Genomic DNA, 229,315 nt, shown 5'->3' with positions numbered 1-229,315 from the left:
GGTGCCCCATGTATGTTTAGTGTTAGTAAATGCTGCCATTTTTCCAGCATTTACTGGAAATTTATGTGGCTTTAATTTGCATTTCCTTGATGATTAATGATGTTGAATTCCTTTTCATCTGCTTTTGGTCATTAGGAGATTCTCTTTTGTGAAGGTCAGCACAAGTCTTCTGTCCCCCCCTTCCCTAAAATTAATCCAGAAATTTTCTTATTAATTTATAGGAGTCCTTTGTCAATATGTGTTTTGCAAACATCTCCTGCTGGTCTGTCACTTACTTTTTCACTTTTTAAAAAAAACTATTTTATTTATTTATTTATTTGAGAGAGATAGAGAATCTTGAAGCAGACCCCATGTTGAGCACAGGGTCTGATGGGGGGCTGGATCCTACAATCACAGGATTATGACCACAGCCAAAACCAAGAGTTGGACCCTTAACCAACTGAGCCACACAGGTTCCCCTTTTTCACTTTCTTAATGGTGTCTTTTGATGAGTCGAAGTTTCATTAACTTAATTAATATAACTTAAGCTTATTTATGAATTAAATTGAATTAATATATTAATCTTTTATGATTATTGCTATTTGTGTCCCAATAAGGAAATCTTTGCCTGTCCTTACCCCTTAACATGGTCTCTTATGTTTTCTTTAGTTCTATTATTGTCTTACTTTTCACATGCTTCTCAAATTAATTTTTGTGTATGAAGTGAGGTAGGGGTCAAGGTTCATGTTTTCTTATACAAATATTCAACTGACCCAGCCATATTTATTGAAAAAGCTATTTATTCCCCATTACATGGTACTAGAGTTTCTGGCTAGTGCAATAAGGTAAGAAAAATAAGTAAAAGTCATCCAAATTAGAAAGGAAGAAGAAAATGGTCTTTATTCATTGATGGTATGATTGTATAGAAAATCTTTTGGCATTTATAAAAAAGCTACTCAAACTAATAAGTGAGTAAGTTTTTGTAAGTTTTCAAGATATAAGATCAGCATTCAAAAATCATTTGTGGGCAGCCCAGGTGGCTCAGTGGTTTAGCACCACCTTCAGCCCAGGGCCTGATCCTGGAGACCCGGGATCGAGTCCCACATCAGGCTCCCTGCATGGAGCCTGCTTCTTCCTCTGCCTGTGTCTCTGCCTCTCTCTCTCTCTCTCTCTCTCTCTCTCTCTCTGTCTCTCTGTGTTTCATTTGTATTTCTATATATTAGCAGTAGACAATTAAAAATTTAAAAATGATACCTTTTACAATTCTATTAAAAGTATAAAAACTTAGAGATAAATCTTTTTTTTCTTTAAAGATTAATTTATTTATTTATGAGGGACACAGAGAGAGAGAGGCAGAGACCACAGGCAGAGGGGAAGCAGGCTCTTTGCAGGAGCCGGATGTGGGACTTGATCCGGGATCCTGGGATCTGGACCTGTGCTGAAGGCAGCTGCCCAACTGCTGAGTCACCCAGACGTCCCAAGATAAACCTGACAAAAGATGTGCAAGGCCTGTGTACTAAAAACTACAAACATTTCTGAGAGAAATTACCGAATACCTGTGTAAATGGAGATATATACCATATTCATAGACTGGAAGACTCAATATTTTTAAGATTTGATGTAGATCTATAGATCCTTTCCAGTTCCAATAAAAATCTCAGTAGCTTTTGTTGTTGTTGAAATTGACTGATTCTAGAATTCACTTGGAAATGCAGAGGAGATAGCTAAGACCACTTTAAGAAAAGAGAAGATTTACATTATCTTATTTCAAGACTTATTATAAAGCTATGGTAATCAAGACCATGTGGTATCAATGTCATGATAGATAAATCAATGAACAGAATAGATTCCATAAATAAACCCACATTTATATGATCAATTGATTTTCAGCTAAGTGGCAAAGGCAATTCCATGGAGAAAGGATAATTTTTTCAATAAATAATTCGATAAAATTGGGTATCTATATGCAAAAAATTAACTTCAACCCATCTTTTGCACTATATATAAAATTAATGTTAGCACGAATCATAATCATAAGTTTAAAATTTAGAACTATGAAACTTGTAGAGAAAAGATAGACAAAATCTTTGGGACCTTGGGTTAGGCAAAGATTTCTTAGATATGATACCAAAAACATAAATTAAAATGTATTAAACTGGGCAGCCCAGGTGGCTCAGCGGTTTAGTGCCCCCTTCAGCCCAGGGCTTGATCCTGGAGACCCAGCATCGAGTCCCACATCAGGCTCCCTGCATGGAGCCTGCTTCTCCCTCTCTCTCTCTCTCTCTCTCTCTCTCTCTCTCTCTGCGTGTCTCTCATGAATAAATAAATAAAATCTTTTAGAAAATGTGTTAAACTATCAAAATTAAGAATTTCTGCTTTGAAACATGTTTTCAAGAGAATGAAAGTACCAGCCACAGATTGGAAGAAAATATTCATAAACCACATATCTTAAAAGACACACCCAAATTATGTAAAAAAACGTGGAACACTGATTAGTAAGAGAATGAGGAACCCGATTGAATTGCCACTTGGATAGCAAATACGCTTATGAAAGGATGTTCAATTTTATTAGTCATTAGATACATGCCAATTAAACCTACGAGGAGATATCACTACACATGTCTAATAAGTTTTGGTGAGAATATGGAGAATCTAGAACTCTCACTGTTGTTGGGAATGTAAAATGCAACAACACTTTGAAAAAACAACTTGGCAGTGTTCTTAAAAAAGTTAAACAGACACCCATCATAATGACGGCCCTTTCACTCATAGGTATAAATCCAAATAAAAGCATATGTCCATACAAACGCTTGTACGTCGAGGTTGACAGTTTTGTTTGCTATAGCCAGAAACTGGAAACAACCCAAAAGTCCAACGTGTGAATAAAGAAGTGGTGCTGCAATCCATCTAAAGGAGTGAATGCAACAGGGGTGAACCTAAAAATAATTAAGCCTGATTTCCAACTCCCTCCAAAGCACACGGTACGTGACTCCATTTATATACAATTCCATAAAATGCAAACGAATCTATAGTGAGCCAAGCAATCCATGGTCCTGTAAGGGGTAGTTATGGTAGACTGTGCCTGGGAGGAGGGATTACAAATGGGCAGAAGGAAACTTTTTGGGGGTGATGGTTATGTTCACTCTCCCCATTGGCGGTTGGGGCCTGGGAAGGCCTGGAGGCTCAGGGGCCGGCGCCCGAATCCAGCGAGGTTGGTGCTGACCCTCCAGCAGCAACAACAGGTGGCTCCCCGCTAGGGCACCGACCCCCCTCCCCCTCCCCCGCTACCTCCCAGCCTGCCCCGCGTTTTCGGGCGCGGCGCAGGCGCAGTGAGGGGAGGCGGGGGGAAGGGCCCGGCTCCAAGGTTCGGTGGGTGTGACTCGGGCCCTGGCCCCGCCCCCGCCGCGGCCCCGCCCCCGCCCCGCCGCGGCCCCGCCCCTCGCCCCGCCTTCCAGCCCGGGACGCGGAGGGGAGGTGCTGCAGCCCAGCTCCGAGCTGCGATCCGCCCGCAGGTGAGTGAGGGGCGGCGCTTCCGCGCTCCCGGCCTTCCGTGCACCCGCTGCTCTCGGGAAAGGCAGGCGCGGAGTTGCAGGTGCAGAGTGGGCTGGTCTTCCCGCCGTCCCTCTGCTCTCTTAGGACAGAGTCCCTGGGTCCTGTCGGGAGTGGGGCAGCTACCCAGGAGATGCTCCTGCATCCTCGCGTGGGCTTCAGGAGCACGAGTGCAAAGCAGATGCTTCTTCCGGGGTGGGGAGTTTGCTTTTTAAACACCGTTCTTCCTTCCCGAGCGTATGGAAAGATAACCTATTTAAAAATAAAAGACAAAGTCCGTAACCCCATCTAGAAATGAAAGGGTTCTTAGGGGCAGCTCCATTAGATAGCCACAAGAAACGTATGTGTTGGAGGTTTTTCTTGATGCAAAACAAAATAAAAATATATGTGTATTTTTAAAAAGATTTTATTTAGTTATTCATGAGAGACACACAGAGAGAGGCAGAGCCATAGCAGAGGGAGAAGGAGGCTGCCTGCGGGGAGCCTGGTGTAGGACTCGATCTCAGGACTCTGGGATCACGATCTGAGCCGAAGGCAGATGCTCAATCCCTGAGCCACCCAGGGGCCCCCAAATAAAATATATTCTTATCAAAATATTCTTCTGCTACTCAGTTTCACTTATGAAGAGCCCCTTAAAATGTAATATGTGCATGCCAATATAGTATGTGAGTGTGTGAGGGAAGTGAGGCACAGAGAAGCAAAGTTGTCTCACGAAGATTTCACACCTATTACCTGGCAGAGTCAAGATCAGAATCCCATTATTCTGGCTTCAGAGCCTGAGGGCTATTTGACATTGTCTCCTGACCACTTTCTTGTCAAACTGTGGATAGGTATTTACTTCAATTGCTTGTTTTCTTTTCTTTTAACATTTTATTTATTTTTTACTTTAAAAAAGCTTTTATTTATTTATTTGACAGAGAGAGAGAGCACAAGCAGGGGGGAGCAGGTGAGGGAGAAGCAGGCTCTTCACGGAGCAGGGAGTCCGATATGGGGCTGGATCCCAGGACTCTGGGATCATGATCCGAGCTGAAGGCAGAGGCTTAACTGACTGAGCCACCCAGGCACCCCTCTCCTTGTTTCATTTCTGTCTTAAAGTAGTTGAATCTGTATGTGAGAATATCTAAAGTTTTATGCTAATTCTGTCCATTCATTAGAGTTTTAGTGGCTCCCCTTAGAGAGGAAAGCCATCCTCACTTGGGGTGGGCCCCACAGTCCTCTCCCAGGCTGCACAGTGGCTGCTAGTCAGCTGAATAGACTCATAAACAGCTATGACTCATAAGTGCTTGGCAGGCTGCTAATTTTTGTTTTCCCACTCTAGCAATTGTTAAACACTTAGGAACAAGAATAAAAACTTTCAGTAGATGACAAACGAAAGCGCAGATTTTCCTTACAAAGTAGTAGTACAGCTTTCTTCTATGTAGACAAAACATTTTAAGTGGACTTTAGAGGTTCTGGTTATGTTTAATTTCAGTGGTATCTGTTTCACATAAATAGATGTAGAGTTTTGCAGATGAGTTTTCTCTTTCCTTCCTGTCTGGTCGTTTTTATGGTTTTAATAGTTGCCATCACATGTTTGCTGTCTGCCCCCAGCCCAGAACCAGATCTTCTTATGATACTTGGGTGCCCCTGTTCTGTGATCACATTTGGGAATCTTGGATCCAATTTGGCATGAATCCTCTGTTCTTCACCAACCCAGACTTATAGCCTTCTGTGGAGACAGGGCAACTAGCCCCATTTGGCAACTGTCTTTTTCAGCTTCTTTGATTTTAATTAATTAATTAATTAATTAATTATATTTAAATACAAGTCAGTTAACATATAGTATATTATATACATATATATACTATATATATAGTTTTGGGGGCTTTTCAGCTTCTTTTTAAGAGAAAGAGCCTGGCTTGGGACTATAGTTTTGCAGAAAGCAAGACTCCTTTATCACATAGGAATTGAATTCCTGGTTGCCAGTGCTGGGATCTGTCCCTAGACCCCAGTAAGCCTAGGGCTGCCCTCTTACCACCACTGTGTATATCTCTGTACCTTGTCCACTGAGATGATTTTCCTATATTTGAGCTTAACTGTGGCCTACTGGTTTTCTTTTTTTATATTTTATCACTCATTGTAAGCTCTCAGAGGACAGGAACTGTCAGTTTTGTTCATCACTATCTTTAGCATTCAGAATGAAACCTGACACATGGGTAGGTATCCAATAAATATTCATTGGATAAATAAATGAACAGAATGCTTTGTTTTGAAAAAGAGTCTGTCAAAGTGTAAACTTAGGAATCATCCAGAAGTGGAATTTGATATGTTCTTCTGGATATGCATTCTGAAGAGCAAAATATGTCGGTGTTCCAATATTAACCCATAATTGTCTCTTTTTAAAAACCACATACAGGGGATCTCTGGATGGCTCAGCGATTTAGTGCCTGCCTTCGGCCCAGGGCATGGTCCTGGAGTCCCGGGATCGAGTCCCACATCAGGCTCCCTGTGTGGAGCCTGCTTCTCTCTCTGCCTGCGTCTCTGCCTCTCTCTCTCTCTCCCTCTCTGTGTCTCTCGTGAATAAATAAATAAAATCTTAAAAAAAGAAAAAAAGTTAACTCCTGGTATGTGTTTAAAAAAAAAACACATACAAACTTTCCACTTTTATCTGTGTTTCATACTTAATAGATTTACTTTATAATTTCATAAAGATATCTGAAAAGAATAATCAGATTGTTTTCATTGGCAGTGTATTTCTGTAGAACTGAGAATTCTGTTGAAAGCTTCTAATTGTATCAGGTTTGCATTGTACTAGTTACCAATTTCTAGGTAACAAATTACCCCACAACTAAGTGAGTTAAAACAACATTCATTTTGTTATTTTTCTTGTAGTTTTGTGGGACAGGAATTCAGACAGAACACTGTGAGGAGGAATCATTTATGTTCCACGATGTCTGAGACCTCACCGGGGGGCTGGCTGAGCATGTCTATCTATTCATGCAGCCTCAGGACCTCCCTATGTGTCAGTAGGGTGGCCTTAGGGTTGTTGGAATTCTTACATGGTGGCTGAGGGCTCTGTTTCAAGACACAAGAAATGAAGCTGCTTTTTTCTTGAGGTCTGGGCCTGAAACTGGCATGGCATCATTCTTGCAGTATTCTGCTGGTCAAAGCAGTTGTAGAACCTGCCCAAATTTAAGGGACAGCGACACCTCTAATGGAAGCTGTGTCAGTTTATGGCCATTTTTAATCTAGCACGTTGGCTATTAGAAAAATACCTTTTGTTTTAAGGCATCTCATAACCTGCCACACTCTGGCCATTTCTTTTTTTTTTAAATTTATTTATTTATTCATGATAGAGAGAGAGAGATAGATAGAGAGGCAGAGACACAGGCAGAGGGAGAAGCAGGCTCCATGCAGGGAGCCCGACGTGGGACTCGATCCAGGGACCCCGGGGTCACGCCCTGGGCTGAAGGCGGCGCTAAACCGCTGAGCCACCCGGGCTGCCCTGGCCATTTCTTTTATAGATAGTGACCCCAACAAAAGCAGTTCAATTTTTGCTCAAATATAGTCAAAGAGGTGAAGGAAAGCCTTTGTTTTGATGTTAGGCAAGCCTCTGATCTTAACTTTGAGATAAAGTGAATCATGAAAATGGACACTTGATTCGATTTTATTTTATTTTATAGCTAATCTTTTTGAAGTTTGTAATACAAAAATCCAGTTAAAGCAACAGTCATGGTGGATCCCCAGGGAAAATGGAAATCTCTGGGATGCTGCAAATCTAAACCATGTATGATGTCAGTGCGTTGGATATAAATCCTCCAAGTTGCATTTGAAATAGCACAAACTAGCTAAGTAAGAGACAACAGCTGTAATATTAAAGAGGGGAGATATGGTGCTGACATTAGGAAAAGGCAGCTATGGGGCTTCTGGGTGGCTCAGGCAGTTGAGCGTCCAACTCTGGAATTCGGCCCAGGTCATGCTCTCAGGGTCCTGAAATCGAGTCCTCCGTCAGGCTGCATGCTAGGCATGGAGCTGGCTTTATTTTATTTTATTTTTAAAAATATTTTATTTATTTATTTGGCAGAGAGAGAGAGAGAGAGAGAGAGAGAGAGCACAGAAGAGGGGGCAGCAGAGGGAGAGAGAGAAGTAGGCTCCCCACTGAGCAGGGAGCAGGATGCGAGGGTCAATTCCAGGATTTAGTGCCTAATGGAAGCTGAAGGCAGATGGAGCTGAAGGCAGATGCTTAACCAACTGAGCCACCCAGGGGCCCCTGGAACTGGCTTTAGATCCTCTCTCTCCTTCTGTCCCTCCCATGCCCTCCCCAAAGGCAGTGTAATGGGTGCTGTTGAGGCTGACCAGGTAGCACTTTTGCACCTGATGGGAGCGGACGGAAGGGACCCGCTGGTTCCTCCACACTTTGAGTCTTGGTGGCTGGAAATGGAGACTCCTGTCCCTGAGGCAGAGAGTGGGGAGGATGAGCATTTGTTCCTGGATCCAGATGATTATGAAATCCAAGATATCCCACCTGAACTGGAAATATGGATGCATAGGTCACCAGATAGAAAATGAGACTTGTTAGGCCTCTACTTGAGAACTAGCTGACTTTGGACATGACGTGCCTTGGGCATGTTCATAGATTAGACCAGGTAGCACTTAGTTCATTGTTCTGCTAGTTTAGATATTCTTTTACAGGTAGTGTAAATCTACTGCAGAATGTTTAATGAAAGAGCGACATGATAAATTATGAATTTTAGGAGGATCACTCTGTTGGCACTGTAGAGAATTAACGAGGAAAGGCTAAGTCTAGTTATTAGTCTTTCTCATTAACCCAGCAGTATGAACTAACCCTAAGTCATTAGTAACGAAATAAGGGGACATCTGAGAGTCAGAGTTAAACTCTAAAGGGTTTGGTAATAGAGTAGATGAAGGTGGCAGGAAGAGGAAGAGAGAAGTCTAGAATGAGTTGAGCTTGAAAACTATGAAATATATGGTGGGCCGCCCCGGTGGTGCAGCGGTTTGGCGCTGCCTGCAGCCTGGGGTGTGATCTGGAGACCAGGATCAAGTCCTACATCAGGCTCCCTGCATGGAGCCTGCTTCTCCCTCTGCCTGTGTCTCTGCCTCTCTCTCTCTTTTATTTAAAGATAAATAAAATCTTTTTTTTTAAAAAAAGGAATATATGGTGATGTGCTAAGATTAAAAAAATTGGAGGAAAAGGTTTGGAAAGAAGAATGAAGTTTGATTATTTATGCTACTCAGGGTATAATTTATATATAGTGAAATGCATAGATCTCAAGTGTCCAGTTCTCTTACATGACTACACAACAGTTTATCTCTGTAACTATAGACACCTGGACCATTTTCAGTTTTGTCACTAATATAAATAAAACCATGAACATTCTTGTACCAAGCTTTTTGTGGCTTTTTATTTCCTTTGGATAAATATCTAGGATTGCTGAGTTTAAATTAACAACCTTCCTAAGAGTTCTTCAAAGTATTTATGCCATTTTCTACTCTGCCAGCAAAATATTAGAGTTCTCACCTTTACCAACACCAAAATCAAGAGTCGGATACCTAACTGATTGAGTCACCCAGGTGCCCTTCCAATTAATACTTTTTTTTTTTTTTTTAAGATTTTATTTATTTATTCATGAGAAAGAGAGAAAGAGAGAGAGAGAGAGAGAGGCAGAAACCCAGGCAGAGAGAGAGAAGCAGGCTCCATGCAGGGAGCCTGATGTGGGAGTCAATCCCCAGACTCCAGGATCATGCCCTGGACAGAAGGCAGGTGCTCAACTGCTGAGCCACCTAGGCGTCCCACCAATTAAGAATTTTTTTTTAAGATTTTATTTATTTATTCATGAGAGACAGAGAGCTAGAGAGAGGCAGAGATACGGGCAGAGGGAGAAGCAGGCTCCATGCAGGGAGCCCGATGTGGGACTTGATCCCAGGACTCCAGGATCATGCCCTGGGCCAAAGGCAGTTGCTCAACCGCTAAGCCACTCAGGGATCCCCCAATTAATAATCTTAATGGAGTATTAAATCCTGCATCTTGGGAAGGTGCTTGCAAGTGGATAATCTCTCCCTTATGTTCCAGTCATCTTGATCAAACACTTCAGAATCCAGTCTTACTGGTGCTTTCCTGGCTTTGCTGGCACATGCTAGCTTCTTTGGGCTATAGTGCTTTCCTTTCTTATCAGGCCCAAGGGGTTATATTGTGACTCAATCCTAATTTTAAGATTAAATCACCATTTGGAGACTCAAATCCTAGTCTCCAGAAGGCCAGGTCCTGAGGAAGCACAACCCTGCAGAGGTGGGGGTGAGTGCGTGAACATTGTCTTGTCAGGGAGCAGCCTCTGCATCATCTGCAAGCAGAGGGGAATGAGAGGTTTGCCCTTAATGGGAAGGAGCGGACCACTCCTGTAGGCTCAGAGCGCTCTGGGGAATCTGGGTGTTCAAGATTTTCAGGGACATCAATCCAGTTAATTCATTCCATTTTTTTTCCCACTGGGCCCTGACCTTGGTACAGCAGACCTGCCTTCGTTGGGAATTTATCCTTCTGTAGAGTTTGGCTGTTGTGACCACTAAGTCTTGGGCCTGGTCCCCAGCTTCTCTGCCTTCCCCCAGGGGAGATGAGAGCCTCCCAAGGAGATGTGGCAGTTTTGAGATATGTTCACAAATTCTTTGATACTCCTCTGTTGAGGAGGTGGAGCCAAACTGAATTACCAGTTTGCCAGTTTTCCTTTTAAATAAAAATGACATTCTATCAAAAGAGCAGTGAGGTTTGCTTACAGCTCAAATTATCATACGAGTGCTTTTGCTCCAGACAACAACCATTGTACTAAGTATGTCATAGATGGGCTTCCTGCACACTTCACATGTCATCTCCTATTACATATCATATTACAATGTTAAGAAGATGTATATTCAAGGGCAAGACTTAGTAAAGTTAATAATATTTACTGCCTCATCAAGAACATTCTTTTTTCTAAGGTGCCTGGTTAAGCGTCTGTCTTTGGTTTGGGTCATAATCCCGAGGTCCGGGGATTGAGCCCCAAGTGGGGCTCCCTGCTCAATGAGGAGTCTGCTTCTCCCTCTCCCTCTGCCCCTCTCTGCCCTCCTGCTTGTTCTCTTTCTCTCTCTCTCTATAATAAAAAATAAAATCTTTTAAAAAATTCTTTTTTGGGGGGATCCCTGGATGGCTTAGCGGTTTAGCGCCCAGGGCGTGATCCTGGAGTCCTGGGATCGAGTCCCGCATCGGGCTCCATGCATAGAGCCTGCTTCTCCCTCTGCCTCTCTCTCTCTCTCTCTCTCTCTCTGTCTCTTATGAATAAATAAATAAAATCTTAAATTTTTTTTCTTTTTTTTTCCTCATTGAGAACATTCTTAATAAGTAAAACTGGCTCTCCACCCCCTCCATTGTGGAGGCAAGGCTTGAAGACTATAAGGACTCTACAGTTTGGTGCAGGGCCTGGATTTGTGCTAAGACATCAGCTCCCCTCTGTCACATCTGTTCCCCTGCACCTAGGGAGCTGATAACTGCTATTCTAACTTCTCATATGCCAGATAAAGTTTTATGTGCTTTTGAACTTCCTTCAGAACCACAGAGTATATACTTTTTTTGTGCCCAGCTTCACTCGCTTAACATTATGTTTGTGAGATTCCTACGCATGTGTTGTTGCAGCTTGCCCATTCTTATTGCTGTTTATATTTCCCTTGTGTAAATATTTATCCCTTCCGTGGCAGATGGTGGTTACATTTGTGGTGAGCATAGCATTGTGTTTAGAGAAGGTGAATCACTATGCTGTACACCTGAAACGAATACAACATGGTGTGTCAACTATACTCAAATGAAAAAATTTAAAAATACCTGCACGTTTGTTGGTATTTACCCGGGAACAGAATGGCTGGGTTGTAAAATATGTGTATATATTCAGCTTTCCCAACTATCGCCGGTTGGTTTTCTAGGATTTTTTTTTTTTTGAAATAATTAAAATTAGATAGGAGAAACAACTTTGATGTATATATGACAAAATAAGAGCTGTGAAAATGTGTGTCCTAGGTTGGGAAGGCAGTTTGGGGTTACACTGTTCAGAGCTTGAAGGTAAGGTGGGCCAGCTGGTATAATGAGGATGGGGCGAGGTTGAATCTGGGGTGCACGGCTTACAATCTATGTTACCTTGGCCGAGTGACTTAACTTTCTTCAACCTTAGTTTCCTCATCTGTAAAATGGGGGTAATACTCCCCTAAAAGGATTGTTTTGAAGATGAAATGAATAATGTATGATAACTGCTTAGAGGAGGGCCTGGTACCCAAGATGCTCCTACAATGTTAGTTTCTTTCCTTTCAAAGGATTTTATTAGGAGGTATTAGGAGATTGATAATATCTGACTGGGAAGCTGTATCATTAACTGTATGCCCTTTAAAGTGTTTAATATAATAAAGGTAAGTCTGAGATTGAACCATTAGAGGCACAATCTCCTAGTTTTATGCTGGTGGGTATATTTTATGCCAAGAACAGAAAGGGATTGGGTGCGTTTTAGGCTTCTTTCTCAAGATGCCATTTTGCAGGATACACAGACTCACCCCTTATTTACGGTGCTTTGAAGAGTGGAAACAACTCCCTGCCCTTATAGGGCAACAGAATCTGTCACAAAGGATGAAGCCCTACAGGTAAAGACTAGGGCCCAAGAGGCAAAAAATCGGTCTTTGACTCAGTGGTAAAGACGTGACCATTGTCATCGCAAAGAAAGGCAAAGCAAAAGGATCTGAAGCCCCAAAGTCTTAGGACCCAACAGCATGAGCACTGAAGTCAGGTATAAGAGAGGGTAAGGAACAGCATCAAGATCTTTATGTTATACTCACAGATCTCATAAAAATATTAACAAGTGGACTTGACCAGCACAAAATGAGGTGACCTGGTGACGCAGGTGTTTTGTCCGGAGAGAAGGGAGGAGTGAGCAGCATGGAGGGCGTCTCCTGCTTACACATTGGGTGTGGGCTGAGTGAGGACTTGTCTTCTTTAAACTCGCAGAGCTTGAATATGTCAGCCTGCTGTTTAGTTATCTGCGATCTCTTTCAATTAAACAAGGTATGTGCAGCAGTGAACATCCTGGAGATACTCATCTAGAAACTGTTGTTGGGGAGGTAACTCTGTTCTCAAAGCTCATATAAACACTGGAAAGCTCCCTTACAGGGAGGCTGAGTGGATCCGTGGCAGCTTCCTCACATCCTTTGGTCTCCTACCATGCCAGAATAATCTTATTAAGATACCACATTGATCATGGGAAAGCCCTCCACTGAAACTTCAAGTGGCTCTTGTTGCCTGTGAGATAGAGTTCGGACTTCTCATCCTGGCATTAATGATCCTCAGTGATTGACCTCATTCTGTTATGAGCCTTCCTTCTGGTTACTCACTAAACTATACTCTCTTCTTTAGCAAAATGAATTTATTTGAGGTTTCATGACTTTTTCATTTTTTGTACTTTGGTAAATCCTACTCATTCTTCAGCGGCTAATTTAAATCCATTTTCTGTCTTCCCCAAAGTTTTTTCTTTCCAGTCCAGCTTCAAGTGTTTTCCTTTCTGTGAATTTCTAAAGCAAATAATTTGTTCATATTTAACAAAAAATGTTGTGGCACCATGCGATGATAGTCTATGTTGGGCTGTTATTTATATCTTTTTCTTTCTGTTGACCTCCTCATTGTTTTTTTTCCCTTTTCCTCAAACTAATTTGTAAACTCCTGAAGCCAAGAGTCCCTACTATGAAATTACTTTTAAAAAATCAAGTTACTTTTTATGTAAGCAAAATTATTTTATATCAAGCAAATGACTTGCAAGTAATAGGCCCTTAATAAGGGCATGTTTGTGTTTTAATCTAACAGTATAAATGAAGATAAATAAAATTATACACCATAAAACATCAAGGATATCTTACAAAACCAGATTTTCCTAAGAAAAAATAGAACTGGATTTTCCTGGAGCCAGACACAATGTGGTGATGCACAGAAGTGAGGATGCTATGTCTTCTGGAGGACCAGTCTTTTTTTTTTTTTTTAAAGATTTTACTCATTCATTCATTCTTTTTTTTTTTTTTTCATTCATTCTTTTGGCAGAGAGAGAGTGCACAAGCAGGGGGAGGAGCAGAGGGAGAGGGAGAAGCAGGCTGCCCACATAGCTGGGAGCCCGATATGGGACCCCATGCCAGGCGCCCCTGGATGACCAGTCTTGTTGGAAAACATTAGCATTGGGTTGACTTAATATTGGTCCAACCAGGAGTCTCAAAAGCATATTACTTCTTTTTTTTTTTTTTAGCATATTACTTCTTAATGGCCCCTATGATAGTAACCCTAGACATGCTCTAAGTTTTAAAACTTTTGAACAGTCTTGCGTCCGAGAAATCACTCATTTCATTTCATTTTTATTGATGCCTGCTGTGTTCCAGACACTGTTGTAGATGTTGATGATAACAGTGGACAAGACAAAGTCCCTACCCTGGTAGAGAGTATGTTCTAGAAGATATGTTCAAAATGAACATACATCCATCTTGTTAGGTATTGAGGGAGGAAGAAGGAAACAGACAGGATATTTTTTGGAGGGAAATAATAGGGTGATGGGATAATAACTGGGTGGGGTGGAGTAGGAATACCGGCCATGAATCTACCCTTGGGATAGGGTGGTCAACTACTTTTGTAAAGTGAAGAGCCCCTGAATTTAGAGCCAAGAAGACCAGGACTCTATCCAGCTCTGCACTGTGACCTCATGTAAGATGCTCAGTATCTCTGAATCTTAGTACCTCACTTGTAAAAGGAGGATGTTTTGCCTAATAATTGCCTAATAATGTGAAAATTTAAGTGAGATGATGTGTGTGAAAAGAAAGATTTGGTAACTAGAAAGACTGATGTTTGATATTGCTCTATTTCTTAAATGGCTTCTTGGATTTTATGCGGTAATGATTGTGAACCAACCCTTTGGTGGGACCTCGAAGCAGAGACCTGGGTCATAGAGGAGCTTCCCAACTGCCGTGGCTCTTCTCTCATATCTAAACAAGTATTACTGTTAAGAGCTCTTGAACTCGAACTTAGTTTAGGCCAACTGAATAGTAAAAAGAAAAGGATGAGCTAATATTAACACTGTTTGAAATTTATAAACAAAATTGTTTGTATGAACTCATAGAAATTTTACTTTTGATCTCTGATTATTTTTGATGTTTGGAAGACGACAGCAGTGTGACTTCCATTTGTGGCAGGTAAGTGCTGCCACCTAGTTTTAAATGACTATTGTCTTTGCTGACATTTGGAGTGACGTTTCTGGAGAAATTTTCTGAAACACTAAACAGGGTTTAACGCATAGGGCAAAGCTAATTTTTCATTTGTAGCTTATTGGAGTTGACTTATCATTATTTTATTTATTTTTTAAAAATATTGATTTATTCATGAGAGACACACAGAGAGGAGAGAGAGAGAGAGAGAGAGAGAGAGAGAGAGAGAGAGACAGGCAGAGGGAGAAGCAGGCTCCACGCAGGACTCCAGGATCACGCCCCGGGCCAAAGGCAGGCATTAAACTGCTGAGCCACCCAGGGATCCCTGAACATTGTCAATTTTTAAGTATTAAAGAAATATTTTTAGTTGTGGCTGAGGACAGAAAGTGAAGTTTTTGGAGAGGATTAAATTTTGATCAGGGGCAAGCTTATGACATTCCGGGTTTCCAGAGTGGCCAGCAAGCTCTGGTGGTGGTTTTCTACTCCTCTGCCTCACATTGTAGGACTTTCTGGTCCACACTGTCCTCCTTTAGTTCCTGCGGGATGCCAATCTCCTTCTTCCCCTAGGTTCTGCATTCATGCCATTTCTTTTGCTAGGAACATTCTTTCCTCTACTCTTACTTATTTGCTTGTTAATTTTTGGAAATTGAAAAATGCACAGCAAAGTCAAAGAAGAAAATGACCATCATCCACATTCCTACCACTTAGGACTTGGCACGGCTAACATCTTTTTGTATCTACTTTATTTTTTTTTAATTTTTAATTTTTTTATTTTTTTTATTATTTATGATAGTCACAGAGAGAGAGAGAGAGAGAGGCAGAGACATAGGCAGAGGGAGAAGCAGGCTCCATGCAGGGAGCCCGACGTGGGATTCGATCCCGGGTCTCCAGGATCGCGCCCTGGGCCAAAGGCAGGCGCCAAACCACTGTGCCACCCAGGGATCCCTTGTATCTACTTTAAATACTACTTTTAAAGAAAAATAACCATCAGTTTATGTGATATTACGATTTATAAGAAATATATCTTTTGAAAAAAAGAGAAACGTATATTTTGCCATTCAGATAATCAAATAAAATATTATTTACATATTTGGTTTTTGTTTGTGGTTCCTGGCTCACAGTTCCCTAAACCCTTGGAATTTCCTAAGTGGTAGGAGCTTAAGGGCTTTTCTTATGTTAATCAAATGACTTTTGGGAAACACCTAAGGATGAGGGCTGGTTGCCAGGAGAACCGAGCATGTAATTAAAGGGTTGGAACTATCTGTCCTGCACCCAGGCCTTTGGGGAAGGTAGAGGGGCTGAAGGTTGAATCAGTTGCCAGTGAGGATTTAATCAATCATGCCTCTGTAATGAAGCCTCCATAAAAACCGTGTTTCTCTGAAGGAGGGGTTCAGAGAGCTTCAGTGTTGATGAACACATGGAGATCTGGGGAGAGTGACATGCCTAGGAGAGGGCATGGAAGCTCTGTGCCCTTTCCCCATACCTTCCTCTATGCACCTCTTCTGTCTGGCTGTTCCTAAGTTATATCCTTTTATAATAAACTAGTAATTCAGTAAGTAGAACATTTTGTGAGTTGCCCTAACATTAATCCACCCAAGGCAGGGGTCATTGGAGCTTCTAATCCATAACCTCTTGGTCAGAAGCCCAGGAGACAAACTGGGCTTCTGATGTCTGAAATTGGGGGTGTGGTGCTTGGGCCAGTCTTGTAGGTCTGAGACCTTAACCTGTGGAATCTGGTGCCAGCTCCAGGTAGAAAATGTCAGAATTGAGTTGAATTGTGGGACACCCTGCTTATGTCCTGAAAATCGGTGCTGTGAAGGAACCCCACTCCTGCTACATGGAAATTGGGTCCCAGAACCTTTTTAGTTTGGAAAAGTGGTGAGGTGTTTTGTTTTGTTTTGTTTTGTTTTGTTTTTGTTGTTTTAAGAGAGAAGGAGAGAGAGAGAGAGAGATCACATGAGCACATGCAGGTGTGAGAGAGAGAGGGGCAGAGGGAGAGGGAGAGAAGCTTAAGCAGGCTCCACACACAGCATGGAGTCTCACAGGGGCTCCATCTCACAACCCTGAGATCATGACCTGAGCTGAAACCAAGAGTCGATTGCTTAACTGACTGAGCCACCCAGGTGCCCCAGAACCTTTTTATTTTATTTTTTTTTTAAGATTTTATTTATCTATTCATGAGAAAGAGAGAGAGAGAGAGAGGCAGAGACACAGGCAGAGGGAGAAGCAGGCTCCATGCAGGGAGCCTGACGTGGGACTCGATCCTGGGTCTCCAGGATCACGCCCTGGACTGAAGGCAGCACTAAACCGCTGAGCCACCCGGGCTGCCCCCTTTTTCGTTTGTTAACAATATTTATTCATTCTAAAGAGTTCAAGTAATGCAGAAAACTGCAATGATAAAATTTTAGAAATATTTAACCCTTTCCAAATCCCATCATCCAGAAATAACCACCGTTAACGTTAAATAGGCATCGTATCAGACATATATATACACCTGTGCACACATCCTTTCCTTCAGCGCTTGGAGGGCATTTCTGTGTTGTCTTCTGGCTTTGTGTACTGTTGTGGGAACGTCTGGGGCCACCCTGACTCTTCTTCCTGGTACCCGAAGAAGTCTTTAGGATTGAACTTCCATGGCTTTAGTAGGATATTAAGCTTCTTATGTCAAATTCCTTCTTATGTGGTATCCCCTTTCAATATGCAGACTCTCTCGCGCGAATTCAGGGAAATTCTTTTGTGTGTTACCTTTGAAAACTGCTTTTCCATTTGCTGGGTTTTCACAGCAGGGACACCAATCATCCTATCCCCCCCCCCACCTCTATAGCCCCAAGTTTCACCCTAGTTCCTTTAATTTCTTTTACTTTTGAGCTTTGTTCACTGCCATTCCTGTAAACTCTTTTTTCCCTGTCTGTCATAAATTTGATAATTAGCTGTTCTAGTTTGTTCTCATGTCTATTGTATTGATTTGTTCTGTAATGTTTCAGTCCTCAGTTTTACTAAGACTGCAATTTTCTTTCTTTCTTTCTTTCTTTCTTTCTTTCTTTCTTTCTTTCTTTCTTTCTCTTTCTTTTCTTTCTTTCTTTCTTTTCTTTCTTTCTCACAAGTGGCAGTGGGGGAGGGATGCAGAGAGAGATAGAATCCCAGGCAGGCCCCATGCTCAGTGCAGAGCCCAACTCAGAGCTTGAGATCATGCCCTGAGATCATGACCTGAGCTGAAATCAAGAGTTGGAGACTTAACCAACTGAGCCACCCTGGGCACCCCAACAATCTTTCTTTTCATATCATTCTGTTGTTTTCACCTTGTCCTTGAGCTTTATTGAATTCATGTTCTTTTTGACTTGCTATCACGAGAAGCAGTGTGGGGCACCTGGGTGGCTCAGTGGTTGAGTGTCTGCCTTTGGCTGGGGTCATGATCCCCGGGTCCTGGGGTCGAGTCCTGCATCTCTCCCTCTGTCTCTCTCTGTGTCTTTCATGAATAAATAAACAAAATCTTAAGAAAAAAAAAACAAAAACAAAAATGAGAAGCAGTATAGGGAAGTGTTCCTCTGTTCCTTAAGTTAATTTTCTTCAGGTTAGTTCTGTAGGCTAAGTTCCTGGGAGTATGTTTGCATATTGTTTCTGTTCAACCTACTCATGCTTGGGCAGCTCTGCGCATGTGTAGGCCTACGCCTGCACTCTTGAGGTGACTCAGTGAGGTGGCTACTTGACAGTCTTTCTCCAGTATCAAGGCAACTTGTTTTCCTCAGGAGTCACAGAATCAGAGCTGGATATTTCCTGTGCTATCTATTTTGTCTGTGCTCTGAAAGAACAGTGGATGAAGATGGCGTGGAGTTGGAGTGGGAGGGACTGTTCAGGTGACGGCTTGACCTGTAAACATAGAAATGTCATTTCTCCCCAAAATCATCTATAGAGTCAATTCTATTCCTAATATGCTGGGATTCCTATTAAAATCCCAGCAAAGTATTTTGTAGATGTAGATAAACTTATTCTAAAATTTACATGGAAAGCCACAAGCTCTAGAATAGCTAAAATGATTTAAAAAAGAATAATAAAGGAATCGCTCTAACCCAAATAAAGGCTACAGTAATCAAGACAATGTGGAATTGGAGGAGGGTTGGACACATAGGTCAATGAGCCGGAAGGACAACCCAGAAATAGATCCAAACATATTCAGCTTTTTTTTGAAAAAAGCACAAAAGCAATTCAATAGAGGAAATACAGCTTTTCAACAGAGTGTTGGAGCAATTGGACATCCATTGGCAAGAAATGAATTTGACCCATAACTTAAAATGGGAAATGCAAAACTATGGAGCTTTTAGGAAAAAAGGCATGGGGAAAATCTTTAGGGTCTGGAACTAGGCAGAAAGTTCTTAGACTCAATACCAGAAGCATGATGCATAGAAGGAATAATTGATAAATTGAACTTCACAAAATTAATAACATTTGCTCTGGGCACCCAGGTGGCTCAGCTGGTTAAGTGTCTGCCCTCAGCTCAGGTCATGGTCTCCAGGTCCTGGGATTGAACCCCACATTGAGTTCCCTGCTCAGTGGGAAGCTTGCTTCTCTTTCTCTCTCTCTCTTCCTCTGCCCCTCTCCCCGACTCGGTCTCTTAAATAAATAAATAAATAAATAAATAAATAAATAAATAAATAAAATCTGAAAAAAAAACCCAAAACATTTGCTCTGCTAAAGTCCATGTGAAAAGGATGACAAGACAAGCTACAGACTGGGGGAAAAAAGGCTCTGCAACCCACGCATCCAACAAATCACTGGTATTTAAATATATAAGGAATGCTAAAAACTGAATGTTAAAAAAGCTCTAATATTTTTTACAACTGTGTGTAAATCTATAATTATCTTAAAATAAGAAGTTTAATTAAAGAAAACTTCACATCTTCAGAGCATCATTTTTCTCTGATCCTTCAGACTAACATTCTTTTTTTTTTTTTAAGATTTTATTTATTTATTCATGAGAACATAAAGGCAGATACACAGGCAGAGGGAGAAGCAGGCTCCCTGCAAGGAGCCTGATGTGGGACTCGATCCCAGGACCCCTGGATCATGACCTGAGCCAAAGACAGATGCTCAACCACTGCGCCACCCAGGCATCTTCTTCAGACTAACATTCTTGTTGAACCCTGAACTTTTTCTGTGGAGCATTTGTCATGGTTTTGTAATTATTTGAGTGATTTTTAGTTTAATATCTATCTATCCCACGAGGCTACGAGTCTATACCATTGTATCTCTGGTGCTGAAACAATGACCCATAAATATTCATTACATGAACAAGAGTTAATGCCTTGCAAAATTATCAAAGAGTTGGCAGTTGCTTTGTATTTGGAAAATACTTTATTTTTCATTTCTATTTTTTAAGTGATATCTACACTGAATTTGGGGCTTGAACTCACGACTCTGAGATCGAGAGTTGCATGCTCTATGACTGAGCCGGCTAGGCACCCCTGGAAAATACTTTATTTAATTTTTAATTTTTTAAATTTTTATTTATTTAATTTTTTAAAAAATTATTTAGTCATGAGAGACAGAGAGAAGCAGAGACATAGGCAGAGGGAGAAGCAGGCTCCATGCAGGGAGCCTGATATGGGACTCGATCCGGGGAATCCAGGATCAGGCCCTGAGCAAAAGGCAGACATCCAACCGCTGAGCCACCCAGGTGTCCCTGGAAAAGATTTTAAATCTATGCCTTCCCTACTTTTTTTTGGGGGGGGGGGGAAGAATGAATGCCTGTCATTTTCCCAGGCCACCCCACCCCCTCATAGTTTGAGGCTCCTGGCTGAGCCCCGCGTCATCAGCAGCCTTTCTACAACATCTGCCATTTTTCCAAATTCTCCAAGTTGGACAGCTGCCGAGAATATCCACCCTCTTGGCCTCCTCAGGGCTGAGTTTACCCAGTAATTGGTCTCATTACTCTATGTTGGAATTTTAGGAAGACAGCATGATGCTGTCATTATTCAATGAATAACAACATCTAAATTGATCCAAGGCTCCATGAAAACAACATTTTTACGCTTGTTGATAACAACCTATTCAAACATTTTGACTTATTACTAAAACAGTTCAAGTGCCTTCAACTTCTCAAATGACAGGTTATCTTCAGAAAATACATGGAGGGGCATCTCTGTGACAGGCAAGACCCTGTCACAGTGACTTACTTGACAGGAAAAGTTAGTTTTAGAATTCTCTTTGAATTACAAGCAGTGTTTGCCTGGGAAAGAGGCAGTTTGGGAGGTTGTATGCAGGCAGCATTCTTGTTTGCTGTTTTGGGGCCAGTCTGGTTGTGAAGAAGTCCGCAGGATCTTATGCAGTCTTACTTATCACAGCATTTTTTTTAAAGATTTTATTTATTAATTCATGAGAGACACACAGAGAGAGGCAGAGACACAGGAAGAGGGAGAAGCAGGCTTCCTGCAAGGAGCCCAATGTGGGACTCGATCCCAGGACCCCAGGATCACCACCTGAGCCAAAGGCATACGCTCAACCACTGAGCCACCCAGGCATCCTTGTCACAGCATTTTTGAAGCATATATATATATTTTCTCAAGACAATAGAGAAATCCCCCTTATGACTATAGAAATATAGACTCAATGCAGAAGACTTAGAATAAAAAACAAATTTCCCCAAGTATCAGCTTCAAAAGATCATCATTCTTTTTAATTTTTAATTTTGAACTGCTTTTCGCCTTGGAGAAAAGTTGCAAATGTAGTTGTAGGAAAATGGTCCCTCCCAAAATATCCATGCCCTACTCTCAGGATCCTCTGAATATGTTGTGGTGATGGCCCTGGAGACTTGGTAGATGTATTTAAGGAGAGATTAGCCCTAGTTATCCAGGTGGGTCCAATCTCATCAGAGCCCACCTCCTTTTAAAAGATTTTATTTACTTATGAGAGACACGCAGAAAGAGGCAGAGACACAGGCATAGGGAGAAGCAGGCTCCCTGAGGGGAGCCCGATGTGGGACTTGATCCTAGGGTCCTGGGATCGCACCCTGAGCCAAAGGCAGATGCTCAACTGCTGAACCACCCAGGTGCCCCTAATCAGAGCCCTTAAAAGCAGAAGACTTTCTCCAGCTGAAGTCAGAGAGATTCAAAGCATGGGGACTCAACCCACTTGGGCTAGCCGTGAGATGGAGGCACCTGCCCCCATCCCTGCAAGGACCAGAGGGAGGCTTCTAGGAGATAAAGGGTGGCCCCTGGCTGACAGGTGGCAAGGACATGGAACATCCTCCTGTTCTGCAAGGAATCGAATCCTGCCAACAACCTGAGTGAGCTTGCGAGGAGACCCTGAGTCCCAGGTGAGAACTATGACCTCCATGGATACCTGAATTTTAGCCTAGCAGAGAAGCTAGCCATGCTGCTCCAGACTTCTGACCTGCAGAACTGTGAGATAATAAACTGGTGGTGTTTTAAGCTACACATTTTGTGGCAATTTGTTATGCAGGAACAGAAAACGAATATAGGAGTACAAAGTTCCCATCTATCCTTCACCCAGCTCACCCTGATGTTAGCATTTTACATATCCTAGGGCAATGATCAGAACCAGGACACTGGCACTGACACAGTACTACTAACTAAGTTACAGATTTTATTTGAATTTCACCAGTGTTTCCACGAATGTCCTTTTTCTGTTCCAGGATCCCATCTAGAATGAAATGGTGCTTTTAATCATTGTCTCCTTAATCTCATTCGATCAGTGACGGTTCCCCAGTCTTTCTTGACTTTGACACTTTCAAAGAGTACTATCTAGTTATTTTGTGGAATATAACTTGAGTTTGTTAGGTGTTCCTACATGATTGCAACGATGTCACATACTGTTGGCAGGAGTTCCAGAGCAATGTCCCTTCTCAGCGAATCATATCCAAGGGTTCATGATCTTGAGATATCTTTTTACTGGGTTTATTAACTTTGATTGCTTGGTTATCGTGGTGTCCGCTGGGTCTCTACCATAAAGTCATGATCTTCTCTTTGTATTAATATCTTTGAGACTACACAAATTTTATTTGTCTTTTGACTTTTATCCACTAGTTTTAGCATCCATTAGTAGATTTTGTCATCTGTAACATGGGGTGGGTAGAAAGACTCTTCATAGTTTAACCAATATCTTTCCAACTCCCTCCCATGTCTGGGAAGTGTTTGTATATGTATAATATATATAAGTATATATATAAGTATATAATATATATAATATATATAAGTATAAATTCACATATATAAAGCAAATAGGGTCTATTTGTTATATATAATACTAATGATGTTTTTAAAAAAGATTTTATTTATTTATTTGAGAGAGAGAGAACAGCAGGGTGAGGGGTGGGGGGATAAGCAGACTCTCCACTGAGCTGAGAGCCCAAAGTGGGGCTTCATCCCAGGACCCTGAGATCATGACCTGAGCTGAAGTCAGCCGCTTAACTGACTGAGCCCCTCCAGGTGCCCCACTAATGTTATTTTGTAACCAGCTATTTACTTAATAGTGTATCGTGAACATTTTTCCTTGTCAGTAAATAATTTTTAGAACATAGATTCTAAAAGTAGTTGTTCATAGTAGTTAGATAGCATTTTATTTTATGGTTCCATTATTTTTCTAGCCAGTTTACAATTTTCAGATGAGTGATCTAAATTATTTTTTATTATATGTAGGGTGCCGTGAATATCTTTGCACATACAGCTTTGCACACATCTCTGTATTTCCTAAGGATGCTTTTCTTGGAAGTTGAATTGCTGGCTCAAAAGATTTGTACACGTTTAAAACATTTGATACACATTGTAAACTTTCTTCTCTCTGACCAAAAAATGCAAATGGGTGTCAGATTCTCCCATTCATCTTCTTCCTAACAGTGTTTTATATCAGGATTTTCAGCATTCTTGCTCGTGGTGTAATCATTTAATAAGAATTATATTCCCGCAAAGCCAGCTTGCTGTTTTTACAACCAGTGGCTTCGAGGGGAGACACAGACCACTGCAGACACCACCCAGCCTGTGGCGTGCTGGGGGTGAGCAGGAGGCTTGGCTCAGCCTGAAGCTAGTACCAGGAGTCTTCTCTGTAGGCACAAGCTCATGGTCCATGAGCTGCCCCCTGGGGCAGGCTGCTCTGGTGGTCCTCAGTGTTAGGTGGTGTCAGAATCACCTGCAAGGCTTATTAAAATGTAAATTTCTGGATTCAAATCCAGATCTAAAGATGAGACTCCTTGGTGGAATGTCCCAGGCATTTATTTGTATTTGAAACAATCTCATCAAGGCTGGGAAAAGGAGGTGGTCCTTGGGGCCACACTTTGAGAAACACCGGTTTCGGCTTTGAGCTGTTTTAAGAGCTTATTCTTTGGAATAATCTGTGAGGAATAACCCGGACAGGGGAATTTATGCCTTAATTGTCACTATGTGCAAAGGCAGGCTTTCTCTAACTTGCCTCTCTCAATTATTTACTTTTTGGTTAGTCCCTTTTTTTTTCTTTTCTTTATTTTTTTTGTCTAGGGTCTTTTTTGAGAAAGTATACTTCTCCAAAATAGAAACATTTTCTTTGTATCAATAAGTGATCTTATCACTCCCGCCTTTTCATGTCTCCTGCAGCCTCTCTTATTCCAACTAACATCTGGTAATTTGCCCATAATTGGTGTATGTGATTTCATAGGATCCTCACCACAGCCCTTCAGGGGAAGCGGCTCTGTTATTAGGAGCCATTGCATTTGTAAATGATTAGGAAACAGGCTTAGAGAAGTTAAGTAATAACAACAATAATAATAACAACAACATTCATTGAGTCTGTTGTGTCTCAGCACCCCTGCAGAGTGGAAATTGATATTGTTAGGCCCAAAGTGGTCCTAAGACTGACCCAAGTGAGCTGGTTAGAAACAGAACTGAAGGTCACATCACAGCCTGGGCCAGACCAGATCCCACTATAGCTGAGCAAGCCCTGGCTCCCTGGTGTGTGTGTGTGTGTGTGTGTGTGTGTGTGTGTATGTGAGGGATGGGATCCAAGTTCTGTAGAAATGGGGCTTGTGTGGAGGAAATGCGCATTTACGATTGATGCTGAAAGCTGTATTATCTGCTGTTGAATTTCCAGACTGCCATATAACTGTTTATGCGAACATGATGCATTTTAAGGTGTAGAATTTAAAACACATTTGGCATTAAATCATATCTCTGCTTTTTACATACTTTATAGAAAAATTGGGACATGGTTTCATTTGTATAGATTATTAGGCTCATCTCCTTAGAAGAGTCTAGCTTCTTAAAGTAATGGGTGATGTGAACAAGGATTATTTCAGTATAAGTAGCTCTTAAACTATGCAGTTGAGAGCAGAGACAGTAGGGAGTACAGGGTAATTACTTTATGTAAGGGATGTTCATCACTTCTGTTATCTCATGGTAAAGATTAGGTATGAAGTATTTATACATAAGAACCCTTTTCATCAGATAGGGTACTGAGAGCAGCAGGTCCTTAAAATAGCTTGGTTTCTCTGGATTCAAACTTGAGGGAAGGCGGCCGTGGATTTCACTTAGATGACTATTTAACAACTTCCCCTCTTGCTGAACCCTCATATCCCTTTTCTCTCATTCCAACAGTGGGCGAGAAGCTCCCGTCACCACGTCTACACAGTGACTGCGTCCCTCTCTGTGTGTACTTTGCCTTCCCTCCTGTGACTTTGGCTACCATCTTCCTTTGCCTTCTCAAGCATCTGGCTCCAGCAGTTTCTTCCCTGTTCTGTATCATCAAGTTTTCCCCATTTACTAGGTCATTCCCATCAGCATAAACATTTGCTGTAACATCACCCATTGTAAGATGAAAAAAAGAAAGATTCTTTACCCTGTATCCTTCTCTAGGATGACTTACTTCTCTCCTCCCTTTGTAGCAAATCTCCTTGAAAGAGTTGTCATCTTCTTTCTTAAATGTACACAGGCTTTCAGCCCCTCACTCCACTCCACTGAAGTGGCTCTTGCCAAGGTCACCAATGACTCTGTGTTGTTAAATCCAGTGGTCAATTCTCAGACCTCATCTTACTGGACCAGCCTGCAGCATCTGGTATAGTCACTCCTTCCTTCTTCAAACTCTTTATAAACTCTTGGCTTTAGAGAACGTGGTGTCTTGGCTTACTTTCTTCATCACTGTTCACTCTTCTGCATTCTCCTTTTCTGGCTTTTTCTCATTGCCCCAACCTTTAAATTCTGAGTACTCCAGAACTTAGTCTTTGGGTCTCTGTGTTGTCATTCTTACATTTCTACTTCTGAAACACTCTGACATCAAGGCCTGCCCAGGAAATAACCTCTTGTTTTGTCATCCTGGGATCAATAAGGTTCCTGGCTTGAGAGGACCAGTTTGCCCTGGCTGCCACATCTTGGCTCACCAGTAACATTTTTTAAAAAAAGATTTTATTTATTTATTTATTTAGAGCACATGAGTGGGGGTAGGGGCAGAGAGAGGGGGGAGAGAGAGCATCTCAAACAGATTCCATGCTGAGAGTGGCACCTGCTGTGGGGCTCGATCACATGACCCTGAGATCATGACCTGAGCCAAAATCAAGAGTCAGATACTTAACCAACTGAGTCACCCTGGCACCCCTTGTAACCCCTATGTATGCAGAGAAATGTCAGGTAGAAATCTTTACTAGATGACTTGCTCTCTGTTTCAGACTTTATTTATGTATTTATTTTCAAAAAACTTTATTTATTTATTCATGAGAGACATGGAGATAGGCAGAGACACAGGCAGAGGAAGAAGCAGGCTCCATTCAGGAAGCCTGATGTGGGACTCGATCCCGTGACTCTGGGATCACACCCTGAACCAAAGGTAGATGCTCAACTGCTGAGCCGCCCAGGCATCCCTGTTCTAGACTTTAAATAGCATCTACACTTTGATCTCCAAATCTGCATCTTTAGCCCAGATCCCTCCCGTAAACCTATCCAACTGCCTCCTGGAAGTCTCCATTTGGATGTCACTTTCAGCTAGGCCTCGGTTCTTTTTCATGAGGAATCACTCTATAAATAGGTATAGATTTGGTATATCTGTGGAGGAGGTGAGTTCAAGGTTTTCCTACATTGCCATTAACAAGGGAACCCTTAACAGGGTGGTGGGGAGTGTGGGGTGTGGGGGTAGAGAAGAGCAGAGAATACAGAGAATCAGAGTGAAAATGAGCTCATGAGGTTTAGCATTCAAATGAGAAGAGTTTTAGAAAGTGAAATCAGGAAAAGCTGAGGAAGGATATAATTAGCTAATTCAGGAAACCAAAATCTCTAAAATTAAAATGACCCATCTCAGTACTCATCTCAATGGGTAATTTAAAAAATAAAATACTCACACCAAGTCATGAAATTTTAGACTTCCAGGGATAAAAAAGAAAATCATAACAGGTTATAGAAAGGAAAAAAATAACATACAAAAAGATTAAGCATCAGAATGACTTGTTATCATAATACTGTGAAGAGGCAATGCTTGAAATTTTTTTTAGGGATCCCTGGGTGGCGCAGCGGTTTGGCGCCTGCCTTTGGCCCGGGGCGCGATCCTGGAGACTCGGGATCGAATCCCACGTCAGGCTCCCGGTGCATGGAGCCTGCTTCTCTCTCTGCTTCTCTCTTTGCCTCTCTCTCTCTCTCACTGTGTGCCTATCATAAATAAATAAAATTAAATTAAAATAAATTAAAAAAAAAGAAACAAATTTTTAGTATAAAAATATTGATACAAAAACAAACTCTCATCATATGCAGATACTATGATTGTTTGACCTAAAACAACCCATGACCATTAACTGAAAAATCCAATCACCAGGACTAGTAAGATGGCTGGATATGATATTTACACTAAAAATCAGTAGCAATTCTATGCCTGTCAATTTCTCAAACTCCTCAGGTTTTAACCAAACTCATCTTTTCCCCAAAACAAGGTATTCTGAATATTCACATTTCTGTGAATTTTATCATTACTCTTTCAGTTATTCAGTCTACACACCTTAGGGTTATCTTTTCATTTTTTCTCTCCACATTCAAACAGCCACCTTTTATTATAGATAATTACCAGACAATGCTTTTTAAAATTTTTTGTAAAAGATTTTATTTATTTATTCATGAGAGACACACAGAGAGAGGCAGAGACATAGGTAGAGGGAGGAGCAGGCTCCCTGCGGGGAGCCTGGTGAAGGACTTGATCCCAGGACCTTGGGATCATGACCTGAGCTGAAGGCAGAGGCTCAACCACTGAGGCCAGACAATGCCTTTTGAATACATCTCTTCTGATATCACCAATACAACACTCATATACTTTTATTTACTTCATACGACACTGAGTCCAGCTCCCTTCCCCTTGACCTTGCTCTACAGTAGAGGCTGGAAATATGGAAATACTAGAGTTCTCAGCCTTGAAGCCAGGAGTGACCATTTGACACCGGTCAGGCCGGTGAGCCATGAGGCAGAAGTCCCTGGGGAGACTGCTGGTTTTCAACAGAAACTAAGGAAGACCAAGAGAATGGATAAAATCTTTAAAGTGCTGGAAAAAGACCCAACCTATAATTAAATATCCGTAAAAATATCCTTCAAAGGAGTGAAATAAAGGGATTTCCTCAGGCAAAAGGAAAACAACTTCAGATAGAAGCCACACTGTAGGAAGGAATGAAGAGCACTAGAGAGAGAAAAATATGTGCGAAATAGAAAGGAATGTTTCTTATTTAGAAAACAATAATGATAGTATTTTATAAAATTTGCAATATATACGGAAGTAGAACATATGACAACAATGTGTAGGGGAAAAAAAGGCCAGAGTGGGGGTGGCTCAGTTGGTTAAGCATCTGTCTTAGGCTCAGTCATGATCTCTTCATCTTGGGATCAAGCCCTGCATAGGGCTCCCTGCTCAGTGGGGAGTCTGCTCCTCTCCCTCTGCTCCTCCCCAATTCTGATGGATTGGAGGTAGGGTGTTGGAGAAAAAAACAAGTGAAACCTGACTACGAGATGTCTGGACTGAGCAACTGGAAGAATGAACCTGCCACAGATATGGAGACGATGATGGGATAAGCAGTTCTGTGTGTGACTAAGATCAAGAGATCGATTTGGGACATGTTATTTTTCTCTCTCTCTCTCTCTCTCCATCCCTCACTTTTTCCTCTTCTGGAAACTTTTCTTGACTTACCTTTTTAAAATCTCTTCTATGACATCTTTGAATTGTTGATTTCCAGGAGATTTTCCTATTTTTAAAAAAGATTTATTTGAGAGAGAGAGAGACAGACAGACAGACAGACTGGGTGTGTGGGGGGGGGGAGGGGCAGAGGGAGAGAAAGAGATCTCTAGAAGATTCCCTGCTGAGCATGGGCTCAATACAGGGCTCCATCTCATGACCCTGAGATCATGACCTGAGCCAAAACAAGAGTCAGATGCTTAACTGACTGCACCACCTAGGTGCTCCTCTTATTTATTTATTTTTTTTCAGTGTCCTTTTATCTATAGTTCTGACTCTTGCTTCATGGATGAAACATCTTTTCTCTCTGTAAACGTTAGTTATAATTTTTTTAAAGGTTTTATTTATTTATTCATGAGAGACACACAGAGAGAAGCAGAGACACAGGCAGAGGGAGAAGCAGGCTCCTCGCAGGGAGCCTGACGTGGGACTCGAACCCGGGTCTCCAGGATCAGGCCCTGGGCTTGAGGTGGCGCTAAACCGCTGAGCCACCCAGGCTGCCCAACATTAGTTATAACTTAAAAGGTTTTTTTTTTCTGCCCAATGAAGTATCTTTTTCTTTTTTTTTTTTTCTCTTTTTTTTTCTATGCTCCTTTCTTTCCAGGGTTTAACTTTTTACCATTTTTATTCAAAGTTAATAATTCTGCAAGGTTCACTGTAGAAAACAACATCATCGTTGGCCACCTCTCCCTTTGTGTCATTTTGCTACTTCCCCTCCCCCAGGCAAACACTTTCAGTTCTTTTAGTTGATACTATTAAATACCATACTTGCACTGCTACCTCTTGACTTTTCAGTTTCGGGAACTGTCTTTTTCATTGGTGAATGAGAATTTACCCTCCTTTCCATCTCTGCTGCCATAAGCATGCTCTGTTGTCAGCCCTCCCATGCTTCCAATGTTATTAGGTAATTATTGAATGTGAACACTATTATTTTTTGCCAGTTGCAATTGTTTTTTTCTTTTTTAAAAGAATATTTTATTTTTAAGTAATCTCTATACCTCATATTGTGCTTGAACTCCCAACCCTGAGACCAGGAGTCCCATGCTCTACTGACTGAGCCAGCGAGGCACCCCCTTTTCTTACTGATTTGTAGGAGTTCTTTATATAGCTAGGCTATTATTCCTTTGTTAGTTGTATGTGTTGCAGAAAGCTTTCATTCTGAGTCTGTTTTTTCACTTTGTTGATGGAGCTTCTGTTATATAGAAATTTATATTATAATGTAATCACACATGGCCATCATTTCTTGACGGTTTGTGACTCCCCCCACTTGTTAAAGAAAATTACCTTGAGGTCATGAAACTATTTTCCTATATTTCCTTCTAAAAATTTAAAGTTGTGCTTTTCACACTCAGAACTTCAATTCACCCGCAAAATCAATTTTCTGTGTGATATGAAGTAGGGATAAACGTTTCATGGTTTTCCACGTAGGTGATCAGTGATCCCAACACCACTTATTAAAGAGCTTCTGTGGGATTTGATTGGCTGAGCCATGTTGATGGTAGCTGTGGCTGAGGGGGTGGCCAGAAAGCAGCTGGGAAGTCCCACAGACTTGCACTGCCTTGGCTTTTGGTTTCAGTCTAGTGATCTGAGCTGAAGAAGTTTTTGCATCTTGCTCTGCTCCGCTTCTAAGGCATCACACCCTCTCGGGCCCGCTGCTGCCTCCGGAGCTCACTTGAAGGGCATGACTGGGATGGAGAGTCCGAGCCTGGGACACTGTGGATCTGTTCCCTGGGTCACCTGCATTGGGCACTTAGCCCCAGGCCAGCCCTGTGACCTCCCTAGGGAAGATGTTGCTCTGGGATTGGAAAGAGTGGGAGAAGAGGAGAAACAAACGGGGATAGAAAGCAGCAGTGAGTGGAATCCCCTGCTCTGAGAATCCATTGCTTCCGCTCAGATTGGTGGTGCTACCAGGACAGGGTGCTGTAAGCCTGTCCCATGCATTGTGAAGCAAAGGTGATTAGGGAAAGCAGCAGGAAGATAGGTTGTATATTTTATCAGCCCACAAGGACTGAAGCTCAGCTCTAAAAGTGCACCTGCTAATTATCTTCACAAAAATGGAGACACTTGTCTTAACACCAGAAGATTTTGATTTTATTGTGCCTTCTAAAGGGTGCATCAAGTCCAGATAGAAAGACTGCAGCAGAGCACCTCTGACATCCCAAATGCAAAATCAAAGTAGCAATTCAAACTGGAACCTCAGGACATAAAGCTGGTAGAGAAAAGATGTCTTTGCTCTGCCAAGTGGTAGTTTGGAATGGCAAAATAGCAGGGGATTATCTAGCTTTAAAGATGAAGGCGTTAATGATGTTGACTCCAGAAAGGTTAAGAAGTCCAAAGAAAAGGAGACTATTTTGAAAGGAATTCAAATGAAGAAAGCTAAAACAGGGGTGCTGGAAGGGCCTTCCAGATTTTGCTCAAAGTATTAGGAAAAGAGGATCTGAATATAATAAGGCAGATGCTGAAAGTGAACCTGTTGCATAAGAAAGTCAACTTGATAAAAAAAAAAATTTCTTATCTTCATTTTTGACGCCGGTGCAAGCCACAGGCCCCTGACGACAGACTTGTAAAAGAAAAAGTGTTGAGCTCAGGATCAAATTTTTGTTTTGAACAAATAACTGCTGGCATCATAAACAAATTATGTTCAAGCGAAGGAGCAGAACACAACGAGAAGTGTGAGGAAAGCTTTTTAGAAGCCGAGGGAATGTCAACAAAAGTAGAAGTTGGGGAAAGGAAGGAACATTTGCATAGTGACATTTGGAATGTGGCTCTGAAATGGACAACTGCTCACAAACTGAGAAAGACTGTCAAGAAGATCTCTTTCTGCTGGCACAGATAGAAAAAAGGACAATGAGCCTGTGTTTTTCCAGCAAATGGAACAAAGAAGCTCTTGGCCCCCCATAACACAAAGCCTTTAAGAACTGGACGCTTCCTGGGTCACCTTTTAATTTTGTCCAAGAAATGCTTTTCCGTGATCCACGGAAGCTCCTCATTGCTACCTTAATTCTCAATTGGACCTCAGGCAAAATGGCAATGGCTGTGCTTTGGGAATTTCTGGAGAAGCATCCTTTGGCTGAGGTAGCATGAACCCAACTGGAGAGATGTGTCAGATCTTCTTAAACCTCTTGGTCCCTACGATATCCTCGAGCAAAAACCATCGTCAAGTTCTCAGATGAATAGCTAACATAGCCAAGTAGGTGTCTGATTGAGCTTCATGGGATTGGCAGATATGGCAATGACTCTTACCGAATTTTTCCATCAATGAGTAGAAGAAGGTGCATCCTGAAGACCATAAGTTAAATAAATATCATGACTGATTTTAGGAAAATCTTGAAAAATTAAGTCTGTCTTAAAATTCTTCGAAGTTTTCAAACTCATTTTTTATATGTTACTTGTATATTTGATTTAGAAGAGCCCCGTCAAGCACAACCATTGCCTTTACAGGCATATAGATTTATTTTATTTTATTTTTTATTTTATTTTATTTTATTTTATTTTATTTTATTTTATTTTATTTTATTTATTTTATTTGGCACCAAAGCAAGGTTTATTGAGTGATAGAGGGATGGGCTCCAAAGAGGGATGGGACACAAGAGAGTTGCACAGGCATACAGATTTTAATCGGTCCAACTTGAAACATAGGTTTTCTTTTTTTGTCACTTCAAATTTTTATTTAAATTCTAGGTGGTTAACATACAGTATAATATTGGTTTCAGAAGCAGAATTTAGTAATTTGTAACTTACATATAACACCCAGTACTCCTCACAAGTGCCCTCCTTAATACCCATCACCATTTTAGCCCAGCCCCACCTACATCCAGCAACTCTCTCTAGTTGAGAATCTCTTATGGTTTCCTTCCTCCTCTCTCTCTTTTTTTGTCTTCCTTCCTCTATGATCATCTGTTTTGTTTCTTAAATTCCACACATAAGTGAAATATGGTAATTGTCTTTGTCTAACTTTATTTTGCTTAGCATAATACCCTCTAGCTCCATCCATGTCTTTCCAAATGGCAAGATATCCTTCTTTTTGATGGCTGAGTAACATTCCAATGTATATATATATACCACATCTTCCTTTATCCATTCATTAATTGGTGGACATTTGGGCTCTTTCCATAATTTGCCTATTGTTGATAATGCAGCTATAAACATTGGGGTGCATGTGCCCTTTGAAATCAGTATTTTCGTATGCTTTTTAATTTTGGGGGGAACTTTCGTACTGTTTTCCAGAGTGGCTGCACTAGTTTGCATTCCACCGGCAGTATAAGAGGGCTCCCCTTTCTCCACATCCTCTCCAATATCTGTTGTTTTCTGTGTTGTTAATTTTAGCCATTCTGACCAGTGTGAGGTGGTATCTCATTGTGGTTTTGGTTTGTATTTCCCTGATGATGAGTGATGTAGATAGGTTTTCTTAGTGTGTGTAACATTGGTAGATCTTTGCTACTGAGCATTCTAGAACACGTTCTGAGATTTTTTAAAAAATAAATTGTTATTTGACAGCAATCCTAAAAATATAAATGACTTTTCCAATAATAAAATGTGATTTGAAGTTGAAAAAAAAAAAGAGAGAGCTTCCGTTCTCCCTTATTTTTTTTTTTTGCATAAGAAAGTCATTTTATCATTTGTCAAATTTACACATATGTTTAAGTCTTGTGTTCTTTTTTCTTTTTCTTTTTTCTTTTTTAAAAGATTTTATTTATTTACTTGAGAGAGACAGCCCAGGAGTGGGAGGGAGGGGCGGAGGGAGAAGGAGGGACAGAGGGAAGCAGACTCCTTGATGAGCAGAGAGCCTGACACGGAGCTTAATCCCAAGACCCCGAGACCAGGACCTGAACCAAAGGCAGGTGCTTAACTGAGCCACACAGGTTCTCCTAAGCTGTGTGTTCTTTTTATGCATTTGTGTATGTTCATTTTGTGTATTCCATTGGTTTACTGCTTCATTAACACAAAGTCTTAATTATTACAGTTTGACTATAAGTCTTTGATATCTAGATGTTCTTGTTCATCTTCAATAATTTCTTGGCTATTCTTAGCATTTGCTGTTCCATATGAATTTTAGGATCAGCTTATCAAGTTCCATGAAAATCCCTTTTGGGATTTTGATTTATAGTTGAATTGCATTTATATATTAGATCGGAGAATTAGTCTGATTTTGGTTATGGTATTAAGTATTCCCTTTCATGAAGTGTGGCATATGTTTTTCCAGTTTTCTTTAATGTTTCTCAATGACATCTTATACTTTTCTCCATGGAAGCCTTCCATGTATTTTGATGGTATATTTATTTATATTTTTATTGTTATAAAGTGATATTTTTAAGAGAAAACGTCTGGCTATTATAGGCATGTAGAGATAAAATTGCTTCTTGTGTATTTATTTTTATTTAAAGCACAATTTTGCTGGATTCTTATAATTTGGATTTACTATCTAGACAATTTTGTCACATGATTAATGATAATTTTGATTCTTCTCTTTTATGCTTTATTCCTCTTATTTATCTTACATGTTTTACTCTGCTAATATATCTAGTACATTGTTGAACAGAAATGAGGATGCATGTATCTTTGTTGCTGATGATTAAGGGAAATCTAATATTTTTTTGGGGGAGATTCTAATATTTCAATTCTAATATTACAGTTGCAGTAGGATATTATATTTATTTTCTATTCCCAACTTGCTAAAGAGTTTTCATTGTAGGGGCACCTGGGTGGCTCAGTTGGCTGCGCATTGGCTCTTGATTTCGGCTTAGGTCATGATTTCAGGGGTGTGAGATCGAGCCCTGTGTGGGGCTCCACACTCAGCCAGGAGCTTGAGATTCTATTCTGTGTCTCGTCTCCTTCAGCCCTCCCCCTGCCTGCTTTCTCTCTGTCTTTATCTCTAAATAATAAATAAATCTTAAAAAAAAGTTTTTGTTGTAAAAGGTTCTTGAATTTTACCAAATACTTGTGTGTATATTTGCATACCCGTGCCCGTGAGCCTATAGAATCGTTGAATCAGCTTTCAGCTTGTTACAAGTATTTAAGGTGACAAGTTTTCTCTAAGTATAATTTATCTGCATCCTGCAAGTTTTTAAAAGGGAGGTATATTTTACATTCAGTGAAATGCACAGATCCTAAGTATACAGTTTGGCCAGTTCTAACAAATTCATATATTCTTGTAACCTATACACCCTATCAAGTTATGGAACATTTCCGTCAACCCTGAAAGTTATTTCATGTTTCTTCTTGGTCAAGCCCACCTCCCCAGAACCAGCTACTCTTGAGGATTTTGTCGCCAGTCTCTTGGATTTTGTCACCATTTGTAACTTTTACCAACTCTTGAAATTCATGAGTCTTACTCTGAATTATTCTCATTCAGCATAATACTTGTGAAATTCATCTATATTATATGTATCAGTAGTTCCATTCCTTTCTATTGTTAATAGTATTCCTTTGGGTTAATAAGTCACCATTCATTCATTCTTCTATCCAGGAATGTCTGGATTGTGTCCATATTTTGGCTGTTAGGAACATTGCCGTTATTATCATTCTTATGCTAGTTTTCAATAGAGCCATGGCCTGGCTCTATTTCCCATTTCTCCTGGGAAAATACCTAGGAGTAGAATTATTAAGTCAATTGAGTAGTATAGGTTTAACTTTCCAAGAGACCGCTAAACAGTGTTTCAAAGTGATGTTTGCATTTTACACTCTTTCTAGCAATCAGAGTTCTGGTTGTCCCATTTCCTCTCTGACATTTAAAAATTTTAGCCATTCTAATGGGAGGAGAGGTGTTCAGTTCCATTGCACAGTAACACTGGTAAGTACCTTCTCGTGTGCTCGCTGGCTGGCTGAGTGTCTTCTTTTGTAAAGTGTCTCTGTTTTGGAGGAGGTCACGAAGAGGATGTGACCTCCAGTTGACCATTTAGCTGCACCAGGGCCATGGGAGGCTCCTCATCCCCTCCTCTGGCCCTGGAGTGTCCACTGCCCACTGTTCCCCAGCCAGAGTCGTTGCAAAGACGTAGCCTGAAGAGAGTAGGGTGTTAAGATCAGCTGGAAGGTTTGTTACTGAACCCTGTTAAGGCCTCTATATAAACCTCGAAGATTCTGGGGTGGGGGCGGACGCCAGGATCTACTTGCTTGCAGCGGCTCAACACGAGCCTCCTAAGTAAATGCCCTTGCTTATTGAACCAGCCATCCTCCCAATCTGGGAGGCTTCCTTTTCCTTCTGTCTCTTTCTGCCCTCTACTTATGGAGGCTGGTTTGCAAACCAATGCTATTTTATTTATTTATTTATTTATTTATTTATTTATTTATTTATTTATTTATTTGAGAGAGACAGAATGTTCGAGCACAGTGGAGGGGAAAGCAGGGGAGGGGCAGAGAGAGAGGGAGAAGCAGATTCCCTGCTGAGCAGGGAGGTGGATGTGGGGCTTGATCCCAAGACCCTGAGATCATGACCTGAGCTCAGGGCAGATGCCTAACCAACTGAGCCACCCAGGCGCCCCCCACCCCCACAACTCCCCAAAGCTATTTATATTTTACCCATTTTTTCCACTTTTTAAAAAAAATCAATATGTAGGAGTTCTTGCATGGATCTTCTGGATAGGAGTCCTTTGTTAGATACGTGTGTTATGAATTTTTTCTTCTTGTATGTGGTTTGCTTTTTCTTTGTTTTAATGTGCCTTTTGGAGAATGGAAGTTACTCATTTCGGTGATACCCAGTTTCTCAAGAATTTTATGTGTAGTGTTTTCAGTGTTCTTTTAAGAAATATTTGCCTACCCTGAGTTTGCCAAGATAGTCTCCTATTGCTCCTACAAGCTTTACAGTTATAACTTTTTCATTTTGTTCTGTAATCATCCTATTTTATCTGAAAATGTCTTTATTTCAACTTTATTCTTTAGGACATTCTCTCTGGATCTTGAATTCTGGGTGGACAGCCTTTTTTTCTTCTTTTAGCCCTTAAAAGATGTTGTCTCCCTGTCTTGTTTCTGATGAGAAGAGCATGGTAATTCAAATTACTGATCCACTTTTTCTGTGGCTGCTTTCAAGATTTTTCCTTTTAATATTGGTTACACCAGTTTGACTATGATATGTGTAGAGGGTTTTCGTTTGTTGGTTTTGACTTTTGTATTTATTCTACTTGTATTTTGCCGAACTTCTTGAATATGTGAATTTATCTTTTTTTTAAAAACCAAATTTGGAAAGTTTCAGTCATATTCCTTCAGATGTGTTTTGACTTTTTCTCTTTCTCCTTGCCTCTTGTACTGTAATTATACCTCTGCTAGATATTTTTAAATTTTCCATGGGCCCTAAGGCCCCACATGTATGCTTCAGAGTAGGTGTCTGGTGATTCTTCTGCCCCAGGTCCAATTTTTCTTACACACATTTGGTAAAGTTACCACGGAGTAGAGTTGGTCATAGGTACAGGCTCTGTATATGGGTGCTGTTAGGAATTCTCACCTATCATGCTCACCTTTGTTTAATCTCTAGAATACGTTGAAAGTTCAGTGCTTTTTGGGGTGCCTGGGTGGCTCAGTCAATTAAGCATCTGCCTTTGGCTCGGGTTGTGATCACAGGGTCCTGGGATCGAGCCCCACATCAGGCTCCCTGCTCAGCGGAGAGTCTGCTTTCCCTCTGCCCCTCCCCTTGCTTATGCTCCCTCTCTCTCTCTTATTCTCTTTCTCTCTCATACTCACTCTCTTTCTCTCTCAATTAAATAAATTAAAAAAAAAAAAAAAGAAAGTTCAGGACTTTTCTAATCCATCTGTGGAGGCCTCTTGTGCTTCCCTCTGCTATACCAAGGATAAAGGCAGTCATGCTTGTCTGTTTTTGGATTTTATTTCATTAGGGTTTTTTTTTTTTTTATAATTTCATTAGGTTTAATTGCATCCTTGACTCTGTGATGTACTTGAGAAGACCATGATTTTGTGGTTAACCACCTTCATCTTGTTAGGATGGGAACAATATTGTCTCATAACTTTCTATATCCTATGTGGAAGTAGAAGTATCCTACTGGTTTTGACATGCTATATTTAAATTAAACATTTTTTCCCCCATTCTACAAACTTTCTAATTTCCATGATGATGTTTTTTTTCCTCTGACCCCTGTGTATTTCTGGTACTTTAAGATATCTAAATATGCAGATTTCAGAAAGTTATTAAGTTATTGTTTTAACTATTGATTCCTAACTTGATTACATTTCAATGAGATTGAAGCAGGTATGCTTTGGAGTTTAATATTTGTTTATGATTTAATATTTGTTTAATATTAATATTAATATTTGTTATGATTGCCTTATATCTTTGAATGATCAGGGTTTTTTTTTTAAGTTTTATTTATTTAAGTAATCTCTATACCCAATGTGGAGCTAGAACTCACGATCTGGGGATCAAGAGTCACATGCTCTTCTGACTGAGCCAGCCAGCGAGGCACCCCTAAATGGTCAGTTTTTATGAATGCTGCATGTGAATAAAATAGCACATATTTCTTAGTTTTTGGTTCACTAGAGAAAGCTGCTGTTCAAATGGTTCTTCCTAAATCCTTTAAAATTTTTGTCTCCTTGATTGTAACTTGCTGAGAGAGGCATATGATTGCCAATTCCTCCTTGTAATTCTTTAATTTTTGCTCTATATGTTGTAAGCCACAGGATTAGGTATGTACAAGTTTAAGATTGCACCTTTCATTATTGTGTGGTGACCCACTATAATCTCATTGGTGTTATTTGCCTTCAAGGCTATGCAACTTTAGTTTATGCTCTTCACTCTTGTTTCCTCTGTATTTCTGGGATGTAGGAATTGCTCTTCTTTTTTTCTGTTGAACTCCATTGTAGATTAAACTACCCCTTCCCATTTTTGTCTAGCATGTCAGTGTGTGCATGTGCATGAGTATGTGTGTGTGTGTGCGTGCATGCATGCATGTGTGTGTGCTACAGCTGCTAGGCTTGCTGTATGAAGTTTGCTCACTCTCTGGCCCCTACAGTCATTCAGGGCCATCCTCTTTGGCCTTCATCCTGACTTTTAACCTTCTCTCATCACTAAGTACTTTATTTTCATGTCCTCATTCACATTCCCTAGCAAGAAACCCTGATTGGCCTTGCTTGTCATTTTGCTCCGATCCCACTGTAAGAGGCCTGGCCTATGTACGAATTAGCCCCCCTTGGGACACTTGCTCGTCCCTAAAGCAGCTAGGTCTGCATGCCAGCCAATTTCATGTACAGAGTACTGTAGAATGGCAAACTGGCCACCTTGGTCCTTCTGTGTGTGGGCTGTTAGTGACCTTGTTCTGGTTTGGTTGTCAGCTCAGCTTCTGTCCAGAATCTGCTGCTGCACCACAGGGCAGCGTGGTGCCTGCAGACTGCTCTGGAAGCCAGGGTCTATTGCTAGACCCTGAGGAAGCCTCGAGAATCACATCTTGGGAGCTCTGATCAATCCCTTTGCCTCTTAAGCTGGCTCAGTGTTCATTGTCAGGCTTTCCCCCTGTCTCTCCAGTCACCTACCCCTTCATCACAGATGGAGGCTGTTAGATCATGTTGGGAAATGCTTCTGAAATTGGCTGTTGAGCAACACCTTATAAAGCAGAGCATGGAAAATGGGCTCTTATGACTTACTTTTTTAAATTAGAGCATAAGTGGGGTGAAGAAAGGCAGAGGGAGAGAGAGAATCTTAAGCAACACTGGGTTGGGGCCTGACCTGGGGCTCGATCCCATAACCCTGAGATCATGACCTGAGTGGAAATCAAGAGTCGGATGCTTGACTGACCAAGCCACTCAGGCACCCCTATTATGACTTTTTGTGTACGAGAAGTCTTGCCTGGCTGAGACCAGTGAGGTCTGATTTTATAGCTTTTCTGGTCTTGAGAGCCTGTCCAAGTATGGGAAACTTTCCCCATTTGAAAGAGTAGGATCTGTTATTTATTTCAACTCTAAGAAGCTCTGGGAGCAAGTCTCGGATCCTCCTCTCATTTGCCTGTTCATCAGTATCCTTGGTGAGTGATACGGGAGATTCGCTCACTGTCGATCACAGAGCGATGGCTTATCAGAGCTGGAAGAAAGCTCCAGAATCTCCTCCAGCCTCCCCACTTTGCCATGACGTCACTGAGCTCCGCAGAAAGGAAGGGGCTGCTCAAAGTCACTCATCAGCAGGTGGCAGAGATGGGATGAGGACCTGGTCCCTCTCCCCTCTGGTCTGGAGCCTTCATCCTCAAAGGCAGAGCACGAAATCACACTTGGAGTTTTAGCACTGTTTCATCAGAGTGGATTTCGAGTCTGCAGTGACAGGAATGGCTAGAAATTACAGTGTAGGAAGAGCTCTGGTCCCTTGATGTGTATGTAATTGGGGACAGGAGCAAATGACTTGAGCGAGGGTAGGATTCGCACCCAGGGCCTTTGGGTTGTGCGAGGGGAGGTTGTGAATGCTGCTCTGAGCCTCGTGTTGTCTCATCTGCCCAGATGAAGGACAGTCTCACCCCACGTCTTGTTTCCAATGTCATAGGTTTTTCTTTTTCTTCCTCTTCAGTCCGTTTCCTGCCTTCTTTCCTTCTTCCACCGTGTTCCTATACACCATTAACCCCTCGTTTCTGTAATCTTTGTTTCTTTCCCTCCTAACCTCTGACATAAAGTATTAATTTTTGGCATTTTTTCCCTTTTCTTTGAAGTGCTCCTTCTGGCTACAAAAACTTCCAATTAAGTTTTTTAAATAAAAGATAGAAGTTAAAAGCAACGGCTGCCTCGGGTTAGCAGGATGGAAACTTGTAGTTGCTTGAAGCTGTACTTCAAAAAGAGAAAACTCAATTTTCAAAGTGGAGAAGTTTATTCATAAAATACATTGTGCTCGAAAAATGGATTCTCTGGGCTGCAGAGGAGTCAAGCTGTAGGTCAGTTGTTCTGTTGTATTTATTTACAGAATCTCCTTTTTCTGTGTAATGTTTTCATTCTAAACAAAAGTAAAGAGAAATTTTTGAGCATCTGGATCGTTGTTCTGTTCCCAGTAACGTTAATTAAGTTAATATTGAGATTCTCATCTTTACTAACTAAACTTTGATAAAGTTCTTGTGTATATTTGCTTTTATGTGCTGTGGATACATACAAAAGAGTATATGAATGCATCTCAAATTTTTCTTTTTTTTAGCAACTTCCCTTATTTCTATATTTAAAAAGATTTTATTTATTTTTATTATTAGAGGATGGGGAGAGAGAGAGAGAATCTCAGGCAGACTCCACTTCATAGCAGAGCCCAACATGGGGCTCAGTCTTGTGACCCTGAGATCATGACCTGAGCCTAAGTCAAGAATCTGATGCTTAACCGACTGAGCCACCAAGGTGCCCCTAAAGATTTTATTTTTTTCAGTAATTTCTACAACCAATGTGGGACTTGAACTTACAACCCTGCGATTAGGAGTCAAGTGCTCTACCGAGCAAGCCCACCAGGCACCCCATCAATTTCCCTTACTTCTAAATTCCACTTATAATAGGGCTCTTGAGAGAATGTGGAGGTGTTCCTGGAGGAATCACAGGGGAGAAAAGACAGTGACCAGAGTTTATAAAGGTTTATGCGGTGGGTTTCCAGGGTTCTGTGAGTCTCTTGGTTGCCGGGAGGGAACATCCACTCAACTTGTCTTTCCCTCTGGCTCAGGGCCACCTTATATTCTAGCCAGGAAGGGCTAGCCACTCCATTTACTCAGCATTCAGAAGCCCCAGCAAATCCAAGAAAAACTGGGCTTCCTAGAAAAACTGAGACTGACCAGCAACATGGACAAAAAAAAAGGGGAAGTTTTCAGGGGTGTCTGGGTGGCTCAGTTAGTTGGGTGTCCAAATCTTCATTTTAGCTCAGGTCATGATCTTGGGGTTGTGAGATTGAGCCCCATGTTGGGCTCTGTGCTAAGCACAGAGTCTGCTGGAGATGATCTCCCCCAGTTTCCCCATTTCCCCTGCTTGCAGTGTGTTCTCTCTCTCCAAAATAAATAAATAACTTTTTTTTTAAAGGGGGAAACTTCTAGAAAAATCACTCCCCGCATTCTCACCCTCAATCCAAAGATAATCAAGAGGAAAAATAAACAATCCTCACTAAATGCAATGTTTTTCAAACTGCCAGCTGGTTCCACTGGTGAATCATGACATCAATTCAAAGGCTTATGATCTGCGTTACAATAGAGGAACAAATAGAAAATCCAAATACGTGGCTCAGTGAAGGTAATTGTTTCCGTGACTCTTTTCACATGTGTCTGTATATAGGACACAGGAACCTGATATAAAATGTTGACTTGAGGAGCATTTGGGGGGCTCAGTCCTTTAGGTGCCCAACTTTTGGCTTCACCTTAGGTGGTGATTGCAGGGCTGTGGGATCGAGTCCTGAATCGGGCTCAGTGCACAGCCAGGAGTCGGCTTGAGATTCCCTCCCTCTCCCTCTGTCCCTCCCCCTCTGCTCTCTCTCCCTCTCTCTTTCAAATACACAAATAGATCTTTTTTTTTTTTTTTTTTTAATGTTGACTTGAAAGGAGTCTGGGACTGGCTTAAAGGGTGTGGAGCTTCTCCCATGTGCCAAGCCCTCCCCTCTGGGCAGGACTTCCGTGTTTACCACAGAAGCCCCACTTTTTACCTGAGGCCTGCAGGCCTGACTGGCTTTATGCCTTTTTTTTCTTTTTTAAGATTTTATTTATTCATGAGAGACAGAGAGAGAGAGAGAGAGAGAGAGAGGCAGAGACACAGGCAGGGAGAAGCAGGCTCCCTGTGAGGAGCCTGATGCGGAACTTGATCCCAGGACCCCAGACTCATACCTGAGCCAAAGGCAGATGCTCAACCGTTGAACCCCCCAGGCACCCCTGGCCTGATGCTTTCTGAGGGATACTTATCATCTTTGCCTAATTTCATTATCTGTGTGCTAATATTACTGTTTTTAAAAATAGATCTGTCTCTGGAGCTCCAAGCCCACATCCAGCCACTCTAGTCAAGCTGCTGTCATCTGGGAGGCTGCCTCCTGCAGGGGCCTCGGGAGGGGGGTGGTTTGGGGGACTGAGCGAGAGAAATGATGGGACCACAAGGTGGCAGTGGCACACACTGGCTTTACTGGGTGACACTTCTCTATTTCCCAGCTGTGGAGTCCCTTTCAGCTGGAGTGTGTGTGTGTGTGTGTGTGTGTGTGTGTGTGTGTGTAGGGGGGTTGCTATTCAGAAGGGGAGAGGGCAGGGGGCTCCCCGGGGAGAGGGGGTTATGTGTCTAGCTGGTGGCCCTGGCGGGGAGTCAGGGTCGAGTACTCCAGAGGACAGTAGCACCTGAAGTCTTGTCAGCAGCCTCCAGATGCCAGGTAAGTTTTGTGGATGCAGGGCAGGGAGGCCCTAAATGCCTGAAAATCTGTTTGTTTGGACTGTTTGTAAATGACTGGATGTGTGAGAGTTTGAGCTTGGTCCCAGTGGGCTCCTGAGCCAGCAGGCCCCAGCCTGCAGTGGAGAAACCGCGTGGGGGCCCGACACAAAGGCCGACTTGGGCTCATCATATAACATCCCCCATCCACTCTCCTCACCGAGACTTGAGCTATTAAAAAAAATGCAAATCAGGACTCGTTACTGCCCCGCTTTCTTATGCTTTCCATATGTCTGTAATACCTTTGCCCGTCTCTGTATTTTGGCAAGACAGTGATGCCAGGGGGCAGGATGCTGAGCATCTGCGGCCAGGGGCCCGGGTGCGACGAGTCTGGAAAGGTATACCGAGGCCAGGTGGAGAGCCAGGTGTGTCATGTTGAGGCGCAGGTTCTGCCGAGGGGGTGGAACCAAGAAGGCCCAGCATCCTGTACATATTTTAAAATTTTATAAAACTATAAGATTTTATTTTACCAGTATTTGGTGATGAGATGGTGCTTAAGTAGGTTTCTTGTTTGGGCTCTTCTCTGAAGCTTGACCCTGACTTGAGCAAAAGGAACGTGGGAACATCATGTATAATGCTTGAAAACAACCCAGACGTAGGAGTGCTTAGCTTGTTATTGGCTCTCGTTACTTGTTCTCAAAAGTTGTCTTTCTGTGCTTTAAAATATATTTAATGAAAATCTGTCTTATTTTATTTTTTTTAAATTTTTATTTATTTATGATAGTCACACACACAGAGAGAGAGAGAAGCAGAGACACAGGCAGAGGGAGAAGCAGGCTCCATGCACCGGGAGCCCAATGTGGGATTCGATCCCAGGTCTCCAGGATTGCGCCCTGGGCCAAAGGCAGGCGCCAAACCGCTGCGCCACCCAGGGATCCCTTAATTTATTTTTTAAATTTATGATAGATATATAGAGAGAGGCAGAGACACAGGCAGAGGGAGAAGCAGGCTCCTTGCAGGGAGCCCGATGTGGGACTTGATCCCAGGACTCCAGGATCCTGCCCTGGACCAAAGGCAGGCGCCAAACCGCTGAGCCACCCAGGGATCCTCAAATCTTATTTTAAAATCGAGTTTTTAAAAAAAGATTTTATTTATTGATTCATGAGAGATAAAGAAAGAGAGGCAGAGACACAGGCAGAGGAAGAAGCAGGCTCCCTATGCGGGAGCCTGATGCGGGACTGGATCCTGGGACCTGGGATCACAACCTGAGCCGAAGGCAGATGCTCAACCACTGAGCCACCCAGGTGCCCCTAAAATTGACATTTAAACAACATTTTAAAAATTCTAATTTTGGGGGCACCTGGGTGATTCAGTGGGTTAAGTGTTGATTTTGGCTCAGGTCATGATCTCAGGGTCGTGAGATCAAGCCCCGTGTCAGGCTCTGTGCTGGGTGGGGGAGCGGCTTAAGATTCTCTGTCTTGCTCTACCCCTGTCCGCCCCCCCTCATGCTTTCTCTCTCTCAAAAAAAAAAAAAAATTCCAATTGTTTTCTAATTGGTGATTCAAATAGGAAAAAATTCTCACCAGTTGATCCCTTATTTGCTTTTTGTCTTCACTTTTTTCTGTATTCCAATTTTATATTTTGCCTGTCTTAGGAGTTAATTTTCTTCTGTAATATTTTTGGTTTTTGAAATCTTCTCATGTTTGTGTGATGCTTTTCTATTAAAAAATAATTAGTTCATTTTACTGATCCAGTTGAAGTAGCAGCGGTCCTCTGTGCCTTTGTCTGGTGGGCGAATGTGACAGAGGAAGGGACTGTGTCTCCGTCCACCTAGTAGCTGAATCCGGAGAATATCACTGTGTAGAGGTTTCCAGCTGCAGTGTGGTGAGTCTGGACCCAGCCTTGAGTTTATAGGCTGCAGAGATTCATCTGCCTTCGATTTTGATGAAGTACGAGAGTTGCCTCTAGTTATGTCAGAATCTTTGGATATTATTACATTAACATTTACTTTATGCTTAGTTTTTTTTTTTTTAATTCAGTATTTTTGATGTCACCAGTTTTATGCCCCTGGGGATGGTTTCTAGAAGCTTTGTGACAGCAGCTGGTTCTTTTTTTCGAATGATTAGAAGTTCCAAAAAAGACACTTTCCTTATTTATGAAGAATCATACTTTATCTTACATTATTTGTAATCTAAGAACCTGAGATTCTTAGTCACCCTCCTCACCAGTTTGGATGGACACACTTAAGCCATTTGGAAGGGCAGGGCCGGGAAAGAACAGCTTTGGAGCTTTGGTGTACCAACGAGATCGTTAGCACTAGGAACGTGTTCAAATGCATCATTTGGTGTTATGTTGACTTTTTGTAGCCTTCTAAAAATATACAGTTGTTTCTAGTACTAAATGAAGATAAATCTCAGAACATTCTAGCTTTTCAGTTTGTTCAATGGGAGAGAAATTTTGTCTGTAGAATCTGTTGACGCAGGTGAGGGTGGGATACAGGAAATGTACTCTGTGATTGATTGGGGTGACCACACCTCTGGGGGGTGTCTGGGTGTGAATCCACCTTTATACACCTGGAGTGTGGAAAATTGTCTTTTATGCGGCCCTTCTGTGGTTTTAAGTTTGAATCTTCTAGAAGGGCGGGGGCTTTATTATTTAGCAGATAAGTTTTTCCTTTTTGTGCTTTCCTCTTTAATTTTTAATTGTATTTTTAAAAAAGATTTTTAAAATTTATTCATGAGAGACCAAGACACAGGCAGGGGGAGAAGCAGGCTCCATGCAGGGAGCCCGACGTGGGCCTCCATCCTAGGACCCTGGGATCATGTCCTGAGCCGAAGGCAGATGCTCAACCACTGAGCCACCCAGGTGCCCTGATTTCCTTTTTTTTAAACAAGGTCATTCCTTTTGTATTCTCAGAGAACAAAGATGAGATGGATTTAGGAGAACTCTTTGCTTCAAAGCACCTCTTGGTAAATTCAATGCCCATTTTCTCTTTCCCATTGCTGTTTTACTCTTGGTAGTCACTGATAACACGATTTTCCAGTTTATCCTGGATGTGTGAATCAGGATTACGTGCTAGAAGAACTGAGTCTAACTATGTTTTGAAAATAACCGAAGCTAAATGTGTGTATGGCTATAGTATTAATAAATATTTTTCTCTTTCTGCCTAACTAGCTTGGTTTTTAGGAGTTATTTGGTAGTCTTGGCTCACGGTATTTTATTTTATTTAAATATTTTGTTTTCATTTTTTATTTTTTTTATTTTTTAAAAATATTTTGTTTTTAAATAATCTCTACGCCCAATGTGGTACTTGAATTTACAACGAGATCAAGAGTTGCACACTCCACCCGCTGAGCCAGCTGGGCTTACAAAATTTTAAAATGAGGGCTTGTAGACATTTGTTCTTCAGACGTTTGCTGGGTATGTGTTATATGCTGGGCGGTACATACAGGCTTTGGAGTCAGGGAGATGTGAATTCAAGTTCGGATTCTTCATCTGCCAGCTGTTGTGCCTTGGGCAAATCACTTAGCCATTCTGAGTTGTGGTATATAGAATAGGCTTCATAATATGTAGCTTCTGTGATGTCAGAAGGGTTAAATAGGGCACTATGCATAAAACAGTGCTTGATTTTAGCAAGCAGTTAATAAATGTTAATTTTGCCTTCCCCGGAAGGATTTCAGACTTTAAAAATTACCCTTTTTCACAAATCTAAAAATCAGACTATTTACCAGTCTTTTAAAAATTACGTAAAATGAGTTTTGCTGTCAATAATTTTGCTTTTAGAAAGTTACCTACACACATGACCTGCCCTAAATGAATTCTTCTAGTTGATTCTGAGTTAGAAAACCCCTTTGATATGAAAAAAGCATGGTTACAAATGCTCATTCTTCCGCATATATGTTGTTTGTGATTATTATGTAAGTATACTGTAAAATGCAGATTAATCCAGCCAATATTTGCTTAGCATGTGAAAGAAAAAACTGTGTTCCTTTGACTTCAGAATTAACAGTATAAGACTACCTGCGGGCTTTAGCATTCTAGCAAACTTTTGCAGACCTAACTAGGAATCTCATTGTCATTTGCAATTGGCAGCACAGGGGAAATCTTAAAATGCTGACATTGGCAGGCTTCAGGTGTTTTTTTTTTTTTTTTTTTTTTTTTGCATTCATTGCTGTCTAGGGAAGCAGGGTATTTAGCAGTTTTCCCTACTTTTGGTACCGTTTCATACTTTCTAATTTACCAAACTTGTTCTCTTTTTATAAATCCATGTAAATGTAAAGTCACACATTCCTGATAAACTCTGCAAAATATATTTGCTTACTTAGTCGTTGACCCACCTGAGTCCCTCTTTTCTTTCTGTAGTCTTTATTTATTTATTTATTTTTCTTTCTGTAGTCTTTAAAAAAAAATCCTCTTTTTTTCCCCCCTGTTTATCTCCAACCTTCATTCTGTAGAAGACCTCTCCAGATGCTGAAGTTAGGACCCTCTCTGGGGGGATGATCCCTGCTGGACCTGAAGCCACCAGGAGGTTTTTGAGAGCCTCAAGCACTGTGTTCTGTGTACCTCTTGATAAAATGAAAGTCTAATTCAGGCAGCGTCTGGAGAGGGAGGAGATTGCAAGCAAGAGAACCATTGAGTTGGGGAGTTTTTACTTCAGGCTGATGTTAAATTATAAACTCAAAACTTCAGGTAGAAACATGGAATATGCCTGGTAATTCGTTTTTTTTTTTTTTTTTAAGATTTTATTTATTTATTAGAGAGACCAGAAGCAGGTGGAGCTGCAGGGAGAGGAGAGGAAGAGGGAGAAGCAGGCCTCCTGCTGAGCAGGGAGCCTGATGTAGGGCTGTATCCCAGGATCCCAGGATCATGATCTGAGCAGAAGGCAGACGCTTAACCCACTGAGCCACCCAGGCGCCCCATCCCTGGTAATTCTCGATATGAGTTGCCTTTAAGACTTTTTTCTTTTGCCCAAAGGAATGATTGTAATTTCATAATTTCACTTAAAGTTACATAAAGTAAAACTTGGAGTATTTCTCAGTAGGTCACAGTATCCTCTAAGACAGGAAGCAGGTAAGTAATAGAAAAATGAGGACGCGGTTGGCTTTATTTGGGAGACTACTTCAGAATGAAAGCTTTTGGAGAAAAAGTATACAGAGGATATATTTTGAGGTTATGTTAATAGGTGTTCATGAGATCATATTTTTCTAAATTGTTAAGTAATGACTATCTTTATCTTTCATAATACTTTTTTTCCCTTTTGGATTATTAAAAAAATTTTTAAAATTTTTATTTATTTATGATAGTCACACACATAGAGAGAGAGAGGCAGAGACACAAGCAGAGGGAGAAGCAGGCTCCATGCACCGGGAGCCCGACGTGGGATTCAATCCTGGGTCTCTAGGATCGCGCCCTGGGCCAAAGGCAGGCACCAAACCGCTATGCCACCCAGGGATCCCGGATTATTAAAAAAATTTATTTAAATTCAGTTTGTCAACATATAGTATAACACCCAGTGCTCATCCCATTGTGTGCCTGTCATCCAGTTACCCCAACTCACCATCCTCCTCCCCTTCTGCAACCCTTTGTTTCCCAGTTAGGAGTCTCTCATGGTTTGTCTTCCTCTCTAGTTTTTCCCCATTCAGTTTCCCCTCCTTCCCTCATAGTCCCTTTCACTATTTCTTGTATTCCACATATGAATGAGACCATATGATGATTGTCTTTCTCCAGTTGAGTTCTTCACTCAGCATAATACCCTCCAGTTCCATCCATGTCAAAGCAAATGATAGGTATTCATCCTTTCTGATGGCTGAGTAATATTCCAGTGTGTATATAGACCACATCTTCTTTATCCGTCATCTGTCGAAGGACATCGTGGCTCCTTCCACAGTTTGGCTATTGTGGACATTGCTGCTATGAATATTGGGGTGAATGTGTCCCATTGTTTCACTGCATCTCTATCTTTGGGATAAATAACCTGTGGTGCATTTGCTGGGTCTTAGGGTAGCTCTGTTTTTAACTTCTTTTTTTTTTTTTAAAGATTTATTTATTTATTCATTCAGAGAGAGCGAGAGAGAGGCAGAGACACAGACAGAGGGAGAAGCAGGCCCCAGGCAGGAAGCCTGATGCGGGACTCGATCCCGGGTCTCTAGGATCACACCCCAGGCTGCAGGCGGCACTAAACTGCTGCGCCACTGGGGCTGCCCTGTTTTTAACTTCTTGAGGACCTTTAATAATTTTTTTTTTTTTACCTCCAGTTCCATTTATCTTATGTTACACTAGCTCATGTCAGTGTGTAACACTTCTTGTCTTACTCCTTTTACTTCCATTCTCTCTTTTTATTCTTAGATCTCTCTCTCCTTCAAAGATTTCTTTGTTTTCTCCTTCAAAGATTTGTTTTCAAGAGAGAGAGAGAGAGAGCATAAGTGAGAGGGGCATAGGAAGAGGGAGAGAGAATCCCAAGCAGATTCTTGCTGAGTGTAGAGCCCAATGTGGGGCTCAATCTCATGACCCTGAGATCACAACCTAAGCTGAAACTAAGAGTCAAATGCTTAACTGACTGTACCTCCCAGGCCTCCTCCTATCATTTTAAAAAGGCTTTCTCTTTTTAGGACAGCTTTATATTTTACAGAAAAATCACAAGGATAGTACAGAGAGTTCCCCTATACTCTGTACTGTTTCTCCTATTATTAACATCTTACATTAGTTTAGTATATTTGTTACAATTAATGAACCAATATCGATACATTACTATTAACTAAAGTCCATACTTGATTCACCTGTCCTTAGTTTTTACCTAATGTTCTTTTTCTGTCCCAGATTCTCTTCAGGATACTATATTATACTTAGTTGTTATGTCTTCTTAGACTCCTTTTGGTTGTGATGGCTTCTGAGGCTTTCCTTGTTTTTGATGACATAGACAGTTTTGGAGGAGTCCTGGTCAGGTATTTTGTAGAAGATCCCTCAACAGGGTTTTTTTGATTTTTTTTTTTATGATTAGATAGGGATTATGGGTTTTAGGGAGGAAGATCACAGAGGTAAAGTGCCATTTTCATCACATCATATCAAGAGCATATATATCAACATGATTTATTATTGTTGCTGTGACCTTGGTCACTTGGCTGAGGTAGTATTTGTCAGGATTTCCCACTGTAAAATTACTCCCACCCCATCCTTTCCATGTTATCCTCTTTGGAAGGAAGTCACTATGTGCAGCCCACATCTAAGGGGTGGACACCTATGCTCTACCTCTTTGAAGGCCGAGTACCTACATACATTATTTTGATTTCTTCTACATGGGAGACTTGTCTTTTCTGCCCATTTATTTATTTAATTACTTATTTATGTCAGTATGGATTCCTGGGTATTTATTTCATACTTTGGGTTATGATCCAATCTACTTTATTTTCTTTTTTCCAACTTGGACTATTGGGAGCTTTTTCAATTGTCTCCTGGATCCCTTTGACATGTTTCCAATGAAGCAGCCTTTTTTTTTCTGCCCTAGCCCTAGAATCTGTCATTTTTCCAAGTAATCCAGGTTCCTTTCGTTAAAGAATAGTATTAGAAACCAAGATCTGGGCTAGGTGTGCTCATTGCTTCTGGGATGCCATTGCTTCTAGGCTCTCTCAGCAAGGGATTATTTGTGGGCATAGGCATGTCTCTTTTTAAACAGCATATAAATGGAATTTTCTTCCTTAAAAAAAATCCAACATGTAGACTGTATCTTTTAGAGGCAGTTTTAATTGTTTCACATTTTTAATGAATGCTGATTGTGGTAGAAGCTCTGGGATGCCCAGCCTCATCGTCATTATCCATGGCAACTTTTGCCTCCTTGCCTGAAGTTTTCTCTAACTGCTGGAGACTTTTCAGCCACAAGGAATCTAGGGTGAAAGCATGAGAATTAATACCTGGCAATTTTCAGATCTCTCCAACAGCTGCAGGTGTTCACAATGAGAGTGTGCTGCTCAACACATCCTTTTGTGACTGCCTTCTCTTCTTTGTCTCGCTTTCCTCTTCCCCAGCCTGGAATGCTTCCTGGAATTGCGTCTCAAATAAACTACTTGCACTTGAATCTTTGTTTCAGGTTATGCTCCTGGGGGAACCTAAACTAGTTCACCGATATGTTTAGATATATTTCTATCATGTAATGCTTTCTCTGTGTAATCATGCTTCTCCCTCCCCTACTCCCTTCCTTTCTTCATCTAGTTTTTTTTCTCCCTATCCTACCAATCATTTAGAACTTTTATATTCTACTTCTCTTCTTTTCAAGGTTATTTTTTTATCTTTTTAACATGCTTAGTAAGTGTATCTCTACATTCCTATAGGATAACATAAGGACTTTAGGATCCCTTCCTACCATTCATAATGTCTTTGAGTAATTTTAATTTCTACCTTCTTTTAATTACTTCTTCTTGCCCCAAATTAGATACTACTTTTTAAAAATGTTTTTATAGTCAATACTTATTTATTTTTTAAGGTTTTATTTATTTATACATGAGAGACATACAGAGAGAGGCAGAGACACGGGTAGAGGGAGAAGCAGGCTCCCTGCAAGGAGCCTGATGCAGGACTTGATCCCAGGACCTTGGGATTGCAACCTGAGCCAGACGCAGATACTCAACCACTGAGCCACCCAAGTGCCCCTAGTCAATATTTATTTATATATGTTTATGAATGTCTTTGCAAATTATTCTTCTTGTGTTTGCTTTTGGTGTGTTTTTCTTCCCAAAACATACCCATTAGTAATTCTTCTAGCAGAGGTCAGTGAGTGACACACTTTCCATATTTGTTTGAAAATGTCTTTATTTCATTCTTACTCCTTTTTAAAAAAGATTTTATTTATTCATTCATGAGAGACAGAGAGAGAGAGAGAGAGAGAGAGAGGCAGAGACACAGGCAGAGGGAGAAGCAGGCTCCATGCAGAGAGCCTGATGCAGGACTTGATCCTGGGACTCCAAGATCATGCCCTGGGTTGAAGGCAGGCGCCAAACCACTGAGCCACCCAGGGATCCCATCTTACTCCTTTTTTAAAAAAAAGATTTATTGATTCATCAGAAATATATATAGAGAGACAAGGGGCAGCAGGAGAGAGAGAGAAAATCCTCAAGCAGACTTCCTGCTGAGCACAGAGCCTGATGTTGTGGGGCTCAATCCTAGGAACCTGAAATCATGACCTGAGCCAAAATCAAAAGCTGGATGTTTAACTCACTGAGCCACCTAAGTACCCCTCACTCTTACTCTTGACTGATAATTTAGTAGAGTATCGAATTATAGACAATTGTATAGAATTCTAGAGAATGTTTTTCCCTAAGTAATTTTAAATTATTAATCATCAATTATTAAATTAATTATTAAAATCACCACTGATTTTGGTGTCTATAGTTTGATGAGAAATGTGCTGCCAGCCAGATTACAATTTCTTTGTAGGCAATGAAATTATGGTAAATTTCTAAGGTTATATTCTTATGTTTGATATGTTTTCTAGTTTTACTAGGATTTTTTCAAAAAAGCGATTTATTTATTTGGGGGGGAGGGACAGAGGCAGAGAGAGAGAGAGAGAATCTCAAGCAGACTCTCTGCTGAGTGCAGAGCCCAATGTAGGGCTCAATCCCATGGCCCTGACATCATGACCTGAGCCAAAATCAAGAGTTGGACACCTAACTGACTGAGCCACCCTGGCATCCTGCTAGGATTTTTTTGGTGAATTTGTCTTTACTTATACTACTCAGGAGTAGGGACTTGTAGTTTCATAATTTCAGCCATTATATCTTAAAATACTTCCTTCTCCCATCTCTGTTAATTTTTTAAAAATATTTTATTTATTTATTCATGGAAGACTGAGACAGAGAGAGAGAGAGAGAGAGAGAGAGAGGCAGAGACACAGGCAGAGGGAGAAGAAAGCTTCCTGCAGGGAGCCCGATGTGGGACTCGATTCCGGGACTCCAGGATCACACCCTGGGCTGAAGGCAGATGTTCAACCGCTGAGCCACCCAGGCATCCCAGATTGAATTTCTTTAATAGATTAAGGTCTATTCAGATTTTCTGTTTCTTCTTTTGATACTTTTTGGTACTTTGTGTCTTTCAAAGAAATAGTTTTTTCAAGGTTGTCCAATTTATTGATATAATCTTATTCATTTTATTACTTTATTATCTTTTTAATAATGGTGGATCTGGCAATATCTCTTTTATTCCTGATATTGGTAATTTGTATTTTCTCTCTTTGTTTCTTGATAAACCTAGCTAGAGGCTTATAACTTTTATCAATCTTTTTAGAAAATCAATTTTTTGTTCCATTGATTTTTTTTCCAGTTGCCTGTTTGCTGTTTCATTGGTTTCTGCTCTAATTTTTGTTATTTCCTTCCTTTTACTTACTTTGGGTTTATCTGTTCCTCTATTTCTATTTCTAGCTTAAGGTAAAAGCTTAGGTAATTTATTTTAAGCTTTCTTCTTTTCTGATGTAAGCATTTTAAGTTATAAATTTCCATTAGGTACTATCATAGCTCTATCCCACAGGTATTTTATGTTTTCATTATAATTTAGTTTGGAATATTTTCTAATTTCTCTTGTGATTTCTTGTTTGACTCATAGGTTACTTAAAAATGTGTTTAGCAAAAAAAAAATGTTTAATTTCTAAATACTTTGGAATTTTCCATATGTCTTTTTGTTATTTATTTATTTAAAAGATGTATTTGTTTATTTGTGAGTGAGTGAGCATGAGTTGGGGGAGGGACAGATGGAGAGAATCCCCAAGCAGACTCCCCGCCAAGCTTGGAGCCTGTTGTGGGCCTTGATTCCTCAACCCATGAGATCATGACCTGAGCTGAAATCAGGACTCAGATGCTCAACTGGCTGAGCCATCCAGGTGCCCTGTTTTTTTATTTATAATTTAATTAAGTTGTGGTCAGAGAATATATTCGGTACATTTTCAAACTTTTTACATTTATTGAGACTTATTTTATGACTAGCATATAATCTATCTTGTTAATTTTCCATATGCACTTGAAAAGAATGTATATTCTGTGGTTGTTTGGTGTTGTGTTTTATATATCTCAATTAGTTAAAGATGGTTGAGAGTATTCAGATTGTCCATACCGTTATTAATTTTATCTATTTGTTCTATCAGAGAGGAAGGTTTAAGATTCTAACTGTAATTGGGGATTTTCCTATTTCTTCTTTTTGTCAGTTTTTGTTCCATGTATTTTCAAGTTCTGTTATTAGATGTATACTTTGTTGAAGATTGTTTTGTCTTGTTAGTGATTTTACTATACAATAGTATCCTATACCACTTCACATATAAGTTAAGATTTTTAAACCAATATTTCTCTTTTAAAAAGATTTTATCTTTATTTGAGAGAGAGAAAAAGAGAGTGAGTATGTACAAGCAGGGAGTGGCGATGGGCAGAGGAAGAAGCAGACTCTCTGCTGAGCAAGGAACCTGACACTGGGCTCCCAGGACTCTGAGACCATGACCTGAGCCGAAGGCAGACACTTAACCAACTGAACCACCCAGGTGCCCAAGGTCAAGCAGCTTTTAAAGAAATTGAGAAACAAGAAAAGATTTTTATGTTTACTTAAATCCTTGCCATTTCTGATTATCTCCATTTTGTCTTATAATTTTAAGTTTTCATCTGCAACCATCTTCCTTCAGCTTGAGAACCTTCTTTCCTATTTCCCTGTGGTTTCTGGCAACCAGTTATCTTAGATTTTGTTTGAAAAAATACTTGGTTTGTCTTCTTGTTTTGCTTCTTTAAAGCACTTTAAAGATGTCATTTATTGTCTCCCTGCTTAGCATTGTTTCTGAAGAGAAGTACGTGAGAATTGTTTTCTCTCTTTCCCTGTCCATCCTGACTCTTTTTCTTGGGGCTCTTAAGATTTTCTCTTATTGGCTTTCAGCAATTTGATTATAATAATTTTTTGCATTGTTTTCTTTGTGTTTTTCATTCTAAGGGTTTGTGGAGCTTCTTGTATCTTGGGTTTATCATTTCAGAAAAACTGGAAAATTTTCTACTACTACTACTACTACTACTACTACCACTACTACTACTTTTTAGAGAGAGAGAGAGAGAGCGAGCATGGGGGTCTAGGGGGAAAGGGGGAGCACACTGAGCCCAGAGGACAACATGGGGCTCAATCTCATGACCCTAAGACCATGACCTGAGTGCAATCAAGAATCAGATGCTCAACTGACTGGGCCACCCAGTCACCCCACCACTATTACTTCTATATTTTTTCTGCTACATTTTCCTTTCCATAACATATGTCAAAACATGTTATAATGTCAGAGGCTGTGTTAATTTTTTTTTGGGGGGGGGGTCTTTCTTTATTTCTCTGTGCTTCAGTTTGGAACATTTCTGCTGCTTTGTTTACTGATCCTCTCTCCTGCAGTATCTCCTGCTCCTGAGCCCATCCAGTGAACTTCCCCTTTCAGATATTATATTTTTCATCTATGGATGTTCCGTGTGATTCTTTTTAATTTTTAAGATTTTATTTATTTATTCATGAGAGACACAGAGAGAGAGAGAGAGGCAGAGACATAGGTGGAAGGAGAAGCAGGCTCCCCAGAGGGAGCCTGATGCAGGACTTGATCCCAGACCCTGGGATCATGCCCTGAACCAAAGGCAGATGCTCGACCACTGAGCCACCCAGGTGACCCCGTTCCTTTTAGTTTTTATCTTCATTATGTTGAACGTTTCCTTAAATCTTTGATCATATTTATAATATCTCTTTTAAAGTTATTGTTTGCTTATTTCATCCTCTGTAATTTATGGATCTGTTTGTATTGACTGATTTTTCTTCGGGTTAGACTTAACTGTTTCTGCTTCTTTGCATATCCAGTAATTTTTTATTTCATGCTAGATGATGTGAACATCACTTTGTTTAGGGTTTGGGTTTTGTTCAGTCTTTAAAAATCTTATGTTGAAATTGTGTTTTGAAAGTTGATTGGCTTATCTATGGATTAACTTCATTTTATTGAACCTTGCTTTTAAACTTTGTGAAGATGAGTCTAGAAGAGCCTTTATATAAGGGCCAGTTTAGCCCACTTGCTACTCATCTATGGGCTTTCTGGTATTTCTGTTCCATGCCCAAAGTCTTGAACAAGGTCACTTCCCTCTAGCTGGTTGGTATTCAAACATCAAATATTCAAACACTGTGAGTTCTGGTAGTCTTTAGGCTTGTAGTGTCCTTTCCCAAGAGTTTATGCTTTGCCTTGCCTTGTGGTGTCTGTCTCACTGTATGTCTGCATGGCTTGCAATTCAGCCCAAACCTCAAGGGGACCACTATGCAGATATCTGGGTAGAGCGTGCTCTCTCTCTCTCTCTCTCTCTGTATAACTCTTGCTTCTCCGGTCCTCTGCCACACAAATTCCAGCTACCTCACACTCTGAAAACTCTGTTATCTTTCTTTTCAGCTCAGTAAGCTTTTAGGGATCTCCCTACTTGTGCTTACGGTCTTGGTAAATCTGCATCAAGGCAGAAATCAGGGTAATGGTAAGCGTCACGTTGTTTGTTTCATTTCTCTCTAGGGTCCTAATCTTGTGCCGCCTATTGTTCAGTGTCTTCAAACAGTTGATGTATACATTTTGTATGATTTTTTTTTTTTTTTTAGCTTTTACGTAAGTAGGGCAAATCTAGTTACTCTGTCATGTCTGGGTGTGGAACTCCCATTTTGCTTTTTTTATTGTAAAAAAGGTTAAATCATTTAATCAAAGAAGTTGGTGCTTTAAATACTCTTACAGGGAATTTTTATTGTTAAATGAGTTTTCTTAGAAAGGTTTCCTTTTATGTGTGGATGGAAGAAATATTAAACTTAGTTTGATATGTCAGTATACTCTGGGGCCTAGCCCTTATAGAAATTATCCCTTTTGCATATATTTGTTTATATGTGTGTGTATTCATTGACGTATGCCTTATAGATGCTGTGCAACATATGTGTTGTGTGCGTGCAAATGTATTTAAATTTATATACTCGAAACATACATACATGGAGCCTATTGGTGAGAATTAGAAATTCTCAAGAACCTGAAATGCCATTGAACTGGGTTGAATTGTGTTCCCCAAAATGATATGTTTGTCCTGACCCTTCGTGCCTGTGAATGTGACCTTATTTAAAAATAAGGTCTTTGAAAATGTAATCAAGTTAAGATGAGGTCATCCTGGATTTAGGGTGGGCCCTGATCCAATGGCTGGTGTTCTTATAAGGGGCAGATATGGACACAGGGAGACAGAAACAGAGGAAAAACAGCCATATGAGGATGGAAGCAGGGACTGGAGTGATGCTGCCACCAGCCAAGGACCACCGAAGATTACCAGCCACCACTAGAAGTTAAAAGGGACAAAGAAGGGCTCTTCTCTAGAAATTTTGTTGGGAATATGGCCCTGCTGACACGTTCAATTTGAACTTCTTGTCCCCAGGACTATGAGATAATAAACTTTGGTTGGCTGAAGCTATCCAGTTTGTGGTACTTTGTTATAGCAGCCCTAGGATATTCATACAGCCAACTTCTGTGACTTCTTGGCAGCTATGCCAAAGACATTCAAGTAGGGAAAACCTATACCAAGGGGATTTAGACCCAGGGAACTTATGGGACAGGTTAGGACAAATGATAGACATTGGTAATGTCATGTTTCTTTTATTAGATTGTATTTCTTATTTATTTGTAGGAACACTTTATAAATTCTGGAGAGCTCAGTTTACATTGTGTCTAAGCTTGGGTAACCAGTTTGTACAAAAACACTCTTCTCTAATGATCAGTATAGCAGAGAGTTAATTAAGAGATCAGAATCCCTGGGTGTTAATGCCACTTTCTATTTTCTAGCTGTGTGATCTTGGAAAAATTATTAACCTCTATATGTGTCATTTTCCTTCTCTATAAAATAGGTAATGTACCTACCTTGTGGAATTTGGGATGATTAAATGGGATAATTCTGATAAAGTAATTGATGGTATCTGGTATATATTAAGTTTTCAATAAACATTATCTATAATTAATATTATTGTAATTTCTCTTGCAAATTTATGTAAAAAATTCCTTTGGCTGATATTATTTTTATTAATTTCAAGTAAGCATTTTTTAAAACATCTATTATGAAGTTCTAAATATAAGATGAGTAGGACACAGGAACAATTTGCTTATGAAGTAGTTGCTTCAAAATGGTGAAACTTAGGTAAATATTTTTTCTTTTTAAAGATTTAATTAATTAATTAATTAATTCATTCATTCATGAGAGACAGAGAGAGGTAGAAACATAGGTGGAGGGAGAGTCAGGACCCGATCTCAGGACCCTGGGATCACAACCTGAGCCAAAGGTAGATGCTCAACCACTGTGCCACCCAGGTGCCCTGGTAAATATTTTTTCTAATAAATATTACAATACCTACAAATTCTAAGTCAGATCTGGCAAATTAAAAATCGTAGCCATTTGAGGTATTATATATGTAGCCAGCCTGAGATGGAAACATTCTCAACTCTATTTATGTGAGAAAACGTAAACATTATTTCCCTTAAACATTAAGATAATCTCTTTCGGAGTTTGTTGTTAACCCAACGGTAACATAATGTTACTTGTACTTAATTACTCTTTTCAATTTTTCTGCTAAGATTGCATGTGTAATTCTTATATGTATAATTGTTAAAACTGCCTTCCCAAATTATTTCGTTTAAGTGCAACTAAGCAGGATAAGATGATCAATGTACAGGTAATTATTGCCAGCTTCTTTTGTTAATGTAGCTGTTTGTTTTTTTTTAATGTTTTTTTTTAAATTTTTTTATTTATGATAGTCGTCACACAGAGAGAGAGAGAGAGGCAGAGACATAGGCAGAGGGAGAAGCAGGCTCCATGCAGGGAGCCCGACGTGGGACTTGATCCCGGGTCTCCAGGATCACGCCCTGGGCCAAAGGCAGGCGCTAAACCGCTGCGCCACCCAGGGATCCCCCAGTGTAGCTGTTTGTTATGCATAGAAATTGTCTCATATTTTAGAAGCCTTCTATAATATATGGTATATATAATACTCCAATTTTTATTTTTCTACCAAAATTAATAGAAAATTTCCTGCGGGGAAAAAAAAATCTTTGCTTTATTTCCCAGAAACCCCTTCCCCCCCAGAAAGTCTTAAAATATTTTTTAGTTTTCCCCCTCAAAGAGAGTTGAATATAGTTCCTGGAGAAAAAAATTCTCTGCTATGAATTGGCTAAGATAGCTTGTAATAACATTACTTGGTATTTTGCAGGCGCAGTAGGGAAGGTGTCCACAATATATTGCAGCAAAATCCTGTGGGATTTTGTGTTCAGACTTTTGCAAGCCACAAACAAGTCCCTGAAGGTAGTGATTCTTATGCTTAAGAAAGGTTTTTCTTTTTTGTTTATATTAATAAATATGGAATGACCTCAACACCAGAGGGCAGTATTTTATAGTAGTTGCCAAAATGTCCTCCTACCGTGTGTAAATGTGATGGAATAAAAAAGATGTCTTATGTGTGTTTAGGATTTCCCCCCATGTTGCATATAATGCACCTGGTCCTGGGAATCATAATGAATCTAGAATTTCATAAACCACAGTTTTTTTAAAAATCATTTTGTTTTGTGGAGTTAATCTCCCTGACTTAATTTCACACTAAGTGGTGCTGTTCCTAGTTTTTAGTCTGGCTGGCAGGGATGAGTGGCTTTTGGGGAGCCCCACATGCCCACCCCCCTAACCCAGGCCCAGAGTAGGCCCTGCCCTGTCAAGAAATACAAGTCAGATGCATGTGTAGCCAGCAGGCTTGGTTTGGCTTCAGAGATGGTCAGATCTTGTGAATTTTCTTCCAAAAGAGTATCCTGGTCTTACTGAGAAGAAAATGGGCTTTTTGTCCAGAAGCTTTTATAAAATTTATTTAATGTGCATTTATATGCACATTTATACCTTCTGCAGTTTAAAAACAACAAACAATAGTGAGGACATTTCATATTCTGCATTTGGCTCCCCCTCTCTTTTTGTCTGCTAGCTTCCATCCCATATAGCTACATATTGAACCTTTTCAATTACTTCCTTACTTTTTTGGTATCCTTGTTAAAACAGAGAAGCATATTCATAATGACTAGGTAATTCCCATCTTCTTCCCTTAAAAAAAGGATTTGCCCTGCTTGCTACACATCTAATACATATTCATTATAGAAAATAGATATGGCAAAGGAAGAAAGTAAAAAATACTTGTCATCTCACTTCATAAATCGGACTTTGTTATATATACTCTCTGCTTTAAAAATTTTTTTTATTTCTATTTAGTTATTTGTATATTTTTAAATATTTTATTTAGAGAGAGCGTGTGTGTGAACTGGGGGAGGGACAGAGGGAAACAGAGGGAGAGAGAGAGAGAGAGAGAGAGAGGCAAACTCCCTGCTGAGCTTGGAGCCAGATGTGGGGCTCCATCCCATGACGCTGAGGTCCTGACCTGAGCTGAAATCAAGAATCGGACACATCTGACTGAGCCACCCACGTGCCCCCCCCCAATTTTTTCTTTTTAAAAAAATAGAGTGGAAACATATTATACATGCTATTTTATAATTTGTGTGTTTCACATAACAATGTACTGAGTATCTTGTCACTTTGCAAAACATCACTTTTAAGGATTACTTAGTATTTTATTTTATTTTTTTAAAGATTTTATTTATTTATTCATAGAGACACAGAGAGAGAAAGAGAGGCAGAGATACAGGCAGAGGGAGAAGCAGGCTCCACGCACAGAGCCTGACATGGGACTCGATCCAGGGTCTCCAAGATCACACCCTAGGCTGCAGGCGGCGCTAAACCGCTGCGCCACCGGGGCTGCCCCTTAGTATTTTATAGTACGAATAAATATGGCTCATTTTATCAGGTTGCCCTCCTATCAGCAGTATATGACAGAGCCTGGGTTATTACACTTTTGCCTACTCTGGGTATTATTATTGTTAAAAACAAAACCCAAATTTGCTAATCTGCTGCATTTATTCAGCACATGTATATTGATTGCTGACTGTGTCTCAGGCATTATTCTCAATGGTTGGGATAGATTCATGAAGAACAACAATCCTTGACATCATGAAACTTATATTTTGCTGGGGGAGAGAAACATAAGTAATAAATGTATAAATGTATAAATCGTGTATTATTTTAGAAAAAATATTACTTGTTTAAAATTTTAAAAATTATTTAAAAAATATTTATTAGAGTAAGTCATTTTGGTTTTTATTTTTATTTTTTAAAGATTTTATTTATCATGAGAGACACAGAGAGCAGAATCACAGGCAGAGGGAGAAGCAGGCTGATGTGGGACTTGATCTCAGGACCCCAGGCTCAGGACCTGAGCCCAAGGCAGACGCTCAACCACTGAGCTATCCAGGTGCCCCAATCATTTCAGTTTTTAGGAAAAAACCAGGTCAGGTTAAGGGGGCAGGAGTGAGGAGGGTATAGTTGAGTTACGGTAGTCAAAGTAAGCTTAACTGAGAATGTGACATCCCAAGACTTGATGGAAGTGACAGATATTTCAGTTTGCACTATCATTATTACTAAGGGTAAACACTCTTTTATATGCTTATTAATTCTTACATGCATTGTCTCTTTCTATCCCCCATTTTTTTTTCTGATTTGGATGTTAGGTTGTTTTTTTTTGTTTTTTTTTGTTTTTTTTTTTAAGATTTTATTTATCTGTCTGAGAGAGAGAGAGAGTGAAAGAGCACAAGTTGGGGAGGGGCAGAGGGAGAGTGAGAAGCAGACTGTCCTCTGAGCAGGGAGCTGATGTGGAGCTTGATCCCAGGATCCTGGGATCATGACCAAAGCCAAAGGCAGACACCTAACTGACTGAGCCGCTGAGATGCCCTGGGATGTTAGGTTTTTTTGTTTTGATTTTGAAAAAATTTTCATTTGGAAATAATTTCACACAGAGAAGTTGCAAGTCTAGACCTAGTTTTGAAACACTTGTATGCACTGTACTCAGCTTCACATATTATTATTATTTTTTTAATATTTTATTTATTTATTCATGAGAGACACAGACTGAGAGAGAGAGAGAGGCAGAGACACAGGCAGAGGGAGAAGAAGGCTCCATGCATGGAGCCTGATGTGGGACCCGATCCCGGGACTCCAGGATCACACCCTGGACCAAAGGCAGGCGCCAAACCGCTGCGCCACCCAGGGATCCCCAGCTTCACATATTATTAACATCATACTCATTTTTTATTATTAATTCTGTATAAAAAGAATTCTGTATATATCTAATTTTTCCCCGAACCATTTGAGAGTAAAGTTGCATAATCATGGCCCTTTACCTCTAAATACTTTCGTGTATTTTACCTAAGAATAAGAGTGTTCTTGAATGTTGCCACAGTGCACTCATTCACCTCAGCAAAGTTGCTGAATACTTTGCTCTAACCCACTGTTGGCATTGTGACTTTGTCAATTGACCCCATGATCTCCTTTCTAATATGATTTTTCCTCCAACAAGATCCTGTCTGGATCAGATATTGCATTTAGTTGTCCTGTCTCTTTAGGCTCCTTTAATCTGGAACATTCCCACAGCTTTAGTCTTTTATGACATTGACATTTTAAGAGAATATTGTGTTTGTCTGTTCTGGCTTCTGTAATAAGATACCACAGGCCAGTGGCTTACAAACAACAGATACTTATTTTTCACAGTCCTGGAGGCCGGCAATCCAAGGTCAGGGTGCCAGCGTGGTCGGCTTCTGGTGAAGGCCCTCTTGTGCACTGCAGACTACACATTTTCTCACTGTGCCCTCGTGGTAGAAGGGAGCACTCTCAGCCTTCTTTTATGTGGGTGCTAATCCCATTCACAAGGGCTCTGCCCTCAACCTAATTACCCCCTTAAGGTCCCACCTCCTAACACCATCACCTTGGGGGTTAAGTTCCTAACATAAGAATTTTGGGGCGGGGGAGGGTGGGAACACAAACGTTGAGATCATAGCAAATAGGATCCCTCACTTTTTAAATTAGAACGTTCCTCAGTTAGGGCGTCTGTGATGTTTCTTCCTGACTGGAATAGGAAATGAATCCTTGGCTGGAATACCATTTACATAGTATGTGTCCTGAGCATATCCATCTGGAGGCACCCGATATATATCTGCCCCAAAATAGAGATGTTAATTTTGATCATCTAATCAATCTGTTGTCTTACTTCTCTACTAGATAGTAATGATTTTCCCCTTTAAAACGAATAAGCCGGGGCACCTGGGTGGCTCAGTTGGTTAAGTGTCTGCCTTTGGCTCAAGTCATGATCCTGGGGTCCTGGGATTGAGCCCCGCATTGGGCTCCCTGCTCAGCGAGGAGCCTGCTTATCCCTCTCCCTCTGCCACTCCCCCTGCTTGTGCTCACTTGCTCTCTGTCAAATAAAGAAATAAAATCTTTAAAAAAACCCCAACTAATTAGCCATCGATGAAGAAACATTTAAAGACTATATAAGTATCCTACTCCTCATCAAAACTTCCCCTAGATTTAGCATCTATTGATGATCCTTGCCTAACCAAACTCTACTCTGGTTGCAAAATGATTTTCCAACTGTAGTGTTCCCACCATGTTCTCTAGTTGGTACTCAGCGCCTACATAAGCAAGAATCCTCCCTTCTTCCTTGTCTATCTTTCCATCCCTCATCCAACTATCTATCTATCTATCTATCCATCCATCCATCCATCATCTATTATCACCTACATTTATTTATCAACTGATATATCTATTCATCCCTCATCTATTATCATCTATCAAACTATCCATCTATCAATCTACTTACCATCTATCATCCCCATGTATTCATGGATTTATATTTTTCAATGGTTATATCTATTTGCTTTTTTAATTTTGGTGCTCACACTGTTCTAGATTTGGCTGAAGTAGCTCCTGTGTCTTTGTGAGCCTCTATCATTTTGGGGAAACATTTCCTTATTTTCTAATCTAACAAGATATTCCAGGCTCATCATATACCTTCCCAACTGTAGAACTCATTCATTTCTCCAAGGATCCATGATTCTTTATAAACATGAGATGGTGTTAGTGACCTAAATGTGGACACTGTGTACGTGTATTGCTACTGGGAGTTTTGCTTTTGGGCCATTTTGGTGGACACTGCTAGGAAGTGCATGGATGTGTATACACATATACATGCATCCACATATTGTTACATATATACATTTTATACTTACGTGTGAGAGTTCTTTATATTACGGAATATGTTAGAATTTTTTAAAAGATATTATTTATTTATTCATGAGAGACACAGAGTAGGAGAGAAGCAGAGACACAGGCAGAGAGAGAAGCAGGCTCCATGCAGGGAGCCTGATGTGGGACTCCATCCCGCGTCTCCAGGATCACACCTTGGGCCAAAGGTGCCAAACCACTGAGCCACCCAGGCATCCCTATGTTAGAATTTCTTTCTTTTTTTTTTTTTTAATTTTTTATTTATTTATGATAGTCACACACACACACACACACACACACACACACACACACACAGAGAGAGAGAGAGAGAGAGAGAGAGAGAGAGAGAGGCAGAGACACAGGCAGAGGGAGAAGCAGGCTCCATGCAGGGAGCCCGATGTGGGACTCGATCCCGGGTCTCCAGGATCGTGCCCTGGGCCAAAGGCAGGCGCCAAACCGCTGCGCCACCCAGGGATCCCCTAGAATTTCTTATCTATTAAAAGTATCTTCCTGGTTTATAATTTGCACTACAATTTTTCTTGTTATTTTGTATGATTTTTTGAAGTCGCTATCATTTCTTTTTTATTTAATTTATGTTTTTGCCTTTGGTATTGATCTAAGATTCTAAAAATATTAACATAATTTGGTCATTTCACTAAAAAAACTTAAACCTCTAAAGAGTACCTGGGTGGCTCAGTCAGTTAAGTGTCTGACTCTTGATTTCAGCTCAGGTCATGATCTCAGGATCCTGGGATTGAGACCTGTGGCTGGATCTGTGCAGAGTGGGGAGTTTGCTTGAGAATTCTTTCTTTCCCTCTCCCGATGCTCCTCCCCTTACTTACACTTTCTCTCTTTCTCAATTAAATAAATACGTCTTTAAAAAGAGTTAAACCTCTAATTCGCCTGTGATTCATTTTTGCATGTAGTATAACCTAACAAATACTATCTCTCCCTCAATATTCAGCAAGTTGTGTTACTAGCATTTATTAAATATTTTATGCTACTACTTCTTATTGGCAATGCCACTTTTATCGTATTTATCATATCTGATGTCATATTTGGCAATGTGACATTTATCATATGGTTTATCTTTTAGATTTAAAAAAAATTCTCATTCCAGGGATCTGTTTGTTTCATCTCGTGCCATGGTTGCATTGTACTACATTTTCTAGCTTTACAGTTTTTTAATGTCTGCAAAGCAAAATCCACGTTCACTCATTGTTTTCATTGAGCTATTCATCATGTTTGTCGAGTACTTGCTGTGTGCCAGGCTTTGTCGTTGGCACTGATAATACAATGCTGAGCGATAGGGGTGCTCTCTCAGCTGGCCTAGAGAAGCATGCAGGCAAACGGGGTAATGCCAATCCTGCCCAATCAGTGGTGCAATGAGGAGGGGGCAGCGCTGTGGGACATGCCTACTCCCCTTCTGACTTTCGTGTCTGGGCACTCTGCCTTCCCTCCTATTATTGGGGCTGGACTTTGCTGCTATCTGAGACAGCTGTGCAGTGTGCATCGGATCCTTTCCCCTCTCACCTTCTCAAGGACTCATGCCAGCCATTCTCTCCTTTCTTTCCTTCTCTACTAGATTAGTCCCATTGTGATGAGGGAAATCCTTTCCTTGTTTCATATTCCCCTCCATCACCCGTTTCTCTACCTACCTTTATAACTCAGATCTTTGAATTATCAATATTCACTGTCTCTAGTTCTCTCTGAAGCCACCCCAGTTCATGTCACCAATCCACCAATGCCTCTCCTGCCAAGGTCATCTGTGACCTCCATGTTGCTAAATCCATTGGTTCATTCACATCATCATATTGCTTGACCTACCAACGGTGTCTGACGTGACTGGCTGCTTCCCGAATACCCCTTCACTCGCTTCTGGAACAGCACTCTCTTGGTTTTCCTTCTGTCTTATTGGCCACTATTTCTTAGAGTCCTTTGCTGCTTTCGCTTCATTTCCCCATCTCTAGGTGCTGGAGTGACCCAGGAATTAGACCTACGTGTTTTTCTTTCCCCTGTCTGCCCTCACTCCTTTGGTAATCCTATCCTGTCTCAAGGTTGCAAATATCAGCTCTATCATGGAAACTCTAAATTTCTGTCCCCAGATCAGAGTTCTCCTCTGAGTTCAAGACTTGTATATCTACTTCCCTCTTTGCACCTAACTTACTATCAGCTAACATATCCCATTATTTAATTTTTAAAAAGATTTTATTTGTTTACTTATTCATAAGACACACACACACACAGAGGCAGAGACATAAGCAGAGGGAGAAGCAGGCTCTCTGCAAGGAGCCTGATGTGGGACTTGATCCCACGATCCTGGAATCACACCCTGAACCAAAGGCAGACGTTCAACCACTGAGGCAGCCAGGTGTCCTTAAGTTTTAAATCTACTTGTGTATTTGCTTATTTCGCCTTAGCCTGTGGGTCTGATAGGGCAGAGGGATTTTTGTCTGTTTATTCTAGGTGGTTAATATAGCTCCTGGAACAGTACATAGTGCATAGCAGTTGCTCAATAAATATATGTTGAAAGAATGAATGTCCAAAATATTCAAATTGATATTTTCTGAAGTTTCTTCAATTTCTTACAATGAAAACTTCAAAATCTTTTATTTCAAAAGGGGTAATCCCTTTTATTTTAAGCTGTTGCTTTTCTTATTCTCTAATAATTTTTTGGTTATCTACAAAGAGGGAACAATGTTTGGCCAATGCTTCATTAATAATAGGTTTGATTAGTTATTATATCATGAGTGCCTGTTTCAAATATTTCATGTCAAAGTGAGAGGAGAAGAGAATAGTTTAGTTTGCTGGGGGTTTATTTTTCCAGAATTACAATTGCCTGTGTAGAGTAGAAAGAGAGCTCACCCGGAAGCAGCCAAGGGCAGGGAACTTCCCTGTGGTGCTGAAGTTTTTTTGTTTTGTTTTCTTTTGTTATTGTTATGGAAGTAGCAGCAGCAGGAATAACAAAAATGAGGTCAATAACAATTGCTAGCACTTACTGAGTGCCAAGCACTGTGATAAGGTTTTATATCTTTTTTTAAAGGTTTTATATCTATTCTCACACTTAGACCTTATAATTACCTAATGAGCCAAGTACTATTATGATTCTACCTTTATTTATTTGTTTTTTAGATTTTATTTATATTTATTCATGAGAGACAGAAAGAGAGAGGCAGAGACACAGGCAGAGGGAGAAGCAGCCTCCCCACAGGGAGCCTGATGGGCCTCAATCCCAGGACTCAACCACTGAGCCACCCAGGCACCCCATGATTCCATCTTTAAAGCTGGTAGAAGTGAGATTTGGATAAATTAGGTAATGTAGTAGCCAGCCCAGTGGTTTTCAATGAGCTCCACCTCCTGGTGGTTATGTACTTGTGTAGTTCCCTCTCACCTTATCAGTTCTCATGGCTGACCTTTGGGACCAAAAACATAACAGCAGAAGTGATGACTTCTCCTCCTCTTCCTCCTCCTCTTTCTCCTTCTCCTCCTCCTCGATTTATTTACTTATTTGAGAGAGAGAGGGCATGAGTGAGAGGGACAGAGGGAGAGAATCTCAAGCAGACTCCATGCTGAACACAGAGCCTGATGTGGGGCTCTATCTCCCAACCATGAGATCATGACCTGAGCCTAAACCAAGTGTCAGTTGCCTAACCTACTGTGCTGCCCTGGTACTCCTTGAGCCCATGGCTTCAAAGGGCATCTTTCCATCATTCCCAGTATGGATTCAGCTTTTACCTATTTTAAATTCCCTACATTATTATTATTTTTAAAAACTTTTTAGTTATTTTTATTCAAGTATAATTAACATGTAGTGTTATAATAGCTTCAAGTGTACAATATAATGATTCAGCAGTTAGTTAGTATACATTACTTAGTGCTCATCAAGACAAATATACTTTTAATCCCCTTTATCTATTTCACCCATAACCCCCTCCCCTCTGGCATCCTTCCTTCTTTCTTTGTTTTGTTTTTTGAATTTCACATATGAGTTTTGTCTTTCTTTGACTTATTTCACTTAGCATTATACCATCTAGGTCCATTCATGTTGTTTGCAAAGGCAAGATTTAATTCTTTTTTTTTTTTTTTTTTAAGATTGAGTAGTATTCCATCGTATATGCATACCACTTCTTTATCTATTCATCTATGGAGGGACATTTGGTCTGCCTCCATATCTTGGCTATTGTAAATAATGCTGCAATAAACATAGGAGTGCATATAAGGTCAACAGACACATGAAAAGATGCTCGATATCACTATTCATCAGGGAAATGCAAATCAAAATCATAATGAGATATCACTTCCCACCTGTCAGAATGGCTAAAATCAAAGACACAAGAAATACCAAGTGTTGATGAGGATGTGGACAGAAAAATAACCCTCATGCACTGATGGTGGGAATGTAAACTGGTACAGCCACTGTGGAAAATAGCATGGAGGCTCCTCAAAAAATTAAAAACGGGATTACCATGTGATGCAGTAATGTGATTACTCCATGTGATTACTGGGCATTTACCCAAAGGAAATGAAAACATTGATTTGGAAAGATCTATGCACCCCTGAATTATTTCTATAAGCATTTTTGGAGAGCACATTAAAGGTATGGATTGTGACATCCAGCTTAAACTGGAGGCTGAGACTTATTTTTTAGATGAGGAGTTAGCAAGCTTTTGTAAAGGGCCGTATGGTAAATATTTTAGGCTTTGCAAGTATAATAGAGTTAAAAAATGCTGTCTTGATCTAGTTTGAGACACTGGCCGGGGCTGGTTGGTTCTAATGCTTGAGCATGCCTCAGAACCCCTGAAATGATTCAACTTAGCCAGTCTTAAGCCTGCCTATCCTGCCTCATCCTTTCCTTTCCAGGGCAACCATGATAAAGGTGGTTGCCCATGGTTTCCATCATCCCTCTGCCTTGTGACGGACCCTAGTGCTGCTTCTGCAAGGTGTGCCATGGTTTTCCAGTTTCTCCCTTGATCTGCATCTGGCCCCACCATACTTCACCCAAGGAAATATGGTTGAAACAGCTATTCAGTTCTGTCAATGCAGTACCAAAACAGCCAGGACAACATATGAATGAGTGGGTGTGATTGTGTTCCAATAAAACTTTATTTATAAAAATAAGTAGTGGGCCAAGCTTGGCTATTCGGCTATGATTTGCTGACCTCTTCTTTAGAACATCCTCACAGGTATTGATTTTCTGGTCAATGGCTAACACTAGAGAAGGTTTAATATATATTAGTTAATTAGTAAACCTTTCCGAACTGTCAGCTAGTTGACATTGAAAGGCCTTGCAAAAGCTTGAAAGGAACTTTATATTCTGTGAACTACATCAGCTCTGGTGCTGGCCTGTGTTGTTGTCCATTATTATATTGTTATACTTAATATGATTTTAGAGGGATGATAATAAAAATGGAACGGCCACGGTAGAAGCTGGCTGCTGTGCCACTGATTCATCTCTCAAGGACAACACTATCTCCTCATTTTACAGATGATAAGACTGAGGCTTGGAGAAGCCAAGGGAAATGCATCTACAAAGTGCTAGAGAGATGGTAGTCAGTTCAGGTAGTCTGACTTAAAAGAATCGTGTTTTTAACCCAGTTATGCAATTACATTTCTGAGATTCCCCTATCTCCTTTAAAGCACGTGAAAGCCATTAAAAAAAGGTCTAATGGCTTCAATAATGATTATTTAATACATTATTTCTTTCATTAAATAACTTTTAATTTTAGGTATCCCCAACAGGATAGACATACTTTTTTTTCATAATTGGATGTTGTACAAAGTGACAGGATTGATCCTCGCATTCATTTTAGTTCATAATAGAATATATTAGTTTAGTTGGAATTGTTAATTTTCCCTTGGGGAGAATCAAGTGCCCAAGGCACTGATTGATAAATCAATAAATCTTTAGTGAGTCTGGTAAATCAACTGTCACACATATGTCAACCTTTTCTCCGGAGTATAGATTTTACCCAGGGACAAGTGTGTTTATTCCTTTCCATTGTTTTCTCCCTCAAAATTGTATTATACCAGGGTATTTAAACAAATCCCTAAGATTGCAAGCATTTGGTCTTCTTTTTCTTTTTAGAAAAAAATAGCAATAGGGATCCTGCTTTTTTCAGCTGTTTTAGGGAAAGAACTCGGTTGTTTGCATATTTGCATTGCAACCCCTAACCTCTCCTGAGGACAAATGGCTGTCTGACTATTAAGCCCATAGGCATAGCGCCGGGACTGTGGATTAAGCCTCTGAATGCTGACTAGTTTTCTGTAGCATTCCCAGCATGTGTGAAGAATGTGTTTGTAGCTGGGAGGCAAACAGAACATCCAAAGCCGAGCAAGAATTTTGAAAAATAGTTGTCTTATGTATAAATTTATTTTGCTGTTAGTGTTTTATTTTTGCCTGTTTCATTATCCCTCATTTCTAGTTTCTGTTAAAACAGCTCGGTTTTGTTTGATATTCTCCTGACCAAAGTTTTGGTCACTTGCTGTCCAATGCTGCAGTCTTGATTTTTAAATGTTCTTTGTTTCTTTGTCATTTAAATACCAAGCCACTCACTGATGGGTGGCTCAGATATTCCCCCCCCCCCCCCCCAGTAGAGAGGGCCTGATGCTTTCCACACAGGATGTCTGTGTGGCCTTCCCTCTGTACAAATAAGGGCCCAGTTGGAAGCACCGCAGGTACTGCACAGGCAAGCGCTTAGGTTTGTAGCCCATATAATAAGAACAGCACGGCTCTGGGCTGTGGATTTATTTCTCTGAGTTTAAGTTATTATTGTGCTTAGGTTTAGGTTAAAAAAGAGAGAGAAAGAGAAAGAGAGACAAACCAAATGTGTTCTCTTAGCTAGCTATTTTATTTATTTTTAAGATTTTATTTATTCATGAGATACACAGAGACACAGGCAGGGGGAGAAGCAGGCTCCCATGTGGGGAGCCCAATGTGGGACTCGATCCCAGGACCCCTGGATCACGACCTGAGCCAAAGGTAGACACACAACCACTGAGCCACCCGGGCGCCCCTCTTAGCTGGCTCTTTATTCCATATTTAGCAAAGAAGCATATATTGAAGAGTGTGAGTTATGGTTTGGGTAGAAAAACCAAACTAATTTGATGGATGGACACATTGTCATAAAGGGTCACCCATGGCAATTTATTGAGAGCCTGCTTATTGCCACCCAGTGGAGGTACGGAAGGTGAGACAGAATCCAGAGTGAAGCCAAATCCCGGCCTCAGCTCATCCCGTGGTGAGCTGTGTCACACGATGGTGTAAACCTGTCCCAGTGCAATAAGCCAAAGTCCTTGATGTTAGTGCTTTTGGGTTTTCTAAGTATAGCTCACCTATGGTTAATGACAGTTTGGTTTCCTTTTTTCTAATATTTGTTTTTTTTTTCTTTCCTTTTACCTTTTTATGCCTTTCTCTGCCGGGTAGAGTTCAGCAATGAGCAGAACTGGTAATGGGACACCAGTGATTTATTCTTTGGTTTCTTCCAGTTTTATTGCTCTGCTCAGGATACAAGATGGAATAAAGAGAACGGAAAAGAATGTATCCGACCATGAAAGAATCCCGTCTGAGGGGTTATGGACAAGGTAGCATTGGAGATGAACCTGGAAGGATTGATGGCATTTCAGCAATGTAGTCACAGTTACCTGGTTGTAAAAGCAGAGGGGAGAGAAGAAAGGGGGGGGGGGAGAGATTGAGTGAGCACAGTGGGTGAGGAGAGGGAGGTGGGGTGGGGAGAGAGAGAGAGATGCCGTCTATGTGTGTCTGTCTGTCTCTGTGGGGAATAATTAGCTATTCACTTGAGCTGGCACAAGTGTAGGGGAGCAATGGGAGATGATTTTCTAAAAATAATTTAAATTTAAGTCTCATAATTTATTAGGTCTTCAGGAGAATCGCAATGTATATTTTCCTTTCATATGCAGTAAAATGAGATCCTTGTCTGTAGGGTTGACGGTTAAATTTATTATAAAGTTAATGCCAAATCCATTGTTAGCTATTTTGTAAATCGTAATGTGACTGACACATAATGAGCTCTATGTTGTAATTCTTAAAAATAGTTACGATAATGCTGCCCTCTAGGTCGATGTCATGGTGCAGTGATATTCCATCACACAGCCTGTGCTTTCTAAATCTCTTTATTAATTATTTGCCGGTGAGTTTAAACTGGGAATTGATCCCTAGTCTAGGCCAAGCGTCAGGATTAGCAGCAAGGAGTTTTAACCATCTCGTGGTTTTTGAGAGGCAGCTTTAATATGCTATTTGAATGAGCTAAAAACATTTCACTTATAGAATAAGGAATGGATAAGATGAAATTGCCTTTCTGCTAAAAATATTCTGCTAATTGGGATTTTTTTTTCATTATGTCACTTTATTAGAAAACACAACAAATCGCACTACATACTCCATTTTTTTTTTTTTTTTTGATGCTTTTGGGTGAGAAACTAGTATTACTTTGAACGTATGTGTTGTAAACATTCTACTCTACTCGCATGAGGGGCCAGGGCAAGAAATTGAATAGAGAAAGATTTCAAAAACAAATGGGTTAAAATATGCTGTTTATAAATAAAATCGATTAGGATTTGAAGGCAATGCCTTACAGGTTTGTAATTGACCAAAATGATTTTAGTAGTTTTCCTGAAAAATTATTAGTGACAGAGCCGTGCACACCTCCAGAATCCATCATGGTCACTTAGTATACAAATGAATCACCTGGGAAATTTAAAGAGAAGCTTCCCAGCTCTAAACTGTTGATATTTTGATTCCATAACTATGGGATGGGATCCATAAATATGCCTTTTTAACCAGTGTCCCAGGTGATTGAGAAATGCTTCACTGGAACGTAGGTGCTCTAACAAAAGCCCGTGTGTAGCGTTGAGTACCTGGTCAATGAACACGCGTGGAGTTTAGATTAACAGCCGTGGTGAGCTGTGTCACGCGATGGTGTAAACCTGTCCCAGTGCAATAAGCCAAAGTCCTTGATGTCAGTGCTTTTGGGTTTTCTAAGTATAGCTCACCTATGGTTAATGACAGTTTGGTTTCCTTTTTTCTAATATTTGTTTTTTTTTTCTTTCCTTTTACCTTTTTATGCCTTTCTCTGCCGGGTAGAGTTCAGCAATGAGCAGAACTGGTAATGGGACACCAGTGATTTATTCTTTGTTTTCTTCCAGTTTTATTGAGATGTAACTGTCATAGATCACTATGTAAGTTCCAGGTGTACAGGATAAAGGTTTGACTTAAGTAGATTTTGAAAGGATTATCACAGTAAGTGTAGATATAGTGTATTATCTCACATGGATACAATACAAAGAGAGCAAAAAAAAAAAAAAAAAAAAAGAAAAAAGAAAAGGATCTTTCTTCCTTGTGATGCAAACTCTTAGGATTTACTCTTTTAACTTTTATGCATGTCGCACAGCAGCACTAGCTGTAGTCATCACGCTGTACCTCCCATCCCCAGGACTCAATTATCTTTTAAGTAGAGTTTGCACCTTTTGGCCATCTTCCTCCAATTCTTCACTTTCCTTATCCCATGCTCTCACCTCTGGGAACCATAAATCTGATTTCTTTTTCTATGATTTTTTTTTTTAAGATTCCACATATAAATGAGATCATATAGTCTTTGTCTTTCTCTGTCTGACTTATTTCCCTTAGCCTAGTGCCCTCAAATTCCCATCCATGTTGTCACAAATGGCAAGATCTCATTCTACTTAATAGCTGAGTGTGGATATATTTCCACTGTGTGTATATGTCACATCTTTATCCATTCATCCAATGATGGACACTTTGGTTGTGTTCCATGTCTTGGCTGTTGTACATAATGCCTTTGGGTATATTCCCAGAAGTGGAATTGCTGGATCGTATGGTAGTTCTATTTTTAATTTTGAGGATCCTCCATACTGTTTTCCATAGTGGCTTAGTGGCTGCACCAATTTCCATTCCCACCAGTGGTGTATGAGGATCCCTTTTGTCCATATCCTTGCCAGCATTTGTTATTTATTAACTTCTCTTTTTACTTCTGTTTTTTAATATATTTTATTTATTTATTCATGAGACACACAGAGAGAGAGAGAGGCAGAGACACAGGCAGAGACACAGGCAGAAACACAGGCAGAGGGAGAAGCAGGCTCCATGCAGGGAGCCTGATGCTGGACTTGATCCCAGGACTCCGGGGTCACGACCTTAGCCAAAGGCAGACACTCAACCACTGAGCCACCCAGTGGTAAAATAAGATATTTCTTATCTTTTTGATGATTGCCATTCTGAGGGGTGTGAGGTGATATCTCATTGTGGTTTTGATTCCAATTTCCCTGTTGATGAATGATGAACATCTTTTCCAGTACCATTCGTCATTTCATAAAAGTGACTTATTTTTGATCCTAAAATGAAAATTTGCCATTTTATCACTAAGAATGATGTTACCTATAGCTTCTTCATAATAACCTGTATCAGATGAAGGAATAGCAAATATCACACTTACTAGTGGGCATGAAACCTTTCTCTAAGGTGTTCTCTTTTACTTATAATAACTTTTTTTTTGCTTTAAATTCTATTTTGTCTGGTAATAAAATAATTACTCCAGCCTTTTCTTGGTTATTATTTACATACTGTATAAATTTTTCATTCTTTTGCTTTCAAGATTTTTATATCCTTATACTGTGGATGTATCTGTTATGATCAGTGTATGGTTGGATTTAGTGTATCCTTTTAGTTCGTTTACTCTCTCTGGATGTGTGTGTGTGTATTTTTTCTGTACTGTAATTTTCCCCCTTTTAAATTAATATCTCCTGGAGAGTACATTGAACCTATATGGATATCCTGTTACTCAAACTTTTACTTATTAGTTTTAGCCCGTGGATTATTCTTGCTTGAATCAATTAGTATTAATTATGGCTCTCACATGCTAATTTTCCAATTCCAGTATTCTTTCTACATTTATTAATTGTAGTCCTATCTATCATCTATTTCAGAGAGTTTTTGATTGGTTATAATTCATTTTATAAGTGTTATTTATCTTGATGCCAAACTGTCTCAGGGATGTCCATTGGGAACCCCTGTCCTCCCCAACCCCACCAAAAAACAAAAAAAGAAGAAAAGCAGCTAGCTTCTGTGCCCCTTTGACATATTCCTATTATTCTTCAAGGATTTTCTTAACTTTTATTTTTTTTGGGGTTTCTTAACTTTTTAAAAATTGTGATAAAAGAAACACATGCATATATAAAATATATATTTGCTAGCTTAACCATTAAATGTACAATTAAAGGTTACCTGAGTGGCTCAGTTGGTTGGGGCCTGGCTCTTGATTCAGCTCAGGTTATGGTCTCAGGGTCATGAGGTCAAGCCCTGCAACAGGCTCCGCATGCAGCAGGGAGTCTGCTTGAGAGTCTATCTCTCCCTCTTCTTCTCCCTCTGTCCCTCCCCTCTGAGTGCACTCTCTCTCTAAAATAGATAAGTAGGGACCTCTGGATGGCTCAGCGGTTGAGCATCTGCCTTCAGCTCAGGTCCTGATCCTGGTATCTAGGATCGAGTCCCACATCAGGCTCCTTGTGGGGAGCCTGCTTCTCCCTCTGTCTCTGCCTCTTTCTCTCTCACTCTCTCATGAATAAACAAATAAAATCTTAAAAAAATAAAATAAGTAAATCTTAAAAAAACAAATGTACAATTCATGGGCATCCGTTGCATTCCTAGTGCTGTGCAAACATCACTACTATCTATTTCCAAAACTATTTCCTCACACTAAACAGAATCTCTGTACCCATTCTCTTCTCCCATAGCCCCCGTTACCCTCTCATCTACTTTGTGTCTATTATTTGCTTACTCTAGATATTTCATAACCATGGAATCATATGACGTTTGTTCCTTTGTGTCTACCTTGTTTCACTCATCATAACATATTCAAGGTTCATCCATGTTGTAGCATATAGGAGATTTAATTCCTTGTTATGGTGAATAATATTCCATCGGATGTATGTGCCACATCTTGTTTATGCATTCACCTGCTCATGCGCAACTGGATTGTTTCTACCTTCTGGCCCTTTCTATCTTCTGTTTCAGTCTAAGGGTTCTATAGCTGTTGTCTTTGTCTTAGGTCTTTGATCCATTCTGAGTTCATTTTTGCTTATGGTGTAAGGTGTAAAGTTCAATTTTATTCTTTTACATGTGGCTATCCGGTTTTAACAGCACCATTTGTTGAAAAGACTGTTCTTTTCAAAAGTTGTCTTCACAACCTTTCAAAAATCAGTTGACCATACATGTGAGGGTTTATTTCTGGGCTCTCTATTCCATTCATCCACATGTCTGTCCTTATGCCAGCATCACATTTTTTTGATTATCTTTCCTTTGTAGCTAAGTTTTGAAGTTGAGAAGTGTGAACAATTTCATTTTCAAGATTGTTTTGACTATTTGGGATCCCTTAAAGTCCCATATGAATTTGAGGATTGACATTACCTATTTTGTAAAAAAGACCAGTGGAGTTTTGATAAGGATTGCATTGAATTGTAGATCACTTTGGGTCGTATTGTCATCTCAGCCGTAGTAAGTCTTCCAATTATGAACATGGGTGTCTTTCATTTATTTATGGCTTCTCTAATTTCTTTCAGCATTGTTTGATGGTTTTCAGTGCATAAATCTTTTTCCTCTTTGGCTAAATTCATCCCTAAGTATTTATTCTTTTTGATGTTATTATAAATGGAATTGATTTTTTCATTTCATTTTCAGATTGTTCATTGCTAGTGTGAAGATATACAATTGATCTTTTTTTAAACCCCAAAGTGGAGCTTGAACTCACGACCCTAAGATCGAGATCTGAGCTGAGATCAAGAGTCAAGTGCTTAACCAACTGAGCCACGCAGGCACCCTCAAATGCAAATAATTTTTATGTGTTGAGTTTGTATCTTGCAACTTTGTTGAACTCATTTATTAGATTGAACACTTTTTTTGTGTGTGTGTGGTATGTGTAATATTAGGATTTTTTATATATGAGATCATGTATTCTGTGAACAGAGATAATACTACTTCTTTCTTTCTATTTGAATGCCTTTTATGTTATTTTCTTGTCTAATTGCGTTGGGTAGAACTTACAGTACTTTGTTGAAAAGAAGTAACAAAAAATGGGCATCCTTGACTTGATCCTGATCTTAGAGGAAAAGTTTTTAGTTGCCCACTGTTGAGTATGATGTTAACTGTGGGTTTTTCCTATCAGCCCTTTATTATGTTGAAGAGGTTTTCTTTTATTCCTAGTTTATTATTTCTATCATGAAAAATGTTGAATTTTGTCAGCTGTGTTTCTGCATCAGTGTTCTGCATCAGTTAATCATGGTTTTCCTCCACCCTTCATTCTAGGAATGTGACGTCTTAAATTGATTTTCATATATTGAATCATCCTTGCATACTGGAAATAAATCCCACTTGGTCATAATATATAATCCTTTAAACACGCTGCTGAATTTAGTTTGCTATATTTTGTTGAGGATTTTGCATCAATATTCATAAGGGATAATGGTCTGTAATTTTTTTTTCTTATAGTATCTTTGTCTGGAGTTAGGGAGTATTCCCTCTTTTTCAGCTTTTTTTGAGTTTGAAAAGATTGATTTCATTTCCCTCAGCTTTTAAGAGTCCTTTATAGGATTCTTAAAGGATACTCCTCCTTTATTTGTGATATATTGCAAATGTTTTCCCCCTGTTTGTTCTGTTGATTTCGTTTATGGTAAAACCATGCAGGAGTTAAAAAAAATGTGTATATATAGTCAAATTTATCACTTTTTTCTTTTATAGATTTGGGAATTGGGGCTATGGTTAGAAGGGGCCTTTTGCTAAACTCAAGTTCAAGCGAAATTCACTATGTTTCCTTCTAGTACTTTATGGTTTTATTTTTATATTTAGATGTCTGATACTTTGAGTTTATTCTTGTGTATTCTGTGGCACATGGATCTAATTTAATTTTTTCTAGGTGATTCATCAATTGTCCTAGTACCATTCATTAAAAACCCCATCTTCTTCTCTGTGGTTTGAAATACTACCTTCTTATATACTTAAGTTTTATGTGTCCTTGAGCCTATGTTCAGCTTTCTGTGCTACACCATTGGTCTATCATGTGTACCATTCGACTTCAAGTATAGAATATGCAATATATATATTTTTTTTAATTTTTAAATTTTAAAATATTTTATTTACTCATGAGAGACACACAGAGAGGCAGAGATATAGGCAGAGGGAGAAGCAAGCTCCCAACAGGGAGCCCGATGTGTGATCCAGGATCCTGGGATCACACCCTGAGTCAAAGGCAGACGCTCAACCACTGAACCACCCAGGCGTCCCAAGAACAATACACTTCTTACAATTGACAAACCTATGTTGGCACATTATAATCAACCAAAATTCATAGTTTACATTAGGGTCCACTCTTAGGTGTTGTATATTCTACAGGTTTTGACAAATGTTGAATGACATGTATACATTATTATTAAATCATACAGAGTATTTTAACTGCCCTGAAAATTTTGTGCACTTTACCTGTAGCATTTATTTTTTAGTATATTCCTAATTTTTTTACATTTTTGTTTTTTCATATCAAGTTAAGTGTCATCTTGCCTCGTCCCATTAAAAAAAAGCTTAGGTTTTTGGGTTTAAAAACAATTTTTTGTTTTACTGTACTGCATTAACATAATTTAGGGAGAACTGACATCTTTATGATATTTTCTCATTCTTTCTAAGCACAAAGGATTTTCTTAGAAAGGATGTCTTTCTATCTGTTCAAGGCTACTTTTATGTCTTTCAGGAGTGTTTTATAAATATCCTTATGTAGGCTTTATATGTTTCTTGTTAAGCCTATTCCTAAGTATTTTATCTTTGTAAATGGAGTTTTCTCTACTGTTCATCTTTATCCTTGAAGACTATTTTTTCCCCTGGGTATAAACAGAGACAGTGTGTGAAGATATAATGAATTTTTTTTTAAAAGAAAGATTTTTTATTTATTCATTTGAAAGAGGGAGAATGTGCAAGAAGCATGAGCAGGGGGGAGGATCAGAGAGAGAGAGGGGGAGAAGCAGACTCCTAGGTGAGCAGGGAGGCTGATGTGGGGCTTGATCTCAGGACCCCAAGATCATGACCTGAGTGGAAGGCAGATGCCTAACTGACAGAGCCACCCAAGTGCCTCAATATAATGGCTTTATACCATTATGGTAGGTTGCCAGTTATTTCTTTCAGCACACAGTGCTGATTGATGATCACACAGTGCTGCTTCTTAGCATCCGTATTTTCTCTTGAGATATTAGCAGTCAGGTTAGCTGTTGCTTCTTTGAAGATTATGTCTTCTTTTCTCTGGCCCCTTTTAAGATTTTTTTCTCTTCGACTTTTTGTAGTTTCACTATGATGTCTCCAGATGTGGATTTAAAAAAATATAGATTCTGTTTGGAATTTGTTAAGCCTTGTGAAGTTATGGGTTGGTGAATCTCTTAAGTTCTAGGAAATCTTCAGTCATTATATCTTCATACGATGCCTCTGTTTATTTTTCCTATACTTACATCTGGAATTTTGATTAAATGCATATTAGACTTTCTCACTGTATTCTCTGGGTCTTGTTCCTTTTCTCTATATCTATACATAGATGAAATTTATGTATAATATATGCTTTGTTCTGGACAGTTTCTTGTGGATCTCTTTTGGTTCGTCAGTAGCTCTTTGGCTACGTCTAATTTGCTGTTAAATCTGTCCATCGAACTTTTAATTTTGTTTATTGCCTTTTAGTCATACAACCACCATTTGATTTCTTTTCACTTCTGTGGTGCCACTTTTTAAAGGATGCAACTCCTTAATGATGTTTTCAAGTTTTTCTATTATTTCTTTTATCACAGTAGAAATAGTGATTTTATTGTCTGGGTCTGAAAACCCTAATATCTAAGACTGTTGTGTTGAAGCCTTTCTGTTGCTTCTCTCTCTTTTCTTTCTTATAAGTGCCCCCCCCCCCTTATATATTTAGATCTCTTGACTGTCTTCTGGTCATTATGTTTGAAAACTTATTTGTAGGAAAATCTTGAGACACAGGATAATTGAATCTTCTTCCAGAGAGAATTTTTGTTTGCTCCATCAGTAGTCTGGGTGCCCTGCTATTTTAGGACTACCCTATAGCAAGATCAAGGCCTGAGGTTCCCAGAATCACCCAGATGAAGCAAAGTCCTGAGGTCTTGTCTCAGCTTAAAGTGGAGGATTGCTTATAGGACTTTCTGCTCTGCGTGGAACTTGCGATTTCACTTTTATCTCCTTCATTTCGTAATTATACCTCAGTTTTTACATTCTTATCTTATAAATTGTTAAATGCCTTCTGGATAAAAGGCATACTGAATGCTGGGTTGCTTCTCTAGGTAAGATTTTGTCTCTTAGATTTTGTTTCAGTAATTCTTTATTCTCTTTTTAGCTGGCCTCTGCTTTCAAGATTTTTAAAAATCATGTTTAATTCAGCTCTATTAGTTGTCCTTGAAAGATTGTTTTGAATTACCTAACCAGCTAGTACTTCGTGGGTCAATTCTGGGGACTATCTTTTGTTGTGAGCATCCAATTTTATTGCATTGTGGTTTAGAAATATGCTTTATATGATATACTGTTTTTTCAGATTTTCTTTGTGATATGGTATTTTTTTTTTTTTGTCTACTTCATGTTGGTAGAAAATGATGTGTTTTCTATAATTGTCAGGTACAGAGTTCTTTATCTTTCCATTCTTTCAGACTTGTTATTTATGTTTAAATATTCTGTCATTACAGATTTTTTTTTACCTTTTTGGTCTGTCAGTTTCTGAAAGTGGTGATTTAAATCTCTATAATATTTGCTTTATATATTTTATACATTTAAAAAAAAGATTTTATTCATTTATGAAAAAGAGAGATGGAGTAGGCGGAGGAGCAGAGGGAGAGGAACAAGCAGACTCTGCACTGGGTGTGGAGGCTCAATCTCAGGACCCTGAGATAATGACTTAAGCCAACCCCAAGAGTTGAACACTTGACCGACTGAACCACCCAGGCACCTCTACTTTATATATTTTTATATGTCTTGTTAGATACAAACAAGGATTGTTATCCCTTCTTGGCTAATTTTTAAATTATTATTTGATGCTTCTTTATAATGCTTCTTTTAATATCTGATTTGTCTATTTATGATTCTGTTGTCCTAGGTTTCCTTAGGCTTTTCATTTTTTTCTGTTCTTTATTTTCTATTTTTTCTATTTTTTTGAAACATCATATAGTTGGTTTTTAATTTTTATTGTGATAAAACAGGCATAGCATAAAATTTCTCATTTTAGCTATTTTAAGTGTCTAGGTTAGTGGTATTAAGTACGTTCACATTGGTGTTCAACCATCACCACCATTCATCTTCAGATTTTTTTTTCTTCTTTCCAGTAGAAACTCTGTGCTCACTAAACAATAACTCCCCATTGCCTCCTTACCCCAGCCCCTGGCAACCACCCTTCTACTTTCTGTTTCCATGAATTTAGTGCTGTAGGTGCTGCATATAAGCGGAACCATACAATATTTGTCCGTTTATTTCACTCAGCATATGTCTTTAAGGTTCATCCATGTTGTGGCATATGTCAGCATTTTGGATAAAATTTTTTTCCTGGCATTCCAATGAAACAGAAAATCTTAGTCTTTTAAGAAAACCACTAGCTGGGCTCCATCAAGGGGCAAATGCTATAGCAGAGTGCTCCTTCTGTGGGAGAGAGGAGCAGGATAACTGGTCTCTAATTCTGGAGGTAGTGTCCCAATTAGCCAGCATGACTGGGGCCTCAGTTCATGTCATGTCTCAACCGGGAACCACATGAAAACTCCCACATCTTACCACTTCATCTTCCTGCTGGAGTGCAGGCCATATGCTGTTCTACATTGGTTTGCTTTTTTATTTTTTTAATTCTTATTTAAATTCAATTTAGTCAATATATAATGTATTATTAGTTTCAGGGTACATTGGTTTGCTTTTTATTTTTTTCATTTTTAAAGATTTTATTTATTTATCCATGAGAGACACAGAGAGAGGCGGAGACATAGGCAGAGGGAGAAGCCGGCCTCATGCAGGGAGCCTGATGCAGGACTTGATCCCAGGACTCTGGGATCATGCCCTGAACTGAAGGCACTCATTGAGAGTGATACTTCAGTGACACTCACTGAGCCACCCAGGTGTCTCTGGTTTGCTTTTTAAATTAATTAATCAGTTAATCAATTAACGAGTTAAATTTTACTTATTTGCTTTATATCTACCAAAATGTCTGCAAATTTTCAAAATTTTTAAATGCTACCTTCTCTGTCTTAATGCTTCATTCAACTTGTGTTTTGTGTGTTTTCTTCTGCTATATTCAGAAGAGTATAATATTTCTAGATAGAAGAATATATATTTCTTCTGATATATTTATATGGAATCTAATTCATTATCATGAACCAGAAGTTCTTTGGGGTATTTATATTACTTTTATTTCTCTTAAAATAATTTGAATCCAGGGATGCCTGGGTAGCTCAGTGGTTAAGTGTCTGCCTTTGTCTCAGGGCGTGATCCCGGAGTCCTGGCATCGAGTCCCACACCGGGCTCCTGCTTCTCCCTCTGCCTGTGTCTTTGCCTCTCTCTCTCTGTCTTTCATGAATAAATAAATAAAATCTTTTAAAAAAATAATTTGAATCCAGACATTAATTTCTGTGACAAAATTTTAATGTATTTTTGCCACTTAAATAATGTGTCCTGAATTAGGATGTTTATGAGTATTATGGATGTTATATAAACATTATTGATAGAAAATATCAATATTTCTATTATTGTTCATGAGTTTTTAAAAATTGGAGTAAAATATATGTAATATAAAATTGATGATTTTCACCATGTTTAAGTGTACAGTTCTGTGGCATATTATATATAAATATATAATCCATTATGTGTGTATATATACACATATGTACATATATATTCCATATATACAATGGTATATTATTTATACAATTCATTACACACATACACCTTGGAACATTGGAATATTATTCAGCCTGAGAAAGGAGGAAATCCTGTCATTTGTGTCAACTTGGGGGAACCTTGAGGGCACTGTGCTATGCTAGTGAACTAAGTCAGATAGAGAAAGACAAGTACTGAATGTCCTCTTTTATATGTGGGATCTAAAAAAGCCAAACTCAGAGAAACAGAGAGTAAAATAGTGGTTACCAAGGGCTGGGTGACGGTTGGAGGAAATGGGAAAATATTGGTCTAAGGGTACAAATTTCCAGTTATAAGTTAACAGGCTCAGTTATCTAATGTAGCCCATGGTGCTTATAATGAATTATACTGTATTAACTCCCTGGTAGCTGCTAAGCGAGGAGATCTTAAATTCCTTTTTTTTCCCTAAATATTTTATTTATTTATTCATGAGAGGCATGTATAGAGAGAGGCAGAAACACAGGCAGAGGGAGAAGTAGGCTCTCTGCGGGGAGCCCGATGTGGGACTTGATCCCAGGACCCTGGGATCTCACTGAGACCGTGACCTGAGCTGAGACCAAGAGTCAGACACTTAACTGACTGAGCCACCCAGGTGCCCCAATATATAGCATTTTATCAAGTAAAAAAAAATCCCAACTTCTTTTTCAATTTTTCCAACTGAGGGACAATGATATATTTTACATATTTTTTACTCTCAGAAACACTTCTGCAGTGAACAGAATCTTTGCAAGAGTTTTTCTGGGGGACTGCAAGGATTTAAAATTGTTGGCTCAGAAGGTGTCCTGGTTAAAAAAAAAAAAAAAAAAAAAAAAAGAAGGTGTCCTGGTCTTCAGGTGTGTACTAGATATTGCCAGATTGTTCTCCACGTAACTGTATCAACTTACACTTCCATGTTTAGAAGTAGAGTTTGCACTTTGTTCCAAGGGTGGGGCTGGGCCATGAGACTAGGAGAACACTCTGATCTGAATAATGAAAAGGTAACCTGGGAGTGGCGAGTGGGACAGGTGCAAGGGGGGGGACAGGTGCAAGGCTACTGTGATCATCTGGGGGCGAGATGAGAGTCCCTTGGGGGGGAAAGGGGTGGTACCGGTGAGATGGAGATCAATGGTGCAATTCAGAATACCCTCTGCAGGCAGACTTCACAAAGTCTGATGATGGATTGGCTGTGGGCTGTGGGAGAGAATGACTCCTAGTTTGTAGTCTCGCTGTTCAACTGGAGAAGACTGGACATTAAGGGGATTATGGGGGTGGTATCTAGAGTTGTTATGGCCATATTAAGTTTGAAATACCTGTTAGGTGTGCTAGTAGAAATGTGGACGGGGAAGCTTGCTATGCATGCTGGGAGCTTTGGGGGGAGCAGTAGGGGCTGTAGAGCTACATTTTAGGGTCTTATTTAAAGCCCCAGGCATGGAAGATTCTCCAGGTGCATAGAGAGAGATGAGAAGAGGTTTTCAGACTGAGCTCTGAGGGACTGTAACAGAATCTGGGAAGGGGGAGAGAAAGGAATCCAGCAGGGGGAACAGAGGTGGAGACCAGTGAAAACAGAAATGACACCCAGAGACGAAGGTGAACCCGAAGCTGCACGAAGACAGTACTCTAAGCAGAAGGGAAAATCACTGCGTGGAATGTTTCTGCTAGATTAAGAGGAGCTCGGAGAACAGACCACAATCATCTGAACCCTTTGGTTGTTTTTTAACCTTTGATTTTCTTATATTTTGAGACCTTAACTGTAGTCCTCAGTCTTTGTAATGCTCTTGGGGGAGAGGGGAATCCAAACCACCCCGCAACCCCCATCCCATTCTAAGGATATCATTAGAATGAGAATGGAAAAAATTAAAGAATTAAAAAGTGCTGGAGGCCTTGTATCTGTTGGTAGCCATTTAACCTACCCCATAGTGGCATCCTGGTGTCAAGCAGCTGTGTATATTTTTTAAAAAGCCCATCCGAATGCTCTAGAGGGCCTTTTATATCACGAGTTAGAACTGCCTGGAAGATCTGATTGGCCCAGTTCCACAAAGAGGGTTCCAATAGGTTTTAAAGCCTTCTGTCTCATTTCTTTGTGCGTTTGTTATTAGCTCAATAAATAATAAATAGAGGAATTATCCAGTCACTAATTTGCTTTTTTATCAAGCCGAGTTCATGTTTTAATAAACTGCCATTTTTTGGGGTATTCTTGAACATGTGCTATGATATGCCTGTAGTTCAAACATAAAATTAGTTTTATTATAGTGTTTGTTTCTTCACCCATACCTATTTTCTTCAGCTATAGTTTTTGTCAAGATGTTTGCTCACTTACTGGATCTCTGGTCCCATTCTGGCCATGTCTTCTGGTAAAATGTTTGCTTTCTTCCTGAATTATTACATTAAGAAAATTAATATTTATTTTTCTCTGACCCTAATGGTGATCAGTAGTACTTCTTTTTAAAAAGAGATGCCCAATCTTTCTTTCTTTCTTTCTTTCTCTCTCTCTCTCTCTCTCTCTCTCTTTCTTTCTTCCTTTCTTTCTTTTGGCATAATGTTCTTTGCCTACTGTCATGTTTTGGTTTGGTGCTGCCTTTTTTTTTTTTTTTTAAAGATTTTATTTATTTATTCATGAGACATAGAGAGAGAGGCAGAGACATAAGCAGAGGGAGAAGCAGCCTCCTCACAGGGAGCCTGATGTGGGACTCGATCCCAAACCCTGGGATCACACCCTGAACTGAAGGCAGACACTCAAACACTGAGCCACCCAGGCCTCCCTAGGCAACACTAGGCTGCCTGTATTTTTAGGGAAATGTTGGGTTGAGCTGTGTGACATTGCTGCTATTTGACTATAGGTAGAGCAATTTCAGGTGGCTCAACTTAATACTTTTATTTGACTTGGTACTATTTCTTAACACTCACTTGGCCTTTAAATTTCTGGCTTTTAGTTGTCACGGATGACTTTGCCGAGAGCTTGGGTAGTTTGCTGATCCCATGTGCTCTCTTTTCTCAAGACATTGAATTCTTGGCTTCCACACCCTGAACTTGGACTTCTGAGGACCACATGCCACATACTACATTTTATCCCTCTTGCACTACATTCTGAAATTGCTAAAACCTGCATAGAAGTAGCAATGAGCCTTCATTTTTTAGGAAAGGGTTGGATCTGGATATGAATGTTAAAAGGTGTGCCTGAGTATAGAGCCTTGTGGATATTTGCAAGTTTTTTTTTTCCATTTAATTAAAGCTGCTGCCAGTCTTGGCCTAGGTGAGGGCGCCTTGCCCAGCTGGCCTTCCTGCATCCTTCCCGTGCACCTTCTCCACCCTCTGGAGAGATGTCCTACCCATTCTGCCCTCTGCTTTCCTTCTCCTCCATCTTCTCTCCTGGCCCCTTATTATATAGACCCCTCCTCTTCTTCTTAGGGAAATAATAATAATAATAATAATAATAATAATAGTAATAAGAATATCTTCCATTTTATGGAGGATTTAGTGCCAGACAGTCTTTTTTCTACCTGTATTTGCTCATTTAATTTTCCCAATAACACTCTGGTCACAATAGGTGCTATTATTACCCTCAGAAGTGGACAATACCAGCGACATAATTTGTAGGGCCCAGTGCAAAATGAACATGCGGGGCCCTTTGTTTAAATCTTATTAAGATTTGGGGATCCCTGGGTGGCTCAGCGGTTTGGCGCCTGCCTTTGGCCCAGGGCATGATCCTGGAGTCCCGGGATCGAGTCCCACGTCAGGCTCCTGGCATGGAGCCTGCTTCTCCCTCCTCCTGTGTCTCTGCCTCTCTCTCTCTCTCTCTCTGTCTATCATAAATAAATAAATCTTTAAAAAAAATAAATCTTATTAATATTTAACAAGAGTTAAATAAAGAGTGGGATAGCAAAGCAGTAAGCCAATCACAGAGCCCTCCAAAGTGTGGGGCCTTGTGCTCCAACGCAGGTCGCAGGCCAGGAAAACTAGTCCAGCGGTGAGGAACTGGAGACAGAAGGAGGTCAAGGGAAAGTCTTGCATTTTGATATGAGGAGCTTGCATTTAAACCAGGTCTGTAGCCTCAAAGGGCCGACTTGTCTGTCTAACTGCTCTGCTGTTCTGTGGAAATCTCCTGATCAGTCTCTTTCTCTGGTCTTGCTTTCCTTCATTCAACCAACAGAGTGGCCTCTCTGAAACCACTCTGAGCACAGCGCACTCCTGCCTCCTCTGGGCCACGGCCTTGGAGTGAAGCCGAAACTCCTTGGCATAGAACCCAGGGCCGTGTCAGATCTGGCCTCTGCTAGTCCCCCAGCCAGCCCCCAGTCTCATCCCCTCCCTACATGTACCGCATATGCTTTGGTCATCCTGCCCTACTTGAAGATCTGGAACATGCCATGCTCTTTCTTGCCTTCTTGGTTTTTCATGTGCTCTTCCTTGACATCCCTGTACCCTCAAGTCTCTAGCAAATTCATATTCATTCTTGAATATCCAGTGGGAATCTTCCTTTCTGTCCAGAGCATCTTTGAATCACTCTAGCAGAGCTGGCACCTTCCTCCTCTGTGCTGTCTGTCTCATTAAGTCATGTCTGTCCAGGTGCTTTGTTGTAGTATGTACGGTCATGTGTTTTTTGTGTCTGTCTCAGACTGTGCTGTGCTGTTCATGGGCAGGAACAGTGTCTTTAGATGGTCCTGTGTCTCCTGTGCCTGCCCCAGGGCTTGACATTAGGCACATGTTAGATCAATGCTAATTGTGTTGACTTAAACTGAGGACCTGCCTGAGTAGGGCTATGATGATGGTTTAACTGGAACAGGAGAAGAGTTGACGGCATTGGCTATTGGCGACAGACCCAAAGTGTCATCAGACTAAAAAGATGTAGGTTGGATCTCTAACAGTTGTGTGTCTGTGCTCAGCTGGGACCAAGGGCAGGCACAAACAGGAGTGTCCAGGCCTTTCGCTGCCGTGAGGTCACACCGGATCATGGCACGTGAGCCCATCACTATGAGGACGGTCCCTTAGAGAAACTGTGGGAAGCTCCTGTCCCTTGAGGTCACCATGGGGGAAGAGAACATACTAGTTGCTCAAATGTGGAAGGAAATGATTTTCTCTTCTTCTTCCCTTAGGTAATTAATTCATACTTCAAAGAGAATTTCAACTTTATGCAATGATTTATATTAAAGCCCCGAACAGAAAGTATAAAAGCAGCAGATTTGCTAAATAAACCTAAGTAATTAGCAGTCTAACCAGTATTTTCAAGTTTATTCTTTTTTTTTTTTTTTTTTTTTTTTTTTTGTTTCATAGGTATGTGCTTTTCAACTTCCCATTCTGCTGAGGCTACGGAGTCCAGGAGCCTGGCAACGTGACCATCATCACAAACCTTAGAACGTGTTGCCTGCAATGGGGGAAAAGGTAGGATCATTTCTCTCAAGAAAACTTTTGTGGGTGCTTTTGGTGATCCATTTTGATTCACGTTTTGGGAGCATTTTGAGTCATGTTTTGGGAGCATTTGAACAGATCTTGAGTGGTTGTCACAACCTGCTGAAAAGGGTGTTGCCTGAGGACAGTGGCCCTTCTCTTTGCATATGTAGAGTTTTTCTGTAGTTTCCCTCTGTCTCTTGCTCTCTCTTTCTTGATATTTCCTTGGATATTTAGAAAGACTTGGAGTTTTGTCCTAATGGTTAGCTTTATAGTTATACCTTTGTATAATACCTTCAATACCATCCCCTTTTCTGGTACAGTGTATTAGGTCCCCTACCATAAGTAGTGTTTGGAATAGGTGATAAATCTTTTTCCATTTCTTCTCTTTACTCCTGCCTCTGATTTAAAACAAAATTATTTTACTCATAGTAAACACCAATATGGCAATTGGTGAGTTTCTTCTTCTTTTTTAAAGATTTTATTTATTTATTCATGAGAGCCACACAGAGAGAGAGAGGCAGAGACATAGGCAGACGGAGAAGCAGGCTCCCTGCAGGGAGCCCAGTGTGGGATTTGATCCTGGGACTCCAGGATCACGCCCTGGGCCAAAGGCAGATGCTCAACCGCTGAGCCACCCAGGTGCCCTGAGTTTCTTCTTCTATATATGCTCCCCTCACTCCTCTCATTTTTCATATTTATATTTTTTCATACCTATATTTTATCTGTATTATAAAGTATGTCAATGTCTCATCCTGTCCTGGCACCCTCACCCCCATCATCTGCTCCTGGTTCTATAGTTAAATATGCTCAGGGCCCACCACAGGGTCCTTTCTCAACCCTCTCCAATAATTTCTTAGCTGTCTGAAGTTTGTTCTCTGGTAGATGCCTTCAGGAAGGGCTCATGGGAACGATATTCCCTGAATCTTCTTTGTTTATACATTTATTTATTTTCAAACAATCACAGACTTACAGAAAAGTTAGAGTACTACACCAAGAAGTTTTTCCCCTACAAATCATTTGAGAATAAGTTGCTTACATGATGCCTATCACCCCTGAATACTTTAGTGTGTATTTCCTACAAAGATGCTCACCTACAATAACCTCAATACTGGGAAAATTGCGTTGACATATTACTAACATCTAATACTCAGACACAACTCAAAGTTTCACTGAATTCTTTTTTTTTTTTAAGATTTTATTTATTTATTCATGAGAGACACACAGAGAAGCAGAGACATAGGCAGAGGGAGAAGCAGGCTCCATGCAGGGAGCCTGATGTGGGACTCGATCCTGGCACCCCAGTATCAGGCCCTGAGCCCAAGGCAGATGTTCAACTGCTGAGCCACGCAGGCGTCCCATCCCTGAGTGTTCTGATAACATCTTTTAAAGCAAAAAGATCCAGCCAGGATCATGCATTTCATTAAGTGATCACTTCTCTTTACTTCCTTCTATCTGGAACAGTTCCTCAGACTCTCCTTGACTTTGATGACCTCAATACTTTCCAAGATAACAAACTGGTTAATTTACAGAATGTCACTCAAGTTGGTTTTATCTGATGCACATCTTTGGGAAGAATAACACAGTAGTGATGCTGTGTCCCCAATGCATCCTATCAGGTGTCACACAATTTTGACTTGTCCCACTACTGATGCGTTCACTGTGATCACTCAATTAAGGTGATGTTTGCCAGGCTTCTCTGCTGTTAAGTTACCTTTTCTCTCTTTGTAGTTAATTAGCACTTTGTGGGGATATACTTTGAAACTGTGTAAATACTCTGTTCCTCCTCACACTTTCAATTCATTCATTCATCCACTCATTCATTCATAGCAGACTCAAGGTTTCCTATTTCATTTGGTAGATTATACTCCAGTATTATCATTATTTATCTTGAAGCTCAAACTGTTCCAGATTTGCCCCACATTTGCATCTATGTCTATCATCCATCCACCCATCATTCATTCATCAATCAATCAATCACATACCTATGCATCTAACTGGAATCACACCAATACCTCCAATTCCAAGTCAGTATTACAGGGGGGCGGGGCAAGATGGTGGAGGAGTAGGGTCCCCAAGTCGCCTGTCCCCACCAACTTACCTAGATAACTTTCAAATCATCCTGAAAACCTACAAATTCAACCTGAGATTTCAAGAGAGAACAGCTGGAACGCTACAGAGAGAAGGGTTTTTGCTTCTAACAAGGTAGGAAGGCCGAAAAAAATAAAAAAGAATCCACTGGGGGAGAGGCCTCATGAGGAGCTGAGCTAAGGGGGGCAGCAGGAGCCTGGGGACAGGAGAGCCCAGCCTCCGAGAAGCGGGAACTTTAAAAATCTGCACTGGATCCTTCCCTGATGGAAAGACCCTCAGCGGGGAACTCTGGGGAAACTGCAGGGGGGGGGCAGTGGGGCCTCCAGGTGCCTGGGGTCACTAATAGAGGAGGTGTGCCCAAGGGAGAGCACCCCACACACCACCGACCAAGGTCGGGAAAGGGCTGGGGCGCACCTGGCGGAGCCTCGGGGAGAAGCCGGTGGGTCAGGGGGGCTCTGGGCTGAGGGGGCTGCACCCTGCTGCCTTTGGGAGCACGATTCCAGCAGCACAGGCCCCGGACCCCAGGGCGCCGGGGGACACAGCCCGCGATCCTGCGCTCCCCCGGGACAGGTGGAGATGGGGAGGTCACAGGACAGAAGGGACGCTCCTGCCACCAGGTGCCCCCCCAGCTGTGCAGGTCAGCGCCTCCCGCTCCGGGGCATCCAGGCCAGGGCGGACTGGGAGCTGTGGTGGTTACTGCAGGAGGCGACTCCAGGGCTGGGGAGCTGGTGGTGGCCAATGGGGTTGTTCCTCCTGGTTTCACCCTGTGCCTGGGATGAAGTGAGGCCCCAGGGGACAGAGGCCTCACGGGGTCAACAGCTCCCACTGAGCCCGGCACCTGGCAGGGGGCGGGGCAGCTACTGCAGGTGCACACACCTGAGAATCCGCACAGCAGCGCCTCCCCCAGAGACCAGCTGGAAGGACCGGGGAAGAGCAAGTTCTTGGCCCAGCAGCGCTGGAAAGCTCCAGGGGAAGTCGAGGGATTTACAGTGTATAGAACCAGAGGATACTCCTCCTTGTTTTGTTTTTTTTCTTCCTTTCTCCAGTACAACTTGTTTTATATCAGACTGTAAATTTCCCATTTTTTTCTCTTTTCCCACCTTAACTACATACAATATTTTACCACCTCTTCATTTTTAAGATTCTTCCTTTTTGACTTTCATATTTCTACAATTACAGGTCCTAGATATATTTTCCACTTCTAGATTCCCTTCAACATACTCAACTTAATTTTGGGAGATACACGAGATATGTTTGTGTTTTTTGTTTTCTCTGCCTCATTTTGTTCTATGGCAGAAGTTAATACCTTCTAAAACATGACCAGTAGGCACCCAGAATCAAGTGGTATATCGTGATGGTTCATTCTGTGAGATTCCTCATTCCCATTCTGCCCCCCTCTTTTATCTCCTTTATGTTGTGGAGGTCAATGCTGGGGCCCTCTACAAGTATTTCTGGTTTATATAAATTTGGGCCTGAGCATCTTCTAACATACAGAACTTAATATACTCAGAAACAAGAGGATCACCCTCTAGCACCCCTCAGTAGACTACATTCTCCCTCCACTACAACTTCTTCACCACCACCATCTCCCAGTCCCCCCCACCCCCGCCCTGCATTTTTTTCTTCTCCTTTTTTTCTTTTTTCTTTTTTTCTTCTTTAGGATTCCTGGCCTTTTATTATTTACAATATTGTTTTAAAATTTGTTTTTCACGTTAGTGGTCCTTTTGTTTTATTTTGTTCTGATCTTTGTTTTCAATTTCTGGTCTCTGACCTCGGCAGAATTATCTAGGGTGAAATTTATTTAGGTCATGGTTGATATTCTTGATGCAGCCCACTCATACAGCCACTCTGCACTGAGCAAAATGACTAGAAAAAGAACTCCCCACAAAAGAAAGAATCAGAAACAGTACTCTCTGCCATAGAGTTACAGAATTTGGATGTCAGAAATTCGATGTCAGAAAGCCAACTCAGAAGCACAATTATAAAGCTACCAGTGGCTCTAGAAAAAAACATAAAGGAATCAAGAGACTTCATGACTGCAGAATTTAGATCTAATCAGGCTGAAATTAAAAATCAGTTAAATGAGATGCAATCCAAACTGGAGGTCCTAATGATGAGGGTTAATGGGGTAAAAGAAAGAGTGAGTGACATAGAAGACAAGTTGATGGCAAGGAAGGAAGCTGAGGAAAAAAGAGAAAAACAATTAAAAGACCATGAGGAAAGGTTAAGGGAAATAAATGATAGTCTCAGAAGGAAAAAAATCTATGTATAATTGGGGTTCCAGAGGGCGGCGCGAGGGCCAGAGGGCCAGAAAGCATATTTGAACAAATCATAGCTGAGAACTTCCCTAATTTGGGGAGGGAAATAGGCATTCAGATCCAGGAGATAGAGAGGTGTCCCCCTAAAATCAATAAAAACCACCATTCAACACCTCGACATTTAATAGTGAAACTTGCAAATTCCAAGGATAGAGAGAAAATCCTTAAAGCAGCAAGAGACAAGAGATCCCTAACTTATATAGGGAAAACTATTAGATTAACAGCAGACCTCTCCACAGAGACCTGGCAGGCCAGAAAGCGCTGGCAGGATATATTCAGGGTCCTAAATGAGAAGAAGATGCAGCCGAGAATACTCTATCCAGCAAGGCTCTCATTCAGAATAGAAGGAGAGATAAAGAGCTTCCAAGATAGGCAGAAACTGAAAGAATGTGTGACCACCAAACCAGCTCTGCAAGAAATATTAAGGGGGACCCTGTAAAAGAAAGAGGAAGCCCAAAGAAATAAGCCACAAAAGCAGGGACTGAATAGGTATTATGATGACACTAAATTCATATGTTTCAATAGTAACTCTGAACGTGAATGGGCTTAATGATCCCATCAAAAGACACAGGGTTTCAGACTGGATAAAAAAAAAGCAAGACCCATCTATTTGCTGTCTACAAGAGACTCAAATTGGAGAACAAATTACCATTCAAATGGTCCTCAAAAGAAAGCAGGGGTAGCAATTCTCATATCAGATAATTTAAAGTTTTATCCCAAAGACTGTAGTAAGGGATGAAGAGGGCCACTAAATCATATTAAAGGTTCTATCCAACAAGAGGACCTAACAATCATGAATATTTATGCCCCTAATGTGGGAGCTGCCAAATATATCAATCAATTAATAACCAAAGTTAAGACATACTTAGATAATACACTAATATTGGGAGACTTCAACACGGCACATTCTGCAAATGACAGATCTTCTAAGCACAACATCTCCAAAACAAGAGCTTTAAATGATACCCAGGACCAGATGGATTTCATAGATATTTACAGAACTTTACATCCAAACACAACTGAATACACATTCTTCTCAAGTGCACATGGAACTTTCTCCAGAATAGACCAATTCAGTATTACAAAGTTCATTCTATTTTACTCCTTTTCCATGTTTGTATCCCTTTTCTTCAACAGTGAGAAACTGGCTCCTATTATCCTTAATGTAGTAACTTGTTCGACTCTCCTGCAAGTAACAGATGCCCCAGCTTGGCTGCCACATTCACCCCTTGCATGGGCACTATCCTTATTCTGCTTGGGGTCTCACTCCCCATTTCAGGATGGCCCCATGTGGATGCCTCTCACCCCACTTAGGCATTTACCCTCTGTGCCCCATTCATCCTACTTGGCCTCTGACTCCCTACATTGGGGTGCCTCCCCACCTTCCCTCTACTCACACTGATGCCCCCTTCCCTTGCTTGGGCTTTGGCACTCCAAGCAGATTATTCTTTTCATCCCATTGGGATTCTGAGTTTCTATGTCAGGCTTTATCCCCCTTGTGCCCCAATACCCCATGGCATGCCTCCTTTGTGTCGATGTCTTCCTCTTCCCACTCAGGCTCTGCTAGGTGCCCTCTTCTATGAATGCCTTCCTCAACCCACTTTAGGCCATTGTGGCTGCTCCCTGCCCTCATCCCCGCCCCCTGTGCAAGTGACTACCTTGTTTTCCTCTACCTGCTGGCCGAGTTAGCACTGAATTGTTCAGGAAGGGAAGGAGGAAGATGAAGATGGAAGAGCCGATATCTGATATCTTATATGCTTGTAAGAAATTGGTCTGTGACTTTATACTTGAAAGGTATTCAGGATATAATCTTTGGCGAGCAGGATCTTTCCTGGAGGATCTGAAATATGCTACTCTTATGTTCTGGCTTTGAAGGTTGCTCTTGAAAAGTTTGATGCCAAGTTAATTTACTTTTCTTAAAAGTCATTCCATCTTTTTTTTTAAAATTTTTATTTATTTATGATAGTCACACACACACACACACACAGAGAGAGAGAGAGAGAGAGAGAGAGAGAGAGAGAGGCAGAGACACAGGCAGAGGGAGAAGCAGGCTCCATGCACTGGGAGCCCGACGTGGGATTCGATCCTGGGTCTCCAGGATCATACCCTGGGTGAAAGGCAGGCGCTAAACCGCTGCACCACCCAGGGATCCCAAAGTCATTCCATCTTTTTGCCTAAATGCTGAAAATCTTTCCCCCTCTTCTTTATAATTTCATTGTTTAACTAGAATATGTCTCAGTGTTGATCATTCTGGGTTGATTTTCCCAGGTATATGGTGTGTCTTATAAATATGAAGGTTCAAATCTCCTTTTATTTTAGGGAATATTTTTGAATTATCCTTTTTTTTTTACAAGTATTTTTTCGCTTCCATTGCACTGATTCTCTTCTCATGCATATGTTGGCACTTTTTTTTTTTTTTTTTTGCTTGTCTTCTATGTCTTTTTTCTCTTACGCTTTTTATTCCTTTCTGCATTTGTTTTAGTTTCCCCCCTTTTCCCTTATTTTCATAAGTTTAGACTCTTACCATGCTTTCTGTGGTTTCTAATCATTCCTTCAGGTTTAGTTTTCACTCCTGAGTTTTTTTTTTCTTTTGTTTAGATTTGTTTCTGAGCTCTATCAGCTCCTTTCATACATGCTTCATGTTGAGCCATCTCATTTCTGATCTTTCTTCTCATTTCTGTTGTTCTTTCATAGCTTCTACTATTTTCCTCATTTCATTTAACTTACTGGGAAATATGAGCTCACTGTTTTCATCTGCTGTGTACTTATATTTTTGTGGGGAGTATTTTCTGAATATATGTCATGGGAACCATTTTTCTCTCTCTTTTCGTATTTTTGGGTAGAGGATTGACTATCATCATTTCTGTTGCTGAAGTTGTGTTTTTATCTATCTATTTAAAGATTTATTTATTGGAAGAGAGAAAGAAAGAGAGCGCATATACATGTTGGGTGACGGGTGGAGGGAGAGGGAGAGAAGCAGACTCTGCTGAGTGCAGAGCTGATAGAGGGCTCTGTCTCACCACCCCAAGATTATGACCTGTGCCAAAATCAAGAGTCTGTGGCTTAACTGACTGAGCCACCGAGTTACCCCTGAAGTTGTATTTTTAGAAGGAAGTTCGTGTGTAGGGGGTGGGGGTTGGCCAGAATGTCTTCCTCTCCTTTCTGATTCTATCACAAAGTATTTAGTGGGTTTTGTGCATTCTTCTCTTCAGTGTTTTGTGATATTTGCTTCCTCTTGTCCCCTCCCCCTCTAGTATTTTTTCTCTTTCATGCCCAGGTATCCTGCCCGGATGGATTTAGGCTCTACTTCCAGCTGTTTCTCCTCAATCCTCAGTCTGGGCTCTGCCTTTCTGGAAGGAAGCCCCACTGTGTGCTCCTAAGAGTCTTGATGGTCAGCTGCCTAGCACCTTTTGGCCTTCCTGTAGTGGCCTCCCTCTCACCATGAGGCCCCTCCCAGTTTCACCTGTTGTGCTTAGATCCACACCTGAGTGGGAGCCCCTCCTTTCAGAACTGACCACTAGGTGTCAATCTCTCATTTGCCCAGCACTTAAAATCTGGGTTTTTTCTATTTCTGGCCTGCTTTCATTTTCTTGTGGGTCTTACTTCTTTCTGCCAGTGGTTGTCCCTGCCCACCTGTATTATATTGTTGAGAATTCTTTGTGGCCTTGTTTTGTTGATGATGTCATCCATGAGTTTTGTCTTTTGCTATACTACTTAATCTCCTTTTTAAGCAGGGATATGGGGAAATTACAAAACCATGCTGTCAACACTTATATCTTATTTTTCTCTTCCTTTTGTCTGTTTTCACAGCTTGGACCCCATCCATCTCTGTGTGCTTTTTGATTGGGGCTTAGAAGAACCCTCTAAGGACCCATTCTATATAGAATGACTCATTTCATTCTCTAGTGATAAATTCTTGGCTCTTTTTCATGTTAGAGGTATTGGCTGTGCAAAGTCACATGAGGGAGCAGCAAGCTCTCAGGATTCTTATGAGGGAAAGGGGAAAGCCAATAGGATTTTTAGAATGATAAAAATTCACATTAGTATTTTTGTGTGTTTTGTTTTGTTTGGAAGTGATCATGTTACAGTGTTTTAGGACTAAAAAGCTTGATTCAGTGCCATATACCCATAATTAAAGTAAAGGAAGCATCTTTTGTCTTCATGTTTTTGTCCTTTTCCCCCTATTACATTAAGTCTATTTTATTTTAGTTTTGGTTTATTAATTAATTGTAATAATTTCAGTAGCATCATGACCTAGAATTTTCTGATACGTATGTTTTATTCTGGGTTTGAGGTCAGACCTTGCCTTACTATTAGGGTTAGTATTGGTCATAATTTTGTATTTTGGGTGTAACCATTCTTAGAATCAATTTCAAAACCCTCAGTTTATTGCCACTTTCTGGACCATAGCAGAATGAGCATAGTTTTTAGATATCTTTAAGAGATTGTTAATATCTTGTAAAGTATGATAACATAATCCTTGTATTATTTAACATAAATATGATTTCTTCTTATAAATTATGACTTTGATCTTCAAAATACTTTGTCATGTTAGTACATTACATAACTCACTAAATTTTGATCTCAATTATGTGGGTGGAAAAAGCAAATCAGAAGAATTGAGGTTAAATGGAATAGAAGAACCAGAGGGAAAAAGAAGAACTTACTCAAATGCATCAGATCAAGTAGAATTTATACCAAGAATACAAGGTTGATTTACCATTTGAAAATTAATCAATGTACTTCATCAGATTGACAGAAAGAGGAAAAATCATTTGATAATCTTAAATGCCAAAAGGCATTTGGTCCATTTCTAAATTAATTCAAGATTTTTGTATGGAAACACAAAAGATCCTGAATAGCCAAAGCAATCCTGAAAAAGAAAAACAAAGTTGAAGGCATCATAATTCTGGACTTCAAGCTATATTACAAAGCTATAGTTATCAAGACATTATGGTGCTGGCACAAAAACACATACGTAGATTAATGGAACAGAATAGAAAACATAGAAATGGACCCACAACCATATGGTCAACTAATCTTTGACAAAGCATGAAAGAATATCCAATGGAAAAAAGACAGTCTCTTCAATAGTGTTGGGAAAACTGGACAGCCACGTGCCAAGGAATGAAACTGGACTACTTTCTTACACCACACACAAAAATAAACTCAAAATGGATAAAAGACCTAAGTGTGAGACAGGAATCCATCAAAATTCTAGAGGAGGACACAGGCAGTAACCTCTTTGATGTTGGCCATAGCAACTTCTTATTAGATATATCTCCAGAGGCAAGGGACACAAAAGTAAAAAATCTTTGTTAAGATAAAAACCTTTTGCAAAACAAAGGAAACAACAAAATGAAAAGGCAGCTTATGGAATGGGAGAAGATATTTGCAAGTGACATATCTGATAAAGGGTTCGTATCCAAAATCTATAAAAAACTTATCAAACTTAACACCCAAAACCCAAATAATCCAGTTAAGAAATGAGCAGAAGATATGAAAAGACATTTTTCCAAAGAAGACATCCAGATGGCTAACAGACATGAAAAGATGCTCAACATCACTCATCATCAGGGAAATACAAATCAAAGCCACTATGAGAAATGACTTCACACCTGTCAGAATGGCTAAAATTAACAACACAGGAAAAAATAGATGTTGGCAAGGATGTGGAGAAAGGAGAACTCTCTTCCACTGTTGGTGGGAATGCAGACTAGTGCAGACACTCTGCAAAACAGTCTGGAGATTCCTCAAAAAGTTAAAGATAGAACTACCCTATGATCCAGCAATTGGACTACTAGATACTTATCCAAACGATAAAAAAAAAAAAATGCAGCTTAAAAGGGGCACATGCACTCCAATGTGTATAGCAACATCAACAATAGCAAAACTATGGAAAGCGCTCAAATGTCCATTAATTGATAATGGATAAAGATGTGATATATGTGTATATACACACACACACACACACGCATGCACACATACACACACACTGGAATATTACTCAGCCATTAAAAAGAATGAAATCTTGCCATTTGCAGTGACAGAGTTGGAGCTAGAGTGTATATGTTAAGCAAAACAAGTCAGAGAAAGACAACTATCTTATGATTTCACTCATATGTAGAATTTAGGAAACAACAGATGGACATGTGGGAAGGGCAAAAAGAGAGAAGGAGAGAGGGAGAGGCAAACCATGAGAGACTCTTCACTATAGAGAACAAATTGAGGGTTGATGGAGGGAGGTGGGTGAGGGGTGGGCTAAATAGGTGTTGGGTATTAAGGAGGGCACATGGTGTGATGAGCCCTGGGTGTTATATGTAAGTGATAAATCACTAAATTCTACTCCTGAAACAAACAGGCAAACAAAAAACCTCAACAAATTAAGATTAGAAAGTAACTCTAACAGTCTCATAAAGAGCAACAACATTATACCTAATGGTAAAATATTGAAAAGTTTTCTCCTAAAATTGAGAAAAAGATGAATTGTCTGTTCTCACTGTTATCCATCAGTGAGCTGGAGGCTTTAGGTAGAGTTAAAGGTAAAAAAGACAATAAAAAGAAACAAATGTCATGAAGATCTAAAGAAGAAAAAGTAAAATTATTTTCATGTTCACATGACATAATCATTCATATAGGAAATCCTAAGGAATCCACAAAAACATTACTAGAACCAATACATGAATTTAGAAAGATTATAAGATCAAGGTCAGAATAAAAAATTCAGTTGTATTTTTGACATTTGTACTTTCAGCAGAGCAGTGGAGGCAAAGCCTGACTTCAGGGTGTGTTAAGAGAGAATTGAAGATTCTGATTTAAGTGAAGATGGGATAAACACATTCCACCTTACTTTCCCTATGAATGTAGCTAAAAACCCTGAGAAGAATGCATATAGCAGATATCACAGGACTCTAAAAAGTAAATTGTAGCAGGCATATTGGGGAAGGAAACCAGAACATGAAATACAACTATCCAAGTGGTGGCTTTATTTTTTCTTTCTTTTCCCTCCTTTTCTACTGGCTGGGACCCAAAGATAACTTGATCTTTAAAACTGCATCCTGGCACAGACAGAAATATCTCAAAGAGAAGCCCTTTCTTTCTGGTTTAAGGAACAGAAGTAATGGCTGAAATTTCCCCAAATTTGGTAAAAGATATAAAATTATAGATTCAAACCAAGTGAAACCCAAATGGAAAAACTCAAAGAGATTTATAGCCAGACACATCAAATCAAACTTCTGCAAACAAAAGAGAAAGAGAAAGAAAAATCCTAAGAGTAGCCAGACAAAAAACAATTGTCTATAGAGGAACCATGATTTGAGAGACTTATTAGCTACCATGGAGGACAGGAGGTAGTGGAAACATTTTTAAAGTGCTGAATGGGAAGAATTGTCAAATCAGAATTCCATATCCAGAGAAAATGCCCTTCACGAATGAAGATAAAATAGAAACTTTCTTAGATGAAGGAAAACCAAGAGAAGGTATCACCAGCAGACCTGCTTTAAATTAATGTTAAAAGTTCTTTAGGCAGAGGGAAAGTGATGAAACTTTTGGAGGGAAACTTGGAATTTTGGGAATAAGAAAGAGCAACATAAATGGAAAATATGTGGATAAATATGTCACATTAAGTTATCTAAGATGTGTATGATGGCTGAAAACAAAAAGGATAACATGACCTGGTGGGGTTTTCATTGTATGTAAATGCAATGGTATGACAGTCACAACAGAAGTGAGGGGGCGTAAAGGGTCTTATGTGGGGATAAGGCTTCTGTCTTTCATCTTGAAGTGGTAGAGGGTGATGTCAGCAAAAATGGCAGAGTAGGGACACCCAAAAGCCTCTCCTTCCTTAAAGCAAGGAGAATGTTGGCAAAAATTGTCAGAATCAATTTTCTGAGAACTCTGAAGGCTTGCAGAGCATTTATTTTTGAAAAGTGGCTGAATCTCAGTAAAAACAATGAGTGTTGTGGTGGTTTAAGTTGATTTATTTCCATTCCTCCTTCCTCACTCCATGGTAACTTTGACAACTAACAGCTTGCTTTTGTGGTGAGAACCACCAGTCTGGCAGGCACTGGAGGGGGCAGATGTAGTTGGAGCTTCTTCAAAAGCCCCATTCCCAAGATTTGACTCATCTGGTGGTTCTTTGTAAGACCTCACTCACATGACTGTCTTTATTTGACCTTACTGGAAGCCCACCACAAAGCCTTTTCCCTGGGAATGTTTGTGGAAAACAATCAATGGCAATTGTTTTAACATTTCAGCTGTTTAAGGCAGTGAGTAATACTGGGGCAAATAATAGGCAAGCCAGAGGTATACAAAGAAAAGCAAGGGAATTATATGTTCATAGGGGCTTTGAAAAGCTCCAACATATTCCTGGGAATCTAGAAGGCCATGCACATGCCCAGGGATGTGCACATGCTCAGAAAAAACCTGAGAAGGTCCCGTGCTTTCATCTTTGGCTAACTTTGAGGGTCTTTGCAAGCAGGAAGTTAAGGCTGAGGCAGAGTCATAAATTGCCTCACTGAGGGTGAGGGTGTGCCTCAACATGAATAAAGAGTCCCTCAGCAAAGACTAGGAAACTTACTGGCTTCAAGAATTTAAGGAAATCTGTCCTGTCACCAGCTGACCACAAAGTTAACTTAGCAGAGGCTTCAGTGTTCACATACAGCAAATGAATATATATTTTATAGTTTAGAAAAGTCATTAAACAAAGCAACAGCAACACCAACAAATCTTGGGGATGGAGAGTAGAATCTGATGTTCAGAGTTGTCATACTATATTATTCAAAATGTTCAGTTTCCAACTAAAAACAATTATGAAACTTCAAAGAAATAAGAATGTATGCCCCTTCATAGGAAAAATATAGTAGCCAATAGAAAGTGTCTAGAGGAACCTCAGATTTTGGATTTAGTATACAAAGATTTTAAGTCAATTATTTTAAAGAGTTCAAAGAATGAAAGGAAGACTATGTCCAAGAACTAAAGGAAAGTATCAAAATTATCTCAAAATAGAGATTAGCAACAAAGGGTCAGAAATTATTTAAAAAGTGCAAAATAGCAATTCTAGAATAGAAAAGCACACTACCTAAAATAAAAAATTTGAGGTGCCTGGGTGGGTCAGTTGGTTAAGCGTCTGCCTTTGCCTTTGGCTCAGTTTGTGATCCCAGCATCCTAAGATTGAGGTTCACATTGAGTTCCCTCCTCCATGGAGAGCTGCCTTCTCCCTCTTCCTCTGCTGCTCCCCCTGCTGGTGTGCTCCCTAGAGTGCTGTCTCTCTCTCTCTGTCAAATAAATAAAATTTTAAAAAAGAAAGAAAGAAAGAAAAATTCTCTAGACAGGATCAACAGTGCATATGAGGAAGCAGAAGGCTCAGTGAACTTAAAGAGGTCAATTGAGATTATGTAGTCTGGTGAACAGAAAGAAAAGAGGAAGAATAAATATAAACAGAGCCTCAGAGACCTGTGGAGCACCAGAAAGCATATGCATAATGGAATCCTAGAGGAAGAGAAGACACACACACACACACATATATATACATACATATATACAATATATATACATATGTGTGTGTATATATATATGTATATACATATACATATATATATATATATAGGACAGAAATAATATCTAAAGAAATAATGGCATAAAACTTCCCAAATTTGATGGAAAACATTAATCTACACATTGAGGAGCTCAACAAATCTCATATAAGATAAACTCAAAGAAATTCACACCTAGACACATTATAATCAAAGACACATTGCAATCAAATTGCAATCCAAAGACATCTTTCAAAGAGATCTTCAAAGCAGGAAGAGAAGTGTCGCATCATGTACAAGAGATCCTTAACAAGTTAATTTCTCATCAGAAATCATGGAAGCCAGAAGGTAGTGAGATGTTATATTCAAAGAGCCGAAAGAAAAAGATGGTCATCCAAGAATTCTATATGCAGCAAAGCTATCTACCAAAGATAAAGCAGAAACTGAGACATTGCCAGATAAACAAAAACAGAGAATTTGTCACTAGCAGACATGCCCTGGAAGAAATACTGAAGGAAATCCTTTAGGCTGACATGAAAGGACACTAGACAGTAACTTAAATCCACCTGCTAAAATAAAAGTCTCCAGTTAAGATAAATAGGTGAATATAAAAGGTAGTATAAATGTAATTTTTATTTATGACTCAGTTTTTTCTCCTGATTTAAAAGACAATGGCATAGACCTAAATCCAAACATATCAAGAATTATATTAAATGTGATCCATCAGGCAGCCTGGGTGGCTCAGCGGTTTAGCGCCACCTTCAGCCCAGGGTGTGATCCTGGAGACCCGGGATCGAGTCCCATGTTGGGCTTCCTGCATGGAGCCTGTTTTTCCCTCTGCCTGTGTCTCTGCCCCCCACCTCCCGTGTCTCTCTCTCTGTCTCATGAATAAATAAATAAAATCTTAAAAAAAAATAAATGTAACCCATCTGTACACACTAACTGAAAGTATGAGACTGTCAAATTGGGCTAAATCAGAGGAGCCAACTATCTGCTTTCTACAAGAACTCACTCTAAATATAATAGTGTAGGTAAATTAAAAAATAAAATACTAGAAAAAGATAGACTATGCAAATACTAATCAAAAGACTGGAGTGGCTATATATATTAATATCAAATTGTCTTCAGAGGAAGGTAAATTACTAGGGATAACGAGGAACATTACATGATTCACCACGAAGACACAGCCATTCTAACTGCGTATGCACCTAATAACAGAACTTGGAAATACATGAGGGTGCCTGGGTGGCTCAGTCACTTAAGTGTCTCTTTTCAGCTCAGATCATGATCCCAGGGTCCAGGGATCGAGCCCTGCATCAGGCTCCCTGCTTAGAGGGAAGCCTGCTCTCCCTCTTCCGCTCCCCCTGCTTATACATGTTCTCTCTCTCTCTGTCTCTGTCAAATAAATAAATGAAATCTTAAAAAAAAAAAAAAGGAAAAAACTTGGAAATACATGAAGCAAAAACCTTATTGAACTGAAAGGAGAAATCCACAGTTATAGTTGGAGACTTCAACATTTCTCTCTCAATAATTTATATAACAAATAGAAACTCTACAAGGTTGTAGAAGAATTGATCAATACCATCAACCACCTGAATCTAATTGACGTGTATAGAACACTCCATCTACCAACAACAACAACAAAAATACACATGCTTTCTAAGCACTATGGGATATTGACCAATATGATACCTTGTGTCATAAAATAATCTTAATTAAGTTAAAAGAATTAAAATCAAATGACGTGTGTTCTCTGAGGCAAAGTGGAATTTAATAGAAAATAACAAGGGATAAATCGTAGATTGTGATTAGAAACAAATTGTATTGGTTTGCTAATCCTGCATAACAATATTACCCCAAACTTAGTGGCTTGAAACAACACACATTTATTATCTCCAGTTTCTTTGGGCAAGGAGTACTGACATGGCTTAGCTGAGCCCTCTGCTTCAGGTCTCACAAGGCTGCAATTAAGGTGTTGGCCAGGACTGGGGTTGTCATCTGGAGGTTCCACTGGGGAAAAATCCACTTCCCATTTGTGGTGTTTGGCAACATCTAGCTTCTTGGGGATGTAGAACTGAGAGCTTTAGCTTTTTTCTGATTGTTGACTCAAGGCATCCTCAGCTCACAGAGGCTAGCTGCAGTTTCTTGCCACTTAGAATTTTCTAACATGGCCTTTTGTTTCCTCACATCCAACAAAGGAGAAAGTTCCCATAGTGTGCCTGCTAGCAAGATGGAGTTTTATATAATGTAACATGACAATGGGAGTAACATCCCATCACCCTCGTCCTATTCTGTTGGTTAAAAGCAAGTCAGAGGTCTTGCCCATACTCAAGGAGGGGGGATTAAACAAAGGTGTTACTACCAAGGGGAGGGGATTTGGGAAGGTAGTTTAGCATCTGTCCATCTCAATCTAATCCCTTCCATGTGCAAAAATACATTCACTCCTTCCTAAGCTCTCTAAGAGACTCATCCCAATGTAGTATCTACTGGAAGTCAAAGAATGCCATCATCATCTATATTGGGTCCAGGTAGAGATGATGCTCCTGGCTGTTGGCTTAGTCTGTCAATCTGTGAAACTAATAAGACAATTTTTAGGCCTGTCCATCCCTCTTCCCCCTCCCAACAAACAACAGCAGAATAGGTATAGGATAAGAACCACAGGCATTCCCATTCAAAAAGAAGGGGAAGGAGAGGGACAAAGAGCCACTGGTTCATAGCTATTCTGAAATACAGCCAGGCAAATGTTGGGAGTTCCTTGATTAGGATTCAAGGCCTGGGGATAATTATCTGTGGTTGTGATGTCATAAGAAATATGTGTTTTGTCTCTGCCCCCTGGTTTCTGGCACAGAGCCCCTAACACCTTGTTATTTCCTGAATGATAAGGGTGCTAGGAATATCTTTCGTTCTAATATTTGGTTCGCGACACATGAACTTCTAAGGCCTTTAGAATCTCTGGAATGATGAGTGTCTTTTCTTGAGGATGTAGAACTGAGAGCTTTAGGTTTTTCTGATTGTTGACTCAAGGCATGAGATGCTAATGAGATGACTGGGGGCTGGGGTCCTTTTCTAGATAGCTTCAGAGTAAGGGTTGTTCCTGAGAAGTCTCAAGGCATAATTAGAAGGTTGGAACTTTTTGTCCCATTTCCTGACCTCTGGGAAGGGAGGGAGGGCTGGAGGTTAAGTTTATTGCCAACGGCCAGTGATTTCATCAGTTACATACATACGTACATAGTGGAGCCTCTATAAAAACCCTAAACAGTGGGGTTCAGAAAACTTCTGCGTTGGTGCGGAAATCCACATGTCAGGAAGGTGGCATAGCCCAAAGTCTATGGGGACTGAAGTTCCTATCCTTGGGAACCATACAGATCTCACCTTATGTACCTCTTTGGCTGTTTTCTTTATATTTGTATCCTTTATATTGTCCTTATTATAATAAACCAGTAAATGCAAGTCAAGTGTTTCTCTGAGTTCTGTGAGCTGTTACAGCAAATTATCAAGCCTAAGGAGGGGGTTGTGGGAACCCCTGATCTGCAGCTAAGTCAGTTGGAAGGCCCATGGGATGCCTGTGTGGCTCAGTGGTTGAGCCTCTGCCTTTGGCTCAGGGTGTGATCCCGGATTCCTGGGATCGAGTCCCGTGTTGGGCTCGCTGCATGGAGCCTGCTTCTCTCTCTCTCTTTTTGCCTCTCTCTCTCTCTCTGCGTCTCTCATGAATAAATAAATAAAATATTAAAGAAAGAAAGAAAGAAAGAAAAGAAAAGAAAAGAAAAGAAAAAAGAAAAGAAAAGAAAAAAGAAACACAGGCCAAGGACTTGCAATTGGCATCTGAAGTGGATCAGTTTTGTAGGACTGAGCCCTTAACTTATGGGCTCTGATACTAACTCCAGGAAGGTAGTATCAGAATTGAATTGAATTGTAGAACATCCAGTTAGTGTCCAGAGAGTTGGAGAATTGGTCCTCAGTGTGGAAAAACCTCATACGTTTGGTATCAGAAGTGTGAGTAGAGGAACAATTTTTCCTTCATGTTTTGGAGCTCTGATCTCTGGAATCTGAACCCTTTCACGAAGGGTCGCATGTACTTGCACCTGAGTTTTATCAGCCTGCCTCCTGCCAACAGAATTTTGGTGGTCCTAGAGCTTCCTTTCATTTTGTGCTCTCTGTCCCTTTTGGTCTGTTCTCTTAGTTTCTGCTGAAATAATTTTCTCAACAAACTTTTGGGCCTTGCATGGATTTTACTTAGATTTGCTCCACTCTAACAAAGCCGCACATGCACAGATCTTTTTTGAGATGAGCTCTTCTCTACCTGGGGCTTCTGCCAAGAGGGTTGGGAGACAATTTCCTAAGCTCCTACAGGCTCTGTCTGTGGTTTGATTGAGAGGATCTGAGAGGCCCACCCTTAATCTCTTGAAAGGGCCCTTTGTGTGATTGAATACTCTTGACTCTTTTGCTCTTTCTGAGATTTAAGGAAAAGGTTGCACAGTCACATCCCCAGCTGTTTCTATAGGGCATGCTTTCCCCACAGTGCTTGGAGGCCATTTAAGTAGTATTTGCTATTTGGGAAGGCTAAGAATTTAAAAAATCATCTAGTTCTGGTTCCTTTTTATCTAACAATTTTTCTCTTATCTCTTTCCTCTCACATTTTCCTATAAGCAGCAAGAAACCAAACCAAACCAAACCAAACCAAACAAAACAAAAAAACCCAGGCAGGGCCTTTAGTACTTTGCTTGGAAATTTCCTGGTCTGGATAACCAAGTTCATTATTTACCAGTTCAGTTTTTCATTTAACTGTGGGAGACCATGTAACTAAGCTCTCTGCCACTATATAACAAGGATCCCCTTCCTTCCTTTTCCAATTACATGTTCCTCATTTCCTTCTGAGCTTTGACTGGCGGTACCCTGCAAGTCCAAATTTCTCCCAGCAGTCTGTTGAAAGCAGTTTGAGCTTTCTCTATGATACTTGTCAAAATTCTTTTAGCCTCTGCCCGCTGTACCACTGTGTTTTTGCTATTCGTTACAGTAGCATCCTAGTTCCAGATAACAAAACCTTTATTAGTTATCTATCGCTGCTGTGGAATAAAGGATTAACTCAGCAGATCTAGGTTGTCTAAACCTTGCACGTTCCAAAGAAAAGTCTGGTCCTTGCCTGGCTCCTGGGAAGTAACTTCTACTCCCTTTGAGTAGCCTACCTGTTAAGAGTGTTTACCTAAAGCTTTAGGCCATACCAGATAGTTTATGCTAACACTATGGTTTATGGTGGGGGCTACATGGGATGTGCCTGCTGTCTGGGAAGGCTGGATATTGAATGTCAGTCATGCAGGGAGTCAGCTGGGCCTATGGAACGAACTTCCTATAAAAAGCTTGGGTACCAAGCCTAGGTAATACTCTGTATGAGCTGTCACATACCATGGCTGGAGAATTAAGTGCTGTCCACAGGACTCCACTGGAGAGGACAACTGGAAGCCTACGCCTGGTGTGTCTTGCACTCTGCTTTACGCATCTTTTTCTGCTGCCGATTTTAATCTGTATCCTTTTGCTGTAATAAGCTAAAAGAAGGGGGAAGGAGAGGGACAAAGAGCCACTGGTTCATAGCTGTTCTGAAATACAGCCAGGCAAATATTGGGAGTTCCTTGATTATAATGGCTTTGCTAAATTACATGAGTCCTTCTAGAAAATTATTGGAACTGGAGGTGGTCTTAGGGACCCCTGCACACAACTGTATAACACATTACCACAGATTTATTTTTCATTATTATTATCTTTTTGTTGCATAAATTAACCTATTTATTATAGGCCCGCAATGTCTTAAATGGTGGGGCTTCTACTGGTCTTTCAATTCCTTCAGTCTCCTTCTGATGGCCAACTTGAGTGTGAAGGCAGTAGTGGTGTCACAGGCCCAGGCACCACCTGCTACTGTTTTCATGCAGGAACCACAATGCCATGTTTTCATCTCAATTTTGCCCCAGAAGGAGCAAGTATCCTTGGCGTGCTGGCTTATTTCAATCTTCCTCACCATTTTCCTGAGGGAGGCACCGTAACGGGTCCCCTATTTACCAATGATGCCAACATTCTTGATGCATTTAGCCATGTTGCTGCAAACTGCGTCTGAGCCCAGAGAACCAAACTACCACAAATTTAGTGACTTGAAAGAAAACACGCTTGTTCTCTCATAAGAATCTGGGCACAGATTAGCTGGGTCTCACAGGGTTGCAATCAGGGAATTGGCTGGACTGTGTTCTTACCTGGAAGCTCATCCAAGGAACAATCTGCTTCTGAGTTCACTCAGGTTGTTGGCAGAACTCATTTCCTTGTGGTTGTAGGACTGAGGATTCCAGCTTCCTGCAGGCTGTCGACTGCCCTCAGGCCCTTGAGGCTGCCTTCAGCTTCTTGAAAGGGCAAGAAAGCCCTATGGGTCTCCCATCATGGCTGCTTATTCCTTCACTGTCAGCTAGGGAGAGACAGTCTGTTAGGTGAGTTTGATAGCAAGATGGAGCCTTACTTCATAAAATGGAATCATGGAGTAATATCCCATCACCTTTTATCATATAATGTTGATTAGAAGCAAATCACATGTCTGCTCACCTTCACAGGGAGGGACTGTTCAAGAGTGTGATACCAGATGGTGGGATTATTGGGGAGGTCACCTTCGAGTGTGTCCAACACAAGTCTTAATGAGGCGTTTCACTGTAAAGGGAAAGAAAAATAGGGAATTAACCAGAGGGTAAAGTCAAAAGCTTTTTGAGATCGGGAAAAATGTGTTGATGAGAGTGATTCAATAGATAGGAAATAATTGATGAAATGCTGCTTTATGGGTTAGCCATTCTTTTTTTTTTTTTAATTTTAAATGAGGTAAAAATTCTTATTTTGTCTTTCATAGATCAGAAAATACCTAACTTATGGGCCATTTCCCCCAAGATTAGAGTAAGGAATATATATGCCAGGGAAAGTCCAAGAAATGGTGATCATTTGGGATATGGGAGAAAAATCTTAGAGCCTATATTTTTATTCTTTTTATGCTACCTTTTACCAATTTTTATTTTTATTTTTTATAATATACATGCGATATCAGTACAATATTATGAATAATTTATAAATAAAATATATGCACATTTGGAGAGCATGTTAACACATTTTTTTTTTTTTCCTGAGAAGGTACCAAATAAAACAAATTACAAAGTGCTTTTCCCATTTATAAGTTTGTGTTTGGGGAAAAGATTTCATTCTATTTAATTTCTGCACAGAGTGTTTTGCAGAAGTTATCACTTAAAACTAGTTTTCTGCGCAGGCCCTCACATTTATGAAAAGGTATCAGTAGATCACGACAGGCTATTTGAGGTAGTTTTTAAAGTTTCTGTTTATAAATTTTAAGGTTTAGAAATTACTCTTGGAGAACACTTTTGCTAATACAAAACATATAGTAATGTTTCTATTTCAATACTTACCAGTTTCCCTAAGCCTAATAATTCTATTTTAGTAATAATAAATGTGACATATAACCCAGGTTAATTTGGTTGAATTTATGTTAAATACCGATAGTGGGACCATTTTCTTACATATTAGGGCCCTTTCCTGGCTTATAGCTGAACCTGCTTAGAAAATAATTTAGGCCCAATAACCTATGAACTGTAGCAATCTTAATGAGAAGGAGTTTGGTACACTGCCTTTTATAATATTCCTGCTCAATGAAAGGATTCTGGAAAGACTTGTTGTTTAAGAATTGCCTACAATGCCATTTTATTTGTCATTCTAAGATAGACTCTGGGCCTCAGGACACCCTATGTGGATATTGCTACTGAAATGCTTGTGGAGATGCCCAATCGATTGTGTGGCAATGTATTTGTCTGGGATGGCAACACATATTTATCAGCCTCCTGAAAAACACGGTTTTTAGTCTTCAGCTTTTGAGCAGTTTTGCCTACAGAAAGACCCCAGTGCAGTGCCCCCTGCTGGTGAATGGCAGCTGAGAGTTTGCATCGTGTCAGTGATGGACAGAGTGGGTCCCTTTGCTGACACTGAGCCGGCGGTGATGCTGAACCTGCCAGGTCATTTTAGATCAGGTCATTAAAGGAACAGAAGGTCAAATCGATATCAAATGAGCAGCTCACAGTTTTCTCTACATTTTTTAGACATGTGATGATTTGCTACGGTTTAGTTTGGCTGATAGAATATGAACACTTCACAAAGATGTTTGTATTTCAGCCTCTGTCTTAGTTCATTTAACAAGCCCTTTTGCCCTAATTCTCAGTGTTGTTCAGTTAAGTTGAGTTGAAACCCTATTGCAGCCTTAGCAGGGATTTAATTTAATTTATTTTTATTTTTTGGCAGAGATTTTAAAGATGAAATATTTTGAGTGTTCATTTTGTTAAACAATTAGAAAGATACTTTAAACAGAAAGCCCTTTTCTTTTTAATTTTAATTTATGAAAAAAATTTTAATTTATGAATTAGCACCCATGTGTGGAGGTTTCTAAATGATGATAATCATGTTAAAAAATTAATTAAAACTAAGAACCTGATTAGTGTTTATTATTATTTTATTTTTTGTTTATTTATTATTATTTTAACTTTGGTCTCTGGTGAAGGTGATTGTTTTATAATGCATAACTATAACATTATTAATTTCACTCCCATAGTAGGTGGCTCTAATTTCTTCATTTGCATCTGTGGCAGGTATGTCATGGCAGTGACATTTTGGGTAGCCTTTCATTCAGGAATGTACTACACACGTCAGAGTTTTAGTGACTTAGGTCATGTCTTAGGTACTTCCAGTGAGGTAGGAAGTGTGAATTTCCTTATTTTGATGTTTTTGCTATGGTTTCTATGGGAATGTGCTTATTTGCAGGTGATGTGCCCTAAAGTATTCCAGTGTAATGAAGCATCATATTGGCAGCTCCTTAACAATGGTTTAAGGAAAATAAGTTCTTCCTATTTTAAGTTGAGATTGTGTACAAATAAAATGAAAAGCGTGGGAGAAGAAAACTGGAAGGCAGTGAGAATAGATAACTCTAAGAATTTTATTATGAATAAGAGCAAGGAGATAGAACAGTAGAGAGTAGAGAAAGAAGAAGTGGACAGGGTTTCTAGAATACAGCTTCAAGGCAAGCATGGAAGTTTAGATTAGTCATCTAGGGAAGGTGGCATTTTATACTTCAGTGATTCTCAAGAGAATAATGACACACACCTTCCTAAGAACCTGCACTTTCCAAAATCAACCCTACTTTCAGGTACAAATCAACCATTGTACCTAAGGTGGATTGAGAATGATGTATTATAAACTTATTTTCTCTGTGAATATGGAGAATACTTGTTACCACATTTGTTGAATAGGCTTAAAGTCAACTATTATCACTCTTTAAATTTTCCTTTTTTAGACCCTTAGACTATTTGGGTCATTCATCCAGCAAACATTTGCTGAATTTGACTCTGTGAAGCAAGGAGATAGTTAGTTTGGGTATAAAACAGTTATGTGCCAGGACCTCTTAGATCTGTCTTCGAATCTAGTGGTGGCAGCTCATATTAAACAAATAGTCATGAAAAGAAAACACTGGGATTTAGACAGAATATTAAAGGAAAGCCTATGTGGCTTGGATGGTTGGGCATCTGCTTTAGGCTCAGGTCATGATCTCCAGATCCTGGGATCGAGTCCTATGTGGGGCTCCCTGCTCAGTGAGGAGTCTGCTTCTCCCTCTCCCTTTGCCTGTCCCCCTGATTGTGCTCTATCTCTGTCTCTCTCAAATGAATAATAATAATAAAAAAAGGAAATTTGAATTTAAACTGGGGACTCAGGGAGCACTTCATTAAAGAAGTGCCAGTTGGATTGTAACATAAAGGATGAGAAGCTGTGCACAAGGCTGGGAGAAGAGCTCTCGTAGCAGAATGAGCAGAGTGCCAAGGCCCAGGATGGGAAGGAGCGTGAGCAAGGAGTCAAGGAAGCCAGTGAGGCTGGGACACAGGCAGTAAAGGCGTGGGTGGCTGAGAAGAGTCAGTGAGAGGAATAAACATCAGACATTATGATCTTGGAGTTTTATCCTGCAAGAACATGAAGCCATTGACAGGTTTTACTAAAGGGAATGCCATAATTAGATTTGTGAGTTGTTTTTAAAGATCACTTTGACTGCTTTGTGGAGACTGGATTGTCAGAGGCTGGTATGGAAGCAGAGAGACAAGAGAAGAGACTGTTTGACTAATCCAGGTAACAGATAAATGGTGATGTATGCCACCGTGTTAGCAGAGGTACAGAGGAGAAGCCGGTGGACGTACAATTCTTTGACAATAGAATTGATAGAACTTGTTGATAGATTACATGTTTGGCGGGGAGAAAAAAATCAAAGAGATGAGAGAAGAATCAAAGATGACTTTTGGATGTGGTCAAAGTAGCAGACAGAAAAGCAGGAGATTGTGGGGTCATGGAAGCTAAATAGAGCTGAGCATCTGTTGGCTTTAGCAGACATGGAGCTCACTGATGATCTTAGCTGCACAATTTGGGTGGGTTGCAGGAACGGAATCCACATTGCCATGTGTGAGAAGTGTAATGGATTCAAAATTCAGTGCATATGCCCAGGGACGAGACATGCCATTCCCTATTTTCTTGGGAGACCTTAACATCTATTGGAGTCCTTCATATTCTAGTTATCAGGTCTCCTTCATTTCAGAGGCTGGGTCCACCTTTGCCTAGCAGTAACAGTGCTAGGCAGATAGTAGGTGCTCAGTTAATGTTGCTATCCTTATTAAGGCATTGTGGACATTGATAGATTTTTATTGAAAGATTTCAATATCTCTTGATAGATTTTTATTTACTCATTATCTTAATGAGTAAATGACAGGATAAAAAAATAAAGTGTGATCTAGAAAGCACCAGAACAGCTAACAAAAACACCAGGGACTGGGTGGCTTACGCAGGAAGCATTTATTTCTCAGTTCTGGAGGCAAGGAAGTCCAAGATCAATGCCAACGGTGCCTCGTGAGGGCCTGCGTCCCACTTCATAGATGGCATCCTCTCACTGTGTCCTCATGTGGTGTAAAAGACAGGGATTTCTCTGGGGTCTCTTTGACCTAATTCCTCCCAAAGGCCCCATATCCTAACACCATCACCTCAGGAATTAGGATTTCAATATATGGATTTTGAATCCACAGGGCTAGCTAGCTGCCTTCCACCTCTGAAGTCCCTGAACTCTGTGATTAGCTCTTATTACACTTCTGGTTTCTGAGTGGTGTGGTCCGACATCTGAAACTACTCTTTTCGTTTGTGTCTCATGGCCATCGGAGCTTTAGGGAGGATTCACTAGAGAGTATTTTGTGTAATCACAAAGAAAATATATTTTCTTCTTAAATCCTTTATTTGGCTCCCTTATCCGTGCATCACAGGGAAAGGATGTTTCCAAATGTTTTATTTAATGGGTGAGGATTTTACCTGCCACGATGTTCATAGAACAGTTTGGCAATTTTCATCCCAGTGGGGTGATAACTTTCTTTGAGAGATACAGACCTTGATAGGGGAACTGGCCAGGAGGATGTGCTTGGCTCTGGGCAAATTGCCTGCATGACTGGACACCTCCTGGCCAACTCCATCAGCCTACCCTGGGGCAGAGGCTGGGCCATCCTGTTCACACACTGTGGGGCAGCACATGTTTCTGTGTGTAGAAATAAATATATTATTATTAATTATTATTTATAATTCTAAAAATTCAATCACGGGAAAGGATAGTGGATTCAAGATGTGCATCTACTTGTCCTGAAATCCTACCAAAACAACAGTAAAATGATTTTTCCTTTTTGTTTTTTTAGATTTTATTTATTTATTCATGAGACACCCGGTGAGAGGCAGAGACAAAGGCAGAGGGAGAAGCAGGCTCCCTGCAGGGAGCCCCATATGGGATTTGATCCCAGGACCCGGGGATCATGCCCTGAGCCAAAGGCAGATGCTCAACCACTGAGTCACCCAGGTGTCCCAGTAAAATGATTTTTTTTTTAAGAGAAAAATTCTCTAGAACCAAAACAAATCAACAAACACCAACCAACAACAAACGAAACAATCAAGAGGACGCAACACTGGGGGAGCTGGAAGGCACGTGGGTGAGAGGTAATGTAGCAGACAGAAGAAAGCTGTGTCCTAAACCGACAGGGGAGAAACCCAACAGCATCCCATCTTATATGACAAAAATCCAACTGTCTAAAAACAGGAACATGATGTGAAAAGCTGTCCAAGAGCGGGTCAGAGCCCCAGATGGGCCCCTGCCTCCGTACTCCTGGGGGGCCGTCCCCTTGGACGCAGCAAGGGGCAGTGATGCTATCGTCCAGGGGCATGCGGTCGCAGCCCCTCTCTCCACTGAGCCCTGCAGGCAACCTGGAGTTCCCCGTACCAGCACCTTGACCCCGTGGTCCTCTGGCCTCCCTTTCCCCTCCTCAGCCACGGCACCTGGGCCTCATCACTGTGGGGGCCTGCTGACCTCCTTACTCCTTGCATTCTGGGGGCCTCACCTGTCCTTCCTGTTAAGCTGCCTCAACACAGTTGGTCCTTGACCAGGACCTTGACAAGGCCATGCCTTGTTCTGCTCTTTCTTCGTCTTCCAGTCCCCCCTCCACCCACCCAACTTCCCATCCTCCCACCCAGAAATTGCTTGGAGACAGAAAGAGCTGGCATTTGACTCTCCCCTCTGTGTTCTATCTCCTTCCTCACTTCTGGCCTCATGGCCAAACCAAGGTGGGGGGCTCCACGAGGGAGGGAGCCAAGGAGATGGGGACACGGAAGCAGGTCAGATCTCTGATTCCTCACTTAGGGGAACACTCCGTCCTCCCCTCCTTTGTTCTCTGCACAACAGAGGGGCTGCTGCTCTCTCCATGACACTCCGCCGCCTGGATGCCACCCACCCCGCCATCCTTGTCCTCTACACCAGTGGCTTCCATGCTTTTTGACTCAGACACACACAGTTGACCTTGATTTCCAGCCTGCTCATGCACACACGTGCATACACTTACCTCATGGGTTTCGGGACATTCTCTGATGTTTTCTATTTTGTTCTGTTTTATTCTATCCAGTCCATTTAATTTTCAAAATACTGGACAATAAATTCAAGTATCAGCACACTGGTGGATCTTCACCACTGGAAAAATACTGCCACAAACCATCCTTTTTTTTTTTTTTTAAGATTTCAAAAATTTATTTATGAAAGACACAGAGAGGCAGAGACACAGGCAGAGGGAGAAGCAGGTTTCCTGTGGCGAGTGTGATGTGGGACTCGATCCCAGGACCCCAGGATCACACGCTGAGCAGAAGGCAGATGCTCAACCACTAAGCCCCCAGACATCCAGTCTTGTCTTGTCTTTTCTACCTTTTTCTTTTTTCCCTTTTCTTTTCTTCTTTCTTTCTTTCTTTCTTTCTTTCTTTCTTTCCTTCCTTCCTTCCTTCCTTCCTTTTTTTTTTTTTTTTTTTTTGTATATTTTACTTTTTCCTTTAGCTGAATCCTTCCTTTATTGTTTAACCAGCTCCTGGGCCTGTCTAGATTTTTAAAGAAGCCTACTCTTTCTTTTTCACAATCACATTCTGGAAGGAGTTTGTCCCCCTATACATTGTTCCATGTCCTCTTTGCTTCCTCCCCTCTCTGCCCAGCCAGGCCTGTCTGGCACTGGATCAGCTCTTGCTCTGGCCGCAGACGATCCCTGTCATTAATTCTGGCCTCTCTGTATTGGTTCTCAGCAGCATTTACCTCCTCTGTGCACTCCTTCCCATGGCTGCCCCAGCACGCCCCTGCCCCGCACCTGGACCCCCTCCTGGTGACATCACACTCCCACTTAGATGCAGACCACTTACCCAGCAGCATTCCTATCCAAATCTCTGAGCTCCAGACCCTTCTATCTGGCAATCCCTGGCTCTGACTTCCTAAGCCCTTATACACTTGCTCCCCAGCTTTCTATTTCCAAATGCCCCTGGGTCCATTGCCCTCCTTACACCACACCGCCCGGCCCCTGGCTTCTAGTTTATATTAGTCTTTGGAATCTGTGCATCCTGAGTGTTTTCCTCGGTTAGGAGACAGTTATGGAAGAAACAGTCTAGTCTCTCATCCTCCTTTTATTATCTTTGCTCCTTTGGTAACATCGAGCTTTCCTATAACGTGTTTCCTATTCTTTTATTATGTGCTTGGTGCCATTTCCCAAACCTCATTCTAATTTTCCCTGGAGGGCAGCCTTCATTACTGCTGCTGATGAGCACTGAGGAGGGAATGTAGGCGTGCAGTTTCCTTGCTTCGTGCCATACTCTTGAAAGCGAGCACCGTTAGCGGATGAGCATACAGCTGCTTGAGGCCACAGGCTGTTTCTTAACCATGTTACTCTTCTCCGGGGACCTCTGTGTTTATTCCTTGCTCTCTCTCTACAGTTCTCTTTCTGATCCGGGAGGGTCCTGCCACATTAAGGTTCTTGGAAGTCTAGATAATATTAGGTCAGACGTGAAGTCATTTTATTCTTTCAAGTATAGAGAGTCTGTTTAAATCCTGTTGCCAGAAAATACCAGAAGGCTGTGGAAGGATTTCCTTTGTTTATGTTCATTCAATTAATCCATTTTCCCTTGCTCTGAAATATATTCTAAGATTGTTCATTTTCCTGAGTCTCAAAGTGGGGGGAGCCCTACAGAGAGAGCACCTGGCGGGATTCCTTTAGTGGAGAAGCTGAGTGCCCAGGGTGCTTCTGTGCCCTGCGCTTGGTCACACGGCTCGTCCCTGGCGGAGTTCTGACTAAGGCTGGGTCTTCTTAGGGCAGGGCTTTTTCCACTATGTCTTCATACTCATGCCCACCATGCCTTCCCCCACTCTTATAAATGCCTAAGCGCACACGGACACCCACGTTCTCCTTTAATCATCATTTCAGGAGGTGGGGGACTTGTTTTGTTCAGTGACACTTTGGGTAAGATGAACTTGATTTTAGTGCATTTTGATTTAATTGTTATCTCTATAAAACGTGTTTTTAAACTGGATTTTTAGAATTACTTCACATCTATGGATCATGTATGTTTCCTTTATTTATCAATTATTTTATTTGAAGTGGGCTCCAAACCCAGCATGGGGCTCCAACTCACAACCCTGAGATCAAGAGTCGCATGTTCTTTTTTTTTTTTTTTTTTTTAAAGACTATTTATTTATTCATGAGAGACACAGGCAGAGGGCCCAACGCGGGACTCAATCTCGGGACTCCAGGATCAGGTCCTGAGCTAAAGGCAGGCACTAAACCGCTGAGCCACCTGGGCTGCCTAAGAGTCCCATGTTCTATCAACCAAGCCTGCCAGGTGCCCCTATTTTCTTTTATTCAACAGACGCTTAGTAAATAGCATACAGGTGACCTCTGAATTTTTATATTTATTGTGATGAATGAATGAGAGAATTTGGTTATGCCAGATCCGTTGGGCACCTCAGACCCACAACTATGGGTTTGTTCAGATTAGCGTGTGCTCTAGGATCTTTTGAAACCTGTGGGGAGCTGTCATATTTGAATCTGTAATATCAGGTTTTGCGGATTATCTTCTTAGATAACCTTTTTTTTAAAAAAAAAGATTTTATTTATTTATTTGAGAGAGAAAGAGAGAGAGAGAGAGAGAGAGAAAGCATGAGCAGAGGGAGGCCAGAGGGAGAGGGAGAAGCAGACTCTGTGCTGAGCATGGGGCCCAACATGGGGCTCGATCCCAGGACCTGGAGATCATGACCTGAGTCGAAGGCAGATGCTTAAATGACTGAGCCACCCAGACGCCTCTTTGATAGTCTTTTATGAGAATGCGGTGAACTTGGGTGTCTCGGATTTCTGTAAAATTTTATGTGTTTTTGAGTATAGTACACCTGCAGTGCTGTTCAGTTGGCTTTGCTAGCTTTTCCTGTGGCAGGTGGACGAGGGGTCTGCAAACTTGTGCTTTAAAGAGCAGGACAGTAAATAGTTTAGGTTTTGTGGGCCATCTGGTTTCAGACACACCATTCAGCTCAGCACTTGTGGGGGAAAAGCAACCATGGGCTACTGTAAATGCGCGTGGCTGTCCAACAAAACCACATTCACAAAAACAGCCTGAGTTTGCCAACCCTGATCTAAACTACTGTCAAGTTTTCTCCCAAGTGTTAGTGGTGGTCTCGGCCAGCAGTTCCTCTCCCCTCCCCTGAAGGAGTCACCAAGCTTCAAATCAGAAGGACAACAGTTGTGTTCCCATTTCTGTGGCTTTTGTGAAGTTGGACTTCCTGCCTGAATGCTGTCTCCTCTCTTTTCCGTCTGTTTGAATGTTATCCAGAACATTCCACAGTGCCCTCCCCCATCTCTGAACTCTGCTGGTCTTGTGGTATTTGTGTGTTCATGGGTTTAGGGCTTCTTTCCAAGGTCCTGGAGCACAGAGTGTCTTGCACAGTGTCAGTGCTCGGAAGCAGCTGTTAGCACCCAAGAAAAGCTCAGCTCCTGTACCCGCCTGAGAGGAACCATCCTTGAGGGGACAGGAGGAATGACACATGACCCAGTTAGCAAGAACCATAGTTATTGGGGCACCTGGGTGGCTCAGTGGTTGAGCATCTGCCTTGGGCCCAGGGTGTGACCCCGAGGTCCTGAGATCGAGTCCTACATTGGGCTCCCTCAGGGAGCCTGCTGCTTCTCTCTCTGCCTCTCTCTCTGTGTCTCTCATGAATAAATAAAATCATTAAAAAAAAAAAAAAAAGAACCATAGTTACGATTTTATGGCTCTGATTTCTCAGAAAGAAGACAGGGTCTGTTGTGGAAATGGAAGTTTGAGAAATCCTAGAAAGTTGAAGGAAGAACCAAGATGGTTATCAAAGAGAAGCACAGGGTGCTTTGGCAAGTATGTCTTTCAGCCCTCAGAGCAGAAACGGCCAAGGATACTTTACAGGCTGGGAATGAAACCACCGCTTCCTAACTGTGGGACCATGAGAAAGTTTCACTTCCTCAATTTTCTCACCTGTGTACAAGACGCAGAGTGATGCCTAGCACCCACAAAGCACCCACGAGATGCCAGCACTTGTCAATTGACATGCAGAGCCTGGCATGAGCCTGCCTGACCCCAGGCCCCAAACCCTGCATTGATGTAGTGCAATGGTGAAGCGAGCCGAGGACCCCGTCACCCAGGCCTGGGATTGACACCTCAACTAGGCCGTTGCCCAAAGATAACCATGCTCCAGAAACTTCTAAAACTGGAGGGATTAAACTACGTTGCAGTTTGACTAACATGCATCGAGGGATTCTCTGTGCCACGTCCTGGGGGTGCAGAGACAGCTCGGGCCTGGCTGCGGGTCTTCAGGACTTAGAGTCAGGGGGAGACAACACTTTCATTATATTGGACTAAGTGGCAAGACAGACAGACTGCATTGTAGGACCACTACCCTGGTCGAAGCGGATGTTAAAGGATTGTGTTTTAGAGAACCAGTATTCCCAGTATAGAAGACAGGAGACATGGGTGTAAATAGAAGAAATTATGTTAAAAAAAATAGTAGACTTGAGTTTAAATAAGGAGTTCCAGCATGAACTCATAAGCTATTTTGTTTTCAAAAAATATTATATATATGTGTGTGTGTATGTGTACGGTTCACGCCATGATCTCATGGGTTGTGGGATGGAGCCCTGCATTCAGCTCTGCTCCCAGTGGGAAGTCGACCTGAAGAGTCTCTCCCTCTGCCCCTCCCTCCACTCATGTGCTCTCTTTCTCTCTCTCTCTCTCTCTCATAAATAAATCTTTTTTAAATTAAAAAAAAATGACAGGATTGGAATATCACCATTTTAATGGATTTAGGCATTGTGCATTGACAGCTGTTCACATCACCAAGAGAGAGATTATACCTTATGTGTCTCCTAGTGAAAGACCTCCGTGCCACCTATGGTATTACTGGAGAGATTGAACCTGAGTCTAGATACAGCTGCCAATTTGCAAGAAATACAGAGGGACATACTGCATTACACCAAGAATATCAGCAAAATAGACTGTGAGGACCCTGCAGGTCAAATGCTCCTAGTTTTTCAACAGATACATTGTTGTGAAAAGAAAGAGTTGGAGAAGGACCTATAAAGTTGAGAGAGATCTAAAGGACATATTACTTTTTTTTTTTTTTTTTTTTAACAAGGGCAAGACAAGGTGCATACTTGGTGAGAAAATCGCCAAAAAAGAAAGGACGGCAAAAGGTGATTACTACAGAAAGCCAGGATGTTGGATCCTCTAGGGGACCAGGAGGGTATTGACGCTGGGACAAGGCACAGGGAAGGATTTCTGGGTTCGCTGGTAAATTGATATATTTTGACCTTGGTGGTGGTAACAAGGTGTTTGTTTTTGTCCTTTTACAAAATATAGTTATTTAATAATAAAAAGATTTAAAAAAGAGAAAAAATGATGAGAAAGTGACTACAGTGTCTTCATGCTTTGATTTTTTTTTAACTTTTAATTTTAATTCCAGTTAGTTAACATATAGTATTATCTTAGTTTCAAGTGTACAGTATAGTGACTCGGCACTTCCACACATCACCTGGTGCTCATCGTGACAGGTGTGCTCCTTAATCCCCATCACCTGGTTCACCTCCACCGTAATCCCCATCACCTGGTTCACCCCCACTCTGGTCACCATCAGTTTGTTCTCTATACTTAAGAGTCTGTTTCTTGGTTTGTCTTTCTCTCTCTCTCTCCTCCTTTGCTAATTTGTTTTATTTCTTAAATTCCACAAATGATTTTAAGGTATACCCATATTTTAAAAAGTCTGTATGATGATTTTATTCTGTTAAGCCCCTATCTTGGGGATTTTCTTAGGTCTAGACATTTAGACCCATTATTTACCCACTCTGGGGACCTATTCTCTTCTCCTCCCTTCCCCCACCTGGCGAGAGCCTGGGGACAAGCTGACGTTCCATCTCGATCTGGTTTCCAGGGGGATAGAACTAGAATGTTAACCCAAGGTCAAATTTGTCCATTGAGAAGATGAAAGATTTTTCGTTTCTTTGTTTTTAAACCCATTACTTACACCTACATGAATTAGAGAACTGCCCCCGTTGCATTTATTTTCACAACATGTCTTTCATGAGACCTCATGTATAGACCCAGGCAGGTAAATGAGATCTGTGTCAAGGCCTCCTTTATCTCCAATATTTGGTATTCGAGGTAGAAGTATATTAACTTCCTTGTTCTTCATATGGAGATGATATGAAACAAAGAGATTTAATGGAATTGTCCAGGTCACATGGGGAGCTGGAGGCTGTGCCAAGGCCACCTGATAAAATTTATTGCCAATGTAATTCCTGTTTGTTTGCTTTTTCAGTGCCATCTTAGAGATAGGTTTTATTTATAATTTTTCCTTCTGTTACCCGTCCTTCCTTTGCCTTTTTGGCAGGGGCTCGAGAAGGAGTATATTGTTTCTGAATCTTAGTAATTAAATGGATATTCAGAATGGTGTGTTCTCTGATTTAAATCCCTAAAAAACCCAGAAGAGGTTTTGACAGAACTAGGACATGGGAAGCAAAAAGTCAATTAAAGCTGATTTTTTTCAAGAGCCACATAAATGTTATAAAAGTGCCACATACTTGAGCCATTTTAGCAGTTTTCCATCTGCTTTTGTTGTCAAAGCAAAGAAGGAAGTTTTTCTGGCATTTCTCTGAATTGTCTTAAGTGACGTTTAGATCATCATAGTGAGTGGGGTGGCTCTAATTCTCAGTGTTCCAATTTGACTCCGAAGTTTAGAGCAAGCTGCACTAATTCATTTGGTTAGTTTTGCCCCCTTTTGGCTTGAAAAAGAAAAGAATGTGCGTTCTTTCACTTGGCAGAGCAAGTAGCATTGTGGGTTGTCCTTCAGATACATTTTCCACAGGAACCGATCTCTTCTCGGGCATAAACAGGCTGTTGTTGAACAGACAGACATTCAGGAAATTCTATAAATTGAATCTTCCATCTTCTGCTAATATGGCTTTTGGCAATAAAGCCATTATAATGAAGTGCCATAAAAGGCATCTTTTTTTTTTTTCATCTGTTGCCTACTCAGCATGGGGCTTATTGCTATTTAGAAGTCTGATTGCTAAGTGTTAAACTAGGCAGGTCACCCTGCAGTAGATAGATAGATGGGCCTCTGATATACCACCTGCTGTCCTTCAGGACAACTGGCAGATGTGGGGGTGGCAAGAGCGAAAATGGCAACAGAGGCACTTAGCTCCTTTGATTTCCGATGGCCAGCTGGACATTGGCTAAGTGGCTCTAACGAACATCCGTAGGTGTGTAGTCTATGAATGGATCCAATTTAGGGACTTATTGGTTACCTATTTGGAGTCTGGTGCTGTGAAAAATTTTAGAGCTGGATAAAATAGAAATTTGCCTCTAAAGAAATTGGCCCCAAATTGGGGAAATTATACCGAACAATAAGAAACAATTTGAGAACCACTAAATGCCAAAGTCTGTCCATTTTATAAAGACTTGGTATTATACTGGGGCACTTTGTAAGTGCTCAATTGGTGGTGGGTTGTTGTTGCTGATTATTATTATTATTATTAATTATCTGGATCACAAAATCAGGATTTTAGAATAAAAGAAGGTGTGCTGAAATATTGATGATGACCAGAGGAAGGATGCCTGTGGTGAGTGGATGGGATTTGCTCAGATGGAAGGATTTTGAAAGGGGTGTGGCATAGATGAAGTTGGTTCTCAGTTTCCGGTTTCACAGTCTTGCGTCCGATGAGTCATTCATCTGCCTGCTTTCCAACTCCCCAAAGTTTGCTGTTACCCTCAGTTGTCATCCTCTTCCTCTTCTTGCAGGTTTATTATTATTATTATTATTATTATTATTATTTCTTCTTCTTCTTCTTTTTCTGAGAAAAGAACTTTACTGTAATTTTAGTAAGGTTTTCAGAGTCAAAGTTGATGTATATGTTCAAATTATCATTTAAACTAGAGACAGATTTTTTTTTTTACTTTTTTGCAGGTGTAATTGACATATAACACCAAGTTAGTGTCAAAATGCTTTTTCCTGTGATGAGGACTTTCAAGATCTATTCTTAGCAACTTTCACATATGCAGTATAATATTATTAACTATTGTCACCATTGCTGTATAGTACTTCCCCGTGATTTATTTATTTTATAACTGGAAGTTTGTTTCTTTTGGCCCCCTCACCCATTTCACTCACCCTCCACCCTTACAGCTCTACCAACCACCAATCTGTTTTCCGTTTCATGTGTTTTTGGTTTTCTTTAAGATTCTACATATAAATGAGATCATCCGATATTTGCCTTTCCCTGTCTGACTTATGTTACTTAGCATAATGCTTTCAAGGTCCATCCATGTAGTTACAAATGCCAAGATTTCGTTCCTTCTTATAGCTACATAGTATTCCGTAGTGTGTGTTTGTGTGTGTGTGTGTATACACACAATATCTTCATTATTCAGTTTTTAAAATCTTCTTTATCCATTTATCCATTGATGGGTATTTAAGTTGTCTCTGTATCTTAGCTATTGTAAATAGTGCTGCAACGAACATGGGAGGTACGGATATCTTTTTGAATTAGTGTTTTAGTTTTCTCTGGATAAATACCCAGAAATGAAATTGCTGGATTATCTAGTAATTGTGTTTTTAATTTTTTGAGGAACTTCCATACTGTTTCCCATAGTGGCTGCATGGATTTACATTCCCATCAACAGTGTATAAGAGTTCCCTTTTCTCCACATCTTCACCAATGCTTGTTATTTCTTGGTTTTTTGAGGATCATCATTCTAGTAGGTGTGAAGGGTACCTCATTGTGGTTTTGATTTGCATTTCTCTGATGATTAGTGTGATGTTGAACATCTTTTTGGTTATCTCTTGGCCATCTGTATGTCAAGAGAGTTTTTTAAAAGATTAATAACTTCATTTGTTTTTAAATAAAGATACATACTCATTATTAAGAGAAATCAAACAATACAGAAAAAGTACCTAAGAAGTCAGTTAATACCCTACCACTCAGAAATTACTCTGTAATAATATTCAGTGAAGATTCTTCAATTCCACACTGTATGCATATCTACAAAAACAAGTGTAGAAAGAGAGAGATATGTTCATTAACTTGGATCATATTGTAATTACTATTTAAAAATTAAAGGCCATACATTTAATTTTGCTTGAATGTAATATGAAACATACAACAAAATGAAATGGTAGGAATTGTTGAACTTCAGATAGATGTTTCTTGGTTATAAGAAAAAGGAGTTTCATTAAATAAAGACTGGGGCTCAAATCCCAAATGTCAAGTTGTACTTTCCTGTATAAGAAGATGATTTTGTCTCACTCAGACACATTCAACAGTCCTGCATTTGAAAGCTAGAGAAAGTGAAAAGATTACTTTCATTTCCAGCAATATGACAGATTAGATATCCTGGGATCCTTTTATTATGAACTGGCCATCTAAGGTTGTTTGATAATTTCTAGTTCCCTAGAGACTTGGGGTATACCTGTTACATGCCTGCAAAGACCTTGGCTTCTGGCCAATGAAGTGTTTGAATGGAGACCCCACATAAAACAATAAACCCCACAGGGCTATACTTCTATGTGGTCATGGTAGGAGTGATCTAGACCAATATCTGCATAGTTAAAGAGATGATCTGACAAGGAAATGTATTTTTCTCAGCCTGGGCTCTGGATGGAGCCAGAAAATGAAACCTCTCCTGATAATTTATAATCTCAGATCAGCTCTATAAGGTTTGACTTATAGCTCTTGCATAGTCCAGAGCCCCCAAGCCAAGAAATTAATGTAAAGTGGTCCTGGGTTGGAAGTGTCTTCAGATGCCTGGAAGGAGAAAACAGAGGTCTTCTCTGCAGGAATATCCCCCAACACAGGTTTCATGGAATCTCCATGGAAAAGTCCTGATAAACACAAGCTGTACTGAAAAATCAAGACAAACACAAGCAATCATGTCATCATGAATAAGGATTAAGAGAAACAACAAAGAGTAGAAATTTGGTCCCCAAAGACTTCAGATACTATAAATAATAAGATATACAATGCTTATACAATGCTTATACAATGAAATAAATATGCTTTCATGTTTAAAGAACTAAAAGAAGGTAACAAAATCATAAGCATGGGAAAAGATTAGACAAATTTGAATAAAATTCAGATAGGACTTTTAAAAATAAAAAATATAATCACTAAAATTAAAAAAAAACCTATGAATTGAAGAGATTAGACAAACCTGAATACAGAACTAGTGAACAGAGAAAACACTACAGAGAAATAAGGAAGAAAGGATGAAGGAGGGCAAAGAGACATGAAAGATAGGGTAAGAATGTCTATGATGTGCTTCAATGGAATAATAGGTAAATAAAAAGAGAATAGAGAAATGAAGGAGTAATGGCATCCTATTTTCTAGAATTTGTGAAAAACATGAAAGCTCACATTCAGGAATCATAATAAATACCAAATGGGAAACTTTTTTTTTTTTTGAAGACCCTATTCTTGAGATCCATCATGGTAAAACAGCAGGTGATCAAATACAAAGAGATCTTTAAGATCTTAAATGTAGCCAAGGATAGAAGACAAGTTGCATGAAACAACAGAATTAGGTGGACAGCAGACTACTCAACAGCGATAATGGAAAGCTGATGGTGCTAGTAAGAAATCCGATGCCATTCAGACTCTACTTTCTGCGACCCATTTTTCTTACAATCTTCATTTAGTCCCTGGATTTCTGAAATTTTAGAAGGGCTATGTCTTGGAACAAGTACCATTTCATTTATTGTGCTGGTCTCTCCAGGGGCTGTTTTAATTTGCCAACTCATTGTCTTTTAGTTTTGGAAAATTTTCTGGCATTGTCTGTGATAGTTTCTAAATCTAGATTGATCTGTTTTTGAAAATTCTCCTATTTTTTTTCTCTTTCTTTTATTTCTCATATTATGGAGACCTTTGATTCAAACATCTAGTCTATAGATTGAGTTTTTAATTTTAATCATATTTGAATTATCCAAGGGCTCTCTTTGATTCTCTAATTGTTCCTTAAAAATTCCCCTGAAATATGAGACATATAAAACATACTGATGAAAAGGAATAGGTGGTTTAGGATATCAATCCCTTCTTAAAAGACTTTCACCGTATTTTTAGCCTCTCTCGGCTAGTGCTTTCGACCACATCCTGAGTTTCTCTGAGGTTCTATAGGATTAGCTCACTTTTTAGCTATGTATCCCTCTGCAGGAACTTTGGGTTGTGTTTCTCTTCTGTTTGGTCAGTTTCAGCTCATATATCTACTTAATTTTTTTTTAAATGAACATACAGCAAAACAGACTTTTTTGGGGGATGTAAAGTTCTATGAATTTTAAAATATCTTAGATTCTTATCATGTGTACTCAGAACCTCTCTCCATCCTTTCTCTTTCTGACAATGTCCTATAAATAGAATCATACACATATAACCTTTTGAGACTGGCTTCTTTCATTCTACATGATTCCTTTGAGATTCATCAAGTTGTTGCATATGACAATAGTTTGTGTTTTTTTATTGCTGAATTGTATTCCATTTTATGGACATACCAGTTTATTGAAAGACATTTGGGCTGTCTTCTGTTTTTGACAATTAGGAATGGACCTGCTACAAGCATTTATATGCAGAGTTTTGTCTGAGTACATGTTTTTATTTCTTTAGAGTAAATGCATAGAAGTAGATAGCTGGGTCATATTGTTAAGAGTATGTTTAACTTTATAAGAAACTGAAAAAACTGTTTTTCCTGAGTCACTAAATCATTCAGATCTTTTCCCTATTTTTTAGTTGGGTTGTTATTGTTGTTGAGTTATGAGTTCTTTATATGTCCTAGATAGGAGTCCCTTATAAGATATATAATTTGCAAATATTTTCTTCCATTCCTTGGGTTGTCTTTTCATTTTCTTAATATGGTGTCCTTTGCAGCACATGAGCTTTTAATTTTGATGGTCAGTTAACTTTTTCTTTTGTTGCTAATATTTTTGGTGTTATATCTAAGAAAACATTGCCTAACCTGAGATTGTGAAAATTTACACCTATATTTTTATAGTGTTAGCTCTTGATTTTACATCTTTGATCCATTTTGAATTAATTTTTGTGTATGATGTGAAGTAGGGGTCCAAATTCATCATTTTTTTCAGGTGGCTATCTAGTTGTCTCAGTACAATTTGTTGAAAGGTCTATTCTTTTTTTTTTTTAAAGATATTATTTATTTATTCATGAGAGGCACAGAGAGAGAGAGAGGCAGAGACACAGACAGAGGGAGAAGCAGGCCCCATGCAGGGAGCCCAACGTGGGACTCAATCCCGAGTCTCCAGGATCACACCCTGGCAGAACGAAGGCGGTGCTAAACTGCTGAGCTGCTGGGGCTGCCCAAGGCCTGTTCTTTCCATATGGAATTGTCTCAGCACCCTTGTTGAAAATAAATTGACTGTAAATGGGAGGGCTTATTATTATTTTTTAATAATGGGAGGGCTTATTGATGGATTTTCAATTTTATTCTGTTGATGGTTATGTCTGTTTTTGTGTCAATATCACATTGTCTTGTCATTCTTTTGCAGTTGAGAATGTGTGAATCTTCCAACTTTGTTTTTCTTTTTCAAGATTGTTTTGGCTATTCTAGGTCCCTTGAATTTCCATACAAATTTTAGGATTAACATCAACGTATGCAAAAAAATCAGTTGGACTTTTGATGGGGATTGCACTAAAATGTAGATCAACTTGGGAAGTGTTGCTGTCTTAACATATTTCATATGAATGTATGAACATATTAATAGGTAGGACTTAAATATTATCTTTCAATCCACGAGCATGGGATATCTTTTCATTTATTTAGGTTTTTAAAAATTTCTTTCAACTATGTTTTGTAGTTTTCACAGTATAACTTTTACACTTTGTATATTGAATTCCTTCCTAAGTATTTTATTCTCTTTTTGATGGTATTGCAAATAGAATTACTTTCTTAATTTCATTTGGGGATTGTCCATTGCTAGAATATGAACATATACTGTACAATATACAATTGAATTTGTATATTGATCTTGTATCTTGCAACCTTGCTGAATTTATTTACTAGTTCTAAAGTTTTTTGGTGGATTACTTGGATTTTTCTATATAATCATCTCATTTATAAATAAAGATAGTTTTACTTCGTTTGCAAACTGAATGCCTCTTCATTTTCTATCTAATGGCCCTGGCTAGAACCTCCTGTATAATGTTGACTAGCAGTGGTGGGAGTGGACATCCTTGACTTTTTCCAGTGCTTTGGGAAAATATTCACTCTTAATTGTGAATTAAGTATGACAATTACTTAAATTTTTTTTGGGGGGGCACCTAAGTGGCTCAGTTTGTTAAGTAGCTGACTCTTGGTTTTGTCTCAGGTCATGATCTTAGGGTGGTAAGATTGAGCCCTGCCTAGGGCTCCATGCTCAGCAGAGAGTCTGCTTGGGATTCTTTCTCTCCTCCTCTTCCACCTCTGCCTCTCTCCTTTCCTCATGCTGTCTCTCTAAAATAAACAAATAAATAAATCTTAAAAAAAAAAATCTTTTTTTGGTAGAAGCCTTTTATCAAACTAACGATGTTCTCTTCTGATCCTAATTTGTTGAGAGTTTTAAAAATAAATTAATGTTGAATTTTGTCAAATGCTTTTTCTGTACCAATTGATATGATTACACCAATTGATATGATTGTGTGGTTTTTATATGTTTGGTGGTTGAAATGGTGGATTATATTGATTTTCAAATATTAAACCAGCCATGATGCCCAGGATAAACTCACTTGATTGTGATGTTATTAGTCTTTTAATATATTTTGTATATTTATATATTATATATTTTGTATTTCATTTGCTAATATATTTTTTTAAGATTTTATTTATTTATTTGACACAGAGAGAGAGAGCGCACACTTGAGCACAAGCAGGGGGAACGGCAGGCAGAAGGAGAGGGAGAATCAGGCTCCTTGTGGAGCAGGGAGCCCAATGGGGGCTTGATCCCAGGACCCTGGGATCATGGCCTGAGCCAAAGGCAGATGCTTAACTGACTGAGTCACCCAGGTGACCCTCATTTGCTTATATTTTATTGAGGATTTTTATAAGTACGCTCATAAGGGATATTGGACCGTAGTTTTCTTATACTGCTTTTGTCAAACTTTGGTATTAGGGTAATGCTAGTCTCATAAAAGGAGAAGTAGTCCTTATTCCATATTCTGGAAAAGAGTGGTATTGGTATTGTTTCCTCTTTGAATGTTTGTTAGAATTCACCAATGAAATCATCTGATCCTGGAGATTTTATTTTCCTGGAAAAAATGTAAAACTATGCATTCAATTTTTTACTATTCAGAATATCTATTTCAGGGACACCTGGGTGGCTCAGTGGTTGATCGTCTGCTTTTGGCTCAGGTCACGATCTTGGAGTCCTGGGATCGAGTCCCGCATCAGGCTCCCTACATGGAGCCTGCTTCTTCCTCTGCCTGTGTCTCTGCCTCTCTGTGTGTCTCTCATTAATAAATAAAAATTTTAAAAAAGAAAGTATTTCATCTTGAGTGAGTTTATGGTTTTCAAAAATTGGATCATTTTATCTAAGTTGTTGCATTTCTGTGTGTAGAGTTGTTCCTAGTATTCCCATACTATTATTTTAATGTCTGTGGGGTCTGTAGTGATATCTTCTGTTTCATTCCTGATATTGGTAATTTGTATCTTCTTCTTATTTTGGCATGTCTTGCTAGATGTTTATTAGTTTTATTACTTGCTTCAAAGAACCAGTTTTGATTTCATTGATTTTCTCTACTCTTTTTCCTTTTCAGTTTCATTGATTTCTGCTCTAATTTTATTATTTCCTTCCTGCTGTTTGATTTGTAGTTATTTTGCTCTACTTTTTCTAATTTATTCTTTTTTTTTTTTTTTTTTTTAAGTAGGCTCCATGCCCAGTGTGGCGCCCATCTCGGGGCACAAACTCATACCATGAGATCATGACCTGAGCCAAAACCAAGAGTTGGATGCTTAACTGACTGTGTCACCCAAGCACCCCTACATTGTTTACATTTAATATAATTATTAATATATTTTGATGGGCCTATCATTTTATTGTTTTCTGTATGTTCTTTGTGTTTTTATTTCCTTTGCTTATGCTTTCCTGTCTTCTTTTGGGTTAAACATTTAAAATGTTCTTTTTCTTTTTTTTTTTTTTTAAAGATTTTATTTATTTATTCATGAGAGACACAGAGAGAGAGAAAGAGGCAAAGACACAGGCAGAGAGAGAAGCAGGCTCCATGCAGGGAGCCCGACGTGAGACCCGATCCTGGGTCTCCAGGATCATGCCCTGGGCCGAAGGTGGCACTAAACTGCTGAGCCACCTGGGCTGCCCCATTTAAAAATTTCTAACTGAAAATTTTATCAAACTAACTAGTCTGGCATGCAGTTATAAGAAATAATACAAAGAGATCCTTTGTACAGTTTGTTCAATTTCCCCAGTGGTAACATTTGCAGAACTGGTATAATATAATCAGGCTATTGGCTATTAATACAACCCTCTAGCTTGTTCAGATGTCCCCAGTTTCACTTATGTTCATTTGTGTATATGTGTGTATTAAGTTCTAGACAATTGAATCACCTGCATATATTTGTGTATCCACCACCCCAGTCAACATACTGCACAGTTCCAACAACATAAGAAGTCCAAGGATCCCTTGTGTTTCCCTTTTATAAGCATATTTACTTTCCTCTGGCTACCCCGCCCTAATCCTTCGCAACCACTAATCTTCCTCCCTTTCTAAAATTTTATTTCAAAAATGTTATATAAATGAAATCATAAAATATATAGCCTTTGGAGTTGTCTTTTTTTTCACTCAGCACAATTTTCTGGAGATTCATCCAAGTCGTTACCTGTATTGTTAGTTCCTTGTTATTGCTGAGTAATATTTCATAGTATGTAGGGACCACAGTTAGTTTAACCATTCACCTGTTGAAGAACATCTAGGCTGATTCAAATTTTGACTATTATAAATAAAGTTGCTGTGAATATTCATGTAATATTTAAATATTTTTTAGTATTTCATTTTAGCTGCTCTCTTTTGTTTTTGTTAGCATCTCTTAGGTTTCATTGCTCTAGGGATGACAATAAAAATTGCTTAATTTTTCAGTCTGTTTAGAATCAATATTTAATACTTCAGGAAGATATTGAAAAAAAAGTTACCATCATATGGGTCTTATTATCCTTCCCCATTTTGTGTTATAGTTATCTTATATATTAAACATTTACCTACCTAGTTGAATTTAGGCTGCAAGTTCCAGTCAGATCTATGGGTTATGGCTCTAATGTCAATTCCATTTGCAAAGCCTTTGTAGTGCTCTTGGATCTGTCCCAGGTACATACCACCACCACCAGTCTGGGACTCAGACTGTGGTGTATCCTGCTGTTCCCTTCCCCCAGTCTACCATAGACGGTTTAGGGTTAGATGCACGCACGTACCACTCAGAGATTTCTCCAGGAGTTCATGAATAACTTTCTGGGGTTGCTTTTTCCTGCTTCTGCCTCTTGACAGTCAGATACTTTTATGTTTCCTGGGTATGTCTTTTTCAATCCTCTGGGGTCAGAAAGTGGAAGCTTTCTCCAGCTAGCTCTTCCATGCACCCGGCTGAGGCAGAAGGAAATGGAGAACCAAAAAAAAAAAAAAAAAAAAAAAAAAAAGGCATTATTTCTCACACTTATGCTGAGTGTTAGCAGCCTCCTTTCCTGTTCCTCAAACCAGAACAAGGGGGCATGTCCTGGAGCATTCTCTGCACCAACGACCATTCCAGTTTCCAGCTGGGCTGCAACTAAATTAGGGGCTACTGGAAGAAAAAAATAAGTTGCTTGATGGTACTTCAAACTATGTTCTTTTTTCCTCAGTCTATCATTTCTTTCTCAGAGTCCTCAAATAGCTGATTCATGCATTCTGTCTACATTTCATAGCTGCCTTCAGTGGGAGGGACAGGGTGAAGTATACTTTTCTATCTTACTGGAACCAGACTTCCTTGCTCTGCTTTGTCTTTTATTTATTTATTTTTTTAAGAGTTTATTTATTCATTCATGAAAGACACAGAGAGAGAGAGAGAGGCAGAGACACAGGCAGAGGGAGAAGCAGGCTCCATGCAGGGAGCCCGACGTGGGACTCGATCCCAGGACTCCAGGATCACATCCTGGGCTGAAGGCAGTGTTAAACCGCTGAGCCACCCAGGGATTCCCTCTGCTTTGTCTTTTAAACATTTGTTGACAGTTGACACATTCATCTACAGGTGCTTTTTTTCAGTTCTCTTTGTCTTCATGAACTTATGCTTTTGTTTTAAATTGTTTTACAATTTTATTGTGATCTTAAGAAAGAGAGGAGATGGTCAGTTCTCTTTCTTTCATGAATTCTAATAAAATTGTGCTTTGTTCAAACTTCGACTGTTTTTCTTGCTTTATTTGGTTAGTATGATTGTTGGTTTCTTAGTTCCATTTTAAACTTTTAGGATTGGTTGGTTGGTAATGGGGTACTATTAAATAGAAGAATGAATTCTAAGAGAATTGATTAGAAATCCGGTGTTTTGTTTTTTCAACTTGTTTGAAATAGAGCTTTTCTCTAGTTTTAGAAGATATATATATTTGATAACTGATAAAGAAGACATTCAGATTTTCCCCTCTCTTTATGTTAGCCAAACAAAAATATTTTGATTTGTTCACTATGGTAAAAACATTTTACAGTAGATATTGCTTTCATACCTTAACATTAGTTCTTTAGTTAGATTTGATAATTGCAGGCTTTCCTTCTTATGCATCAATGTCTACTGTGTTTGGGGGCTCTTTGTTTTGTTTTGTTTTTTGAGAATAATTCTTTTTCTTTCATTTTCTTTGGGATTTTTGCTACCTTTCTTTACTAATTATTTAACCATTTTGCAGAGTATCTGTAAAACTTTGAAATTTTTGCTGAATAGAAATATCTGTTCTAGTTTCTAGACTAGGAATTAGCCAAAATAGTTAGTTTAAAAATATGTTTATCTTTCCTTTTTCTTTTAACATACTGACTTCATGAGATAAAGGAGAAACTGGAGCTTGGAACTAGATTTTTATCCACAGGTACTCTGCTTTTAACTTTCACTTTTTATTAACAAAGCTAATGTGAAAGCGAAGTGTTTTCTGTTGCCAATTTAACTTATTTAATTAAAAATGAAAGTTATAAGGTAATAGTGCCAAGGGTGAAGTTCTAATGTCATCAGAATGGGGGAAATGGGTTTAAAATTGAAACTGTTGGCATGATGGCAACTCTATAGCACAGTATCAGGAGTTTTGACACTTTAATGAAAAATGGATACCAATGCCTTAAACTCTTCTCGTATTACCTTTAAAAAAATTATAAAACTATAAAGAGGCATGACTATGAGAAAAGCACTGATGAAAGCCGAGGGTGCCCTGGGAAGGTGGGAGTTTGAAAGATTAAAGCGTGAACACTGAGGGTTTCAAACTCTAAAGAAATGTGTATTCTCATTCTTAAATGAGGTCAGGCAAAGCAGAATTCCTCCTCACTTTTACCAACCTCATACAGTTGCCAAGTGTCTGAAACAAGCACCATTCTGGAATGTGCTGAACCTGATTATCACAAAATCCCAGAAAGAAACCCTGGTTTACGGTCTTCATGCCAGCTGGAGTGGCTTTAGGAGTGAATTTTTTTTTTTCTCTGAGTAAAAAACAAAGTACTCAGAAACATGTTTTTTATAGAGTCTTAGGACCCTGCCCTCCAATTTCTAATTATATCAGAAATTACCTTTTCAAACAATAACTTCCCATTCATGAAGACCTCAACCCAGTGGGATTAGTGTATCTGTCATGCCTATGCTCAGTAGAATTTCTACTGCTTTGTAGGATTATATTCTCTTCCTCCAGAAAAAGCCAGACGCTATACCAGACATGTCATTTTACAAAATATTAATAGATTTTCCCAATATCAGGATTATATGCAGATATATTTCAGGCATACAAAATGTTACATCTACAAAGACTTTGACAGAAAAATGTCCTTGGTTCAGGCCTCACAGTCAAAGTGTAATAGTAAAACTAAATTAATTTCATGGTAATTTATCATCCCTAAAATTTAAAGTGGGAGGAGGCAAGAGGTCTTTCAGTCAACTACCTTCCCCCTGTCTTCCGACAAGAATCAAAAGCTGGGATTTAGTGAAAACAAGCCCAAGTGTGGTATATCTCGTACACTTATGGGGATTTCCCCCCCTTTTTCCTTTTTTCCTTTCCCTTCCAAAGCCTACAGGTTGGTCCTTCTTGTCACACTCAATCAAGTCTGGAGACGTTGAGTCTCCACAACACAGGCTCTTGAGGAAGATTTGATTTTTAGATGAAGCAACTATGGCTGACAGAGAAGGCCTTTCCAGAGCACCAGCCACCAGCCGGAATGGCTGCCCAGGGCTAGCAGGGCTCCCACTTGCCGCTGGCCTTCAGGGCCTAGAAAGCTAGAGGCACCACACTCCCTGCCAAATCAGACTCCTGTGCTCAGCCTGCCATGTGACAAGGAAGGGGCTCTGGGGCCCCCCTGTCCTCGTCTTCACAGAGCAGAGTGGGCTGCGCACAACAGACTGCAGCCCTTGCATGGGTTTCTGAGTGTCACCAAACTTTCAAGGTTGCCCTTGCTGTTCACTCTAATTTTTTTTTTTTTTACAGATTTTATTTATTTATTGGAGGGAGAGAGAGAGAGAGAGAGAGAGAGCACGCACATGTGTGCATGAATGGGGGAGGGGCAGAGGGAGAAGCAGGCTCCCCACTGAGCATGGAGCCAGATGTGGGACTGGACCCCAGGACGACCAGGGCCAAAGGCAGACGCTTAACCGACTGAGACACCCAGGTGCCCTGTTCTATTATATCATAGACTGACCTGATGGGGAATTCTTCCCCTTGACACCACCTTCCAGGGACGACTGGAAGATGATCTCCAACCATTTCACCTGGAAATCTCCAAAGAGGACTCATGGGCCCTGTCGATATTCTGTTATGTTTTCAGTAGCTTTGCAGATATGTTCGTGGGTGTGTTTTTCCAGTACTGCGCTTTTCTTCATTTTCCCCAAGTGATTCATTAGTATTTTTCCTGTTGAAGAGGGTTATCATTAAATATCCAAATTAATAGTCAAGGAAGCAACCAAATTTAGGGCAGCATTTTTTTCCTATAGGAAATTGGGTTAGTTGCTTTCTTTCCTAACAAAACCTCATTTTGCTGGATTTTTAATTTTTTTTATTTGTTTTTGAGATAGCTTTATTGTTTTTATCTGTTTATAAAAGGAAATACATGCTCTTTGCTAAATCTTAAGAACACCCTGAGAAATATAAAAGAGGTTAGCAAAGGCTACCCATAATTCCACTTCCTGGAGACAATTTCTCTGCCCATTTAACTTAAATCCCTTATTAGGTAACTAGAAATAGAGCTATGTGTGTGGTCCATAACTACATTCTTCTTAGAACCCTCCAATCCCTTGTCCCACCTCCTCCCCCAATACCACACTAACTTGGCCCTACTTTAATTATATGACCACAAACTTCAAGCCAGTCCTTAGCAGAGCTCGGCTGCCGAATCCACTTCCCCAGCTGGGTCACACTATCACTCTCCAAGACCGCTGGCTTATGCCTTCTTTTTTTTATTAACATCCTTTCCCTTCTTCAAGTGCCAATGATGACCTTGTTTCTTATTTCTCCTCCTTTCTCCCCTCTCTTCAGTTTATTCTTTTTCTCACCCATTTCGTGTGGCAAAGCAAGGAGGTTCGGGGGATGGCAAGAAGGAGGGAGTGATGAAACAAGGAGCAAATCTGGTGGGGCAGATCTCCGGGTAACTGGGAAATCTGGTACAGATTTCCAAAGAAGGAAAAGCTAGCATGTGTGTTGCTACATCAGAAGTTGTGTATTTGGTGGGGAGGGTCCAGTCCTCCAGGCAGGACTGGGGGCAGGCGTTGGTAGCCATCATGGGGCAGCTTGGGGCTCCTCTCTAGGGACAGTAGGAGCCCCTCTTAGCATCTGCAAATAGTGAAGCTTCTCCCCTCCCAACAGAACTCCACACTGGTGTCAGTGTCCACATTCAGGTCCCTCTGATGGTGGTCTCTGCCATTGTTCTCTGTTCAAGTGGGTGTGTTTTGGCTTTACCATAGTTGTTATTCATTCTGTCTGTTTAAAATGTGTTGCTAATAAATATAGATTAGAACCAGGCCAATTTTTTTCTCTTGAAAGATCAAGTCAAATATTTCTTGGGTAATTAAAAAACATTATTTTTATGAAAATACAATTGACATCAACATTATATTAGTTTGAGGTGTACAGCGTAATGATTTGATAGTTGAATATGTATATGAAGAGGTCACCACCATAAATCTAATTAACATCTGTCACCGTACACAGCTACAGAATTTCTTTTTCTTGTGATGAGAAATTTTAAGACCCACTCTTTTAGCAACTTTCAAATATGCAATATAGTATTATGATCTATAGTTGCCATGCTCTATTTATTTTATAATGACTTATTTATTTTACATCCAGAAGTTTGTTCCTTTTGACTCCCTTGACCCAGTTCTTCAACCCTCACTTCCTTCTCTGGCAACCACTAATCTGTCATCTATATCTCTGAGGTTTTTTTGTATCTTTTTTTAGATTCCACATATAAGGGGATCCTTGGGCAGCTCAGCGGTTTAGCACCTGCCTCTGGCCTGGGGCGTGATCCTGGAGCCCCATGATCGAGTCCCGCATCAGGCTCCCTGCATGGAACCTGCTTCTCCCTCTGTCAGTGTCTCTGCCTTTCTCTCTCTCTGTGTCTCTCATGAATAAATAAATAAAATCTTAAAAAAAAAAAAAGATTCCACATATTAATGAGATCAGAAATGCTATTTGCTTTTCTGTGTGACTTACCTCACTTAGCATAATGACTTCAAGGTCCATCCATGTGTCACCAATGGGAAGATTTCATTCTTTTTCACAATTGAATCATATTCCATTATATATATGTATATACATAATATATATAATAGGATAATATATATAATAGCATCCACTCCTCCACTGATGGGCATTTAGGTTGTTTCCATATCTTGGCCATTGTAAGTAGTGCTGCCTTGAACATGGGGGTGCAGATATCTTTCCAAGATAGTGTTTTAATTTTTGTGGGACAAATACCCAGAAGTGCAATTGCTGGATCAGAGGTCTATTTTTAAGTTCTTGTGGAACCTCCATACTGTTTTCCATGGTGGCTGCACCAGTTTGCATTCCCACCAACACAAGCGTTCCCTTTACTCTACATCCTTGCCAGCACTTGTTATTCCTTGTATTTTCAGGTCAAATATTTTTAATTTTTATTTTTTTCCTCACACAGCTCTTTAGGCCCTAAGTATGTCAGCACATGCTAAACAACACGGAGGGAGGGAATCCTACTGCACGTTGCTGGCATATTTCCACTATAGCCGGGTACAGATTCTTAGCAATTAAGGATTGATTTCATTGTCCAAGAGATTTAGGGACTGAAAGCTTGGCACTGAAGGATATTTTGGGATCCAGGAAGCGGGAAATGTTCATCACGCACATTTCTTTCTCTGCTTTATAATGGCTGCCTCTCTGTTGGATGAGTTGGCCTCCTGGAAAGAAAAGGTTTGGGGGCATGGAATCACATAGAAGGCCTGGGGTGAGGGTGTGTGGGGACATTCGGTGTACAGCATCCTAAATACTTGAAAAAGAGTAGAAACTTGTTTTTAAACTTTAAGAGTTAGCAATATTATAAGTAAAGTGGGTGGATTTTTTTAAACCTACAGTAGATTTTATTTAAAACTGAATATTTAACAGCTTATTGGGTAAGCCTAAAGGCTTGAAATTACACGTCAATGAATTTAGGCCTCGCGTTTTCGACACCTTGGCTCCTATTCTCCTTCCTCTGCTATTTTTTGACTTAACTGCAACAGATGAGGGGCTCTAAAACCATCTGTTAACCTTTTCTTTCTCCTTTTTTAACCATGTAGAGTCGCTCCAGGCAAGAAGACCCGGAGCCATCAATGCTGAAACAAAAAGCAAAGGAGGTGAGCATGGCTAGAGATCATTGGGTTTGACATTTCAAGGCTTGAGTCTATTAATTTTTTATGTCCTGCTACTTGTATATCGTTAATAAAAATCTGACGAAAAACTTTTTAGGATGTATTTGTTGCTTTGGCTTTGATCTTAATGTTTGCAAACTAATACATTAATACATGTGAAGCCTTAAGGAGTTTTTCTAAGAGAATATTTCCATACATTATATTTTCATTTCCATTTTAGGTAGCTGAGCCTCTGTGGGGCTGTTGATGGCAGTGGCATTCGATTTTGGTGGGAAATGTATCTCTTTGCCTGCCATTAAATGTTATTTCTTAGGCATAGGAAGCCTTGTCATCAATATTTTACTGAAATTCACGTCTGTAAGAGCCTGCACTCTAAAAATTCTTCATTTTGAAAAGATCTGTGAAATCCCATTCGGTTATTTGCAATAGTAAAACTACTCCCCAATCATCGAAGCACAGGGTTTGCTGTCTGGTTATTAAAATTTCACTTAGGTTAGGCTATAGAGATCAGTTCGACTGAATGTCATTATCTTTTGCTCTCTTTAAGGGACCTGTTCCCTGGCAGTGGTGTCTGTGACTAATTGAGTTGCAGAACTCAGATGTCTAGAAACAGAAGCCATGCCAATGAAAACATGTCATTTTGTAACTTACATGTTATATATGTGTCCCCAGATGCAAAATAGGAGTCATGGCATGACAAAGTGTCTACAAAAAAACTTCTAAACAGCATTTGAGATTTGAGGGTCTAGTGACTCATTAGATTATATCTGAAATTTTGCTTTATAAAAATAAGTAGATAGGGCACTTGAATTATTTCATATTACAAAATGATGGGTAACCCAATTTTGAGCTCTCTGCGGTGACACCGGGTGAATGGGCTGTTGAAATGGCTCTTGGAGTTGCGCTTTACTCGAAAGTGACTGTAAAATTCTTTGAATATTTATGATTTATATTGAGTATAATACAACCTTCAGTAGTTTTCAAGTTTTTATCCTCATCAGTAATATTTGAAATGTCCATCCTTTTCTGATTTATGGGTGCCTAATTATTCAGATAAATGTTCGGTACCTTTTTCTTAGAGAATAGGGAATGGGAAAAAAAAGCAGACTATACAAGAAAGCAAAATTAATTCGCTGTAGTGACCATTAAAATAACCACCGATTAAAAAAAATAATAATAACCACCGATTAGAGTGACTTATGGAAATTTCTTTTACTATTGTTCCCAAAGAGATGAAATCGCTATTTAAATATGGGTTTTTTTTTAGATCCACTAGAGGGAGTAATGCTGTACAGATGTATATTTTTTAATGAAAAAGATTTGTTTGTCATTGAGTTAGCAAATACATTTGTGCTAATAGTATTATCAAAATTCAACAGCTGTGATATTTAAAGTCTTGCTCTTTATGAACATTACTGGGTGGTTGATTTAAACTCGAAACCAGCTTTTTGGTGACAGAGGGGAGGGAGTAGCTCTACACTTCTACACATTTGTCCTACTTCTTTCTGTTCCTTCTAATGTAATTCCTTAATTTTCTAATTCTGCTTACTGTCCCGAGGCAATTTTGATATGCAAATAAGCTTTAGCGTTTGAAAAAAGGAAGCTTTTGAGATTTTGACTTTCCTTTTTTAGAGATTATGTGTTTGGTACAGTAGCCTCACAAAAGGGAGTAAATGATTACAACTTTGTTTCTATAGTGGCTTTCAAGAGCTTGTCTTTTGACTTGAGACCCTGCCTCTAGATCTCCCCAGGGTCTCCTTGACCAGTGGTCTGGCTGGCGGGTGTCGGGTGTGGGGGTTGGAGAATGTAAACGATACTTTCCCAAATAGGAGATTTCTTCATGCCTTCTGTCTTCTATGAAGCAATGATAATAAGAAGCTTCAAATTTGAATGTGTTTTCCTTCCCAAAACTTCAAGAATTTAAAGGAATCCATACACAGGTTTTATAAATTTTAAGAAATACCAAAGGGCTTAAAATGAAAAGCAAAAGGATACCTGGGTGGCTCAGTGGTTAAAGCAACTGCCTTTAACTCAGGGTGTGGTCCTGGAGACCGGGATCGAGTCCCACATCGGGCTCCCTGCTTGAGCCTGCTTCTCCCTCTGCCTGTGTCTCTGCCTCTCTCTCTGTGTCTCTCATGAATAAATAAATAAAATCTCAAAAAAAAAAAAAAAAAGAAAAAAAGAAAAGCACACCACCAGGCTCATCTTCCCCTCCTCTCACATCACCCATCAGAGTGATCGATCACCTTATAAAATAAAATTTTTACTGGGCAAAATTTATAGACAGTGAAACGCACAGTTAAAAGCCTTCAAATAAATTGGTGTTGATTAATTGATATAGTTGTGTAACTACCACCACGCTCAAGATACAGATCATTTGTATCAACCCCAGAAGATCCCCTCAACCCTCTTCTTGTCAAAATTAATTCACCATAGTGACTGATAACATGACCACTGGTTAGAGTGATTACCGTAGACATGTCTTTTACTGTTTCAAAAAAAGATGGAATACTTATAAGTAAGGTTATATTTTAGATCCACTAGAGGGAGTAATGAAGTCCAATTTATCAGTTTTTTTTCTTTGACCTCTTATGATTTTAATATCACAACTAAGAAATCATTGCCTAACCAAGGTGACTACGATTTACTCTTATGCTTTCTTCTAAGAGTTTTATAATTTTAGTTCTTACATTTAGGTCTTGAACCATTCTGAGTTAAATTTTGTGTATGGTGTGAGGTAGGTGTCCAAATACATCCTTTTGCATGTGGCTATCCGGTTGTCCCAGCACCATGTGTTGAAAAGACTGTTCTCGTCTCCATTGAATTCTCTCAGTACTCTTCTGGGAAATCAGTTGACCATGAACATAAAGATTTATTTTTGGACTCTTAGTTCTTGTCCATTGATCTAAATATCTGTCCTTACACTGGTACCACACTGTCTTGACTAAAGTAGCTTTGTAGAATGTTTTGAAATTGGGATGTATAAATCCTCCAACTTTGTTCTTTTCCCACATGGTTTTAGCTCTTCTGTGTCCTTTGTACTTCCAAATGAATTTTAGATCAGCTTGCCAATATCTAAAATAAATAAATAAGTAAATAAGTAAATAAATAAATAAGTGAGCAAGCTAGCTAGCTGGGATTTTGGTAGAGATTACAAGGAGTCTTAGGTCAATTGGTAGAAAATTTTAACAATATCAAGTCCTTCTAACTCATGAAGATGTGATATCTCTCCATTTGTTTGTTTGTTTTCTTTTAATTTTAAAAAAGATTTTTTAAATTTATTCATGAGAGACAGAGAGAGGGAGAGACACAGGCAGAGGGAGAAGCAGGTTCCATGCGGGGAGCCCGACGTGGGACTCGATCTTGGGTCTCCAGGATCACACCCTGGGCTGAAGGCAGTGCTAAACCGGTGAGCCACCCGGGCTGCCCTCTCCAATTGTTTAGATCTTCTTTAATTCTTTCAACAAAGTTTTGTAGTCTTCAGAGTATGAGTTTTTCTACCTCTCTTGTTAAGTTTATTCCTAAGTATTTATTTCTTTTTGATGCTGTTATGAATGAACTGTTTGCTTGATTTCATTTCAGATGTTCATTGCTAACATATGGAAATATAATTGATTTTTGTATGTTGGTCCTGCATCCTGCCAACTTGCTGCACTCACTTATTTTTGGAGTCTCTCCTTCTTTTTTTTTTTTTTTTTTAAATGTGGATTCAGGGTTTTCTATATACAAGATGATGTTGTCTGAGAATAAAGATAGTTATGTTTCTGCCTTTTCAGCCTGGATGCTTTTTATTTCTTTTTCTTGCCAATTTCCCTGGCCAGAACCTCCAGTGCAATGCTGAACAGAGGTGGTAAGAGTGGATATCCTTGTCTTGTTGGCAATCTTAGGAGGAAAGAGTTCAGCTTTTTGGTTAGGAGAGATTTTCATTTTTTATGAAGTGCATGCTATTGACTTTTTTCCTTTACAGTTAATGCTTTTTGTATTCTAAGAAGTCTGCCTATATTTGTCCTGCACCCTAATCCCAATGTAGGAGGCAGTTTCCCACACCAACGAGCAATGCTTTGACACCAGCTGGGTGTCCTACAGTTCAACTCAATTTTGACACTATCTTCCCAGAGATAGCATCAGCTCCCACAAGCTAAGGGCTCAGTCCCACAAGATTGCGCTCCACTTGAGATGCCATTCTCTAGCCTGGGTTACCCATGTGTCTGGCCACCAGCGACAGATTGGAGGTTCCCATGACCCTTCCTTGAGTGATGAATTTGCTAGAGCAGTTCACAGAACTCAGGAAACCCATTTACCTTCTAGATTACCAGGTTATTATAAAAGGTATTAAAGGACATGAATCAACAGCTAGATGAAGAGATACATAGGGTGAAGTCCTGAACAAAAGAGTCTCTGTCCTCCTGGAATTTGGGCCTGGCATGGTAGTATGTGGAAGCATTCTGGTTCTCCAACCTGAAGCTCTCTGAGCCCCTTCCCTTTGGGTCTTTATGGAGGCTTCATTTTACAGGCACAATTGGTGAAATCATTGGCCACTGGTGATTGATTTAACTTCTAGCTCCTCTCCTTTCCCTGAAGGCAGGAGGGGGGACTGAAAGTTCTAACCCTCTAATCATATGGTTAGCTCTCCTCACAACAAGCTCCTTCCTTCTGTGCTTTCCAAATCACCTCAATAACAAAAAGAGACATCTTTATTGCTGCCATCACAGGAAATTCCAAGGGTTTTAGAGATGGGGATGAAAACCAAATATGTATTTATTATAATATCACGGTCTACTTCAAGGTTATGAAGATTTTCTCCTTTGTTTTCTATAGCAGTTTTGTGGTTTATCTTATAAATTTAGGTCTATGATTCAGTTCAAAATCATTTTTGTATAGCTGTTGATTTCACCCTTTATGTCTGTCAATTTTACTTCATGTGTTTTAAGGCTCTGTTATTAGGTGCATATGCATTTAGGATAATTATATTTTCGCAATGAGTTGCTGCTTTATCATAATGAAATAGTCCATTCTACCTGTAGAAATACTGTTTGTCTTGAAGTTTACTTTTCTGATTATTAAAATGACCATGGTAGCCTTCTTATGCTTACTGTTAGCATGGTATATATTTTCTCACACTTTATTTTATATTTAAAGTGTATCTTTTATAGGTAGCGTAGAGTTGAGTACTACTTTTGTCTAATGTCTTACATTCTTTGCCATTTAATTGAAACATATCCTTTATTTACACTTAATGCAATTATTGGAATGGTTGAGTTTAGATCTACCATCTTGTTTTTTCTTTTGGCTATCATTCCTTTGATCCTTTTATCCTGCCTTCTTTTGGATTAATGGAGTGTTTTTCAGATTTCATTTTATTTCCCATTATTGGATTCTTATATATATATACATAATATATAAAAATATAATATTTTAGTAATATATATTATATATATTTAACTTATCAAATCCTATTTAAAATTATATTGTACCTCTGTTCACTTAATGCTTCAACATCCAGCACTTCTCATTTCACACCTTATACTTCTCGTATCACAGTTCCTACTTTATATTTCACACATGTAACAACCTTAAAATAGAATCATTTCATTTATCTACTCTTCCATCCCATGCTTTATGCCAAAGTTGTTATATCTTTTATTTTTACAGATGTACAAACCCCACCTTACAGTGCTATTATTTTGCTTCTAACAGTTTTTAAAGTAAATATGGGAAGAAAAAAGTCTTGTATGTTTACGAAGTTATTTACCATCTAGTATTCTGTATTCCTTACTGAAATTCAAGTTTCCATCTGGTATCATTTTTCTTCAGCCTGAAGAACTCCCTTTAGCATTACTTGTGTTACAAGTCCAATGACAAATGCTTTTAGCTTTCATTTATCTGAAAATATCTTTATTTCATCTCATTTTTGGAGGATATTTTCACTGAATTAGAATCCAGTGTTGACAGCATTTTTCTTCAACACTTTAGAGATGTCATTCCATTGTCAACTCACCTCCATTATTTCTCATGAAACATCAGTGAAAAATCTTATGTTTGTACCCCATGTGTGATATGTCTCTTTTCTCCTCTTTTGGCTGCTTTTAGCATTTTCTTTTTATCTTTAGCTTCTAGAAATTTAATTATGATATAACTGATTGTGTTCATTCTCAGTAGATGCAGAGCTTCTTGAACCTTTGTTTTTGTTTGCTTGTTTTGTTTGTTTTTGTTTTTAAGGTTTATTTATTTATTTTGGAGAGGAGAGCATGAGCAGGAGAGATGGGCAGAAGGAGGGGAGAGAGAATCTCAAGCAGGCTCCTTGCTGAGCACAAAGCCTGGTAGAGGGCTTGACCTCACCACCCTGAGATCACGGCCTGAGCTGAAACCAAGAGACTGAGCCACCCAGGCACTCACGACCTTTTTTTTTTTTTATAACTAAATTTGGGAATTTGGGGTTATTGTTTTATTAATATTGTTCTATTCATCATTTCCTTCTAAGACTTTAACTGCACATAATGTTAGAGCACTTGATATTATCTCTGTTCACTGAGACTTTTTTTCCCTTCATATTTTATCTTTTTTATATGGGAAAATTTCTATTGCTCCATCTTTTTTTTTTTTTAAGATTTTATTTATTTGAGAGAGAGTGAAAGAGAGCATGAGCAGAGGGGAGGGGCAGAGGGAGCCTGGGCTCTATCCCAGGACCTTGGTATCATGACCTGAGCTGAAAGCAGATGTTTAACCAACTAAGCCACCCAGGTGCCCCTTGATCTATCTTAAAGTATGCTTACCCCCTCTTCTGCCACACTGAATTTATTGTTAACTTATTCAGTACATTTTTCATTTCAGGTGCCCTTTTCAGTTTTAAAATTTTCTGTGTAGTTCCCATTTTCTGCTGAAACTTTTTTTTAAAGATTTATTTATTTATTCATGAGAGACAGAGAGAGAGAGAGAGAGAGAGGCAGAGAAGCAGGCTCCTCGCAGGGAGCCCGGGATCAAGCCCTGAGCTGAAGGCAGATGATCAACTGCTGAACCACCCAGGTGTCCCTGAAATTTCTTTTAATTCTTTGAATATTTTATAACAGTTGTTTTAAATCCTTGTCTACTAATTTCAACATCTGGATCATCTTGGCATCTATTTTTATTAAATGGAGTTTTTCTTCCATGACCAGTAGTCACATCTTATAGTCTCTTTGTATGTCTAACTTTTTAAACCTTATATATGGGGCATTTTCCATGATATGTTGTAGAAACTCTGGATTCTGTTCTAGTTCTCTAAAGAGTGTTTCTTTTGGTTCTATCAAGTGGTCTAATTAGTGGTCAGTCCCCCTGAACCTAAGATTGCTTTCTTTTCTTAGGATCACACTTTGTCAAGGTGAGCATGTTTCAGTTTTTGCCTTAGTCTCATGGTAAGTTCTTTGTCTTGGGACATCATCTTCTCCAGCATGACCCTTCTGTGGGCTTAATGGAAAACCCAAGTGTTTACCAAGTTCCCTCAACTTGGGTGGATTCCAAATCCAAACTGTCTCCCCTGCACTGGGTGACAGCTGAAATCTCTGTTCAATTTTTCCAGTCTTCCAGCTGTTGCTTCCCAGCAGGCTTCACAGAGTTTTCCTGCATATTCACAGTTCAGGGTTAACTAGGGATTTGAGGGGAGTTGTATGCAAATGTGACTCCCCATTCGGTGGCTCCTTTTCTTAACCATTGGCTTTTCTCCTGTCAAGTTTCCACTGCTCTGGCTGCTTCACACCCTAACATTTCAAGCCAGTTCAGGCTTTCAGTTTCAGTTCTAGCTGCTACCCCTATGCAGACTATACAGTGCCTTTTGGGAAAATTAGCAAGAACATAGATCTTACCCAGTGCAATTCCCTTCTTTCAGGCATTGAATTCTCTGCTCTTTATGCTTGTTTTGGGTCACTTCCTGGTGCTGTCAAATATTTTTAAAAAATATTCTGTCCAGAGTTTATAGTTGCTATCTACAGAAGTGGCGGGCTTGTACAATCTAGTCATTCATTATTGAAACCACAATTTCACAGCAATCATGTTTAACCATTTCTACTATACGGTCTTCTGAGATTATCTCCACACTGTAAATATTATGCTTATACTTTTATTTCTGGATGTCTCAACTTCAGAATGATTTAATGGATTTATGTTATATTTGATGAAATTTAGTTTATCTGTCTTTTGCCTCCTCTGGTTCACTCATTGCAATATGGTTATATTACTATTTTTTGTTATTTTAACTGACACATTTGCAACTTTAAATAACCTTTTTAAACCTGTATTTCTTATTTCACCACCTCTGGCCAGCCTCTTGATTATCCATGTGGTAAAATAAGAATATTAGCCTCTTAACCTTCTTTTTCCCTCTTTTATATATTTTTTTACCTTTCTACCCACCAATCCCCCCAACCTCTGTGAATTGTGGCCTTTATTTTTGCTTTGCCAAGTACAATGACATTTCATCTCTATCACATAAATACAATTATAGCTTTTGTGACTTGCCTATGGCTTGATTCAACATTTGTTAATGCAACAAATACCCATTGTGGACCTACCATGAGACAGCCCCTGTCCTTGGTGCTGGGGAAATAGCAGTAAATACAGTAGCATATATTTTTTAAAAATCCCTCCCCTAGTGGAACATACTTTCTAGTGGAAGGAACAGAAAATAAATAAGATGAAGAAAATGTTTAGTATGCTAGTTGTGCCTAGGGGAAAAATTTAAGCTATATGGAATGTATGTATATGTGTGTACATATGCACACACACACACACTTGTATATTTTGCAATTTAGATAGAAAGGTCTCTCTAAAAGGTGATATTTGAGTGAAGTCCTGAAGGAGATAATGGCTAAACTATGTGGATATCTGGGGAAAGAGAGTTCCAGGCAGTAAGTCATGAACATTATAAAGATTAAATGTTAATAAAAAAGAAGAAATATTATTTGCTTTGGAGCTAAGACTATGATTACAGTCCTTCTCAGGGATTCCAGTGACCTTATGCTTATGCTACTCACAGAAGAATACTCGAAAGGATTTGTTTTTATACTCAACTAATTGCTCACATTCATATCCTGTCTTCTTCTCCATTAAATTTGGACCATACCTTTCTGGTGTATTTATCCCCACTCCCTTTGCTGCTTACCTTTCTTTATTCTTCATGAAAGAAAGAAAAAAACATGTTTTATTTATTCTATTACTAGTATCTTCTAGGTTATTTTCTCCATTACTCAGATTTTAAATTCCATTTTTTTTCCCTGGGTCTGCTGACGTCTACTCAAATCTGCCTTGATTTTGCAATATTTTGTTATGACTTTATAGTGTTAGTTTTGGTTGTGCTGTTAGTTTTTCTTGGAGCTTATGGTGTTAGTTTTTCCTAGAGTTTCAATTATCTTCCCTTTAAAAATAAAGATTTTATTTATTTACTTGAAAGAGAGAGCATGTGTGAGCAGAGGTGGGGGGTAGGAGCAGAGAGGGAGAGAGGGGGATAAGCAGACTCCACGTACTGAGCGCAGGCCTGAGGCAGCACTCAGTCTCATGACTCTGAGATCAAGACTTGAGCTGAAACCAAGGGTTGGACACTTGACTGACTGAGCCACCCAGGCATGCCCCCCACCCCTTTTTATTTTTGCCTTGCCTTCTGTTTTTTTCCACATTCTGTTATTATAGAGCCCAATCATACTCTCCAATGGAGAGTGAGGCCACAGTATTTATTCCTTCAGCTTTCTTCCTGGGAGGTTGCCCTGAGCTGACTGAATCCTTTACTAAAGGCCACAGCTTTCAGCAGGTGGCTCTCTTCGCAAAGACCTCAGGCTCCAGACCAGCTTTCACAAAGGATCTGGTCTTATTGGCCATAGGGCACTGCCCATCCTTCGAGGCTTACCTATACCTTGCCCACATCTTTGCAAATAATCTCTTTTATTAAATTCTCCTAGATTGATCCTATTTGCTTTTACTTCCAGGTGGGACTCTCTGGCTATGCAAAGAAAATATAAATCATATATGCGTAGTGCAGTATAATGGGCCAAGGAATCTTAGCTTTTAAAGCACATAACTTTTCCATGTAGACTATTTTTATTTGCCTTTTTTTTTTTTTTAATCTAAAACTTTCAGCTCCTATTCCTCTATTCCCATTCTGGCTCACTGTTTGTTAGGAAATTCTGGGCTTTCCCTATAATTTCACAATATTTGTTGGCCACAGAGGCCTTTAGAGAGCAGGGTTCCCATAAGAGATGCTGTGACTAGCATTGAATTGGATTGAATTATCCAGGCATACCCTTGTGTGTGGGTCCTGGAAACTTTTAACTTAACAATGTAGACACCTGCCTCTGTGTGGTGGTGCCTTGTTCCTGACCACGGGCCAACCAGGATTGGTCTCAGATGAATAGTAATAAACTCGACTTTTGGATTGTCTCTTTCAGCTACAAGGACCTCAGGAATCATTTGTGGGCACATCTGTCTCCAGACTGATGTCCCTAAGGGCAGGGCCTGTGTCCTTGTTAAGTTTCTGTTGCCAACAGCCAGTCCAGAGGCTGCCCATAGCAGGAGTGAAAATATTATTTGTATAATGAAGGAAGCTGTCCTTAGAGAGCTATAAAACCACAGCCCCAGTTGAACATCTTTTCTACTCACCCCGTCCAGTTTTGCTCCATAAATAAATGACTAGGGGGCTTTGAAACCTCAATGAAGGGTATTCATCTTAGTCTATAGACCCCCATGTAAAAGAAATGAAGCTTCCCTTTATTTCCTTTAAATCAAAATAAATTGAATTCTGAATTCCCACATGACAGAGTTGGAGGGAAATTTGATCCTATTCATCCTGGGGGTGGGAAGAAAGTGTCCTCCCCGCAGGGCCTCACAAAGATCTAGGAGGCTTCTTTGGTGCCCGGACAAAGTGGGAAGAGACCCATCTTTAGTCTCTCACTCACCTCAGTGGCCTCATTTCCAAGCTCCCCGGGAGGCAGGTAGCTGTGCTGCTTCTATCATGAGCTTGGCCCTGGGATCACAGCCAATGCTGGGAGCCTGGACTCCAGCTTCCAGCCTTTCCGGGCACACTGAGCTGGTACCTCCCAATGAGTAGCACTCTTCCTACTACTCCTGGCACCTGCTGACTCAGTCCCTTCCTGGATGGGTGGGCAGCTTGTGTTCTCTCTATGCCCTGCTATGTCCCCACAGATTCAGGCTTTCCCCTCTTGCCCCTCAAGGAGCTCAGGCTTCTGGAAAACAAAAGCCAGGAAGGTTAACTTGCGTATAAGAAACTTCTGGTTATTCTTTAGGACAAAGTGTTAGTTCATTTCTCAGTGGATTTCCCCACCCTCTTCTTGGGCTGGTGATTGGCCAGGATGCTTCCCCCCCCCCCCCCCCCATTTGTTGTTAAATGTTTTGGGCTTGCCCCTGCATCTAGGCATTTGTGCTGGAGTGTTGGTCACATACCCCTTTGCAAGAGTGGACATCTGTCCCCCAGCCTAGTTGTAAGGAAATAAGTGGCAACTGAGTGGTTGGTAATAAATGTCCATTCCTGTCTTTCCCCTTCTTGTTCCTGATGTTAATTTTTCTCCCTACTGCACTGAAGATTCTTTGCTATGTTCCTGTTTGTGTCTCCTACACCTGGCAAGTAGTAAGTGCTCCATCGGTGTTTGTGGGATTCAGTCCACTTCCTTACCTGGATACCTGGCCTAAGTTTTCACCACTTTTAAGCTGCCATTTTGTCCTCTTGGGCAGAGCGAGGAAAGATCTTCCTCTATCTTCGGGCGCTGGATCTTGCCTCAGGGTGGTGGTTTGGGCCTGTCACTGTGCTGGGTGGTGTGAAGGCTGGGCCCACTCTTCCTTCTGCAGAAGGTTTTCCTATGGCTCTAGGGAATCATCTCCCTAACTGACTTTGCCTCCTCAAGGAGACTCACATGCATTTCTTAATCTCCTCTGAACTGCAGAGAGGGCAAATCTGCTAAGTTAGAAATGCTGAGGATTCTGAGGTTCTCTGAGGTTCTTGATTCAATGAAGTACAGCCAATGGCTTTTTCAATCACTTTTTTGGATTAAATAATCATTAAATAGCAATAAAGAAATGTTATATTTAATAAATATATAATTAAATAGTAATAGTAGTAACTAATTAAACATAGTGTAACTCATTACAGAAGATTTGAAAGCCACGGATGTTTATGTTTATGAGCATGCTTTGTATTTTCCATCTACCCAGTATCTTCACTTGGATGTCAAATATACATCAGCTGCAACCACCCTAAAACCTGCACCATCTCCAGGTGTGCCCAGCTCAGGACCCTATTCTTCCAGTTGCTTGTTCATTTTGGAATCTACTCTTTCTCACCCATACATCTAAATCCAGTAGCAACATCTGTTGGTTTCTTTCTTCAAAATCCACCCAAATCCAGGACTCCTGGGTGGCTCAGTGGTTTAGTGCCTGCCTTCGGCCCAGGCTGTGATCCTGGAGTCCCGGGACCGAGGCCCGCATTGGGCTTCCTGCAGGGAACCTACTTCTCCCTCTGCCTATGTCTCTGCCTCTTTCTCTCTCTCTCTCTGTCTCTCATGAATAAATAAATCAATAAATAACAAAAGCAAAATCCACCCAAATCCAAAAATGTTTCTTTAAAAAAAATTTTTTTTTTTTTAAATTTATTCAGGAGAGAGACACACTGAGTGAGGCAGAGGAACACAGAGTGAATGTTCCAAACCTCAGCTCTTGTCTGGATTACCACAGAGCCTCATCTCTGGGTCCCCTTTATGGCCTGGACCCCTCTACAGTCTATTCTATGAAAGCATATGATCTAACTCTAATATATGGGAGATGCAAGGCTCAATTTTCCTCCTGCCACAAACAACTAGAAAATCAGTCAAAATAAATGAAACATACATTTATATACAGAAACTCATACTAAACTTGTACATATGCATAGATCTGATTGTGAACTTTCTGTTCTCTCCCACCGGCCTGTCTAATCCTCCATTTAAGTAAAATACTTTGATTATTGAGACTATCTGATACATGTCAGTGTCTTGTATGCTAAGTTTCACCCCATTATCTTTCTTCTGCAAACTTTTCTTGGCTGAATCAGGTATTTCTTTTCCCAGGTGATTTTCATAAGGATTTTATTGGAATTGTTTTATGTTTGTAGACTTATCTGACGATTAACAGATTTCTTCCAATATTAAATCATCCAAGAATACAGAAAATAGTATGCAGCTTTGATCACTATAGCTATATAATTTGTCTTGAACTTGGATAGACAGGTTCTTCTCACTTATTCTTTGACTTGTTTTAGCTATTCTAGTGCCTTGACCTTTCCATGTAAATTTTACAGTCAGCTTATCTGTATAAGTTTCAGTCCTCAGTGAAATTTTACATTTTTTCTCATAATTTCAGCATGTTTGCTATTGAGTATATTCCTAGATTTTTACTTTGTTTATTGTTATTGTAAACAGGATTATTTTACCATCATATTTTAATTGAATATTATTAATTGCTTTTTATGTGTTTATTTGTGACTGGCCACTGCAAAACTTTGTTATCAGTATAAACAGTTCTCTTTTAGTTGACTCTGCTTTCTCTTAAGACCTCTACTTTGACCCATGGAATATTTAGAAATTTGTCCATTTGTTTTCCTGTCATCCTTCTGTTATTGATTTCTACTGGATCCCACTGTGGTCAGAGAACTCTCCCTATATGACTTAAATTCTTTAAATATGCTAAAATTTGTTTTATGGCCCAGGATATGGTCTATTTAGTATATATACCATGGACACTTGAAAAGAATATGTATTCTGCTGTTATTGGATGGAATATTCTATAAATGTTAATTAGATTCTGGTGGTTGATCATGTTATTGCCTATATCCTTGCTGATTTTCTGTTTAGTTTTTCTACTAATTGTTGAGAGAGAGGTGTTGAGCTCTTGGAGTATAATTGTAAATTTGTCTTTTTATCCTTCTGTTTCTGTCACTTTTGGCCTTACATAGAGATGGTCCTGACTTCTGATAGTCCCACTTCTGATTTTTTTTTACTTTATGATGGTGCAAAAGTAAGACACATTCAGCAGAAACCATACTTCAAATTTTGAATTTTGATTTTTTTCCCCCCAGGATAACAATATGGGGCATGATCTTCTCTCCTGATGCTAAGGAGTAGCAGCAAACCTCAGCTCCCAGCCAGCCATGCAGTCATGAGGGTAAATAATGCTACGCTTATGACTATTCTGTATTCATATGCCCATTCTGTTTTTCACTTTCAGTATAGTATTTAATAAATTACATGAGATAATCAAAACTTTATTATAAAATAGGCTTTCTATTACTGTAGGGATAATGTAAAAGTTCTGAGCACATTTATGATAAGCTAGGCTAAGTGATGATGTCCAACAGGTTAGGTATATCAAGTACATTTTCGACTTACAGTATTTTCAACTATTAGATCGAGTCCCATGTCAGGCTCCCCACAGGGAGCCTGCTTCTCCCTCTGCCTATGTCTCTGCCTCTCTCTCTGTGTCTCCCATGAATAAATAAATAAAATCTTTAAAACAACAACAACAACAACAAAACCACTATTTTCAACTCTGATGGGGACAACACCATCATAAGTTGAGGAAGGCCTATATTCTGCAGCTCTTTTGTTTGGTGTATACACAATCCGGATTGCTGTCTCCTAGGAGAATTGACCCATTTATCATTATGTATTAACCTCTTTTCCCCTGGTAATTTTCTTTGCTGTGAAGTCTGCTTTACCTGATATTAATATATCCATTCCTGTTTTCTTTTGAGTAAGGTTTGCATGGTATAGCTTTCTTCATCCTATTACTCTTAACCTATCTATATCATTGCTAAGACTGTTCGTGTCCGCCACCTCAAAATCATGTTATCATCAATCCCCAATACGTTGGCATTTGGAGGTGGGGCCTTTGAGAGGTGATTAGGGCATGAGGGCTCTGTCTCTTGAATGGGATTTTATAAAAAAGACCTCAGAAAGATCTTTTTTGCACATTTCTGCCTTATGAAAACAGTGAAAAGATGACAGTCTATAAACTAGGAAGTAGGTTCTCACCAGATACCAAATCTGTGGTGCCTTGATCTTCGACGTCCCAGTCTCCAAAACTGTAAGAAATAAATATTCATTGTTTATAAATCACCTGGTCTATGGCATTTTGTTATAGCGGCCTGAAGGAAATAAGGCAATCATTATATTTGAAGTACATTTCCAATAGACAGCATATATAGTTGGGTCATATTTTTCAAACCAGTCTACCACTCTGTCTTTTAATTGGTATATTTAGGCTTTTGTTATATATTTAGGCTTTTTACCTTAAATGTAATTATTGATATATTAGGGCTTACGTCTGCTATTTTATATTTCCTGCTTATTCCTTCTGTTTTTATTTTTTTATTTTTATTTTTTCTGCCTTCCTATGGATTTGTTTTTTAGAATTCCATTTTAATATATCGTGTTTAAAAAAAATAATTTACTGTGTTTTTCACTGCATTTCTTTCCTTGTATAGCTTTGTTAGTGGTTGCTCTAGATGTCCAATATTATAGACAGAACTTCTCATAGTCTATTGGTGTTGGCATTTTACCAGTTTGAGTGAATTATGGAAACCTATCTCCCTTTGTATACATTTACCCGTCCCCACTGCAAGTATTTCTTGTGTATACATTTAGAATCACGTTAGACACTATTATAATTTCTTTAACTGTCAAACAGAATTTAGAAAACTTAAGAGATGAAAGAAATGTATTTAACCATATTTTTTTCCTATTATTCTGTCTTCTTTCCTGATGTTCTAAATTTCCTTCTTTCATAGAGTCATTTCTATTCCCTTAGCCATTCTTTGCAGGTTGTCTGCTGTCAGTAAATTAATTTTCCTTCATATGAAAATGTCCTGATTTCTACTTTATTCTTTAAGGATATGGTCACTGGATATAGAATTCTGGGTCTCAGTGCTTGAAAATTGTGCCACTTTCTTCTGGTCTCCGTGGTTTCTGATGGGAACCCAGCAGTTGTCCAAACTGCTCTTCTCTTGTAAGTAAGGCACTGTTGCTCTATTACTGCTTTGAAGATATATTCTTTGCCCTTAGCTTTCAGGAGTTTAACTACTGTGTATCTTGGTGTTTCTTTGGATATCTTGGATTTCTTTGGATTTATCTTGTTTGAGATAATGGGATCAGAAAAACTCCAATCTATAGGCATCTGTCTTTGCCAAGTTTGGGGAATATTTAACCATTGTATCTTTGAATAGTTTTTGGCTCAATCCTCTTTCTCCTCTTCTAGGATCCTGATGGCATGAATGTTAAATCTTTTGTGATAGTCTCACTGGTTCCTGAGGCTCTACTCATTTTTTTTTTTTTTTAAGTCTGCTTTCTCTGTATTGTTCAGATTGGGTAATTTCTATTGTTTTACTTCAATTTACTGCTTCTTTCCTCTTTTATTCCTCCGTACCCTCCGTGTTGAGCTTTTAAACAAATTGAGTTTTTTTTAAAAAAAAAAACAATTACTGTATTTTTGAGGTTTTTCTTTATATCTTCTATCCATCCATCTGCTTCTTCTTTGTATCTTCTATCATTTGCTGAATATTTTCAGTGTTCTATTTTCTCATTTGTTTCAGGCTTATTCATAATTACTTGTTGAAATATTTTATGACGACTACTTTGAAATATTTCTTTGATAATTGTAACATCTCAGTTATCTTGGTATTCACATCTACTGATTGTCTTTTTTCATTCAAGGTGAGATTGTCTACTGATTGTCTTTTTTTTTCCTCCTGATTATCTTTTTTCATTCTACTGATTGTCTTTTTTCTACTGATTATCTTTTTCATTCAAGGTGAGATTTTCCTGTTTTGGTATTATGTATGAGTGATTTTTGATTGAAACTTGGACATTTGGGGTATTATGAGAATCTGGATCTTGTTGAAACCATTTGTTTTAGCTAGTTTTTTGTTTTGTTTTGTTTTGACACTGCTCCACAGGGAAAAGGTGGTTTGCTTTATTACTGTCAGGCAGTGGTAGAATTCAGGTTTCTACTTGGCCTCTCCTGGGAGAAGGGGGGAAGCTCCTAGTTACTGTTGGCTGGGGCCTGGGGTAAGAGTTCCAGCTCCCCAATAGGGCTTCACTGACGTCACCCTGGTTGGGAGGTATGAGTGGATTATTATTACTTTCCACATGGCCTCCACTGACACCACAGGGAGGGGTGTGCTAGTTTCATGCCACTGGACAGTGGTGAAAGTGCTGACTCTACTTCGGGTGTCTTTCACACCACCTCTGTAGGGAGAGTGAAGAGTGCTTTGTTATTGCAGGATGGGGGTGGAAATCCCAGCTCCCTATTCATCCTTCTCTGAGTAGGCTGCTATTATAGCCTGATGAGGATGGAAGTCTAGGCTCCACACTCACCCTTTGCTGGCAGCTGGGGCCGCAGTTTTTTCCTGTGGCATTTAGCTGGAGTAGAACAGTTATTTTCTAAAGTTTCTGTCTCCCTAGTCTCTTTCCTGGTCCTTTGGCTAGAAAGAACAGAGTTTTGAGGAGGATTTTTGTTTGTTTCTCTGTGTAGTTTGGTGTGCCTGGGTTGCAGTTTCTTTAAATACAAATCCAAGACATTTAAGGCAGAAGAAAATCTAGAGAACTAACTACTATGTTGTTCCTTGAGGACAACGTGCTGGTCACCCCAAAGGTCCCTGGCCAGTCTGCTTATTGCTCTCCACCTTGAGTATTATGTTCATTTCATATGTAATGTCAAGGGTTTTTAGTGGTACTCAGCTGGAGGAATAGGGAAAAGTACATCTATTTCATATTCCAAGAATTTATTTTTATTTTTTTAAATATTTTATTTATTTATTCATGAGAGACACAGAGAGAGACAGAGACACAGGCAGAGGGAGAAGCAGGCTTCATGCAGGGAGCCCGACATGGGACTCGATCCCGGGTCTCCAAGACCAGGCCCTGGGCCGAAGGTGGCACTAACCCGCTGAGCCACCCAGGCTGCCCTCCAAGAATTTTAAAAATTTTATTTATTTATTTATTTATTCATGAGAGATACAGAGAGAGAGGCAGAGACATAGGCAGAGGGAGAAGCAGGGTCCCCAAGAGGAGCCTGATGTGGAACTTGATCCCAGGACCTCAGGATCATGACCTGAACAAAAGGCAGATGCTCAACCACTGACCCACCTAGAATTTTATATAGCATTTTATTTCACACCCTGTTCCTGCTTAACATACTGGCTATTATTTCTGGGATAGCTTTAAATAACAACAGAAATAGCATCTATCCTTTTCTCATTCCTCATTCACTGTGTATGCCTCTAATGTTGCCATATGAAGTGTGATGCTTCATGTTGGACATTAGTTTGAGACACTGAATTCAGTCAGTATACTTAAATTCAGTTGAACAAATATTTAGTAGTACTTGTCATGTGTAAGTCACTGCTCTAAAGCTGGGAATATAGCCAGCAGGGAATAAAGAGGTCATAATTCTTTTCTTTTATATTAAAAGTTATCTTTTTCTCCACTGCAAGAGCCACCTTTATATTAACACTATGTCTCCCATTCCTTCATCCCTCTGGCCTACCCTAGACTGGGGGTGGGGGAAGAGGGAACAGTGTGGTTCACAGTTAGACAAGAGAAATGTGGCGTATATTAAGTTGTATTAAATGTATGGTACTATCTTAAGACTCTTAGTGTCAAGCACTACAAACAAGTTCAAGCTAGCATAAGTAAACAGAGGCAAATAGATCCATTGTGCCACAGATGGCCATTTAATGGAGCTACATTTGATGGAGCTGAGTCTTGAGCCTCAGGGAAGACTAGAACCAGGACCCACCAGGACTCTTTGTACCTGTGTTCTCCTTCCTTGTTTCTTTGCCTCTATTTCTGCAGAACCAGCTTCATCCCTCTCCTCCTGCCTGAAAGCCTGTGATAGACACACTCTAGGTTCCAAGTTCATGTCCCATCATACAAAGAAATAGTCCAAATTGAACTCCTCATTCTCAGCATCTGATTGGCTCAGCTGGACACTTGCCCACCCCCCGATCCAGCCAGCTGGGGCCAGAGAGCCTGGTCAGGTGGTCCAAATGTGGCTGCTAGGAGTTCATCTTGGTGTTAGGGGCGGGCGCTTGGAATGAGTATCCTCCTTATACTTTATGACTGTGGAGTAATAACATGAAGCTACAGGGACTAGATAAGGAATCATTTTATACATGCAACAATAATAACTACTCTTACATTGGGCCTCCAAATTAGGGCTTCTGTAAATTGCTGTGAGAATGTTTGGCCTGAGGTTTGGCCCTTTCGTGGTCTGTGTAGTGCATTTTTTATCACTAGTGGATCCTTTGCCTTGCTATGGGTCATATTATGGTGTATAGCAGACTCTTTGCCTCTAATTTATATGCACCTTCACCTCTGCCTGGGCTTACAGATAAAGCCAATACAGAAATTCTTTTGAATATAAATACTTTCAAACGAGGGGAGCATATTTCTTAGCCAGCAACATGAAGCCATGAATTCTATTCTCACAGGTTGAATCTAATCTTCCCCCCAAATCTTTTTTCTTTACTGACTCTTTTTCTTGTAGTGGTATCATAGAGAAATATTTGGTGTGGTTAAAGATGTTAGCAGCTTGCTTCCACATCATTGCTAATTCTCAAATACAAGCATACACTAAATTCCTAAGGGCTGTAGCTTGTTATTTTCCACTTCTTCTTCTTTTTATTTTTTTAACAGAATCACTCACTTCTGCTTTCCCTTTTTCTTAGACCAGTATTATAGCATATTCCACCGTTCTAGTCAAGGGCCATTTCTCCAGCTTGTGTTTTTAAATATATATATATAAAAATATATGTTATTTTGTATATGTACATATATATGTACATGTATATGTTTTTACATATATGTATATGTTTATATATATATATATTTGAGAGAGAGAGAGAGAGAGAGAGGAAGCATGAGTGTGGGGGGGGGGTAGAGGAAGAGGGAGACAGAGAATCTCAAGCAGGCTCCACACCCTGTGCAGAGCCCTACGTGGGGCTTAACTCATGACCTCAAAATCATGACTGAGCAGAAATCAAGAGTCAGGTGCTTAACCGACTGAGCCACCTAGGTACTCCTAAGCATTTAGATGCTCTGAGCAACCTCTTTCCTCTACTACCTATCTCGGTGTCCCAGTCCTACCTCACCCTGGAAGAATTGCAATCTTCCAGTTCAATTTCCAGGACTCTGAGGCACAAATAGAAGGGCTCACTCCTTAAAAATAGCCCCAGTAGGCATTCAGGACAGCCTAGGAACAAAGGATATCATATGTCCTCTGGTGAAATCTCTGCTTGTGTCAGTGTGAATGGCCTCTCCAACTAGATATGTTATTGGTTTATTATTCCCCAAATCTCCCAAGAAATCAAAGCCAATCAAGGTTGCCAGGAGACACAGGCAAATCGCATATCAAAAACTATCCGGAAAAGCATACCAAATGTTATTGTTGAACAACTTTCACCTAGACAGTTCAAGCTGGAAGATTTCCATAAGCCCAGGTTCCATAAATTTACATTTCTTTGATTCTAAAACACCACTAATTTTAGAATGCATCACACGTATAGTAACAAAAGAAAGAGCTGACAAGTTTCTTTTGACATCTTCATCCCAGAAACATTAAAATGTGGGGGAAGTGTATCTTACAATTGAAGAATTACATTAATATCTTATAGGAACTCAAGAGTCATATCACACAGTAGGCTTAGCCAGAGTCCAGTGGCATGTAAAAACAGAAGTGACTGAATCTTATAAAATTACAATCCTTTAGGATCTCATGGTTATTCCATTGCAATTTGAGTGCAAATAACTAAAACTCTGAGTGCATTTACAGTGCCATGGCTAAACTTCTGATTTAGCATCTATAGGGAGTAAATACCCCTACAAAGATAATGAACATTAAGGATTTAAATTTCTAGGGAAAAAAATAATCTAATTACCATATTAAAATTTTCCTCTATCTCATTGAGGAGAATCAACAAATAAAATTCCTAAAATGAAGATTGATCTTGTTCAGTTGTGATTATATAAAATATCCTGTGGTGGGGGATACCTGGGTGGCTCAGTCAGTTAAATGTCTGCCTTCAGCTCAGGTCATGATCAAAGGGATCAAGCCCTGTGTTGGGCTCCCTGCTCAGCAAGTAGTCTGTTTCTCCCTCTGCCCCTCCCCCTGCTCATGCTCTGTCTCTCACACACAAGTAAATAAATAAAATCTTAAAAAACAAGAAAGTTAAAAAAAATATCCCACTGGTATTAAATGAAATTGCTTCATTCTGATATGATATTCCTTTTTGCTGGATAATAAAGAATGTTCTTGTTCCTTGTCTAAGTTCAAAACCAGCCAAGGAGAGAAGTGAGAATCACATGGATGGAGATTGAATATCATCTCTGTTACAGTGATGACATATTGAAGAGAATGGTCAGACATCCTAGCCAGGTGGCTTCTCTGACTTCCGGTAACCAATTTAAACCTTGGAACTGTCCATCTGAAGGCATGTTTAGGTCTGTACTCAACCAGGATTTCTGCCATGAACTAGTTCAGAAGGAAGAGAGTATTTTTACTCATAATTTCAAATAGATGATCCAGTCAAGAAATATGGACCAGTGGCTATTGCCCACCATTATACCCCATTCCTGGATGAGGCAAGTAGTAAAGGATGGGATATAAGAGGTCACAAGTTGTTTATGCGGAAACTTCCTCATGGAAACTTGATGAATAGGTCATGGGAATATCCTAAAGGGCATCTTTATTCATTCATTTAATATGGTGGCCAGCTCCAAGATGGTCTCCAATGGGCCCCATTTCTGATTATTCATAACCTCGTGTAGTCTCCTCCTATATTATACCAGGATTGGTCTGTGTGACCAATAACACATGGCAGAAGGGGAGACATGTGACTTCTAAGATTAGGTCATAAAAGATATGTGGGTTCCATCTTGGGGGCTCTCTCTTGCTTTCTTCCTTGTTTGCTCTGAGGAAAGCCAGTTGCAATGTTGTAAGCAGTCCTAAGGTTAGCACTATGTAGAGAGGAACTGAAGCCCCCTGGCGCAAAGCCAGTGAGAAACAGATCCAGGAACAGCATGTGAGCTTGAAAGTGGATTCTCCAGCCTCATTTAAGCTTGTGATGATGGAAACCCTATGTAACAGATTGACTACAACCTCATAAAAGCCTCTGAGCTAAAACCACTCAGCTAATCTGCTCTCAGATTCCTGATTTTCAGAACCTGTATGATATAATACATTTTTGTTGTTTTTAAGTTCCTAAGGTTTGGGATAATTTGTTCCCCCAGAGAAAGATAATTAGAACATCTACCTAACATTTATTTCATACACTTATCAGTTTCCAAAAATGTGCCAAGCACAACAAGTGTCCCTGTCCCTAAGATCTGCCATATAGATAGGGGAACTGTGAGGTGTGTGGTTCTTTCATGAATGTTCCTTACAATAACTGTGTGGGGCCAGAGAGCTGATTTCAGTTTTACAGTTGAGGAAACTATGACTCAGGAAGATTATCAACTGATCAATTATACTAAAATAGAAGTTAAGTTTGGTTGCCTGTATTGTGTTGTGGGTCTCCTTCATTTCTAGATATACAAGAGAGAAAACAAGACTTATGCTGATATTTCATTAAGAACACAGGTATAGTAAAGTTTTATTGCTACAGGCTGCAGAGGGACAACCTGGCATGGGCCTTTCCAGGAGCAGGGAGCCTAGCTTCTCTGAGTGCCTTAGGATGCCCCCTGGGGAACAGTTGTCTTATCTTGGTCTTCATGGGTCATGCGTTCCCTGACAAGCCTAAGATAACATGAGGTGTTGTTTGGGATGTGGGCACCTATTTTTGATGCAGAAGTACATTTTAAAGCAGCCCCTATTTCAAGACAGCCTTTGCAACTGGCTGGGGTCAACCTGCCATATGTCTCTAGAAGATTGGCCTACAGAGTGGATAGCTGTGATTCGGCATCATTTAGCTTTGAACATAACATTTTATCATGTTCATTTCTTAGATATTGATGTTGCTTTATTTGCTCTTGCTTTTTAGTACGTAGCAATATAGAAACCATAAATTTATTTTTTAAACAAGATTTATTCATTTATTTGAGGGAGAGGGAGAGAGAGCACAAGTGAGAGGGGCAGAGGGAGGGGAAAAGAGAATCTCAAGCAGACTCTGTGCTGAGCATGGAGCCCAGTGCAGGGCTCGATCTCACGACTAAGACCACAACCTGAGCTGAAACCAAGAGTCAGACACTTAACTGACTGTACCACCCAGGTGCTCCCAAACTATAAATTTTAATATACAAAATTTTAAATGCCATCAAATGTATGGAGCTCTTTTGGGGCATTTTTGTGGCCACCAAATAACTGTATCAGCATAATAATTAAATGATATTATGCATCCTTACTTAATTTTGACCTTTCATCTAAAGATCATGAAGACATACTAATCCACACTAAATTGCCAAATTAAGAAATTTTACCTTCACCAAGCTGCAGAAAGTACTATAAGTTAAGAAAGATTCTTTTCCAGCCACTGACAAATAATTGCATTTAAGAATTTTCTAAGATTGAGGAAATTTAGATCTTTAGACAGGCGGTTATATCAGGTTTGATTATCCATATTTTTGCTATGAATATATTTATTTATGAATAAATAGGTTATATCAATTAACAGTGTAACAGCTGGAACAATAACAGTGAAAATTAATGTCTTCACATATGATTTCTTGTTTCAGTTGGAATTTTTGCATTTCTTGGGTTTGTATTTCAAATTGGACATGGTGTTGTTGTTATCACAGAGGAGGAAAATGCAGCTGGTAGATAGTTCTGGAAGGGAGGAGGAAAAGTAAGGACAGTTCTCTATAGCCAGTATTGGTAAAAATTAATGCTACTGACTGGATGATATTCAGGTCAACTCTAGTACAAATCAATCATCATGTTTATAAAAAAGGACCAAATCTCCTCCTACTTTCCTAATTGCGCCCCATCCCCCAAACAGCAATCCTTCATTTCGCTCTGCTCATGGAGAGCTGACCTGCTTTGTGTTGTTTTTCTAATTCTAAGCAAGAAATGGACATCCTGTGCTGCTCAGAATTTTGTTAGAAAGATGCAAACCTGTGAAGACAATGCTTCTTTAATTTAACTGCCTGAGGTTTTTCTGCAGAAAAGGTTCAGAACATATGACTTGTGAAAAATTTTAAGACTTTGAACTTTTTGGAAAATTAGTATCAGGTTACATTTAAATTTTATGAAGTATTCTGACTCATGTCCCCTATCCTTTATGAAATCTTAGTCCATTCTAACACTCAGTAACCTCTGAACCATACTGATAATGGTTTGCTTATTCATTCACTTAAGAAATGAATACCTGTTATCAGCTACAGCCTATGCTGGAAAAGTATATCCTGTAGGGATTAATCTAGCAACAGATGGTTTACATTGCAGTTAGGGTAAGCAGTGTAGTGTTTGTGAACAGCTCAAGAGAGCATGTACCCAGACTGAGTTGTGGGTGGCTTCCTGGAAAAGCAGTGCCTACGCTGAGAGAAAAAATGACACACAAAGGTCAGAGAGATGTGAGAATGCTGTATAGGCAATAAGGCCAGAGAGATGAGCAGGAGCAAAGATCAGAAAATCTTTGGGTATCAAACAAAGCAGTTTCCATGTTATTGTGAAAGCACTGAAACCATTGAAGATGTTTAGGGAGTAAAGCAAAATGACCTAGTTGGTGTTTTAGAAACATCACTCTAGAGGATGTATTATTGACAATGCAATGGATGAGATACCCTGGCCAACCTTCCTATGGAAAGCAACTAAAAATGCCAGATGAAAGCAACTTTTAAATAAATTATTAAATGAATCAATGAGCTGGCAAGAAAGTAAGAAGCACTCACACCAAAAACCAGGTAAAGAGAGTTGCTCAGAAAGAGAAGCATAGCTGTTTCTTCTTTGCCTTCAGGGCATTTGCTAAAGAAGATGAACATGAAGTTTGATTTTTATTTCCTTTTTGGCTGTGGAGTGCAGGACATAGCTTGGGGCCTATCCAAAATAGGGAGTCTAATAGGAGACTTTGATCATATAACTGAGATGCCAGAGATTATACCCTTAAAGCAAGAACAAACTAGAAAGAAGCCCACCCTGCCACCCTCAGGGAATTTCATGGAAAATTACCAATCTGGAAATAAAGTGCTAAGATAGGACGAGAAGCAGTCCCTCTTGAATGTAATCATAAACAAATCCTCATACAAGTTTGTACCCAAAATTCATACTATCTAGACTTTCTGAACAAAATCTCAATCTGAAGTTTTCATTTAAAATGTTTCCATTTTAGGGGGCACCAGGGTGGCTCAGTTGGTTGAACATCCAACTTTTAGGGGGAAGGGCTGGGGCAGAGACAGAGGGAGACAAGCTGACTCTCTGCTGAGTGGGGAGCCAGACATGGGGCTTAATCCCAGGACCCTGAAAGCATGACCTGAGCTGAAACCAAAAGTCCAATGCTTAACCAACTGAGCCACCCAGGCACCCCAAGCATCTAACTCGTGATTTCAGCTCAGGTCATGCTCTCAGAGTCATGAGATTGAGCCCCACATGGGGCTCTGTACTCCACTGGGTGGGGGCTACTTCTCCCCCTCTTCCTCTCTCTCTGCCCTTCCCCTACCACATGTTCTCTTTCTTTCTCTTTCTCTCTCTCAAAATAAATAAAATCTTAAAAAGAAAAGGAAAAAAATGTTTCCATTCTGGTAGTGCTTGAGGACAATAGACAGAAACAAGTGAAAATCCTCTCTCTGGAGAAACCTACCTTCCTTCTAAGCTTAAAGAATTTACCTAGGTGAAGTTTTTTTGTTTGTTTGTTTTTGTTTTTGTTTTAAGTAGGCTCCACACCCATCACAAAGCCTAATGTGAGGCCATGAAATCACAGCCCTGAGATCAGACCCAAGCTGAGATCAAGAATTGATGCTTTAACCAACTGAGCCACCTAGGCATCCCTACCTTGGTGAAGTTCTAAAAAAATATGAGCACACAATAAAATTTAACAAATAAAAACATACACAAAATAAACAACAACAACAACAAACGGCATCATAAGGGAGAACCAGCAGAAACAGTATGTAGCAGGATCAGACAAGCAAAGATTATAGAGTAATATAAACTTATATTAAATGTCTGGCAACAATTTCCTAAAGATCTTGGTAGGAGAAATGGAAGTATACTATTGTAAGGTTCTTATACTATATACAAGGTGGTACAATATAATTTGAAGGCAGATTGTGATAAGTTAAATATGTATTGTAAACTCTAGACCAAGCACTAACAAAAAAAAAGTTATGTTTAATCAGCTCACAAAGGAGATAAAATAGAATCATGAAAGATCTTCGATTAATTCAAAAGAAGACAGAAAAAGAGGAAAAGGGGAACAAATAATAGTAGGAAAAAATAGAAAACAAGTATCAAGATGATAGATTTAAATCTAACCATATTAGTAATCACATTAAATGTAAATGGTCTAAACACTTCAAGGAAAAGGCAGAAAGTCTCATAATGGATAAAAATGCAAGATTCAACCAAATGTTGTTTACTAGAAACGTACTTCAAATATAAAGACACAAATGAGTTAAAAGTAAAAGAATGAAAAAAGACACGCCATGCTAACACTAATTGAAGGGAAGTTGGAGTGGCCATATTAATACCAGGCAAAATAGATTTCATATAAAAATAATAACAGGGATTATCATTTCATAATGATAAAATTGTCATTTAAACAAGAAGAAATAACTATTCTCAGGTTATTCACCTAATAACAAAGGTTAATTCACTCCATAACAAAGATTCAAAGTATATGAAGCAAAAACTGCAAGAAGATAGAACTGCAAGAAGAAATAGACAAACTGACAATTATGGCTGGAAATTTCAATACCCCTTTATCAATGGTTCAGTAGACCTTGTTGGGGCTGAGATTTTGCATTTCAAACAAGTCCCCAGATGATGCTAATGTTGCATCTAGCAACATTAGTAAGATGCTGGAAAACAAACCAGAAGAGAATGGCAACAATGAACTACAGGAAGAAGGGGAAATGCAGAAGAAAGGATGAGAGGTATAATGAGATACAGCGAGAAAGTCCAACATATATGTAATTAGATTCCAGAGAGAGGAGAGAGAGAATGTGACAGAAATAACACACGAAGAGATAATAATAGTTAAATATTTGTTGAAAAGACATCAAGCCAGGCATGCCTGGGTGGCACAGCTAAGCATCTGACTCTTCGTTTCACTCAGGTCTTGATCTCAGCGTCATGAGATCAAGCCTTGTGTTGGGCTGTGCACTCAGAGGGGAGCCTGCTTAAGTTTCTGTCTCTCCCTCTCCCCCTCCCCCACACATATGCATGCTTTCTCAAATAACTAAATAAATCTTTTTAAAAATTTTTTTATTAAAAAAATAGAAAAAAGACGTCTGGGCATAGATTCATGAAGACTGTGAGCTTCGAGTAGGGTAAATACAAAGAAAACCACACCCTCAAATATATATGAATATATGTTATAAATTTTGGTAATATAGGACAGCCCGGGTGGCTCAGCAGTTTAGCGCCACCTTCGGCCCAGGGCCTGATCTGGAGACCCGGGACTGAGTCCCACGTCAGGAGCCTGCTTCTCCCTCTGCCTATGTCTGCCTCTCTCCCTCCCTCTCTCTCTCTGTGTGTGTGTGTGTGTCTCTCATGAATGAATAAATAAATAAAATCTTTAAAAAATTTTTTGTTAATATCTATGTTAAAAACTGTCGATAACTAAAGACAAAAAAAAAACAGCGATAGAAAAAAAATAAAGATTACTTTCAACGGGGTGACAACTGACTGAAGATTGACTTGTCAACCAAGATGAAAATGAAATTGGGCTTCAAATGCTATAAAGCAAAAATGAACAAAACTACAAATAGAAATATTAAATCCTAATCCACAGCGAGAGATTTTAGTATATCTCTTAGTATCTACTGAGAACAAACAGACAAAACCAAGAAAGATATAACAATAGGACTGTTGACACACTTGACCTAATTTTCTTATAAAACCCTACACTCAACAGCTGCAGAATAAATGTTCTTTTCAAGCATATTTAGAAACTTTTAAAAATTGACCGTATACTGAGCCATAAATTTCAATGAATTGATTTCATATAGAGTCTGTTTTCTGTCAACATTACAATGAAGCTAAATATGAGTTTTTGACAGGATAATAGGAAAAATCCCCACATTTTTAGAAACTTAACTATTTATGCATACTAATATTCTCTCTATACATATTTATTAAGATCTATGGTCACATCCCTTTGTTCATTCTTGAAACCACTTATTTGTAACCTTCTTCCTTTTTATCTTGTTAGGAGTTTATCCATTTTCAAAGAATAACTTTTCAAAGAAAAGCCTTTTCAAAGAATAACTTTGGCCTTTGTTGACTTTCTTTACTGCATTCTGGTTCTATATATCACTAATTTCTACTCGTCAATTCTTTCTTTCTACTTTCCTTTGGTTTAATTTTTTCTAACTTCTTTGGGTGGGTGCTTAGTTCATTGGTTTCTAAGGCTTTTTTTCCCCTTTAATATATGCAAATTTTTCCTCTAAACATGGTTTTAGTTTACCTAATTACTTGGTGTATAGTATTTTCATTCATTAATCAACATATTCTCTAATTCACATTGTAATTCTTTCTATGACTCATAGGTCATTAATTTTCAAACATATAGGAATTTTCTAGTTGTTTTATTCTCTCTTTTAAAAAAAGATTTATTTATTTATTTATTTGACAGAGCAAGAGAGCACAAACAAGGGGAGCAGCAGAGGGAGAGGGAGGGGAAGCATGCTCCCCACTAAGCAGGCATCCCAGGACCCTGAGATCATGACCTGAGCTGCAGGTAGATGCTTACCTGACTGAGCCACTCAGGTGCCCCACTAGTCATTTTATTCTTATTACTTTTTAGCCTGATTACATTATGATGACAAAACATCTGTGATTTCAGACATCTAGTGATATCAGTTGAAACTTGCTTTAAGTGCATTCTTGAGTCAAATGCAGCGTTCTGTACCCTTTCATTAAGCCGAAATTTTATTGTGTGGCTCAAATCTATACATTCACTGATTATTTTTTGCCTGCCTGACACTGAGAAGTGTGTTAAAATCTACCATGATTGTCAATTTGTCTATTTCCCTTCAGAGTCCCTTCAAATTCTTATATATTCTGAGCCTATTATTAGTTTCATGCAAATTTAGAATGATTTCTTCTGCCCCATTAATTGAAGTGTGTATCATCATGAATTTTTCATATTTATCTATGGTAACGATTTTTGCCTTAATGTATCCTTGTTGATCTACTAATATTAACATAGCCATACAGCTTTCTTTTGGTTAGTGTATGAGGGATATATCTTTTTTCCATTCTTTATTTTCAACTTTCTTGTATCCTTATGTTTTATATGTAACTCTCATAAATAACATAGAGTTGATTTAAAAAAGATTCAGTGCCTCTTTGTCTTTTTAATTAGTCTTTGTCTTTTAAATTTGGAAGCATTTAATCTGTTTATATTATTATTTCCATTACTGATATACCAGGGCTTAAGTCTGCCACCTTACCCAATACTTTCTCTTTGTCCTGCATGGTCTATATTCCTCTTCTCCCATTTTGGGCTTTCTTTGGGATTAATCAAATGTTTTCTATGATTCCATTTCCTCTTCAGTTAGCCTAAATGTTATACACTCTTCTAAACAATTTTAAGGTGCTTATCCTTAACTGTTTACAATATACGTATACATGTTTACTTATAATGTGTATACTTGACTTATACAGTTCTAATTTAATAATACCTTTATCTCATCCCAGAAAAATATAAGAATCAGAGAATTCTTTAACTCTTTTTACCTTTTTACTGGCTTACATGCCACTGTTGTCTAATATTTTGATTCTTTATATAAAATGCAATCCCTACAATATAATATTATTATGTTTAAGACAGCCAATACACATTTTGATTTAAGCACATATATATTGCTCTTTCTTCCTTTCTGCACCTTCAGACTACCATTTGGGGCTATTTTTCCTACTGTTTGAAAAATATTCTTTAATATTTCCTTTAGTGTAACTCTACTAAACTTAAATTCTTTTTGTTTGTATGAAAATGTTCTATTTCACCTTTATTTTTGAAGACCAATTTGCTGAAAATAGGCTTCTAGCCTCATAGTCCTTCCCTTTTAGCATTTTAAAGATAGTATTTCACTGTCTTTTGGGTTCATTGTTTTTGATGAGAAGTCATCTATTAGACTAACTTTTGCTTGTTTAAAAGCAATCTATCTTTTTTCCTTGTCTAGTTTAACATTTTTTTCTTTGTCTTTGGTTTAGTAGTTTTATTATGATTGGTTTAGGTATGGATTTCTTCATACTTATGCTCATTGTTCTTAAGGTTTCTTGAGTTGATGGGTTGATGTTTTAAAATTTTTTGGGAAGAATTCTTCGTCATTGTTATCATTCTGTCTTCTTGGACTTCAATTACTGGTGTGTTAGGTCTCCTTTCTGTGTCTTCTGCATTTCTTATCTTCTCTTCAAAAATTTCCAAACAATTATCTCTCCAATCTTACATTTAAATATTTTCTTCTGCTTTATCTTCTCATTCATTAATTCTTTCTTTATCTGCACATAGATTGCTGAATAATCCATCCACTGAGTTCTTAACTCATGTTATTTTATTTTTCAATTCTTGAATTTCCTTTTTCTTTTTGTTTCTAGATCCCTGCTGAAATTTTCAAATCTTATCTTTCACCTGCTTGAGCATTTTAATATTTGTGTTTGACAGCTTCAGTATTTGGAATTTCTCTGTTTCCATTGACTATTATTTCTGTTAAATTTCATATTGTCTTGTTTTCTTATGGCCTGGTTATTTTTATTGTGTTTCAGACATTTTATGTTCAATATTCTTATAGAAAGTTTTGAGACCTAAGATCATATTAATTTAGTCTAGAATAGATTTGTTCTTACTTCTGTCAGACAAATGAAGACACTACCCATTCAGGATTACTTTAGTAAAATTTCACGGCTTAAGAGGATTTGTAGCTAAATAGAAGTCCTTACCAGGGTCTACCTATGGCTCATACTTATGCCCAGGGTATGGATTTTGTGGTCTCAAGCCAAATGGATGGGGCCTTACTCGTCTTTTATTTACTTGCCAGGTCTGAACACTGAACATCCCGCTCACTCTCAAGTCTATCAACTTTATAGCTTCACCCTTGGATTCTCAGTTTTCCACCTCAGAATTGACAAATATCTCCTGGAGGAAAGTGACCCCAAATGCTGTGCTCTACTTCCAGGGTCCTCATCCTTTCCCAGATCCTATCCTGGCAATTCTTTATTATCATGGTGGAACTCTTTGGTGCTTTCTTTCTTTCTTCTTTCTTTTTTAAAGATTTTATTTATTTATTCATGAGAGACACAAAGAGACTGGCAGAGACCCAGGCAGAGGGAGAAGCAGGCTCCCTGAGGGAAGCCTGGTACAGGACTTGATCCCAAGCAAGACCCAGGGATCACAACCTGAGCCGAAGACAGATGTTCAACCACTGAGCTGAAGTGCTCCTCTTTGGTGCTTTCAAGTAGATTTTATTTTATTTTTCTAGATTCTCTAATTGTCCTTTGTGATAGGTTTAGTAGGAATTAGTCCACAATTACGTGAAATGGAAGTGTTTTGCTTAGTTCTTTTCCTTCAGAATGACTTGTCTTGAAGAAAAGTGAACCTCTACTTCACTTTATATACAATAGTATATTTTACATGAACTAAAGACAAAAATAAGAAAAATACAACTTGAAGATTTTTGGTAGGAAATAGAGGACGCTATCTTAATATTTTTAAGACAGAAGTACCCAGAAAGCATATCTAAAGGAAATAATTTATAAATTAGACCAAAAGAAAATATAAAGTTTATAAGAACAAAAGTCACCAAAACTAAGGTTAAAATTCAAGGCCATTTCAGAAATTATTTTTAAACCTTCATAATGAGCCAAAGACTTATATCCAGCATAAATTTTTTAAAAGCCTAAAAGGAAAAAAATGGCAAAAAATACAATGATCCAAAGAGGATGCTTTAAAGTGAGTCAAATGCAGCGTTCTGTACCCTTTCATTAAGCCGAAATTTAGTGAGTGACCAATATACATGGGAAAAGATGCTTAACTCACTAGTAATTAGGGAACTCAAAATTAAAACAATGAAATGCTTCACATCCATCATTGTATATATTTTTAAAAAATCTGACAAGTGTTTGAAACCTATTGGAGAGATAAGAAATCACCCTGAAAGCCAGAGTACAAATGAGAACAGCCCGTTGTACTTCATATAGCAAAATCTATTGAAAATTGAATAATACTCTTTTGACTCAGCCATCCTAAACCTAGTTATAAACCCTTGAGGTATTGAACACTGCATAAGGAAACTTATTATCAGGGTCTTTATTGTGCACCGTTAGCAGGTGGTAAAAAATGGGAAATAACCTGTGTTGTATGTGTTTAAAATGGGTTTAAAACTGAGATATTTTATATACTATATTAATATAAAACAGTTAAAGTTATTGAACTATATCTATGTGTATCAATATGGATAAATTTTGAGAATGTATTGATGAAGAACATGTTGAATGACAATATGTACAATATGACAAAGTGCAAGGTTTAAAAGTAAGAAAAATAGTGCTATAAATTCCTTAAAAATATATACAGAAGTTATAAAGGGGACAATGTGAAAAGAAAGGACACACACCAGCATGCCTGGGTGGCTCAGTTAGCTAAGTGTCTGACTCTTGATTTCAGCTCAGTTCACGGTCTCAGGGCTGTGAGTTCAAGCCTCCTTAGGTGTGGAGCCCACAAAAAAAAAGAAATAAAGGATCCACACCAACTTCCAGTTATCTCTAAGGGGAGAACTAGAGGTTGGAATGGAAGAAGAAAATGCGGACTTTGCCTCTAGTGGTAATGTTTTATTTCTTACACAACAAAAACAAAAGGCAAAGAAATTGAAACCAATATGACATAAGGTTAAGATTTTCTAAGTTAAGAATTAATGAAATAAGGCATGCAATTATTCCTAGCACATTAAAAAGCATTGAAGAAAAACAGGGAGGGGGGTAGAGAGAGGGAGGGAAGGGAAGAATCAGACGGAGTGGATGTTCCTACATATTACAAGCAGCTGCAGGGCTCAAGAGGGAGTCATTGGGAAGACTTCATGTAGATGATGTTTTAAAAAATTTCATTCCAATGGGAGTGAGGGATGATGTCTTGGCATGTATAGAAAGCTAGCTAAAAAATCGTAAGGATAGAGGTGAACAATCTAGAGCCTTACTGATGTCAGGAGAGTCACCTTGGTTTAACATCTTTATCCTCAATCTGGAGGATGTCACAGAGCATGGGAAACTCTGGGCTTGGAAAAGGCACCAAGGCCTTCCCAGGCATGGGATTTCTGGCTGGCTTCACTGAGCAATGGAGTAGACCAACCAGTAGATAAGATGGGGTCATCTGAACTGTTCAGAGTAGGCACTGAGTGATGCTAACCCACAGAAGGGATGCAGGTCCAGGTGTCATTGGGTGTCCTGGGCCAGTGTGCCATCAAGCTGGGAACACGTTGGGAGGTGACTTGCATTTGACAGATACAGATGGAGAAAAGTGCATATGGCAGGTCCAGAATAGACAAGGCAAGGACAGAGGGGGATCTGATCAGGGTTTCTGAAGTTGTGGCACAAATGTTCTTGTTCACTGAAACCTGGAATATAAGGTATGAGTATTTAAGAGAGGAAAATCTAGCATAAAGGCAAAGAAACTCTACTTTGTACAAGATCTTTCAAGCTTCTGTCTCTAGGTTGGTGGCTCACACTGAAAGATAAAAATTGATCAAAAAGATTTTGTTTGAATTGAGAAGACTTTTGGATCCAGTCTTGGCCTTGAGCTTGTTTTTGTATAAGCAATGTCTGGATAAAAACAAGAGTGACTGACGACCCCAGTTTGGATCTTCCTTTAGGATTGAGGCTGATTTTGGTCGCTCCCTTCCTTCTGAGAAGGGCATCCAGCAAGCTCACATTTGGGCACTGTTTTCCCTCCATGTAGCCAGTTGCCTAAAGAGATGTAAAAACTCCCCTTTTCCCAAAGTATTAAAAAACCTAATATGAAGCAAGATACAACTAGTCATACCCCCCAACTCAGCTTATATGTAAAATTAAGCCATGTGTCCCCAACTGGTGTTGAGATGACTGAAGAAGCTTTGTTTGAATATCTATTTTAAAATTCTTATTTGTGTGGGAAATACCTTATCTTTCAGCCTGTTAAAGAGCTTTCTGATTTATAAGGATATCATCATAATTGAATAATGAGATGCTGCTTAGCATGTTGTTGTTCAAAAATGTTTCCCCCCTCCAGTTACGTTTTTTAAAAGTAAATAAGTGCAATTATTTCCATTCTTAATGTAAACAGCATGGTCAATTTTCTCTTAAATTTGTCTCTCTGATAGTGGATGAGCTTGTAATTTAAGAACGTTGAAAAGGGAATTTTTTATATATTTTGGAGGGTCTGCTAAAATAAAAGTCTGTCTTTGAGACTTCTAAAAGTGGTAAAAAAAAAAAAAATAGGCCAGTTTCTATTTCTCTTTCTATTGACCAGTTACTGGAGGTGTTCAGAATGAACTGATAAATTTTTGTTGGATATCATTCTAAAAGTCATCGATAGTTAGAGATTGTTTATCTTAACTCTAGCTTAAAGAAGATAATTATCGATTAACAAATATCCATTAATTGTATTTTCCTGATTCTGTATACATGTAAAGAATAAATATGTTGGTAGTCAGTATTATATAGACTTATTTTTAGCATGCAAAGGTTGGCTGGCATCTAAAAGGGAAATGACATCCCCCATTCCTGCTCCACCCCTTTTCTCTAAAGCCTTTTTGGCTCAATGGAAGCAAAGGGTTCATAAGATCTTCTCATTTTAGAGATGGTGGCAGAGGACAAAAAAGTGTTCACCCTATAAGACGGAAGCAATGAAAATCTCAACTGAATATTCATCACATCTCTGGAGAAGGGAGGCCTTTCTAAGCGAAAAAGTGGGAGAATTATTGCAATGAAACATTTTTGTCAGATTTGACTGCATACTTTTCCCCCCCTTTCCTGTTTATTTACCACAGGCAATGAATGACCAGTGCCTCCCCAAAACCACAGCAGGGTACTAAACACAACAACAGTATAAAAAACAGATAAATCTAAGACTTCAACATGGTTTCCAATACTCATGGTATCTATTAAACAAAAAAAAAAAGACTTCAACATAAATAGATTTTACTCTGGTGAAGACAGGGAGCCCCTGCAGAGTTTGACCAGTGGAAGGGTTATGATCTGACTTAACTGATCACAAGGCCAATCGAGCTGCATTGAGAATAACCCTGAGGAGTCTGGGCAGAAATCTGATTGGGGCTTTTATTATTACTATTAATCATGAGAGACACACAGAGAGAAGGAGAGACATAGGGAGAAGCAGGATCCCTGAGGGGAGCCTGATGTGGGACTTGAACCCAGGACCCCGGGATTACGCCCTGAGCCAAAGGCAGATGCTTAACCACTGAGCCACCCAGGGGTCCCAGGACTTGGAGTGTATTTTGAAGACAGCTGACAAAATCCATTGATGAACTGGATTTGGAGTTTGAGATAAAGAGTGATTCCAGGTTTTTTCACTTGAGCACTGGGGCTAAGATCTGCCTTTAACTGACTGGGGGAATGTTGTGGGCAGGGCACGTTAGGAGGGGCATTTCAGGAGCTTGGCCTCAGATGTGTTAGTTTTGACTTGACTATTAGACATGCGAGTGGAGACATTGAATAGGCAAATAGTGTTTATATAACAGGAAGAATATATGCAAAGTCAGAGAGGCAGTAAAGACATCAAAGGTTTAAAATGTTCACACAGCGGGGCGCCGGGGTGGCTCAGTGTGTTAAGCCTCTGGCTCTTGATTTCAGCTCAGGTCTCGAGCTCCAGGTTGTGAGATCGAGCCCCACCACGGGCTGTGTGGCCGGGTGTGGAACCTGCTTAAGATTCTCTCTCTCTCCCTCTCCCTCACCTCAAAAAAAAAAAAAAAAGTTCACACGGAGATGAGGCCCTGCTGACCTGAATCTCGGGTCCCAGAGCCATAGTGTAGGCCAGAGGCCAGTGTCCTTGGATTTCAGCCACCGTAGTTGACTTGAACCATAATAGACCAGTGGAACATACCTTTTATGATGTAGTTGATGATGGCTAAAGAATTTTGAACATTTTTTTCCAGTTTTTTAAAAGATATAATTGACATATGACACTGTGTAAGTTTAAGGTGTACAACATAATGGTTCATATTTGTATATGTTGTAAAAGGAGCCCCACAATAAATTTAGTTGACATCTAACACTTCACATAGTTACAGTTTTTCCTCCGTGATGAGAACTTTTAAGATCTGCGTTCTTAGCAACTTTCAAATATACAATGTAGTACCCATGCTGTATATTACATCCCCAGAATTTATCTATGACCTTTGACTACCTTCACATTTCCCCCCACCCTGTATCCCCTCACTCTTCAAACCACCAATCTATTCTCACTTTTGATGGGTTTATTTTTTTTTTTTTTTAAGATCACACATATAAGTGAGGTCATACAGTACTTGTCTTTCTTTGTCTTTCTCAGCAGAATGCCCGCAAGGCCATTTTATGTTGCTGCAAATGGCAGGATTTCCTTCCTTTTTATGGTCGAATAATATTTTCTTATATATACCATATTCGTCCATTGATCCATCGATGGGCACTTAGGTTGTTTCCATATCTTGGCTATTGTATATAGTGCCGCTGTGCATATATATGGGGGTGTAGCTAACTCTTTAAGATAGTGACTTCATTTCCTTTGGATGTATACCTAGTGGTGCAATTGCTAGATCATAGTTCACCTTTTAATTTTTTGAGAAACCTCCATGTTGTTTTCCATACAGGATTCACATTTCCACCAACAGGGCACGTGGGTTGCTGTTTCTCCACATCCTTGCCAATGCTTGTTATCTCTCTTATTTTTAACAGCCAGTTTAACAGGTGTGAGGTAATACCTCACTGAGGGTTTGACTTGCACTTCCCTGGCAATTTGTGATGTTGACACCTTTTCATGTACCTGTTGGTCATCTACTTCTTAGAGCAAAAGTTTTCAGCCTTTCAGCATGAGTATGATGTTGGCTGTGGATTTGTCATATATGGCTTTTTTTTAATGTTGAGATATGTTCCTTCCAGACTCAACTTGTTAAGAGTTTTTATTTACAAAAAAAATGTTGTGTTTTGTCAGATGCCTTTTCTACATCTATTGAGATGATCACATGATTTTTATCTTTCATTCTATTAATGTGGTATATTGCATTATTGATTTGGGTATGTTGAACCATTCTTGCAGAGGAGGGATAAATCTCACTTAATCATAGTGTATGATCCTTTTAATGTGGTGTTGAGTTCCACTTTGGATTTTGTTGAGAATTTTTGTGTCTGTATTTGTTAGGGATATTGGCCTATTTTTTTCTTTTCCTGTGGTATGCTTATCAGGGTAATGCTGGCCTCTTCAACTGAGTTTGGGAGTGTTCCCTCCTCTCTGATTTTTTGGGGAGAGTTTGAGAAGAATTGATGTTAATTCTTCTTCTTTTTTAAAAAGACTTTATTTATTTATTCATGAGAGGCAGAGACACAGGCAGAGGGAGAAGCAGGCTCCATGCAGGGAGCCCAATGTGGGACTCGATCCCAGGACCCCAGGATCACGCCCTGAGCCAAAGGCAGACACTCAACCACTGAGCCACCCAGGCATTCTGTTAATTCTTCTTTAAATGTTTGGTAAGATTCAGCAGTGAAACCATCTGGTCCTGAGCTTTTCATTGTTGGGAGGTTTTTGATTACTAATTCAGTCCTTTGTCATTATTGGGTCATTCAGATTTTCTGCTTCTTCATGATTCAGTCTTATTCTTCTTCATGATTCAGGTTATATGTTTCTAGAAATTTGTCTGTTTCTTCTGGGTTGTGCAATATGTTGGCATGTAATTTTTTATAGTAGTCTCTTATGATCCTTTTTATTTCTGTGGTGTCAGGTGTAATGTCTCCTCTTTAATTTATAATTTTATTTATTTAGGCCCTCTCTCTTTTTTTCTTGGTTAGTCTAGCTAAAGATTTGTCAGTTTAGTTTTTCAAGAAACAACCCTTGGTTTTGTCAATCTTTTCTATTGTTTTCCTGTTCTCTATTTTGTTTATTTCTGTTCTAATCTTTATTATTTCTTTCCTTCTGCTAATTTTTAAAAAATATTTTATTTATTTATGAGAGACAGAGAGAGAGAGACAGAGAGAGAGAGAGAGAGGCAAAGACACAGGCAGAGGGAGAAGCAGGCTCCATGCAGGGAGCCTGATGTGGGACTTGATCCTGTGTCTCCAGGATCATGCCCTGGGCTGAAGGCAGTGCTAAACCAATGAGCCACCCGGGCTGCCCTCCTTCTGCTAATTTTAAGCTTAGTCTGTTCTTTCTCTAGTCTCTTTAAGTGTAAAGTTAGGCTGTTTATTTGAGTTTTTTTCTTGATGTATGCATTTTTCACTATAAACTTCCCTCTTACAACTGCTTTTGTTGTATCTCACAGTTTGGGTTTGTTGTGTTTCCATTTTCATTCATCTCAAGGTATCTCTTTAATTTCCCTTTTGATTTCTTCTTTGATCCATTGGTTATTCAGGAGTCTGTGGTTTAATTTCCATGTGTATGTGAATTTTCTAGCTTTCCTTGAGTTATTGATTTCTGGTTTCATACCATTGTGGTTGGAAAAGATAGTTGGAAGGATTTCAGTCTTCTTAAATTTGCTAAGACTCATTTTGTGACCTAACAAAGGATCTATCCTAGAAAATGTTCCATATGCACTTGAGAATTACATATGCTGCTGTTGCTACATGGTATGTTTTGTATATGTCTGTTAGGTTTGTTTGGTCTATAGCATTGTTGAAAGCTGTTGTTTCCTTATTGAGTATCTGAATGGGTGACCTATTCATTTTGAGAGTGGGTTATTAAAGTCCCCAACTATAATTATATCGCTGTTTCTTTCTCTTTTTAGTTTTGTTAATATTTGCTTTATGTATTTAGGTATTCTGATGTGGTGCATAAATATTTGCAATTGTGACCTTGTCTTGATGAATTGACCTCTCATTATATAAAATTATGTTTGTCCCTCTTGACCATTTTTAGCTTAAAATTTTTTTGTCTGGTTTAAACAAGCTATTCCTGCCTTCTTTTGGTTACTGTTTGCTTGAAATATGATTTTTTATCCCTTCATTCTGTTTTTGTGTGACATTAAAGATAGAATCCCTTACAGACAACATATAGTTAGATTAACTATATGTATAATGTATAAATGTTTTTATACATTCAGCCATTCTATGTCTTTTGATTGGAGAATTTAATCCATTTACATTTATAGTAATTATTGATAAGTAAGGATATACTCTTGCCATTTTGTTAACTTTTTTCTGTGTTGTATATTTATTGTTTCATGCTTATGTTGCTGTCTTGTTTTATGATTTGATGACTTTTATAGCTTTATACTTTGGCTTCTTTATTATAATCTTTTGTGTATCTACTATAGGTTTTTCCTTTGTGATTACAATGAGACTTGCATAAAATACATAACAATGTCCTACTGTAAACTGGTAACAACTTCAATAGTATACATAAACTTTAAACATTTACTTCTCCCCTCTCTCATTTAGGTTATTGATGTTACAATTTACATATTTTTTGATATTATGTATCCTATAACAAATTATTGTAGTTATGGTTATTTTTAGTAAATGTAGTTTTTGACTTTTAAAAATTCAAGTATGATTAACATACGTTATATTAGTTTCAAATGTAAGATATAATGATTCAACAATTCTATATATTACTCAGTGCTCATCTTGATAAGTGCACTCTTAATTCCCTTCACTATTTCACCTATTCACCTACCGACCCCCCCCCCCCCCCCCGCAACCACTGGTTTGTTCTTTACAATTAAGAGTCTGGTTTTTAACTTTTAAACTGGAGTTGTGGGGCACCTGGATGGATCAGTAAGTTAAACATCTGCCTTTGGCTCAGGTCTTGGGAACAAGCCTCACACTGGGCTCTCTGCTCAGCAAGGAGTCTGCTTCTCCCTCTTCCCCTCCCCCTGCTCATGCTTATGCACTCTCTCTCTCCTCTCTCTCTGAAATAAATAAATAAAAATCTTTAAACTAGAGTTGTAAGTGAATTATGCACCATCAGAACAATATTAAAGAACCTGCCTTTGGCTGCATATTTGCCATTGCCAGTGAGTTTTTTACATACATTCATATGTTAATGACATTAATCAGCACCCTTTTATTACCACTTGAAGAAGGTCATTTAGCAGGTGTTGCGGTGATGAACTCCTTCAGCTTTTGTTTGTTCAAGGAAGTTTTTCTGTCCTTTGTTTCCAAAGGACAGTTTTGCTAGGGTAGTATTCTTGGTTGACAGGTTTCTTTTTTCTTTCAATGTTTTGAATATATCATCCCACTCTCTCCTGGCCTGCAAAGTTTCTGTGGATAAATCTGCCCACAATCTTATGGGGGTTCCCTCGTATGCCTTGTATGAGCTGCTTTTCTCTTACTGCTTTCAAAATTGTCTCTTCATCTTTGTTAACAATTTAATTATAATGTATTTTGGTGTCATTCTTTTCAAATTCAGCCTATTTGGGGTCCTTTGGGCCTTATGAATCCAGATTTACATTTATTTCTCCAAGTTTGGGAGTTTTTCAGCCATTATTGCCTTAAGTATACAGAAAGTATACTTTCTCTTTCTCTTTCTTCTGTCCTTCTGTGATTCCCATAACATGTATATTGTTCCTTTTGATGGTAATATTCCATTAGTCCCACAGGATATAGTGGCTAGTCCCACAGTGGCTTTCCTCACTCTTCATGCTTTGTCTTTTTTCTTCTCTGACTGGATGCTTTCAAATGAATCTGTTTTCTTGCTTACTGCTTCTTCTGCTTGGTCAGGTTTGATATTGAATTCTTTAGTGCAGTCATAGTATGGGATTATTGGTTGGTGTTTTGGGGGGGTTCTATTTCTTTGTTGCACTTCTCATTTTGTTTATATTTTCTCATTTGTTCACTGTTTTCTTAATTCTCAGTTGTTTGTATGTTTTTGTAGTTCATTAAACTTCTTTAAGAAGATCATACTGGATTCTTTATCAGACAGTTTATAGATATCCATTTCTCTAGGGTAAGTTACTGGAGCATTATTAGTTTCTCTTTGATCATTTCATATTTTCCTGATTCTTGATTCCTTGAATTGTTATCTGCACATTTGAGTAAGCTGTCTCCTCTTCCAGACTTTATAGGTTTGCTTTGGCAGATAGTCCTTTTCTAGTCAGGTCAGTTTTGGGTTCTGGGTGAGTCAAGTGGTAGCATCCTTGGTCAGGTGGGACTTGCTATTAGGGGTCTTTATTTGGGTGACACCACTGCCTAAGCTCTAAGGTCGGGGGATGCTCCTGGTTGGGAGCAGATAAAATAGGACTGCTGGCTTGGTTCCTTGTCTAGGTGCAGCTACAGGATGCCCACATTCTCTGGTCAAGCTTCCTGTTCAGGTGGGACTGAATACTGCATTCAGCAGTTGGGCACGGCTGCATACTTATTTTCTGGTCCAGATGGGGCCATAGAATGGGCTTCATAGCCATTAAAGCTTGATGGCTGGGGACCCAAACTGGAAGAAACTGCCCACAAAGTTCCCTAGCCAGATGAGGCCACTGGCTTGCCTCTGCAGGTGTTCAGGGCCACCGGCGAGGCTCTCAGCTTAGGTGCCTTTGTAAGTGGGGCTGCAGGATGGGCTATGCATTTTCCCAGGTGTTATGTTTAGTTTTCCTAGTTGGATAGGGCTGGAGGCTCCAGTCAGGCACAGGAGGGGCTTCAGATTTGATTCCTAGACAGGCAGGGTTTAGAGCAGACTCCATGGCTGGTGACCCAAATCAGAAGAACTGTCCACTGAGCTCCCTCACCAGGCAGTGCCACTGGCTGAGCTGTCTGCTTGGGTGCCACCACAAGCTGGGCTGTAAGATGGGCCACATAGTCTCCTGGGTGCCCTGGTTAAGCTTCCTGGTCAGGTGGGAATGAGGGTTATACTCAGCAGTAGGTAGGGTCATGCTTCTCTTCCTGGGTAAGGAGCAGAACAGGCTCAAAGGTTGGCATGGCTCTCTGGTCGGGGACCTGAATTGGGCAGAACTGTCCAGTGGGTTTCTAGTCGGAGAGGGCCATTGGCTTGGCTCTGCATATGGATGGAATTTCTGGCTGGGTGCTGCTCTACTGAGGTGCTGCTTTAAGTGGACTCTAGGATGGGCAAAGTAGCCACCCTGTGCTCCACCAGGCCACCACCTGGCTGGGCTAGAGGGGGGCACTATATTCAACAGTAGATAGGGCTTCAGATCTGCTTCCCTGCCAGGACAGGGCTGCAGAACAGGCTCTATGGCTGGTAAGACCTGTTGGTCAGGGACCCAACCAGGCAGAACTTGGCCCGCTGAGCTCCCTGGGAAGATTGGGTCACCAGCTTGGCTCTGCTGATGGGTAGGGCCATTGGCTGGGCTAAGAATTTAGAGCATTTTACCATGTGCCAGGCACTGTACTAAGCACTCTGGAGGCATTGTGTTCTTGAGTTGTTTTAACAACATTGTAATGGGTCCCATTCTGCAGATGAGAAAACTGAAGTTGATAGTAATTAGGGAGCAGTAATGAGGGGAAAGGAGGGAAGCTAGGATCCAAAGCAAGGGCTTTGTGACTCAGAAGCCCCATGCTCTTAACTTCTATGCCTTTCTGTTTGGTATTTCAGGAGTCCTCTGTCAGCCTCTTCACAGGTGAGATCATACAGATTCTTAGTTCTAATGGTGTCTTCTTAGCTTCACATCCTTTGTCTTGGTCATAGAATTTACCATTTCTGTGGGGCAGGTTAAAGGGGATCTATCTGCTGTGCAGCTTCTGCTGTTATATACAAACATCACAGAATCACAGCCACACTTTAAAAAAAAAATCTTTAAATATACCGGTATCTGGGGGAATCTTCTTTGAGATATTCCTATTTTTAAAACTAGTGATAATTCTATTTTAATGACTTTTTCCACTCTATTTTTATTTTGCCAGAGATTCTATCTACATGTCAAGCCTCCCAAAAGTCTATTAACATCCCCAAATTGTAAGAGTAAGAAATTTCTGTTCCTCACAGAGCCCCAATATCTGGCAAATGTGTCAGAGAAGTCACGTAGGCTGTAGGGAGGTGTCAGAGATATAAGTGGGAAATGAGTCTGAACTTAAAAAGCAGGGATCAGGTGCTAATTGTATTCAACAAGACAGGAAAGATCGAGATATTCACTCTTAGATGTGGATCAAAGGGGGACTAGATTAAAGGGATCACCTCTTGTTTAGTAAGTTATTTAGTTATTTATTTCTGTGATCTCAACTCCTCATCTTGAATGTTGATTTTTAAAGTGGTTTCTAAGTCGGAGCATGATCCATATTGCTAAAACTTGTTTACCCCCAAACAATTACATATTAATAGGCATGTGTTACTGATCTTGGAATAAAACTTTAAAAAAAATTGTGTGTATAGTTGTCATTTGAAAAAAAAATCAGTGACCTTTTAAAAATATCTCTAGTTATCTTTATTTTTTTCCAGCTTCACTGAAGTATAATTGGCATCAGTGATCTATTTGAACCTTCCGCATAGCGTAAGAGGAATGATCTAGTTGCAGACTTTTTTTCAGGAGCTATAAATGTGCCAGTCCAAAAAAGAGAAATCTTACAGTACTACCCGTTCCTCCTGGCTATTCATGCACACTGCCAGCACTTCTCAGAGCCAGCCGTGTGGGTCTGGTGGAGCTTGTCTGGGTGGCCCCTATTTGTGAGGGACAAAAAAAGACTGTCCAGGAGGGGCACTGAATAGGATGCCACAGTCAGAAGGTTGGGTTTTATTTATTTATTTGTTTATAAAAAGTAGGCTGTTTACATTCATTTATATGTTTAAAGTAATCTCTACATCCAACGTGGGGTTCAAACCCATGGCCCCAGGATCAAGAGTTGCCAGCCAGCTGCCATGGTTTTATTTATTTATTTTTTCAAAGAGAGAATTAAGGCAAGTGTGTTCTCAGAAGGGCTGTGGGCGTGTAGTTGGGGACCGTAGTGAGGGACCTCAAGAACCTGGAAATGATGACCCGAATGACCTCAGAGCGAAATGGTGAAATCTACAGGAATTGAACTAAAGCTGAGTTCTTCAGAGCCAGCCTGTGAATAGGGAGGGTTCCCAGGAACATCTCAAGAGACGTGTCTCTTCCAAGCATGTCTGGTCCACTCAAGGTTGGCAGGGATTGACCATGAGAGACCCCTGTAGGCACCTCATCCTCTGGGCAGGGCTGACCCTGCTGTGGGGATGGGGACCAGACCAGGTTGTCCTGAAGCACGTGAATCCACACTCTCCCCACAGCTGTGTGTCTGCCGGAGAAAGGACAATGTGCGGGTCACGTAGACCCCAGCATCATGGTCTCATTCTCCCTGTGAGCGGTCTCTGTCAATAAATGGGCGCTCCGATTCTTTCCCAGTGGTCCTGAGAGCTCGCCTCATGGAACCCAGCCCCTGAGAGAGCGACATGCTCTCCACAGACCAGCCACACCCAGTTTCCAAGACTGCAGGCCCAATGGGCAGACCAGGCGCGTGGCATTTCTGCCAGCTGCCTCCCGGGAGGTCTGGCAATGGGCCTCCAGCCACACACATCAGCTCCCTGCCCAGCCTCAGCCTTGGAAACTTGACTTCAAAACCAGTAACTCTTGACAGTTTGTTTTTTTTTTTAAGATTTTATTTACTTATTCATGAGAGACACACAGAGAGAGGCAGAGACACAGGGAGAAGCAGGCTCCCTCCAGGGATCCAGATGCAGGACTCGATTCCAGGATTCTGGGATCACTACCTGAGCCAAAGGCAGACGCTCAACCATGAAGCCACCCAGGTGTCCCTTGACAGTTTTCCCTACATCCCAAATAGATGTTGAAGTCTTCAACCCCAGTACCTGTGAATGTTGACCCTACTTGGAAATAGGGTCTTTGCAGATGGCCAAGTTAAGACAAAGTCATTAGGGTGGCCCCTAATACAATTTGGCATCTTTATAAATAGTGGGGGGGGGGTTGGGCTTCACAGATGTGAAGGTACAGAGAGGACACCACCTATAAGCCAAGGAACGGCTGAGACTACCAAATCTAGGAGGGACATGCGAGACAGGCTGAGAGCCCTCCCAAGGAACCAATCCTGCCAACACCTTGATTTAGAACTTCTAGCCTCAGAACTGGGAGACTATAAATTTCTGTTGTTTGAGCCACCCAGGTGATGGAACTTTTTTACAGCAGCCCTGGGAAACTAATATATCCTGTGCTAGGCTTTTCACCAGGGAGCTCAGAAATTAAGGCTGTTCACGAAGAGTCCCTATTTGGTACCCATCCCTTATGCTACCTGTTGCTGGAAAAGCAATGCCCTGGGAATATGAACTACCCATGGGCACGGTTGGTGTGGCCCTAGGAGGACCTCTGGCCGCAGGGATTTTCTTTTTTTTTTTTTTTTTTAAAGATTTATTTATTTATTCATGAGAGACAGAGAGAGAGGCAGAGACACAGGCAGAGGGAGAAGCAGGCTCCCCCCGCAGGGAATTTCTACCAGCAGGGACAGGTGTTCTACAGGGGCCCAACAAGTATTATTTGTGCTTTTTCATTTCTAAGTTCTTTTCAGGTAAAATAAGCATTACGGGCTATGCATATAGAAGGCATTTGCACGAAAAGACAGTTGTAAAGACAAATTATAATCTGCTTAATGCGTCTTTACCATTGTGCCTCAAACATAAGTCAGCTTAGTCTGTTTATTCCAATGCTTTGCAGTCCCTAAAAATTTACTTTGGAATTTTACTTTTTAACTGCATATTAACTTTCCAGACACTTAAAACTACTTGCGCAAAAGTTGTAATTTTTTAAAATGAAATGTTAAAATTTGCAAGTTTGTTATAAAAACAGCTATCGTGGTTTCCCTCAGGTGGCTGGCCTCCACAGGTTAAGAAGGCAGATACATTTGGGATCAAGCAAAAAACTTACCAATAAATTTTGACCAAGTAAAAAACATGGCTTATGATAAACATCATATATAATTTTAATCTGTAATTATTACTCCAGTTGAAATAAGTACCTGAATTTCTGAAATACTTCTTATTTCATAATTTGGCATGCTTTTTTTTTCCCCCCTAGACTTATATTTTTTTTAAAGGATTAATTCTGGAAGCAACCCAATGAGGTTGGCACATTTCCTCCCATTTTGTAGATTGAAAATGCTGGGACCCGGGAAAGGCCTCTTGTCCAAAGCCATAAAGAAAACAAATTATAAAAGGAACACATATCTATCACACTTTTTGGCCTCTCATTCCTTCCACAAATGTCCGTTGATTGAGAGCAGCATTCGTGTTCAGATTCTTCCTCGGGTTTGGGCTCATGCAGATGAAGGAGATGAAATTCTTGCTTCTGGCTAATGTGTATCAGGTGACCCTTGTGCTGGGAGCCCCGGCACCCATTATTTCATTAAAATAATGAAATTTATTTTCATGATCCAGGTATGGTCAGCCCCCTATTATGGAGCAAACCGAGGCTCAGAGGGGCTTAGTGTCCCTCACGAGGTCACCTAGCTAGTCTGTGACTGCTTGGGGCTCGTACCAGACATAAATGAAGCCTAAATCACATCATTTTTTAAAAAAATTATACCAGACTGTCCCCAAACGGAAAAGAATTTTCGTTACATTACTCCCTAGCACCCACTCGATGCCAGATACCACATGAAGCCAGTTCCTCACTTTCCCTCATTTCATCCTCTGCAAGGTGGGAGGGTTATTTTGACTTTTTCCAGCTGAGGAAACAGACACTTCTGGATGTAAACATCAATAAAGCATTGTGGCCGGAAGTTGATAGAGGCAGAGTTTGAGCCCAGGTCTCACTTGGCTGAAAGGATAATTTTGTTCTGCTGCATGGATGGCAATATTGTGTGAAGCTAAATATGACAAGTGTCAAAGAGGTGCCATTGGATCCCCCACGGGATTCAGAGTTGGTGATGAGGGTGATCAGGAAAGCTTTGTGGAAGAGGGGGCCCGGGAGGTGGCCTATGATGGCCTCTATGGGGGGACCTGGTGGGGAAGCATGGGAGGGCCGGGGAGAAATGCTGGCCTGACTGTCCCTGCAGCCACCGTTGTCCTCGTGGGCCGGTCTGTGCCAGAAACTCTTCAGTGCTGAGGATGAGAGGCTACATAGCTAAACCTGATCGTGAACGAAGAGTTGCAGCAGGAAAGAGAGAGCATGTGGAAGAGTGTTTGCTTGGATGCAAAGAGAAGCCTGCAGAAAGGTTAAACCGGGAGCTGCTGTGGCCCACAGCTGCCTCCCACAGGTAAACTGGGAGGGGAACAGGTGTGTCTCCCCAGTCGGCCCTGGCGTCCCTTTGCCTTCTTCTGTTGCCTGGCCCCCTTTCTCCTGACTGCTACGCAGATCTTTTTCACATGTATCTGCCCTGAAATAATCTTTCGCAAGCTTCGGTCTTTCAGGGCAAGTGATGTTGTGGAGAAGGGAGGGCTGCCCTTCCGAGGGTCCCCACGTCCCCATCCTTCTTATTTCCCTCTAGGGAGGGGCAGATCGACTGTCCATTGCAAAGAACTGTGGGATGGCTCACGGGTCTTAGAGTTTACCCTTGTGTGTGGCCTTTGCTTAAGAAGTACAGGGAGTTTCATGAAGGGACACCTTTTGGCTTGCCAGTCGATGAGTCTGAGGAAGGAGAGGGGAGAGAAGTGCAGGTTGGGGTGCAAACCCAGAGTTCACTGTCCGCTTCTAGAGGCATTTTCTGAAGGACCCATGGCACACTTTTCCACCCCCTAATGCCCTGTTTCCAGGACTTTATGTTTTATTTTTTAATTTTTTTCATTTGTTTTTATTGGAGTTCGATTTGCCAACATATAGTATAACACCCAGTGTTCATCCCATCACGTGCCCTCCTCAGTGCCCATCACCCAGTTACCCTGTCCCCCTGCCCACCTTCCCTTCCGCAACCTTTTGTTCATTTTAGGGAGAGTTGTCTCCTCTCTAATTTTTCCCACTCAGTTCCCCTCCTTTCCCTTAGAATCCCTTTCACTATTTCTTATATTCTCCATATGAGTGAAACCGTATGATGATTGTCATTCTCTGATTGAGTTAGTTCACTAACTCAGGATAATACCCTCCAGTTCCTTCCATGTCAAAGCAAATGGTGGGTATTCATCCTTTCTGATGGCTAATATTCCAGTGTGTATACAGACCACATCGTCTTTATCCATCCATCTGTCGAAGGACATCGAGGCTCCTTCCACAGTTTGGCTATTGTGGACATTGCTGCTGTGAACATTGGGGGGCAGATGTCCTGCCGTTTTACTGCATCTGTATCTTTGGGGTAAATCCCCAGCAGTGCAATTGCTGGGTCATAGGGTAGCTCTATTTTTAACTTTTTGAGGAACCTCCACACTGTTCTCCAGAGTGGCTGGACCAGTTTGCATTCCCACCAACAGTGCAGGAGGCTTCCCCCTGTTTCCAGGACTTTAAAACAACGGTAGCAGCCAGGCCTACTCCGGAGGAAATGCCCCGCGTGGTGTTTGGCACAGAGCTGGTGTCTGATAAGTGTGGTCTCCAAATCAGAGTCGGTCGGTTCTCCATCTGCAAGACCGTGTTCAGCAGCTAGCTAACAACTGATCCCTGAAACTAAAGAAAGTGCCTTTCCAGCCACCCTGGGTGCTGCTGGGAAAGAAAGAAGGCAAGCTCAATCACAGTCCTCAGCAAGGTCAAACCCACCAGGCTGCCAGGTGCCATCGATTCAGAGGGGAACGTAAATGGCTGTGTCCCCACGGACGCACAGTCACACTGTGGGTGACTGCAGCCTGTCCCCACGAAGCCCAGCTGATGCAAGGGGAAGCTCAGCTGGCGGCTGCCCTCCAGACCCCTCCCCAGCTGCTGGGCATGCTTGGAAGGACTAGCTAACAAGCCCTGGCCATTAAGTAAAGGCAGGTAAAGGCAGGGCGAGGGGCTCATGTGCCACCTGCAGCTGGGGCTCCCTTGAGGCGGAGCCCAGTAACCAGGTGCGGCCCTGCGCAGCCTCTGCCCCTCTGCGCAGAGCGGGAGCTTCCATGTGTCTCTGCCCTTTGGGGGCCCCTTGCTGCACGTCCTGTGGGACTGAGCAGCTCTGAGGACGTCTCCGGAGACGGTTTCCCATCAGCCATCTCCAATTTTTGGAAGAATTAGGAATGAGAAGTGGCAGGTACTACCTCCTGGGCTAAAACACACACAAATGGATCAGAAATCCCAAACGAAGATGTTGATTCTTATTTCAAGCCAAAACGCCCGCTTTGCCTGGAAAGGTTGCACAAATTGCTGAGGGAAAGCCTGCCTTGCCAAGGAGCTGGCTGTGCCCGAGAATGCGCCAGGAGTCCGCACGAAACGTGAGAATTAAAATGAGGTGTGCTTCCCACCCTCCTCCCCCGCCCCCAACCGTCTTACTTGTAATAGTTATTTAGCAGAAATCTGCATTTTTCCCCCCTTGGAAGGTGCTGTGTCTTTGTTGGGCAGCTATGTGTACCAGTCTGCCTGCCTCTTTCCGCCGGCTTGTCATGCTCACTAATTAGAGAGCTGCCGCCTGGTTCACCTTGTTAATTAGAGGGACTTGCACACGGAGCCCTTCGGGCAGTGCGCGCGCGAGCCTCGCACCAGTGCCCCGAGAACGACGCGTCTGTGAAGTCATTCTTCTCATCTACCTTCTATTTTTCATTTGAAATGAATAAATCATTGAGATTTTTTCCTTGTGGAGTGAGAATACAAGAACTCACATCTTTGGAGGATGTAAATTACATGTGATCAATAGGAAGGCATGGCCCGTGTATTGTACTTACATGATTTCCTAATTTACTTCTTGTCGGTGTATGAAAAAATGGCCTGGAATGTGTGTCTCCCCTCCATGAATCAGTGTCCTTCATCTGGCGAAAGAGGGTGTTGGGTGAGAAACACAGCTGCTTCGTTTGAGCTGTCGGAGTCTGGTCCGGCGGTTTGTTGATCGCCGGCACAGAGGGTGGGACGCCTCTGAAATCCAGGCCTCCGAGGAGGGTGTTTGACCAGAAACTTCTCCCCAGCCTCCCTCAGGCCCCGCCTGCTCAGGAAGACACAGGGCACGGCAGGTAATTCTGATCGAGAACATTCTTTTGTAATAGAGAGCCCACTTATTAGGATTGCAAAGGGGTTTTAGGCGAATCGTGGGTCTTTACAGAAGATTTTTTAAAAATGCAAATAATATATTTTTTTAAATTTATTTATTCATTCATAGATATTGAGAGAGAGGCAGAGAGAGAAGCAGGCTCCATGCAGGGAGCCCAATGTGGGACTTGATCCCAGGTCTCCAGGATCACACCCTGGGCTGCAGGCAGCGCTAAACCACTGCGCCACCAGGGCTGCCCCAAAAATGCAAATAATATTCCGGCTGCATCAGATCATGGATCCGATCGCAGAAGCGGGAGTGTCTTTAAAGGGTGTGCTGCCTCCTTTTCCTCCCTGCATAGGGCACTTCAAGTAGTTTCAGGGGCTTCCTCTCCAACTGCTTGTTAAAATGAAGCGTTACTAAGTGAGGATCGGAAGAGGCGAGAACTCTCATTGGTCGAAAGGCAGGTGGTAAAGGTAGCGCTTTCCCCTAAGTAAAGAAACGGTAGGGCTCAGCCCCACCCAAATCCCGGTGTCTCTCCTGAGGAACCTGGCCAAGTAACCCCATTATCCGTCTCTGTGGTTAATTAATATCTTAAACACGGGTAAACTTTCTGCTCATCCGCCAGGCTTGCAGGAATTGGACATGCCCAGTTGCAGAGACTCAGGCAAAAGATTTTCAGATATTTCCTAGGAAGAGAAAAGAATTTTATACCTGCTCCTGCTGGTAAGGACACAGGCCACGGTAGCTGCTTTCTAGAATGTTCTTCCCACCATTAAAAATATCTAGTTTTGTGCCCACAAGCACACATTGAGCACTTGCTGCATGCAAAACGCTGCCCCAGTCCCCAGGGAAGGAAACCCCAGCATGCAGAGACCAGTCCTGTCCTCAGGACACCATGTGCGGGTGGAGGAGAGAACCTAAGAAGAAGCAAATCGCTACCCCCCACCCCAGAGTGGTTGGCAATGCGGTACCCGCCCAGAGGAAGGGAGCCGGTGGTCACAGAAGGAGGGAGGCATGGGGAGCAAGGCTGAGAGGGCTGCTGGGGAACCAGCAGAGGCTGCCAGGTGGGGAAGGCCTTGCAGGCAGGGAGCTCAGCGCACACACAAAGGCATGGAAACGCACAGCCCCGTGCAAGGGTGCAAGTGGCTCCCAGGGCCAGAGAAGGAGTGAGTGACAGGAGACACAGCTGCATGGGCGGGGGACACAGTCAGGTCCCTGTTACCAGGGGTGCCTCTCACTGCAGCATTACTGTTCACACCGTTCACCCAATGTGCAGCTGCCTCCCCGCCCCCCGGCGCTCTGGCTCTGCAGCAGCCCGTGCACGTCCGCAGGGCTCCCTAGGAGGGTGCCCAGGTGTGCCTGGCTGCTTTGGCACGTGTGCCCTCCACACAGCTCTGGCCCTGGGTGCAGGGACCATCGGATGTAGAGGGTGGGGAGGGAGGAAACAGTGGGTACTAGTGTGCCAGCGACTTCACAGACCAAAGCAGCCACCTCATGTAAGAGCCCCTCTACCTGCTTGACCTTGAGCATTTTACTGAAGGTTTAGGTTGCTGCGTGGGCGTGCAGTACTTCCCGAACAGGTAGTTCAGGCCCTCAAAGGCGACTGGAGCCCCTGCCCTACGTGCTAGGGTCAGTGCACGTACACCAGGGATGATGCAAAGATGAAAAAGACACCATCCCCTGCCTTTAAGGAGCTCACAAGAGCCAGGCAGAGTGAGGCGTGTTTGCAGAGACTAAGTATCAAAAGCAGCAGCCGGCAGAGGGTGGCATCACGGGGGAGGTGACACTGGTGCTGAGTTTTACGGGATGAACGACTGAGGTGTGCATGGGGTGGGGGGAGAGGCAGGGTTTTCTAGTCAAGGAGCAGCAAATGCAGAGCAAGGAGATGCGAATGCGCACAGTGTGTTCAGGGGCTGCAATGATTCGCTCGGGCTCCAGCTCAGGGAATGAGTCTGGGATGGGGGGGGGGCGGGTGTTGAGGGGTGGGGAGGCTGAGGGGACTAAGCATCAGAGCGAATTTTTTTTTTCAAGATTTATTTGTTCATGAGAGACACAGCGAGAGAGGCAGGGACACAGGCAGAGGGAGAAGCAGGCTCCCCCTGAACCCGACGCAGGACTCGATCCCAGGACCCCGGGATCACGCATCAGAGCAAATTAATACCATCTCTTCGGGGATCTAGCAGTTGCAGCTCGTAGCTGTGTGAGACGCCCTGCTTCACAGCTTCTGGGGTTCCAGCCGTGGGAGAGAAAATCCAGCCACGTGCACACCCGCCGTCCAGGTGGTGTTGGACACGATGATGAATTCATCACCACCGGAGTACACTGCCACTTCTAAATTGGTCGGAAAGTGACAGTTGCAAGCTGTCAACTTGATATGGTGTGTCCCTCTTTTTTTTGTGTGTGTGTGTTAAACAAAGTCCCTCTTCCCTGTGGTGGGTGGTCAGGCTTGCACCAGGCGGGAGACAGAAGGAAGGGCCCCAGGGCTGGACGCCTCTCTAGCTTAGGGACCCCTGGGCACCACCTCATCTCCTTGGGCGAAAGCACCTTCTGCTCCCCAGATGAGTCCCGTCGTTGGAGCGAGTGTTTCAGATCTCGGCTGAGGCTGAGGTTCACAGTGATGTCTAAGTACCGACTTAGGGGAGCCCAGGAGCTCCCCAGATTGGCCTAGTTCTCTCTAGCAGGTCCTCGACAGGCACGAGCCCACTCTGTCTGCAGGGCGCTCCCAAGGGCCGTTAGGCTTTGCTTGTGTCCAGGGTTAGAGAAGATGCTTGGGGGAACCAGTAACCCATTGAGATTTAATCAGCGTCGCTTGTGTCCCCCGGGCACCGAAATGGTCCCCTCACGGAGCCAGGGCACCTAGTCAAGGCTTCTCAGGAGGGGCCCCAGCCACACAAGCCATCAGGACTCCGGCCAAAGCCCGGGTCTCCCTCCTTGGAAAGAACACACTGGTGCCAGATTTTGTTCCTTTAGCGAGTCATTTGCTTCAGTGGCATGAGTGACAAGAACACCAAGATGTGGGGCACGTCCACAGTGAAATGAAAGCAGTATTCAAATAGCAAGGAAGGGGCGCCTGGGTGGCTCCGTCGGGTAAGCATCCGACTTTTGGTTTCAGCTCAGGTCATGATCTCAGGGTGGTGAGATCGAGCCCCGCGTCGGGCTCCACGCTCGGTGCGGTGTCGGCTTGAGGATTCTCTCTCCCTCCGCCCCTCCCCTGCTCGCATGCGTGCTCTCTCTCTCTCTCTCTCTCTTTCAAATAAATAAGTAAGTCTTTAATAAAATAGCAACTGAAAACCCCAGAAGGTTTTCTCCTGGGACACGAGACCCTCTCAGCCCGCCCCCCCGCCCCCCCCCCGGCCTCACCCTGTTGCCTGCCCACCAAGCACAGCCCCTGCCGTGGCCTGAGCCCCACTCGTGGAGCTCATGTTCCCCAAAGTGCGTGGCAAATGCCTGGAGGGCAAAGTCTCGCCCGCCTCCCATTGTGCCCCCACCCTCAGCACCCCCCACCCCGAGTCCAGCGGCATCGTGGGCTCTTGGGAAGCCTCTGCCAGTTGAGTTAACAGTTTCCACACACACTTAAAAAATTTCATCTTTTTTGCTAGATTCTGAGGGTGATGTGTGCTGCTGGCAGACAGTTTGGAAAGCACAAAGTCGCTCTGTTCCGTCTCAGGAGCGACTGTTCCGGCTCGTTTAGGCCAAATAGATGCTGGCGGACCCCTCCCCTAAACCCATCTAGAACAAAGACTGATTGCACGAGTTAATCTCTGGACTTAGGCTTCATTACTTAGTATTGGTTATTGTAAAATGAACTCTCTTAACAGGCTTTCTTTTTTTGGCGGGGGGGAGGTGAGGGGACCATCCTACGTTTTGTGGTGTCCCTTCCCAGTAATAATTAATTTTCCTAAAGTGGTGACACCTCCCTCCTTCCTGGTCGGGGGCTCGGGATGCCACAATGCCAAGTAAGGCCAAGTCGGTATACACGAGGCAGCGAAGCGATTGCCACTCGCACTCCTGAGAATGACTAGTGGTGCTCGTAGCAGAGCGGGTGCACTTGGGTAAGGGGGTGTGCAAACCTACGTGAGGATGGGTGCGGGTGTCCACGTGCTGAAGGCGGGGTGAGCGGCCCAGTGCCCACAGCCAACCGCGTTCAGAGCAGGGAACCCTGAATCTGCCCAGAAGATGCAGACGGCATCTATTTTTTGCCCCCCGCCCCCCGTATGTCCTGTGCCGGAGTAGACCAAACAATCCGTACGTCTAAATTTAAGAGCTCATTTTGGGACAACTTTAACCCGTATTTATACTTCCAAACTTGGTGATTTCGTGGCTGGGTTCTGAAAATAAAACACTGGTTGTTTTCTTAAGGGTGAAGACATAGTCCTCAGAGTGCAAATATCTGTTGAGCGTTCCCGACGGGCCAGAGTCTCTGCTACTAGGGGTTTCGTCCTCAGCTTTCAGGGGCTCATGGTCTGGGGGAAGGCAGAGACCCGCGGGCAGGCACCGTCCCTGCAGGAGGACGTGAGCCGGGGCAGGAGTCATCCTACCAGAGGCAGAAACTAAGAACAAAGGAGAGCAGAGATGAGTCAGACCAGGAGCATATGAGGCTGGAGCGGGATGGCCAGGGGACCGTTGCCAGCAAAGGGGTGAGAGCAGGCAAAGGCCTGGGGCAGCAGGAGCCGCTTGATCCAGCTGTTGGGCAGAGGTTGCAAAGGGGCAGCTTGCAGACCGCTCTGTGTAGCCTGTACTGGGTCATATTTGTTTCTTTTTCTAATCTGCTGCCAACAGTTAAATACCAAGAGATTTTACACTCAAAACCATACCAAACCAACATTGGGTTTTGGGGTTCTCTTAAAAATCTGGCGTCTGCATTCCTGCCTGTCAGCTGGACACTGGAGCTGTGCCCTCTGTGCACTCATGGGGCCCAGAGCCTCCGTGGCGCCCCAGGCATCTGGGGCTGGAGCTGGGGAGCAAGGGACTGTGCAGGAGGCCTTGGCCTTGGCTAGGCCATCGGCACCACGTCCACAGGCAGCGGAAAGCCATCCCAGGTCCGTGAGCATGGGGAGACCTGAGCAGGTTTGCCTTCCAGAAGGGCATCTCTGGTTACAGCCCGGAGAATGGATTTGATGGGGCCAGAAAGGAGGCCATGGGAGGGGTAATGGTATGATTCTGCTGATTCAATAACAGCCCCCCAAAGATGTCAGGTTCTGATCCCTGGATCTGTGAGTGAATGTGAGCTTTTACCACACACACACACACACACACAGACACACACACACAAGCTTTACAGCTGTGATTATTTGAAGATGGGGTGATTATCTGGGATTACCCAGGTGGACCCTAAATGCCACCACATTGATCCTTATAAGAGGGAGGCAGGGGGGGAAATTGGACCCACACAGTAGAGGTGGCGGCGATGTGACCTCGGAAGCAAAGAGAGGAGTGATGTGGCCACAAGCCAGGGAACGCCAATAACCACAGAAAACTGGGAGAGGCGCAGGCCGGATGCACCCCGAGAGCCTCTGGAAGGAGCGTAGGCCCGCTGACACCTTGATTTCAGCCCAGACACACTGCTCCCTGACCTCTGCCCCCCAGGACTGTGAGAGAACACCTTTCTGTTGTTTCAATCCACCGAGTCTCGCGACTTTGTTAACAGCAGCCACAGGAAACCAGTATAGATGGTGTCAGACAGACCTAGGGGTGGGATCCACCGGACCAGGGCCTGAGTGGCCGTGTCTGTCGGGGGAGCGGGCGGCACCTAGGATGTCTCCAGGTCGGGTCTTGCCACCAGCAAGCCTGGGACTCAGCTATGGGTGCAGGAGTGAGTCCGGGAAGCAGGAGGTGAGCACAGAGGCAGCAAGGCAGGGAAGGGAGAGGCCACCATACAGGTACACGACAGGTACATGGAGCAAGTGACCATGTGCAGTGCTCCTCTCACCGTCTCTCGGAAGCCCAGGGAGCTGAGGCATTTATCCATGGGCTCCCATTTTCCGCTGGTTGATGGTTACCTGAATTAGGTTCTCCAGAGAAACAGAACCAACAGGATGGAGAGATAGATATTTATTATAATGAATTGGCTCACGAGATTATGAAGATTGACTACGTGAAGTTCCAAAACTCTGTGGCCAGCAAGCTGGGCGACCCAGAAAAACCCAATGTTTCAGCTCAATTCTGTTTTTCTTTTTAAAGATTTTATTTATTCACAAGAGACACACAGAGGCAGAGACACAGCAGAGGGAGACGCAGGCTCCCTGCAGGGAGGCTGATGCAGGACTCGATCCCAGGACCCCGGGTCACGATGTGAGCCAAAGGCAGACGCTCAACCGCTGAGCCACCTGGGTGCCTCAGCTCAATTCTGAAGGCAGGAAAAAAACCTGATGCTCCAACTCAAATAACCAGGCAGGAGGAATTGCTTCTCACTCACAAGAGGGCCAGTCTTCCTGTTCTATTCAGACCTTCAGCTGCTTGGATGAAGGCCCTGGAACGAGGGGGGTCAGTCTTCTTTGTTCAGTCTACCAATGCGCGTGTTAATCTCATCTGAAAACACACTTACAGACACATCCAGAAGCACTTTGACCAGACATCTGGCACCCCGTGGCCCAGTCAAGCTGACACATAGAATTAGCCGTCACATCGGTCCAGGGGCATTATCCCGCCACCTCCTGCTAACGGCCTCCTGTGGCCACCGCAAAGCCTGGTGGGTGCTGAGGCGCTTGAGGTGGGACCCAGGCCGTGTGCCCGGGACTGGTCACGATTGCTGTGCTGAATCGGGTGTGCCCAGGGGAGGTAGCTCAGACACAGCAAGCACCTGCTCCAGGCTCCTGAGTTTCTGGCTCGGCCACATGCTGGAGCGGGGAACCCAGTAAGAGAAGCAAGGGTGGGGGACCAAGCCGGGCCCAGTCAGCGCTGGGCTGGGTTTGTGCATCCGGACAGGTCGACCTGAGGCTCTGGAAGCCACCAGAGCGGGTGACACTCATGGTCCCGGTGGAAGCAGCTGCCACGGAGTAGAAGGGGGGCTCGGGGGTGGGGGTAACGCGGTGAGGGGGAGGCAGTAAGCAGGGACAACTCCTTCAGGACAGAGGCAGAGAGCCAGCTGGAGTCAAGGGGGCATTGCTGAATGGCCCCAAGGAAGATGTGGATGGAGTCTCACGCAGCAATGAAAAAGGATGCAATCGTGCGACTTGCGACCACGGGGATGGACCTCGAGAGCATTATCTAAGGGAAATAAGTTAGAGGAACACAAGCACCCCACGATCTCACTCACACATGAGATGTAAAAGGCAAAGCAAATGAAAAAACGAACAAAGCAGAATCAGACCTATAAATACGAGAACAAAGTGACGGCTGCCCACGGAAGAGGGTGAGGGATGGGTAAGAAGGGGTATGGGGGTGGGGGCACGGACTTGCAGTCATGAGATGAGTGAGTCACTGGGACAAGTCAGTGATACTGCAATAGCGTTGCATGGTCGTGGAAGGTCGCTACACCTGTGGCGCGCGCAGCATAGTGTACGGCGATGCCCTGACACGCGTGCGATATCGTGTGCCCTCCCACGCTCCAATAAAAAACCTCTTTCAAAAAAAGACTTTTTTATTTGTCATTCAACGCACATTCCTGAGAGCCTGGTGTTGTGATGGTCCCTGAGGATATGGCAGTGATGCACGCAAGCTAAACTTCTGATCCCACAGAGGAAACATGTAATAAAAAACAATTTTAGGGCAGCCCGGGTGGCTCAGCAGTTTAGTGCCGCCTTCAGCCCAGGGCCTGATCCTGGACACCTGGGATTGAGTCCCACGTCGGGCTCCCTGCGTGGAGCCTGCTTCTCCCTCTGCCTGTGTCTCTGCCTCTCTCTCTCTCTGTGTGTGTGTGTGTCTCTCCTGAATAAATAAAATCTTAAAAAAAATTTTTTAGATATGGATAAGATGCGTGAAGAACTACGTCAGGATGAAGTGACAGGGCTACGTAGGGGGACTGGTCAGGAGAGGCCTCTCTAAGGAGGTGACAACAGCACTGACTGTGGGGGATGAGAAGGACCCAGCCGGGCAGAGGGCTGGAGGAGGATGCGTCAGTGCAAAGGCCCTGGGGCAGGTGCTCACGGGAGAGGGAAGAAGCCATGTGCCCGCCGCAATGAGAGAGAGGGCGGGGGAGGGATGAGACGGGGCGCCACTGGGGCACATCCCGCAGGGCGTGGAAGCCACGGAGGCTTCGAGGTGAGGCCAGGGAGCTTTAGCAGCAGGGAATGACGCCATCTGATTTACGTTTTTAAAAAGGTCACTCTGGCCTTCGTGGGGAGGATGGACTCACGGAGGTAAAGCAAGCAGGGCGGCGAGGGAAGAGGCCCCGTGCGGTCCCAGCCGGGACAGTGGGAGACATTTGGACAGAGCGGGGTTTGCAGGGACCGGCCTGCTGCGGAGGGGCCACCCCGGGGTGCTGGAGTGGACGTGGCGGGAACTCGGGGCGCAGGTGTGTGTTCCCTCGGACCGGCGTGTTAGGGGTAGGGTACCCGCTTAGAGACCACTGCCTCAATCAGCCCTTGTGACTAGGTCGCGGGAGCCCCGGCTTTACAGAGATTGGCTTTCCTCAGATTCTCCCCCGCCCCCGGGCTGCAGTGGAGGGTTCCCAGTGGGAGTGCTTCCCTGGGGGTCGAGGTGGGGGGGTATGGGGGTGTGGGGGGGAGACCAGCTCCTGGGACAGTTAGTCCCCACTGTCCTGCCTGTCACAAAGTGCCCCCAGAGGACTGGTGTGAAGGGAGACTGGAAATCAGCTCTGGGCACGGCTGTCCGCTCACCCTATGCCTCGGGTGGGTGCGGGGTGCGGGGGATGGGAGCGGGGGGAGGAGGTGGCAAGGCCTGGGTGCCAGAGCGGTGCTTTGGGACTGGGCGGACCGGGGCCCAGCTCCCCGGAAGGGTGGGAGCCTCGAGTCTTGTTCAAGACCCCGGCCACCCGAGGCAAGCCTTTGGAATGTGCCGTCAGTCTCCAGATTTGGGGGTGGGTGCCCTCACGCAGGTCCAGCCTTAGGTAACTCGGGGCGAAGGGGCCCGGTCGCTGAACCTCCCGGCCTCTGGACCTCCATTGGCGGGTCTCCTGCCAGCAGCAGGTGAGGGACTCGTCAAACCAAAGAAAGGTCCCCTCCCTACCCTGATGAGCCTCAGTTTCCTCAGCTGCTAAATGGGAACAACCACTGATCAGGGGTTCAGAGGGGACTCTGTGGAGGTTAGGGGCGGGGTGGATGCGCCAATTCGGGTGAAGCTCGAAGGTGTGATGCGCTGAGTGAAAGAAGCCAGGCCCAGAAGGACAAATGCTGGAGGCTTCCACTCGTGCGAGGTTCCTAGCATGGGCTAACCCCTAGACGCAGGAAGTAGAACCGAGGTGACACAGGGCTGGGGGCAGGAGGGGCAGAGATGTCTTGTTTCGTGGGTGCCGAATCTCTGCTCAGGATGATAAAACGTGTTCTGGAGATGGGTAGTAGTAATGTGTGCGCAGCAGTGTGAACATACTTAGTGCCCCTGACCTGGGACACTTAGAAATGGTTAAAATGATACATTATCTGTTTTGTATATTTTACAGCAACAATCAAAAAGGCAGAAAAAGGCTGCTTGTGCGGGTCAGTTGGTTAAGCGGTCCACTCTTGATTTCCGCTCAGGCCATGGGGGTCGGGCCTGTGTCAGGCTCCACGCTCAGCGGGGAGCCTGCTTGGGGCCTCTGTCTCACCCTCTGCCTCCTCCACCCGCTCTCTCTTTCTCTCAAATAAATAAATAAATCTTAAAAATAGAAAAGACAGGAGAGCACCTTCGGATGAAACTGAGTGGGGTCCCTGGGGCTGCTGTGGGCGTGGGGAGGAAGAAAAGAGTATAGACGGTTCTGAAAAGAACGGATGGGGTTGAAAGCAGAACCACATTCCCCAATAATCCCGAATTGTCTAAGCATTTTCTCTTTATAAGGTTTTATATAATTTTTACACCTGGGTTTTGTGCTAGCGGTTGCTTAGTATTACTTCATAAGCATGTTCTCATATCTCCCTAAACTCTTTCTATAAAATAGCGCTGCAATCGCCGTCAACATTCTATCCAATCCATCATTCACTTGATCAATCCCAAGTGCCGGATGTTTCAGATCCTCCCAATTCTTCATGTTATAAACAACACTGTGGTCAACATCTTTGTGATAAATCTGTGTACACCCTGATTATTTCCCTGGGGAAGATTTTGAGCAGTAAGTGTCCTCGGGTCTAACAATAGAGCCCTCTTAGAGGTTGCCACAGGGTGGCAGGTTGGTTCCCAGAAAAGGCTGTACGTCTGGGCTCTCCATCAGCGCCCAGTCCACCTGCTGTGTCCAGCACTGCTGATTCCACATGGGAAAAAGGGTGTCTTGACTCCCTGTGCGTCACTCCCAAGAGAGGCGTTGTCGGTCGTGGAGCTTGGTAGGTAGCGACCGTGCAGGTGGGAATCACGAAGAGCGAGCAGATGTGAGAACCGGACCCCGAGCAGAATCGCAGCCAGCCCTCCAGCCCCGCTACCCAAGAGTCACTTTTTGCCAGGGTGGCTTGTGCTTCCCAAGGAGGCAAGGGGGGCAGATTCCTCAGGGGTGTGGAAGCCGGGGAGGCACGGATTTGGAGAGTGGGCACGGCCACCGCTGCCCTCGGCTCTGTGGGAGGTGAGGGTGCGACCCCACCAGGGATGGGATGAGGCGCCCCACCACCGTGGTCTCTACTTCCAGCTGGCTCTGGACCTCCCTCTGCCACTGGCCTCCAGGGGACCTCAGCCACATTTCTGAACCTCAGTGTGTCTGTTTCCCCATCAGTAGTGGGGGCTGATCATGCTTTTTGGGGGGGGTGGCGTGTGGCGAGGGGTACACGCTCGGGTGTCAGAGCTCCAGGCCTGGCCCAGCGTGGCTGAGCAGCACAGAACGTGCCGGCCCCGGGCTCTCCGTCTGCCACTCACAGGACAAGCAGGCCTTCCTCCTGCGGCGGGGCGGGGAGGCCCGTTGTCCCCGTCCTCAGCCCCAGGGCCTTCTGGATGGCGTTTGCAGTGCCCGCAGGCCGGAGGGCCTCTTGGACACGGCAGCTGGCGCTCCGGGGAGCCCTGCTTCCGCCCCCTTCCTTGTCCCTCAGCAACAGACCCTTCCTTTGTGCTCGTGACCCCTGGAGCTCACCCAGCCCCCAAATGTCAGCTCTGCAGAGTCCCCACCGCGTTTGAGGCCTTTGCTTTCTTGGTGATCATTTTTAGCAAGTTAGACCGTCCTCTTAATATATTCAGCAGACATCTGATAATTGTGATAACCCTGATGGGTGGTGAGCCGGGCAAATTAGCCAAAAGATGATTGATTTTTTTTATGCGCAATTTTATCTTCAACCTTTCCTAGCAACGTGCAATACCAGAGTAATAATTTCTTCTCCCAGGTATTTGCCGGTATGGAGACTGCACATCTATTTACGGTTGCCTGGAAGCCTCATAATTACAATACAGCCCAAGTGCCCATTTTCTTTCCTTGACTACAAATAGGGATCAATCGAATTTTAAATGACTGCTCCGGGGCTCGCTCCCGATCGTGACCTTTGTAAATGATTAGAGCTCACCACTGTTGCTGTCTGCCCAGAAAGAGGGAATGGGCAGGGCTTTCTAACTGGCATTTAATCTGGATGTGGGCCAAAGATATTCCAGGTGAAAACCGGCCAGGAGCTGCCTGTAGAGAAAGGTCGAGTGGACTTTCTCTGTGCCCTCGGGGACACTTCCTGTGTGTCCCCCAACCCCCTCGCCTTTGTCTGAGTCCCTGGCTGGCTGGCTGCTTGCTCGGGAGCCTGTTGGCAGAGGCGCCCTCAGCACCCACCCCGGGGCTCCATTCAGCGCAGCCCTGGAAGTTTGAGACCTGCAGATAAAAATTCTTCTTTGTCAGAAAGGAGGGGTTTTTTTTTGTTTTGTTTTTTGTTTTTCCCCTTTCTTTCTTTTAGCCACTGAATTTGGTCTCAAATGCTAAGCTTTCTGAGTGTGAAGCCCAAGAAAGCCCCGGGGTAAAGCTTTCTTCCAGAGGAGGCTGGGACAGGCCTTGCCTGGGGCTTCCCTGTAGTTCCCGCCCAGAGGAGCCTCAGAGCCCACCGGGTGGCTGAATCAGAGGGCCACGGTGTGTGTTTAAGCCACCCCGGGGCCCTTGGTCCTGCAGCTTGAGGGCAGCCACAGAGCCCTCCCCAGGACCTCAGGCCTCCCGCATTTCAGGGGTGAGCGGTTAGCAAGGCTGTTCCCACCTGCCCCCTTGGTGGTAGCAAAGGGTGGTGGGGACGGTGAGAAGGTGTCCCATTTGGGGCCCACCCACCTCAGTTTCTTGAAGCCCTGCTGTTAGAAATGACCTTTGTCTGTGGTCAGGGAGCTGTCACTGAAATGACTCTTGTCGGCCTTTCCAGAGTCTCACTCTAGGCACCAGCAACAGGGCTCCTTCTGGGCAGTGGTCTTCCGGCTGGCTGCTACTAATGCTGTCTTGGGTTTTCTTGAGAATCGCTTTGCCCAGGCTTGGTGCCCACTGGTTCTCTCTCACACCCTCCTTCCCTTCTCCAGCCAGGCCAGTGTCACTGGGGCTGACCCTTTGCCCCAGGACACCCCATCACCGCCTGCCCTCCTACCCCGTCCACCTCCGTCCAGCCTCACCTCTGTGCCATCCTCCCTGAGCCCTCCTGAGCAGGGATGACACCTGCTGCGGACTCAGAACGTGGCCTGTCCGCGTCCTGAGCACCTGAGTGCGGCTCCTCACCATCCACTCCTCTACTACCAACCCGTGAAAGCTCCCCTTGGCTCCTAGACACCTGAGGTCCCAGGAACAGCGGATGAAACCTGGCGAGGGGATTGGCCAACTTGTGCTGGCGGGCCGGGCGCGACCCCTGGTTGGCCTGCTCCTGTCTCTGCGGCCCAGCTGCTAACAGAGCTCCCAGGGGTGGAAGTCATCATCAAGAATTTCAGATTTAAATCACATGAAAAGTCTGAAGCAAACCACAGTTGTGGCCTGCTGTGGAAGTCTCTGGAAGGTGCGTGCGGAGGCAAGGCCCCACGAGGACACATGTGTCGGGAGTCACCCAGTAATTTAGGAAGGGAATCGAGAGGACAGCCTTCTCCCTTTGCCACAGAGGCAGACACAGAAGCGGGCACCACCGAAGCCCAAAGAACCACACAACATCGTCAGCCAGTAGCTCCTGGAAAGCCACAAGCTGGACTTACCTGAGCTCTTTCTCCGGGTGGAGAGGTGCGCACTGGCCCGGGTGGCCACGCGGTTCCTTGCACGTCCCACGCGCAGGCATTTGGCTGGGCCTTTGCCACACCACGAAAACCAAATGCCCTGTGTTTCTTGTGTCCCCTCTCTCTATCTGTAGAACACGAGGGTGTCATCTCCGAGGTTAGGCCTTTCCAGTTGTCACAGTCGGGTTTATAAAGTGTGGATTCGAGTCCCAAGCAAGTGATTTAATTCCCAAACACCAGGTCAGCCCGGAAGCAGGACAAGGGTGTCACACGCTGTCTGGATAGGCTCTAAAATGCCTCCCCAGCCCGAGCAGCAGATCCGAACCCAGAGCCAGAATCCTGGCATCGTCCGGCCTCAGGGATGCGCGCGGTTCGAGCCCATGAACTGACCTGGCTGTGAAGTTAGCTCCGCACCTTGATTCGGGGGGCAACGTCGTTCACTCCCTGAAGAGCCGCGACTTTGCTGACTTCAGATTAGTTTGTTTTCCCACTGTTAACAGGTGTACATGGAAGTGTTTTCCAAGATGCTTACATTAGTGTCATGTTTTGTGGATGATGTACAACAGTGGGATTTGGGTGAGAACCTTTAGCGCAAAATCTCCTGCTCCCGGTGATGAGAGGAGTGCGTGGTCGTCCCACTGAGGTATGATAATTGATCCCGCCACGGGCACATGGTAGCTCTTGTGTCTCACCTTTGCCTTGGCACATAGGGTATTAGTCATTACTCTGATCAGGATAGTGGCCTGCGTGTTTAAAGTGTGTAACTGGCACTTTTTTGAAGCCATCACCGTTCAGCCTCCGCGGTAATGTCATTTTTTGGCGGGGTTCTGCTGATGCTACAGACACCCCAAAACCCCAAGTGAAGAAACCGAGGAGTCTGCTCGGGTGTAATCCCCGCTTCTGGTATCTTCTGGGACCGTCAGCAAGCTGGGTCTGTAAATGATGGGTACTCGACTGGGAGTCGGTTGGTTCCTAAATTCTTTTCTTGACTCCTTATGTTAAGAAAGGAAAAAGCACTGCCTACGCTCCCCCAAGATGCTGGAACAATTGATTTTTTGAGTCAAGTAAATCTAATCTCCTGTCCAGACCACCCGGCATGGGCAAAACCAGCAAAGCAGATGGCTTTCGCAAATGAGAATTTAGCCACGACGGGAGGAGCAAGCAGACAGCCTTATTTCCCGCTGTGTGTTCCATGAAACACAGGAGTAGGTGAAAGGGAGAGGGGGCTCCAGATTAAAGGGTTTCGTCGTCAAGGAAGTTTGAGAAGCACTGGGCCAGGCCGCGGGAGTCAGGGTTCTTTACTAACTGGCGGTCTCACCTACCAATGCAGCAGGCTCCCGCTGCCAAAACCCTCCAGTGGCTTCCTGCTGCATTCAGGGTAGACCCCAGCCCGCCTGCCCCGGCCCTGCCTGCCCCGGTCCGCTCTCCTCGGAACCGAAGGCTCCAGCCACCCTGGCTTCTTCCAGTCCTTGGAACCCCTCGAGCCCTTGCCTGCCTCAGGGCCTTTGCACTTGCGGTTTTCCCTGCCCGCAGACTTCTTCCCCCTACTTTCACGGCAGTCTTCTCCTCGTCATTGGGATCGCAGCTTAAAACCACCTCGTGAGAAGTGCTCTTCCCAAGCACCAGCTCTTGTCCCAGCCCCCGGCCCCTGTCACTTTATTTGTAATGTAAACATAATGACCGCTAACATGTATTATTATTTTTTTAATGACACCCCTTGCTTTATGATCTCTCCCTGCCTGGACGGTGGCGTGGTCTGTCTCATTCACGCTGCCCTCCTAGGTTCAGAACCATGCCTGTGACCTGGAAGGCTCTAGAAATACTTGGGCAACAGCGTGAACGGTGGGCACATGTGTGTTAGGGCCATGGGGTGCGGGCTGATGAAACCCTTGAATGTGTGAGGTGTTTGGGAAATGGATTAGAATCCGAGGGTTCAGAGCCTCAAGCCGTTCTGCAAGCCTCGCCTCTTGACGCCAGGCCTGGGATCTCAGGGGTGGGTGTGCGTGTCGGGTTCCCCTTTGGGCACCTGGTCCTGCTGCTTGTGCTGCAGGCAGAGTCCTCTCTGGGTGACCGGGTCTTGTCTGGTGCTGTCCCTGGGGTGGCCCCCCACTCCCTGTGCTGCCCCCCTGCCTGTAGGCATGAGCTCCTGCTCCGCCCATGTGGCCCAAGGGGTTTAGGAACGCGTGTCCTCGTGAGGGTCTGCAGGTCCAGCAGAGCGGGCCGGGGAGGGACGCTGGCTTGGCTGCTTCTGCTCCACCGGGAGTCCCCGGTTTTCCCGAGCTGCGGTATCACCAGGCCTGGAAATTCTTCCCTTCCAAGGCCTCCCCTGTGGCCGCCGCGCTGTGTCAGCAGCGTTGATGGGAGGGCAACAGAGGTGCGGCAGTCCTAGGCTTCCTGGCCACGGAGGGTGGGCGGTAAAATGATAGCAACCTCCCGGCCCGAGCCAAGGCCCCGGCCCTGTCAGGTAAGGGGGCCTCAGAGGGTTGGCCTCCCACCCCATTTGGAGGATGCCAGCCTGCCTCCTGGGCTCCCCCCCCAACCCCTGCACATCAGCAGGGACCTCTGCCCATCGTGCCCCCCCACCGTCCTCTGTGCTGCCCCTCTGGCCTCCTGGTTCCTTCCCCTTCTAGACTTCCAGAGTCATCGTTCACAGTCCCGCATGGCCAGTCTTCTTCTTTCTCCTCATTTCTTACCCTCCATGCCAAGGTCCAAGGCTTCTGGTGGCCATTCCCTCATCTATCTCTCTGTCACCTGTCTTGCGTCGCTGAGCCCTGCGTGGCAGCCAGAGAAGGGGTGCTGTGTCACAGTCGGACTGTACTGTGGGTCTGCAGAGGCAAGTTTCTAGTCACACTCTCTAGAAGCATGGTTTTTTTTTTTTTTTTTTTCAGTTTACAACCACCAGGCTGTACAACAGGAACACGGGCAGTGCCAGCAAATCCGTGAAGGAGACCCAATCTGTCTCTATGGTGTGAGAGCAGCTTCTTCAGCTCGTGAGGGATGTCGCTGATGCAAGGGTTGGTTGGCCGAAGGCCCTGGCAGGACACAGCGGAAGATGTGAAATGTGAACCTCCTGATTCATGGACAGAAGCATCTTTCAGGACAGTCGCCAGTGCCAAGTGAAGGGAGAGGGACGCCAAAATCGCTTGTGGTCACCTGTGGTGTTTGCTCTCTGTCTCTCTGGGGGCCATGGGGGTTTGTCTTCGGAGACTGAGCTCTGACACAGATGGCGATTAATGGTGACTTTGACAGAGGGTCTGTCGGAAATGAGAGCCAGGCTGCAGGGTCATGGGGGGGTGGGGTGGCTGTCACAGAACCAGCAGAGGCTCCTGTCAGGCACATGAGCCTCCCTGACAGAGGCCCCCCTGCCGAAGCTGGATTCACAATAATAAATTACAAACCACCATGACGGAGAGTCTGTTGCAATAAATGGGAGAACTGGCATTCCAAGAACCGGAAATCCCGGGACAGTGAGAAAGGGATTCTCGATGGTGTTTAAAATATGTAGGGGGGGATCCCTGGGTGGCTCAGTGATTTGGTGCCTGCCTTCGGCCCAGGGCATGACCCTGGAGTCCTGGGATCGAGTCCCACATCGGGTTCCCTGCATGGGGCCTGCTTCTCCCTCTGCCTGTGTCTCTGCCTCTCTCTCTCCGTGTCTCTCATGAATAAATAGATAAAATCTTCAAAAATAAATAAATAAATAAATAAATAAATAAATAAATAAATAAATAAAATAAAATAAGTAGGGATGGGTGAGTATGGGTCACGACTTCTTTGTATGTTTGAAACCAAACCAATTCGAACATCTACAAAGGAGAATCGAAAGAGGAAGGCAGTCAACAGAGTCCATGAAAAAAAAAAAAAAAACATGACAAGAGTCTTAATTAGAAATTAGAGCCTACACCTACTGACACCCAGCCCTTTCCTGCTGTCCCCTCTTCTTCTTGGTAATCCACGCTGTGGGAGGCCAATTTGTAATCCGGGTCAGCAATCCGGGCGCCAGGCGATCGCCTTCGTAACTCCTCAAACAACATGGCACATGTCTTGTCAGACAAACGTAGGACTTAATTTCTCAGGCGTAGACAGACCAGGTATGAATTTCCATTTGTCACTCAGAGGACAGTAAATGGATATGTAGGATTTCATATTCATTTCTTCTACTCTGTAGCAGCCAGACACTTAACTTCCCCGGAATGCTATCCATAAACAGAAGTTGCTCGTTGCCATGGATTTCTGCTCTCAAGTTGAGTTTTTTTTTTTCTTTGCCTTTTCCAACACTTGAGCAAAGCCAGTCTAGCTGAGAAAATAAGTGAGTTATTTTTAGTTCTTTGAATGGTTTTTGCATGAACTCTTTCCTTCCTTTGGTCCGGGGCCCGCTGGACCGTCATAGAAATTTTAATACTAAGGTGAGAAAGGGGGAAGGGTCTTTGCTGGGCCACTTAACCTGTGTGTCTGCTCCTGTGTCCAGCTCGAACTCTGGGCTCTCTCAGTGGACGGGAAGCCCTTGCTGTCGTTTACTGTGCCCCTGCAAGGAGCACGTTGCTTTCCAGACATCCCGGAGGTACCTTGGGCTTAGCACATTTAAACAGAAACTTCTGGGTTCTTTTCCTCTTGGTAGAGCCAGGAGCCCTGAGGTCCTCCCCCAAGCATCCTTCCCCCTGCCACTCCTCCCACCACTTCAGTTGTATTTCTCAGTATATTCCAGATGAAAGGAGTCGTGAAAAGATAGGGAGGAACCTTAGGTGCATATTTCTAAGTGAAAGAAGACAATCTGAAGAGGTTACGTACCGTATGATTCCAACGAGACCACATTTTGGAAAGGGCAGAAAGTACAGAGAAAGTGAGAAAAATCAGTGATTTTCAGGGGAGCGGGGACGGAGGAGAGGGCTAAGTAGCTGGAGCACAGGGATTTTAAGGGCCCTGAAACTCTCCTGTATGATTCTGTCATGGTGGATACACGTGAAAACCCACAGAATAATGCACAGCCCAAAGAATGAAGCCTACTGTATACTACGTAGCTTTTAATTAATAATAAAATATCCGGGATCCCTGGGTGGCGCAGCGGTTTGGCGCCTGCCTTTGGCCCAGGGCACGATCCTGCAGACCGGGGATTGAATCCCATGTCGGGCTCCCAGTGCATGGAGCCTGATTCTCCCTCTGCCTGTGTCTCTGCCTCTCTCTCTCTCTCTCTGTGTGTGACTATCATAAATAAATAAAATTTTAAAAAAGAAAAAAACTTTAAAAAAAAATAAAATATCCCCCAAAATAATTAATAATAAAATATCAATATTGGCTCATCAATTGTACAAATGTATCACAATAATGCAAGATGTTAAAAACAGGGGGAAATTGTGTGGGTTTAAGGGAGTCAATGAGAACGCTCAGTACTTTCTGCTTATTTTTTCTGTAAAGCAAAATGAAATTTATTAATTAAAAAATCTATACTTGATTCACATTTCCTTATTTTTTTTTTACCTAACATCCTTTCTTTCTTCTTCTTCTTCTTTTTTTTTTTTTTTTTTCTATTCCAGGATCCCATTCAGGATACCACATTATATTTAGTTGTTGTGTCTCCTTAGGCTCCACCTGCCTGTGACAATTTCTCTGACTTTCCTTGTTTTTTGATGACTTTAACAGATTCAAGGTCAGGTATTTTGTAAGTTGCCCCTTAATTGGAATTTGCCTGATGTTTTCCTCATGGTGAGACTTGTGGGTTTTGGAGAAGGAGACCGCAGAGGTCAGGTACCTCCTCGTCACATCCTATCAGAGGTACGTGCTATTCCCCTGACCTTGATCACCTGACAGAGGTAGTGTTTGTCAGTCTTACCCACGTAAAGTTACTCCCCCACCCTTTTCACACTGTACCTTTTGGGAGGAAGTCATGATGCTTAAGGAGTGGGCATCTATGCTCTAGTTCATTAGGGCAGGGTGTGTACATAAATTATTTTGAACTCTTTTGCATGGAGATGTGTCTATTTTACCCCCATTTAATATTTACATATTAAATTTAAATTAAATACATTTTAATTTAATTTAAATATTTAAATACTTAATTTAATTTAATCAATAATTTATTTATATTATATGGACTCACAAATATTTTTTATTACACTTTGAGTTATAATCCAATACTAAGTTCTTTATTTTGTTGATCAGATTGTTCCAGCTTTGCCAAGCTGTTGGTTGCTGTGTCCCTTTGACAAGACCTTCACAATTGTGCCTTTACGGGGCACCTTCTTTCTCTCTAGAGCCATAGGATGCTCCGTTCCATTTGTATACCCCAGTCCTAGGATCAGCCATTTCCCCAAAGAGCCCTAGTTCCTTTTTACCAGAGAATGACATTACAACCTAAGATCTGGGCAATGGGTGCATTCATTTCTAGGCCCTCTCAAATGGCAGAGCAAGAAAACAGATCTGCGTATACAACTTGTGTATCTACACATGTCTGTAAATACTTCCACATGTAGCCAGATGTATCTTTGTTAAGCTACATGCGGGTCATACTGATGTCTCCAACTTGAATGTATTACCCGTAGATCATTGCGACTCCCTGCCCTTGCTTATCTGTAAACTCCCACTCCAGTAGAGAGACACCTGGCCCCGATCATCCACTATCCATTTACTTAATTGTCCAATTCATACATAGCTGTTTTACAGTTGCTAACCCTTGGGCCGTGGGAAATGCCTTATCACCTAGAGTTCAGTACTTATGCACAGTTCCTTTTTCCCTCAGTCTTCAGGTTCTACTCATTTCCAGAGTTATGTAGGTCAGCACCCCCTTTGGTTGTTTCATACGTTTGTGATACGATTAAATTCTTTGGTCACCATCTGCATTCCATCCTGAGATTCTCCGGACTCCTAAGGGATTTTTTTTTTTTAATGTATACAAAGTAAGGTTCATTGTGCATGCCACGGCATTCTATGGGTTTGACATGTGCATCGTCTCATCCACCCACCATCACAGCATCATACAGAAGAGTTTCATTTCCTTTAAAAAAAAAAAATCACCTGTGTTTCACTTGGTTGAGTTTCTGTCCTCCCCAGGCCCCTGGCAACCATGGATCTCCTCACTGTCTTCGTGCTTTTGCCTTTTCCAACATGTCCTGTGGTTGGAATCATACACTATGTGGCCTTTTCAGACTGGCTTCTTTCATTCGGCCATATGCACTTAATATTCATTCACATTGCTACGTGTCTAGTAGCAATGTCTTTTTATCACGAAATAATGTTACATTGAATAGATCTACTACTGTTTGTCCTTTCACTTATTGGAGAACATCTTGGTTGCTTCCAGTTTGGAGTGACTGTGAATAAATCTACTATAAATATTCATGTACAGACTTTTTTTTGTGGACTTAAAGTTTTCAGTTTAATTGGATAAATACCTAGGAGCATGACTGCTGGGTGGAATGGTAAGACTATGTTTAGCTCTGGAAGAAACTGCCAAACCGCCTTCCCAAGTGGCTGCCCCAGCCTGCCTCCCCACCTGCAGCATGAGTTCCTGTTGCTCTGTATCTTCTTGCCAGCAATTGGTATTATCAGTTTTTTTTTTTTTTTTTTTTTTGGATTTTAACCATTCTGTTATGTGTGTAGTGGTGTCACTTTGTTACTTTAATTTGCATTTCCCAAGTAACTAATGGTTTTCTTTTCATAGGCTTATTTGCCATCTGTATGTCTCTTAGAGATATATATATTTTTAATTTTTAAATAATTTCAAACCAACAGAAAAGTGGCAAGGACAGTACAAAGAGCTTCATTATTCTTTAACAGTAGGAGGATAAGTTGCTGGCCTGATGCTGTGTCACTCCCTAGAACCTAAATGCGTATGTCCTACAAACAAGGACATTTTCCTATGGAAACACAGTGCACAGCTCAAATTGGGAAGTTAGCGTGGATCTCTCACTAGCATTCACTCCTCAGACCTCACTCAGATTTCACTGTTGATTTGATAGCCTCCCTTATCGCAGGAGGCTTGAGTCCAGAAACGTGCGGTGTGTTGAATTGTCAAGTCTCTCAGGCTCCTTTAATCTGGGGCTGCTCCTCACCCTTTCCTTCCCTTTCATGACCTTGATCCTTCCGAAGGTCACCAGCCAGTCATTTCCTTGGTAGACACTCCCTCAATCTGGTTCTACTGATGTCTCCTCACATGTAGATTCAAGTTTTGGGGCTTTTGGCCAGAATGTCACAGAAGGTGACACTGTGGTCTCCTAATTACATCTTTTCAAGCAGTGTCTAATCCCAATGTGTCCCATTACTGACAATGGTAACTTGACTCAAGTGTATCTATAACTGCCAAGCTTTTTTTTAAAAAAGATTTTATTTATTTATTCATGAGAGACACACAGAGAGAGAGAGAGAGAGAGGCAGAGACACAGGCAGAGGGAGAAGCAGGCTCCATGCAGGGAGCCCAACGTGGGACTCGATCCCGGGTCTCCAGTATCACGCCCTGGGCTGAAGGCGGCGCTAAACCGCTGAGCCACCCGGGTTGCTCTTTTTTTTTTTTTTTTCTTTTTTTTTTTTTAATTACAAAATCACTCTTTTCACTTTTGTAAAAACGAACATTTTGTGGGGAGGTGCTTTGACACTAAGTAAATATCTTGGTCCTCATCACACCTCTCTCTGCTGGCGACTCTTGGATGAATCAGTTACCATGGTGGCTGCAAGGTGATGATTTTTCTCACTCCGTCGCTCCTTGTCCACCTGGCTCCCCATCCCACTGTAGGGAAGCATTCTATGGTTCTCCATTTATTGACTTGGATCAGCATGGGCTTTATGGATTTCTGTTGCAGTCAATGGATTTTCACTGCCCCACCTTTGGCCAGTGGGAGCTCCTCCAATGTCCTCTGGTATATCCCAGTTATTGAACACATCCTTATTTCTGGTGCGACAAAGCATTCCAGGCTCATCTTACACTTTCCCTGCCCCCATTCAATTTGTGGAGGATGATTTTTAGAAAGTAAGGCCTGGACACCAGGGGAGCTCATGGCTTTTGGGGTGTCCCTGCTCCCGGGGTCTCTCAGTGCACACGGATAGGAAATACGTGAATGCATACACATACAGGCAAACCCGCGTCCATGTCTTTGTATACATACACCTACACTTACATCCGTGTTTATTTTCATATCTGTCTTTATGTATATTGAAGACCATGGATTGGGACTTTTGATAACGTGAATTTTCATCTAATCCTAAGACAATCCATACGAGTTTGCTAGGGCTGCCATAACAAATACCACAGACTAGGTGTCTTAAACAACAGAAATTTAATTTCTCACTGCTCTGGAGGCCGGAAGTCCAAGACCAAGGTGCCAACAGGGTTGGTTTCCTCTGACACCTCTCTCCTCTGCATGCAGATGGCCACCCTCTTGCTGTCTTTTCATGTGAGCATCCGTTTGTGCACCTGTGCCCCTGATGTCTCTCTATGTGTCCTCATCTCCTCTGCATAAGGACACCTGTCAGATTGGATTAGAGCCCGCCCTAATGGCCTCATTTTAACTTAATCACCCCCTTGAAAGACCCTTTCTTCAAATACAGCCATTCTTAGGTACTGCAGGCTTAGGGGTTTAACATATGAATTTGGGGGGAAGACACGACTCAGCCTATAACAGGTTGATTCTAATTTTTTCTTCCTTTCCGTATTGAAAACCCCCTTTCCTAACAGTGAGGAATCTGGCCCCCATATATTTACATATTAGCTCAGTACCTCTGGACCTACTGCTGCTTCTGCCCACACACAGAAGCCTTCCTCATCCTCCTTGGGGCCAAGCAACCCACACCGTGCATCCCCCACAGCCCTCCCCACTCCGTGCAGTCACTGCCTCATCCCATGAAGACTCCAGTTCCTCACTCTGGGCACTCCCTTGACGTGCTTTTGTTCCAGCCCTCCATGAGAGACCCCTGCCACGGTTCCCCAGCCCCGTCCCCATGTGCATCATCCTCATCTCACTGGGGCTCCAAAAACCCACAGAAGGCTTCAGGAACGCCCCTTTGCCCCACTGGGCTCTGGGGCTCCGTGCCAGGCTGCCGGTGCTCCCCAGTCCATGCCACAGCAGATGCTTATTTTTGCCTGGCCCCACCTGGTGACTTTCAGATGGAGGGAAAGAAGGCTGATTCCCAAGGGGTGTTGGGTCCTTCCAGATCCCAGGCTGAGGGCACTAGATCAACTGGGGCTCCTTATTGCAAATGACAGAAACCTACTCTGGCTAATGTAAGCAAAAGAAAGAATTATTATGAAAAAGACATGAGACAACACAAGAAATCAGATAAAAGCCAGCCGGCCACAGGTAGGCTGGGAAGCCAGGTGGTCTGAGGATATGGGGGTGTAGGAAGGATTTGGGGTTACTGCCATCAGAATGGTTGAGCACAGACTGTTTTCATTCCTGGATCTCTCCATTTGAAACTCAGATTCCTGGCAAAGGGCGGGGGGGTGGGGGTGATGTGTCCCACCAAACCCTAGGCCAAGGAGCAGGTCCTGGGGTTGACTTCCCAGGAAAGCCACAGGAACTAGGGAAGGCAGGGTCTTGAAGAAAAAGTGGGGCCTTGTTGCCCACTGCAGGGCAGGCCAAGAGCACCTGAGAATGAAAAGTTTAGAGTGACCTAAACAACAGAAATGTATTTTCTCACGGTTCTGGGGGATAGAAGTCCGAGATCAAAGAGTTAAGCTCCTTCTGACGGCTGAGAGGGGAAGGATGTGTTTCAGGTCCTTTGTCAGGTGCTTGTAGCCTGGGGCGTTCCTTAGCTGTAGAGGGTGTTCTCTCGAGGTCTTCATATCACCTTTCCCCTATGCGTGTCTGTCTTTGCATCCAAATCTCTCCTTTTTTTATAAAGACACGGTCATATTAGATTAGGGCCCACCATACTCAGTTAATCACCTCCTCTTAACTTAGCTAATTGCAATCTGCAGTGGACCCATTTTCAAGTACAGTCCCATTCTGAGGTGCCAGAGGTTAGAAGGGGGACACCATTCAACCCCTTAACAGTCTTTTGGGGACATGCAATCCAGAGTCTCCGGGAAGACTATGTTCCAGATAGTATCTTTTCCTTCCCCTGTGTATCTTGCCCTGTCCTGGAAGAAGCCCCAGTCCGGGCAAACTGGAAAACTCAAACCGCTTATCTTTCTAGTAAAAAGAAATCCACTCTGTTGGGAATTTCACCTGAATTCATGGCTACAAGTCATCCCAGTAGCAGAAAATAGATTAATGAAGAGGGTAGAGGACCCAGAAGCAGGTACTTATGCATATGGTCACTTGATTTTGACAAAAGAATGCCAAAGCCATCCAACGGGGAAAGAAGAGTCTCACAAATGGTGCTGGGATGATTGGGTATCTATGTAGGAAAAAAGAAATGAATCTCCACTCTGGTAGCCGTTAGGGTTTGATGAGAGAAGCAGAGTCACTGTGGGTGATACGGAACAAGGTTCTATTATAGGAATTCGGCCCTTCTGATTGTGAGCGCTGGTTAGTCTCTGTAAAGCTGTTGCTTTTGCTTACCCGTAAGGCCTGAGATCATCAGGACTGTTAGAAGGAAGGGAAGATGGATGTGAGGAGGGGGAGGACAAGACAAACTGGAACCCATAAGGACATATCAAAGCCTGAATCTGTTTGTCAGCAATGCTAGCCTCAGTGATGTGAGCGCCCTACAGGAAAAACTGGTGCCCATCACCAAAAGCCTGGCCCAGGACTCGGAGAAGTAGGCGGCCCTAATCCGCTGTTGCTGGAGGAGTGTACGCCTGGCTGCTGCACAAAGCCAAAGTGGTCCAACAGACAAGTGACAATGTGCTTGGCTCTATGTGGCTCGTTGGAGCTTAAAGATGGCATTTCACTTCCACTTCCCAAATATGGTGCAAACTTCTTTTGTGCGCCTCCCAAACCCCGAACCATACAGGGAAGGGAAATGTAGTTCCAGCTTGGCCTCCTTGACACAGGAAAAAGCTTCCACAACCCTTACCTCACACCACATTAAAGGACTAATTCCACATGGCTCATAGAACTAAGTGTTCTAAAGCGTAAGGCCTCCAAAGGAAAGCAGCGGACAGTGTCTTCACAACGTTGAGGAGAGAGATAGCTAATATATGGCTAAAGAAGCGAACCATACAAGGAAAAAAACAAAAACTGACAAAGCAGACGTCCTCAAAATTAAAATCCTCTGGAGGTGCCTAGGTGGCTCAGTCAGTCATGATCTCAGAGTTGAGAAATCCAACCCTGCATCAGGCTCCATGCTCACTGGGCAGTCGGCTTGAGATTCTCTCTCTCTATCTCCCTCTACCCCTCACCCACCTCTCTCGCTCAAATAAATAAATCTTAAAAAAAAAAAAAATTAGGGCAGCCCGGGTGGCTCAGCGGTTTAGCGCTGCCTTCGGCCCAGGGTGTGATCCTGGAGACCCAGGATAGAGTCCCGCATCGGGCTTCCTGCATGGAGCCTGCTTCTCCCTCTGCCTGTGTCTGCCTGTGTCTCTGCCTCTCTCTCTCTCTCTCTCTCTCTCTCTCTCTCTCATGAATAAATAAATAAATAATCTTTAAAAAAATTAAAATCCTCTGCTTGTCCAAAAAATGTCATCACAGGGGTGCCTGGGTGGTGCAGTTGGTTAAGCATCTGATTCTTGACTTCAGCTCAGGTCATGATCTCAAAGTCATGAGATCGAGCTTCACATTGGGGTCTGTGCTCGGTGCAAAGTCGACTTGGGATTCTCTCTGCCCCCCCTTCTTGCCCTCCCACTCATGCATGCTCTCTCTCTCTCAATATAAATAAATGATAAATAAATAAACCTTTAAAAATGCCATCACAAAAGATTCTCAAAGTGAGAAAGAGCTTCAGAGAAAAGAATACATCCAAGGCTCTGCCAGGAAGACATCTCAGAGTAAAGATGAAGGCAAGTGCCTACCTGTAAAACTCTTCACGAAGACACCGGGAAGTCTTTGGGTGGTGCCTTGCAGCCCCTTCCAACCGGACGGAAGTGGTTTTAAAGATATTAGCAGCCCGCCTTGCAAACCCTCTGTGTTAAGCAGCACACTGCGTAGCAATCCTGAGGGAGCTGTCCCACAGACACCTCATGGAGAGCCCAAAGTACGGAAGGGCTTATTTTGAAGAGATTTGAAAATATGGCTCTTGTTTAATGGATTGGATTTACAGATCGATACAGAGGAAATCCACAAAGGTTTTAAAGGAAGTGAATTAGGTTGGAATGAAAGGGAAAGAGATGAAACATGAAGAGAAGTAGAACTCCCATGCTTTTCTGGGCAGGGAGCAGTCTCAGAAGGCTTACTTACCAAGCAGCTCATTTTTGATGGCAGAGGAAGCATGACTCCGAGGACAGAGCCATGGAAGGCAACTCCCAAGGAATTGGCAACGGGTACCCAGCTAGATTTCAGAATTGTTTTGGTCCAGGGTCACCTGTGTGCATCCCACTTTCTCCCTCTTTGGGAAGATCTGTGGTGATTATCCTATTTCTGTTTTGTTATCTATGTGAAGGGGTGGGGTGGGGGCCGTTAACATGTCCATTAATTTCACAGGTCTTCAAACAGAGTACCCAAGGGGTCACACTCGAGGGGCCTTATTCATGCCTGGACCTGATTTATAAAAAAGATACCTTGGACTTGGAGCCAGGGCCCCACAGCTTTAATGGAAAGAGGCTTTGGGGAGCTCTTAGGGTGGCATCTCATGTGAGGATTGCTATGACCAAGGGACAGACGTGGCATCTCCAAAGATGGCTGTCACGAGAGCTCCCGTCCATGAGATCTTCTACAATGTGACCTTGCCACTTCACCATCAAGACGGGGACTCTAAGTCTCCTCTTCTTGAATCCATGACTGCTTACGACCAATTGGAAGTGATCCTATGTAACTTCCAGAGCTGGGTTATAGAGGCAACACAACTTCTGCCTTGCTTGCAGAACTCACACTTAGAGCCCCGAGCTGCCGTGTAAGAAGCCCGAGTCTATCATGCCGACAGGAAGTCGAGGCTCCAGGAGAGACCATACACAGGCTCTCTGTTGGCATCTCCCAGATATGTGAGTGAGGGTGCTTCCAGATAATTCTAGCCCCCAGGCATCAAGTCTTCCCAGCTGAGGCCCTAGACGTTGTAGAAACAATAAGAAGTCAACCCCACTCTGCCCTGTCTGAGTTCCTAACTCACGGAATCCATGAGCATAGCAAAGTAGCTGTCGCTTTAAGTCACTAAGTTTTGGGAAGTTTGTCCACAGTAGGAACCACAAGAGAGAGATTGCTGAATGGACCGAGGGCTGGATTGATGCATATGCCATAAAGCAAATTGAGTAAAATATTAATTGTAGAATCTAGGTGAAACATGCATGGGTGTTCCCTCTACAATTACTTCTTTTTCTTTTCTTTTTTTTTTTTTTTTTGTATATTTGAAAATTTTTTTACAGTAGAATGTTAGTAAGGGAGGAGGCAAGAGTAGAAAGCCCTGGGTAACAGGAAAAGGGTTAAGTAGCATTTATCTTGCATTGCCATGTGCCAGGCCCTGTGCCGAGCACATTTAGATTCAGTATCTCATCTAATCTTCCCACCGGCCTCCAGAGCTTGGTGCTGTAATTTTTTCCCATTTTACAGAGGAGAAAGCTGAGTCTCAGAGAGGTGAAGTCACTCACCCACCGTAATAAATGCTTGTAAATAAATAACAGAAGCGCACTCGAGTTCAGGTACATGTGATTCTGTAATTGAGGCTAACTCCCTCAGATCTAGGGCACCCCACATCCCCGCCCCCTCCACCCATTTGTCTGATAGAAAAGAGGCAGTTAAAACCCAGCAGATGGCTTCTAGGGACCCCTGAGTTTTCACACTTCTCCAGTATTGGATTGTATTTTTAATAGAAGGGAAACGAAGTCCTTATTTCCGTTTTCTTCCTTCGGGGATGGGACTGTCTCCTTGCCAGCGATCTTTGGCAGTTGCACACTCTTCTCCAGGTGCTTGCCTCACGGTTGGGGCTCCGAGGTGGCAATGAGCTGTCATGTTTATTGTCCCCTCTCGCCGGGTCTGGAGTCTGCAGGTAGGGCGGGCTCTTTTTCTGAATGAGAACACCGTGAGGCTCGGGAATTTTATGGCGACCGAGGTCACAGGAGATTCCAGGTGGAACAGGCTTGCCCTCCCCTGTCCTGGCGCACAGGCCTGTGCTTGGGGCTGCCCTTCCCCTAACCGGTCTCCATCTGGCTTCCCACTAAAGCCAGGCCCGCGACCAAGCTGCACTTGCTCGCACTTGCCCGTGGTCCCTGTGGGTGTTTCCCAGACGGTGGTACTTGCCCTCGGTGTTCCTCTCCTGCCACAATCCCAGAGAGCTCGGGCAGGTGAGCAAGGACAGCCGCGGGGGCGGGGGGGGCGGGGGGGGGTTCCGTGTTCGGGGAGGGCCCGCGAGCCGCCTGGACGCCCCATCCCGTGGCCCCAGGGAGGCCGCGGACGAGACCTGGGGGTGCCCTGCTCGGGGTCGGGACCGGCCCCTGTTCTGCGGCGCGGGGGGCAGTGCCCGGGGCGCGGTCGGCGGGGCTGCAGCCTGGGCAGGGGCTCCCCCCCCCCGGGGCCTTGACACCCATGGGGCAGAGCCGGGGACACCTGCAGCCCCAGACCCGCCCGCCCGCGGCCCGCACCCTGGGCTCGGCTCCGCACCAGCGCGCGGTGGCAGGTCGCGGCCCCCAGAGGCGGGGGCGCCGGGCGGGGCGGTCCAGGGGGCGGTGTCCGGGCCCCCCCAGTCTCCGGACCCCAGAGGCGCGGCCGCCGTCCCAGGTCGCCGTCTCCGCCTGGGGTCGCCGGGGCGCCGCGGCTGCCGCAGCCCTTCCCGACGCCCCGGGGCAGGTGGGCAGGTGGGGGCGGGGGGCAGGTGGGGGGGGCAGGGGGGGGGCAGAGGCAGCTGCGCGGGCCGCCGTCGGGGCCCGAGGCGGGGTCCGGTTTCTAGGCAACGGGTCGCGGCTCGGCCGGGCCCTCCCCGCGGGGGCCGCCTCGGTCCCCTCCCCCGCCCAGGCCCCGCCCGGGTCCTGCCCGGGGGCGCGAGGAGGGGGCAGGTGGGGCCCGGGGGCGCGGCCGGGGGCGGGGCCGACGCGGGACGGTGGGGACCTCGGGCGGCCGCAGCTGCGGGTCGCGGTCCGCCCCGGACCCGGCGGGGCAGCGCGGGGGGGCAGCGCGGGGGGCGGGGGGCGGGGGGCAGAGGGCCCGCGGGGGGGGCGGGGGGGGGCAGGGGCAGGGCAGCGCGGGGGGGCGGGGGGCAGAGGGCCCGCGGGGGGGCAGCGCGGGGGGGCAGCGCGGGGGGCGGGGGGCGGGGGGCCCGCGGGGGGGCAGCGGGGGGGGCGGGGCGGGGGCGGGGTCCCGCGGGGAGCGGCGGGTCTGCTTCCCCCGGGCCTCCGCCCGCTCGGGCTGAAACGAGTCTTTCCGGTGGGGCGGCCGCGCCCAGCCTCCCCGACCCGCCCCGAGGGGGCGCGACCCCGCCCAGGCCGAGGGCGAGGCCAGGCGGGGCAGCCGGGGTCCTGGGTCCCGGGCGGGGCGAGCTTCCGCGGCCTCCCGCGCCCCCCCGCCCCCGCCCCGAGCCCGTGGGTCCCCCCCCGACCCCTAGCAGAGGGTGAGTCTGCAAACCAAAGCTCCGGTCCAACCTTGTTACTTCACCTGGGGAAACTGAGGCACAGGTAGATCGTACCAGGGCCGCATGGTGCTTCGCAAACCGCCAGGGAGCCTCGTGCAGGCCTATGAGGAGCGCCCGGGACAGAGGCCGGGATGTCCCAGAGCCTCCATCCCGGGGTCTGCGCCCGCTGCCGGGCCCCTCCGCGGGGTGCACAGAACAGATCTCAGCGGGGCCCGGCCTCACCGAGCTAATGAGGACGAAGCCTTCCTTTCCTGAGCCTTGGGGTGGACGCGCGGCTGGGCCTCTGGGACTGCGAGGCGGGGACCACTCTCCCTCCCAGCCCGGCGCCAGCACGACCCCAGGGCGCGTTAGCAGGAGCAGGAGCCTGGAGGCCAAGCAGCCTTGATTTCCTCGGCGGTGGACGAGCGAGGTCTCTGATTGCCGGGGTCTGGTTTTTCAGAATCACAGCAAGCCGAGACCCAGGAGGCGGAGCTACCCTGGAGGATGCTTTCATCTGTTCAACCTTGGGTCAGACTTGCAGTGAGCATTTGATCAAGAAACTTGGTCAGTGTCTCAAAATGCAAAATCAATCGCCCATTTCACTTTTTTACTTGGCGTTTCCTTGGGATATTCCCGGTTCTGGGAATGGAAGATTATAAACCATTGTCTAAAATTCTGCCCTGATTAGCATCCTTCCGCAAGTCAGGATTTCCCTGGAGCCAGATCTTGGCAGCTTCAGGATTACGACTTTTTAAAAATACGATTTTGATGAATTTGTATCTGTTCCCCAAATTAGAAACTCTCTTAATTATAGGAGAAAACACTTTCAAAGAGAAAGGGCAGACCTTTAGAGCAAGCCCTGGAGCAATGCTTCTAAAGAAAATCTCAGGGCAGGCAGGTCCTGGTGAGGGAGAACCAAGCGAGACTGTCTTTCCTGCAGCTGTCAGGCCCGTCATCTTCCAGTTAGTTCTTGGCTAGAAAGCAAAGAATAAAGGGCGGTTTCCTTAAAGTTGTTCATTCTCCTACTTAGGATTCTAACTTGAGAGAAAGCCTGGGCTTGGTGAAGTAGTTTTAGAATTGGGCTTGGGTGGTGAAATGATAGATGAGGTGAAATTTCTTGTTATAAAAGTATTTCCAGCTCAGGGACACCGGGGTGGCTCAGTTGGTTGGGCCTGTGACTCTTGATTTCGACTCAGGCCATGATCTCAGGGTTGTGAGATCAAGCCCTGAAGCAGCTCTGTGTGCTCTGTGTGGGGTCCGCTTGAGAGTCTCTCTCCTTCTGTCTCTGTTCACATGTGTGCCTCTCTCTCTCTCTCTCAAAATAAATAAAATCTTAAAAAAAAAAAATAAAAGTATTTCCAGCTCATGAGTGAAGAGAAGGAATGATGGACATCACCATTTGACATCCCTAGTGAATTAATGGATCTAAGTAGATAAACTACGGCTGCTAATGTCATGAGAAGAGAGAACCTGATAGGGGCATCTGGGTGGCTTAGTCAGCTGAGTGTCCACCTTTGGCGCAGGTCATGATCCCTGGGTGCTGGGATGGAGTCCTACATCGGGTTCCCTGCTCAGCGGAGAGCCGACTGCTCCTTCTTCCTCTGCTCCCCTCATCCTCTTGCTGTGTCAAATTAATAAACCAAATCTTTAAAAAGAGAGAGAGAGAGAACCTGACATGATGTGCCTTCTAATGGAAAACACTCAGCACCAACTGTGAAGTAGTCTTGACATTCCTCATGCTCCTGCCCCCATACACAAATCAAACCTGAATCTGATCCAGCCCCATCAAGATCAACTACCATCTTACAGGAAATACAAAGTATAGGGATCACGTTAAACACCACCGTGGGAACTCAACCAAAGCTATCTTGTGACACTACAGGACAAGTGACCCACTTCTTCAGTAATTAATTGCAAGGAAAATAATCACATTTAGATTCTTTTTTTTTTTTTTTTTTTGAGAGACAGAGAGAGAATGAGTGGTAGGGACAGAGGAAGAGGGAGAAGCAGACTCTCCACAGAGCAGAGAGCCCAACAACATGGGGCTAGATCCCAGAGCCCTGGGACTATGACCTGAGTCGAAGGCAGACACTTCACTGACTGAGCCACCTAGGTGCCCCTAGATTCTAAATCAAACAAATGGCAAAAAGAAAAACAAGTGACATTCATAGAATACTTGTAAATTTGAACACCGGTGGGTTACTTGATATTTTTAAAGTATTATCACGCTATTTCAGAGTGATATTATTACATTTTTAGGTATTTTTAAAGTATCTTAATATATTTTTTATGTATTTTGGAAATACCAGCTAAAATATTTACAGATTAAATGATATGATACCTAGAATTTATTCCTAAGTAGTTGTATGTAGTGGTAAGGAAAGCGAGTGAAGGTATAGTTGGAAACAAGATTGGACGTTAGTCATAGGTATATATGGTGGTTCATTACGTTATTTTCTATTTTATTTTTATTATGTTTGAATGTTTTACTTTTCTACTTTTTGCATGGTATTCTCAAACTTGGGAACTAGTGTTGAAACCTGACTGAATTATCTGGGCTGGAACTCAGGACCATCGACCCATGTCTTCCTCTGTGACTTTGTGCACATTGATTCCCACTTATTCATTTAAGAAACATTGAGGACCCTCTGTCTGCTTGAGCTTCTGAAATTATGGAGCTCACCCTAGATTAGAAAATGACAAGGAAGGAAGCCACCAGATGGAGGTGTGGAAGGCTTTGCAGAAGAAGAATTGATCTTTAGATATAAGTCCTGATGGATGGAAAGGAGTTCCTTGGATGGTGTCAGTTCATCTTCTGGAAGATAAGATCATGAGACTAGATCTGCAAGGAGGGCCCATTTAGTCCTAATAGATTCTGCAATTATAACCCGCCTGTAACCATTTTTTCCTTGTGTACGTCCCTCCAAGGAGCTGAGAGACCCCCCATGGACTTCCTGTCATCATCCTTTATTTTGTTAGCCGAAGCAATCCAGCTTGAGTTGTTGGTCTTGAATCCCTCAACTGTGTTTGGAGACCAAAGCATTATTGTGTTAGCCAGTCTATAACCTTCTTAGGGAGTGGTCTCTCGGGCTTGCAGATTTATTTCCGTCCATCTAGTTCCTAAGGCATTTCACTTAAGTAACCTGAGCTTTACATTTGTTGGTAGTTATGCCCAGTGTTGATAATAAAGACCATTTGCTCACCAAAATGTGAGTTTTTTCAGTTGATACCCTTGGCTTTCCTAACCCCCCACCCCCCGTCTTCCCTCTCTCCCTGTAGGACATGGAGTTCAAGATATAGCACATAGCCTGGCCTTTGGGTTAACTAGTTCATCCTGATACTCATTCTGACATAACAGGTTGAACTTTGTGCTTTGATGGCCCCTTGGCCATGTGACATGAACCATCTGTAGGGCAAGGCTTGAAACAGCAGTGGTCATTTGACAAGTAGTTGGCTATATCACATCTATATTATGGAAATTTGGGGTTTTTTTTCTATTTATTCTTTTCATCATCTCAGTTTTTGTGGATATTTGTACTTTAAAAGAACAATTTCTGAAACTTTTGGAGAAGATAAGAATCTTTAAATTTGATTGCCATGTGTTTGTTGAATGAGTATTCCTGAGTTATGATGTGGAGTCAAACACATTGTCTTCTTAGGGACCTAACAAGCAACTTGCAGTGTGATGCAGAGCCTGGTGGAAGGCTGGGGATGTTAGGAGCTCCTCTAATTTTTGCCACTATAAACCAAAGGTATACTTCGCTGTAGGAAAAAATATTGGGAAGTTAGCTGTGATATATTGCATGTTTCCAGTGGCTGCTCAAAAGCTTCTTATACTAATTTAATTCAAATAATTTACCTTAGCAGAAAACTATAATTTTCTACTTTTTCCAATAAGTTGAACTCATTTGTACTTTTGTATACCCATCCAGATGGAATTTATTACTCCAAAGCCAGTACCCTAAACTTTAATTTTTCTGCTAACCATCATTATCATTGAGGAATTATGGTAAAGGAATAGTTGAGACCTCTACTTCTGTCTCTGGGACAGCAGCCTGGTTCAAACCAACCCTCCTACCTCAAACGACTAGAGCACCTAGATAATTTTTAAAATCTGTCTTAAAACATCAGAGATCTCCTGAAGCAGTAAGAACTTTAGAGGACAAGATCCTGGAGAGAAGGGAAGCATGACATTTGACACTTGTCTCAGGCGGTTTGGGCTGCTATAGCAAAGTACCATAAGTTTGGTGGCTTACACAACAGACATTTATTTCTCACAGTAACAAAGACTGGAAGTCCAAGATCAAGATGTAAGAAGATTTGGTGAGGGCTCTCTTCCTGATTAGCAGATGCGTCTCTACATGGCAAAGAGAGGAGGCTCTGATATCTCCCCCTTTTCTTTTTTTATAAAGATTTCATTTATTTACTCATGAGAAAAACACAAAGAGAGGCACAGACACAGGGAGAAGGAGAAGCAGGCTCCCTGCAGGGAGCCTGATGCTGGACTTGATCGCAGACCCCAGGATCATGACCTGAACCAAAGGCAGATGCTCAACCACTGAGCCACCCAGGAGTCCTCTCTTCCTTTTCCTACAAGGGCATTAATCCTATCTCAGAGGCTTCACTCTCATGACCTCATCTAAACCTAATCACCTTCCAAAGGGTTCACTTCCTTATACTATCATTTTGGGGTTAGGGCTTCAATATGTATATATATATACACACACATATATGAATTGGGGGGCCAGAGGCACAAACATTTCATCCATAACAGCATTATTATTCTCCTCAAGGCATTTACATCTAAGAATAGTGATTTAAAGGCTAAGGAGATGGACAAAGATTTGGCAATCTCAGAGAGAGTCTGAAAATAATATCCTAGGCTTTTGGTTAGGCCCTCTGAAGATACATCAAGAAAGGACCAATTCTCACAAAGATACAACTTTGGTTCAAATCAGATTAAGATGGTCTGCCTCCATACTAATTGCTTTCTCCAGAAAATATCTGGAGAAAGATAGCATTATCCGTAGTATTATATTCATTCTATAACTGTCATATACAACACGTAGTGTTTGATCAGAATTTACTAGGCACACCAGAAGACAAGACCAATTGACCCAAAACTAAGAGAAAAAATAGAAAATAGAAACCGACACATAGGAAGTCCAATTATTAGAGTTATCAGATAGTATTCAGGATGACTCTTTTTTTTTTTTTTTTCAGGATGACTCTTGATTGGTATATTTAAGGAGATAAAGAACAAAATGGAAAATTCCAGCAAAGAATAGAAATTTACTTTAAAAAATAAATGGAAAGTTTGTGACTGAAAAAAAATTAGAATTAAGAACATATTAGATGAGTCCAAAGTAGATCAGACACAGATGAAGAGAGGATTCGTGATTTGGAAGATACAGAAAAAGAAAATATTTGGACCAAAGCACAGAGAGACAAAAGGATGGAAAATACGGAAAAGGTGTGTCATATTTTGGACATAGTGAAAAGGTATAGCATAATTGTAATTGAAGTTCCAGAAGAGGACAGGGAGAGAAAGAATGAAACAGAAGCAATATCTGAATAGAAAATGACCAGGGATTTTCCAAAATTGATGAAATATGTAATCCCACAAGTTCAAGAAGCCTTCTAGAACCCTAAGCAGTATAAATAGAGTCATCCCTAGACACATCATAGTAAAACCACCAGATTCCAAAGAAAAGAGTAAGAGATAATCTTAAAAGTAGCCAAGTAAAATACAAATTACCTTCACCAGAGCTACCATGGGACTTACAGCTAACTTTTCAACAAACCATGAAAGCCAGAAGACCATGAAATAATATCTTTAAAGCATTGAAAAGCCCATCTAGAATTCTATAACCAATAAAATACTCATCGACAATGAAGGTTAAATCAAGATGTTTTAAAATAGAGGGGAAAAAATGAAAACACTGATCACCAGCAAATATGCACTCAAAGAAATACTGAAGGAAATTCTTAGAGGCAGAAAGAAAATGATCACAAATGGAAACTTTGATGTGCAGAAAAGAAGACAGAGAACTCTGTCTCTTCTTATAAGGACACTAAGTGTATCAGATCAGGGCCCTACTCTTATGACCTTAGTTACTTCTGTAAAGGTGCTATCTTCAAGGGATGTACATTTTTTAAAAGTAGGCACCATGCCCAGCATGGAGCCCAACACGGGACTTATACTCATGACATTGAGATCAAGAACTGATCTGAGATAAAGAGTTGGAATCTTAACCAACTGAGCCACCCAGGCATCCTAGTGCTATCTTCAAATATAGTCACATTCAGGCATTAGGGCTTCAACATATGAATTTGTTGTGGGGACACAGTTCAATCCATAACACAATTTCTAGGGTATAGCCACTAAAGGAATGGTAAAAATATATAACTAACAAGCTAATAATAGAAAGTGAAATGAAATGAGAATAATTACTCCAAAAGAAGGCGAAGAAGGTAAGGCAAATAAAAAAAGAAACAGGAACATTGTAGATTGAAACCCAAATATATAAGTAATTCAATTAAATATAAATCAGCTAAATACTGCCATCAAACTACAAAACCTGCTAGACAGGATGAATAACCAAAACCCAATTACATGTTGAGACACACCTTAGGTGTAAGGATAAGAAAGGTAGAAAGTACAAAGATGAAAAAAGATATGCCATGCAAACAATGACTAAAGAGATAGTAGGAGACAGAAAGGTAAATATTTCTGATGTGACCACACAGATTTGTCACAATCAATAGCAGTTAATGGAGGATGTTTTTTGTTTTTTTTTTTTTACTTTTACTGAATCAAATTCACTGTTCCAGTATGCCTTTGAGGCCAGTCATTTTCCTAAAACAGAGTCATACTCATCTTAGCCATCTTATCCCTTCTTCGAATGTTCATTAAAGACCTACTATGTGCCAACCTGGTCAACATTTTTTTACCTAAGGCCCGTATTCTCTCTAAAATACTATGATATTTCAACAAACAAACAAGTAGGGGAGGTTTTTCTCCCTGCTGGGTGAACTTTGTGAAATACCGGTAGGTAAAATTAAGAGCAAATAGACAAATGCAGAGGCCAAAATAGGAAAAGAGGGAGAAGGGAGACCAAACTTTACTAGAGCCCCCATTCTTTGTTATCTCATCGATCCCATAATAACCTAATGTGGCAGAGGTGGGTACACGTTATAGGTAGGAAATTAAGGCACGTAGAGGTTAAGGAACTTGCCCTGAGGCCGTAGCTCACAAATTGAGGAGCTGATTTGTAAACATCAGATCTTCTAACTCTTGGTCCAGTGTTCTTCCTGGCATCCCAGGCAGCTGACAGGTGGGGTCCCAGAGCATCCCAGCTCCACATGTATGGAGCCCCTGGGGTTAGGGGTAGCATTTGTAAAGCAACATGAGCTGACCAGGGGACATCTCTCAGACTCTTCATCTGCCATACTGATGGGTTGAAATACCCAGATGTCCCAGGTGGGGCGGAGCCTAGTGCTCTATACCTTGCTTCCCTCAGCCTCCCTATCTTTGGGACTTTGTATCAGCCTGTCGTCTGCTGACAAGTTATGAGGCAGGGCATGGGAAGACAGGCAATGAAGGCCTTGGTTCTTGTGGGTGATCCTCTCGTTATTAGGATCCTAGCATTTCCTTGACAGTTTCCGGGAGATTCCGTAGCCATTAAGCACTCTGTGCAAGGCTCTGGCCTAGTCCTTTTGGCTTACAGTGTGGCTTTAGAGCCACCGAGCAGGAAAGAGGGGAGAACACCTATTTCACGAGTGTCTTTGTCAGCTCAGGCTGCCATAACAAAATACGATAGACTAGCTGGCTTCAACAGCAGACATTTAATTTTCTCAAAGTTCTGGAGGCTGGAAGTCTGAGATCAAGGTTCCAGTATGGTTGGGTTCTGGTGAGAGCTCTCGTTCTGGCTTCCCGCTGTGTCACCGCCGGGCAGGGAGAGACAGTGAGCTCTCTGATGTCTTGTCTGAGAGGCCACTAATCCCATCATGAAAACCCCACCCTCATCTTCCCACATGACCCGAGTCACCTCCCAAAGGCCTCACCTCCAAATACCATCACATCAGGGGTTAGAGCTTCAGCACATGACTCTTGTGGGACACCATTCAATCCATAACTATTGGTTGTTTTTTTTCTTTTTTTCTCCCTCCGGGAAGATCTCTTAGTCTCTTACCAGTGGAATGGGCATATTGTCATTCCCAAGGGCTAGCAAGTTGACAGCCCTGCCCTGCTGTGCATTCTGCTCTCCCTCCTCCCCAGCCCCATCTTCTCAGAGGTCCTTTGGTGGGTTTGCAGCCAGAATCAGGAGGGGCCACCCTCCCTTACTGAGAAAGATGGCCTCAAGCAGGCCGCATGCTTTCTCCAATGAGTTGGGGGCAGGGGGCACATGTCCCAGGGAGGGGACATCATGTGTCCAGATACCCGGAAACCTAAGGAAGGTCATGTCAGTGATGAAGTGGCCTTTGTGTCTTGCATAGCTTTCCAAATTAGCTTTATTTTCCAACCTTGAGAGCTTGAACCTTGTAGGTTCAGCAGCTGAAAACAGAGAGACTCTGGAGGTCCTTAAGTTGCTTTTCCCTCACATGGACTCAGCTCAGTCTCCCTGGCTCAGCCCCCTTCGCTCTGTCTTCAGCAGACTCCAGGCTACTAGATCTTTCTTTCTGGGTCTCTGGTGGGACCTCACCCTGGGTGTGGTCTGAGTGGGGGTGCCCTGGCCTTGAGGATTCCCGGTGCCTGGCTTGTGACTGCTTCTGACCCGGCTGGGCCAAAACTGCTCCCTCGACTTGGCTCCTGGTTGGTGATGCTCCTGCCCCCACCACGCAGTGCTCCTGAACCCCTGCCGACTCTCCGTGGCTTCCCGAGCTGCACCCCTGCACACACCTGCCTCTCCCCATGACGTGAGCAGCTGTCCTGGTCCTCTTGGGGCCTGTGTCCTCCCTTCCCACCCTGCGGGGGCGCTCCTGTGACCACACCTGCCAGGTGGCTTGTGGGGAGGGCAGCTGGGTGGAGCACTTCCGCTGAGCTGACGGGTACGATTGCTCTGCTGTGGCCTAGAAACAAGATCTTATAAAATGACCCTATAATGCATGTTCTCTCAGTCCTTGAAGCTTCCCAGGGGGATGATAGAATCACACACAGCTTAGCAAGAAAATCAGCCCTTCATGTCTTCACTGCTTGGCTTTGACAAAGTGGCACCAAACCAGTCGGACCAAGCTGTGTCAAAAGGTTCTCTGGGGCAAAAGCAACACCCTCTCCTCTAACTCTCACTACCCTCCCCCAAACGGGCACGTGGCGCTGTCTCTCCGAAACCAAGGCTCAGAGAGGGGAGGTAACTTGGCCACGGTCACCCAGCACATCCACCATAGGGTAGGCTGCTGAGGATGAGGGCCACGGGGCACTCAGGGTAGCATCTGGCCCCTCTGTTCTCCACACCTGAAGGCTCAGGGTAGGGGTGGGGAACCAACATCGACAAAGATATCAAGTCTTGTCTTCCGTGGAAAAAAATACGTCACTCTGCAACCCCTCAAATAGGACTGTGTTTCGCAACTTCTTCGTAGACCTTGACAAATGCAGAATCACAGAGGACGAGGGCCACAGTGGAAGCACCCCAGCTGGTAAACAGGCCAGCTAGGTCGGGAGGTGGTGGTTCTCACCCTGCTGCCCGCCCCCCACCCCAGCTGTCAGGGCCCCCCCTTTGATGCCCACCGGAGCTGTGCCCACGCTCAAGTCTGAGGAGCTGGCAAGCTAACCTTCACCTTTGCCAAAGTGGCCATGTATCCCGAGGGGTACATTTGCTCCCAACAGCACTTTCTGGGACCCCGTGCCCCATCCTGAAGGGATGACACTGAGTCTCAGAGAATTTGGGGAAGCTTCCTGGTCAGGCCCCTCCTGGGACAGAGCAGAAACCTCTACTCTGTGGCCTCTGGACCTGACTCAGTTCTTCCCTCCCTCAATTGCTCAAATGCCCTTTTTATTTTTATTTATTTATTTATTCATTTTGGTGCAGGAAGGGCCAGATCCCAGGCCCTCTGACTGCTGGCAGCCACATCCAGCCAGCCACCACTCCCAGCTTCCTGGCGCCCCCGCGTCGGGCGCGGGGCCAGGCTCTCTGACAGTGGCCGGCCTGAGAGGCAGCGGCCTGGGGATGGTGGCTGCGGCTGATTGAAGTCCCCGTTTCCCCGGTACAAAGGCAGCATAATTAATCAGGCAGTAATGAATTCAGGTACCACCGGCTTGTCACCTCGAGAGAGAGCCTATCTGAGAGGGCTGGAATTCAAACGAGGGAATCAGGTCATCATTCGTACTTTTCAGTATGAAATGTTAATATTGAGTGGAAGACTTCTTAGAATTTGACCAAAATTTGGCCTGTTGGCCTTCAGGAACCTGTGCCCCTGTCTCTCAATGTCTCTCTCTCTCTTTGTCTCTGGTCTTGGGCTCTCTGGGCAGGAGCACCCAGGGAGGCTGGGTCTCTGGCTGACTGTGGGCCTCCACCCAAGGCCTTCTCAGCTCAGGGATGACTCTCCCCATGTGCACCTGTTGCTCGACATCCTCTGCGGTGGAGCCACCAGGAGGGGGAAGACAGGGCATTCCCTCACAGAGACTTCGGCTCCCCTCTGCCTATAGCAGCCCAGGCAATG

The 229,315-nt window shown here is 41.8% G+C and overlaps 1 long non-coding RNA gene and 2 pseudogenes across 2 annotated transcripts; 2 read left to right on the top strand and 1 right to left on the bottom strand.

The window, feature by feature from the left end:
• Positions 1-3,382: 3,382 nt before the first annotated feature.
• LOC140597972 (uncharacterized) lies at positions 3,383-209,425 on the top strand. Of its 2 annotated transcripts, XR_012000071.1 has the most exons (5): positions 3,383-3,491; positions 88,537-88,644; positions 138,515-138,571; positions 152,670-152,755; positions 204,991-209,425. It is a non-coding gene; the product is annotated as an uncharacterized lncRNA (long non-coding RNA). The 2 variants fall into 2 exon arrangements; XR_012000069.1 differs by lacking the exon at positions 152,670-152,755.
• LOC112928335 (methyl-CpG-binding domain protein 4-like) lies at positions 30,608-32,276 on the top strand (annotated as a pseudogene).
• On the bottom strand, positions 108,408-108,674 carry LOC112928574 (large ribosomal subunit protein eL43-like; annotated as a pseudogene).
• Positions 209,426-229,315: the final 19,890 nt, after the last annotated feature.

The sequence above is a fragment of the Vulpes vulpes genome, chromosome 1, assembly GCF_048418805.1.
Source record: "Vulpes vulpes isolate BD-2025 chromosome 1, VulVul3, whole genome shotgun sequence".
Lineage (NCBI taxonomy): Eukaryota > Metazoa > Chordata > Mammalia > Carnivora > Canidae > Vulpes > Vulpes vulpes.
This window is presented reverse-complemented; position numbering and strand designations above follow the sequence as displayed.